This window comes from Clarias gariepinus, chromosome 1, assembly GCF_024256425.1.
Source record: "Clarias gariepinus isolate MV-2021 ecotype Netherlands chromosome 1, CGAR_prim_01v2, whole genome shotgun sequence".
In the NCBI taxonomy this organism is placed as follows: Eukaryota; Metazoa; Chordata; class Actinopteri; order Siluriformes; family Clariidae; genus Clarias; species Clarias gariepinus.
Window position 1 is genome coordinate 24,327,468 of NC_071100.1, and position 288,358 is coordinate 24,615,825.

At 38.4% G+C, this 288,358-nt stretch overlaps 17 protein-coding genes across 25 annotated transcripts; 3 read left to right on the plus strand and 14 right to left on the minus strand.

Annotated features, from left to right (window-relative positions):
* Positions 1-53,016: 53,016 nt before the first annotated feature.
* ccnb3 (cyclin B3) lies at positions 53,017-65,524 on the minus strand. The gene is made up of 12 exons (XM_053499310.1): positions 65,363-65,524; positions 64,925-65,026; positions 64,597-64,680; positions 63,761-63,864; positions 63,510-63,630; positions 62,681-62,779; positions 61,924-62,016; positions 61,639-61,776; positions 60,509-60,664; positions 57,145-57,294; positions 54,282-54,412; positions 53,017-53,486 (listed from the first exon to the last, which is right to left on the minus strand). Exons 2-12 carry the CDS (start codon positions 64,997-64,999, stop codon positions 53,420-53,422), a joined length of 1,218 nt encoding a protein of 405 aa, XP_053355285.1. The 5' UTR covers positions 65,000-65,026; positions 65,363-65,524; the 3' UTR covers positions 53,017-53,419.
* A 2,417-nt stretch (positions 65,525-67,941) lies between these two features.
* Positions 67,942-77,961, plus strand: si:dkey-171c9.3 (uncharacterized). The gene is made up of 4 exons (XM_053505883.1): positions 67,942-68,042; positions 69,594-69,674; positions 70,481-72,181; positions 73,507-77,961. Exons 2-4 carry the CDS (start codon positions 69,594-69,596, stop codon positions 73,663-73,665), a joined length of 1,941 nt encoding a protein of 646 aa, XP_053361858.1. The 5' UTR covers positions 67,942-68,042; the 3' UTR covers positions 73,666-77,961.
* Positions 77,962-81,733: 3,772 nt separating this feature from the next.
* Positions 81,734-104,777, plus strand: tnfsf10l (TNF superfamily member 10, like). The gene is made up of 5 exons (XM_053497173.1): positions 81,734-82,085; positions 88,749-88,898; positions 95,622-95,658; positions 95,771-95,863; positions 99,945-104,777. Exons 1-5 carry the CDS (start codon positions 81,885-81,887, stop codon positions 100,400-100,402), a joined length of 939 nt encoding a protein of 312 aa, XP_053353148.1. The 5' UTR covers positions 81,734-81,884; the 3' UTR covers positions 100,403-104,777.
* Positions 104,778-108,065: 3,288 nt separating this feature from the next.
* On the minus strand, positions 108,066-134,614 carry clcn5b (chloride channel, voltage-sensitive 5b). The gene is made up of 13 exons (XM_053492941.1): positions 134,353-134,614; positions 130,869-131,014; positions 122,690-122,838; positions 122,491-122,590; positions 120,672-120,859; positions 120,019-120,141; positions 119,045-119,251; positions 118,437-118,517; positions 116,538-117,113; positions 115,829-116,012; positions 114,107-114,505; positions 113,028-113,244; positions 108,066-111,131 (listed from the first exon to the last, which is right to left on the minus strand). The coding sequence occupies exons 2-13, from the start codon at positions 130,993-130,995 to the stop codon at positions 111,041-111,043; spliced, it is 2,442 nt and encodes an 813-aa protein (XP_053348916.1). The 5' UTR covers positions 130,996-131,014; positions 134,353-134,614; the 3' UTR covers positions 108,066-111,040.
* A 1,841-nt stretch (positions 134,615-136,455) lies between these two features.
* pygmb (phosphorylase, glycogen, muscle b) lies at positions 136,456-157,441 on the minus strand. Its single transcript, XM_053495629.1, has 20 exons — positions 157,086-157,441; positions 154,734-154,835; positions 154,435-154,513; positions 154,225-154,328; positions 153,979-154,110; positions 151,298-151,409; positions 151,008-151,090; positions 150,764-150,907; positions 148,770-148,862; positions 147,877-148,023; positions 143,689-143,852; positions 143,152-143,266; positions 142,541-142,642; positions 141,756-141,903; positions 141,106-141,164; positions 140,794-140,935; positions 140,424-140,631; positions 139,556-139,690; positions 139,210-139,276; positions 136,456-137,742 (listed from the first exon to the last, which is right to left on the minus strand). The coding sequence occupies exons 1-20, from the start codon at positions 157,326-157,328 to the stop codon at positions 137,593-137,595; spliced, it is 2,529 nt and encodes an 842-aa protein (XP_053351604.1). The 5' UTR covers positions 157,329-157,441; the 3' UTR covers positions 136,456-137,592.
* A 2,996-nt stretch (positions 157,442-160,437) lies between these two features.
* Positions 160,438-172,051, minus strand: sf1 (splicing factor 1). Of its 2 annotated transcripts, XM_053480158.1 has the most exons (12): positions 171,656-172,051; positions 170,399-170,527; positions 168,271-168,346; positions 164,645-164,797; positions 164,442-164,531; positions 164,039-164,222; positions 163,811-163,926; positions 163,278-163,385; positions 162,960-163,146; positions 162,613-162,835; positions 161,916-162,080; positions 160,438-161,833 (listed from the first exon to the last, which is right to left on the minus strand). In XM_053480158.1, exons 1-12 carry the CDS (start codon positions 171,885-171,887, stop codon positions 161,511-161,513), a joined length of 1,986 nt encoding a protein of 661 aa, XP_053336133.1. In that variant the 5' UTR covers positions 171,888-172,051; the 3' UTR covers positions 160,438-161,510. The 2 variants fall into 2 exon arrangements, with proteins under 2 accessions (XP_053336133.1, XP_053336209.1); XM_053480234.1 differs by lacking the exons at positions 168,271-168,346; positions 171,656-172,051.
* Positions 172,052-175,106: 3,055 nt separating this feature from the next.
* On the minus strand, positions 175,107-178,232 carry LOC128508825 (RNA-binding protein 4.1-like). The gene is made up of 3 exons (XM_053480337.1): positions 178,168-178,232; positions 177,165-177,604; positions 175,107-176,697 (listed from the first exon to the last, which is right to left on the minus strand). Exons 2-3 carry the CDS (start codon positions 177,574-177,576, stop codon positions 175,820-175,822), a joined length of 1,290 nt encoding a protein of 429 aa, XP_053336312.1. The 5' UTR covers positions 177,577-177,604; positions 178,168-178,232; the 3' UTR covers positions 175,107-175,819.
* A 4,200-nt stretch (positions 178,233-182,432) lies between these two features.
* Positions 182,433-185,279, minus strand: LOC128530653 (RNA-binding protein 4.1-like). 2 transcript variants are annotated; one of them, XM_053504708.1, is made up of 4 exons: positions 185,183-185,279; positions 183,997-184,430; positions 182,885-183,635; positions 182,433-182,664 (listed from the first exon to the last, which is right to left on the minus strand). In XM_053504708.1, the coding sequence occupies exons 2-3, from the start codon at positions 184,406-184,408 to the stop codon at positions 182,902-182,904; spliced, it is 1,146 nt and encodes a 381-aa protein (XP_053360683.1). In that variant the 5' UTR covers positions 184,409-184,430; positions 185,183-185,279; the 3' UTR covers positions 182,433-182,664; positions 182,885-182,901. The 2 variants fall into 2 exon arrangements, with proteins under 2 accessions (XP_053360683.1, XP_053360692.1); XM_053504717.1 differs by having other exon boundaries at positions 185,176-185,233.
* A 1,452-nt stretch (positions 185,280-186,731) lies between these two features.
* rbm4.3 (RNA binding motif protein 4.3) lies at positions 186,732-188,910 on the minus strand. The gene is given in 4 exon segments (XM_053503255.1): positions 186,732-187,371; positions 187,688-187,870; positions 187,872-188,347; positions 188,441-188,910. Coding segments are annotated over 4 exon segments (1,074 nt in total). The 5' UTR covers positions 188,850-188,910; the 3' UTR covers positions 186,732-187,365.
* A 5,618-nt stretch (positions 188,911-194,528) lies between these two features.
* Positions 194,529-196,250, plus strand: tifa (TRAF interacting protein with forkhead associated domain). The gene is made up of 2 exons (XM_053503976.1): positions 194,529-194,666; positions 194,824-196,250. Exon 2 carries the CDS (start codon positions 194,864-194,866, stop codon positions 195,437-195,439), a length of 576 nt encoding a protein of 191 aa, XP_053359951.1. The 5' UTR covers positions 194,529-194,666; positions 194,824-194,863; the 3' UTR covers positions 195,440-196,250.
* Positions 196,251-199,853: 3,603 nt separating this feature from the next.
* Positions 199,854-210,712, minus strand: ponzr6 (plac8 onzin related protein 6). Of its 4 annotated transcripts, none has more exons than XM_053504018.1 (4): positions 202,917-202,946; positions 202,817-202,837; positions 201,213-201,373; positions 199,854-201,060 (listed from the first exon to the last, which is right to left on the minus strand). In XM_053504018.1, exons 2-4 carry the CDS (start codon positions 202,824-202,826, stop codon positions 200,809-200,811), a joined length of 423 nt encoding a protein of 140 aa, XP_053359993.1. In that variant the 5' UTR covers positions 202,827-202,837; positions 202,917-202,946; the 3' UTR covers positions 199,854-200,808. The 4 variants fall into 4 exon arrangements, with proteins under 4 accessions (XP_053359993.1, XP_053359976.1, XP_053359984.1 ...); XM_053504001.1 differs by adding an exon at positions 210,597-210,712 and having other exon boundaries at positions 200,496-201,060; positions 202,817-202,946; XM_053504009.1 differs by adding an exon at positions 209,224-209,598 and having other exon boundaries at positions 200,496-201,060; positions 202,817-202,946.
* Positions 210,713-216,555: 5,843 nt separating this feature from the next.
* Positions 216,556-231,815, minus strand: fxr2 (FMR1 autosomal homolog 2). Of its 2 annotated transcripts, none has more exons than XM_053498031.1 (18): positions 231,462-231,815; positions 231,148-231,342; positions 228,666-228,718; positions 226,992-227,085; positions 226,520-226,591; positions 224,076-224,224; positions 223,707-223,800; positions 223,486-223,602; positions 223,127-223,297; positions 222,590-222,668; positions 222,293-222,402; positions 222,050-222,136; positions 220,431-220,650; positions 219,449-219,628; positions 219,114-219,314; positions 218,908-219,006; positions 218,622-218,716; positions 216,556-218,395 (listed from the first exon to the last, which is right to left on the minus strand). In XM_053498031.1, exons 2-18 carry the CDS (start codon positions 231,196-231,198, stop codon positions 218,285-218,287), a joined length of 1,983 nt encoding a protein of 660 aa, XP_053354006.1. In that variant the 5' UTR covers positions 231,199-231,342; positions 231,462-231,815; the 3' UTR covers positions 216,556-218,284. The 2 variants fall into 2 exon arrangements, with proteins under 2 accessions (XP_053354006.1, XP_053353997.1); XM_053498022.1 differs by having other exon boundaries at positions 222,257-222,402.
* A 3,029-nt stretch (positions 231,816-234,844) lies between these two features.
* On the minus strand, positions 234,845-238,304 carry si:dkey-165a24.9 (probable G-protein coupled receptor 132). Its single transcript, XM_053498966.1, has 4 exons — positions 238,110-238,304; positions 237,858-237,981; positions 237,140-237,722; positions 234,845-236,538 (listed from the first exon to the last, which is right to left on the minus strand). Exons 1-4 carry the CDS (start codon positions 238,215-238,217, stop codon positions 236,190-236,192), a joined length of 1,164 nt encoding a protein of 387 aa, XP_053354941.1. The 5' UTR covers positions 238,218-238,304; the 3' UTR covers positions 234,845-236,189.
* A 7,599-nt stretch (positions 238,305-245,903) lies between these two features.
* ugt5g1 (UDP glucuronosyltransferase 5 family, polypeptide G1) lies at positions 245,904-251,193 on the minus strand. 2 transcript variants are annotated; one of them, XM_053508205.1, is made up of 2 exons: positions 250,871-251,193; positions 245,904-248,627 (listed from the first exon to the last, which is right to left on the minus strand). In XM_053508205.1, the coding sequence occupies exon 2, from the start codon at positions 248,614-248,616 to the stop codon at positions 247,045-247,047; it is 1,572 nt and encodes a 523-aa protein (XP_053364180.1). In that variant the 5' UTR covers positions 248,617-248,627; positions 250,871-251,193; the 3' UTR covers positions 245,904-247,044. The 2 variants fall into 2 exon arrangements, with proteins under 2 accessions (XP_053364180.1, XP_053363543.1); XM_053507568.1 differs by lacking the exon at positions 250,871-251,193 and adding an exon at positions 249,821-249,977.
* Positions 251,194-258,000: 6,807 nt separating this feature from the next.
* LOC128529228 (cornifelin homolog B-like) lies at positions 258,001-258,893 on the minus strand. Its single transcript, XM_053502632.1, has 3 exons — positions 258,791-258,893; positions 258,374-258,528; positions 258,001-258,191 (listed from the first exon to the last, which is right to left on the minus strand). The coding sequence occupies exons 1-3, from the start codon at positions 258,891-258,893 to the stop codon at positions 258,066-258,068; spliced, it is 384 nt and encodes a 127-aa protein (XP_053358607.1). The 3' UTR covers positions 258,001-258,065.
* A 4,082-nt stretch (positions 258,894-262,975) lies between these two features.
* LOC128529646 (cornifelin homolog) lies at positions 262,976-264,257 on the minus strand. The gene is made up of 4 exons (XM_053503108.1): positions 264,217-264,257; positions 263,916-264,025; positions 263,390-263,544; positions 262,976-263,145 (listed from the first exon to the last, which is right to left on the minus strand). The coding sequence occupies exons 2-4, from the start codon at positions 264,016-264,018 to the stop codon at positions 263,026-263,028; spliced, it is 378 nt and encodes a 125-aa protein (XP_053359083.1). The 5' UTR covers positions 264,019-264,025; positions 264,217-264,257; the 3' UTR covers positions 262,976-263,025.
* Positions 264,258-266,585: 2,328 nt separating this feature from the next.
* On the minus strand, positions 266,586-270,695 carry LOC128527791 (cornifelin homolog B-like). Of its 2 annotated transcripts, none has more exons than XM_053500379.1 (4): positions 270,605-270,695; positions 269,305-269,418; positions 268,635-268,789; positions 266,586-267,683 (listed from the first exon to the last, which is right to left on the minus strand). In XM_053500379.1, exons 2-4 carry the CDS (start codon positions 269,411-269,413, stop codon positions 267,561-267,563), a joined length of 387 nt encoding a protein of 128 aa, XP_053356354.1. In that variant the 5' UTR covers positions 269,414-269,418; positions 270,605-270,695; the 3' UTR covers positions 266,586-267,560. The 2 variants fall into 2 exon arrangements, with proteins under 2 accessions (XP_053356354.1, XP_053356363.1); XM_053500388.1 differs by lacking the exon at positions 270,605-270,695 and adding an exon at positions 270,462-270,551.
* Positions 270,696-288,358: the final 17,663 nt, after the last annotated feature.

Below are 288,358 nucleotides of genomic sequence, written 5' to 3' on the forward strand. Positions count from 1 at the left end.
GGAGGTCCATAATTGAAGAAATTTTTATTTTCATGTAGTTCTTGTTATTGTTCCACTGCAAAAATAAATAATTAAAATAAACAATGTGAGCTAATCATCTAATCATTATTTTTAGTTATTTTTATGGGATTCAAACTTTAAGAAGCAGCTTAGGAGCCTTTTGTTGCCTCCTGTCATAAAAGATCTAAGCAAGTAACACAAGAGTTACCAACAGCAGGAATTTGTCTGTGGTTGAGAGATTTCTAGAAGTGAATGTACTGCTTCAGTGAGTTTCCTCAGTAAAGCCAAAGCCACTCAAATTAATGGCGGTGCAGTGTAGTTATGTGAGAATAAGAGAGTCTCTTATTAACCATGACAGTGCAAATATCCTTCAGTAATGAACACAAACGCTCCGGGACAAATAGCTTTGCAGCGGGTGTGACATTCACACGCAACCTTGGTAATGCAATGCTCCAAATATGATTCAGGAGGATAATTTGATCTAGCCTTGTGTTTACAGTAGTCATTTTGTTCTTGGTGAAGGACACTGGAGCTGGTAGGATGCTGTGAGTCAACCATATACAGATAACAACATTTATAAGCAAGCCTGTTCAGCTTTCAGAAATGTATTATCACCCATGAACAGACACAGACATATGGAGAACATGCACCCTCTGTGTGTGTTGGTTGGGTGGGTGGTGGACGGGGGTTACTAATGTACATAAAAAGATAACGCAGAGAAAAACATGTACTGTAAGCTGATGCATGTTTTTTTTTTGTATCTTTGGTTTATTAATTATTCAAGTTTTTACCTAAAGGTTTAAAATATTTTGCAGAATAAAAGGCAAATTAATACAATCAAAGGGCAAGTGTTAAATTTGTAAAGGCACGTTGTTGCTAATTGAAGACCATGTATAAATCTGTTTAAAGAAAATGAACACATTGAAATCATTTTTTTCTCCTTCTTGAAATTAAATAACAGCAATTTTGTAATCTGTTCATTGTCATGTTTGGATTATTTGGGAAATCTGCCTTGCAAATCTCTGGGAATAAGTAATTACTATCAAAGAGATTTTATATTAGAATAACAGTTTAAATTTGTACTTTGCCTTGGAGCTGAACTACCGCAAAAACTACTGCTAATGTTATGGGAAATTAATCAGTACTTTCTGATCAAATTACACAGTTTTTTTAAGTTGATTAATTGTTTCTACCGTGGTAAAGTTGGTTACGTAGATATTTGCTGTTCTTTTAAATCTAATTGTACATAAAATTGGAATGATTGTTAATGATTTTGTTGTTTAAGGTGATATAATGTTATTAGATGTGTTTTCTTGCTCTAACTCCCTGAGATGATAAGAAGAAACCTTGAGAGTAACCAGACTCAACAGGAAACCCATCCTCATTTGGGTGATATTAAATAGTATAACAATCAGTGCCTGATATAGCTGTGTGCTATTAGTTTTGAGAAGATAATAATACCTTGCTGTGCCGATTTTTATTGGTGAGAAACCTTAAACACTTTTTTAGTGTTCTTGGTAAATGAGGATCTGAAGCATGCTTCCATAAAGACTCATAAACTAAAAAACACTGTGAGGTTTCACAAATCATGATTAATTCTACAATATGTAGATGGTCTTAAAAGCAGTGTGAAATGGGCAAACATGTTCATTTGGATTGAGCTCCTGAAAAATCTGCCAGATCTGTTCGTGGGTGAATATTTGAATGTTTAATCACTGGGTGGCTGGACCTGAATAATGAATGTTGCCTTTTCTGTCTGGTTTGTCTTTCTCCAGCACCTGTCTAAAATTGAATTGCAAGGCAAGCTTCAAATAAAGTAGTTGGGTAAAAAAAATAATTTTCTGATTTTCTTTTTTCAAAATAATAATTTTTTTGTATTGTTGTACTGGAAGTGAAACCTTTAAAATTAAAAAGCAAAATAGTGTCAGTTTAAAGACCCAGTCAATGTGTCCGTATATACTGATGTACACTGATGAGTACACCCTGACTACCTTACCATGGTGTGACCTAAGGAAAAACCAGGGAGGTTAACACACTTCTCTACTTTCCAACTGATGTGTTCACCATCAGCCTTGTTTCAAAACTTTAATGGAGTGCTGACTCTGTCTTAGCTTAAAAAAAATAAAACTTTCTATCCTCTACACCTCTACAGAATGACTAAACTCATGCATAACTAATGAATCTTGGGAAAGCAGGAATTTAGAGCTCATCAGGTCACTTAGAGTGCTTCCTTCATCTTCAGGTTCGTGAGACAGAGTGAAAGAGAAAGGCAAAGAGAGAAAAAGAGAGAAGTTCTAAGTTGATGGGCCAGTTGTGACATATTGGGGTCAATGGAGCCAACATCGATCCATATGGGATCTTGCAACTTTTATCCATCCAGCTTTCATTCCTGAAATCTGAAACCCTTTTTTACCTTGTACACTGCTGGAATTCACTTTTGATGTTTCCGTTTGGAGAGATGCTCCTCAAATTTAGAATAAAGAATAAACTCACTGTTTTCTGTATAGAAATCTGTACAGATCTAAAAGTTTTGCCATAATCTCTTCTAAACATAGTCACACACATATACACACATCCTCTACACACACATACACACTCCTTCCTGTCATGTTTGTTCATTTCAGGCACACAGAAATCTCCTCATGCTGGCGGGCAAATGGAGAGTCCTTTCAGCCTGCCATCACACTAAATGACTAATGTGTGTGTGTGTGTGTGCGTGTGTGTGTGTGTGTGTGTGTGTGTGTGTGTGTGTGTGCGCGCAACTGAACAGCACTCTCCCCTCTGTGTGTGTACACGCATGTGTCTATCTGTGTGTACAAGTGGCCACCTGTCCACCTTTTATTTCACCCTTTCTGTTTTTTTATGACTATCTCTTTACCCTCTGTCTATTTGTGCATCTTGGTCCTCTCAATTAATATCAGGGCTTTTTCAATTATTCCTACTGTGTTTTCATGCTTATAATAAGATTTTTCATTATCATCTTCATGTTTTCTGGACCACTTTTGCACTCAACTTTTGCTGGGTTGGATGGTCGCATATGGATACCTGCAAATCCCAAAAGGTTTATACCACTCTTGTTTCACTGGAACATTTTATAGAAACTCTAAGCTTGGTTACAGTCTAAAAGATTAATTTGAGCACGGCATAACAGTCAAACTGTTATGAACATCATATGTATTATATGACAGACTCTCTCTCTCTCTCTCTCTCTCTCTCTCTCTCTCTAACTGTCCTGAGTAATCCTGACCCCGCCTGCCTATTGGCTTCATCTGATGCATCCTCATGGCCCACTTCTGGTTGGAGTTTTTTTTATCACATGGAGAACACTATCTGCTGCTGAGGTTTTCCCATATGGTCTGATTACAAATTAACTGATATCTTACTGTAGGATAGTTTCACTTAATAACACCGAGCTGGCTTGGATTGCATTGATACAAACACATTGGTGGCTTTTGACTTTAATTACTCAAATAGTTTAGGGACTTTCAGCAAGAGAATACTTTAGCTAAACTGTGACCAAAAAAAACGCTATAGGAAGTCTTTTCTGATGACTGCAATTAGACTTTACAATAACTTTGCTTCGTGTCAGGAAAGGGATCTCCGTCTCTGACTTCACTATGAATAGGACCCTATACAGTATATTTTGCATCATTGCACTGATATGATCATGTCATCATCAACTCATTCTCTCTTTTAGTAATATTTCAACTAGCTGGTGCCCCTTATGTTACTGGGGCCAGGGGTAGTTCAGTGGATAAGGCATTGGACTCAGTTCAGAAGATCCCAGGTTCAAACCCCACAACCACCAAGTTGCCACTGTTGGGCCCTTGAGCAAGGCCCTTAACCCCCAACTGCTCGGATGTGTAATGAAATAAAAATGTAAGTCGTTCTGGATAAGAGCATCTGCCAAATGCCTAAATGTAAATGTTACTCAAGTTCCCACCTTTGTAACAATCCTCATGTACACAGAAACAGCATACTGTATATTTAAACTCACCACACAGGTACACAAGTCTCCATCTGTACACAGTTAGGTAATCTTAAACAAACTGGACTTTATATCAAGTCAATCACAATTCTTGTCATACAACTGTACTTTCAATGTCAGAACACAGTTATAGAGTGCCTTTTTTTTGTTGTCATACTATCTGATATAACCAATATGAGGATGAGTTCCTGTTTGAGTCTAATTCCTCTTAAGGTTTCTTCTGCATGGCATCTTTCCCTTGCTACGGTCACCTCGTTTTTCATTTATATGCAGAATTTTTCAGACAATAGTGCTGGGCTTAATATTATTTTCCATTCATGCCAAGATCACAGGAAAAAGTCCAAAGGCAGGATCTGATCACTTGTTATAAATGTTGCATTTAAGCTACAAACTGGGGCGGGGGGTGGGGGGTGGGTGGGGGGGTGGAACATAGACATCTCTCTGAAAGCATGTATTATCTTAGTAACAAACTAGTCAACCTAAATTCTTAAATCAACAGATTATGATGTTTTTATTTTGTCATTTTCCAGTGCTATAGATTTATCCAACTAAAATGCTGGTGATTCATTTATAAAAGTAACTAAAAAGTGTAGTTAATTTATTATCTAATTCCCACCCATCTAACCATTAGGGCGGGCACTCTCTCATCAAGGCAACAATTACCCACAGGGAGTCTATCAAACATGACACCAGCTGACTTCATCAGTTTGAACTGCTCCTCATGCAACATTGAGGATGGCATTACACACTTTGTCTGCCCCTTCCGGTATGAGCTTTCAGACGCCAGTGATTGTCCAGTGTCACCGTGATTGATATGGGAGTGCAGGTATGCCATTCTCTCCCTGAAAGCACACAGCCACTCTGCTCTCCAGGGTCCTGGATGGTTGTAGCATCACCCAGCAATTGAACTCAATCTTTAGATAAAAGGGTGAACACATTTCCATTACACCACTCAGAAGCCAATGAGCAGCCATATTGACATGATGTCACATTGCTAACCTCTTGTTTGAAGACTTCTTCTTGATTGAGTTGCAATTCTTAAAGGGTTATTTTTTGTTGTTAATTTCAGGTCTCAGCCAGAAGAAAACAATTTCCCTTTGAGTCTGGTTCCTCTCAAGGTTTCTCCCTTAGGGAGTTTGGTTACCCTGGCTTGCTCATTAGAGAGCTGAATCTACATCCAGATGTCTATAAATCTTCTTCGTGGCAATGTCTATTGAGAAATGCTCTATATAGACATTGTTCAGAATTGTTTTTTTTTTTTTTTTTTAGTCAGTCGGTTCATTTCTTCAGGGATCCAGGCGTTACTAAACAACAAAGAGCACATTATGTGCCATTAATTACATTAGTACCACAGGGTGCCACAAAATGCATTACTCTAATGATAACAGAGGATAAGGCTTCTCTACAATTTGTCAATGGAAAAATTATTTAAGTTTATAATATTTTAGGGAGAAAAATATGTACCGCAAATGGCATTTCCATTTTATGAATCTATGAAACTCATTTTGTGACAGTTTTAGATGTAGAAATACCCTATACGCAACTCTAAACACAATTTCATTTTGTTATAGGAAAAGCTTATTTTGTCAATGCCTTTTCTGTTCACAAAAGTGGTTTTGCAAGGCCTGATATGAGTTTCTTTATCATGGAATAAACTGTCCATCACAAACAAGCAAATTGTTGCGTTTTCAAGATTAATTTTACCTGTCAGAAAATATTTTTTTTCTAAACAGAAAATACACTGTGTGAATAAAATGTTAATATTATAGTCGTAAATGGCGACAGAGAGTAGTAAAGTAAGAACACTTAATGTTGCATGCAGTGTAATTATGGATCTAAGATCAAGTTTGTCCAAATGAATTCGCTGACATTGTGTTCAAGTCAAACTGAAATTTGTGATGAAATTTCTTGTGAACAAAGGTGTAAAAACCAGTTCACATTTTCACAGTATGGTTACGAGACTTTCAGCCACCGTAAAACAATTAAATGGTGTCAAATGAGTCCTGGTGCGAATGGTTTGCCTGATCCATGAAAATCTGCGAGCAACTTGATGATTTGTAAAAGAGACGCATCTGTCCGTGGGAACTGCACACACAATCATTCACAAATAATCCTTGCACATTACAGGAACTCAGCTGGTAGTTATTGCTGCATCCCCTGAACACACAGTCCTGACCTCGCTCCAAGCCATTTCCACATGTTTAAGTCATTAAAGGAGTTCCTGGGAGGCCAGCGTTTTTCATGTGAAGGATGCAGTCCAATCATAGCTCTAGTGTACTGAGAAAGTGTTCTACCTTGATGGTGTATATATATGGTGATATATATATATATATATATATATATATATAATTACACTATATTTGCATGATCATATTTAGCTTATTCAGATGATGATATTGATGATGAGTTAGCTAATTCAGAAACAAAGCATGAGTCTAGTCGGTGTTTAATTTAGCCTAGCTTTGAATCATTTTGAAGGTGTTTTTTGGGGGGCTTTTTTTTTTAAGGAACACCAAAGAGACAGTTTTCATTGCTGGTTTATGCTCTGTCCCCCACAATCGGCTTTTTATTAATCATTGTTAAGAAATGTGTGGTGTGCTTTTTCTCAAATCACTTTTGAGAATAGAAGATGTGAAAGATGTTTTTCCTCTTAATACTGTAATGACTCAAAATGCATACAAACATCGATTTCGGAAAATCAATTTTTAACCTAGAATGTTCAGGGCTTGGATGAGGATGGCACAAAATGCCTAGGGTGCCGGTGCGTTGAAGCTTATGTGAGATATGCAAAGCAATAGGCTCATGAAATCGACTCAGCCATAACTGCCAGGCAGACAGGTTGTGAATAGCATAAGAATCTTTTTTTCATGTCCTTCAACTCCTTTTGCCCAATTTTGTGATTTCCCAGGTGAGCTAGCAGTCATATAGATGAGTCACAGCGAGAGAATAAGAAGGAGAGAGCGATACAGACAGAGAAATTGGCTTGTCATTGTTATGAGCTGGCCTCCATTTGCACGCAGCACGGCTCCAGGAGAGCACCAGGAGTGCTGAGGGCTCAGTTCTGAGACTACACTAGAAATGGTTTTGAGAGCCACTGGGGGACTGTCACATGGTACGGCTGCCATTATATTCACCCCCACTGTTCAGGTATTACTGAAAAACCCTTCACAACACCTCCCCCCCGTGCACACACACACACACACACTAGTAACCCCTTCCCTCGACAGGTTAACTCTCTCACGCTGCACAACCTGCCAGAGACATCACCAAAATCTCTTGCTTTAGCCTCTGCGATTCTTGAAACATGGCATTAGTCTGAGAATAGGTCGAGCTCTGCGTGTGTGAGTCAGAAATCTAGAGTGATGATGGCTTGTCTCAGTGAGAAAGGAAGGGGAGAAAAAAAGGTAAAATTGATTTGAGTCAATAGGATAGAGTTTGTGCTAGCACTGGAAAAAAAATAGAGGAAGCAGGTTTTAACAATGGGAACATGACTAAAGGGAAAAGGATAAGGGCCTCACAGAGAGCAGTGTGTGAGAGAGAGAGAGTGGGAGAGAGAGAGAGAGAGAGAGAGAGATACTACACTAAAGATTTATCCCTGAATGAATATTGAGTCCTTAGAGGTACTAATGATTCCTTGGTTCCTTATTGAGCATACACACACACACACACACACACTCTCTCTCTCAAACACACATACACAAACAATTGATGAAAAATAAGATAAGATTTGTCTCTAAGGCACTATGCCATCACAGACACCAGCTATCCATCTCATAATGCAGCTTGATGAGACCTTGCTCTTGAACTCACGGAATTCCACTCTGAATGAGGACATTTTCCCCCCAAAATGTACCATACAGTAGACTTCATGTTAAATGTCTAATCAGTGCGCTACACTACTGAAACGACCAGATAGCCACCAAGTTGATGCACTCAGGACCCTGACCTGAGACTTTCCTTTTGTAATCTTCCATACAAAATGACAGCACATGCATAATAACAAGATTTTGTTTTCCACTTAAAATCATGTTTTAAAAAAGAAAACAGAAAGAGACTGCATTAAAATGTAGTTAATAGTATTTATATCAAAAGATTTGAATAAGACCCTTAAAATCAACAACCAGTGAAATAGGTTTAATAAAAGGTGAAATGGCTGGTATATGAACGCCTCTTGCCAAAAAAATAAAAATAAAAAATGGATGGTTGGAAAAGCACTTGAGGATTAAAAAGGTGGGAAAAGGACCTTCTAAAATAGAAATGGTTCAAACATCCTGTCCATTACCTTAAGCAGCAACACGTGAAGTGTGTTGAAAACCAGCTTTTCAGAAATTCTCTCCCTAATGCATTTACGTTTGTTTGTCACAGACTCCCTTTTTAGATACAGTACCCTTTTCTCAACCAAGTACCCATTTACTTTATTTACTGGACCAGATTAGACCTTCCGAACTGTAGCCCAATGCCTTAACCACTGAGCTAACCCTGACCCTGACTTTACACCATAAGTAGCAGACAGAATTCTGGTCAAAGGAGATTGTTGCATATTTTGGATGCTTTTAGGATTGTTTAAAATGTAGAAAGAAATAAAAATCAGGAAAGACTATGGAATTAGAAGGTGTGTCCAAACTTTTTAAGTCATTCTGTATCGCATCTGAACCATTAGTGTTAAATTTCAAACCACTCTCCAACCCCTGATCAAGCATACAGCCACCTTCTCATGTGATATTGCTTACTTATACATAAACTTTGTTTTGAATCTCCTCATGTTGCTTGCATAGCAGCTTATATCATTGACCATTATATTTTGTAGATAGATCATTTTATTAATCATATTTAATCATCACTTTACAACAACATACATTGATCAGCCATAACATTGCAACACAAAACATTATGTCCAGTATTGTAAAGGTTACCCTTCTGCTCCTAGGCAGCTCTGGCCCCTTGGAGCACGATTCACATTAAGACCAGCTGAGTTCCTGGTCATGTTTTGGGGGTGCTGTGGTGTCTGGCACCAGAACATTGTCAGTAAATCCTTTGGGTGCTGTGGGTTGCAGGGTGGTGCCGCGGACTCCCATGGGCTCTCGATCATATTGGGATCTGGGGAGTTTAGAGACTGAGGCACTGGCTGTGCTGCACTGGGTTTTCTGGTGCCTTTCTACTGTGGCCAACATCAACTTTTTCCATCAACTTGTGCTGCATTGTCTGTTCTGTGTAATCAGACTGGATGGCCCCGCAGGCATGGGTGAGACTTGGGTCCCCATGTATACCATGTCCCTGCCGCATTGATGGTGATCAATGTTAATGTGTTATGGCTGATAGAGTTATAGTATACATTTACTTTTTAGACAATACAATTCCATATCTCCCTTTATTAAAAGAAAAACATCCTCAACACACACTCCTATAATGTTTGTTAAATAGCTTCAAATGGGGCTACAAACCGCCTACTGCTTTTTTTAAACCATGAATGCTCCAGGCCTTGAGAAGTTCATTTCAGGCTGTTCTCAGACACACTTCTGATAAAGCACAAACCAGGCTAATGAGTTCTGAATAGGTGGTAATACGTCCTGCATTTTTAATGCCATGATGAGCAGGAGAGCAGGATTCATGTCTGACGATAAGGAAGGAGGTGAAAGGAAGAAAAAAAACAACACAATGCATCTTTTGTCTTAATGAATAATGAGGAGGAAAATGAGCCATGGTGTGACCATGTGGTGTAATGGACGCCCAGTGGAGCTTTATGTTGCATGGACTATCAGGGACATTCACACACAGAGTGCCATGCGCATACAGAGAGAGAGAGAGAGAGAGAGAGAGAGAGAATAAAATATTGACTGGCAACATGCTTTACTGTAAGACTCAGAAAGCTTGCACAAGTGTGAGGGTGCTAAAGAGAATACACTCCTCCAGCCAGGCTATCATGTCGTTAACTCCAAAGTAATTACACACACATGGCACTGGGACGTTGGCACCTGCAGCTGATAGACACAGACAGCTATAGAGTAAAAAAAAAAAACTATCTGCTTTTCGAGGAACTTTAATAAGAGGTCACTGAGACGGATTTCCGGTGCATTCAGTAGAGACAAGGTCTAGTTTACAAAAGGCTGTGCTTTAATGACCTTTTTCACGCGTGTGTGTGTGTGTGTGTGTGTGTGTGTGTGTGTGTGTGTGTGTGTGTGTGTGTGTGTGTATAGGGGGTTATGTGCTGGGGCACTAATGTTCTTTAAAAATAAAGTATAGAAGGTTGACAACATACCTGGGGTGCCATTAATCCTATTTCTCATCAATCTAAGATAAAATTCATTAAATCATAAAATAAAATCTCGTAACACTCATGTTTCACTCAGGATGACTGAGTTTGATGCCTGTTTTTTATGCATACAATTTAAAAAAACACCATGCTGGTTGCATGGTTGACTAGCACACATGCTAATAAAGAACATGCTTTCATTAAAAATAGAGTTTCAATTTATAATTAAGGTTGCAGGCTTGTGCTTTCAAAGTGACTTTGCCAGTCAGTTTTAGAATGTCACAAAAAAATGAAGATAAGTAATGAGAAAACAAATTTTCGTCTTCTTATGACCTTCCGGATATTTTGTCTGAGGGGCATTCAAGTAAAACTGAGACGTATGATGAAATTCCTCGTGAATGAAGGCGCTAACCTGATTGACATTTTCAGAAGACTTCAAGCACACCACGGTGAGAGTAATAGCTGCAGTAAAACATTTGAATGGTGCAAACGTTTTAATGGAGCCCGTTTATCCGTGAATGATGATCCTGGATGAGATGGCTCGAAGCCCACTGCAGTCTTTCCATGAACATTCAGTGAGGGGGAACGCCTGATACTTGAAAATTTACGTATAGCTTTTCGACAACTTACGGAAGGGACAGATCAGTCTGTGGGAACTGTACACACAATCAATCATGAACACCACTTGCACATTACAGGAACTCAGCTGGGAGGGATTGCTACATCCACCGTACTGTACAGTCCTGACCTCGCTCCAAGCCATTTCCACATGTTTGGGATGCCAGAATTTCATAAGTGAAGCAGGCAATCCAATCATGGCTCTCAATTATAGAGAAAACTGACTACCTTGATGGTATCCAAGCACTACTGAAACGCTGGTATTAGTGCATTAGTGTAGCTTATTAGTGTAGATTATATAGAGAAATAAAGAAAAGTTTTTACTCATTATCATTATTGTTATTATGCATAACCAAAAGTCTCAGTTTGACTTGAACGCTTCTTGGATGATTAGTATGAAGTAACTTCTTGTTGAGAAAAAGGTGTACATATAGTGGCTTGAACAAGAATAAATGATTTAAATGAATCAGGTGGTTAAGAAGGATGCTTAACATGTCTTAAAAATGTCTTTATGCTTTTCTTTACATATGTGTAAGTGTAGCATCAGTGGAAAAGAAATGACACCCCCGAGATGGAATCATCTAGATCCGGCTTATGAAGGTCTATTGAATGATATCAAAAGGCAGCAAGGAACCAGATGAATATTTACACCTGGCGGCTGGAGCTGAGAATCCGTCTGCACATTAAATCCGCGCATGAATATTCCGCGACATCCTGCAGTCTGAGTTTGTAATGTATCTCCATGTCACTCTGTGATTGAAAGCGGTGCCGCGATTACCTTCCTCTGTGCTGTGGGAGTTAGTCATTAGCTTTTCAGAATAAACCTTCATTAAAACTGGCATATCAAATGGGACGAAAAGGCTGTGCAGTCTGCGAGCGCCTCGATTCACGCTGGCTCACCGTCGTCCCACTAAGCGCTGATTATATTCAGTGCTGGAGTGTGCATGTGCTCACGCCATTTAATGCAGCTGTTCAAATGAGCTGCACTTTGAATTTCACTACAGCAAGTGATTCACTAATAACTGCCAGGCTAACAGAATGAAAGTTTACTGATTTTTACTGACTGGCTATTTTAATAGGGACACCCATGCACCTGCTCACCCATTCGCTTAATTGGGACCCAACTGGCTAAACATGTGGCTTGAGCACAAAAGTGCAAAACAATAAGATCATCATCATACTGGAAAGTTGAAGATTGTGAAATGACCAAATTATGTTATTTCTTCTTCAACCTCTGATTGCCATTCTTAGCTAACAAATTGTCTTCTGATGTTTTATACATTCTGAAATGCTTTTCTGCTCAAAATCATAGTAAAGAGTGGTTATTGAGTAACCATAGAATCCATTTAAGTTTAAATCAATCTGGCCGTTCATTTTGATCTCCCTAAATGAGCTAGGTGTGTTTACTATTGACATATGCTTTGTTAAGCAATTCTGCATAAACTCTATAGACTGTTGCGTATGGAAATCTGCAACTTCTGAAATGCTCAAACTAGAAATCATGCCATGAATGATCAATGAGATCACTTAAAAAAAAATTATAAACAATTATGGCAGGGGTAAAGGTTATTCACTAAGTAGCTGGTGCTTTCAATTTTATTTTGAAATGACCCAATGAAAAAAAATAAATAATAATAATAATAATAAAGGACCAGACAGAGTAAGATGGCAACATTGAAGGTCATGCTAAAAGTCACTGCAGGTTATTGAGATTGACGTGACAGAGGCCATCTGGATAGGTCATCCGGGTCACCGCCAGTTTCCCATTGGTTGGGAATTGGGCTGCCAACACTAAACCAGCCAATCTTCTGTGGGTCTCTGGATAGACAATGCTGGATGACTGCCAGTACAATTATCATCCATTACACAGCATAAGAAGCTGAGCTATCCTCACGCTTTATACATGTTAAAGAAGAAAACCGATAGTGTGTGTGTGTGCTGGCATGTGATTTCTTATTAAAGGAGAATATATCACAGCTTGTATTGATAAAACAAGCATGTGTGCATCTGCCTGTGACTGAGCCACACTACTGTAAATAGAATGAGTTAATAGAGATGACAGCTGGAACTCCTGGTTTCTGAGTAATAAAGATATCCACATGAACTCATGAAATACTTTAAATCTCCTTTGCAATTTGTATTTATTATTTATAAGATGAATTTGAGGAAAGGCTTTGTCCAGTCCAGGGACAAAAAAAATCCTCCATTACAAACTGATGGGCGAGCACTCCAGCATTTCAGACAGGGGTGTTAATCAATTTCTCATCCCCACCCAACAAGCAACAAGAAATCCATTTGAAGTGTTCTCATTTTCTTCCTATCTCATCAGACAAAGCACAAAATTTTTAATTGGCTTCATGTCAGTCTTCTAGTCTGCAGTGGCTTATCAGCGGCGAGCACTTCGCCAAAGACAGACTCGTTCATTTCAGCAGTTTGAGGCGCGGCTGGGGCCTCGGAGATGAGAGTAATTGACTGAGACTGCTGGCTGCCGTCCTTCAGAACTGGCCGAACTCAGCCATAATGAGACGTTTCCCCATGACTCGAGTGCTTTCTGCCCCTCCATTTGGAAACAAAGCGAATAAACTGAGAAAGATCCTACTGTTAATCTTTTCTTTCTGCTGATTATAGGGAACTGCAACCAGATCAATGACAAAAGTTTCATTTGCATATGAAGATAGATAAATGTAGTCTCTGAGTCATTTTCTCTGAGAGAGGAAAGAGTTTTTGGCTGTGAATTATGAAACATGCCATCCCGCTTGGCAGCTGAAGTATCTCCACAGGCAAACTCTCACTGTGGTGCGTTTGACAAATTAGCAAAAACAGAATGGAGCAATGGACTAGAGACACACACTGCCAACAGGTAGGATGTTATATAGCAATATTCTGCTATATGCATTTGTATTATATTTGAAATACAGTATACAATAATATACACTATAAAAATTAGGTATAAAATATTTGATATAAAAACTACTATACCAAAGTGTGAATTAATTCTCTATTGTGATTGGTCAGAAGATAATTCTTCTATGCCCCCAAAAGTTTAAAATACATTTTTATAGACTTTGGGCGAGCAGCACGGTGAGTAATAAAGGTCAGGTGATGACAATCAGTACTCAGGTGAGCCAAAGTGTATGTGCTGGGGGATGGAGTCTTTAGAGGTCATGTTTTTAGTTCATTTGGTTGAATAAATGTTTTAAGACAATCACTCAACTCTGCTCGTGGCTATTATTACTCATTATTTGCAATATTTAGTGTTCTGGATAATAGTTGTCCAATAAACATCTTATATTTTTGGAGGTTATATTTCTGCAGGTTATAACTTATCACTTCAACATCCTCACAACCATTCTATTTGTATTTACCTAGGGCAATTATAACAAACAATTAATTATTTTAATATTACTTGTTTAGTTTTTTTTTTTTTTTTTTTTTTAACATACTCCAATTTAGATTTCTTCCAAATGGTAAAGATGATTCTTCATGGCCTCATAAAGTGTTAAAATTTATGTCACGCTATGAGTCAATTGCAAAAGTATACTACTTAAAGTCTTTTAGCATGGCATACCTTAACCAAGTGGTAGAGATGGCTCAATCAGGTTAAGCTCAACACATTTTTACTAACACTTTTGACATATAATAAACTGAAATTGATACAATAGACTATAATTGATAGTGTAAAACAGCAGATCATCATTCTCATCATCATCTATACCGCTATATCCTGTATATGCCCCGGCTGGAGCTTATGCCACGAGACTTAGGGTACAAGGCGAGGTACACTCTGGATATGGTGCCAATCCAGCGCAGAGCACACAACCACAAACACCCACCCATTTAAACACTATGGGCTATGCCAGTTAGCCTAATCTGCATGTCTTTGGACTGTGGGAGGGAACCGGAGTACCCGGAGAAAACACACAAATCAAAGGAAGAACATGCAAACTTTATGCACACAGACCCAGGGCAGGAATTGAACCCTGAACCTGGAGGTGCAAGGCACATGTGCTAACCACTGAGCCACCTTGCTTTAGAGCAGCAGGTTTCTTTTTTTACAGAAAATAAAAGCCTAGCATTAAAGAAGCCCATTAGCATTATTTATTATTTACCATAATCCTGCATTATTTTAATCAGCTAACGTGTTATTATGAACTGCGCTGCTTCTCCTTTATATATTGTAGACTGTTCTGATTTCTTCTAAAAAATATAAATACATTTTTACAATATTTTTATTTATAGCACCCTGGTGGTGCAGGGGTGTGCCAATAAAGAGAGATGAATTTGATAGATTTGATATTTCATAATCTGATTCTTTTAAACCAGCCTCGGCTCCTGTCTGGCCTCATCTGTGTTTTGTAATGGACAGAGTCTGTCAATTTTCAGATTCGAACTGCACCGTGAAAAAAAAAATGATGCTGTTATTTAGCGTGAGCAGTTCTACTCACACAGCGTGAATTACTTTCACATAGGTAGCCTGCCATGTGTAATGTATTTGCACTTATAGCAGATGAAGAAGATTTCTATAATAACTGTGAAGAAGCATTCAAGCTGCAGCAGTGCTATATCAATGTGCACATTATGCGACATGTGATTGTGAGCTTGTGTTTATGCAAGTTTGAGTAACAGCTTAATGATGTTTTGAAAAATAATGTCTGCTATCTGTGTATGCCGGCGGCTTCTTTTCCATATGCCCTTTAATACCGCAGTGTTTTGGTTGAATCTGCCCTTCTGGCATGTTCCAGGACACTTTTAATTAGTCTGTCCATGCTTAGTGAGAGGCGCAGAACCTCTGGGAAAGACAAACTATAAAGTCTGTTGGCCACAGAGAGAGTGATGGAAGGAAAAAAAGGCAGAGGAAACATATCAGCACATTAAACTAAAGCATCTAATTGAGCCAATATTTGAGTGACAGGAAAAGTGTGTGCATGTGTGTGTGTCCAGCCTTAGGTTTAACCATGTGCCAATCTAATTTCACTTAATAACCAACCTTCAGGGACCATCAAACTACTGCGCTTCACGAGATATTGTCTATCACCAGAGCACCCTGATGAGACTGCTGATCCCAGACGCAGACATGTCCTGACATGTCACAAGAAGCACGGCTGCCCTGACGTGTGACTTTAGGTTCTGGACAGTGTGTCTGTCACTTTGGCATCTGAATGCCTGTCCTGCTTTTCACACACACACACACACACACACACACACACACACACACACACACACACACAGTGAGCAGGTTGACCCCACCCAGCCCAGCTGTGACCTCTTGCCCCAAATGATGCCTTAATCAATTAGTCTGTTATTTTCAGCAAGCCTGCAGACAGAAGAGGAGGCAGCAAGGGAGGCAATTAGATGGGAGTAAAACTGTCACACATCCAAGTCAATCTCATTGTGAGCAAGGGGTGGCAAAATGCTCATAAACACGCACATACACACAATTCAAGAATACCAATTACAAAAAAAAAAACACAACAGTACAACTAGGTTTAGAAACTTTTTTTTTTTTTTTTTTACTAATGAGAAGGCCTTTGGTGTGGTTGCAGGAAATACCCAAACCGAGACTACTAACAATGAATACGTGAGCACCCCCAGTGGAATAAAGTTCAACCTTTGGCATTTACCAATCACTCTTACTATGCTACTGAACACGTCTCTTCTGCTCCATTCCTTTAACCTCACTGATACCACACTCCTGCACAACACAGTTTTTATAAAGACAGTCAAACTCCTTTCTAACAAGAACTGCTGCCTGATTGAACACATCCATAACACAATGCATAAATAACCCCTATAACCATAATATGAAATAAACAAATCTTGCAAGAAAAATCTCAAGACTAATGAGAGGATAAATGAATATGACTCTGGCAGGCATTCAAATAACCATCCAATTGGTGTCTATTATGTGGTCAATATTTTGATTCATAAATAGCCCTAGTTGATATTATCAGATTAATCTCTGCACATTTATCTAAATATAAAAGTATGTCTAACAGCTTCAAAACTTGGCAGCTTACAGATATACAGAAAGCATTAAGTATCCCTGGCAGAAAGCTGGAAGCTAAGACTACTGTGTAAATATTGAAAGATTTAGTGAAATCATGCTAATTACTTAATTGTACATACCATTTAATCTTGCCATGAAACACTAAACGGGGTCAGGAAACTAGAAAGTGTGTGTAATATAAATTGTCAAATAAATACAGTATTGCTGGGTTATTAGTAAACTTAGAAAACTTCTTAAAGATTAGTCGACTGAGCGTTCGTCTGCAATGTTTGCAACTCTAGTAAGTATAGTTGTGTAATTATTCCTCAGCAGCATGCAATGAAACGCGAGACATTATACTGTCTCTATGGCTGCTGGATATCTGAAATTTCCTTTGGGATCAATGAAGTATCTATCTATCTATTATGGCAAGAACAAACACACACTTGCCTCGTAATTAGGAGCACCATAATAATATGGGAAAGCCTTTACTCTAATAAGTCTCAATCCTTCACAGTAGGAAATCCACACAGTGTCAGAAACATTCCTTAAAGATTCTGGTCCATGCTGACTTGATAAAATATTTTTCATATTAAAAAAAAGGCCTAACATATGCACATTCGTGTCAAGAAAACATTCCCTACATTATTACACCACGGCAGGAGTCTGTAAATTGGCTCCATGGATTCATGATGTTGAGACCAAATTTATAGACTGTAAGTTGGCCCTATGGATTCATGCTGTTAGGACATGTTAACCCCAAAACGCATGTCACATCTGATATTGATGATTTATGTAAAATAAGTAATGTTTGATTATCCTGTGTTTCTTTTTTTCAGCTGAAAGAATAGAACCTGATGTGGTCTTTCTGTCATTCTTAGGTTTCGTCATGTTGTTTGTTCTGAAATGATTTTCTGCTCACTACTGTGGTATAGAGCGCTTATTTAAGTAACCAATCACTTAAACCAGTATCCCCACTCCCCTCACATCAACAAGATATTTGCACTCCTCAAAATGTTTGCACCAAACTGATTTTAGGTTTTTATGCACTACATATTGGATAATTTCCTGGATGAGTAGGTGTAAATGTGTTCATATTAAAAAGTGAGTGGTGGGCATACAAATAAAATGAGTTGGTAAACATATTGTTGTAAATTTGTTAACTTTTATATTCTTAAAGATTAAGCCATTTTAAATAGTGTGTGAATAGGAAAATTCATTCTGAAGGCTCTAGTGTGAATGTGTTAATACATCTGGTGCAACTCATCATCCAATTGCCAGGCCCATACTGATTAATCAAGTCTGTTAGCAGAGTAGAGAGAACACTCAGTTCTCTAGTGTTGTGGTCCGGATCTGAAGAATCTTGCTCGGACTGAATGCATTTAAATATCAGATTTGCCCTCAATTATCTCTGGCCTTGGCATGCACCCTTAAATGTTTGGCCAAGAATATTATTCAGAGTAGGATGATAAAAATACCAGAGCAGCAGGAGAAAATCATTATGCATCATGTTATCTTGTTCATGAAGAGGAAGAAGGGGCTTGCGTCTTGTGTGGAACACCTCGTCTAAATCTACACACGCCAATTAATGCAGCACTTAATTATCTGCCTTTGTCAGGGTGCGTATATCTCCTCGTCTTCTAGTGCCTGTGGAAAAATTATAGCTTAATTACAACATCGTTGAGAGCAAACCTGGGCAAGTTGTATACATGGCATGCTCCAAACCCCAGAAATGCACAATTATAGCGATTGTTTCGAATGTTTAGACGACACTTGGTTTCTTTCTCATTTTCTTCCCAGGGTTATTTTTTTCTACGACAGCATAAGAAGAATAAAAGAACAGATGCGGTATCTGTCAGTGAGGATTTCATACTATCACTCCATCCTATTCTATCATCAGTACACACGCACACTCAACGAATATGGAGAGTCTCAATCTGCCACTGAATTTACATGAGAAAATGAGGAATTTGGCAAATTTAAGGCAATATACACTCCCAGGACACTTTAACAGGGACACCTGTACACCTGCTACTTCATGCATTTATTCAACCACCCGATTGTGTGGTAGCAGGTCAAGAGCTTCACTTAATGCTCACCTGGTCTTTGTCTGATCTTTAGCTGTCCAGTTTCAGTCTTGGTAAGCATTCAGGTTAATAAGCAGAGTTGGTGTTTACTGTAGCCTAAGATTCTTGTTCTTGGCAGACAGGAATTGACATGTGGTCTCCTGCTGTTCTAGCCCATCCACCTCAAGGTTCGATGTGTCATGCATTCTAAGAGGCTTTTTTACTCACCACAGTTGTGAAGAGTGATTATTCGAGTTACCACAGTCAAGTGTCTGAAAAACTCAAATCAGCCCATCTGGCACCAACAACCATTCCACAGTTAAAAAAGTCACTGAGATCTTGAGTAGCCTCGGGGATCACTACATGCTGTGATGCTTTTTCTGTTCAGCACAGTTTTAAAGAGCGCTTTAGTCGAGCTATTGTAGACTAGAATGAGTCTGGCTATTCTTTATTGACTTCCCTTTTAACAAGCTGTTTCCTTTCCGAAAATTACAGCTCGCTGGATGCTTTATGTTTTCACACCATTCTGTGCAAACTGTGGAGAATTTTGAGTGAAAATCCCAGCATACCACAAAAGCGAAACACCAGTTAAAATAGTCAAACCAGCTCATCTGGCACCAACCACCGTGCCAAGTCTCTGAGAGCACATTCCCCCAATTCTAATGTTTGTTCTGAGCATTTGCAAAAGCTCTTAAGCTGTATTTAAATGATTTGCAGTGCACTGTTGCTGCATGATTGGCTTAAAAAAACAATTATCACCACAATTATGAGGCAAAAAAACTCAACTTAGAAATAGCCGGATGTTGAAGTCAGCAATTAGAACAGAATGTCGCAAAATATCGGACAGTTCAATCCCTCATTAGTCTCACAATGATTTTAATGTATTTAGAGGTCGAAACTCACAGGAAGAAAGAACACTGGGAATTCAGTATTCCCACAGCAGGCGTGTTAAGCTCCATTGCTAGACCAGTGGGAGCAGGAACATAAAATCAAAGCCATTAGAGGTACATTATGGCCCATGCAGAAGACAAAATGGCCCAACCGGGAAACTAATTCTAGCATTTTAGTGCTATCAAATTCACCAAGAGCACTCCATGGTCATAAGCAACAAAGACAAGCTACAGATTACCAATAGATCAAGTTTCACTGGAAAGAGGTGAGACGGAAGGGTGGCATAATGACTGTCTGGACAAAAGGGGTGGAAATAGAAGAGATAGGATATATTTGGGATCTAAAACCTAATTAGATATTGGAATGGACTGAAACTATAATTTGAGGATGTATGCTGTTGTTAAAGCATAGAGGAATGATAAAGGACATAGTAAAATCTTTGTGTTCATCAAATAACAGGAAAAATACAATTATCCCCACCTATACAGACCTGACCACAACCATTACTGGAGGAAGTATTATCTCTAAAAATGAAAATGTTTTACATGTACACCAATGGCTGTTTTTTATAACCTGCAAAGTATAAGAAAAAAAATGCTACAAAATAAGAATCCTTTCGAAAGTAGAAGTGGTAACAGCTTATTTTTATCAATTAATAAAAATGGAAAGTAAATCCAAATCAAATCAGTATTTGGTCTGACCACAGTAAACCAGTTCTTTTAGGTACACTTGCACACAGTTTTTGAAGGAACTTGGCAGGTAGCTTTTTTTTTTTTTTTCAAACACTTTGGAGAACTAACCACAGATCCTTTGTGGATGTAGTCTGCCTCAAATTATTTTGTCTCTTCTTGTACTCCCAGCCAGACTTGATAATGTTGAGATAAGGGCTCTGTGGGGGCCAAACCATCACTTCCAGGATTTCTTCTTTTTTTCCATGCTAAAGATAGTTTTTAATAATATTAGCTGTATGTTTGGGGTCATTGTCCTGACACAGAATACATTTGTGGCCAATCAAACCCCTCCGTGATGATATTGATGGATAAGTGGACAGATAAGTATTTGCCTGTATTTCTCAGCATTGAGGACATTATTAACAATTCGTCACCACCATTTGCAGAAATGTGGACATAAAATTGAACCTTCACAATGCTTCACTGTTGCCTGCTGACCCTTATTTTTGTTCCACTTTTCAGCCCTTCATCAAACAACCTACAGCCAAATACTTCAGTATTTTGTTTCATTATTCCAGAGCAGCCCCTGCCATTTTTCTGCAACCCAGTTCCTATGTTTTTAGGAATATTTGAGTTGTTTAGCCCTGTTTCCATGTCACTGATATAGCTTAGAAGACAGGCTCCTCCAGACAGTAGATGGGTGTACCTAGGTCCCACAGGTGTCTGCCAGTTCTTTGGCACTGCAGGACATCTTCAGGTGATAAATTGAAGTAAGCATGATGTGCCTTACATTTGATGCATTAAGTTTCCTTGGCCGACCACTGTGTCGATGGTACTCAACGTTGCACATTTACTTTTGATTCTTGAAAATAGAAAAAAGCATGAACAGCACATCTTGAAATTGTTACCTGGGAGAGACCATGCTGATGCAGTATCTAATTGCTGTGCTCAGTTTTGCCATGGTGTATGAGCTGTGACATGAACCTCACCTTTGTAGCAGAGTTTGAATGTTCCTCACTTAGTTTTAAGCCTCCTACACAGCTGTTTCTGTTTTAGTTAATGACTGCATTTCACCACATCATTAGCCCCTGCTTGGTATAATTGATTATTCATACACCTGACTCTGATTCTACAAAGTTTCTGGTGTTTTTTGCAAGTGTGCAAGTGTATATTGACTTGACTTAGATTTTTCTTTTGCTTGCTCACTTATGCATAACACCTATGCACAGTACTGGATATTGTTTCTTTTTTTTATGCAACATTTGTTTATGATTCCTCTTATTGTATGTTTTAATTGTTAAATGTTTAGTTCAGTTTTCTTACTTATAACATTATAAATTTTGTTGCATAAGTAACTACTGTACAGTACCTTATTTGCAGACTTAAATGTGTTCATTAATTAGATGCAAATTTATTCAAATTAGTAGGTTTTTTTTAGCAATATAATGTTTAGTCATATAAATTATAAATACAAATACAGTATGCATTAAAATTGTTTTAGCTGTAATAATTTCTGCCCTCTTGGTCTTTATTACAAATAATTTTCTTATGATCACTTGTCTCACCTTAAAAAGTTAGATTTCATTACAAAATGTAAATTCTTTTTGAGATGAAAAAATATTTTAGATGGTAATCATGTAGGAAAGTCTATTGGTATAATAATAATAATAATAATAATAATAATAATAATAATAATAATAGTAAAAATATGAATTATATCAGATTCTCTTTTTAAGGTCACTGGCGGTCGTATAAGCATTTCAATGCATATTGTACTGTGTATTACTGTGTATGTGACAAAGAAAATTTATTATATATTATTATTTTCTTTTTGGAAATATGCTCTGTCTATTATGCTCTTCTCATTATGATGTCTTCTCTGGTTAGAGATCTCCCCATGTGTCTCTTTGGGATGCGTCTGATGTCTTGGGACTATTTCACTCTACCATAAAGACAGTTCTGGCCTCGACTGGTGTTGACAGCTGTTTCTGTGAGAACTTGACTTGGCTGCAGTCGCTCAATAGATCAGGACTGGAATTTCCTACAAGTCTACCTGAGTCTCCAATAACTACCTGGACTCCATATTAATGTTAATTAACATTACCTGTTATGCTAAACTGGCTGCGACCTAACACACAGTATAAAGGCAGATCAAGTCCTGCTCTCTGTTTCACCCAGATGAGGATGGGATGAGTCTGGTTCCTCTCAAGGTTTCTACCTATTACCATCTCATGGAGTTTTTCCTTGCCACTGTCGCCCTCGGCTTGCACACCAGGGATTATCTGACCGTTTTGATTCATACACATTCACATTCCTTACAAGCGTAAATAATTTTTTGATTGTGTAAAGCTGCTTTGCGACAATGACAATTGTTAAAAACGCTATACAAATAAAATTTAATTGAATTAAATAGTCTATCTTTAGTTTTAGTTCTATGCTATAAAAAATAAAAATGGCATAAAATCAGTAAAGGCAAATGGTATTATGACTAATGTTGGTATCTTTTGATAGTTGTAACCTTACTAATGTTACAAACAAAAATTGCATACAGGATTATGAAACCATATTAGCATCATAAGAAGTTTAAATTATACAGTATTACACATGTATACACATTTTAAGATTTAAATCACTATAAATCTAATATAATTCAAATTATTATGATGCCAGTAGGCTTTCATACAGGATTACCATCTAAAATATTCTTAAATCCGAAAAAAAAAGGATTAACATTTTCATTTACTGTCATTGTATTGTTGTTGTTGTTATGATAAAACAAAAACTAAACTGAACTGTTCCTTCAAACTTGCCACACGATTTTTTAACCCAGTGCAACTCAAATGCTGAGATGCTGACTTGAGTACATTAAATACATCCTGTGCAAAAGCATAATCAGGGTGGATCCTGATAGAGCTCTTTATTCTTACTGCATGCACAAAGAGACCTTCTGAATAGGTGCTGTTTTGTGATTTCCAGCAGCGCCTGGAGATAGTCATCCCAAAGGTCATGCTAGACAGAGTTTATTCACTTTGTTGGCTGTCAGTGGCACTAAATCATTGAGATGGGCACAGCTTGATGGCACACACTAACGTACAGACTGCACCGCCTCCATATTAGTCTCTAGCGTCAGATCAATCTCAAGGTGATTCTCTCAGCACACAAACAATGCTGCTCTTTCAACGACGCCCTCAGGTTCTCCCTGCTTTCTCCCATGGAAATAATACAGTGTTACATCCACAAGCACAGAAATGAGAACTTTGGCAGGGGGAATGGAATAGCAAGTGTCAGCTGTCTGCTCAGTAAACAAAATGGCCATGTCTTTTGGGGAAAAGGGTGAAGGGAAAAAAATTGCACAGCGACTGATCTAAGATCGGGACTTTCAAAAATTCACCTCAACCTGCAGTCATAAAAGCTCTCTGTCATTGCCTGCAAGCACCAAGCCAAGTTTCTCCCGTCTCTCTTTCTCTCTCTCTCTCTCTCTCTCTCTTTCTCTCTTTCTCTCTCACACACACACACACACACAGACAGTCTATAACTTCCATTACCCATCTTCTGTCCTGAACACCAAAAGTTGTTTATCATCCGCAAGACTACTCCAGCAAAGTCAGAGCTCCTGTTTGAGGGAAAACAGTGAGTAGTAGTATTATAGCACTGGCATGCAGCTTGTAAGGGTTTTTTTTTTCTTCTGCTTCTGAGAGAGTACTTTCCACCTGAGAGGAATTTTACTGAAAGGAATTATTCTGTAAGAAACAGCTAAACTGTCGTTCACAGTATTTTAGCCTGCATTCTTTAGTATTGACTGAGTTTTAATTAAAGCTATAATGAATATATTAACAGAGCCCTCATGTTGTGTTATTATTGACTTTATAGTGGACCCTCGGCATACAAATACCCCAGCATGGGAATTTATGACTTACAAACCCATATTTTCAGCAAGATTTTGGTTCACCATAAGGAGCTGTTTTGGTAGACGAGCGATCAAGCCGGTCGTGTGTACTTCCGGTTTTGCGCACTTCCATAGGCATTCAAAAAAACACAACATTGAATATATACCGAAGCCAAAAGTGCATTATACAAAACAGACATTGTATGTACATAAATAACAATAGAGCATTAGATCTACCCAATTTTCACTTTTCAAATAATTTATATTATATAGAATAGCTTATATTTTATATAAGTTCATATAATATCCAAAACCCTAAACAGAAGGTCTATATAAAAATATGGTAGGGAGTGTCTGGAGCAGACTTTTAGTACAAAATTACTGTTTAATGACAGATCCCACACAACTAGAAAACGCCTTGAAATATCAAGGTAATAAAACAATGTTCTGGGAGCTGTTTTAGAAGCCGTCACTGCATGCTGTACTCTTTAGTTGAATTGCTGTGTCTTGCTATGCATGAGTCAACTCACTGGTTGATTTTTTATTCTTTTTTTTTTTGCTGTTGTTTATAAGGCTAGTCTAAAGTTGCTGCTGCCTTATTTGTCAGTTTTTATGAATCCTGTTTGTGTTTCCCAATATCATTTGAGATCTCAGGACTTTGTTTTATTTGCTGTTCGGAGGACTCAAACTGAATATGAAAAAAAGCAATCAAGTTTGCTGCTCCTACTGTCTGGCATGAACTGCAGGAGAAAATAACCCTGGGGGAATTCATAGACAGCTTGTTTCTTGGAGAACATAAATCAATTGAAATGGGTTGTTGTTTTAATGAGTTAATTGGTTCTTTTTAATCTCATTGCATTTTTAACCGAATTACATTGTTATTAATAAATTATAAGTTATAAGTTAATGTGTGATTGTCATTTATTTTGTGCTGAACCTGCTATCTTGGTCAGTTCACTCTTAAAAATGGGATTTGAAATCTCAATAGGATTTTACATGGTTATATAGATGAAAGAATAAATGGATTAATAAATCAATCAATTAATGAAATATAAAAAATGTTAAAATCAGAAAAAGTACACAAATAGTCATCAAGTGGCAGCCTGGGGTCAGGTTTTACTACAGGCCCAAACGAATTCAGGAGCAACTGTTTAGTGAAATGGTGACATGGCTGCTCAATGATGATGACATAATGTTTACAAAAGAATGGGTGAAGAACTAAATGTGTTTGTTGTCTTTGTGCCAAATTCAAAATAAAGAAAAAGGCATATTTTGTCACATATACTGTACATTACAGCACAGTTTAATTTTTTTTCCCGCATATTCCAACTTGGCAGTGGTCAGAGTGGAGGGTCAGCCATGATATACCACCGCCGAGGCATGATGTAATAAAGGCCTTGCTCGCGGGCCCAGTAGTGACAGCTTGGGTAACCTTTTGATCAGTAACCCAATGTAAGTAACCATTAAGCATCTACACTGTTCAACAACCATTAAACATAGACCAAAACAATTTTTTTTTTATTTGCAGCAATGAATTGATTGCTAATAGTTAAGCATTTTAAAAAGTCTTTATTTTTTATTATTATTATCTTTATTTTGCCGTGTTAATGAAAGTTTGTCACATATTTTAGTTAAATTCTCCTGAAATCCATTATTCACAAGAAAGGCAAGGTGTGAAGGCAGGAGAGAGAACATAAAGGATTCAGGAAGAAGGCAGGCTTATGTAGCCTTGAGTACAGTACAGCCTGTTTCTATTTGGTCTATTTTTAATGTTCTTATTCAGCAGAAATTACTTATGAGAACAACATGCCCTTGGTAGTTCAAAGAGCCATTTACCGAAGCAGCTAGGCGCAAAAGCCATCAATGACAAAGACATGATGGTCAGCAAGAAAATACACAAAATACGATTGCACACCTTTACACGTACAAGCATAAAGCAGTGGCTCCGAGAGAAATCTAAGATACAGCACAAAAATATATGCAGCTGTTGTTGTGCATGCAAATTCAGCTTGAGGGCATGTCCAAAATCCAGCAGTATATACTGTACCCTTATCAGAAAAGTTACAGCAAACTAGTTTCATGGATTACTTTGTTGCATTGCACTTGGGATTTTTTATGTTACCACAGTGTGCAATAGATTCAAAAATAACCCAACAATAATGCGCCATGGTGTCTTAGTGGTTGGCACTGTCGCCTCGCGTATCCAGGGTTGAGGCTTCTTGACTGTGATCTCTGTGTGTGGAGTTTGCATACTCCACTGTGTACCTTTCTTTAAGTACTCTGGTTTCTTCCCAGACAGTAGGTTAAGTTTTTAAATTACCCCTAATATGTGTGTGTGTGTGTGTGTGTGTGTGTGTGTGTGTGTGTGTGTGTGTGTGTGTGTGTGTGTGCGCGTGTGTGTGTTTGCTTCCAGTGACTAGTTGGAACCCCATTCAGGGTGTACCCTGGCTTGTGCTCTGATTCCCCTGGGAAAGACTCCACCCTACACAAGATAAGCATATAGACTGTGGAGGCTTGTTGGTGCTATATACCTTGTTATTCTTTAAACCTCCTCTTAAAACTTATTTTATTTGGTTTTATTAAATGTTAGGAAATCATTTCAACCTACCATAAGATTGAAACTAACATTATTCAGAAGCCTACAAGTTTTTTAATTCTTTAGGTTTGGATTAAATTTCAATTCATTCAGTGACCTCTGAAACAGTTTATAAAAATTGAAAAACTTTAGAAAATAGCTTTTGATAATGCTGGGTTGGGATTTCCACCACTGTAGCAAAAAAATTAAATTAAATAAAAATCACTGACATTGTTCTCAAACCCTTTGAGAACTGAGGCATATTTCAAAAATTGGCAACTTTCCACCATCCTGATAGCTTAGAGATTTTGTTTAAAATGCTCCTTTAATTAGTGTTTCAGAGCTTTCTGTAGATTTTATCCTCACCAATATAATATAGTACACTGACCAGCCAAAAGCCATCACACACTCCAACGTTTCATTGGACTGCCTTTTGCTTTTCATTGTTTTGATAAGCTAATGCAACATCTCAACATTAATTTCTCCCCATGAACTTGTATTGATAATGGGAAAGTCAGACCTCTTCATAATATCTTGAATACATCCCAAAGATTCCCAATAAGGTTAAGGTCAGGACTCTGTGGTGGCCAATCCATGTGTGACAATGATTTCTCATGCTCCCTGTACCATTCTTTCACAATTTGAGCCTGATGACTCCTGGAATCTTTATCTTGGAATATGCCCAAGCCATCAGAGAAGAAAAAAAATCAACTGATTATTGGGCCACATAACATTGCTGGACCGAGACCTGACCAACAGAAGCGACCCAAGAACATAGCACTGCCTCCACAAGCTTGTACACTAGACATGATGGGGGTTTTCTTACTCTGCTGCGTCCATGCTGCTGAAATGACCTCATTCCATTCTATGTTTTCCCTAGCAATTTGAAACCTTTTTTTCCAATTAGCCTCACTGATAAGTGTTTTTCTTATGGTTACACAGCTGTTTAGTCTGTTTAATCCCTTGGGTTCTTTTCACATTGTGCTCATGGAAATGTTCTTCCTTTCACTAAGTGTTTAAGTGATCTCCCATCCCTTTCATTCAGGATGTTTTTCTGACCAATTTCTTCCTCAAAAATGAACCTTCACTGCTATCTTTTCAGGTTTAAAAATGCATTTTTCAGTTCTTACTGTAAGTCAATTACTTTTCATTTTAGTTGTTTTTCTTGCGTGATGCATAATTTAACCCTTCTGGAACAGAGTAACATTTTTGCTACAACCAAAAGATAATGGTTGTTTAAGAAATGAGAAGCTACACACTGCATCAGTTCAGTTTAAATAATTAGTTGCAGCTGAACCATGTTAATCACTGCAGTATTTATCCAGTGGAAGGCTCTAAACTATTTGTTTTTTTAAATCCAGGTTGTGACTTTTTTCCTTCCTTTTATTTTTTGCCAATCAATGCATATAATAAAATAAAGTCAGAAATATTCCTTTCCTCATATTACAGTTTGTCCATGCTGGAAAAACTTTTTTTTTGTCATCTTATGTCTATTTATTTCGAGTTCCACTAGTTCCTTTGTTAAAAGCTCTTCAGGGGTGGAGCACACATGGGTTGTCCTCTTCTTATTCTCAGGTCACACATTATTATGCAAAAATAAATTGCCAATTTTCCCATGTCACAAGACTCAAAGTGAGCACATTTCAGGAATAAATAGATCTGAATTGCTTTAAATCAGCAATAAATCCACACTGAATTTGATAATGAGACAACAAACACACACAAAATGAATAAGACATAGACACTTCTGAATAACACATGGCTTTAGATGAACATGAACTGACTTCAATATGCTGCATGATGCAGGTCTTTAAGCAGAGCTAAACATTGTTACCCGTGTGCGTGTGTGTGTGTGTGTGTGTGTGTGTGTGTGGCATGCATATTTTCTCTGTCTGTGTGGTCACTCTGTACCTGGCCTGACAGAGGAATTTACATCAGCATCACGGCTGTCAGAAATAAACATGAGAAAAGGGCATAGGTGGAGAAACGGTTTGCATTTTGCACGTGAACATCATCAGGAAGATGAATGGCAGAAATGCCATTATTGGAAGAAGAAGTGTGGAGGTAGAAGAAGGAAGAGATAATACAGGCTGACAACATTAGAGAGACAGTGTCTGGCTTGAAAATGAAATTAGTTCAAGGGCAAAATAGGTCAAGAGTACAGGATATCCACGGACAGATTCCTCACTGATCAGTGAAAGTACTGTATGAGAATGAATATTACATTCAGAGTATAGACTTTACTTCAGCAAAGCCAAGTTTTACAGAGAGAATACAGCTGGCATAAGTCTAGTGCTAACACTTAGGTGAAAGTAGGTCAGTAAGGTCCACAGTACTGAGGAGAGAGCAGCAGCCTGACAAAACACACATTCAAGACCAGTTACAGTACATAAGCACTTTCAGTGAGAAAACATATCTGATAACATTATGTCATCTTAAACAACACGTTGTCTCCTTAATTGCTCAGTCATTCCGAATTGCTTCTGAACCATTCATGTTTTTGGTTCACAGCTAATGCAAGCTACAAAGCCAACTAGATTCTAACATAAAACTGAATCCAAAATCTCTCCGTTTGCTGCAATTAAAGGCACTACTTGCTGTGTGGAACAAGAGACTGTACACCCTATACTCCAATAGCTTTCCATTTAATGCTATTTGGAATTTAGCCCCAAACACCCCAAAGTTGGTGTAGCTGGTATTCTTAAGCAGAGTGAAATATAAATTAAATCTTGCACATTTTTAGGACTGTCCACCACTTATAAGGTTTGTTCTTCTCAGGTTTGTTATTTCTGCCAATCAAAGAACGATAGGTTTTGGCAGAGCAATAATAACAGATTTTTTAAAAATCATGATCTGTTGATAATAAATAGTGTTTGTGGAACTGTTATATAAAATCAATTTCACACTCGAGGTCATGCTGATGTGCTGATATTCAGCAATGTTGGAAGCGTAGCATTGTCCAAGATGTCTTGGCAGGCTGAAGCATGGAGATTGCCCTTTACTGGGGATTATCAGCCTGATTGAAACACCTGAATTCAATAAATAACAGGTTTGGCCAAATACTTTTGTCCATATAGTGTAGCTTTCAACCTTAAAACTGTAAGTTTTAACAGTAAGTTGAAGTTGAGAAAACTCAAAAATCTATTGCATCATGTTGCCTTAAAATTTTGAGTTTTCTCAACATTTTTCTTTTTGGTACAGTGTGTAAGAGTGAATGTCTCATACTATATTGTCATATGAAAAGAATGCACTTTGCAATAGAACAACACTTTGCTTCAAGAAGAGTCTTCAGGACAAAAGTTTTATATTATGCAGTTTCTCAGTAACAAGCTGCACTTTTTGTCTCCAGGAAACAAGGGAAAAGGAGAGCTTGGTACTGTAAGCCAATGACTTTAACAAGAGCTAACTTTTTTTGCAGACATTACACGAAATGAAATGTAACTTAAATAGGTAAAAAGCATGGTGTGTTTGGCAAATCACTGTTGTTACCACTTCGCTTCATGCTCAGCCGAACCATATCATGGATTCTCTAACAATACACCTTGTTATGTTTTATCACTTACATATTGTCCACCCTGACATATTATTATCACATGATTCTTTATTGCTATTGCCTTCACTGATACTACAACATCATAGGAATAGCGTAATGAATAAGGAACCAGGCACGGAGTTTGTGTAATTCAACATCGCTAGTCCGTCTGTCCACGCCTGAGGGAGAGCCTAAGGCTATGTCCCGTCGTGATCTCTGAGACGCAAACAGATACACATGCACGCACATATATTATTGGGCCAGCAAAGCACAATAATCTGATAATAATTGTTTGTGTGTACAAGTGAGAGGTCAAGAGAGATAACAGAGTCAACCTGTTTGAGTCTACAAATCAATCAATGTTGTAAGGAAACCTTCTCTGATCGAAAAGACATTCCATATTCTTCACGCAGTGTTGAACATTAGGTTGATCCCAGGCGCTTTTAGCATGAAAAGCACTGGCACTGACTTCAAAACCCTTCAGAGGAAAAACTTCCCATTTGAACCGGCACATCGCTATCTCCACCACCAACAATGCGCTGTGCTGACCGTCAATTTCCTCCTGTTCCTGTTGCCTGTGAGTTTCCCCGGGCTTACCACTTCTCCCTCATGCAGCTAAGAGCAGTTCTGAGACAAGATCATCAAGACAAGATGAAACCTTTTGTTCACTATAAAGGCTTCAATTCATTGGCAGTTTATGATTAAACTATTTTTTTTCTTTTAATTCTTAGAGAGAATCATCACTTTCCAGTGCCAATAATAACAGGGCGAGAGGATTCATTGTTTATTGTCAGATAGCATCTAAAATAACCCTTCAGCATAGTACTGTCATGATTGCTTGATTATTTTTTGAGCCCCTAGAACAGCTTTCAGGAATAATAATATGCTAGTGCACTACCCATTAACAGCAGCCCCGCTGGCTATATTGATTGCTGCTGGTTGGAAAGACTGAAGTGAAATGTTTGTAGTCAATTACAGAGAAAATGACAGAGATAGAAATAGACCGTGTGTGTATGTGCTGTGAGAGAAAATTTTAACAGATAATTAAAAAAAAATCATTTAATGAAAAAAAGAATATCTAGGCACCTATTAAGAGAAGACAACAAAGTATTGTCTAATTCAAATTTTCCAATCTAAGAACAAAAATAATTCAGTTTAAAAATTGTATATGGTGACACCCCTAAAACTTTTTCATGATAACAAACTTATTCATTCACTTCTCTGAATTTTTTTTTTTTTTTTTTTTTTTTGATTAGTTAACTTAACCACAACACAACTTTACCTTTCACAACCACTTGTTGGTCTTTCAGCTGCTTCCGGTAAGGAGTCGCCACAGCAGACCATCCGGTGCACACAGGTTTTACACCGGATGCCCTTCCTGATGCAACCCTCCCATTTTATCCAGGCTTGGGATCAGTACTGCATCCAGTGAGCTACCAGTGCCCTGTACCTTCTATGACCACTAAAAGCTCACTATAGATTTGTTTTAGCAAAGCACCTCTCTGTGCTTGAACTCCAAGCACAAATGGAATGACTCTCATGACATACAACTATCAACCGTGACAATACAAGGTTAAACATTATGCCGAGTATCGTGTATGTTGTGCTACCTGGGAAGGCTTGGCCCTTTGGGGCACAACTCCACAAGACCTCTGGCACCAGGACATTGGCAGCGAATCCTTTGGGTGCTGTCGGTTGCAGGGTGGGATCTCTATAGATCGGGGTACTCAATCAGATTGGGATCTGGGAAGTTTGAAGGCCGGGTCAGTTGCCTTGGGTTCTTTGTCGCTTGGGCTCTGTGCAAGACAGGCTGTAGGGCATTTGGTGTTCTGGTGCCTTTCTATCCTGGCCAGCATTGCCCTTTTTGTGATTAGTTCGGTATTGGCTTTTCTGTGGGATTGGATCAGACAGAATTAATTTTCTGTGGGATTGGATCAGACAGGCTTTGCTCTTCATAGGTATAAATGATCTTTGGTTATCCATGATCCTGTCACCAGTTAATTTGTATATAATTGATAATTAATGTTAATGTTATGTCTCATTTTGGGGAACAATGAGGCCTAGCATAAATGCCAACTGATTTGTAAATCTGTAAAAAAAAAAAAAAAAAAAATTAATTAAAAAACATGACCAGGACAAAGACTTGAGATTGTTTCTTTACACTTTCTTTATCACTCTCAGTAATTATTAATGACTGGTTTAAGAATTCATCATTACATTTGCCTGAAAAAAGCATGCACTTTTCTAAAGGTCACCAGAGACTCTGCTTAAATATGTTTTCATGCCTGGAGCTAAGCGAAAGAAAAAGAAGAATGACAGCAGCAAGTCTCTCACAGAGAGAAAGGATAATTATGTTTATGTTCTCCTTAATCTGTTTGACCTTATTGTGCCTTTTTTCTGTTGTGCAAAGACAACAAAGAAGGCGTTCACAAAATCTAGCGCATCATCAGTTCTGCAGAAAAGTCTATGTGTATTGTATAGTTGCCCAGCCTGCTTTATCTGCACAGCTTTAGAACTAAGAAGCATGCAGAGAAAACCATCGCTGACCCATTGTACCTTGCCCACCACCTGTTCCAACTCCTGCCCTCTGGCAGACACTTAAGCCAAATCAGGATTAAAACAGCTGAACTGTAGAAAAGCTTCTTCCCACGCACTATACACACCATAAAACTACATATCTTTTTGACTTCTGGATACTTTTTCATTTTTATTGTTTCCTTTTTTTTTTTTTTTTTGGTTTTAATTTAATCTGCCCTACTACCCCTAATCCACCTGCTCCACTCAGCCCCTATACAATACCAACCACCCTAAGGATGTGCAAGGTCTACAGGTAGAAATGGTTGTGTGGGGGTTGTGTGCATGTGCACATGTGTGCTAAGCTATTGTACAGTATAAATAAAATCAAAGTCTATGTATGTAAATATAATTTGCCATTAATGTCTGCTTCCTATTTTGATTCTGATACTTACCTTTGTATTAGTCAGAGCATCACAGACATGTCAATGTCTCTGCTGCATTCTTTCCAGGCATTTCTAATGTTGTTGTCTTCTGCAAAATGAGTTTTTGTTATCACTTTTGTAGCAGCCCTAAACAGTCAATTCCACAGCAGAAGTGGAATTTGGGCAAAAATGCAGCTTTGTCATCTTACTGAAAAACCATAAAATGCAAAGCCATGTGTACAAAAACCTTTCCCAGTCAGTCAATTTAAAAGCACAGCTTTTCCTCTGAATGTTGCATAGCACTGGCACTGGAGACTCCTTCCACTAATGAAAAACAAACCTCGTCACAAAAAAACATATTTCCTATGCTGTTACTATAAAAGCCATAACAGAGTTTTCTGAGCAATTACAATATTTATTTTATAATTGATCTACACTTTGCATATTTAATTATTTTTTGTTATATTTAATGATATGGAACATCCGTGAGGCAAGATAGTCAGCTTTAGTTAAATGTGCTGGGGAAACAAATCATGAAAGACTGATTACATAAATGCTTGATGAGGTTGCGATGTATTAAAATGGAAATCATAGCTATGTTTAATGGTTAAAATAAAAACATTTCCACAATGTGATAAAACGTCACATAATTGGGACTAAACAGCTGTGTGGCCATGAGAAAACCACTTCTTAGTGGGACTAATTAGAAAAAAAAGGCTTGAATTTGGCAGAAAGCATAGGACATTGGAGTCCTTGCTCCAAAGCATGATAACATGCTGTAATCAAGGTTAAAGACAGTTTAACAAAGTGTGCACCTTTTTTTTGGCCAGGTTTTTAAGTCATTCATAATTATTATTATTTATCCTTAAATTCATGGCAATTACAGTACATCAGCTATAAAATTGCAGTTTGTTGTGTTACCAATAGTCATTGTGAATTAGCAGTTACCATGGGAACTATAATTATTAGAATGAATGCATTATTATAAACCCAATGGTCGTGTTACAGCTAGAACTCCTTTCAGAGTAAAAAATGAATTCAGAGCTTATGATCTAGGAATTCAACACCAATGTTAAATGATGAAAAATAAATCCCCACTTCAAATTCAACATTGCTGTGATGTAGTGAGTAACATGGACATGAGTGAAGGTGGGATGGACTCCTTCTTCTCCTCCCTCCCTTCTGCGCTACTCTTCGCTCTGTGTTACTGATGTAGATCAAGTGGTGTTCCTGAATAGCTGTAATTAGGAGATATTTTGTGCAGTTTCACTGAACAACCTCAATGAATGCAGTATAAAGAAGTTTCATCAAAAAAGGAAAAAGAAGCCAATAGAGAGAGAAACTGCTATGATAAGATGGAAAGAAGTGCTATAAATAATGATATGAATCCTGCAGGAGCCCTGTGCGGAAAGTTTGGTGGAAAAGTACACTCTTAATCACCCCAGTCTTCATCATTTTATTTGTTTATTTATTTTTCCCCTACCTTCAATCCTACTTTTTGGAAGAATATTATAATAATCATCTTCTAACATTAACAGCATTCTGGCAGGACACGCTGTTTGATCTTTCTGCTTTGAAAGAATGAACAAACTAAAAGAAAAAGGTGGTTATTTTTTAAAGCAGGAAACCTATTTACTCTAGCACGGATTAAAAGGATGAGGATTAAGAAATGTGAAAAAGAAACAAGAATGTACTGATAACATAATGGGTCATAAGGGGTAAGAATGAGTTTGAGGGCAAAGTTGTGAGGCAGCGGAAGGATGTAGACAGACATTCTAGCGATGTTGCTAAATTACACCAATTCTATGCCTGGTTCCTTATTCATTACGCTATTCACGTGATGTTGTAGTATCAGTGAAGGCAATAGCAATTAACGATTATGTGATAATAATATGTCAGGGTGGGCAATATGTAAGTGATAAATAAGACAAGAACAATGTTTACATAGAAAAAAATTAATCAACAAAGTAAAAATCTTAGTAAGACTTTTTTTCTAGAGAAAATGTATCTATTTATAATAAAAAATTCAAATAAACTAAATATAATAAAGGTGGCACCGCATATTCTGTGGTTAGGACTGTCACCTTGCACCTCCAGGTTCTGGGTCCGATTCCCACATCAGGTTTGTGTGCATGGAGTTTGCATGTTCTCCCAGTCCTTGGTGGGTTTCCTCCCACAGTCCAAAAACATGCAGATTAGGCTAATTGGTGTTTCCAAATTGCCCATAGTGTGTGAATGTTGACCAGAGGTCCTACCATGGTTGTACAAATGGGATTAAATACAATGCTCACTATTGGCCTCCACAGTGCCTAGTTAGACTACAGAGGTTCCTAGATGCATAAATGGAAATATAATAAAATATTATTAAAAAAAATAGTTTTAAGCAATCATGTTTACAATTAAATAAGAAAATGTAAAGTTTAAAAATAATCTAATATCTAAAATAGGCTTAATAATTTTATATTTGGTTTATTATAAGAAATTGTAGATACATCAACAGATTCTCTCTTGCTTGCATCTTTTGCAGTATAATAATGGTTTTTGGTGTTTCTGGGTCTAATTTTGGATAAGTTTGGTCTTGCCAAATACACCCACTGCCTAACTCTCTCATTACATGGCAGCTACCAACCCAGCTACAGCACCCATGATTACATTATTCAGCTTATTTACAGCCCTTCCCAGGTCCCATGGGTGTTTTACAGACAGAGCACACAATAATATACAAAGAGTGATTACTCCAGGACTAATGCTGGTAAACACTGAAATGTTGGGAGAAGGAGAAGGTATGAGAGATAGAGTAATAAAATAACATTGATTTATTCATATTCTTTATACTGTAGATTTTTATAGATCTGACGCCTATCCTGAGATTACTAACTGTAAGAGTGGAATACACCAGTGCATCACAGAGCACAATGTATCATTCATTTGTTGTTGTTTTTTGTTAATATAAAACCAAAAAAACAAAGAAACTATTTGCTTTTTATTATTGTTTGTTTCCAAAACCGTTAACAGTGCTAAAAGCAGAGAGCAAGATTCCACAAACTACACACAAACATAGCAATTTCACTTTGTACAAAACTATAATCATAAATAAATAATTAAGAAAATAATCACACAACAGTTTATTATATTTATAAGTATATATATATATATATATATATATATATATATATATATATATATATATATATATTATAATAAGTAACATGTTAGAACACAAAAACAGAAATAAAAAATTTACAAAATTTTGAAAATGAGATATTCACACATAGGTGCAGTTAAACAGAAAAAACAAAGTAGTACCCTAAACTTAGAATACAACTATGTTACCTACAATTTTAGGCATTTTTAAGTACTTGCACATTGGTGTCAGGTCCAATAATGCAGATTTTTTTTTTTTTTTTTTTTTTTTTGCAAACATGCACTGTCTTGTGTCACACCTTTAAAAACAGCAGACAGACCAGAAGTGAAATGCCCACATCTTAACCAAATACTGTCTATCAGCCAAGACAAAGTTTGCTTCTGGGATTTTACAGCAACAGTTGGCCTTTTATTCCTCTCTTCTTGTGTAATAACTGTCATTTCTTTTGCCTAAATGGGCTGCTTTGACAAAAGTAATTTGTCTCATGTTCATGTGAATAATGTGAATAAGTGTTCCCCGAGTTTAATCAAAACTTTGTTTACCGTGAAACAAGAAACTTTCTGTGAGATGCACTCAGAAGTTTTACTTGTTTCATATGAATTTTTAATTCATATAATTGCAAGTCTATTTATTTCTTTGGACGGGGTTATACTGAGAAGCTAGATGAGCAGTGTTGTTTACACCACAAGATTTCCAACATTTCTGATATGAATATGTCATTCTTTTAGAGGATTTGGCTGTAATTCTGATTGGCAGTAGTGCAGAAAAATGTTGTTTGTTTTCAGAAACAAAGAAAAATATAAAGGTTAAAATGGTAGTTAAGTAAATAAATAATTTAAAATTTTAATATACAATCTGTAATAGACTGTTCTGTTCCAAAAATGTTTTTTTTTTTTTTTTTAGAATTTTTTAAGCATAATAATAAAAAAAAAAATCTAAATCACATTTCATATGTAAAACAGTAAAAAAAATTTGGTAGGTTATTATAAAGATAATAAAAGTAATAAAAATGAAATAGGAGCACAAAGTGAGCAGGAGTAACATGTATTACACTTATGTATATATGGTATTGTATATAAGTATTGAAATTGAAAATAGTTTTTCAAACTGAAGAAGAACAGGGAGTAATCATGCTCTTTAACAGATCAAGGCTCCTGTGTCTCATCCTCGGTCCCTGAGATTTTCTCTGTAGTCCTTCCCCTTTATTGGTTTAAGTTAAGTTCCCGGGTTTTCTCCCACCATCAGGGCAACTGGCTATGCTGAAGTGCCCATAGATGTGTGATGAACTGAAGAGTGTATTGCCACCTTACATGTACTGTAGTTGTCAGTCTGTTGTTTATTTGCTAAGACAGTTCATATTTGGCTGTGCAAAAAAAGAGCAGGGCTTTTCATGGTGTGTATAACCACTTCTGATTGAAGATTCCTCTCTCTTTCTTCCTCTCTCTCTCTCTCTCTCTCTCTCTCTCACTCTCTCCTTCTCCACATCCACTTGAATAATTTCCAGCCAGATCCAATGCTGTGTGCTCCTGTTGTATTTCCCAGCAGTGTATACCATGCAGACAGGTGAAATAAGCACTGACTCAAAGTGTCTAGCTCCATTTGTCTAGCTGGTGATTAGCCCTGGCAGACGAACAGAACCTTTCAGTGTTCCACCTGAAATCGAGCACAACAGCACTATCATCCGCCATGAAGCTGCAGGGATGAGAAAATCAAAAGCCAGAAGCAAATGTGGGTGTGGTACATGGGCACTGGTGAAAACAGGTCTGTCAAGCATTATATGTAAAAAAAAAAAAAAGGGGGGGGGGGGGGACGGAGCCATGAAGGTGTTCAGAAATAAGTGACTTCCGTAAAAGTAAATATGATTTTTAAGGACACCCACGCCAGATATTGTACAATCTCACTGATTTTCAACAAACAATGGGGTTCACTGTTGTTAAACCTCCTCCTCTCCTTCCCAGGATGCCTCAGGACAGATTTTCCTGTGGTAGAAGGGTGGTGCACTCTTCCCCAGAGTTAATGCCATGCTGCTCTGTACAAGCATTAAAATTAATTCATTGTTTACTTGTCATTTGGCCACCCACTCTGCAAAGCAGGGACTGAGGCGAGCTGATTAACAGCACTAACTGAAAGTACAACATTTTTCCAAATTAATCCCATCTGCATGCGGCCTAACTACTGTCATTGCAAAGCTACTTATGCATGTGATTATGAGGAGATGACTCTCTTAGTAAGTCATTTTGCTTTGGATGCAGCCAAACCAAATACAAACTAACATTTTTCTAACACATTTCCTTATGGTTCCTAAAACCCAGTGATAGGGCGTAGACACACAAGGATCTAGGTTTGCCTGGTACTGTGCTGAGCAAAAGTGCCCCTCTTTCCCACTTCTTCAACTGCACTTAATGTTCCAGGCATGATCATGTGTGAGCTATAATGATGCAACTTTTTGTGTTGAAGGAAATCACTCTCGCATAGCACAATGAAGTACAGTATTTTATTAACAAAATGGCTTTTTTTATATATATGAATTGGGGCTTGGTGACACAATCCTCTTAAATGCCTTATGGATTTTCCCCAATTATGCACCACAGCAATTTTTATTAAAACATTGGAATCATTTAAACCATATTTCTTAATAGCACAGCTGCATAATTTATGTTGTAATATTCATGTTTCCTAGCTTCAGCAAAGTTAGCAATCATGCTTACTATGTGTCTACCATTCCTGACTGTAACTCTACAGAGCAATCAGACTAGTCAAATGAACTGAACGTTGGGTACAAACATACTCAGGCTCAAGATGTGAATCAGAAGTAAACTGTGATTTTTTTGTTTTTGATGGATTTAAAAACTAGGCTTTTAAGAATGTCCACACGTAGCTGGGTATTTTTAAAAACAGAGAAAAAGAGATTTTTCTACTTTAAAGCTGCACTTTGTAGACGTCTGACAGGTCTCATCCAAAACTGGCATCGCTGTCTGTGGGGCCTGTGTCTTTTGAGTTTTGTATATAGCAACAGTGAACTTCATTGTACATTCACGCACATCTGTTTATTAACGCAATGTGCGAGTACCTATGCGTGTATGTGCACGCATGTAGGTAAAAAGTTTGGTAAGCTGTGTTAAAACAGTCACTAGTTTATTGTACTTAAGTCCACTATTGCACAAAATATCATCATAAACAAAGCTGACGTCAAATCAAGGAGACTAGCACACAGACAATGACATCGTCGGCACACAAGGTGATGTAACAACAGGCCAAAATCTGTTTTGGTTTTGGAGGTTTTGAAAATCTTTTCCACAATTTTTCCAAAAGCTCTGTTTTTAACGACCAAAAATGCGTTTGCATGTGGACAAATAGCAAAAACCACAGATAAAAATACCCGGCTACGGGCCTCCGAGTGGCGCAGTGGTAAAGTGCTCGCCCTATCATCCGCTGGTTTGAACCCCGGGTGATGCTGTTTTCCTCTCACAGCCGGAGGCACAGAGAGAGCTAATTGGCCGAGCTCTCTCAGAGAGGAGGGATGAGAGGTACTTGTGCTGCCACATTAATCACGGCTCTACAGCCAATCAGGGGCGTCTAAGAGCTCGCACGCGCGGAAGGAGCGGCTAGCGCTTTCCTCCGAGTATGTTACTCCGCCCCTAATGGTGCGTGAGCAAACAGTTCGAAAAGATGCGGTCGGCTGGCATCACGCGGTTCGGAGGAAACACAGGATAGTCTTCGTCCTCCCGACTGAGTGGTAGTAGTAGCCTTAATGTGGGAGCCCCCTAGTGACGGGGAGGTTGGAAACAACCTCCTATTTACTCAAATGAAGAAAAACTGGTACTTTCACAAAATAAGAGTATTTATGGAAAATGGAAGCAGTTTGTATTGGTTACATGATCTGTGATATATATCTTCAATGAATTTGTAAGTTTTAGTTCATTAAACGTTTGAAAAATTACCTAAATAATAATAAAATAATACATTTTATTTATAATGCACTTTATATTTGAAGCAAATCTCAAAGTGCTACAAATTAATTCGACCCAAAAGCTCTGATAAAAAGATATGTTTTAAGACCAGATTTAAAAGCATGAATAGTTTAAAATAGTTTAAAAAGCGTAAATTATTTCTCAATTGAATACCGGCCCATTGATTCAATTAACTGAAGCGACCAGCAAAAGATTAAAGATTAAATTGCATAATCAATTAATTCGCACAGCTCTAGTGATGCCCCCCTTAGCTTGTCTACCATATTGCATTGCAATGTGCTTTCAGGATTCTACATAAATAAGACAATAAAAAATAAAAGACAGTTTGAAAGAATAAATGAATTGATTGATTTGCCAAGCACAGCATGTACAAGAAATTTATTTGTTGCAGTTTCACACATAGCACAGAACAGCACAGTAACCAAATGTTGCAATGCCATACGATACGATGTGAGATCATATAAAACAATATGATACAATACATTTGGCCATCTGTTTTAAGGTAAAAAATACTCTACTCTGGTACATATCTGTAAAAGAAACCCACATTTCCTTAAGCATTTTTTTTTTTCAAAAATACCATTCTGACCTATCTGATCTCTTTCCAATCTGCTGAATTGCTTTCAGCCTAATATTTACATCAATGAATCTGACCGGATAATTGCAAATGAGTTTTTGCTAAAAAAGCTTTTAACATGTTTTAAAAAAAAATGGGCCAGTTTGTTTTACCGCATACAAAGACAGACTTTACTATCATGCAATGGGAATTTCATCTTTTTTTATTCTTTGTTATTTTTTAAAAATTATGCGCAAAATTATAAAATCTATACATAAAAATTACATTACAAAGCCTATAATTCAAGTGTGTCTCAGCATATTGTTCCCGCAACCAATCCCCCACCTATTAAGAACTAATCCATAAGTGCATCTATGGAAGCGATTCAGGTAAAAACAGAGACTGATGAGTGAGAGAGACAGTAAATTAGTTGTCATTATTAACATTGACATGGTGATTTTATTGTAGCTGCTCTACTTGGACCTGATAGAAAAGAACAAGTTGAGCTGTATCTCTTAAAAAAACAGTGTGGAATCTTTGCTATTAAAAGTTCATCTAGACGGTAGTTAAATTAGCACACAGATTTCAGTGATGGTTCAGATTACATGGAGTTTAGGTCTCGATGCGGACTGCAATCCACCTATTGATTACCCTTGCAGACCCATGATATATGACATACCACAACATCAAACTTCTAATTATTCTTGATGCAACAACCCAAAATTCCCATCATGTGTTCCCTGTTTATGAACATAAGATTTTATAGTGAGTGCATTTGTTATAGCAATATGGTTTGTTAGGGTTTTTAACAGATGCAGTTCCAGACATCTGGACATCGTTGATGTGTAAGGACCAGTGAAGAGAAGAAGTTACAAGTACAACTTTCTTAAATAAATAAAATAATGAGGGAACAACAGATGTAGCAGGCCCCATTCGCCATTTAGTCCATTCCTGTGTTCACTTTGGGCCCAAAAATTGCTAAATCCACCACTGACCACATTGTTTGGCTCTGCTTCAAACAAGCATTCTGTCAAGTAGTCCAAATGATCAGAATGGATTACAAAGGATGTTTGAAAGGTTGTTGAATTGCAGCTCAAGCAGAGTGGAGTCATTTAGTTCTACGGCAGCTGTCACTAACTGTGTACCTCCAACAAGGATGAATGCAAGAGCTTGCTGTAGAATAATGACCAAAAAGGTCACAGATGGTAATCTGCAGGACACTTCAGCTGAATTCATTCAATCAATTTTGTTTGTATTGTGCTTAGAACGGGAGAAACAATCACAATGCAGCTTTACAGAAATATGAATTTAGATTTAGATCCCTTATATTGTATAGAATAAAAACACACAGTATAGAATTATATTAAAAAATAAATACAAATAGAACTAAAGACTCTATAGGGGAACAATCTATAGAATGGTATTGTTTTGTGTTAGGGTTATAGTTAAGGTAACTATTCCTGGCACAATCCTCCCCAGTTACAGTATGCATGCATGGACCAGCATAAAGAGTGCACTGGATTGTACAGCCAGTGCTGGTGTCCCAAGAGGGAACTGAACCTAAGCCTTGATTTTAAAAAACATTAAATTCTAACCATAAGTCCCCTGTTGAAGCAAGCACCTCCTGTCCCAGTTCTCAACATTAAACAAGATGGACATTTCTACCTTTTAGTACCTGGTGTCCACAATCTGCACTACTTCATTCATTTTATTCTATCAGGGAGAACAACTTATTACTTATTATATATTTTAATATATACACATAGTAATATTACTTATGTAATAAAAAAACAAGCAAAACAACACAGTTTGTAAAATAACTTGCTTATACAAAGAGACTCTGCAGGCATCCCGCCATTTAGTCTATAAGGACCCAGGGGGACACAGGCACTACAAACCCTGTAAATGTTTTGGAAAGTTTCTTATTCGGCCTTATTCTTGACTTTAACTCATGACTTTAACTCTGTTGAATATTCTGGTGCAGTCATGTGACAATCTGTGAATTTGTGTCCTCATTACATCATTTCCAAAATGGTGCTGTGTCTGGTTAACACATGTTACAGAACAGAAAGTTTCATCATATTTAACAATTGAAATGATTCAATATTGGCTGCTTCAGTCAAGGGGTCACCACAGCAGACTGCACACACAATGTGGCTCATGTTTTATGCCAGATGACTTACCTGATCCAACCCTCCTATTTTACCCGGGCTTGGGAATGGCACTACATCCAGTGGCTGGGTTTGGGCTTTAGCTTGGAATTGAACCTGGGCCTTCCAAATGGCAGGCATTAAATCTACCACTGAGCCATCAATGCACAATAAATGTACTGATTTAATAACATCTCAAATTTTATATTTAAGCATTTCTTGAACATATCAATATAAAACAAATTAAGAAAATATCACTCTGACAAGCTTTTTACAATAAATGTCTTACAAAGTATGTTCCATGTGGTCTATTTGGTCTGCATTTTCCCCCCATAATGTCAAGGAATGGACCTGGGCTCTTATGAGTTAATCTTATCGTGTCCGTAGGCAGATCACGCAAGATCTGCAAATGGCTTCCTGCCAGCACCAGTAATTACATGTTTCACCGGGTGTTTTAAAGAGAATCCATAATCTATCAAAGACTGAGCAGTAATGTTTAAATTATTGCCAAGGACAAGGAGAACTCTTGTGTGACATATTGTTATTTCATAGCAGTAAGATAATTCTAAACCATCGGTGAGATTTGGTTTAAAACAAAAAACATTCTATTTACAAATTAACAGGTCAACAGAAAATGCATGTTTTCTCAGAAATTTCCTAGAGTTCATTAGAACTAAGGCAGAATTCTGTAGAACGTCAATGTCAAGAAGTTGTATAGAGTCTTTTATAGTCTTTTTAAGTTGTATAGAGTCTCTGGTACAAAGTCTATTGAATTCTATCAAGTTCTCTAAACAGTCATTAGAAGACTTTAGCATGGACAAGCCAAACACAACAATGGCGTGACTTAAAAAAGAAACCCTGAGAGAGACCGGACATCTCTGGATTTTAACAAGAGAATTAAAGGTTCTGGGTCATTTTCCATGAACCTGAGAGTCGATAGAGAGTGTCTGTAACATCATCATGTTCAATCAGGAGAAAGGTTGTTCCTTTATCTAATCAGCTATTTAATGATCTAGCTTCAACAAGTTCAACGTGAACAGGCTGCAACATTTTTTTCTAAGAAAAAAACCCACAAAGGCTTTTAAATTCAGTAATATTAACTGCAATAAAACCAAAACATTTAACTAACATTCAGGATTATCCTCATTTTAGAAAATGGCCAAGCAAAAGTTAGATTGTAAGGATGTGATTATTTATTTACTCATGAAGTCATATTCCATGGGATCAAAACGTGACAGTTTTTCTGTTTAGTTCATTTCTGCAGTGATTGTGCCATAAAAATCATGACTTTTACCAGCACAAGCAATTACCCAGATTATCATAAAGATGTGTTAGAAATGTATTCTTACATAAGGTTTTTGGTACTTGTTAATACTTATAGCAAAATGATCACAGGAAAGATTATGAAATATTTTTTATTACCCCTTTAAATGTCATTTGCTGCCATGTGCCTGAGTTTTATGTTTAAACCATTATAGCACTTAAAGGGCATAACAAAGGGCATAAGGGCAGCCAACCTGAAAGCACAGTCTATCACCCGAGACCATGGTCAATAAAACAGTGCACAAAAGTGCAATGAAATCCACCCTGCCTCACAAGCAAAGTTTAGATGAAGGTAAGCGTGGGAAAGGTAGCTCATGTGTCTCAGTGTTTAGTGCTTGCGGAATTGAAGTACCCTCTTGAGTGAAGGTTTATCGTGTGTGTGCCTTCCCACTCTTAATTAAAGGTGCATTAGGAAGATGGGGTAGCTCTGCCTTTTTACATTTTTGCAGAGCATGGTTTAAAGTCTGCTTTGTATAGTTCTTGCAACAACAGTATTGTCAAGTGCCTTTGCAAAACCCATCAAGCACCATGATGAAACTGGCTCTCATGAAGACCTTCCCAGGAAAGTAAAACCAAATCTTACCTCTGCGGCAGAGGAGAAGTTCATTTAGAGTCACCGGCATAAAAAAATCACTAATTTTCAGCATCTCAGCCTTGTTTTACAATATAGAAAGAAATACAAAATCAGGACAGACTATGGAATGGAAAGTGTGTCTAGACTTTTGACTGGTAGTGTATGTCCAAATTGATGTCTGTTCATTGTTGCCAGTTCATTAGTGTGACAAGGATTATGTCACAGTGTTATCAGGGCATGCTTTAAGCACAAGTGCAAAAAAGTGAACATGGTAGAAGATCATCAATAAGATCAGTTCATCTCTAATCTGTGAGTATGCTGTTGCACGTTGTGTGATTGAGTGCTAATTACCAGTCAGCAGCAAACTGTAGCACAAGCACCACCCACAAATACTATTAGGTCTTCGACAACTACTGATAACAGCACCAAAAGCTAATAATAAAGAAAAAAAATGACAAATAAATAAATAAATAAATAGATAGATAAGAGGCAGAAACTCTACTAAAATACACTCAGAAAAAGTAAAAACTTTGGTATTGTTCTGTTTGGCAGACAAGAGCACTTAAAGCAGGTGAGGTCAAACATAAGAAAAGGACAAGTAGGTGGCAAAAAACAAAGAAATTTCTCATTTTAAAACTGCAAAGTTAGAGTCTTGACCTCAATCATTTTGAAATGTTGTGACATGTTGTGAGGCTTTTGTACAGGATTGGCCCGAAATACCACTTGACCACCGTGCAGGACTGATCAGCAGCTACAGAAACCAGTTGATTGAGGTCATCATGAAGCAGCTTCTATTTATTACTACACAGAAGAGTCTGCATAGTCTTTCCATGACTCACATGGCTTGAGAAAGACATTGTAATATAAAATGCTATGCACAACTGCCTGTTGATCATTTTGAATTAAACCACACAAAGAACAAAGAATACTTTACAAAGTTAATAATAACAAAGAATATTACACTGTCTGCCCCCAGAAAAAAAAAATATGATTATGTTTGATCGCCTTGTTTTAATTAAAGTACACGTGATTCCTCATGCTCCCAGAACCACTCTGTTTGAGTCCTGGAATATGCCTGTGACATGATGTCATTCAGTACATTAAGGTCATCAGCTAACTTTATTTTATTGCCACATAACATTGCTAGTCTAGACCTGACCATCTGAAGCAACTCCAGTTCATAACACTGCCTGCAGGGGCTTGTACATTGGGCACTATGCATGATCCCTGATGCGCACATCGCTCTGGAATAGGGTTATTCTAAAATCATTCGATGACATGACCTTTTCATTGCATCAAAGTCCAATCTTTATGCACTCTAGCAATTTAATAAATTTTTATTAGACTTTATTTTTTAAAGCTTTTAAATTGTAACCACACAGGTGTACAATATTTGATGTAGGCCAATAATTTAAAAGTTTGATGTAGGTCAAAGTATTAAAATTAAAATGTAATTATTGATTAGTAATCATTCACGATCATGACAAATTGAAGGATCAACAAACTCCAGCTGCTATTACATACATATCCTAAGATAATATTCTAATATATATCTTAATATCCTACCCTAATAATAAAGTTTATCATAGTATCCTTTTTTCATACTCAAGATGTTTCACAACATTTCGCAACTTGTTATTGTATAGAAGAGAAACAAAATAATTTGGGACACACTGGAAAGAATCAACTTTTTAGTACTAACAGTAACCGTCTCAGCACTGCATTGCTGATTCTTTTTTGTCAGTATAAGTATATAATTATACAGAATACAAAAGAATCTGATGTCAGAATATTTCTCAGTTCGATGATATAAGATAAGGTCAGAATTGTCCTTTTTTTTACATTATGCGCATAAATGAAAGTCCAAACTGTAACTATATAAGACATAAATTAAGGCCTACCTCTCTAATGCAAACATATACAGACCAATTGGGCATTTACTCTCTCTTTCAGAACCCTCTCCATGTCTCTATTGCATCCTTACACACAAATACACACCCACATCAAATGCAGAACACAATTTCTCAGTACCAAGATATCAAGGTTACTTCCCTGATGATACTATCCTTACAAATGCAAGGACAGAAAGAAAGACATATGTACAGAATCGATGCACATAATGAGCATACGTTACACCACACACAATTAGTTGAAAGATTTGTCTGTAACACAGGTTATAAAACACATCAAGGCCACTCTAGCAGATGCATGCTATCAGCCTGCTGAGAACTTCTCAATGTCCTAAATGACTATAGTTTACCTTGAACAATTGATTTATTTGTCCTCTTCACACCAGCCCATGTGTTATAGTAGCCAGGGCTGATGTTTTATTGCCCTATAATGATGCTTTTTCAGACACATTGGGATAATGGATTTTTTTTTTTATCTAGCAATTTGTAACAAAGTGGTTCTGTCCATTTTCTCTTTATCAAACTGGTTAAAGGAGGCACAGTTTGGGCTTTCTATGGAAAACTGACACAGTACATATTAATCAGTGAAGATGATTAGGGTTGTTATTATGACTACACAGTAGCTACACAGAAAATCCATTTGTGGGGAAAAAAAGGAAAGTCATACACAGTGTTTTAGTAGAGTACTAGTATCCATCTTATATGTCCTACTTTACTGTATATACAGTACTGTGCAAAAGTCACGAGCCACCCTTCCTTTATTTATTTTAAATTTAAATAAAATACAATAATGTAGATTCAATCAAAGAAATAGGTACAAGTGCTTTACTGTACCTGCAAGTGCCTAAAAATTAGAATTTTTAGAAAAAATAATTGACTCTAAAAACAGGTTGTTCATGTAAGAACCTCAGCAGCAACCTCATCTCCCCTCTCATCTGTCTCAACCACTCAGCATTCAGCATCACCAGTATAGTATAATCACAGGCCTGATCTCCACCTGCACCTGTTTACTGGTTCATGCCTTAATTTAGTATTTTATGCTTGCATGATTTATAAGTCACTGTGAGGCTTAACAAACAAAAAACATGGTCAGGTACAGGGACTGGACTGAAAATGAGAGACACAAATTTGGTCCGGAAAATGAGATAAAAAAAAAAAGGTCCTCCAGAAAGTCTGGAGAACTATTCATCAAGACTTTAAAAACACAAAAGGTCTGGCTCTTTGGAAGCAAAATCTGAAAAAAATGTGCATAGCTCAAGACTTTTATGCAGTATACACGTTTACTCATTTATGTTTCATTAAAATCCATAATGTTACACGCTAAAAAGCTGTGTATGCACTTTAAAGCAATACACAAGAGTTTTATCCTCATCTCTATCTCATCTCATCTGTAGCATGAGTATGTACACCAGAAAGGAATTTCACACATTGTCCTGCACTGAGCAAAGAAAACTGCATATCTTGACACTCATGTGTAATTGAGGTGTCAGTCAGGAATGAAACATGATGGACACATATGATACTCCTGAGATACCTGTGATCCTGACCCGCTCTGCTCTCCAGACTGATCCATCCCATAAAAAACACTCACTGATGCTGAAGATGGTTATATGAACAGGCTAAAGAAATACTTAGATATTATGATGAATCCTTTAGACTGCAATTGATACAAAGAGTTTTGCTCTGATTGTTCAGGACTGCCATTTCTACGATAGCTTCAGGACTACACCCACCACAAGCAGTTTAGCAGTCGAGTCTCGATCAGTGAACAGTTGCTTACCTCAGCAAAATAGACTTCATATTAAAACTGTAATGAACTCCCTAGTAACACAGTTGAACTTTTTAACTATTTAGCATGCAGTTATGAAAGGGAATTATTTATAGCTGTATTATCCGTTTGGCGTCTGGTTCCTTTTATGGCTTGTCTCAGGGAGTATTTCCTCGTCACGATTTCCTCTGGCTTGCTCAGTCGGGATAAACTTGAATTTATCCTGAAATTATATATTTCTCTAAAGCTTCTTTGTGACAACATCCACAGTGAAAAGTGCTAAAGTACAGCGGTACCTCAGCATACAAATTTAAACCTTTCGTTTTTAAGGCGAAATTTCGTTTTGTGAAACACATTTTCCCAAAATATATTATGTAAATGCAGATACTTCATTCCAGAAATACAAAAATATCACCAATATTACTAATTTTCACCACTTTAGTCATATTTTTGGCATATAAAAACAAATCAAAACATTTTTAAAAAGACATGTAAATAAACACACCTTAATTTCTGATTTCTCTTGGCAGCGGCTGCCTTTTGTTCTTGCTACCGTCCTTGCTAACATTTTTGGGAAACATGGTTCTATGTCTTCACTAAATCTTGCACAAAATGCAGAAATACCCACTAAAAATTAATGTAAACTGGCTTTTCACTGATGCAAACAAGTTTTGAACGGTTCTAGGACATACGCACAAATTAGCTGGTGTTCGGTTCAGCTCAACTCATTCACTCGTATGCTGAAAATACTTTGTATGCCTAGACAAATTTTTGGCAGAATTTCAGTTTGTGAAGGCGAAAGTTTGTGAACCGAGATGTTTGTTTGCTAAGATACCATCAAAAAAAAGCAGCTTTGTACAGAATAACAACTTTTTTAGAATAGAAATCTTTAGACACTAGAAACTTGTTTCTTCAATTTTAAGTAAACATTTATTGTATAAATATTCCTCACATCAATTGTTATTTTTACTCAGTTAAAAAACACATTTTAACCAATTTTATTTTTTACACTTAGATGATATGGAGTGTCTACTATAGAGAATAACAAGATAATGCAAGACCCAGTGAATGAGATGAGTTGTGGAGGTGGGAGGTAACTAAGAATATTAAGTGCACTGAGTACATCTATACCTATATATCCACTAATAAAAATGAAAAAGTAAAGGTGTAAAGGTATATATATATATATATATATATATATATTTATATATATACTTTGTATTTCAGTTCACTTATGCATGGAAGAAACTTTTACAATGACTTAAGGCTACTGTAAGCACTTTTGATACTTAAGTACTTTGGTACTTTTGCTTAAGTAGAATTGTAAATAGATGACTTTTAGTCAGTGATATCTGATTCATCTAGGGTCTCTACCGTTTTTCTTAAATTTTTGTTTTTCTTAAATTAATTTTTGATTGTTACTACAGAAATAATAATACATCAGGACGACCATGTTAATACAAACCTGAGATTTATCTTACAGTCAAATCAGACAGATCAACAGTTTAAAACAGGTTGTCACCAGTCATATTCATGTGTTCAACAGCAGTGTATAAAGTATAAGGGCAGTCAATATTTATTAATATTAATACTCTATTTTTTGGGCAATGCATTTATGAATGCGAAGGTGCGAAACTGTAAAACTCCAGCTGCTTGGGAAGATGGGAATATTTTTTCACAGGGAAGAACTGTGTGTTACAAAAATAATTAGGTTTTACTGTGATTATTGTTTTCTGCATTACTCCAGTTTAGGAAAATTAAAGAAGACTACTTACAAATAGGTTGATTGGATTTTCTTTCATGCGTGTCAAATCCAGAAGTCTGAATGTCTGTGCTCATACCAGCCAATTTATTGCTTATTATTATTATGCTACTGTCTATGATTGGAGTGGACTGTCCATTTTTCTACATTAAATGGTAGTGGCCAAAATGTACGTTACTGTTAAAAGTTATACATGATTAAATGATTTTTTTTCTATTGTTAAACACAGAAAAATGTACATTATACAGTACTGACAGCTATGCTTAGACTTTCATTACAGTAGCACATGAAGTGGTTTTCCTTTTATTACAAATGTATTGTCCATGTAGTACATTTGTATATGTACATGAAGTACAGGTACTCAACAAAAAAAAAAAATATATATATATATATTTGATTGAAATGTGCAGTATTATTCTTTTAATGTAGGAGGAATACATCATGCTAACTTGTCGGGGTAGTGATAACAGCAGAACAGCAACCCATCAACAGATACCAAAGACAAAACACAGTGTGCCAGTAAACACCTTGAATACCGAACAAAAACAAGATGAAGGTCACTGTGGTCAAAACATACAATGCTTAGTCAATGTTTCTGATACTGCAGATCTTGAACCAGCATCCTGTGTCCCTATACTGAGCTAGACCTCTGTGTATAATCACAGAACTGATCTGAGAACAGAGCAAAGTGGCAACCTGGAGCAGCAGCTGTAATGGATTAGATCAGCACATAATTGCTCCCAGCAGCCCTAAACCACGTAATCAAGGGCTGCAGAATGCTGATTACCTGCAGCAAGCTTGGACAGAATAAAAATGTAGCCTCTGTTGCTGAATACAAACTGAAGTTCTCTTAAATATAACTTTGTAGGATCTATGTTCGTAGTTTGGATTTGCACTCGGACCACAAAAAAAAAAATTGTTTTGCTTTCTGATCGATTTGCTCAGAAAGCTAGGAATGCATACTGTTGTACAGTGTCTCATGGTGCTGATTTAGGGATGTTAGGAGAACTTCATAGAGCTGTGAAATTCTGATCAATTCTTGAAACCTTGATGAATTCTTGAAATCCAAAAATTGATAGATTGTATTATATTAGAGTATCACACTAGAGTCATATTTTTATTAGCAACAAGCTTATTCACAAGGAACTTATGCAAAATAATATAAGATGGGTGTTCAAGTCAAACTGGGACTTCTGATTGTGCAGAATAACAGAACACAGTTATGAGAGTAAAAACTCCCTACATCATTTCTGTACATAATCTCCAGGTACACTAATGCACTTATCCCAGCGTCTCACTAGTGCTTGGACACCTTCGGTGGGATGTGACTATAACTCCTAACAGAGTTCCTGTTATGTGCAAGGGGTGTTAGTGGATGATTGTGTCTACAGTTTTCAGACAGATGCCTCGTCTGTCAAGGTATCCATAAAATTTCAATGATTAGACATTTACCCATGAGTGTGAAGGACACCTCCCCTGGGGTCATCATAGATGGATGTACAGCATTCTATAAAAACTTTGCACCAGTCAAATGTATTACTGCAGCATCCGCATTACTCAACAATGCACTCAATCTTCTGTTAATTTCACAAAATCTTACGCCTTCATTCACCTGTTTAAAGTCTCGTTTTGACATGAACGCCCCTCGTACTCGATCTAAGCCTTAGAAGATAAGAAATACATGGTTATTTATACCCATTTATGTGGTCAAGCTTTCTGTTAGAGGTTTAGTAACTTTTAGTAAAGCAGTCTTCAAGCTACACTTACTTAACCCTCTCAACTTTCTCAAGAGAGAGAAAAAGAAGAAAGGCTAGTGAGGGACCAACAGTTTAAAGCTGCAGTAATGCAACTGAAACAAAAGATTGTCTCATAAACCTTCCACAAAGTTATACATTATTATTAATGCCATTTAAACCATGTCGTTCATGAATAAATTGATTGATTGAATAAAGTGGTTGGCATGCTGCTGCGGTATAAAAGGAATAAAAACACACGAGGTTATGCGCTTCACATCAGGTTGCTCTACACAACACGGCGTACTTCTTACTTATATGGTATATATCCACAACATATTAGGTGCACTTTGTCTGTAGTCCCTGGTTTTTCTGCATGCACCAGCCCAAAAACAAAAAGGCACCCTCATGACTGATCATTGCTATTCTTTTTCCTCATTTTAGAGAAGAATTTGCATTTTGTTAAGTTAATTTTTAAATGGTCAATTTTGCCTATTCTTAAATAATGAATAATAGTTCTATCTGCTATGAATAATCGAGCTACACACCAGGTTCTTCTAATAAAAAGGCTGTAGGTACAACATAGACATAACTCAAAGTGGCACCTCAATAAACATCAGTCAAATAGACGTTGCCCTCTTTTGGTCAAGTCCGGTTACTACGATGCATAAAGACAACCTTTTTAAAAAATAATAATAATAAAATAAAATCGTACGAACCACTATCGAGATATATTATTCATTTTAATCAAATGTTTTGACTAAAAAGTAGAAACAAGAAAAAACATATATAATAAACGCTGTTATAATACTGAGGGAAAACAATTATTTACAGGAATACATTTACATGGTTGAAATATGAAAAACATGCATTTTAAGAACACTTCTTTTAAAACACTAGTTAACAACCTAGAAATATTATTATTAAAATAACAATTTAAACAATCTGTTTTTCTTACATCAAGGAACTACTGTTTTTCTCTTTCTAAAGCTGCACTGAGAAAACTTCCCAACATAAACCTACATGCCTTCGCGAACAGACGTTCATTTCAATTCCGTCAGGAGGTATATAATATTAAGTACAAATATTTACATGCGTTATAGATTACAGTCAAGCTCCTTCAGCTCACTTCAGAAAGTTCTCGAGCTTCTCCGAGCTCACAGTAGGCATCAGGGCGACTTCAAAGAAAACCCTGGAAGAAAAAAAGAAGCGGGATGTTAAACATTCATTTTTGGAACATGGCACCTGCACCGACATGCCGGCTGTCATCTGCGCCATCAAAAATGGATGAACTGATGCACATGTCAAACAGCTCAAAAAATGTTCAAACATCTGCAGGAGACATGGAAGGATTAATAATAAATGAAACAGAAGGTGTTGGTGCGCGTTTTTGTTTAATTGTTGGAGCACAGTGAATCAAATAATAAACCACGTTCAAGTCTCAATTCTGATTGGGCTTGGAATGACTTATTTTCCAATAACAGCAGCTCTAATAATAATAATAATAATAATAATAATAATAATAATAATAATAATGCCAGATGCATTAAAATGCTAGTATGATAATTTTACAATTGCTTTGATATTTTATAATTTCTACAGACAACTTACCCATTTGTAGGGTAAACGCTTAAGAAAATGTTATTCAATATACAAAAATGTATTATCATTGATTTGATAAACTTCTCCATTAGGAGATATTTATCTAACATGTAAGGAGGCTTTACAGTCAGTAAGTTTGTAGCTGCTATAATATGATTATGCTATTAAAGCTTTTTTTGCTGAAATATTATGAATTTATGCTTGTCCATCATATTTAGCAACTTCTAAAACACTGTAAACACTAGCTAAATATTAAAGGCACCATACTGGCCTGAAAGTGGATTAACAAAGTATAGTACTAGTTCCACTAGTTAGAGCACAAGAACAAATGATGCAACGTATAGTCATATGCAGCATACTGAAAGACCGGTCTGAATGGGCTTACTTGTGAGAGTATTTGCTGCGGATGGTGGCGAGCTTGCTGTCTGACGGACTGTTCAGCATGTGCAGGAGCTTTCGTGCCACGGGCGCCAGATCCTCTACGCTGTAGCCCGAGTGGAACTGCAGAGACTGTGTCTGAGAGAAAGACAGCGTACACGTCAGCACAGATCCAGGACTGAGGGTTAGAGAACCAAAACATGCACAGCAAGCTTGCATGCTTATACTCACACTAAAACTATACTTTTTTTAAATGCATAACTTAATGTCATTTGTGAATATTACTTTGCCCTTTTCAATAGTGTTGATTGGTCAGAGGCTGTTAGATTATTTTCCATAACAGCAATCTGGACAACAATTCTATACAACTGCAGAACACGTTTGTAACAATGTAGTCATTAAAACACACCATATCCCAGTTCAGACTAGCATCTCATACCAGTACACACACACACACACACAGATAGCTGCAGCCTTACTACTAAAATGAGCTCTGAGTGCTGATTAATTGTACCCGTCTTAAATTCCACCCCAAACACATACACACCAAAAACTTAAACATCAGCATTTTGGAGACGTTTATGTTGGCCAGACATTTATCTAAACTGTGGCAGTAACACTGCACCACTGGGCCAGGGGAAATAACACCTACTTCTTTATTTCACTTGTGTGAATGACCCCAAATACCTCAATACACAGGAGGGTAATACTATCCATATGCGGTTTAGTAAATCAGCATCATTATATGCAACCATGGAGAAACAAACTCTGACTGTGGGTTAATAATAAGCTCAAACTTAACAATGGAAATACTCGAGAACCAGGTATGACTTAACTAGTAAAGTGAATTAAGCTAAGTAAATAAGTAAAGTAAAATCAACCTCTACTTACATGTTATATGCATATGGCACATAAAACACAGTGTGCAGGAACAGAATGGTACAATAAGTGATTGTGCTCTCACTGTTTTTTTTTTATTATTATTATTATATCTCACCAGTCAAAAGTTTGGATCTACATTTATATTCTAGAACAATATTGGATTTTTTTTTCAAAACTATTAAACAAGACATATGGCATTAGGTAATTAACTAACAACAATAAGAGTCAGTTGTTATTTTAAAACATGAAGGTCGGCTGTTCTGAAATAGTTCTTGTAAGAACAGTATTATCAAGTGCATTTGCAAAACCCATCAAACACCATGATGAAACTGGCTCTCATAAAGATCATCCCAGGAAAGCAAGCCCAAAACTTACCTCTGCTACAGAGGAGACGTTATCAGCCACAGAAATCACTATCTAACAAACAGCACCTCAGATTAGAGGCATTATGATGGTTTTACTGAGCCTAAGTAGCAGACATCTTCAAAGAAGATTATTGCATATTTTGGACGCCTTTAGCATTGCTGTATAATGTAAAGATGAGTTGGAAGATGTCCAAACTTTTGACTGGTAGTGTATGTATATGTCCAATACATACATATATTTATGTACACTCATGTATTATTTATACACAAACCATTACACCCTTAGTAAATATCCACCCATTCGATAGCTTTAAAACTTGGTGCCTAATTAACATCTATAACTAAATTAAACTCCTAGCTTAAAGAAAGAATCATTATATGCTGACATAAACTGGTACTTTGGCTTATCAACGCCTTCCGAATCTTGAAGAACTAAAAAACTATTTTGCACTAAATTCTTGCCCTTAACGAGCCGCTCAAAACTTGTTTGCGTCAGTAAAAATCCAAGTAAATCTGTTTTTTTTTTTAGGGATTTGCAAGAGGAATCATTATTTAAGGTTAAGTGAAGTTTAATGTCTACTTATTTCATTTGCATGTCTTTTCTAAATGTTTTGATTAGTTTTATATGCACAAATATGATTATAGTCCTGGAAATTGGCAATATTGGTAATATTATTGGGTGGCTGGAACGGATTATTTGCATTTACATTATTTCCTATATGAAAATGCCCTTCGCAATACGAAATTTCACCTTATGAACTCGCCGAGGTACAACTGTATTTGTATTGAAAAGTAAAGCTCTTTAAAAACTCCTCATGAACATAAAAGCACAAAACAAAATATCAAGAGCATGCCAAACCCATAGGCAGCCATATAACCCTAAACGTAAAAAAAAAATTTCTGTGTGGATAAAATACCAAAAAACACATAGAAAACGCCTGCTTTTAAAAATACCCGTGTAATTGTGGACAAGCTGTAAATGGTGTGTTTTCTATCCTCAGACATCATAACAGATCGTTTTGCTGCACAGTTCAACCTGATTCTGCTAAAATAAATAAATATATAAAATCATCAAATACCACAACTTTAATGTACACGTATAAGTGTAGTATATTATGATATAGTACTATAAGTATATTTAATGTAGTTGTATAAATGCTATCTTAAAGACAGTATGGCGTAGAAAACTGTCACTACAGTTGGACAGGGAGGGAACAACAGGAGGGAGGGAACAACAGGAAAGAGGTACCCTTGAAACTTGCATCAAACGAGCAGCAAAAACAAATTTGCAATTTAAAAAGAAATCCAAACCAAATTACTCTGCTTCCATATTTTTGCATTCTTAATTATTTTTACAACAGCTAACACTGTACGTGATGGAAATTATTACGGATGATGATTTAACTGCATATCATTGCGCTTGAAATGTCCTGCTCGAATTAAAGCAGGTTCTGGGCAGATGTGGGTTTAATCACAGAGACAAGGAGGAGATAAAACTGATGAATAGAGACTTAATGAATATGGTTTGAGGAGTGGGTTAAAGAAGCGAAGATAAGGAGGACTCAGAAACGGTTATGCGTGTACTTTTGGGTTCAATAACACAAGGTGCGAGGACACACTTACCCATCCCCCCAGGTCCTTGGTTACCAGGGCGATGAGGAGACAAGCAGAAGCCAGCAGGGACGCTCGTATGGGGACGAAATCCATCTCCAGGAGACTGAGCTCACACACAAAACGGGCCAGCGTCAGTGTGTCCATGGCGGCGTTCACACACTGCACAAACAAGTAAATAAAAAAAATGTTTCATTCTTTTTTTAAAGTGAGTCTTATTTTGCTTCGGATACTTATCATAATTAAAGGAGTACAGGATTATTAGCTTTACTATGAGAGACCAATGAATGAATAGAAACAAGACAAATGTTTTATGTCTTTACCTAGATGATCATGATTAAATATTACACACAACAAAAATAATATGATTATATATCAAGCATTTGAAAAATACTGTGGCATTTACGATGGGTGTTTAAGTCAAACCGGGACTCAGCCTTGACAGCCCTAATCTCACTCCAAGTCATTTTCAGATGTTTGGGCAATTCAAGGAGTTCCTGGGAGGCCAGCATTTCAAACATAAAGGAAGCAATCATGGCCCTGGTGTACTGAGAAAAACACACACTAGTGTAACACTGGGGTAAGTGTGTTAGTGTAGTGTGTAGGGAAGGGTTGTGTTATTATTTGACCTGAACATCCACTCTAAAAAATCTTACCAAACCTACGTGCTAAGATGGCTTGAATGAGACCAAGAAAGAATATCTTGGGTGTAATTCTAAAAGATTGGTTCGCTAAACAAAACAGCAAAAAAAAAATTTTTAATTAGCCAAAGAACACCATAGCCATAGGTGAAGCATGGTGATGGCAGCATCATGCTACAGGGCTGCTTCTCTTCAGCTGGAACTGGGCTTTAATCAAGTTACAGGGAGTTCTAAATAGCAGTCTACTGTCAACACTTAATGACAGGAAAATGAAGAAACTTTACATGAAAATAATGACATAAAGCATAACTCCAAGCAAACAGAGGAAATGCGTCTGAAGAAGAAAGTCTTGGAATGTCCCAGATCTAAATCCTGTCTAAATCCTGTGGAATGACTTGAGAAGGGCTGTGCATATGAGCACTAAGACCAGAACAAAACTGTCAAATTAAGATGTGTCAAGCTGGCACTCAAACTAACGCGATACTAGAAAAATGTGGTTAACAAAGTGTTACAATTATGTAATCATTTCCTTGTCATTTTTCTCTCAATCTTTTCCACTAAAGCTTTTTTACTGTGTTTTTTCAATTGAATGTTTCTGTATCCCATTACAGCAAAAAAGATCTGATGTGGGTTTTTTTCTTTTAACAGGGGTGTGTAGACTTTTTTGTATCTAGCTGAAGCTCTTTATCAGAAACAGAAAGTACTTGGCTAAGATTTTTCATAGAACTAGGCTTATTCACAATATGAGAGTTGACAACAAAATGTTTTTAAAATTACGTGTTTATCTAGCTCTCCGTTTCAAGTGTAAAATGTGATCAGAGTCTGCGGCGGCAATCAGACAAACCACCAGAAACGAAGCGCAACCACTTACAATTGTGTTTTCATATCTACGTAGCTATAAACTTACTAAATTAAACCTAAAAATGATTCCAGACTCTTGTGCTTGGGACCTTCGGAAATTTCTGTTGATGATGAGCACTAAAATGACCCCCTGCCACAAATTGCCCCCCTACATAAACTATATCAAATGTTATATTAGGACATAATTCATAGGTTTATTATTATGGTTTATTATTATTAAATATGATATTACTATTATAATGAACCCTAGGTACGTGACAGCTGTCGAGACCATTAATACAAATACTCACATAAAGTTTATTTTGTGGCACACTTATTTTCCAGGGGTTTGTCATGTAATACAAAAATGTTTAGACTAAATAAATATTGTTTCGATGGAAAATTACACAAAATGATTTTTATTACAAAATAAGCAAAATAAAAAATATACATGTATATGAAAAAAAAAAGTTTATATACAAAATGCCTTTTTATATTGCTTATTTCATAATCACATTAATTTGGTGTAATTTGTAAATCATAAACCTATGAATTTATGTTCTAATATAATATTTGATAGAGATGTAGAAAAGGCAATCCGTGGCAGGGGGGCAATTTTAGCGCATAACACCAATACAAGTTGTCTCCACTCATTCCCTTCTATTAGTTTTACAATCTCTCACACACACTTTTTTCCAGCTGCATAAAACAAGAGCACTACATCTCCCGATAACGAATTCATGTTTAATAACCGATTTTCCGAATGCCGCTAACTTAAGTAGCACTCGCTATGAAAGCTGCAGGATGTACTTTACTGAAGCTCTCGTACCTTCACTTGTCGGTTTTCTGCAGGGAAGCGGATTCAACGTGTCAGATCACATCTCGTTAACGGAATAAGCAGCGCACGGGTTTTAATATGTGCCTAATATACTGCACAGCCGGCTTCCGTCGATGGGGTGCAGCTTTGATCCGGGTGCAGGGGTTTGATGACTGGATAGACTCGTATTGAGTGGAAAGGACGGCATGGTCTCTACCTTTATGTCTATAAATAGGTACTATTAATCAAGGATGTTTTTGTCATATCTGCAAACTAAGCAGTTAGTTAGACAGTCACTGACTGTCACTTTAAAACTTCCAATTAGAACTCCAGTTAAAGGATAAGTGCTTTAGACTTAAAAAAAATTTATAAAATGAAATCCTTGAGTAGAGACTAGTCTAATGTATTGCACTTGTTAAGGTGCAGCATACACACTCAAGATTATATAAGTCTCTATACCGCACTAATGAGACTCAGCCTATATAAACTGCTGGAACATCTAAAAATGTATTCAGGTCCTGTCACTGGATTAAACAAACAGCATTCCAAGAGTGCTGATATTAAGCAGGAAAGCACTTTGAGCTTAAACTGTTTGCATCAAGTAATCTCGCTGTCTTTGTTGCTTAAAACTCCAAATCAGGTGATACAGTGGAAACTCGGATTAAGACCATAATTCGTTCCGGAAGTGGGCTCGTATTCCAAAACACTCGTAAACCGCGTTACTCGTAATCCGAGGTTCCACTGTATTTCGTAACACTTCCACCAAATCACAGGGACTGTTCATGCAACACTGCAAAACTCAATGTAAATAAAATGTCTTACTTTTGAATACCTGCTGAAATTTTCCCTGAAGGTCACATGCAGCGATACGAACAGTGTTGCACACAGCATACACAACTCACAAACTCAGCCAGTGAACCAGCGCTGTTAGGGACAATCGACCCATTTTTAAAAAGGTCACCACTGTTTTTATTTTTGCTCTTATATATCAGATAATCTAATCAGATGCATCCCCAAAGGCTTACACACACACACACACACACACTCTCTCTCTCACTCTGCAGTTACTCTCCCTCACCTTGGCATATCTTCGTAAGAATCGATAAGCAACAGGAATATTCAGCTCGAAGTTCAGCGCCAGTAGGATTCTCCCTTCCATAGCAATGAGCTGCGAACGTTTGTACGCATCATCACATATATAGAGGAAGTCATCGACACAAGGGGGGAGCCGCTCCTGGAACAGAAAGTCGCATAAGTCACTGGGGAACATTTATTAATTAAATTCTTCATACACACACTTTTTGTATACACACACACACACACACACACACACACACACACACACACACACACACACACACATGCTACTAGTTTAGAATCATGAGCAGAGTGTAGCTGGACTATTTAAAAGCAAAATAGCAGGTCTTAGAGGGTCAGAAATCTGGCTCATAAGCAAGTGATCAAGTATTTATTTGACACAGTAATTCACAAATAAATTGTAAAAAAAAAAAAAAAAAAAAAACGTTCAATGTGATTTCCGGATTTTTCTTTTTAGATTCTGTCTCTCACAGTGGAAATATACCTATGCTGAAAATTGTAGACCCCATCATGATTTATATATATATATATATATATATATATATATATATATGTATATATATATATATATATATATATATATATATATATATATATACACACACAAACACACACACATACACTCAAACACACACAGTACATGCATATATACACACATTTATTGAGATATGCATGTTATATATGATATATTTTGAAAGAAGGGTGTAGTTTGAAAAGGGACTCCGTTTACATTAATCTTAATATATTTATATTGAAGTTATATATTGTGTTACATGACGCATTTCATCCGTGAATAAGTTCCACACTCCTCGCAGCCCCGCCCCCTTCCTCTCTCTGCGTTTCCATGGAGCCCCGTCTCCAACCTCCGTGTCCCAACAGTCCACCCCACCCTGCACCTGCTCCTCTGTGCAGCCACGCCCCATCACACCATACCCCGCCCCCACCTTCCTGTGTCCCCGCCCCAGCGTATTCCACTATATAGCGCACCTAATAGTATCATATGATGCCGATTATGCTCACCCCTCTTTTCCGAATCAGTGCGCTTTATAACGATCAGGGTGTATTATGTGTGTAATGAGTGTACAGCGTGTTAATTTGCGCATCTCCCACCTCGAACTTGCAGGCGAGCAGCATGGCCGTGGAGCCGATGAGCTGGAGCGACTCCCTGCTGGCCTGAGCCACAGCCAGATAATGATCAGTCATCTTCACAGCCAGGTACAGCGTCTCATGATTCAATTCAAAATTCTCCTTCAGAGAAACAGCGGCAGAGAACGAGAGAGAGAAAGAAAGGTTAGATGGAATTATCCGTTATGGTTGGATTTGAGTGTATTCTAGTGGGATATAAAGCACTACAACAGATCAATATTATAAAAACACACACATTACAGCACTCACCTGGACCTCGACCAGCCAGTCTACTAAAATTGCCCTCATGCTCGTGTTCAGGCTCGGCTGACTGGCCATGTAGTCGTGCAACACAAATTGCTCCTGGGGATAAAATGATCCGTTCAGGTTGTGGTATGAAATACACTGCATGGTATTTTCTGAGGCTTTTAAAGTGTGATTTCTCTCCCATTTTTATCACAACCAGCATTTATTTTCACATTTCGGAATTTCTGCAGTTCTACCAGCTCTGTGTATTGGTTCAGTTCGCTCCTCTGGGCTCGGTTTAAAGACATAAATGCCATCCACAATCCATAATACATATCCTGTTGGCTCACTTCCTGCAGTCAAGTCAATTCTGGATTGATTCGGAGATAAATCATTTTCCCACTGCAGTCGAACTCTGCTAGAGTTCAACTGAAACCAAACCAAGACCACCACCCCTTAGATGGGTTCCCTGAATGGTTCCTGGGTTCTCACTTGTCTATTGAAGAGGGACACACTCATACACATACAAGCTCTTAATTAAAACTGATGAAACACTTCATATGTAAAAGCCCTAACTGACTTCAGCTCCAGATGAGATCTAACTTTGCAAAACTGTGCCAGCATGATGATCTGGAAAACCATAAATAAAGATCACACAAAATGTAATAACCAAGAGCCTATAACTGTTGCTGTAATATTGTTACGTGCTAGGAATAGACCTCAGTGTATTAACAAAGAGAACGCTACAACAAAAAAAAAACAAATGAGTAGATTGGCTTACCTCTCTCATCTTCAGGTAATCAAAAATGTCTTTGGCATATTCTGGTGTGTGTGTGTGGTCAATTGAGGCATCTGAGTCGATGTCGAACTCTGGTGGTATCTGCAAAAATATCTGACTTTAAATAGCTTCCAACTTGGGTTTGTTAACACAACAAAACATTTACATTCCTTCTGTTTAAAGCAGAGACTTTAAGTAAAAAAAGAAGATTCTGAGATCTCAGATGCAAATCTACAATATCAAATCCTGCATACGTTTAACTATGACAGGTGAACATCTTAAATAAAAAAATAAAACACATTATGGCATAATCAATGACTGCGAGGTGTGATGCAGCTTGGGAAGGGAAGTTTAATGAAAGAATGTCTAATAGTAGGCCTGTGGACATTTAATGCTCCTTAGATGCTGGCTGACGGTCAATAATGCATCGAATTGCTTTGACTTACTAACAACTCTTCTTTTACGTGGGGTATCCTGGACTTCTGATTGTGCGGAATAACTGAACACAGTTATGAGAGTAAATATGTGTTCATTTCTCTATATAATCCCCTGCTAAACCAACGCGCTTATCCCATTGTTTCACTTGTACTTAGATACCAACAAGGCTGAAAGTTCTCTCAATACGCCAGAGCGATGTTTCCACGGCCTGCTTCGTGTTTGAATCACTGGCCTCCCAGGAACTCCTTTAACGGCCTAAACATTTGGAAGTGGCTTGGAGTGAGATCGGGGCAGGGGATGTGGCAATAACTCCCAATCCAACTCCATTCACCCACAAGAAATTTTATCAAAGTCTCAAGTTGCCTTAAAAAAAAAAATCTATCTATGGACGGACCTGTGGAGGCAGAAGGTATGCAGGAAGGGGAGCTTTGGGAAGGGGTTCCTCCAGTTTCTCTACTGGGGTTTTGTTCTTCTCCTGCTCCTCACATGGACTCTCAGAGGTGACCGAGGACGACCTAAAGAAACAACAAACAATCAGGCTCATTTACTGATAGCAAATAACGAACAAAGATTTCAAAATGATATTTTTTATGTGATAATAATAAACATTTAAACATTGTGCCCTTTAAGTATAAAAAAAATTACTTTTTAAGGTTGGCCTCATTCTTGGTGGCCACAGAGGTCTTCTTTTGCACCTTCTTGCTTGGGTCTTTCTTTTTCAAAGGATTGTTAAGCTCAATTTTGTGAGCCTGAAATACAAGGAGAATTTGGGGTGTTAGTGTGCTCTCTTTCAGATACAGACATTTTCCCTTTAAAGCCAAAACTATTCTGACCTGCAGCTTTACACATGAATAGTGCTCTGGAGACACGACACTTAACATAACGATAAGAGACAACAGAAACTTTAGGGAAGGTGTTTTAGGCCATGATGACCTGGCCCATACGTGGAATTAGCATTTGAAAGCAACTTGTCAGGAAACTGAGCTTCAGTAAGGAACGGTTCACGTTAGCAGAATGAACGAGTACAAAAAGCATGCTCTTCATATAAACGTTAAATAAGAAACACCCACACCAATGTCTTACAGTGTAGTGGTTACTTTAAATGGACATAGCTCACCCAGGGTGAAGGACAGCAATGAGTGAAGCAGACTTTGTACAAATGTGACTTTTGGCTAATGACTGATCATCAACTTTTTTTTCAAATTAAATTTTTTTCCATTCGATTTTAAATGGAATGATATGAATGGGTTTAAACATCTGTCTAAAGTCCGCCCAACTCACATAGCACCAGTGATGATAATAGCATAACAGTGTACTGGTACACAGTAAGCACTTACTCGCCTGACATCATCATCATCATCATCGACATCAAACTGTTGCGTCATAAAACACTGAGCTACAGCCTAGTCGAGCAAATGAAGACAAATTAAGCATGCACACATGACAAGACCAGCGATCACACCACCAGAGACCAGACTTACATTAGTGATGTCGATAAATGCAGTCCTCTTCCGAGGGGCCCCTTGAGGAGGAGAGGATGAGCGCTTGGCTTGAGGGCCATCCTTCTGGAAATCACAGATAGGAGATGGGATACAACGTTACACAGATCCAATGTTAAAGGAAGATCAAATACTTCTGTACAGACTTTATCTGACTTCAATCACTACTTGAGCTATGCATGACCTGAGCTGTATGCCAAAATTGTAACAAATCAAACAATTTAAGTGGAGTAATAGTGAAACTGGTAAAGGTGTGTGTTCTGTTCAGATCAAAGCGGGACTGATTGTAAGCCAGTCTTGATAAACTTACCAGGTTCTCTGAGCTTTTAAGGTTGAGCTTTGGGATTTTGCTGACTGTCGGCTTCTTTCCTCTTGAGAAAGGCATCTTCTTGTTTTCTCTCTCTGATTGATACTAAAAGAGCAAAGATGATCCATTCATTCATTCATTCATTCATCCATTCACTGCACTAGTGGAGCATGCAGCTCACAAAATAAAGAGTCACACTTCCTGTTCAAAGCGCGTGCATGCATGCATCCGGTGCACGTTTTATGACTTTATATGATGTAACCCCCAAACTGGATACACACAGACATACAGACACAATAAACCGGTCACAGCTACAGTTTGATAAGTTCTCTAGTAACACTCGGCCAGTCCCGCGTCCAGCTCTGTGTCTCTGTCTCTCCAGACGCCCACACTTACATGCGTGTACCGTAAAGAACATTAAACAATCATAAAGTACCTTACCTTCGTCCAGCGAATTTAAATCCAAACAAACGTCTGCTTTTTTTATGTCTTTTTTATTTTGCTGTTGTTGTTTGTTTTGTTTTGTTTTTTTCTCTCCCAAAACGCTGTTGAAACAACGCACATTCACCAGTGTGATTCCAAAATCCGCACACGCGCACCGATTGGACAAAACCTGCTGCCTGCTGACCAATCAGCGTGTCGCTGGGATGCCGTTGCTATGGGTGGGGTTTGTCGAATTTTCAAAAAACCGTACCAACCAATGGAAATCGACATGTGTCTTTGTTTTCTTCAATGCGGAAGTTTTGCTCCGGGTGTCTGCTTCACTGCTTCAGGGCCAGAAAATGTCTTTAATACTACCAGCTTTATTAAACCTTACAGGTTTTTTAAAATTAGGAGAGGAAATATTACTTTTCAATCTATTCATTGATTTTTATTTTTGAAAACAAGGGAGCTATGAAAATAAGCTGTTTTAATTTTAAAAAGTCATTTTTTAAAATAAAAGGGTTTTTTTTGAAGTTTTTTTTTTCCACCAAAATTTGGAGGCCTTTGGGAACCTTAGGTGCCCAGTGATCACTGCTATTCAGGTCATCTGATGGTGTTGTGAGATGCCGGTGATGTTATGGCTGATCTGTGTATACATCTAATTTGCAAATATCTTGATTGTGTAAAAAACTGTTTGTGTATTTTGTGTTAAGTCATATATCCAGTTTAAAAAGTATATTATTTCTATTTTAGCTAGTGTAGTGATTTTTAACCAAAGAACACATTTTAATTTTGTTAGGGTTATAAAATTTTTAACAATTTCTCACACTAACACCAAAATTCTGCTTATGCATGCCACTACATCATAAAGCCTAAAGTTTGTTGAACATCCCTTTGCAGATTTAGCTCCCTTTTCTGTAATAATAACCCTTTGGGAGGATTTTCAACTAGATTTAGGAACATCATATGGTTGTAAGGATTTGTGTTTGGTTATTTTATTGTGTTCAATAGAGCATTATTGAGGTCAGGCACTGATGTTGAGTGTGGAGGCCTAGAACCTCAGTGGGGTTCTGGATCTCTGTGCAGGTCACTCAAGTTCTTCCACTCTAAAAGTCAATTAAGGAAACACATTCTTCAAATATATCTGTATCAAAATAAATGATATGTATATAAGTAAATTCATTTCATTTGTCTTCAGCACAAGGTGGATCCGAACTGCTGATATCGTTCCTCTAGGTCTTGAGTTGAAGATCCCTGCTCTTTACATGTTGTTTCTCCAGGACCATCGTGCAACACATAACAATCCAGCAGCTCAGTATACAGGAGTTCATTAGGTGCAGATCAATTACAGCGGGAGACAAATTCACTAGACTATAAATGCATGGGATGTCATGGTAACAAGAGAGAACAACTGAAAAATATGGGAAATCCAGCGCAAACTATTAACTATTGTAACAATTAACTATTATAAACTATTAAGTAAAGAAGTGCAGATGTGCATGAGGGTGTGTGATGGTGGGTGTTGGGAATGGGACTAGTCCAGGTGTTGGGAGTGTCAGGAAGCAGCAGGGTGTTATGCAGTTCTGGAAAAGAATTTGTTGTAGAGTCTTTCTCTGATGGTGCAGATGCTCCAGTACCTTCTGCCAGAGTACAGAAGGGTGAGAAGTTCATTAGAGGGTGGGATGAGTCAGCTACAATGCTGCTGGACTTGCAGATGCATCAGTTGTGGTAGGTGATAGAGAGGCAGGTGTTAGGAACAGTAAATTTGCCTCATGTCATAAGAAACCAACTGTCTGAAAGAGATGATTTGTACTGTGATACAATTTGGTAACATGATACGACTTGTATATACAGGATGGTTAGTAAGTATAAAAGCTTACCCAACAACATATTTAACAGGTTTGTTGTTTCTCCATTTGACCAAATTTTTAAAATGTTCTTCATTCTAAAGGGTGGGTTAAAATTAACTAGGCGATATTTAATGACTATAGAACTTCGCTGAAATCATGATAAAAACAGTTTCTCCCCATTTTGCTCGTACAGTGAGTGTGTGGTTAGACCAGAATTTTCCAGGATGTTGGCTGGGATGACGAGGACCTCATAAATGGCCTCCAAGGAGTCCAGATCTCACTCCATGTAAACAGGACAAAGGCCGCACACTGGAGGATTTGGGAGATTCCCAGCATACCCTAAATGACATCCTTTAGAAGACTGCACATTCCATCCCCGGCTGTTTGAGGAAACTTGTTGACGGCATCGGTGCATACATTTAAATTTAAAAATTAGCTTTTATTTTCTTATAGAATAAAGTGCATGCACAATTTATTTCAATACATTTGTGTTAGAAATATGGACTTGATTAAGGTCTAGTTACCTTTCACACACCCTGTATGCTATAAAGAAGCACAAAATCAGTAAAAACACAGACACGCTATAAAAACACACACACTTAAATACTATCTTTAATACTCATATTAGTCAGGGAAATATTTACTTTCTATGTGTTTCTATAAATATCTCTTTTTTTCTGCCTTCCTCTAACCACATATGAATATACCATCAATTTGCATCAAACACGCACACACATACACACGCACACTCACACAGGAAGTTCATGTAGGCTCATGAAAGCAACTGTAACCCCATTTTCACTTCCGCTTGTTCTAACAGCAACATCGAACGCAATTTTCCTGTGAAGGTACGATCATTTTATTACCATTTTTACTCCCCTTACAGTAAAGGTTTATCTTGCTTTCTTTAAAATCTAAATGCTTTGTATCTAAATATCATAAAGCCTTAGCTAATTAGATTTGCTTAACTTAACTTAAAAAGTTAAACATCAAATATTGTGAGGTCAAACCTTCGAGAGAGCCAGAATATTAAACACGGTATCTGATTGGATTAGATAAGCCAGTCTGCTTTCAAAGGCGATTTTGTGGCATTTAAGTGATGGGGACTTTTACACCCTGACCACCTCTCGCCCTTTTCTAGAGACACTTGGATAAGTCATCTCTGAATCGTTGAATCTTTATTACAAAATCCTTCAAGCTGTCCTTGCAATATCACCTCACTGATATGAAAAAGCTGTCACATTCTAAAGTCCTGAATTGATCTGTTTTTCATTATTTTACTTCTCTATTCGTCTGAGTTAAAGGGTAAACACGTCTTAAATTTATGCTCCTGGGTGTAAATTATCTAACAATGCAACTGATGGAGACATAAAACACTCTGCATAGTCACATGGGTACTTTGTAAATCCTTAAAGCATCTCTATTGTGCATGTTTTGTTCAAATTGTCTTTTATTTTAGTTTTTTTTTTACCTAAGACGTAATTTACTTCAAAGGAAATCCTATATAAGGTCTATTTGAGGGTGCGCTCTGTGCAAAATAAAGAGAGTATAAAATGTCAATCTCTTATTAAAACTACAAAGCAAGGTCATGCACCAGAATCAGTTCTACTTGTTACAATGATTCATATTATCACTTTGATGAGTGCTTAGAAGGCCAGTGCATTACACCTTTCAGTCACCTCCACCTTTTAGTTTCCTTTCAATCGGTTGCTACATGGTACCTTTGGCTATTCATAATTTCCCATGTTAAAAATCGTTTATTATTTACTTAAGCTGTGTATTCTTTTAATATGAACACGGCCCCTTTATCTCTTCTATATAAGTAGATTAAATGATGTCAGATGAGCTAAACTGGGAAACTGTCTGTCATCACCAAAACCCACTTTCTTTCTTGTCAGTCACATGACCTACTTCCTGGAACAATATTTATCCTGTGATCAGTTGTGGTTCTGAGTTAAGCTGTTGGTATCTTGTTTACACAAACCCTTCCTAGGGTTTTTTTCAGGTTTTAAAGGTTATGGGTAAAGTGGGAGAAAGCAAAACAGGGCAGGCATGAGTCTTTCGTTTTTAAACTCTTTTTCCATGATATCATCTTCACAGCAAGACACAGTACAAATACATGAGGCTCGAATATTATAGAAAGCTTGCATCGTTGTATGTTTTTGTGGTAATGGTGATAAGAGATGTCTGACATAAGCTCAAACACATCTTATTTAAGTGAATATGATAAACAGCGAATGAGAAATATCCTAACGCACATTAAAGTACATTATTTTAATAACTTTTATGGTAACATATACCGTCCAAGTTTATTGAAATACTCAATATATTGAACTATTAGTGCATTTATTTTTATATTGCCAATTATACTTATTAAATATTTCTTGATGTTTTGACAGATGATGACTGAAGACTGGCTGTGCAGTCGAGTGAAACTTTGTCCACTGATCACCGGGCCAAATGGTGTATCTAATGTCCAGGTAACCCTTAAAATTCATGACACATACATACTGTAATATAACCAGTATGTATATGTGGACACCTGACCTTTACACCTCTATCCAGGTCTACTCCTTACTGTAGCCAGAAAGTTCACGAGCACACAACTGGGATGTGTTTGCATGGTGTACTGTAGCTTTATGAATTTTTTTCTTTACCTGAACTAATACATTTTTAAGCATGACAGTGTTCAAGTGTACAAAGCAAAGTCCATGAAGACATGATCTCCCAAAGTGAAAGAAATTGCACAGAGCCCTGACCTCACCCTGACTGGCACTACACACATTTTTATTATAGGGTACCAACCAACTCCATAAAATGTGCATAGTTTTAGAACAGACATCAATAAGCACATACTGTATTGATGTAATGGTCTAGTGTCCAAAGTCTTTTGGACATTTTGAGTTGTCATTGTCTCATTGTCTATACCACTGTATACAGTGGCACCAAGGAGCCTATCCCATGAGACTTAGGGCATGAGGCGGAGTGCACCTTGGATGGGGTGTTAATCCATCGCAAGGCATATATATAGTTTTCAGAATCAGAAAGCAAATAAAAAAAAACACCTGTCAGTCCCTATAAAAGAGGTTAGTGAATAATCTGACATACATTAAGGCCTAATTAATTTTTAATAAGGTAATAAGGTGTACAAACTTTCACACTAGCTACAAAAAGTCATAAGTCATAAGTGATAATAATTACTCTAAATACAATATGTTATCAACAGTTGCTGCAGATGTTCCTTTGAAAACAACCTTGCCTGATGAATAATAATATATTTTTTTAGGATCCATTGGAAGTGGTGATTAACACCCAGTCATCCCCTCAACCTTACTATAATCCATCATCCATCCTACTGACATTGGAGGCTTTTAGCGGTGCATTTACGGAATTGCGAGGCATGAGATCAAATGTGAAGACGAAGAACATGCATGAGAATGCTCTTGGACCCAACCCAGCTCACACAGATGCCGTTCACCACTTCGCAGAGATTTTGTCTTGGGACATATTGGATGCAGCTGTGAGGAAACAAGACACACAGTCCAGTAAAAATGGCGATCGAATATGCAACATCACGGAAAGTGAGGTAAGCGAGTGGACAATGAGCGAACAGGAAAAGCTTGCTAACAGGCTCACAGCTGAGATCTACAGCAATGCACTGGAGGAACTAGCCAAGCATGCTTGCTCTGCTGGTGGGAAATCTAAAGAACACCATGATGTCATTCAAACAAAGCAAACGTATGAAAAAGAGATCATTACTGAAATCCACAATGAGTCTGCATCCTACCTTTGGTCCTCCATGCAGCACTGTAACCAAGAGGGACTGGCAATGGAAACAGGATGGAATATGTATCAGAGAAGATCCTCCACCAACTCCACCCCTCTAGATAATATGGCCAAGATAGGTTCTCTCGACTACCCTGATGCTCCTCCAAGTACACCATTAGTGCCAGAGATGATGAGGAGCCGTGCAAGTTTCACCAGAAAGCTGAAAGGTGGACTTGCTAAGGAGTTCCTACCTGAAACCCCTCCACCCACTCCAAAAGATCAACAATCTCTATTGATGGACAAAATGACAGACAGCACTGTAGAGAAATCAGAGTTTATGATTCGCCTGATGCGTTCACTTTCACTAGCCTGCTCACAGATTGAGGAAGATAATGGCGAAAACAGGTTACAGAGTGAGATTTCAGACTATGCGGCACAGCTTTCAACAGACATCATCCACTGCATCACTGCAAGCCAGGCAGACAGCGGTAGAAATATAGAAAAACCCTTCAGAGATGTGGATTCCCTAGCTGACCACCTGACACATGAGATCATTATGACATCTGTAGCAGAAGTTATGAGGAATAAGAAAGAGGATAGAACAAGCCAAGAAATCCCTTATTTTGAGAACACAACCCAAGCTTTGAATGATACCTTATTGTCAGACTCAGTCACAGATATTCCTTCAGTGGAGGCTCTGAAAGCCATGGCTAGCAGGCTCATTACTAACATACTGGTGCAGGCTTTATCCAAACTGGGAAGCGGCTCATTTCAAAATACCACAAGCAAACAGATTTCTGATCCGGCATCAGAACCGGTGCCATGGGAACAAGAGAGCGATCAGTATTTAAATACGGGTTTTCATGCCATAAACTGTCATCAAATCCAAAGCAATGGATGTTCTAATATGAAATCAGAGTGGAACTATACCCCCCTTGACACCAGTACTGAGAAAGTAGAGCACGTTTTCGCTGAGAATATTGTGCATGAAGTGCTCAAGTGTTCCATTAAAGAAGCCTCAAACTGTCACTTAAGGTGCAAACGAATACCCGTTCATTTAAATAGACCGAGTTCCTCAGAAGAGATAAGGGCTTTTATATCTGAAACGCTGTGCCATGATATACAGGAGCTGCAGTGTCTCCTGCTCTGGGCTGCAGCATCTCAAATGGAAACGTCCTCATTACAGATCGAAATAACTGACGAGCACATTCAGCAACAGGTATGTCGGTTAAAATTACATTCCAACTGTAATCCACATGATATTTTCTATCATATTTTTCCGTTCATGCTCAGAAAAAGAATCAGGTTAAAGGTTTGTTAATTTGGTATAAGATTGGAAAATCCTTTGGGGAACTGAAATTTCTACTTTTAGAAAGTGTTCTAATTAGAACCGGATTTTGAATCGAAGTCTAATTACTCAGCACTGTGGCCTTGCACCTCCAGGGTCGAGTCCCACCTCGGGTCTGCGTGAGTGAAGTTTGCATGTTTTCCACGTGCTTGGTGGGTTTCCTCCGGGTACTCCCGTTTCCTCCAACAGTCCAATGACACACAAAGTAGGCTAATCAGCATTTCCAAATTGCCTGTAGTGTGTGTGAGTGAAACCCACCTGGTGCACCCTGGGATAAGCTCCAGGCTTCCCATGACCCTGTTGAGGATATGAGGTATAGAGTAAGGGATATAAGTGAATGAGAGAAAGTGACCCATTACTCAAAAAGTACAAATGCACAGATATAAATATAATTAAATAAAACACTTTGGAATGTGATTCTATAGGAAAATGATCAGTGATATAATAGTGTGATGCAACCTGACATGAAGCTGCTTCTGCTTTGAAGTTTACTACTTTCCTATAATGTTCCATGTATGTTATGACAGAGAAATTTGGTTTCTTTAATAATTAAATTTTTTGGACACATCATAGTTTAAAACCTACTGTTATAGCTTTATCTGTAAATAGCAAATCCATCTATCCAACCAACCAACCATTATCTAAACTTCTATAGGTCTGGAGCATATCCTAGGGAACTCGGGGCCCAAAGCAGGACACAGACACACACACACACACAAACACTCAATCACATGTTATGAGCAATTTAGAAAAAACAATTAGCCTTTATACCAATGTCTTTGGAGTGTGACTGTAAAAGGGAACCGAAGCACCTGGAGAAAACCAACAAGCATGGAGACAAAATGCAAACTCCACACACACACACACAAACATACACCAGAGGCAAGTTTTGAATCCCCAAACTCTTGAAGTGTGAGTCGACAGTGCGGCCCATGCTCTAAATGTTACAAATCATCTAATAAGTCATCTATTCCTGGAAAAAAAGATCTGTAATGTTTTATCTTACAAAAAGTTTCAGGTTTTCAGTAGTTTCAAATTTTGTGGGAATTCAACATTGCTGTAATTTACATGATAAAATATTGACTTGACATGTTTATATACAAATTAGAGCTGAGATATATATAAGTGTCTGTTGTAGATATCAGTACGCCTGCTTGCCTGATATATATTTTAATGATTTATTTGTTGCACTTCAGCTCTGCAGCATTTCTCTGCGAGCCCAGTTTCATGGCTGGACCGTAGGCCAGCTGATGTTGGCTCTCCTTCAGTACTGTGAAGATGTGCAGACTGCCAGCAGAGGGCACTCTAAGCTTTCCACCTCTCTCCTGGGGCATCTGCTGCTCACACAGTCATGAGCAGGATCGCATGGGGGGGAAGCTTGAATCAGACGGTGGTGACAATCAGTCAAGGAAAGATATCTGGTATTGTGGATTAATATGTGACTGACAAAGAGGGACGAGCATGGAACTGATCTGCATCGAATGAGTAAAAGAGCATGCCAATTCAATAAATAAATAAATGAATTCATTAAATAAATTGTGTTCAACTGTGTATGACAACCATCTGTACACGCTCCAGGAGTGAGGCTTTTCATTATTAAAACCTGACACAATGTGCATTCAATTTTGTACCTAAATCTGCTATAACACTTAGTTGGACGTCATTAGTTGACAGTTATTCGTGATGGAACATCATTCAAATCTGTGCCTTTGAGGATCACCTCTGCATGAGACGAGACTGCAGGGGAAAACATGAAAATGATTAAAACTGCAGAGTATAACACCAGAGCGATCCAGAAATATGGTCATCACCGACCGTAGTGCAACACCCAGATGGACGTTCAGCTGGGATGAAACAAGAGTGAAGGCCAACAGCGTTATGAACATCTGCTGAAATTGCGCTCGCCTACATAACCATCACATTATGCTAATAAAGGAGGGGCATCAGATCAAGGATGAAATAATAAAATGCAGATGGCTGTTGAGTTCTATCTTATTACATATTAGCACATTAAGATGGTCACCCTGACAAGCCCAAATGCTAATCCTGCTAATAAAAGGCTGACGCTGATCTCACATCAGAATAAAAGAGTAATATCGATCTGTTTTATATTACCGAATATCAATAATTCTAAAGAAGTTGTTAACGCGAATGATAAAAGGGCGACGCCGAAGTGTGCTGCATGACGCCATTGTGTTCTCCTTTGTGATTGAAAGGGCTTGTAAAAGCAGACTTTTTACAGCATTCCACTAATACTCCCAGAGCAGAGATACCTAACATGGCAGGAATGTGCTTTAGTGAACTCTTGCCTCCCACTCGCTCCCACTCTTGGCGACCACTGCTCGAGTGTAACAACAACCATACAGGCGCAAATACACACACACACACGCACACACACACACACACACACACAGGGCTGCTGACATTGCAGCTGTGGTTCAGAGAAGACACAATGGGTCCACGCCTGTTACTGCATCTGGAGAAGTATTTATTTCGGTTTCTAAGGGAATTCCACTGCCACAAGAAGAGAAAAGGAGCAGGAGCGAGCGAGAAGGAGTGAGATGGAAAGTGACCACGGAGAGAGCGAGAGAAGAAAATAAGGACAGGGTGATTACAAAAGAGCTAAGATGTATGAGGTTGACTGAATGACTGGGGCCTGGAAAATCTCCCAGTTTCGATCCCCGCTTTTCCTGGGAGCTATATCACCCAGATTTATTTTTCTCCACGGAGAGCCAAAAATATCTCTTCGTAAGAGCTTTCTAAACCCAAGCAGGCCTCATGGATGTCTGTAAATACACGCGTTCACTAACCGTGCCAATTCATTAGGTTTTGCAAACCTTTAAGTGAAAGCTGATGGAAAGCAAGCTTTCATATCATAATGTACTATAATTAATCATACAGGTTATAGGAAAACAATCTGGAAGGAAAATACATTTTGGCAAACAATATAAAATGTTTTCCCTAGTGGGAATAAGGGGGTTTGTGGGTTAATTCCTGTTTGGAAGTGATCCGCAGAAATACTGATATCAAAGTGAACACACACACAAAAAAAAACATATAGATTTACAATCTCACTGACAGACATTTATATGGACAGTTACCAGTGTGGGAATTTTACCACCCATGTAGGCTATTTTAATAAAAAAAAAAAAAAAAAAAAAAAGGGGGGGGGATGCTTTCGTACTGGTAGGTATAATTTGGACTTTGTGGATTTTACGGTCTTGCATTCATTTGGAAGGTTGCAATATGGCCTGGAACAACAATCGGACAAATCTGGCAGCACAGATGCCACACACGTTAACCAGAGAGCTCTCGTTTGTCCCGTTTGACCAAACATCTGTCTTCAATTTCCATCCTTTTAAGACAAAGCCTACATACCAAACCACATTTTGCTGTATTATTAAGTGTGTTACCTCAGACATAGCCTTTGGTGATGCAAACTTCAAAAGGCAACACATCTTTTGTGCAAGATGTCAGCAACCATAAGCCTGGAAGTGAACATTAGAAGAAAAGACAACATTGGTCACCAGGATAAACAGCACAATGCCTCCTGGGTGAACAAAAGCCACCCTTTTTAGTGTACTTAAAACAAATATCTTGCCACTAAATACCAGGATGCATTATGCAGTCCGTGATTTTTTCCCCCTTCAAACCGGGGCTGGTCATATTGATTAGCTCGACGAAATACAATAAAGCCTTCTCCATCATCCAGCATTAACTAGCATGTAGATTACCATACACATGCTAGTCTTAGTTGATTTTTTTGGCTGGGTATTTACTGCATGACAATGCTGTTGGTTATGCCAATAATAACATTTCTGTTCACATGCAAAATCAGCATATGATAAGTATTCATTACAATAAACACACACAAAAATCAAACAATAAGTACTGTAATGTTATCCAAAGTCCAACTTGAACTGTATCATAAGTGACAGAGCAAGTTGCACGCAAAGCACAAACTCATACAAGCACAAATGCCTGGTTTCTCATCATTTGTGTCCCACAATGGGCTTTGAAACCACCACAACCCTGACCGAGATCAAGGACTTGATGATTGAATGAACGAATGACTGACAATGCAATCAATAAATAAGCAAAAACGATGACTTTGCAGTATCTGGAATCATAGGTTCAATCCCAGGACACGTCTCTAACACATATAATTGTTGGCAAGTGTGATTCTCTCTCAGGAGAGGAGATTTCAAAATAGTACTGATAATAATAAGAAGAAGGAAAGAATGGTTTCAAGTTTTCAAACTCATTTTAAAGACTTTCCCAAACTTTCTTGTAGAAAGAAAAAAAAAACTTAATTGTTACTTCACTTATTGGTGTTGGGTGGACAAGTCAGACAAACTGGGGGAAAATCCTAGAGTAAGCCACCTGTTTTTTTCCTCCTTTTCACATAGCTGATGTCCAGTTGTTAAATATATTATGGAAACAGTGACGATTGGATAATCTTATGGCAGAATGTAGTCTATTTTGTGGAAAAGTCTAACTCAAGGACCAGTGATGGCTATTTCTTAAATCACCTCCGGGCAGCTAAAGAGGACACGGTATGTTTGCTTATGCACATAGTCAGCCAAAGGAAACAGTTTTTTTGTCTACTCATGATCTTGCTAATTTTAAGCTTTCTAGTTTGCTCTAAATAATCTCTTGTGTAAACTCTTATATTTACCTGAATAGACTCTGGTCTAATTGGAGTCACAGCCATTTATGAAAGAATAAAAGGATAACATAAAAGGCATTACTTACGAACAATTGATATAGTACACATTTAGTACTGTGACATATCTAACTGCACGCCGCTTCTGGACTTCACTAAAATTTACATCCCTGGTTGTGTTTATTTGGAGATTACCTCCACGATTTGTCTGGAGGTGATTAGATGACTAGGTGTTTATGTATCTTAGGTGTGGAAGTAACTTTTGATTCAGGCTCCATCAAGGTTTGTAGCCCTGTAGCCAATTGAATTTTTAACACAGCTCTGGCTCTGGTTCTGTTTTGGCAAGGTGGCTTTTGTTCGCAGCTTTTGAAAGCACAGCACGTATTGCAATCCAAACTAAATAACCGAAGCCTACGCTAGGGACTTGGAAAGGAAAGTGCTTCCAAGCTGAAGTGTTACAAAGCGATTGTTTTCAAGGGCACTTCCAAATAGACATTAATAATACCACCAAGCAATGGCCAATTTGCTCCCATAATATTTGCTGGTTATTTTCTGAATATTACCATCAATTCAGATGCAGTTCAAGCATACTGCAGTGTCACTGGGCTAATGTGAAGCCGGTGCTCTACTGTTGCAGAATTATTGATATTTATGTAAATGAGTAGCTCAAAATCAATGATAAACAGATGCAATAATCAATTTCCCATTTATTTGGACCGAAAGTTGTTTTAGCCCAATATGAATTACAGCGTAGCTTCCTGGCTACATTTATAGATTAACTTTTATTTATATGCAATGTGCATTGTCCATGTGAACAGCTCTGCCTGGGCTTCGATTACTGTGCCAGCCAATATCATACAAGTAAAAGAACGCAAATGTAATTAGGAATTTTCCACTTATTCTAAATGTAAAAATACATGTTTGGAGACTTTTACCGAAGCTTGTAATATTGCAATTATTATTATTATTATCATCATCATCATCATCATCATCAACAATAAGAATAATAATAATAAATATTATTATTATTCTCCATAAAGTCTTTTCACAATGCATACTTGCTTGCAAGTAAAATTATTTAGCTACACATTTCCAAATTAACTTTAAAAAAACATAAAATAGCAGTGTCAATCACAATAATTATTAAACATAACTTATAAGATCATTTTCCACTTAACTTCGGATTATACAGAGCTTGTTTTGAGGGAATGTCAGGTAATGTCAAATGTTCTAAACACTATATGGTAATTTTAAAACATAAGTTACATGCATTACTAGCAAGTAAGCTAATCATGTGGCCTTTTAACACCTGGTAATGCGTAGGTATAAGTACACCTGCAGGCCCCAATTAATTCTTAAAGTACATATTTTATCACTTTTTGGTAATAAGCTAACTTTCAATTGGTGCATCTACAGAATATTTAGCAACAGTTGCATTAATGCATGATATATGTCACATTTGTACAAAGCGGCAAAGTTCTGTACACAGATGTTGTACATGGATGTCAGTGCGGGGAGATGAGGTAAAACAGCTTTTAAGGGCCTCTAGGTGGAGGAAACTAAAATGTTTGCATTTTACAAACATGGAGGAACAACCTAGGTCAAATCCAGATTCATTTTTATGTGTTTAAAATGCAAACCTTTTAGCAAACTCATATTGTAATCTAATATTTACTCTGGTAGCTATGCGATTCTTTTATTTATATCATCAGTTGTGTGCCATTTGACCTTTTACTTAGTGCAATTGCATACAGTTTGGTACATTGCCAGAAACTTTCCCGAATCAGCCCATGTTGCTTGTGTCCAGCTGTTTTTTCTCCAGTTCTGACAGGGACATGGAACAGACTGATATTTGCAGTATGCGGGACAAGTTTGAGGAAGCTTCACAGTTCCTTTACAGACAGTTTATCTTGAGTTAGGAAGAATATTTATGTTTTGTGGTCTTTAAGCTTTAATACTTATCTTTGTGCAGATAAAAATTATTAATAAAGTTAATGAAAGGAGATGGCTGGTATTTTTTGTTGTTTTTTGTAGGCAGACTACGCAAACATTATCAAATATGTCATTTAATTTACTAACAAGTCCTCTAGGATCTAACATGCCATATTCATAGACATCCTTTTCTAATTTTCTATTTTTACATTCATGGATTTCATAGTGCATTTCCAAGGAGGCTACAATTATTATTAATTATAATAATTTATTATATATCATAATTATTAATAAATTTAAAAGTATTATTCACACTATGTTTTTTCTATAAAAGTGCAAATTTTGATTTAAAAGTGGGGCAGTTGTGGCCCAGGTGGTTAAGTGCGGTGGTCCCAAGGGACAAAGTGCATACATAAATGAAAGCATAAACATTATGAAAACACACAACCTGCATCACTACATTGCCACTGTTGGGCTATTTGGCAAAGCCCTTAACCTGATGCCTGTATAAGTATTGCAAGATTGCAACATAAAGGATGATCCACAGGAACGGTGTAAAATTGACCATAAAAGATTGAAGGCGGACCAAGATCATGATGCTTTGAAAGGTGACTGTTTGAACCATGACCTATCCTTACTTGATGAGAAAAAAAAAATCATATATTTGCACACCTCAGGCATTTTTACATAACTTATATGGACAAATTTCTATTTTCTTCTTTTATATTTCTATATTATATATATTTTGTTCTTATTTGTACAGTATATTTTTATTTTATTTTACGTAGCACAGTATATTTTATTTTTACTAGTTAATTTCATTTTTCTGCAATATTTCTTTTACTGCAATATGTCTTTTTTTTTTTTACTTGTACAGTATATTTTACAAGTTAACTTTATTTTCTACCGTATTACCTTTTATTTATATTTATTTCTTATGTTTAAGCTTTTATTTTAAGGTCACTGGTAGTCGAAAAAGCATTTCACTGCATATCGTACTCTGTATGACTGTGTACGTGACAAATAAAATTTGAATATAGCTGAATAAGTTAAAGGTAAAATGATAAAGGTAATGTTGGCTTGAATCTAAGTGAAGTTTTACTACAATTACAAAAAAAAAAAATACAATTATGAGTGATGATAATGTCCTTCGCATAAGGATGCCTTGGAAGCAGACTATTCAATAAGGTCATCATGGCATAAGTTAAACACATAAGGGTAATGTTTGCTTGAATCTGCAGTCTAACTGTCACATTATTGTGCAATGTATTTGTCAGATGTAAGTTACAGCCTGGAACAAAAATGGATCTAACTGGTATTATGAAATTATATGAGCCTACAAAAAAGATCTATATGATATTGTGATTAGTGTGTTAGTTTTAAAATCTATTTAGTGATAAAGTGAGGGTTTAGATTGTATTTACCCCAATGCTGTATAACCCCTTAATTACTTCTGCAGCCAGCAGATTCCATCAAAAACTACAGAATTAAATGGATAGGATGCACCTGTGTGCAATTAAAGTGTCATGTGATTTTAATATAACTACACCGGCTCCAAGGAAGTTTTTTTTGCTTGTTTGTTTTAAAAACATCCAGGTTTTAATTATGTTTAATTATAAGAACTATAAAATAGCCTATAAAACAGTATAAAATATCGTAAACCTCTCAGAGCAGTCCCAGAGCAGTGAGCGGTATGCTCACAACTCTAATGTCTCTCTCACGCACTTACTCACTTACTCATCGTCTATACAGCTTTATACTGTATCCCGGGTTAAGATGGTGGGCTGGAGCCTTCCCCAGGAGATCTGGGGCACGAGGCATAGTACATCCTGGACGGGGTGCCAATCCATCATACGTATACACACACACACACGCACACTCTCTCTATGTGCAGTTTGGTAACTCCAGTTAGCCTAAACTGCATGTTTTTTGATTGTCAGAGTACCTGCAGGTAACCCACCAAGCATGGGAAAAACACACAAACCCAGAATCTGGACTCGAACCCAGACCCTCAAGGTGCAAGGTGACAGTGTTAACCACTAAGCCACCATGCCACCTGACTTTTATGTGATTGATTTGAAAATAATTTACTCACTTACTTAGAACCCATAGCATTCTCAATTCTACTTCAAAGCTTATTTGCTGTATTTAGTGTAGATTTGTGACATATAACCCCACTTAAGGCGGCATGGTGGCGTAGTGGTTAGCGCCGTCATCTTGCACCTTCAGGGTTTGGGTTCGATTTCGGTGTTGGGGACTGTAGTTTTTCCCCGGGTACTCCGGTTTCCTCCCACAGTCTAAAGACATGCAGAATACGCTAATTACCGGAGGTTGTAGACTGAAGGTCCCACCATGGCCGTGGAAAGGAAACAAATACAGTGGACAGTATTGGCCTACATGGGTCCTAGGTGGACTACAGATGGATAAAACCCTACTTAAGTACATTTTAGTTCCTGGTTAAGAACTTTAAGGGGGTACATACTTATGCAAGGCAGTAATATATAAACATGAGGAAATGCTTACAAATAAATAAATAAATAAATAAACAACATGTTTTACACACTAGAGAAATGTTTGTTTAAATAAGTGTGTAGTGACATGGAGTCACCACAGGGGTTAAACACATTAACGTGATTAGTTTACAAACTTTAATTCCAAATACAGTAAAGTTTGGATATTTCAGTGCACTACGTAGTCTGCATGAAGCGCCGTACACACAGTGCGCGAGCACAGGGAGGGAGAGGAGGTGATTTGGGACGCGGCCCGGGTTCAGACTCGCCCTGCCTCCCTTTACTCTCCAAGAAACCCGGAGAAAAGTCTCAGGCTGGCCCTCCTCCTCCACCACACACACACACACACACATATACACACACAAACACTCACTCACTCACTCACACGCCGAGCTCAATGAGCGCCGAGCTTGTCCGCACACACGCCTAGTTTCACCCGGTCCGGTCACTCGAGCCCAGGAATGCCATGGCCACTCAGCCCAACCAGGACTACTTCCGCTCGGTCAGCAGCGAGTCCACTACCTACATGATGGTGCCGACGAGCGGCGGCGGCCGCAGAGAGTCTCCGTCCAAGCTGTGGCTCGCCATGGTGGTGATCGTGGTGGTGGTGCTGCAGATCGCCTCCACCACAGGACTCTTCCTCTACCTGAACATGTCCCTGTCCCAGGTGAGCTTCTCCTGCGCCCAGAAACTCTCTACAAGTCTGGGGGACAAGTTTGCGCGTATTAATCACACTGTCAGGGTCTCTCAGTGTCTCTGTGTGTGTGTGTGTGTGTTACTGACATCAAAGGTTCATATTTCAAATGTTTGCAACTTATGTATCCTTTTTATAGTTCACTTCAAAGGTTGCAGTTCATACTTATATGTTTATGCATGTATGCGAACTTATGTGTTATTATTATTATTCAGTGTGCCTATGCAATATTATTATTATTATTATTATTATTACTTGTACAATTTCCCTTTGGGATCAATAAAGTACTTTATCTATCTTAACACTCATTTTATAACTTGTTTAGTAAAAACTTTTATAATAATTATAATCTTTGTCACTGTAAATATACAGTGTCATTATGGTCATGTTAAATATACACAATACGTGAAAATGCGAATATAGTAAACCTTAAAAACTAAAAACTATACAAGGTACATAATCCATGTAAAGCTTTTAAAATAAACTATTTCCTTTTGATGATTTGAATATTCTCGTATGAGGACATGGCATTTGTTTCCTATATAATGATCATGTTCCATTCTTTGTTGAAAACTGTTAGTTATAATTCCTTCGCAAAACTTTTTCAGCTATAAATAGAGAGAAACAGTCAGTAGAAATTGCAACGTTCACAAGAGTACTCCTGAGTCTCGGGAGGCTATGCACTTTTCTACGCAAGAGAAATAATGGACAAATATAAAATAAGTACTTGTGATAGTATTACACTAACAACAAACAAAGGTCTAGTTTAGAAGCCTACTTATTATATTTTTTGGTGTAGTCAAAAATAATAATAATGCAATAATAATTATATATTATCATGGCTCTGATTGTCTTAGGACACTGCATTTATGATGTCTTCCTGCTTTGCGTGATAACATTACTCTGCAACACATATATGACTATGATTAATGGACAGATTTTTCCTCCCCATGTATGCTTTTCACATAGAAAACCATGTGGTACAGCAGAACACATACAAATGCTGCTTCCTTTTCTGTGAATCTGCCAAATCAAGACTCCAGACTGTTGAAGCCTGAATTTTTTTTAGGAATGCTGTAAATCCGTGCACTAGATATTTTCTTTCTAAAGAAAATGTATTTTTAAAAGCTCGGATCTGTGACTGGCTTTGTCATTTGTAGAGCTGTGCCTTGCAATGTGAAGTAGGATCTACACCGTTGTTTCGTTATATTCAGCCCGTGGTTGTTTTTGTGCTGCTTCTGATCATTTTAAAGGGACTTTTCCCTGCTCTCCAGGAGATAGCCATAATTCTTTTTTTTAAAAACAGAAACTGTGGTTTGGGAGTAAGCTGCTGTAAGCAACTGAGGCTACACCAAGGACAGTTTTGGTTTAGGTCATGGAGTGATGTGTAATGCATCACTGTTGTCACTAGATGATAAGCCATGTTCAGGCAAGTTGACTTACAGCTTTAAGACGTTCGATTACTCAGAAGCTTCGCATTTGTCTGGTTCCACATTTACAAGACGTAAATCAAAACCTGAATCAGAAAAGATAAACACTATAAACAGACTTAGGACTTTAGCTGATAGATGAGACTCCATTAAGTTCAATGAAACGGAAAAGAGGTCAGACACAAAGACTGTAAACAGAAGAAGACGACCAAAATAAAGGGCTCTCACTTAAGGGTATGGAGCTGACATTGCTTTGAACCAAAGGCTGACCTATTTCCGTCTACTTCCTGCTGTCCAACGTGAAGGTGCTTGCCAGAACGGAGCCAGTCTGCTTTTGAGTACATCACGGCGCTTGCCCTGAGCCCATGACTAAGCCAGTTTGCCGCAGAGTGTGACTGGTGCGCCCACTTCCACATGCTGCTTGTTTTATTGCAAGTCAGCGCCCCTTGGAAACTTTCGTCACGCCACCTCGTTCCACTCCAGGTGCTCCTTGAGAGAAACCTTTACCAACAATAACAAAAAGTTGGTGTAAAATTGTATCCTGCAAGCAGTGTTTAGCTTTTTCCCTCCAACTCGGTCAAAACCTTCTGCGGCAGTTTCTGTTGCCAAGATCTGCGAAAAAATCTCACCCACTTACACCCTGCTGTGTCTGCCCATTAATTGTTCTGTCTTTCTTTTCTTTTTACTCTTTTTTTTTGTTTGGTCAGACTAAACTTTTGGGATTTATGCAGAACAGTCCTCATGCAGCTAAATTTGGCTGCCTTCCTTTGTGGATTCATGTTTCGCCAAGTTACAGCTAGCCCCATGCAGGGCTTGGATATTTCCCAACAAGACACAAGATTCAATTTATACGGTTTCACAGTTTAAAATAAAAACACAACACTGGTGCCCACACGTGAATATGGTGCCCAAGTATGGATTTACTAGAAACAGACTTAAAGCTGTTTTTGAAAATTTGCTTATTTACTTTACAATTCAAAAGCATTTTTTTTCTATTTTGTTAATGAGCACCAGCTATTAATTTCCTCCTGGAAAATTCCAATATGAAATACAATTTTTATTAGATTGTTGTTGTTGTTTTTGTATTCCTGTTTATGTAAGTAGTACTGTAAGTGTAATCAGTTCAAAAATAAATAAAAGAACAAAGAAGATTTGGCAGCTATTAATTTAAAAGACATACGCACACCCCGATACACAATGTTGATCTATTGACATATTATTACTAATTTATGTCACGCCTACACCCAACCTTGCCCTAACCTTCATCACGGTTCCCAAAATGAAAACTTTTTGCTATTTCAGTTTCTGTTGTTCCTCATGCGGACCAGCTGCAAACTAATGAAGGGTTTTTCGAGCTAATATAAATATCCCGCGCTCACACATGGTGTAGCAGCCAGATGGAACGGACTACCAGCACTGTTGTCCTAAAAGCATGTAAACATCTTCGCTCGGCCTCACGTTATCACAAACTGTAAGAACATTATTGGCAAAATAAAAAGAGCCAGCCGCGGACTGGACCTCCGGCTCACTCCGGCGCTACACGGATAGATAGATGCTATCTCTTCATTAGGGCCCATTAGTGAAGCACGCCATGCACAGCAGGTTCTTCTCACGTCTCAAGGCTTTCACTCATCCAGGAAAGAATACTTTAGAGAAGCGAGGCTACATTCTACCATTATATCATACATATTTTTTTTTCTTTCTGTGACTGTGCTCAGGCAGGAAGGCTGGACAAGCTGCATTCTTCCAGACCCAACAAGCAGCACATTAAGATTTAAATGTGTTTGTTACTCGGTCCAAAAGCTGGCTGGGCCTAAACTGATTTTTATATAAATTAAACACCCAGGGCAATTACTGCCTCCTCCAAGCGCCTGACTGCCTTAATAGGAACTTTTTGGTGGTTTTGGCGCAGGATATCGGCCTGATTCCATCATCAGGGCCAGTAGTTAGTAAGCACTAAGCACTGTCTCGTGATGAAACCAAGCTGAAGACAAACAGAACAGAAAGGAACAGAATCGAGAGACATTCCAGTGACCACAATCCCTTTGAAAACACCTTACAATGAATGAGGTCTCGAAGGGGCCATCTCTACTGGTCATTTAAGAGATTTACGAGTCAATGAGAATAGGAAAAAGAAAGGAGATTATGCGTTAAAGGATGGTTTCCTGTAGCAACATGGGGGTGATTTCTTTTTTTGTCATTAGCTTTTCTGTCTTTGTGATTGCCTTTGTGCTTGTCCACTCAGGTGTGAGATCTGGTGTTACGGAGCTGCCGAGATGGCACTTAAAATTTCAGTCCAAGATTTACAGGGAAGCAAAACTTAAATATTTACTACACCGCCAAGGCTTATCAGCAGGCACTCCTTGTTGTTCAGTGATTTCTGAGAATGGCAGGGACGAAAGGGAAATCTCTACCAGGAAGGCTTTCCAGTTAAATCACACGGAACCAAAAAGCAGTAAAAAATTTTAAAAAATGTGCTGTGGCAAAGGTATGAGTGAACGTCTCATAATTTTAAACCTGACTGCAAACACTTAAACTTAAACTCTCCATATATGGTAATAGAATTATATTGACAGTTTGTTACGACATACCATATATATTTTTTATTTACTTCATATTTTCCAAGTAGACATATGCATATATATATTTGAAACATGGATGTATATTCTACTTGCAACACCTGGGAATATTTTAGGGTGGGGTGTTTTACAGTATAATGTTACATAAGTGTTTTATAAGTCAAAGTAATAATATATGTTGAAATAATGAGCTATTCTAATGTAGTAGGTTAATAGAGTTGTAGTAGGTTGTAGAGTAATAAGACAATGAGACAAAATAGCACTTGTTTACACCTCGCAGGTTAAAGCTTTCAGTAGAAAATATTAAGAAATAATTATTATCCTTTGAAGGCTCCAATTACATTATGGACAATTAAATAGATGAGTAATGATTACTATTGACATTTAGGTAGTATTTCTAATCAGTAAATAAACAGGGTTATGACTAGCCAAAAATTAAAAAAAGATTGATTTCTGAGCACGTTTGTTCTGCCTGCCCAGACAACCTGCTTTCCCCCAGGCCGAATTTCCGAACGCTGAGGCCAAGCAGACGAGCTGGGACAGAAAGGGGAGCATGAAAAAACGTTTCCCCAGAATCCCTGTTGCTTCCCTCTGACATCACAGCGGAATTAGGAAACAACAAAAACTATAATAATAAAAAAATTCACATATTGACGAAGAGATACCAGGTGTGGAAGAGAGACAAAGGATGACTGAGAATGAAGGAGAAAGAGACAAATTGAGGGAGAGAGAGAGAGAAAGAGATTCTGGCATGGCTTAAAGTTGCATGACTGGTTTCCCTCTCTCTTTTTTTTTTAATCCTTCCCAAAAAAGTAGCGATATGTTGAGTGAAGCATAAAGTTCAGCAGTGGCAGGTCCACTTCACTCTTCCCCCAGCTCCAGAAACCAGGAGTAACACTAGAGCATTGTTCCTTATTTCCTGCGACTCTCTCTGGGATCAGAAATCCTCACTCACCCTTTCTGAACCTCTCTCTTGCATCCCTACAACCGGCGTCTCAGCGCTGTTGATTTTATGGCACTTTACTGTATATTTTACTACTAGTACATGTTATACATTACATGCAGCTATGGAGCCTGCTGTGCACCTTCTATGAGGAAGCATTGCTCACTGGTTAGTTTCTGTTTGTTACGGTTGTTTTTGTGAAATCTTACAGCATGGGCATGTCTTCGATTACCGGCACACAATAATAAACCACACCTCGGACAGCGCTGTGAGATAGAGGTACGAGCACTTCAAAACAAATGTCGTCCTGCTACTACTTGAACTCCTTCATGTTTTTTTCTTTCTCTCTCTCTGCTGCAATTTCAAGCAAGCATGAACTTGTATAAGCCAGGATTTATTTGTGAAGAAGACAGTAAAATATTAAGTGGCTCCAGCAGTTTGGCATGAAGCAGGAAATATGTTAACAGTTCTAGCAAAAAATCCACAAATCATAATCGTGCCCATTACAAGAAAACCACAAAGCTGTACTCGGGTCATTTTTTTTAAGACGTCTGTGTGATCTGCATGACCCACCCACACACACAATTTAGACTCTTTACAAGTAATTGAAAATCTGGTAAAATACTGTACATGAAAAAGAAATGGATTTCCTGTAAAGCACAGAGGTTCGTTTTTAATTGAGGGCCTGTTCTAGTCGTAGTCCTAAAAATTAGAACATGACCCATAAAACTGACCCCGCATCAGCCCTGCCCTGAGTAAACGAGTAAAGCCCGCTCATTAGCTGCCTGATTCACACTGCCTGATATGTGTAGCATCATTGGCTCTAAAAGAAAAAAAAAGAAAAAAAAAAGACCTGTTCACCCTGCATGCCCTCGCCTTTATGCTCCGGAGGCAACTGCTAAAGAATCATTAAGAGCAAACACCAACCGTGACGCTAAGCAATTTCTTATTCTAGGCTTCAAATTGCATGCAGACCTCCTTCCTAGATCATTTGCAAAGATTTGTGTTGAAGAGAAACCAAACTGAGAAAAATGGCTTTCCTCCGAGCAAGGTCGTCTAAACTTCCCCGTCAGGGATGTAACATCTCTTTAGCTGGTTCGCAGTCGCCGACTCGAGCGTGTCCTGACTCGCGTCTGACCTAGCACGTCCTTATACACTTCTCACACGGAAAGGTCAGGAATTGTGTTCAAACTGACCACGAAATCGTGTCCTGGGTTTTCACATTGCTCCCTTGTTAACTGTCCCCCAGGTCTTGTTCAGATTGTTCTTTCACAGTTGTTGTGAATTTATTGGGTTAGTTTCAACGATGGCGGAGAACAAAGCAGTCGGTTATAGGATTCCCCTGCCAAGGACGCACGGTACCACAGATTTCACTTGGTGCACGTCTCTGTAAATCTCCTTGATGGGAAATATGAAATATATAAAAACGAGTAAACAATAAAAGATGAAGAAATTTTCCGGACACACCTCACAATAGAGTGTAAGGTGTAATGGGATTGGTAAATATATAAAGGAAAAGATTTCAATAATGTCTGAGAGTGTGAAGAGCCAGGGGGTGACAGTTTTAAGAGTTCTTAAGAGATCTTTCATTGTCCTAAAAATCTTTAAACTAACTGGTATTAGTATTAAGAATGAAGAATTATCTTTGACCAACGATTTCAGCTTGTGGTTGGTTTATTGACAGGTAAAGAGCCAAGGAGTAACAGAAGAGCTGCGATGTCTTAGATTGCTGAACGCACTGGATAAAAACCGGGATATTCCAGAGGACCTGGCCCAGCTCTTAGGAGAATCCTGCGTGAAACTGGCTGAAGGCATCAAGGCTTACATCTCTAAGGTGAGTCTACATCTGGAACTGGTTAAGAAGTACAAGCGCTCCGTTACACAACCCCAGTGAAGCCGATGCGTGCCATCGCCAGGCGGCTCGTTCCGCTGACGTCGGCGACGTTCACATGAGCGCTTTAGAAATAATACGTTTCACCCTTGTGTTTGGGCTCAGTGGCAAAACCAGTAGGCGGATTCTAGTTAAGCTCTTCATTACTCTTGCCATAAATGTGTCAAAGCAAGTCAGTCATTTCTTCTTGCATAAAATCTGTATGCATGACTCATTAATTGCTTTAAGGCATTTCATGGTAGCGACTGAATTTCTCAGCATTATGCCAAGTGAGTCACCAGTGTGCCCTAGTCATGAACCACTTCACTGTAAGTCCCGGCTCGAAGGGGAACTACTTGGATTTCCACTGGAACATCTGCTTAATCTTGTGTTCAGTTATTTCATGTTCTGTCTTGTACACATGGACACGGAGCGTGTTTTCTAGGCGAGGGCGGACCACACATCTCACACAGACATATATATATGTATGTATGTGTGTGTGTGTGTGTGTGTGTGTGTGTGTGTATATATATATATATATATATATATATATATATCATTAGAATTTTTATTCAATTTATTTGTTTACCCTATTCCAGCACCTCCAGTTCTCTCTCCACACTTTACAGACTTTATGACGCATGTCACCCCCTCCCGCTCTGTCAAATCTTTCTCTACTAATTGAGTGAGGCTGCAAACAATTTATCGGTGCTGGGAGACTCAGGCATTTGGCACTTAATTTAAACCACATGTGCCATTTTCAGAGAGATGTGGACGCAATTATGGCTCCCGAAAGAATACCCAGTTCGATTTAGGGTTCAGCCACTGGAACAAAAAAAAAAAAAAAATCCTCATGAGGACACATATATGTGGTTGACGCAAGAAGAGAGAACGATATGTAATGTTATATGTACGGATACACACTAATCTGTGTTTGCATTTGCTTGCGTGCCTACATGAGTTAGCGAAGGAGATTTGAGCTTAGTTAGAGAAGGAAAGAAACAGGTCCAGCAAGCAGTAGGAATGAGAGCGAGAGTGAGAGAGAGAGAGACGGAGGGAGGGAGGGAGGGAGAAGAAGGAAACAGAGAAAAAGAAACAAAACAACTAAGCAGGAGAGAAAACAACTGAGGCAGTGAAAGAGAGAAAGGCATGTGTACGCAGTGAGAATGTTGAGAATGCCAGCACACGTGGAAGTTATTACTAATTGATTGAAACAAGGAACAATCCCAGTCTCACTCTTACATACTACATATAGCAGAGTGTGAGATTGGTATAACACCCCATGTACACACACCCTCGACCTGGGCCTTTGTTACCACAGCAATTATTGTGTCCTGTGCTCAGCTTTGATGTAATGCCAAAACAAAGATCTGTTGCTCAGCTCCACTACAGAGAGTTTTTTTTTTTTCCCTCTTTAATCCCGCACATGAAGAGCTGCACAGGCACGGACGGATATTCTCTCGCAGAAATCAACAGTTGTAAGTGCATCAGAATGCACCAGGGTGAGACCGGTGATAATATCGGCACTTCCTGTCCTGTGTAATATCATGAACACTGACTCTACCTGAGTGAGTAGGAGCGGAGGAGGAGCCGACAAATTCCTCAGAAAATCCCTAAATCCAGGCTCCATTTCCCTGTCGTTGCTCAATGGGACTTTTTGTCCCTTCATCCTGGTCAGACATCATCCATCCTCTATGATTTAATGAGGTTCAGCCCTCATTAAATCATAGAGGAAGCATTCCTTCTTCAAGCTTTAGAAATACAGAAATACAGAAGCTTTTTCCACAATCACAGAGACAGAATACTGGAAATCCTGTAAATGTTAGGAGCAATGCTCAAATGCAGCTGCAAAGTATTTAAATAATAATAAAAAAGAAATCGATTTCAAAAACTTTTGCAACAGTGGAACGGATTGCAACTGACAACAGCAGGCTTTTAAGGTCAAGTTATGTACTTAACTTGATAAATAATACTTGACAACTTGAACATCTGATCAGTTCGAATTGTAGAAATGCAAATTGTATACATTCCTCTATAATCAATAACATTTGTAACTGTTTGTGTGGTATAAGAGAAATAAAAAAAAAGTTATTTTATACTAATTAAGTGTTTGTACATCAGAAAAATAGTACAGTTGAGTGAATAAGTTTGAATACCATTATTTTGTTGATGCATTAAACATAAAAAAATAATAAACTAGTTAATTGTTATGCATAAAACATAATGCAAAATGAATGGAAAAATGCATAGAAAATAATCAAAAGAAGGATCTCTAGCATTTATTTATTCATTTATTAAGGCAGACTTGATCTATAAAGGCTATGCAAACCTTTGAACTAACTAACTACTGGCAACTTAAAGTACACTATTTGACCATTTCTGTTATTTGTGATTTAAAAGAACATCTGTAACGCATAACACACTAAATGCTGCTTTGATTAAAGAGGTTCATTAATCCTAAGGGTATACAAATATTCAGCTGTACGAATTATTTTCCAACTTTCTTTCCAAAATATGTAACAGAGGTTTGAGATAAAGAAGTTTCATAGAGACTGTAAGCACGAGACATTTAAGAAAGAGAAGGGACAAAAAAGAAAAGTTTCAAAAGAAAAGCAAAAAAAAAAAAAAACAGGAAAGAAAAAAAGAGAAGTTAATAAGGTGATGGAGCCAGGGCCGGCTGGCGCTCTCGTGTTGCTCGGCTGTGGAGTACGCGAGGGCTCGTCTCCTGCCAAAAATGTTCTTGAAGTGCTCGAAGCTGGTTCTACTTAGAGTCAGGTTTCACTAACCCGCTACAGCGACCTGCTGAGGCAGAGCGCGCGCGAGAGAGAGAGAGATTTAAAGGCAGCTTTTAAACGTTTTGAATCGGCCATGACAGTTTTGTGTACTGCCAAGACCGAAGGCAAACTGTCATGTCTTTAACACCCGCTTTAAATGCTGAAAAGTCAAAAGTAAAGGAGACGATGTGTGCAAGGAAGGAAGAAGTCGAGTCTCTCGAACAGGAGTGAAAAAAGTCTGAAAAAGTGTGCATCAGAGCAACAACTGGGTCTCTGCTCAAGTGCAGCAGAGCGGGAAGCCGTTTTGGGTCGACTTCATCAAGTGGCAGCGAATGCCAAACTGCACCGAACCCAAACCCAAAAACACAGCAGGGCTACACTGCATATGAGCACACAGTTGTGCATTGGAAACAGACAAGATTCATTTTTAAATGTGTTTTCATTCATCCAATCAACACCATCTAATCTCAAATCAGTTTTTTTTTCATTCCACAGGGCAAAGTCTAACTATTTGAGTTTTATAGTTAACCCAGTCACACTTCTCCTGGAGCTTAGCCACTGTTGCTTATTAATGCAGCGCCTTAAGGACGCACCGTACAGATAGCTTTATACAGAAAATAAAATTGACTCTAAACTCCAATCTCATGCCGATATAAAAGAATTTGATTATCTGCTCAGCACAGGCAAAGGAGAGGCTAAATAATTTTCTCTGCAGTGTCTGTGTGTGTGTGTGTGTGTTTGTGTTTGGAGAAATACTCCCCAGCACCTCTGTCTATCTCTCTCGCTTTACGGTCAAAGGCTTCATGCCGAGTTTGTTTATTGTTATTGTTGTGGCACATTTCCACTTCCTATTCCTGACCCTTTCCATCAACATCCCGTAGTTTACAAAACAGCTGTTTTCTCTGCAAACCCATCATCTTTGTTTGCTTTCGAAACTTCCAATAAGCCCTTTGAGTATAAACTCAGGCATTACACATTTCAAAAGCTTTTACAGTTTCCAGCATCCGACAGAATGCACGTTCTTTTATAGAGCAAATAATTAGCATTATGTTATACAGCAGGCGAGGGATAACCTAGAGGCGGTCTGCTGATTAGCACAAAATTAACCGTGGTTCAGAGGTCTTGTCTTGCCCTGGAGGAGTTTATTTTGTTTATATCACCCACTTATTACACGACTGCTTACCAGCGAAGCCGTTCGTTCGACGGAGGATATTTATTGCCGAATATCTCTGAAAATAGTCAGAGCTATTTGCTTATTCTCCGTCTCCATTTATGGCGAAGTGAAACAAGCGGAATTGAATTCTTCTGAGTCGTTGCTCTTAACAGACTACATTAAGTGACACGAGAGACATCGATCCCAGCGATCTGTTACTCAGCAATCACCAGCCTCTGATTGCCAAAGAAATCACAGTCAAGTGTTCCCACAGTGTTCTACCCCCCCCCCCCCCCCCCACACACACACACAGGTATATAGCACATTTATATACCTCAAACGCCCCCTGCTTTCACTCCTGCTTTAAATGCGCCATTTCAGTGTTTATGTAAATGAGCAAATGCTGAGACACGCCCTATTAGAGAACAGCACAGAACGGTTGGGCAGAGCTGAGCAATAAGGGGAGCAATAAGCCATGCTCAGCTCTGCCCAACTGTTATATATATATTGTGTAATGATCCAAGACTCTAAGGTTCTGACCCACTTTTATATAACCTGACACTTGGGTAGGAGTCTATGACGCAAGACTCAGCTCTTATAAACTGTAATTTGAGCAATTTTTTTATGACTTCAGATCTGAATCAGACTCACTTACCTAAGACTTCTGACTCACTTATCAAACACTTTTGTCTGGTTTGCTTATGCAATTTACATTAGGATTATATAGAATATATAATTATATAACATCATAAAATCACACACCCAAGTATACACTACTGGCAACTTGGAAACACTGATCAGTCCACAATGCATGTGAGGTTCAAACCCCCAAACATGGAGGTGCAAGTCAACTGTGTTTCTTTAACAATCAATAGCTTTGCCCAAAGCGCACTGCTACAGTCTACTGCAATTTATTTTTTTTCCATCCCAGAAGCCCCATTCTGGATCTGATTTGACGTGAGTAACATCCTAGGGATTTTTGACTTGAATGTAATGTGAGGGTGAGATCACTTAGACTCAACAGAGACAAGGGTAAGCGACTTGATTTCAACACTAACATGTGACAGTCCGCCAGCTAAATCTTTGCCATTACAATGCAGACAGTGTGTGTGTGTGTATCCATCTCAACAGGAACAATACATATGCTGGATATTAGAATAGAAAATTTTCTTAATCAGTGTCATGTGGGAAACAGCGTTGGCGGATTCCGTGTCAAGTCCATGGAGAGGAACTCCAGAGGCGAGCGTGCCTCGGTCCGCCGTCTCTCATGCTGTCACGGGGAGATTATGTCATTTTAGTGTGTGCGTAGGCGCTTCTATGTCTGATGAATAGCGAGACAGCTTTTTGCCAACATCAACAGAGTCTCCGTAGTGCACTCGCACAGCACGCTGAAGACTAGACAGGGAAAAGGAAGAAAAGAGCGAGGGGAGGGCGGGGGGGCGTTGGGGGGGGATTTCTGCATCTGCAGGGGAGAACAGAAACAGACCATAAATAGAGACTGATAATAAACTTTAGTTAAGAAGGAAAAAAATGATTACTTAGCATTTTAGCAAGCATGTGCTTGTTAAGAATAGACGGAATAAATTTTTTTTTCTGGGTAACAAAAAAAAAAGTAAAAAACAAGTCAAAGCAGTGGGGTTTATGTTGCCTTTGTATCAGCTTAATACACTGTGTAGAAAGAATGAAACCGGTTTCTAATCCAACATGAGGGAGTTGCTTGACTGAGCTTTAACATGCTACTTAGTAATTTCTTGAAATCCGATACAAACAGAAGACATTCTTTAGCCCTCGAGTATTTTGCTTCTCTAGTCACCATTTTGTTTTCCCACCATTGTGTGTGCTAAGCCTTCACATGCGAAACAAGTTGAAGGCTGATGTGCATTTCATAGGCATACGACTCCCAGCATTGTGCTTGGCATTAAGGTCAGAGTCCTCCTTCTTTCAAAACTTTTACTTTCAGACACCTGCGAGACATTAAACACACGTGCCTGTTGTGAATTCTCCTACAGTTGCGCCCATGACTGAAAGTGGACATTATTGCTTATAATGGGAACGTTTACATCCAGCTCCACACTCAAAAGGTCATTAAGCCCGTGATTAGTTTAATCGGATGTTTCCATGTGGGGTTAAAACAAAATGAAGTCATAGGTTAGAACTGGCCTTGAGGCATTAGAACACAAGCCCATTATGCTGAAAGTTGCTGGTTCAAATCCTGGTCAGCCTGACAGGGACAAATGAACTGGATACTGAAGGGTGACTGGTATAAAATATGTCTGTCACAGGTTATTGCAAATTTCACCCCCTTGAACTAGACAAGCCCCTCAAACACCGAATTCCAGCCTTCATGAATTACCTCGGGCCCCAATTTCGCTTGCACAGCTGGCGAGTACCCCTCAAAAGCGCTGTTCCAAAATTGTGTATGTATAGCTGCAAAAAAAAAAAAAAAAACACTAATCTGATTACTGTTGTAAAATAAACTATAAAATACAGCTGTATTGTTGGCAAGTTTGAGTTGTATTCAACCAAAATTGCACAGGGAATGCATGAGAGACATAAGACAGAAAGTGAGGATGGAAAAGGAAGCGAGGCTCTCCAAGCTGAAACGTACTGGATTAGGTTGCATGGAGCTGCGTGCCAGGACGGAGACACAAAGAAACCAGATAAAATATCCTCAGATGTACAAGATGGTCAGGAATGTTGCTGAGTCAGTGCATGTTTTTGAGCTTCTGGCTCTGACGGGATGTGTCTTTTCTGTGACAGGTAACAGAGAACATCATCTCCAGACAGACATTACAAGGTGAGCTTTAAATTACTGCGTGTAGTCATGTTCATTGGTCATATTAAGTTGAATACTGATCATCCCCAGGGTGTGATGAGTGCTGCGCTGATTTTATTTTTTTCTACTACAGAAGCAAGAACCTTACCGCATGGTTACAACACTACAGGGGCAAGGTTTGTGACACAGAGACCTTCAGCCCACCTCACACTCAGCAGCATACAAGGTGAGTCATGTCTGGTGTTTTATTATTTATTGATTTTTTTCATTTTTGGAGGGGAATGAGTGGGTCAGGAAAGCTTAGTGCTAAGATGTTGGCCTACAGATCACAAGGTCACAGGTTTAAACCCCAGCACCACCAAGCGAGCACTGCTGGTTACTTGAGAAAGGCCTCCAACCCACAGCTGCTCAGACGTATAACGAAATAAAATGTAAGTCGTCCCGGATAAGGATGTCTGCCAAATGCTGTAAATGTACCCTGAAAAATGTAGGAATTTCCTTTTTAAGTGGTGCATTAGTCAGGATTGGTAAAAGGAATATTTTTCGAAATTTTCTTTCACTGTACATGGCCAAAAGTATTAAGGTAACATCTTCATCTGCATTCTGGTTCTCCCTGTACACAAAGCAGGTGATTTCATTAATTAGGTTAAGCATAACTATGTAAAGTGTTGTTGTAATTAACTGAAAACTATTGAAAGCTGCTTATGTGACATGGTATTCAGTTTCTGGAGTCGTGTCCTGGGTCATCTCCAGACCAAAACCTAATAGAAAACTACTGTTGGACAAAGGTGAAGAAGGCAGTAGCAGTCAAGAAACCGTCTTCTGTACATGATCTTCAGGAAGCAATTAATCAGACAAGGATTGAGCGAGTGACACCAAAGTACTGCAGATATCTTTTTGACTCTATGCCCAGCCGGATCCAGCAGGTTTTAAAAAATAAGGAACTATGCTAAGTTATAATTTTGTATAGCAATTTTGTTGCATGAAATAAATGATTCTTATTATCCTTTAAAAAAAAATGCAAACGTCATTAAAATTAATTAAATTCATTTAGTTTTTGTGTTAAAAACCTTAGGCCACTACTCATATATCCACTCAACGATTCAATTTCCCTTTGTGTCAGAGAGTAACTAAATATAAAAAAAGCATGCCTTAAAAGGAGCTGATATACATTTATAGTTGCAACTATTTTCAAAACAGAAACCTGATGTATTATTTAAATATTACAGATATATTATTTTAGGTTTTATGTCAAGTTCTTTGTTATGGTTTATTCTGTTTGTCCTGTTTTTTATGTTTAATGTTAAACACTGATACCACCAGAATTGGATTTAAATATACAATAGCGATACAATACCGTCACATTTACCAATTTGTCTCCAAAAAAGCATGTGGATGCCGACTGGAACAACAGAAAAATGACTAGGAAAGGATAGCATACTCTCTCACCCCTGTCAATCACAGCAGGATTAGATAATCATGAACATCTGTCTCCTACAGATATCAAGCTACTATAGTGTATGTAAAGTGTCACTATCGGTTTCGCTTTAATTGTTTTCAATTTCTATTCTTTATTTTGGTATTTAAGCAATGTCATGCTTGACGCTGTGTTGTTGTACTGAATATCAGCACAGCTGTGATGGGGAGTAGGCATGAGGACTAAAAGGCAAGTTTTGAAGATATTACAGCCATGCTGATATTCAGCACAACAGCACAAAGTTCAAGTGTGATATTGCTTTAATACAACAAACGCCATTTATTATCAACAGATTATTAGTGAGCAACTGACAGTGTAATATACTTGAGTGAAAGTAGTTTCAATTCTTACCGTTATTATGTAGCCCTAAAGGTGAAGAGATTAAACCATGAAGATTTATTTCCACTTATTCCACTTCAGAATATCAGCTAACTTCACAGGTGCCGGGGTTGAATCCAAGTAGTGTTAAATGGAAATGCTTTATTTTGTATCACTTTGATCACACTTATATCACACACAAATTAGTGCGCTTGATCTGGGGTTAGAGAGGGATTTGGGATTCATCCTTGTGTTAGAAACTAGTTAGCTTTGTAGCTTGCGTTAGCTGTGAACAGAACAAAAAGGACGGTTCAGAGGTGATTCAGAATGACCTAGAACTAATTAATTAGCAGACAAAGTGTTCCTTAAAATGACAATGTTTTCAGATGTGTTTCCTCGCTGAAGGTGCTACCATGCCTTGGCAGGTGGCTGCTTTCTTCTCAGTACTAAGGACCATACTGACCCACTGTACATTCACCCATGCTGTGAGCGAAAGTTAGTGAAATTAATGTAGTTATTAGAACACCTGTGATTTGAAATGATTTTATACTCATCTATCATATAAAGTGATATATATGTATCATATATAATATATATGAGTTAAATGAGTTAAACATCCCAGTACCCAGTACCATCTACTGTATTATCAATCTTCATAAAATGCTTCTCATCCAATAAGATTACTCAGTCGAAACTAACTGTTGTATAATATTTAGTATTATTCATATAATTAGCCAATCTTTCAGTCTTTCAGACGTATGCACTTCTGTTTTAGTGGCTCCGAAAATTTTCTCAGTCAAAAAAACTATGTCATCATATTTTACTGTTATGTGCAATGCACTCTGGTTTACACAGAACTTTATCTGATGACTGAATGTCATACTGGAAACAAGCATTCAATACCGAGAAGACTCGTTTTTGGGTTACGACAATTCAAGCAACTGTAGCAAACTATAGCAAGCAAACTAGCAGTAACTTATCTCGACAAACGAAACGATTTTGCTAGCAGAATATTTTAAACCACATCCAGATTTTCAGAATCGGAAAGTTTTATTTTAAAACCTTCCCAGCATGTGATCTGGACAGAGGAAAAGTATTAAGAGCTGTGCCAAAATACTGCTAAAGTGCGCGGAATTCTTTTCTGAATGCCCCAGTAATGACTTAAAAACAGCATTGTTTAAGTCCTTCATATTGTTTAAACGGCTCTGACAAACATTTGAATTTAATTTAAAAGGTTTTAAAAGGTTGTTAAAAAAAACTTCAAATTTATGAATTCATTGTTTAAAAGATTTCAGTCAGGTCTTTACATACCGCCTTAAATACGTTTATAAATATGTTTTATTACTTCATATATCACCTCAAAACCATGTTCCTCAGTTGTTTATGTGTAAAGCAGCTGATCTTTGTTAGCCAGCAGTGTTACACGCATATACTAGACAAGCCAAAACCACCGTGTTTCCACACCATGAGTCACAAGCATGATAATCAAACTTTGAAAGAGATGAAGTCGGAGTTTCACTTCCTCAAATGCTTTCCTGTGTGATTGCAAGGATATGCCTTGATTTCTGTCAAAGATCTCAGTAAAACATATATCTTAGTAATCTCGCTTACCGACATGTATTAAATTCCAAACACTAAAACGCCACAACCCTGCAGTTGTTTATATCAAAGAGCTGGCGATAAAAGCACACCGCTAATGTAGACATCTGCTGCTCATCTGCGGACCTCTTTCTGCGTCTCAGGCAGCCTAAAGTTAAGAATTTTTTTAATCTTGGAATACAAGTCACAGACTTAGTCTTGCATGATCTATTGATCTTTATTAAGGAATGCTGATTGTTTTGTTTGTATAACCTCCCACTGTGTCTCCCACACACACACACCTCTAAGTCCATTCTCCATCCACATCCTAGACATTCTACCTCCTCCTCCTCTACTTCTGCTTTCTGTCAGCTTCAGATCCATACCTTCCTCTAAGCACTAATCCTCAATATCCATCACTCTGCTTTTCACAGCTCTGTCCTGTCCTCCTTACATCCCCGCAGTTGTTTCCTTCAGCTTCTCCCTGTTACGTTATAATATGAAGTGGAAATCTGTAATCATTATATCATTAAGTTTATACAGGCTTATGCCAGGCAGTATAAGGTGTGATGTGTCCTTTTTTTTTGGCGTCCATGTGCCATTCATCACATCAGGCAGTGGATACTCCTCGCCCTGGAGATATATCCATCATTTCTGTGCAAAGACTTCCTTAAGATTGCCAGCTTGACGCTCAATTATCATTCACATATCAAAGGCAACTTAAGAACACCAGTTAGCCTGAACCAGAGTAACCGGAGGAAAACCCCCAAGCATGGAGAGAACATGCAAGGCAACCGTTGAAATGACGCAAAATCATATGTGACGCTGATTAAAAATATTTTATGTTATAGTAACTTGTATTGTAACAGTTGACATGGACACACACAATCCTGTAGAATCTCTGTTTTAACCCAAACCTATCTCTGTCTTCCAGGTTCCACGCCTCAGTATCCAAGTCCATCACCGGATCTGCACCAGTCATGCCGCCACCAGGTTCGCTCCTGGGCCAATCAGAGCTTTGGGGCCCATCTGCACAACATGTCCTTGGCCAACGGGCGTCTCCGTGTGCCTCAGGATGGCCGATACTACCTTTACGCGCAGGTTTACTTTCGCTACCCGTCACCCAGTGAGGGGGAGCAGAAGGGCACCAGCCACCAGCTGGTTCAGTGCATCTACAAGAAAACATCATACCTGAGACCCATCCAGCTGCTGAAGGGTGTAGGCACCAAGTGCTGGGCACCTGACGCAGAATACGCCCTGCACTCCGTCTACCAAGGAGGTCTGTTTGAGCTGCGTGCTGGCGACGAGGTTTTTGTGTCCGTCTCCTCTCCCACAATGGTGCATGCTGAGGACTCATCAAGCTACTTCGGAGCTTTCCGGCTGGACCTGTGAGGTCAGATCAGAGGAACTACACCAAGGTTACAACATTACCCAAGAGGCACTGGGAGGTTTTCATGGTCTCTGTCTCTGGTCACAAGGGACAGCTCAGACATTGCATTGCTTTATTTTCTTTTATTAGATCGTGATTTATATATATGTATGTGAAGGAAGTGGTTCAGACAATTGGACCCCCTTTTTAAGGCCGAAGAATGTATGTATATTTTTAAAAGCACATCAAAGATGTGGATCTTGGAAACGGTAGCCGAAAGGACAGTAGAGTTTCCAGAACTTAGCAAGGCTTCATCTGTGCCATCATGCGCATGGCTGATGTATGAGAAGAAAAACTGGGCTTTCGCCTCAGGCCACTGGGCATCGGATATAATGCATTTTTCACATATATTGAGATGCAAGAAGAGACGAGCGTGCCAGGGGAAAGAGGAGAGGCGTATGCTGTGCAGATGCAGGAATCCTCTGTGGCCAGTCCGACCAGTGGAGCAGCATGCAATCACAGATGGAGACCTAAAATCAGATACCATGACCTGGACACTATCTCTCTCTCTCTCGCCCTCCCCGTTTCATACATACACACACAGAATGCAAAATGCACTTACTTAACCTGGTAAGCCAGAGAAGTGGGTGCATAAGATTTGTTGATCCTTTCATAAAGTGGTCAGACTCACTAAATCAAAGGCACCGACGTGTTTACTTTCAAATTCTCATAAATTGTATACTCCCACTTAAGTCCTGCGTTCTACAAAGCAGATACGCCTCACTCGTCCAAAGAAAAACACGCCCTCGTGCAACAAGAAGGCCGTCCACTTGGCTCGGACATCTGCGATTAGAAAGAGAGAGAGAAAAAAAAAGGGTGTATGAAAGGTTAAACAAACAGTGTGCCATGCAGTTTAAATGTCACACCCGTGGCCTTTTCGTGCTTTGTTTTCTCCAGAGCAACATTCTCATGATCACAGACATTTTCAGTGGAATGATATGTATGTAACCTTCCTCTAATTCTCTTCCCAGTTGTATGTGTATGCGTGTATATGTACAGTACAGTACATGGTGGTTATTTAAGTGCCTCATACAGTATATTGGAAGTGAGTAACACATGAGATATGATCTCAACTCCAACCTACTGAGGTTCTGACCCTACAGAGGGTGAGTGCAAACGAAAAAAGAAAAAATCTCCAGGCCAACGTCTCTGCCGATACATATCATTTTGATGGACAACAGTGTAAGCATTCGGCAGTAACGCTTAATATAAAAGGCCGGATTCTTGATAAAGGGCCAAGTTGGACTTCAATGTAAATTTTTTCTTCTTCCTGACTGGACTCAAGCCCAAAGTTTCCCTGATAATGCCACTATTCTCCAGGCCTAAAAAGCAACTGCTGCCAGTACACAATGCACACAGGAGCGAACTGCATAGCCCAAGCACTTTCTGTTTCCTTTGCCAAGGACTTGGCTGTGAGCCACAATAGATGCTATAAATCATTATTTCCATCTGGGACGACATCTTGGAAGGAGTAAATGCATCAAGGAGACGTATTGTGCAACAGGCATAATCGATTTGACCGAGCGTGAATGCTTAATATCAGTCACTGTAGACGCGAATGCCGAAGTGCCTTTCAGTGCTGCGTTGATTTAAATGTGTTCGCGTGTGAGACTGTTGGACTTGGGCTGCACAATCAGAATAGCAGAGGTCACGGCAGGGTGATACAAATGATTTGGCAACAAAATAATAAGACCATACAGAATCTGAGTTATGATTTAGAAAACTAGCCCACACTTTAAACTTTGAAGCTGGGATGTATGCATAAATTGCTTTGTGTTAATGTACAACTTGTTTCCAAAAATGACATTTTAGCCTTACTTTAGTTTACAGCTTTGTGTGAATTCTTAGTAACTAACACTCACAAGGCTAATTGGTGGTCATGGTCACTGTGCAAATGCTACACCTTGCATGCAAAACACACCACAAAACTACATCTGAAAGCATGCAGGCATGCACAAGTTCTTCTTCTTGGTTGGGTCAAAGACAATAACTCTCCATACCAGCAGGTGGCAGTAGTCTATCTTTATAATCAGTGACTCAACAGTTAAGTTTTACATCTCGTACAACTATGGTAAATATAATGTAAGTATTAAACACTATCTACTAGAAAAATCAATTCAGTTACATATTGTGATTCTGTACCGTGGCAGTTCATGTATACACACTGACTGCAAAATTGATTTAGATTTTTTTCACAGTTGCATTTGAGCTAAAATGTTGTCAATCCTTTTTAATCTTACAGGTGGTGCACTCTAAACTATCAGGCAAGCAGCACAGCATCCTATGTGGTATAAGCAAATTATTTGCAGGGTTTGTTCAGAAGTCTAACAAAATGTGAAAAAAAAAATCCTGGATATTGCTAAAATTGTGATACAAATAGAATCAGCACCAAAGTATTGTGATAATATCGTATTGTATGGTCCCTGGTGATTCCCGTCCCTAATATCTACTCAGTCTGTGTCTCAGTAGGGTTACAGCATTAACATACAGTATAGTACAGTAATACGCAGTAATCAGTAGCAGTAATCAGTTCAAACACAAATAAAACGCATGCAGCATAAAAAGGCAATTTACCGAAGGGGAAAGGACACCAGGCATGAAAGATGTGCATTTGCTTTGCGCTGACATTATCTGGATGATCTGTGAATTCACAAACTGGTTTTGTGGCAAATAGAAAACAAAAGGTGGAGTTATGTTCTCTGGTAGGTAAAAGTGCAGGGTGCTATTTACTATTTATGCTGTTAATGTGGAGCCATTTCTACAATCTGTAATTATGTTAGAATGTCAAAAGAATGTGAAAACATCACCATCATATCACATGCGTTCCTTCCCTGAACTGTCTCAACAATGCTCGAAGCACACAATGGTTTAGAATGTGTATCTGTGTTTCGCTGTAGCATTATATGATTTCACGTCAGTGACATTAAGAAGCTCAAACCTGTTCCAGCATGACAATGCAGCTGTGCACAAAGTGAACTTTGTGAGCACATGTTGTACCATGGCCATGACCTCAACCTCATTCAACAGCTTTGGGAGGAACTGGATCATCGGTGTGCACCAGTTCTCCTTATTCAAGATCTCACTAACTCTCTTCTGGCTGAATGAACATAAATCCTCACAGCCAAGCTTTAAAATCTAGTGGAAAGCCTTACAAGAAGAGTTGGGGTAATTGTGATAGATTTGGAAAGAGATGTTCAGGAACACATTTGTTTGTGATGGTGATCGTCCATATACTTTTGGCCATATAGTGTATGCTTGTATGATTGTGGTAAAGTTAGGTCTTTTTCTTTCTTTATCCAGTAGGACGTTCTTGCTTGGTATATTCCTGAACGAACCAGCCTAGCTAGACGTTTTTTTTGTTTGTTTGTTTGTTTGTTTTTTCAGTAAGCTCTCTTTTGAGATTATAATTTGTCACTTCATTGAACGCAGAATTACTTTTTGTTCGTGATGCAAACCAGACACATGAAAACTAGATAGACATAATGCTCTCAAATTACCAACAGTCAACCTGCTAAGTCAGGGTCCTTAACAGAAACACTTTGGGTGCACAGAAGTCCACCAGGACCACATGTTTGCCCTAAAGTAACCCCACACCGACTTGAGGCACATGCAACTGAGTGAGTGTGAGCAAATCGAACCTTCACTGTGGAATCCTGGCTAAACACAATCGAGCAAGCGCTGCTCTCTAAAGCCTGATATCGAGAGTGTTAGTGGTTAGTGTGCGGCAGGTAACAGGTCGCCATGGACAGGCTAAAATACTTACACACTGCAGAATCCTAACAGCTTTGAACAGATTCCAGACGTGATCGCCTCCACGACAGACAGAGACAAACCAAAATGTGAAAAAGGTGAAAGAATGGTGTGTGAGTGTGTGTCTTGAAGATGATTGTACAAAACCATGGATGCAATTCATGAAATGCCCTGATCGGAATATTATTGAACTGTTTGAGTCTTTTTTTTTATTATTTGAGACCAAACTATTTTGTGCTGATTTATTATTTTTTTTTTAGGAAAAAAGAAATGAATGTAGTCCAAACCCCGCGAGCAATACCGAACAAAGGGGCTTTTGTTTTTCTACTTCTGCCCAGGGCTGTGTTTCTTCCCTTTTCTTTTTTCCAATTGGTCATAATCTGTATTTTACCAATATGTGTGTTTCATTTTTCCTTTAATGAAAGATACCATGCACTGTTTACCACTGTTGTTGTTTTTTCTATAAGAATGTACAAATGTTTGATGATTGAATATTTTCTGTTTAAAAAATCCTTTGATCTTTTGTGATCTGTGATTTTAAGGGACATGTGTCATTTCTAACAATTAAAGTGCTTGTTTTCCAGCAGACTCTTACTCATAAGTGTTTTAAAGTCTAGACAGGTTCATACTTTTTTCTTTTTTTTGTTTTTTACTCATCTGGTTGCCATACATCATGTTCTCTCAGGGCTTAAAACCTTTCCTCCTGCTCTCTCTTTCCCTTTCTCCCACACACACACACACACACACACACACACACACTCAGAGTTAATGCTGAGTTTAAGATCACGCCCCTGTCCATTTCCCACCCCCACATCTCTCATAACTCACGTAGACAAGCCAAACGTGAGTCACCGTCAGTCTCGGTCTCGCTGGGGGTCCTGACCCACCCCCTCGTCCTCCCTCCTGCAATCTTGTACACACTCATTTGGTCATTTACACAAAGACAGACCACACACACATCTAACCAAGTGACAGAAACCCCCTCTCTCCAACCTATTCAGCTGTGACCACACACCTACCTATTCTTTGTCTATCAGACAAACACGTGTATACACACCCTGTCTTTGTTCAAGCCGACCTCACATACACACTGACCCCACACGCACTGGCTCTCTATGTTTGCCAGCCTATACGACGTGCCCAATGCGTCATCAATGTTGTTCTCTGTGCCTGCCAGACATTCCATCAGATGAATGTATTTTCCTGCGCTGTGAATCCCCGAGAATGCCATCAGATACCATTCACAGGAACAAGCGCTGTCCTAAACAAGGCTTTCGAAGAACAAGCACCTACCTTGTCTTTCTCTGATACAGAGTAAACACAAACAATTAAATGGAACCGGCTGGTAGTATGAGCGCAGATCCACAACCTTTAGTTCCCTTGAGAACTCCTGAAATCGTCTTGTGAATAATTTTAATGAGTGTGTAATGTATGGACGAGAAGGAAAACCCCTCAGTGCAATTATTCATTGTTTGAGTAGGGTTTGAGATAAGAACCCATATCCATTAAGGAGGTAATTTTTACAAGTAAAATAACATAGTTATTAAGATTTATAACACACAAAACTGGAAGTTAAAAGACTGTCTTTGTAGGAGTTTTTCCGAAGAACTACTCCAAATCTCTTGAAGGATCAGGCACGTAATCTATAAACTACATTAATACAACATAGCTGTTGGAGTCTCAATACAGATTGGTCAGAAAGTGTTGACCTGAAAGTAGTTCACCTGTAAGGCAAGTAAGCAGATCTTCTTTGAGGAAGTTATTGTGTCTTTAGTATCCGTTGTGTCATGATGCATACTGTGAGGAGACATTTTTGGAAGGAGGCTCCAGTGACAGCATTTAACAAACAGTAGTAAAGCTTGAAGTAGTCTTTCAGTCATGCCCAAACGCAAGCTAGCAATACCAATTAGATTGTAATTGAATACTGTATAATGTACACTATACACTATAAAGGCAAAGTATGCCTGTATGTGCTTGTTGGACATCCCCTTCCACTGAATTTTGGAGTGTGGCTGTGGAGATTTGTGCTCATTCACCCACAAGAGCATTAGTGATGGCAGGCATTGATGAGACACTTATTTTGTTTGGAACTTCATTCTGGAAAAATCAAGCCCACGTGGATGCCAAAACATGCAATTCCTCAGACGGCCACAGGGGGCTGGCTCCAAAAGTGAGTCAATCCCATGTTAAAATGTCCAACTTTACAACAGAAATAAATATGTGCAGGCAAAAATAAACAATTGGGCCATATAATTATGCATAATTAGTGCAGTAGTGACAGCTGCAATAAACATCACTTTAGCTAAACAGCTAACTGGAATCATTGTAGTAGGGTCACAATATGTGTGGTATGGATGGAGTTTAATCGAATGCAAAGTAATGTCAGTATATAAATTAGCCACTATTTTAGCTAAGCTAGCTAGCTTGGGGTAACTGAGGTAGGTAGACGACTTCCAACCAGTAGCCAGGTGCTGTCCGGTTCATGTATGCCCCTTATTGGATTAACAGGGGGTTTATGCAGCGTTAACTCCTGCCAAGATGGCGATGACCAGAGCTCCCACAGCTGAGCTTCAAACCCCTCAAATCCAGGTTCTTTTTAATACAGTATATGGTTTTAAGATACTGATTAGGTTCATAGTTATCAGGCAGCAATGAAAAGAAACCCTGAAGAAATTTAAATTTCAAGTTTAAAAACAGTCAAGAGGTTAGGGTCCACATATAGGTATGGGTGTCATGTGTCCGCATACTTTTGGCCTTATAGTGTAGCTCAAAAAAGACCCCACACGTAAAGCTTCATCTACCTCTTAATTAGCTCCCTACAACCTCCCATGCATTATTTTTTCTCTCTCTAGTGATTTTCCACAGCAATCACTTCCCCATGTCCTCCCTATTTAACAACTCCTACTCAAGAGTCTTAAAGCCCCCAGAACTCCAAGTCCAAGTTCTCAGAAGAGTCCTTTCACCTTTTTACAGTTCCACAATGACTTCTCTCGTCATTTAGTCCAAGGTGTGGTCTGCACTTTTAATCAGAAAGTTTATTAAAAATGTTACAGACATCCCTAAACTGAACCTGGGGATCCTCAACACATCACAAAGCATCAAGATGGATTTCACTACTAATAAGTGTTCACCCAATACCTTGATTAAAGGTAACGGAGTGCTTCTATTCTGAGCGGTGAGGAATTTTAGTCATAAAAACACCTCCTGACATGACATGACTCTCAGGAGTGAATCGTATCTAAGATCCATGCTGAGGTGAAACCCTGGAATGGAAAGAATGAGACAGGATGAGGGATACAGCCTTTAGGCTCGTACGTCTCACAGCGCTGTTAGAGCCACATGAAGACGAGAGCTGCACCTGAACAGACAGAGAATGCGGGTTGACAGCAGGCTTAATTTATGAGTTAAAATAGCCTGTGTGTGAGTGTGTGTGCGCGCGTGCATGTGTGGTTTTTCATGTTTGTGAATTTCCCCCCGGGAAACATAAATTCAGCTCTTTTTATAAAGGACACCTCCATCAAGTGATGGTGGAAGCAGTGCGCTACTTTATGAACAAGTGAACATACAGGTGGGAAAAAGAAAGATTTCTGGACTGAAGCCTTAACTGATGTGCTGTCTAGTTTCCTTTAAGTAATGCATGTTTTACAGACCGGCATATGGAGCCAATTTGTGATTGACCAGAAACGCACTGACGATTTGGGGATTTATATTTCTTTCTTTTTTTTTTTCCTGAAACATGATTTTCCTTCAACGTTACAGTCTAGCTCAATTCTTCAACAGGTTTTTGATTGACTGAAACAAAACACCAGGCACGCCTGATTCCTCACATACAGTACATGATCACACACGCACAGCAACACGACACACAGCCAGGAATCGAAATGCTTCCCATTTATTCAAAATAATTTCTGCAGAGTACAAAGTACACTTTTGATTACAAATACCACAGTACAGAGTCGGCATTTTACAAAATAAATAAGGTTACTAATCCACTTGATCCTAAACAATGCACTTCGTTGACCTCTTTTTGGTCCGATTTCCCAGAACAGTGCTACCGTGATCGTAACGAGGTCTCGATGTTCTCACTCTCCTTGCAACTGAAACAGTAGTAGTGTTCAAATGGGAAGCAGGCTCTGTTTAAACAAAACTACTGATGGTCCAGTTACTCTGAGAGGTGTATCCATCTGCGGGGTGGAGTCAGGCCGCTCGCTCAAGGCTCCAGGCTCTGCATCGTCTGCGTCTTGGATGCAACACATCATAATTGAGTTTTGTGCTTGCTACAACAATTCTTTAAATATGCCCCCACCTGTCACTGCTGCTCTCAGACCAAATACAGGCGGCTTTCTGAACAACATTCGCCTCTGTGCTTTTTTTTTATTTGTTTTTCTTACATGTTTGTCTTCCTGGATGTGAATGGCACATTTGTTATACAAAACCCTCTTTTTTGTAAGGTGGTTAATAACCATAGCTGTATAAAGCACTAACATTCGAACATTCTTCCACTGGGTGGTGTGCGGCTTTCCGTCGATAAGGAAAGCGGTGAGGGAGGGAAAAGGAGGGAAAGGGGAATGGTGGTGGTGGGGGGGGTGTTTGGGGGGCCAGGGTTGTGGCATGTCCTGCTCCAGATGACATTTCATTCAGCCCTGAGCTGAGCCCTTACAGCCAATCAAGGGTTGGATTACATGAGAGAGAGAGAGAGAGAGAGAGAGAGAGAGAGAGAGAGAGAGAGCTGGGACACTCGGTAACCCAGCAGCACTGAGCAAGCCTCCCTCCAGCCAAATCTCTCTCTCTCTCTTTTTCCATCCTCCTTTTCTCATAACCCTGATGCCACAAAAAAGGGACCTTTGTGAAAGTGACCCAGCCGCACTGTTTAATTAACCTCCTCTCCAGCCTCTCCCAGCAGCACTTGCCTTGTTTTCTCATGGAGTCAGGAAAGAAAAGGAATGATTCCCTCGTTCCTGAACACCTTGCATGCGCGCACACACGGACGTTTACTTTCAATCAGCGGAGGCAGAGATCATTTCGGCCCTCGCCTCTATTATATTACAATGATGCCGAATTGGCTGTTGTTGTACGGAAATTAGCTCTCTAAGAGTGGAAGAGGGCCGGGCGGCAGGGAAACGCAGTCGGGGAACATCCTGGCGACCACTAGCCCAGACTAGCATGAGCAGGAACAATGGCTCCTCCGACCTCCGCGCCCTCGCTCCAGCTCGCGGGAATATTAGGGAAAAGAAAGGGAGTGCGAGGGAGAGAGAGAAAGAGAGCGAGAGTGAGTAGAAGCGGCTTTGAAAGAACTAACATGCTTTTAACATTGTGTAAAGGCGGATAAACACACGAGTACAATGGAAATGGAGCAAGCGTGCCGAGGATGGGGAGTAGAGTAAATAAATGTCAGGGAGCTCTCCTGCACTCCGCCTGCGCTTCCCTTAGGAGGAGCCTCTTCTCATGTCATGATTGGATTGTCAAAACTGCTAAAAAAACATGAGGGAACGGAAAGACATAATGCTCGAGCGAGGTGGTTCAGGGTCGTAACAAATGCAAGCAAGATTAACAGTCGATGGATCTGGATACACCCAAGCTGAGACAATCACGCAAAGGGGAAGCGAACACGACGCACAAGGGACGAGCTTCAACTCCCTTCAACTTCAGCTCTCTCGAATGAGACGGTGACCTTAACTCCCTAATGCAAGGGCAAGTCATGAGAAGAGAAGGGGAGCTGGCCAGAACGGATCAGGGCAGCTGTGCCAGATTGTGAGAGACATAGTGACCTCTACTGGCCTGGGCAGGGAAGGACAAAGTTGGGAAGACGGGTGAACCCCATGTCTAAATTGGTGTCCATACGACGTGGCAAATGCATTATGGGTATTTTGAGGCTGCTCATATGTTCTTCAGCATACTGGTAGAATTGCAAAATGGTAGAATTCTTCATAGAGTGTGCTTCTGCTTACAATTTAGATAAGCTGACCAAAAGAATCTGAGCTAAATTCCAGAAAATCCCCAATGGATTCCAAGAAGACCTACAGAATCTCATCAAGAAATCTTGTAAACATAGTAAATAAGTTGACGACAGTGGCTTAAAGAATTCCTGTCCAGATTCATGCCAGCGAGGTCCGCTCGCTTTCAAGTCATTCAGACACTGGCGACGTTTTGAATTAACACTCCGAGTGCTAACAATTAAACACTGTCTTCTGCTTTTATCTGACAGGGTGGCGGAGTGTGAGGAAGACAGAGTGTGTGACTTTTTAACCTGATACACCCTTGTCTCTTTTCTCATCCACTTCCCACAGCGATTGTCTGACCTGGGCAAGTTCAGGCATGTAATAGAGAGAGTGAGAGAGAGAGAGAGAGAGAGAGAGAGAGAGAGAAGAGTAATCAAATGCATGACATTCCAAAACTGCCCTTCACCTGCCAAGGCTTCCCTCTAAAAGAATCCAGGAATGACATACGCAGGACTAAGAAAAAGTTCTAACTCCGTGTTCACAGGAGTGTTTTTGTGACAGTCTTGTGAAGAAGATGTGGATCAGTGGTGCGTGTGCATGCGGACACACGGTAGTCAGCAGTGAGGTGTGTGACAGCTTCAGGGTAAGCTGTAGAGTCAGATCCTCTAGGAGACAGGACTTTCTGTCCAGGCATGTTGTCCAACTCCGCTTCTCCGATTATGCCAAAAGCCTCAGGCGTTCACACAAAAACCCCTTGCTCTCTCTCTCTCTCTCTCTCTCTCTCTCACTCACACACACACACTCATGCATACACACACATACTTTTCACCAGATAACTAAGATTTCTCCAGTGTGTCCATGTGATGGAATGCGATTGAATGTCTCTTCTGCTGAGTGGTCTGGACAGCGTTGTCAGTTGAACAAGATGGACTCAGGGTCTCTGTTTGTCATCTGGGCCATGTGCTTCAAAATGTCCTTCTTAGTGACAATCCCCAACAAACGCCTTAAAAACACACACACACACACACACACACACACAGAAGAGGAAGAATGGATGAATAAAATCTATTTACTGTTAACTGAAACTAGTAATCTGACATTCCTGAATAAACAACGAAAAGCTAGAATAAATGGGTTTTATTAGGGCATGGCCGACCAACAGCATGATGTAATGCGTTTGTACATATGTCCACTTAAATCTATATGCAAGTCCATGTGTGTGTGTATATTAAGCAGTTAGTCAATTCTCAATCACTCACAGATGTAATTTCCATTTGCTGGCAAGACACTTGTCTCAGGGGACGGGGGAGGATAGAGAGATAAACAGAACGCTCATCTTTCATTACTGCGTACACACACACTTGCGTGATAGCTTATAGTACAGACTGTATACCAGACAAACTCATTGAGGCAGCTTCATTTCAGTCTTAACTAGGATTGCACACTTCATTATATTTAACCAGGAACACAGCTTTTATTTTTCTCAACTGAAAATAATCAACTGCCATTTTTATAGGCGTTAAATAATCATTAAGCATCAAGTTCTAGATGATTGTTTGTTGATATAGAGAGTTTGAAATCAATGTATGAATGATTTGACCTAAACTCAACTCAGCATGTTCAGCTGGTACTTTACACACAACCAGTCAAACATTTGAACAACATTTGAACCACTAGATCATTTGTCCATTTTTCCTACATTAAAGGCGTCCAAATATGCAATAATCGCCCTTGAACGGTTGATATTGATAGTGCATCTGCTACTTATGCTCTGTAAAGCCTTTATAACGGATCTAATATGTGCTGGCTGTAAATTGGTGATTTCTGTGGCTGGTGACGTACATGTACGTCTCCTCTGCAGCAGAGGTAAGTCCTGGTCCTGTTTTCCTGGGATGGTCTTCATATAAGACAGTTTCATCATAGTGCTTGATGGGTTTTACAAATGCACTTGAGAATTCCAGAACAGCCGACGTTCACGTCTTAAAATACTGTTGTTGTTTTTGCTTAATTACCCAATGCCATCAGAATGTAGAAAATGACTGTCTAAAGTTTGGACTGGTACTACGAGTCAGATAGAGAGAATTCAATCTTGTGCTCCAAACAGCACTATATAGGGTTGCTTCACTATAATCTCATAGCACGCTTCTTGAGTGACTATCACCATCATATACTACCGACTCCACCATACAAGGGGTTTAAGTTTATTGAGAAAACAAAAACTAAAATTTCATTAATGCTGAACTCCTTATCTTCTTATTGATAATACTGGTCTCTCTCTCCCTCCTTCCTCTCATTCTTTCTCTCTCTCCTCTGATTGGATGCTGGCTCCTGCCTGTTACCATGCAGCCAGACGACTTCTTGTTTTCCCCCATAATTTTCTCCCTAACTTAGTCTTGGACTCCCTGATCACACGAAAGCTACCAACCGAGGAGTATGAGACGTTCAAAGCCAGACAATAAAGAGAATGCTTTTCTGTTACTTCACCTCAAAAACATTCAGACTCCTTCTTTGCCTACATCTGGGTGGTGTGATATCTGAGCTGGTGTATGATGTAGGAATTCAAATTTCCCCTAATTCAGTCACAATAACCGAAACTGTATATTACCGTTATGTCATGGTGAGTCACAGATAATTGCTAGCTTTAACAGGATAGTCCAGTCTGTCTTAAATCAATGCACAACTCTCAAGTTCAGCTCGTATAAAGATTCTTCAGTCTCACTGAGCAAAATCAAGTTGGAATCTTTCAAAGCAATCCTTGATTTAGTACAAAGTTAACTTGTTTCTTTCATCAGAACTAGTCAAACTATCCCTTTAAAGATCAGACAGAATTTGACTGTATTCTATAAACTGTATTATAGAATGTGTGCACACACACACGCACACACACACACACACACACCCGTTCTGCGTGACGAGGCACTGGCGTAGGCCGAGCTTGCGGAAGATGTCCACAGTGATATCCATGGGTGTGTGGTCGGTGATGGCTAGCGGACTGAGGTCCATAATACTGCGCAGACTAACTGGAGGAGGGCCACCATGATCCTGAGATGGAGGGTGTTCCGTGAAGAAGACCTGCGATGCCCCCACAATACCCTCCTGGCAGCGTCGTGCATTTTCTGGAAAAAGGGGAGGCAGAAATAAGGACCTGATAAATCTGAAGAAAACCTTCCACAGTCCTGATGATTAAGCTGCTTTCAGCTGGTCCAATTATTATTGTAAAAAACTACATAGTAATAATTATTTTTGGATACCAACTACACCCATTGACATAAAAATACTCAATATAGTTTAGCTACAACAATAAACCAATATATGAATATGTCCATTGAATGTACAGAAGTGATGCGAAGTTTAAATCATTTTAGTGACTCGGTTCTTTGAATCTGGTTCAATGAACGAATCTTTTTTTGAGTCATTTAGTTCATTTCATTTTTTTGCTCAGAAATAAAATAAAATGTTGCATTTTCAATAAAAAGACTCTGGCTATAGTTCCAGCAATGAAAAGTCCTGAGTCATCCCTCATTTTTTCATTTTAAATTAAATGATTTTATTGTGACAGGCTGCAAAACGCCTTAAAATGCAATTTAAATATCTTTTACAACTTAAAATTGGTTGTTTATGTAATAACCTCAGCAGCAACCTCATTTCCCCTCTCGTCTGTTCGGACAACTCAGAACTCAGCATTAACAGTATACTAATCACCGGCCTGATCATCTGTCATCACCTGCACCTGATGTGTCAGTTTCTCACTATTTAAGTTAGATGTTGTTGGTTTTTTTTTGCTTGAATTAAGTCACAGTGTGGCATAATAAACAAAAAACATGCATCTGAAACTAATTTGAGGACTGAATATGAGAGCTAAAAAAAGTCCTTATTCCAAGAAAGTATGTGGCTTTTAAAAGCAAAATCAGACTTTTACACAATAATGTATATGAAGATCCCTAAAGAGACCCTTACCACCTTGTCATCCTATCTCACCTATTGAAATAACCAGGTCTCTGCGCAGCACAAAGCCCACCAGCCTCGGAGTCTCTTGCGAGACGACTACAGGGAAACCGCTGTATGACGTATCGGCAATCAGGGCCTCCACCTGATCGACAGTCATGCCGCTCTGCGTGACGACAGAAAGTGGAGGATCAGAGCGCCGTGGCCGCATCACATCCATGGCCAGGGTCTTGTGCTCAAACTCCTCCTTGGGCTCGAGGAAAGGGTAACCGTTCAGGCGGATGTGAGCCTCGTAGATGCCCTCTCTGCCCAGCGCATCTGCCACCCACTTACTGGTCATAGTGGCTGCCATGAGGGGCACGATGTACTCCAGTCCTCCAGTCAGCTCAAACATAATGACCACCAGAGACACCGTCATCCGAGTTGCACCACCTGTACAGGGGGAGGAAAATATAATTAGAGAAATATAATTAGAAAAAGAATTTATGCAAATACTGGTCAAGTGCTTCAGCCAATTTTCAAATCAAACACAATGGGTGGGAAATGTGATCTCACTGACTTAATCAAACACCAAGTATGATAACTCAAATAGGTATTCTTTACAACTGAAAAGAGGGGAAAAAAGCATCTCAGAATGCACAGCACATCAAGCCTTGAAGCCATTAATAACAGAAGACAAGGACAGAAATCAGAGGCACAGGCTTTAATAAACTCGCGCACTCATCTTCTATACCGCTTTATCCTATATTCAGGGTCGCGGGGGCCTGGAGCCTATCCCAGGAGGCTTAGGGCACAAGGCGGGGTACATCCTGGACAGGGTGCCAATCCATCGCAAGGCACACACACGTACACTCACTCACACACTCATTCTCATTCATATTAACCCGCGTGTCTTTGGGCTGGGAGGAAACCGGAGTAGTCGGAGGAAAACCCACCAAGCACGGGGAGAACATGCAAACTCTATGCACACAGAGATGGGAATCGAGTCTGGCCGGGAACCAAACCCGGACCCTGGAGGTGGCTTTAATAAACTGCATTAACTAATTTGAATTAAACTACTAATGTGATTATATCATTAAACTATTCTTAAACTAAAGACACAAGTTTCTATATCATTTCATATTGTTTTATCCAGATTTTTGGCTCCTTAAAAACAGGATTAGTGACAAATCTCTTCGTATGAGTCATGGCCTAAACGGGACACAAATAAAGACTAAAAACGAAACAAAATGTAACTAACAAAATTCCGATTGAGTGTACACACAGCTAAAAGCCCATGTGAAACGATTCAGCATGCAAGCGTCGCTGCCGCTGTCGAACTAACAAGCACGTCAGATTGAATCTGAAGTCCCACGTCGAAGTGTGTAATATTTATTCCTGCGCTGTCACGGAAGACCAGCACTGAAAATGTAGTTCGGGCTTCAAAGAGCTGCAGCTATACCATAACTACAACAGTCCATTTTATAAATCCAAACAGCCAGGCTGGCATTTTCCTCATCAGATGGGCTTTCATACTTCAGTGACCTCCATTTAACGTCTGTCATGCAGGCAGGCCTCCAGCTAAACCTGCCTGCCAGTTTGAAGCTTTATGAGCTGTGAAAGTTGTGCTGTGGACTTCTTGGGTTACAACTGAACAGTAATAAGCGAAGATGAATCAAGAGCTTGTAATTAAACGTATGAGCGGGCACGTTAGTGGAAAGCAGATGAAATAAGGTGGATTCTGTGATCTGCTGTAAAAGATTATGTTCCATATACCCAGACACGCTGCGGCTCCGAGCATGGCGTAGAGGCCTGGGGTGATGCATTTGGTGCTGGATGTACAGCTACTGAAAATAGACCAGTCGTGGTGGTAGAATGCCAGCTGCTCCATGCCGATGCCCAGCAGCCTGCCTGCTATTGCACCCACTGCCATGCTGGGAATAAATAGACCAGAGGGCACCTATTGCACAGAGAAAACAAAGGAGAAACAAAGCTGAGATTAGGGTTAGGCAATATGAAAATTGATTTAATACTGTTATGAATTCATAACTTTTTTTTTATGTTGGTTTAGGATATTTAATATACTGTAGTAGAGTGTTCTTTACTAGATTTTCCTATGTTGTTTTTTTGTAATGAATAAGTTTTTGTTGTAAACATAAAATAAAAGTATTACTGACCTAATTATTAACATTTACTTTATTTAATTCTCATGCAGTTACTATTGTTTTGATGGTACCCTGCTAGCTAACATACAGTATGTACAGTATCCTATTCACAGTGAGAAATAATTGTAAAAATAATACTTTGCATGCCACTGAGCCTGGAATATTTGAATGTACTGTAAAATTTGACTTCAAAAAACAGAAATTTCCACGAAACAATGGAGAAATGCTTCCAACGCATGCCTAGACAAAAAAAAAAGGCAGCTGAACAAATGAGTCTGTAAGACCATTAGTCTGGAAAATATTGCTAGCTGCAGTAGTACCTTCATGCCAAACGTAACCACGGTAATCAGCGTCTTAAAGACAAGTGCCAGCGCCAGCTGCCAGATGGCTGTATACACTCCAGGCCCAGCTGCTCGGTCAGACAGGTTGTTACTGAAGTTAGCAACGTGACTGAAATTCGTGTTCGTTGATCCACCCTTCACTTGAGTGGTGTAGTCACATAGCTGCGAGGAATCGAGTAGGCTGCAGTCATTGAACAGCTCGGAGATGAGATGGCTGCCGCTCATGCGTGTATAGTCATTTGGGAAGGCCAACAGTGCTGTAGCCAGAGTTACCAGCACCACCTCCAACACCGGGTAGTGGCCCAGACGTGTGTCCTTCCGCCGTCTGCACCAGGCCATGTTGGCACGGATGAAAAACGCCCCCCACAGGCCGCCAAAAATCCCAAGCAAAACAAAAGGGATGAGCTCCATCAGGTGCCACGGTGTGTGGAACTCCACGTAGAAGAGGACAAGGCGGCTGTTGCCAAAGGGATTGATGGAGCGCAGGGTGAAGGCGGCCACCAGGGCAGCGAAAAACGAACGCCACAGTGTCTTTAGAGGGAAGTAATAGCTGACCTGGACCGGGGAATATAAATACAGAAAAGACTCAATAATATTACGTTATTGTAAAATCCTGGGTAATGATTTGTAATTACACAGTCAGGTGCGTTGTTGTCAGCAAAAAGACATTTACAGTACAGGATCTGGTAGATTCCTGGGTTACTGACTACAAGTGGGATCAGTCAACCAGTGCCAGGAATGGGTTCATTTTATTTTATTTCACTTATGTATTTATATTTGGTTAACCCAAACACCTCAGAAACAGATTAGTCTTTAAATGACATTTAAAGATCGCCAGTGACTTGATTGTTTGAACATCTAGAAGACGTTTGCTCCACACCCTCGGAGCCAGAACAGAATGATTTTGCATGCATGTCTTTCTTGATGACTAAAAGATGAAGGGACCCAGTCGAGAAGTGCTTACAGCACAATGAACTGGAGACAATGGTGGCTCATTGAGACAGGGCGGCCTTTTTTTAGCTGTTCTAGCAGAGTCTGTGATGACTGATTTAAGAATGAATTAAATGAAAGTACCAGGAGGTTTCAAGCCAAAAGGTGGTTGGCTCTGCCAGAAGGTTAAGTGCTGACTGTGGATGAACTGTCTAACAAAATAAAAAATGCAAAAGAATGGCTGCAGACACACAAAAGTACGTGTTGTGTGCACCGGTCAGCTCAGTACTTGGATTTGAAGCCTATTAAGATGCACAAACTTTACAATGCTCTCACAGAGAAGAAGTTGTTTGAATCTTTTTGTAACCTTATTAGATGATACAGGAAGACAATCGCTGCTCTTATCGCCTCTAGCTGGGGCTTTAATAAATATATAAAAATCAAACAAAACTCCTGTTTTAGACTACAGCTTAAACTAAACTACACTGCAAAAAAATAAAAACTATCAGAATATTAAAATACAAAATGATAATGTCATTGTAATTGTTTGTAGATGCGTTAGGGGATGCTTGTAATTCTCCCTATAAATAACTTGAACAGCACAAGACTTCTATCTTTAGTAGCTTTAGTAAAAAGAAACAGACATAATAATTCTATATCTGGTCGACTGTAACAGTAAATGTAAGATACCTTGGCTCTATTTAAAACAGGTTCACCTGCTGACTTCTTTTTTTTTTTTTTTTTTTTTTTTGCCCCCACGTGTATATTTACCGAAACCCAATAGCTCAAAATAGCTCCCTAAAAGGGGCGCCAATAATTATAGCACTGACCCAGTGCGGTGTCCAGATTCTGTGCACATGAAATAGCATTTCTATTACATAAAAACAGGAAATAGCATTTCGGTGCTACATTAATACTTGTGGAAATGTCCACTGCTTTATTTCAGACCTCTTCCAGACTAAACAGCACTCCTCCTATAGGAGCTCCGAACGCTACAGACACGCCCACCGCCGAGGCTGCTGACAGGACCTGAGAAACATTTCAAACACACAAATGTACACATTTATTAGCACTCAAAACACACACAAAAAAAACAAACATTTGTCACCCGTAATTTATTTTCCCACCTATAGCCTAATTAACACATCCACATCCACATCGTGTTTAATTCTGCCATGTCCATTAAACACTACTACGACTATTATTATTATTATCTGACATTCCAGTGTAAATGGAGCTAATTTGAGCAGCAGAGCGTAGCTATCTGCCCGTTCGGTAATCTGTCCGACTCAGTTCACTTTCTCCGTGTTCTCTTACCGCCGTGTCTGGAGCAAATCTCTTTATATTATATTACTGTTTCTTGGCTTAAAACACAAAGGGTCCTGTCTTCCTCTTCATCCGTTCCCAAATCTCTCCCCATCCACTTTTTCCTTATCTTGTAGCACTTTACTGCAATCTCCCACCCTTTTTTTTTTTGCCTTATCTTTCTATCACTCCTCTCCATTTTCCTTCTCTCCCTAACTCCCTCCCACCCTCGGTCGCGCCGTGTCTCCTACCTCCCTCCTCTTGGCCTCGTTCTTGCGGTACTTGGTAAAAAGATGACAGAAGATGTTTCCGCAGCAGCAGGCCACATGCACCAGCGGGCCCTCTTTCCCCAGACTGAGACCCGAAGACACAGCCAGCACCAGAGTGATGGTTTTTATCCCCAGCGTCCATTTTCCTAAATAGCCGCGGATTATAAACCCGCTCAGGATGGTCTTTATCTGAAAGAGAAAGATTTCACACAAAAAGTGATAGAATGCGACTCAACACACGAGAGACTAATGAATAAGTGTCACGGGGAAATGCACGATCGTCAATAACCCCTAATCCATTAATCTACTCAGGATGATCTGCGCGAAGGGAGGAACTGAAAAATATTCAGCATTCCCTGGATCATCATTTGTGTGACAGCGTCTTGCTCTTGGCACGAACCAAGTGCTGAAAAGGCCTTTTGAGAAAATGGATCGCTTTCCAGTCTCGGCTAAAAAGGAGGAGAGATTCCGTAAATCTTGAAGACGTACGGTTTTAAACAATCTTTTCTTTTTAAGACTTTTTTTATTTTTATTTTAATCTCATGAAGAGAGAGGACACTCTGTGCTTCTGATCCACAAATAGTTATTTCTGTGTGTGTGTCTATAGTAAGTAAATAATAAGAGTTTAACATCTGCAAACAGTTTGCCTGATTTCTAAATTACTTGTGTCAGAGCATATAAACACACACACACACACGTACACAAACACCCATGAGATATTCTTTTCATGCTGCTAAAAACAAGCCACAGCTGCTTTACACTGTGGGTGGGACTCATTTAGGAACACACACAGCAAATTAAGCATACGACATTAAAAAGGTCTAATTATTCCCCAATAATAATAATAATAAGGACAAATAACACGCAGACTGAGAAAGAACAGAATGTGCACATACGAGTGCATGATTTATGTTAGAAGAAGGGGTGAGACAGGGACAGACGCACAGGCGTCTCACCTCAGGGATTCCTGAGCCGCAGGCGTACGGAGCGAAGGCTCTGACGAGGACCACGGCCAGATAGGAGAAGAGTAGAGCCCAAGTCATGTACATCAGATAGTTCACCACGTAGGCACTCGCCCCCTAGTGCACACACACGGAACAGCACTGTTTCTTAACTCGGAGTAAATCATCATGCTGAATAAAGCAAACAAAATATAAGAATATACAAAATCCAGAGGAAAATCTCCACTTAAATGTGTGATTATTTTTAATATATAATAATATATAAAGAATTCTACATCAGATAAATAAACAGAAGTTATTAAATAAGCAGTTGATTTGTTTTTTAGCTTCGATTCAGTCTGTACTGCACGCTTTCAGACAAGCTGATAAAACCAAGCCGCGCTTTTACTTCTCTGGTCGAACTCATTTCCTGCTGTGGTTTTGAACTCTGCACCACTAGAGGGAGTGACGACCATCACACACACTGAAACCAGACTTGGTAACACAGGAAAACCTGTGTGTGTGTGTGTGTGTGTGTGTGTGTGTAGACTACTGTGGATTCTAGCCAAGCTTTTTATTTGTTTCTTTAAATGGTGTGTGCACCTGTGTGTAATTAGAAACCCTTCAAGTCTGCTTGTATCCGTATGTACGAGTTAAGCAGCACACACCTCGTTGACTCCCACCGTGAGCTCGGCCCAGCTCCTCCAGTCTGGACATTTGTTTCTCTCCTGGAAGGTGGTCTCTTTGGAGTTCCAGCAGCAGTGCTCGTGGTTGAACCAGAAGCCGTTCAGACACACACCCTCTTTCAGGTCTGTTAGCCAGTGAGCTGCGATGTCTATACCTCCAGCTAAGGCTCCTGAAGAAGGAGATGGAGAGAGAGAAAAATAGACAGAGGATGAACAAGACACGCATTAATACCCAGTCAGTCACACATCGTAATAATCAGACAGGATTGGGACATGTACTGTAGATATAACTTACACACACAAAAAAAAAAAACACTGTAGAAATATCAGATGTAATGCTATACTATATCATGATATACATTTTTAAGTAAATTCCAACAGCAACCATTCAAAGAATGTAAAGATTTAAATCCAACTCAAACAATAAGAGCCTCAACCCCTAAACCTAGTGCATCACAAACATGCAAACTGAAGTTATATTAAAAACAAACAGGTCCAGCATTAATCCATCTAAACTCCTACTACAATCCCAGGTTTAATGAAATTAATTCCAAACTTTTTTAAACCAGCTCTTATCTTCTTCCTGTAAAGTGAACACTGTAGTCACGGTGCCTGGTTTATGCTCTCCATAGTATCTCTAGGTATGTCTAGTGGCTGCTAGCATGAGCAGTCAATTATCACGTGAAAATGAATAAATGAATTCTGATACAGAGAATGCATTTTCAACATCGCTGATACTTTTAACTCTGGCTCAGTATCGGATCAGATTTCATTTTCAATTCCGGTCCAGTAATTTTAAGTTTTTAAGCTTTTCTTTTTTTTTTTTTGCTTAATAAATGAAGAAAAAAACTGACCTGGGTGAGATAATTTTTCAGTGTATACTATAGTTCAAAAGGGTGTTAAAGTCAAACTGGGACTTTTGATTGTGTAGAATAACAGAAAACAGTTACGAGTAACAACTCGATTTATTTCTCTATATTATGCCAGCATTTCACCAGTGCTTGGATACCATATCAGGGTAGAACACTTTTTCAGTACACCAAAGTCCTGATCAGACTGCCTCCTTCACGTCCTCCCAGAGTCTCCTTTATGGGCCAAAACATGTGGAAATGGCTTGGAGTGAGGTCTGGCCTGTTCGGGGGACGTGGCAGGAACTTCCGTCTGAGTTCCCGTAATGTTCAAGTGGTGATGGTGAGTGATTGTGTGTACAGTTCCCACAGACAGATGTGTCTTTTGCACAAGCTGACAACAAGTTATCCATTGATTTTCAAGCATTATCGTTCACAGGAACAACTGCAGTGAGCTCTGGGCCGCTCATTCACGGACATACGGCCTTGTTTAAAACATTTAGACCATTCAGATGTTTTACTGCAGCTAAAAGTCTCATTACCATACTGTTCTTAAAGTCTTCTGTAAATGTCAACATAGTCATTAACTGGAAGACTGCTGGTCAATCAATGTAATGTAAATGTTACTAATGAACAATTTCATCATAAGTCCTAGTTTGACTTGAACGCTTGACCATACACGTACTTTAGTCTACAACAAAGGTCTTTTTTTAAAACAACAGCACTTACAGATGATTTTCTACTCTGTGGTATTTGGTTAACACTGAATAACTTCAGCACTTCTGACCGACTGAGTCGACTGACAATATTTACGTAGAAAGGTCAAAATGCTGAACCAGCGTATTTTGCGCTATTATCTAAACAGACATATTCCATACTGAATAATTAACAGAAACCATGTGTGTGTGTGTGTGTGTGTGTGTGTGTGTGTGTGTGTGGTGAGGGTCACTAACCAGACATGAGGCCAATGAGGAGCATGAGCAGCCAGCCCGAGAAAGCATCGCTTACACTCAAGCAAAGATCCAGTACGGACTGTCTCTTCTTCTTGCTGATCTAAAGGGTAGAGAGAAAACGAGAGAGAGAAGAGAGGGAGATTGTTAGAGCACTTAAACAGTGTGGAACTCTGGCCCAGGCTGTGTCCTGCAGCCTCACCTCTCTGTGATGGTCTCGGTCCTTGGATTTCTCTCTCACCCAGTCAATGGTGTTAAAATCATCATATGATCCCACCCCATGCAACCCGTCGTCTAAGAGATCCAGCAGCTTAGTGGTGCCGTTCTGTCCTCTGTATCCTGTACTGTAGCCTGAATGAGACACATAAGGAATGATGCAATAACACTGGGAAAACACCTCTCTACTAAAGAAGAATATACTGGTACGATTCAGAAAATGGACTTGTACGGATCTCCACAAATACGTTATCAACAACAATGACACAACAAGAAGTGACATGGCAACAAAAAGGGATGTCGAGTGAAATCACGTGAAATTTCCTCTCAACTGAACATAAGCGATGACAAAAATGAACACAACTGAACTAAAACTAAGATCAGCTTGAACACACTGCTCCCTAAAACCATGGCTTAAAACCTGACCAGGCTGCCAAAGTTACAATTTTATTCGTCACCATGTTAATACGTTAAGTCAAATAAAGCGCATAAGGCCTTGCAGGATTAAGGAAATGTACACCTACGAGCTTATTGACTAAAGGTTATAAAACGTGCCAACAAAAGCTTCAGTCGAACAAGTAGAGCCGGCTCTGTAATAGACAGGACGAGTGACTCTGAGGGTGTGAGAGCAACGTGTTAAATAACACAGAGTTAAATCAACTGCATCTCTTTATCGCAATAAATCTTCAGTAGAGATCCATTCAAAGTGCATTCAAATACAGGTGTTCATTTTTAAAAATGAAAACGTATAAAACTATTATTATTATTATTATAGTTAATAATATTAACTATTATTCCTGATGGACTGCTTGATATGGGTGAAGATTCTCAGTCATCCAGGTGAGGTCATGTGGGAGTTGAGTGATGTCGATTGCACTTCTTTCTGTGTTAGGTTGAAACTTTTCACTACTCATCCAAGTTCAGACTGAGGGGAATTTGGTAGGATTTCATAAATGTGTATCCTCCAGGGTCAATGATACGTCCCTATCTGAATGGGTTGATTCTGTGCACTATGGAGAAGGTGAGAGCAGGACAGAAAGAGTCATTAGAGAGTAGGGGAGGGAGAGAGGATTTTAAAATGTAACGACCTGAGCATGTAAGAGTAGGGGAAGTCTTAGGTGTGGCTTTCCTGGTGGATTTGTCGAAAGGTCTTGGTCTTCCAGCAGATGGATGAAAAGGCAGCGTGAGAAATAAAGAGTGCCCATGTCCTCCACCTCTGTTGAGAGAAGGATTTTCCACTTGCACATAAAGTAGACAGCCTCCTTCACACCTCTTTCAATCACATTTGAATCACATATCCTCCGTTTGTCCGAATCTTGTACATAGATTTGTACATTATCATCCTCAAATGTATCTGCTTTGTTCCCCGGATGCAGGTAAATAGCTGATTATGGTCTTCAGATGTTGCTCTGGCTTTTTTCCTCTCAACAATCTTCATTGCACTATATATATAATTTTTTTTTCTGATGATAATGTGTTGGAAACTAGGATATGAAAAATAAGGATTTAAATGACTTTGACAAGGGTCAAATTGTGATATCAAGAGCTTACGCTTGGCCATTTGTCCTGCTTCCAACACATCGACTTAAAAACTTTTACTTGCTGCCTAATATATCCCACCCACTTCCACCATTGTCACTAATCTCGCCATTGTCTATCTAACAAGATATTGAAAATGTAGCTACTGTGATAAGGGCCAAATTGTAATGGCTAGGAAACTGGGTCAAAGCAACTCCAAAACTCCAGCTCTTGTGGGATGGAGTGGTCAGGACATACCAAAAGTGATCCCAGGAACTAAAAGTGATGAACTGGGGACAAGGTCATGGGATGGTGACCTAGGTGCACTGAGGCACATGGGGAACGAAAGCTAGTCTGTGTAGTCCGATTCAATAATAATGGGTAATAAAACTGAGTTTATTAAATATTAATTTGCAAAAAAGTTGCATAAAACTTCTTTTCCCAATAAACAGTTCTCAATAAACATTCGCGAAGATCATCTAGGTGAGATTATCTGGAAGCTGAGTCATGCCGACAGAACATGTCATGTGGAGGAATTTTGCAGTTGCTCTGACCCAGACATCTAGCCATCTCTATTTCTCAGAGTAGAGACATTTTTGATATCTTATTACAGTGGCGTCTGAAAGTGGCGCTTCCACTTCCCCAGTAAATATAATATTTCAGTGCATGTGCTATATGTTACACTGTATATGAGTCAATATGTTAGTGTGTTTGAAATGAACTGGTATGTAATGTTTTTCAAAATCCCTTCTCGGGCACAACAGCCACGTACAGGATGACGTGGTTTTTCCATTGGCTCTGGGTCTCAGCTCTCTGTCGTTGTGGATCTGGAAGCTATCTTGTTAGAAGCACACTTAGGATATCCGCAGGGCTTGAGAGCTGTCGTCAGATGCTTGTCTTCCTTCTTTTTGGTTTGAGCGTAGGTGGGGATTTTTCTGCGCTGTGGTGAAGTATCCTAATGACACCTAATGTCTGTTGGATGGTTTGAGTCAAACCACAGGTATTGGTCTGTGTATGTGGCTTGGACGACTAATGAAACATTTCGAGCTGACAAGAAAGAAGTGCAGTTGACATAATAAAATGCTTGATGTGACGGTTTGATGTAAAAAAAAAACAAAAAAAAACATACAGTGCAGTGAGAATGGAGACAACTTCATGCTTTATGTTGCATTTTGTTATAAAAGTTATATTTAAAAGCTTATGCAAATGCTGGACACCCCTCAACTTCCTTTCGAAAACATTTTTAGTAAAAGAATCCATTTGCATATTGTTATTCGACTTACAGCTCGTATACTGTAAGTATAAGTAAGTAAGTACTTTTATAACGCAAAATCAACAGCCTGTCAGTGTCAGATTTTTTATAATATTTTGACAAAATATTATACATTACATAAAAGGGCACTACAATAACCATTTTCACACTTTAAACTCAAAGTGTCGACAGGAAATCGTACACGATTAAGAGCAGTGTTTGCCACATAACCAGAAGAGCAGCACTACATACAGTACACATCTGTATGAAACTTCTTTAATGCCTCAGTAGGTCTTGAAACAATGTCTCATGACTCTTTAATCAGTCACTATGGAGATTCTAGACGTTCCAGCTCTGCACACCTTTCCTCTGAGGAATGTGAAGCTTAATACCACATCTTTTTTTTGTTTTTTGTTTTTTAAGTTGACATGACTGCTCAATTACTTATAATGGATTCTGCTTTAATTCTATCCTCTGTAATCAAATTGAATGCGAGAGCCTGAAGTTAATGCACAGCAAGGGTATTTGTAGTATAGATTTATGTGGTGTTGCATCACCTGAACATCTTTTACTGAAACATAATCAGCCTGATCAATACACTATACAGTATATTTAAAAAAATACACTTACATATATTGATGAATGGCAGTTTATCGGGTGTCAATTATTTTTTTAATGCCAAACATGAGATCAGTAGGGCCTGCATAAGAGAATCCTTCAGATGAAATCTTGTTTCTGTCCTCAGTATAATTAGATTTTCAAAGTCAACATTTTTTAAAACAGAGCAGTATTGTTCTTCCTTATTCACTAAAACCAATGACCATAGAAGTTGCACCATGTGACCACATGCACACAACTCTACATATTCCTGTCCAAGGTAAAAAGGAATATACGAGCATTACATCGCTGCTTTAAATCAATGCTAACTAAATATATGAAATTAACAAATGGGGTGAATCGTGAGTAAACAATATTCAAGTTTCTATATACTTTGGGAGGACACACTTCAGGTGATTCCAGTTCTATTGATTCCAGTTTTAAACTAATCAGGAGTAATTTTAAAAGCCTTTTTAAAAAAAAAAAACATTTTCTTGGAAAATGTAGATGCCTCAATAATCACCACTCAGCCATAACACTAACACAACCCCCAGATGACTTGAATAACATTGATTATCAATTATATTCCTATAAACTGGGGACAGGATCATGATCACCCAAAGCTCATCTATGTCTACGAGAACAAAAAGCCCGATACCACAGAAAAGCCAAAGCAATAAGTTAACACTGGCCACAAAAAAAAGGCACCAGGACAGTGCACCAAAACCTGCGTCGCATGGCGCCCAGTAGGCAAAGAGTTCAATGTTGTTGACCCGAGCCCCAAACTCCCCAAATCCCAATCCGATCAAGCACCCATGGGATCTCCCGGATAAACAAGTCCAATCGATTAAGGCCCCACCCACCACCCACAGCACTCAAGGCATCCAATACCAACATCCTTGTGCCAGACACCACTGCACACACACTCAGCGATCCTGTGGAGCCACAACCTAAGTGGTCAGAGCTTCCTTGGTGACACAATGCCTACATTGTTCCTTAGAGGACTGACCTAAGAAATGTAAGTGAGAAGTTCTACCCCAGTTCTGAGCAAGAAAAGAAAAATCCTTTTTACTGAAAATCTTGTAACCCTATCAGATGACAAATTCTATTAGATAAGCATGCAAAATCAGAGGCACTATTTTAGAAACACGCATTTTATAATATATTCTCACGCATTTTTATTCAGTGATGTTTTTATACAGCAACTGTACATACAGCAGGGCCAAAAAAGGAATAAACATTTCAACATAAAAAAATATGCCTCTCTTTTGATGGTCACATGATAGAATCAACGATGGTATAACTACTGACATCATAAAACTACACATTGCAGCAATGTTTCGTTTTTCAAAAAGTGCATAGATAACTGTTAAAGTGTTTATAGATTTTTTGGGCTCCTCTGTATTGTGGCTACCGTTCTGCATTGTGGCTACATGTCTGAAGGTCTACAAGCCACGTCCACTTGTGAGAACCGCAGGACAGTAGCACTCACTAAACATCTACAAGAGACCAGTAGTATATACTCAATTTAAACAAGATAAGATTCTAACTAATTAAACCTCACAAACTGTTTGAAAACCAGCCTTCCCCTTACTACTTCAACTACATCAAAACATCAAAACTTTGAGACTGGACTGACAAATCAACACAAGCGCAGACACACTGACCTACACCACCAAACTATCGTACACACACATCTGTAAATGCTTCACTGTTTATCTCTTTCTTGCACAATATTCATTACTTTTTGCACTAATTCCTCAATTCTTGCTGCTTTGTTTACTACCTCAACCCCATATTTTATGTTCTGATATGTTGTTGTTGTCGCACTGTCACTTTGTTGTTGCCCATTTGCACGTGCACTTTGTTGTCTGTAAAACCTGTAGATAGTCTTCCTTAGGTAATTAGTTTTAGTTAATTTATGTTGTAATTTATGTTAGGACTATCTGTCTTGTCTCTGCTAGCCAGCTAACTAGACCTCTTAGTTAGCTAGTTTAGCTTCTCTGTTAATTTATGTTGCATGTAGCACCTTGGTCCTGGAGGAACGTTGTTTCGTTTCACATGTGACCCGCGCGCACACAGACACAAAGAGCAGGCTGATACAGAGAGAGAAAATGGATCTTTAACCTCTCTTATGAGACTTGCTTTTGCTTGATTCATCACGTGCGCTGTACACACACGCATATAGACACAAAATAAAATATGTTTTACGCGCAAATGTGGTCACAGTGTTATAGTTAACAGTACACAGGTACACGGATGTTGATTATACCAGTAAGAGACGCGCACTAAAATGAGACGCGCAACAAAATCTCAATCACATGTGCGCATTTTTCTTTAGAGCACAGGTTTAAATTAGATCACTTAATACAACACATACATATTGGAAGAACACTGTTCCTATATTTTACCCTTATGAATGACATGTGACAAATGACTTTGACCAAGCCTTCATTTCAGATTACATTTGAGATATGTAAAGTTAAACAACAATTTAAGATATTTCTAAAGGTCAGAGGTGGCCTATAAAACCCGCTTGTCCACAAAACAGAGACTGTAGCAGACAGCTGGATTATGTAGACTACAAGGTCACTAAACATCAAACAACTACAACGTGGTTCATCTCATAAGTGTTTGATCTTGCCTGTACACTAGTAAAGAACAGAGAAGAACCACAAAAGGATTGAATAAAGATCCTGGAAAAGTCTGTTTACTATGAATGTGCTGACTTGGTCATTTAGCGTCCTCCAGAGCTATGCTCTTGTGCAATTCCTCAATCCTTGAAGTACCCAAACCCACACAAGCCGAGGAGCATGGGAAACAGCTCAAAGTGTTTAATAGCTTTCCTTATGAGACTACCACATCAAAAATCATTTCCGTGACCCTTGACCTATGCCTGACCTGTGATGCTGACAGATCAGTCCACAGGAGAGCAGAAATTGTGGGAGAGAAGCGGGTGTATGTGACTCCCTGCGTGACCTGTTATTAGTGCTGTGTTGCAACAAGAATAAAATCTGGCTAGCTGTTTTCTCTGGAACTTGCAGCACTGATGGAATGAAAACGCAAGTTACTAATCTCTGGGGTGGAAGTAAAAAAAAAAAACAAAGACAAAAAAAAACTGCAGGGTGTTGTAACTCCTCAGTGTTGTCTTCCTCATTATCGAGTTATGTATGTAACTCTCTCATAAAGCAACATGCAATACTAATGTGCATTAAAGTGTACTTAAGATACAGTACAATATTGTTTATATTACGAGGTTCTTACAATTCTGTACTAGTAATATGAACTCAATGCTGTGTCATGGACGTCTGGGAAACAGAAATAATGGAGAATTTGTATCCATACACCAGTTCATATATGACAAACATCATCAAACTTGGGTACAGATGAACTGGCTGCACACTGACTGACTGAGTGTCACGGTGTGAATAAGCTAACAAAAAGGGGCTGATAAAATGAACAAGGTTCCACGATAAGAGGAGCTTTAAATGTTTTTCTTCTGACCAGATAATGCATTTTTCCCGTTCTTTAAATCAGCCAAAAGCTGGCAAATGACAGATGATCAAGGATTAATTCATGTCCTGGAACTTGCATCCACTTCCCAGTTGTATAACAGGAAGAGGGATTTGGGATTCAGTCTGGTGTTAGAAGCTTCTTAGCTTTGTAGCTTTAGTTAGCCATGAACAAAACAAGATGGACGGTTCAGAGGCAATCCGGAATGACTTAAAAGCCAATAACAAGGAGACACATTGTTGTTTAAGATGATAATGTTATCAGATGTGTTTTCTTCCTGAAGATGCTTCTACAACTGGTGCCAGGCAGCTGCTCTCTTTCCATTTCCAGTGCTGCGTTCAGTGATTGAAGCAGCACAAGGCCTAAATATCATGCAGATACGGGTCAAGAACTACAGGTTAATATTCACATCATATTTCAGCAAGGGTGGGATGTTTCAAGGCAAAACACTGCGATCTAGACTCACTGCAGCGTTGAAAAAGCAAAAACAAAAATAATAAAAACATTTCCCCAATCCTCTTACTTACTTTCTCCTTCTTTATCTAGACTTAAAAAAAAACAACAACATGTAGCCGAGATAATTTTCCCCGACTGCACAAGGACGAGGTCACATTACTCAGAGTTCAGCCAGGATATACAGTCTCAGGGACTCTTAGTGCCTCTAAGCCAAACACATACAGAAACACACAATCATATGAAATATTGAAGTGACTTAATGAGGAGCGGGAACATAGCGTCAGCTACAGAAGGAAGAGAAATGAGGAAGAAAAACTGCCTGGTCTCTTCATACATTAAAAAATAAACTTCCTGGGCTCTAACGAAATGTATTTGCCATCACTGACACGTCTCCAGTATCTAAGCAAAGTGGATTTTGCTTTTCATGGGTTTAAGAATGGAATTAAAAGAAGCTACAGTATATATAATTAATAAATATACAGTAGATAATACAACAGCTAGAGATGTAAGTCAGTGTTTAAGTCTTGATCAGAGGAAATGCTGTTTATTACTCCCATTTTGTTGCTCCATGCGTTCCTTACCATGGCAACCTTTTATCTGCTTTGCAGAAGACTTTGCGTGCCAAACTCATTTGTTAAGCAAAGAAGCTGCAAAATCACATTTCACAATTTCCAGTTTTCCATCACAACCTTTTCGCTGACAATGCACCAATACCATTCAATAAAGATAAGATCCATAATACTTACAATCAGAATATAGTAAACACTACAAAATTAATCAGTTAAGTTTCTATATGAAATTAAACAATGGTTTGTTGATGTGTGCATACCTTGGCTGTGCTCCTGATCATAGGGCAGATCTTCGAGGAGATCCTGAGCAGTTGCACTGAGGTCGACCAGGTCATCATCACTGCTTCCGTTGCTGTAGTTATCATTGTAAAAGCCACTGTTCTCCATCTAGTTGCCTTACACAGAACTAATAAAGAAATGAGACAAAACACAGAGTGTAAACGAAGAACTTGACACCTCTTCCTAGATGTCATGGTGGAGATTCTTAGTTATACTGTAAATGGCTAAAATGGGAATCAAAAATGGGAAGCGGTCAATCTGTGCACCTAAGGAACAATTCATAAAGCTAACAGGCCAAAAAGCAAGAAACATGGTATTTACATTTGTACATGAACAAGAGACACATTTGAGAAGTTTATAAACCAATTAACTGTAACATTAAAACCACTGACTAGTAAGAAAACCACATTGATTGTGGGATATATTAGACAACAAGTAAACAGTTTGGGCACTCAAAGTCTTGAAAGCAGGAAAGATGGTCAAGGCTAAGGATTTGAGTGCCTCCAAAACCTCAGGTGTGAGACGTTTCCAATATGCAGTAATCAATGCGTCACAGCTTGCGGTGTATAGGGTCGCACTGCCACAGACAGGTCAGAAAACCTATTAAGATTCCTGTCCATCAGCCAAGGCTCCTACAGTGAGCATAAGAACTGATCCAAGGAGCAATGGAAGAAGATGGCTAGTCTGATTAATCCCATTTGCTTTTGCATTATGTGCGTTTTGTTGTGTGCCACTTACCCTGGGAAAGACATAGCACCAGGATGCACTATGGGAAAAAGGGAAGCCAGCTGAGGCAGTGTGATGTTGGGACAATATTCTGCTGGGAAACTTTGGGTCCTGCCCTTCATGTAGATGTTACTTTGACCTACCTGAACATTGTTGCTGACTGTAAGGTCTTATAATATGATACGAAGGCTCCTATGCCCATAAAACAAACCCCCTCATCATGCTTCCTGACACCTGTGATGACCCTTTTTATAAGCTGTATCAAGATGAATGTACACCCAAACAGCTTCTGTCTGGTGGAACCATTTTGTTTAACCGGAAAATATAAATGCATTTCCTATAGTCCTTCTTTCTCCGGGTCTCTATGACCTGCAGTGAGACGAACATTAACAATAATTTCCCTTTTTTTAATCTGTCTTAAAACATCTCAGGCACCCTTTTTTTCAACCTATCACTGACCAAGTACACTCCTTCATGGAATTGATATTCCTTGATGCCGGTCGCCCAGCTCGACAGGACAATGCAACCTGACAAGCTGCAAAAACTTTTTCCAGAATATCTGAAAAACGTGATAATGGTTCGAGGTGTTGACTAGGACTCCAATCTCAATCAAATCGAGTATCTGTGTATGGTATGCGCTGGACAAAAAAAATCTGATCTATTAAAGACCCAACTCACAACCTACAGGAATTAATAGATCAGTTGCTAATTTCTTGGTGCCAAATACCACAGCACACCTTCAGAGGTCTTGTGAGGTCCATGCTTTGGCTAGATCAGACTTGTTTTGTTGGGATGAATGGAACATGCACAATATTAAGCAGGTGGTTTAATATTATGGCTCACCGGCATGTATTTCCGTGTCAGCACAAGCACAGTCAGACCAAAATACTTTTTTTTTTCTTTCCGACCCAATAGATACTTTTAACCCCAATGACTCACACACCACTAGCCAACTTAATGAAAAAATTATTGCTTCATCAAAGGAAACCTCAACCCTAAAACACACAGAATGTTTTATACTGAAACATGTGTGAGGTGTTAAGTGATTGTGGTGCTAATTTCATGCGTAATCCTCCATTCTCATCGTCTCTGTGAGGAGTAAGCTCATAGAATGAGCATAACGTAAACATTCATGTGCATGACATCAGTGAGGTTTCACGTTAGCTTTTTAAAACTAAAGAAGCAAGAGATTCTTTTCTCACTCTTTCAGTTTTGACACTTAAAACCCAAGCGGCACAGAAATGTGCTGGCAACACAGCATAGGTCAATGATTATTATATATATATATATATATATATATATATATATATATATATATATATATATATATATATGTGTGTGTGTGTGTGTGTGTGTGTGTCTGTGTCTGTGTTGTCTGTGTCTGTGCTGGCTTCCAAGGGAGGCTTCAGATATCAAAAGGATGGGTTTCGGATAGGTCAGGTAGGTCAGGTAGAACGAAAGTTAGGATTAGTTTTATAATAGGAATTTTATAATAGGTACAGGAATAAGGGAATAGCATTGCCAATCATTGTAACCTTCAAAAAGTATCATATTATATTTTTGGGGGGGGTCATAAAAACAACCGAAAACAATCATAAAAACACATGATCATGTGTACCTGTGTAATTCTTCGCTAGTGTGACCCTTTTTTACATTTTTTTTGCACAGTCATGTTCGTAACTAAACTTTAGTTCATTATATTGCCTATTTTGTGCTGAAACAAGGGATATGTAACTATATACTGCACAATCCTGAACCCTATAGAAGTTTATTTTTTTTTAAATGGGTAAGATGGTCTGATTTTTAAGGCCTACTGAGTCCAAAACAACAGCAAACGATGGACTGAAACCAGAAAAAATATCCCAGAATGCAGTGCAACTTTATGCCTAGGTGAGTAGTGAGGTAAGATGATGAGCATGATGGTGCTGTGCTAGTGATGTTGAAGGTATGAAAGATGAAGCTTTGGAACAGTATTTAATGAGTTTAACCAGAGCTTACAGATGAAGAGCTAGCTGGACTAAAGGACTAAAGTGATGTTGCGTCGCTCCTTTTAAAGAAAGATGAGGTGCGGACAGAAGTGGTTAGCGGTTAGCTTAGTGGTTAGCACTGCCGCCTTGCGCCTCCAGGGTGCAGGTTCGATTCCCGTCTCGGGATCTGTGTGCATGAAGTGCTTGGTGGGTTTCCTCTGGCTACTCCGGTTTCCTCACACTGTCCAAAGACATGCAGGGTAGGCTAAGTGGCGTTCCCAAATTGTCCATAGTGTCTGAATGCACATCATAAAAATTGGTATAAATACAATTGCAGTCATTGTTGGCCTCCATGGTAACTAGTTGGACTACAGAGGCTCATGGATGGATGGATGGAGGGCAAAAATACAACTGGTACTAGTTGAGGAACAGGCAGTTGCAAAGCACTGTGAGCAATGTAGGAATCATTATCACTGGAATCAATTTAAACCAAGACAACTTATTAAAGTTCATGCATTAATTTTAAAAGAAAAAACAAACATGCACGTTGTTTAGGGTGGATTTCTCTTGTACGCAACAGGTTTATTGACTAAACTTAGCATTACAAAGTGAAACAGATGATAACTGTAGTACAGGGAACTAAGTACAGAGACAGATTAAATGACATGAGGATGAAGTTCAAATGGAGGTGAAACACTTTGTCACTGATCCTAAAAACATCAAACAAAAGATTTTTACAAAACATTTTAACAAAAATCTTTTCTCTACTTACCCTCTTTATCCAGGAGAAAGTAATGGGTTTAAAACCTTCACAAGAGCACTAGAGCTTCAGCTGCCATTTAGACACAACTTGTCTTGTGATGTGTGTGTGTGTGTGTGTGTGCATGTGCTGATGAGCCACTAATCCTCTTCCCCGTTTCCAGTTCCTCCACTAACACTAGTGGAACAGTCTCATTGTCATGGTCCTTCCACATGAGCAGGTGAAGTGAAACAGAACAGCACGGACAGGAACAAACCCTCAGAAGTAAGTAAGTGTGTGTGTGTGTGTGTGTGTAACTCACAGCGCAGTAAAACTTCCTTCCTGACAGCAGCCAGGCCGCACCCAAACCGCCGAGTCTCGGAAATATAGTGCACTAACTAGAGTGTAAAAGCCGTTCCCTTCAACCCTAAGTAGTGCTCGTTTTTAAATAAAGGAGGCGTTTGGGTTCCAGCTGTGTACTCGCGTGCCAAACTGCAGACTGCCTGACTAAAGAGTGCAGCCTACATGGGTATTATACTGAATCACCAGAATCGAGCACCCTATTATTAGATTTGGGACGCGTCCGATGTTAAATGGCTGCTTAAGTACTGTAGATGCTGGCAGTTTTTATTTAATCTCTGCTGTGATTGTGTTTTAAGTTGAACAGACACAAACTGTACACCGATTATGTTTAGTGTTTTTAGTTTAAAATTGAATACAAGTGAAAAAAAAAAGTTTTATTCAAAGTGAAAGTTCATTCACTTATCGTCAATCCCACACTTTTTTTTTTTTTTTTTGTCGTGCTGTTTTGTCTTGTCATTTGTTTTCTGTTCTGGAAGCTCTGTCACTAAAACAAATTCCTTGTACGTGCAAGCGTACTTGGCAATAAAACTCTTTCTAATTCTGATTCTGATTATCCTGTATATAGGCTCATAGGGGGATTGGAGCCCATCCCAGGAGACTTCAGAGTAGTGATGCGAAGTTTTAATCATTTTAGTGACTCGGTTCTTTGAATCTCGTTCATCAAAATTAACGAATCTTTTTTGAGTCATTTAATTCATTTCGTTCTTTTGATCAGAAATAAAATAAAATGTTGCATTTTCAATAAAAAAGACCCCCAACACGTCTACATACACAAATTTTGGCTATAGTTCCAATAATGAAAATATTACAATGCAGCTAAGGACATATTATAATAAACAGAATGAGTAGCTCTCCTCTCATATCTTCCAGTCTGAGTCGCTCGTTATTTTGAATCTATTGCACCGCACAGCGTCTAGGGGAGTCACGTGACAAAAGAACGAACGACTCATGACCGAAAAGACTCAAAAGTAATGACTCATTTCTGTTTCCTGTATATAACATAGGGAGGTTTTGTGACGATTTGCGCATGCGCGCCCAGTAACAAATCACTCTCCGAGACTACTTGTTCATCTGAGTCATGTTAAAGATGCGTTCAAAAAGAACGAATCATTTATGAACGACCCATCACAACTTCACATGGTTGGACCCTAACTGAACAGGTTGCCAATCCTTTACAGGCCACACACACAACAGGCAATTTGGGAATCCCAATTAGTATAATTTTCACGTCTTTGGGCTGGAGTGCCAGGAGGAAACCCACCAAGGGCAGTGAGAACATGCAGACTCCATGCACGCAGACCCCGAGAATGGGAATCGTACCCAGACCCTGGAGGTGCAAGGAGACAGTGTTACTTATTAAGCCTCCGTGCACCCGCTTCTGTAGATGTCATTAATTTATTTTTTTTTTTATACCGGGGTAGGGTTGCAAAGGGGCCTGAAGCCCATCCCTGAGAACTCAGGAGACACCCTGGATCACATGACAAGTGCCAACTCATTGAAGGTCACATAAACTCAGACACCCAGTCATACATACATACATGGGAAGCATTATTCTTCCCAAAAAGACCCACAAAGCACATGGAGATTCAGAGAGGAGATTCATTCCCCCCCAACCCTGAAGGTGCAATGCAACAGATCTCACCACCCCCTATGAGTCGCCCCTATGTAGAGCTCTTTGCACATATTTTTCTCATGTCCTCTTTCTTGAAGGCTCATGTGAATAGTTAAACCACCAACATTAGCATGTTTACAGGAAAACAAGACAAGCCATAATTGTTGTTGTGTGGTATACTTTATTTAATTATTTATTTAGTTGCTTCGTGGTGACAGATGTTGGCCCATGCTGTGAAATCTTCAGCTCTTACAACCAACAGAGGATTAACATTCAGGGTACATTACAGAGGCATAGATCCAAACTGCCATAGCTTATAGTCATGTACATATAGCCATTGACTATGATTAATAACAGTCAGACATGACACAATTTAGTATTTTTCCCCACACTCCAGTAAAAGCACTCCTAAATCTTCTATATTTTGAAGCATAGCTTAAAAAGATTAAAATTTATTAAAGTGGCTTGCTCACCAGTCTCTACACCGAGGACTAGTACAGATAAATAGGCTCTATAGATTCTTGAACGCACTAGCACACATTTTCAAACACACAGACCCGCAAAACTAAGGCAGATTTTCATAGCGTGCTCTTGAATGAATTAAGTGCAGAGCAAAGACAGGACGACACAATGTATGCAGAAGTGCTACACTACATCTCTATGCACATGAACATCATGATCAGCAACTAAGCTTTAACAGGTGTGATTAAGTAAAAGCCTCTATTACTATTAAAAACATGTTTAAACACTTCAGAACCACTACACACAAAATCATGCAGGAATATCTCAGGGTCCACGCAACGTAACAGTCATCCATGTGGCTGAATATGAGACGCTAACAGACTGGCCTTCAGTTAAACCTTTAGTTGCTGCTCTATGTCACAGTGGGTCGACGTGAAGTCTCCGCAACTGAGTTGTTCTTTGGTTAATAAGAAAAAAACAGACTAGATGACTGCTATGGTACATTCAGAGATATATTACAACTATTAAATGCTTAGTTACTGTTCCCAGACTGATGTGCTACACATCTGCAAGTTGGTACCGATTAACATGAATAAAAACCTTCATTTCTAAGGTTCCCAAGTTCAACTTCAAGTTGTCACACACCTCGCAGAAACATGGGTGTTAATTTCTAAAACTGAGGCCGGGCAACCAGATCTCACAGGAAAGAAAGACATCCGTTACACAATCAAACAATGACCGAATCACATAGACATATCTCTATAAACACAATGCATAAATTAACTAAATGTTAGAACAACGCCAGTGAAAAGAGCTTCTGAATGCTGAGTAGCTGCCTAACGAGGGTCATCCGGGGCGGCGATCTTCTCCAAACTTGGCTCCACACCCCAAATCTCACGGGCGTACTGAGAGATGGTCCTGTCACTTGAGAACTTGCCACAACCGGCGATGTTGCGGATCACCATCTTGGTCCATTCCTTAGTATTCTGTTTGGAGAGCAACATTAATAAATAGTTCAGCATTAAGTGTATATTTATACACCAACCAACTATAGACAAGTATAAACACAAAGTGCTGCTAGACATAGTTGTGCAAACATGAGATAAGCTCCCTGGGGTCCGTTCTTCGTACGTCGCTAACTCAGTTAGCTGGATTTGATAGTTGTGGATCTGTTCCGATCTTGGATTGTTTCGTTCTTCGATGCGCTTTTCGCATTTGTTGTCATAACAACATATCTGTAAGCTTGAACCTGCTCGAAAGCAGGATTATTTCATGTAAACAGGATTTAGATCCTGCGCTCCTGTCGAGGTCACATCTGATTGGTTAAAGAGCACGACTAACGCGCACTGACTCACGTGGGAAAAGAAAAGTATATGCCCCCCTTCCATGCCCCCCCCCACATAATGGCTATCAAATATTATATTAGAACATAAATTTATGTTTTTTAATATCAAATATTATATTATTATTATGATAAACCCTAGGCATGAGACAGCCGCCAAGACCATTAATACAAATTCTTGTATAATGTTTATTTTGTAACACATTTATTTTTTAGGGGTTTGTCATGAATATGCAAATAAATAATTATATATAATAAAAATAAATATTTTTTATAATGATAAATTGAATGAAACAAATTTTATTATAACAAATAATATAAAAGTATACATGTATTTGAAAAAATATTAATATTTCTATTTTTTCATATACAACATATTTATTTTCATGTTGTTTATTTTATTTTATTGTCTCATGTGATTTGTAATTTGTAAACCATTAACCTATAAATTTATGTACTAATATAATATTTGATGCGATTATGTCGGGGGGGTCAATCCATGGCAGGGGGGCATTTCAGCGCATAAAACGTGTTACAAAAAAAATTGAGCCGCTCTTTTGCCATTTCATCAACCAATCAAAGTGCTTGTGATCAGTTTCTACTGTCGATGCATATCGCCTTTTACACCAACGCACTAACGCGCAATAATCCTAGACAACTCAATTCAGCTATACTAATAATCAAGGACAGGTTTGCTCGAGGAACCAACTTAGCCAGATCGTAATTAGCACGATGATCTCATCTTAGATGTGTCAGTTCATCTCAGATGTGTCAAGCAACGTACGAAGAACGGACCCCTGGACAAAAAAAAATCTGCCACTAATAGAAGCATCTGGATATAAAACTAGATAGAACGGCCCCAAATGGTACAGCGGTAAAGTGCTCGCCCTATCATGCGGAGATCGCAAGTTAGAATGGCCTCTCGCAGCCGGGGGCCAAGAGAGAGCTGATTGGCCGAGCTCTATCAGAAGGAAGAGATGGGAGGCACTGAGTGCTATCACATTAACCACGACTCTACAGCCTATTCATGAATTTCAGACATGTATTTAATGCAGTACTTTTTCAGCCTTCATACTTTTCATCCTCTAATGAAAAGTAGTTGTGCACTAACCTTGTACAGAGCGCTAACTCTATCTTGGCATTTAATGTAGTCCTCATAGTCAGCAAATACTTTAAACCTGCAAAAAGGGAAACACAGAGAACAGAGCCAACAAGTTTATGGATATTTAATTGCACAGAATTTCTAGGAGACAAGAATAGGATGAGAATGATATTAAACAAAAATTGGAATGACGATAGAGGAATGAAAGCAATATACACACAGTATCAGTCATGTGTTTAAAAAAACTAAACAGTATAATGTTACTAATACATAATTGGAGAACTGAGATTCTTATTCTAAACATATTCTCATGCAACAGAAGAAGTTTAGTTTCCTTCCAGGAATTAGTTCTGACCTGTCATGATTCATTAGCATGTTGACAATGTCCTTGAAGAGGTCTGGCTGACTGGGACTAAAAAATCCTCCAGAAATTTGATCCATGGCTTGCTTGAGCTCTGGGATGCGGTTGTAATACTCAGCAGCATTGTACCTAGAAAAGCATAATAGTTTAGGGCAAATATATACGTACTGTGCAAAATCACTCATTTCTTTATATAAAATTAAATTATGTTGATTATTTTAAAGAAATAGGAAAATAGGAAAATGTTTATGCAACAACGTCAGCAGCAACCTCATTTCCCCTCTCGTCTTTTCCAACCACTCAGCATTCAGCATCACCAGTATACTAATCACCGGTCTAATTGTCATCATCTGCACCTGTTTCTCACCGGTTCATGCCTTAAGTTAGATGCTTTAATGCTTAAATAATTCATAGGTCACTGTGTAGCTTAACAAAAAAAAATCCTCAGAAACTGCTGAAAATGGACTGAAAATGAATGCCGAAAATGTCCATCAGGAAGCTGGAGAAGTATTCCTCAAGACTACATAAAAATACAAGAACGTCTGGTTCACTGGAAGCTGAAGACTTTTTAATAAAGAAAAAAAAATCACTGCTTAATTCATTCTTGTGCAAAATGTCCTGCGTTACCTTTTTTTAAAAAAAAAATGATACATTCTACAATACAGAGGCCATGCCTCTTTCTGTGAGATTGACATGTACAGAGCCCATGCCTGTAGATGTCATATGACACTTTAGTAATGCAGAAACATCCCAATCTTAATTTTTTGCTCTATGCACAGTGACCTGAATGGGCCTGTCTTACTGATAAAGGGTTAACACACCCAGAGATACCCGGTTTCATAAAGTATGTTTTTTTTTTTACCCTTTTTTATCCAAAGCCTCAACATCCTCCACTCTCATGCCGAAGATAAACAGGTTTTCCTCCTCCGCTTCCTCGGCCATTTCCACATTGGCTCCATCCATAGTGCCGATGGTCAGAGCGCCGTTCAACATGAACTTCATATTCCCTGTTCCGGAAGCTTCTGTCCCCGCAGTGGAGATCTGCTCAGACAGATCAGCTGCTGGGATTGCTGCATGGAGAATGTAGAACAGTAGACAAAGAGAAAACAAAAAAGCATGACAAAAAATCCAAACACATATGTAAATAGGATGTAGCTTTGACTTTGTTTGCATGATTCCAAACAAAAAAAATTAAATCATAATCATTCATAGTTTTTTTATAAACACCACACCTTTCTCTGCCAGTGTAACCTTGTAGTTCTCCAGGAAGATGACCTTAAGGCGGTCTCCCACCACTGGGTCGTTATTCACCACATCTCCAATAGATGTGATGAGCTTAATGATCATCTTAGCCATGTGGTACCCTGGAGCAGCCTGGTGTTCAATAACCAGTGGCACAGCATATGTGAGAAGAATGCATTAATAGTTAACTGTAAAGATCTCAACATCTATTTTCAGTCGATCGCTGAGAGAAAGCAGGCAAAACTCGTATCTACTGTATATAACTCAAACTAATAGCAAATATAAGACACGAGCACTCTCACCTTCCCTCCGATCATAATCGTCCTGGGGGTCCAGGACTTGTTGGGTTCCTTCCTGATGCCTGAGTAGAGACACATTAGTCTTATTTTAAGCTCTGAGACAAGGGTCAAAAGTGTTGATGGACATGAAATGCAGGACTACAAACAAACTAATTAGTCTGTAAAAAATTATTTTCACTAATGAACCACAAACCCCAGCCTGAGATATTTGACTGAAATGAACAATAATTGTAATAAAATAGCCAAAATATAATATGTATAATAGATGCAGAAAATACATGAAAAATACATCTAATATTAAAGCTGCAGTGCATAGAATTAAAAAAAAAAACATAACTAAGGTTTATGATATTGAGTCAAAGATATAGTGATATATTTAGTCACAGATATACAGTAGTGTATATACATAAAATGATATATGAGATAGAGAGAGACTGAGTTTTAGCTTTTACTGAGTAATTAACACACTAATTTTTACTCTAATACAGTGGGAAATTAATAAAAAAAAATATTAGGAGTTGATTGTGTTTCTAAGTAGTTTTATATTTTAAACTCATCAAGTAAGTGTTTCCTGCTTACGTTTTGTGAGTGCAAAGTGTACTGGGTACTATCATTTCACTACTAGACTCTAGAGTATAAAATGGTGGAATTACGGTTATAGAGTGTGATGATGTGCAGGCAGTTCATCAGCTGCCTCTTGTACTCATGGATTCTCTTCACTTGAACGTCAAACATCGAATTTGGGTTGATTTTAACCTTATAATGTTCTTCAAGATGCACAGCGAATTTCATCTTGTTCTCCTGCAAATAAAAACCAGATAAAAAGATTCAATCAGTCAAATATGGCTAGTAAAGATTTATCTAAAAAGATTCTTTATGTTTCTATAGGAGTGTCTTATTATTGGTAGGGTTCCCCTATTTCTCTTATTAACATTCAAGGAACACAAAAAGACAGTTTCAGTGCGTTTTTTTAGTTACAAGGGGAGTTCAAGTCAAACTGGGACTTTCGATTGTGTAAAATAACAGAACACAGTTATGAGATTAAAAACTAGCTTTATTTCTCTATATAATGCCTTGCTACACTAATGCACTTATTCCAGTATTTCACTAGTGCTTGGATATTATCATAGTAGAAAGTTTTCTCAGTATGCCACGATTGGACCGCCTGCTTCATGTCTGCAACGCTGGCCTCCCAGGAACTCCTTTAATGGCCCAAAGATGTGGAAATGGCTTGAAGTGAGGTCAGGACTGGACAGGCAATGTGGCAGCTAAGTTCCCATAATTTGCAGGTACAGTTCCCACAAACAGATCAGTTTGGTTTGACTTGAACATTGGGTTTTTAACAAAAATAACAAATTATTAAACAAAAGCAGCAAAAATATTCTCATCCTCTCTCAGCACAGGCTAAACTGAGGATCAGCTTAAGTCGTCTCCTCACCTGTTTAATCTTGGCAACGTCTCGAATAAAGGACTCATCATCCACAAACTCCAAGAGTTTCTTCAGCTGATCCAAATCACGAATGTAGTCCTCACCAATCCGCTAATGTTTTAAGAAGAAGATTAATTGCACAACCGTTTAAACGCTGTTATCTTCTCGCTGAATTTACAAGACTCTGTACATACAGGACCTCATAGAAAGCAACAATTTAAAAACATGCAGTACTATTTCTCATTTATTATCTACACATCCTCCAAGTGCTCCATGTATACATGGTAGCCTGGGAAAACTCTTTACATGATGAAATGTTCGCTTTCATATAGTCATGAAGACCATAGATTTTCAAAAACACCAAATCTGACAACAGACATTTCGACTGATATCTGATTACATACTAAATTCAACCGATTAGCTGTTTGTCTGTTTTTGGTTCCTTATAGTATATGTGTGAATGTTTATTAAAGTCAAACAATCCCCATTAAACCCCCCACTTTACATTAAAACACCACACTAAAAGTAGGGCAGAGCTTTCCACTTGTCATTTATCTACAGTATCATGTATCACATTTATTATGTAGATCATTCATGCGTTTCTTTTCAGCACTTCTCACCTCAGCGATGACTTCTGCCAGACCAGGGTTGCACATAACCAGCCAGCGGCGAGGGGTGATACCATTGGTTTTGTTTTGGAACTTCTGCGGGTCCAGATCATAAAAGTCCTTGAACCTGGAGACAAAAAAATTCTTTAAACAGGAGACCTTTACCAGAACATGTGATAATATTATAAAGCATCCTATGTATATCTATATAACAAGATGCGCCAGTGTACTGGGAAAGGGGTAGCTTAGTGGTTAAGATGTTGGACTACTGATAGGAAGGTCCCATGTTTAAATCCCAACACCACCAAGTTGCCACTGATGGACCCTTGAACTGCTCAGATGTAAAAGTAAATAAAATGTAAGTCAATAAAAGGCAGATAAAGGGCCTCTGCCAAATGGCATTATGTAAATGTACTGTACTGGCCAATTTCATTGTCATGCTCTATATACTGTACGCTGGCAATCAGAATGTCAACTTTCTCATTTCGCCCAGGAAACCTACAAGTAAAGCTGCTAAATCCTATCCTGCATGTAGTGTTTGACACTTACACTGTGTTTTTAATGATTTCAGAATGGATCCGAGCCACGCCGTTTACAGCATGCGAGCCAACGATGCACAAATGAGCCATGTTGATCTTCTTCAGTCCTCCTTCTTCGATCAGAGACATGCGCCTCAGACGGTCATTATCGCCAGGGTACTGAGCGGAGACTCGCTATGAAGAAAAAAAGGAGGAAGTTAAAGTGATAAAGAGATCTACTGATAAGAATAAGTGGATGGACAACTTCCGGGATCACCTAGATGTAAAAACTCATTTATATTCTGGATTAGAAAGTTATTCTTGGTAAATGAATCACAGTTTACATTTTTTGACATCACAAACTAGCTGGATTTAGAAAACATTATATTAGCAAATCCCATAGCAAAGAAACTCCAAGATAAGAGCTCATATTAATCTCTTCTTTGTCTCCTAGACGAAAATGAGCCATCTTTGAAATGTAAATAAGATTTAGGCGTTTTCTGCATCTTCTTAAATGTGTCTCAAATATGGCTCATTACCTTTAAATCTCAGAGATAGTTCATATTTCTCTTGGATCTGATATGTTCTGATATGATCCTTTAAAAAAATTGCTTAGTCATGTGTGTATAGATAGTTAAAATGAAATAAAATACAGTACATATATATTCTTTATTATTATGTATCATGTATAATCCAATAAAGATATAATTTTCCACAATTTCTCCCACACATGCTCTAAACCTGCAAGTGTTTTAGTGACCAGTGTGTTAGAGAAATGCGCAGGACATCGTCAGCTCTCGGCGTCAAGTAAAAAACACTTTATCCATCATACATTCAGACCGTTAGGTGGCGATAGTGCACCACCTACTTTGCCTGCCGCAGATAAAAATGAAGAACAAGACCAAGAAGACAAAGCGGATGGTAAAGGTGGGGTTTACTTTTTCGCGCCAAATTTAAAATTAATTATTGTTGACAAGGAGTCAAAATGTAAGGTAAAACCACAGTCTTTCGTATATAAAAAGATTTGTGGTATACTTAGTTGAAATTTACACAGCTTACGTTTGTTTTTTAATTACAAAAGGAATGTGTGGTTTAGCATATCTAGGTAACTAACATTTAAGGTTAAAAGTTTTTTCTTTTGTTAATGGTAAAAATCAGTCAGCTGACTACAGTTATATTATTATGCTTTTTTAAAATAGTAAGTTAATGTTACTGCATGATCAGTTTTATATATAGAGTTATATTATAGAGTGTTTAGTGTTTAACAGTAGTGTAACTTTACCAGAACATGTAACTTTTAAGACATCGGTTAATTATATTCTATAAATAAAGACAGTATGTTTGTTTGTGAAAAGGTTATCTTGGTAATTATATACATTTTACTTTAACGGAGTTCTTTTTAAAAGCATGCCACCCCAAGAGACCAAGAATGCAGGAGAATGTTCCGGAGTCTGACATCATCAGTCAGGTAAACACCAGCCCATGAGCTCAAGCCCATCTCCAAACCTTCAGAAAGTTGGGAATGGAGTAGCTGAATAGTGTTTAGGCAAATCTTAATTTGCGTATATATATATATATATATATATATATATATATATATATATATATATATATATATATAATTTTTTTTTTTCTTTCTTTTCTTTTTTTTTTTTCATTAGATACTAAGCAACTCCAGGAGATTTAAACAAACTTGTTGAACACTAACCACAAGAGAAGACTCAGACTGATGTAGCAGGTGAGAAAGAACTTTTCCTGGCATTGGCCCGTTCTTGTAGCCCTTACATACAGCAAGCAACCAATTTTCCTTTACAATTTTCATCTCCTTTTTGACTAATTATTTTCACTGGAATATTGTCACAATGCTGTGGACTTTGTGTAACTCATGTATAAATCATATTCTGAGTTGAGTAGTGTGACACTTAATATCTTTATCAGGTTTTATGACATCTTGTGTCATTTAGTGTCTTTATTTGCCAGATTTTGCTGGTGTCTGTTATATTGTGTGGATTGTAAATTAATTACACTGTATGCTGTCAACTAAAGATTTTTGATATGTTCAATAAAACTATGATATTTCTAATTTGTTTCATGCATCAAATTTATATCAGAGTTTAATCTCATCATGATCTTATATATAGCTCATTTTCTTCTCATTCAAATGCTGATCTCTGATTTCTCAAATCTTTCTCAAAAGTATGTCTCGCTTTGTGTCTCAGTTATGTCTCTTTGTTTCCCTAAGTGGGGTTTAGGAGAAATTGGAAAAGACAAAGTCAAGCTTGTAAAGAGAGCTCAATTCAGTCTCATGAGAGAAGAAAAAGCTCATTCTGAGAAACAAAATTTTTGCTATGGGATAGCAATGCCATAATGCTAATACAGTATGTTTGTGTCCCGTGTCCCTCAGATAAAAAAATAAAATAAAAAATACCCCTTGAGTCACACGTGACCCTGTCCGCCCCTCATCATTTCTTTTTTTTCTACTAGTTCATATTATACATGTTTAACACCAATACTGCCAAAGCATTCAAGTGAACAAACCAGATATGAGTTAATTGGCAAACATACATATTCTATAAATTAACATATACTATTAACAAACACATGTTTTATGTGACTTGTCACATCAAATCTTTTGGATTATTTGTGTTGATGTATGTTTTTAGATTCACGGTTCAATAAGCTCTATTTTGATACCAAGTTTGTTAGTGTATCCTGACCAGTTGCTGAGATATGGCCAGTGAGAATTTGTTTATGAGGAGGGCCTTGGGAAAAATATTTCAATCGTATTTTTAGAATATTTATAAGGGAGAATTCAATGACATAATAATAAGGGAATCCTCGGCCGTATTTTGACACCAGGATTTCCCTGCTAATGCAGGTATTTCTTTGTCAATTGGAGTTACCAGCTTGGATAGTGTTGATTAATGTGTTTAAACATTTTTTAATTCTGTAAAAGGATTATTAAGACTTTTGCCAACACTGAAAATATGGTGCAAAACTAACCTGTGCAACTAAACAAATTACTTGATATGACAGGTCATATATAAGGTATAATTCCAACCCTCATTTTCAACGCTGACAAGTGTGACCTATTTTAATTTGGTCTTATGTAAGCCTCTAGCAAACCCGGACGCACAAAACCCGGTTATTCCAGCTGTTTCATACATTTTGAATAGCAGGACTAATGCTATCCGTTGAGGGATTATTCACATAAAATTTACAATACAAATGCAACCCAGACCAAAATGCACCAAGTGATGTGGAGTGACAAACAATTTGGTCAGATCTTAGACATTTTTACACCACACATTGTCTTCCATGTTTAGGACAATGAAAAACAGTGATAAAAAAGATGCAGAGGAGCATTTTGCACAAATCAACATTATTGATCTGACTTTACACAAACTTGAGTGGACACCATCATACATTAATGCAAAAGGAGTTCTAAAAAAACACCATGAAATTCATGCAAATAAATAAGATATTCCACTTTTCACTCAAGTTGCTGTCAATAATATAATTTGTAATGTAAAGTTTTGTATTAAAATTAAAAAAGAACTCCAAGAAAAAGAAGCATGATCAATAGCACTCTAAGGCTTTTTGTATTCTAAGGCTACATTCCAGATTGTAACTTTACAAAATGTGGACAAGTTCAAGGGGGTAAATATTTATGCAAGGTAATGTACATATTAATTACACATACTAACACTCATTCCCCAGATATCCTGCTTGTGACAGTGATTTCTCCCCTAAAAGAGGCTCTGGGATCTGTCTAAGTGATGGGTTTGTTTTAAACCAGACACACAATTAAATACAGGTGTAAAAGCATGTGTCATACAATCCAGATACAAGAACCCTAGAACATCCAGGTGTAAATTGCGACCAAATATTCTGATAATGTTTATATGCACGTGTGTTAGATTCTTTAATTTAAGCAAACCATCCTTTTTTTATCTTACACATTTTATACTTTTACTTAAATAGAATTGTAAATTGAGGACTTCTACTTTTATCTATGTACTGTAGTATGTTACCTGGGGTATCACTACTTTTACTTAAATATAAGATTTGTTTACTTTGTATAGCATGACAGTCATGAGTGAGAGAGACAACTCTGTGTTTACAAAATAATTTACAATCATGCAGATAATTAAGTTTACTTCTATTTATGGAGAATTTCAGGCCATACGGTTAAAATAAAGAGGATTTCTCATCTGACCTCCAGGTGGCGCTGGTTGATCTGAAAGATGATGTCCAGGTGGCGAGGCAGGAGGTTCTGGAACAGGTCCACAGGCCAACGTTCCAGAGCCTCTGGAAGAACGGTGTGGTTAGTGTAGGCACAGGTGCGCACAGTGATGTCCCATGCCTGTCAGATGGGACAGAGGGAAGAAGAGAAATGAAAACAGGATAAAATAGCAAAAATAATCTGATATGCATCGCACCATTTCACTTTTTGTCACTACAGCAATTTGTCCAGACTATTTTCAATTTTTTGCTGCTTATAAAAAAAAAACAAGAAAATGTTTATTACTCATGCACACACTACAAGCAATTAGCCTAATCTGAAAAAAAAAAAAAAAAAAAACTTAGTACCCGGAGGTAACCCATAAAACATGAGGAGAACATGCACACAGACCCTAAGGAAGAAACTGAACCCAGACCCTGGAGCTGCAAGGCGACAGTGCTAACCACTAGGCCACCGTGCCGCTCTAAGCTGGTAACAAAAACAGGAAACGTTACTTCCTGTTACTGACACTTAGACATCTCTTCATACAGAATCTTTGTTAATAGAAACATGCTTTTTAAGTTGGGTATTTTCGGGATTGGATTATATGGAGCATCTATTATACTAATGTAAATGAGTATATAATTGATAATGTATTAGAACAAACATATTTATATAAACCTGCGACAGTCAGAGTTGTACCATTAGATGACAATATTTTAGTGTTTTTAAACAGGAAGAAGTTTGGCAGAAAGTAACACCTAACAAGTACAGTATATACTGTAGACACAATGAGGTTGGGAGGAAATGTGTCATTGTCTAATGAAGACAGCAAGGTGTTAAGAAGCTACACTCTAAAGTATACCCTGAAATAGACATCGACATACTGTTTCCCAGGACACTTTCTCTTCATCCACCAGGATCCTCATCAGCTCAGGGATGGCGAGGGCCGGGTGTGTATCGTTCAGCTGGATGGCCACCTGAATGATAAAACAATGCAGAACAGGGTCAAATGTCAAGAAAAACAAATCTCACAGAAATATACTGAATTACTAAAAACTGAATTAAATTATGAGGGAGTATTATATTTTTAAGTGAAATGAAAAATGTGCTGCTCAAAGGGGCGTGCTTGAGTCAAACCAGGACTTGTCGTCTCATGAGCAGAAGAATGAAGGCTATAAACCGATTGACATTTACAGACTTCAAGCAGAGTAGACTGCAAATCTGAATTGAGTTAAAGGAAAGTTTTGACAGGATATCTGGGTATCAGGGTATCATCTCTGACATACCGAGAACACTTGCTATCTTGACGGTATTCTAGCACTAGTGCATTAGTGTGGCAGGAGATTACAGTGCCATGAGAAAGTAAGATCGTCAAAAAAATTTAAAGTACACAAAGATACCCCAAGTAAATATAAAAAAATCTGATTTTAAATGATAATTTTATTTATTAATAGAAAAGAGTGGTCTAAGCCTGCATAGGGCTATGTTAAATAAGAATTGCCCCGTAAACTCAATAACTGGTTCTGCCTGTTGGTGCCCTTGGTGGCAATGACTGCAATCAAGCCTTTGCACTAACTGGCAATGAGTTTTTCAGACCACTGTGCAGGAATTGTGGACAACTTTTCTTTGCAGAATTCTGTTAATTCAGCCACATTGGAGAGTTTTTAAGCATTTAAGGATCTCAATCAGATTTAAGTCTGGACTTTGACTAGGTCACTCCAAAACCCTAATTCTGTTTTTTTGAGTCATTCAGATTTGGACTTGGGTTAGGCAGCAGGGCCATGTTTGACTGTTGGTATGAGGTTCTTTTGATAAAACTCTTATACACTATATATACACTTTCCAAAACGTTAAACCTTTGTCTCATCAGTCCCCAGAATATTTGTCCAAAAGTCTTGGAGATAATCACAGTGTTGTTGTTTTTTTTGGCAAATGTAAGATGACCCTTTCACCTTGAAACTCTCTCATGGATGCAATTTTGATTATTGTTGAATCATGAACACTGTACTTAACTCAAGTAAGTGACACCTGAAGTTCTTTAGATGTTGTTCTGGATTTTTTAATAAGTTGTGCTCATTGTTGTGCTCTTGGAGTTCTTTTGGTAGGTCAGCCACTCCTGGGAAAGTTCACCACTGTTCCAAATCTGTTTGTAGATAATAGCTCTCACTATGGTTCGCTGGAGTCCCAAAGCCTTAGAAGTGAACTGGTAACCCTTTCCGGAGTGATACATGTCAATTTCTTTGTTTTTCACCTGTTCTTGAATTTCTTGTGTTGTGTGTGTTCTTCTTTAGATCGTTTAGCATGCTTCATTTTGTCAAACAGGTTCTATTTAAGTGATTTCTTGATTCAACAGGTCTGGCAGTAATCAGGTCTTGACAGCTCAAGTGGCAAGTGAAATCATAATTTAAAAACAGCATTTTGTAATTACTCGGGTTATTTCTGTGTAATACTAAAATAAATTAAATCATTTAAGCGTGACAAACACTTTTTTATGGCAACATATATAGTGGAATAATGATTCTCATAACTGTGTTCTATTATTCTGTATGCTGTATTCCCAGTTTGACTTGAACCCCCCTCATACATAATGCAAATTAAAAGATTGAAAACATCTTGCAAGGAACCTTTTTGCTTAAACTTTTTTTTTTTATCTAAGTAAGTCTATGTGAACTGAGAAATTATTGACTTTTTGTAAAGGGAAAAACTTACAGTTGAGACTAACACTGTCTCTTCATCAAAATCTAGTTTTACAAAACCTTACAGTCATGCAGTGCCTTACGGCATGACTGAAACCATAAAAAAAGACTTAGACTGTAATAAAACTTTTAAAAACCCTTTGTGTGTTAAATGTATCTCTTAGGTGAATTCCAGTGCTTACCTTCTCAGGTAACTTTGTCAGGTCTGTGCGCACCAACTCTGTCGAGCCGAACTTAGAGGCCTTGAAGCGGCGGATGATGTCCTGAAGAGTAGCTGCCACCACAAAATACTCCTGTTTGAGACGCAGCTCCTTGCCCTCAAAGAACTGCCACACATTCAAGCAAAGTTCACAAATCCAGAGGTGCCATTTGCAAAGGTTATACTTTATGTCATTTTCCTTCTAATGAATATAAAATGATACTTACATTGTCGTTGGGGTAGAGCACGCGGGAAATATTCTCAGCCAAATTCCTGTCCAGAACAGCCTGGATGTAGCCACCCACATTAACTGTTAAACACAGTGTACACGGTGTGCGTTAGTGGGTTACGAACATGACTTTCAGATCAGTTCCAGATTTTCAAACAACTGTTAAGATAAAAAATATTGTACATGAATGTATGCTATGTATAAGAGTAAAAATATCTAATACTACTGCTGATTTGTAAAAAACAATAAATGGACAGCATATTCTATGATTTATAATGAAGGACTCACAGTCTTTGAGGTTAAATTCGCAGGGGGCTTTGGCTGACCACAGTCTCATGGTGTTTACCACATTATTTCTGTATCCAGGTACTGGAGTGTCATAAGGCAGGGCCAGAACCACCTGTTCAGACAAACCATCCATGCTTAATGAACATTTGCTTTCTAATCAAACACTAGCTCATGTTAGTAAATGCAAGACAATGAAAATGCCACTTTATAATAAGAGTAGTACCATAACAAAAGAACATCGAGTAACCTTTTCAATAAGTCATATCTATTAGATACTATGAACATTTTCATGAATACCGTTTTATTTAGGACTGTCAAACAGCTGGTGAGTAGTTCAAAATTCTTAATGGGTTAAAATGATTTAATGTGACATAAGGTACATCTGACTGAACAAACTCAACTACTACAGTAGAAGTTATGATGCACAAACAAAAACATTTCTGAGAAAAGATCTAGTATCTGGGTCTATTCGAATGAACCAGTTCTGCAATGGTAAACTGTTCTCGGAATTGTTTCTCTAGCGCATCTCTGGTGTCTGTTTGTAGTCACACACTTTGTCACACTGAAAAAGTACACACCCAGTAGCGACCCATACACACTGCATTCAGTTAGTACTAAAAACAACAACATAATCATTCATTGATGAAGACCAGTACTTTCACAACAACATAGGATTTAATGTGTAAAATGAATGCATAGGTTTTATAGCCATTATATGATATATCAAAGAAAATGTGCCCAATTTTGCAGCTTCCTTCATTATGCATTATGATTAAACTTAGTGTTCATACTAACCAATCACCAATAGCACAGAAGCCCAGCCTTTATTTGTATAGTGCACTTTATGTTCGTAGATAAATACATTATATTTGAGAAATTATAAGGGGATAATACTAGCTTGTGAAACAATTTAAAGCTACACATTCTCTGGAAGTTGAGTCATGTCAACTGGACTCCTTCGTAGTTTTCCTAGAAATGTTTTACTACTCATCAAAGTAGCTTCTAGACTGAAGAAGCTACTGTATTTCGATGAGTAGTAAAATGTTTCTGTGGAACTAGAACAAAGTCCAGCTGACTTGACTCAACTTCCAGATAACCTTACTGGATGACTGAAAATCTTCACAGACATAGCCACATAACCCTAACCCTAGCCACATAATGCACTAAGCAAACTGGTACAGGCAATATAATGTGTAATAAACACTGTATAATGAATTGTGTTAAAAAAATCAGACATGTGTTATAAACATTGCAATAGATAGATAGATAGATAGATAGATAGATAGATAGATAGATGTGTAAAGGTTAATATCCCCACATTTCTATGTTTTTTGTGCAAAAATGATCATAAATATCATCTGATCAACAGCATATAACATTCTTTGTCATCTATCACAAGCTCAACAGAAATGAAAGCATGTAGGCAATACTAATTACTCCCCTGATTCAATAGCTAGTAGATCTATCTTTAGCAGCAATAACTTGAAGTAATTGTTTCCTACAGCATATGACTATACCAGTCTCTCATATTCTTCTTTACAACATTGCTTCAGTTTATTGAGGTTTTTGGCCATTTGCTTATGTACAGCTCTCTTCAGGTCCTGCCACAGCATTTCAATTAGGCTGAGATATAACCTTGACTAGGCCATGCCAAAACCTTGTTACTCATATTTTTCAGTCATTCCTATGTAGATTTACTGGTGTCTTCCGGGTTACTGTACTTATGCATGACCCAATTTCGACAAAGCTTTATCTGCCCCCCACCAACACAGTGCTTGATGTTGGGTATGAGGTGTTTCTGTTGAAATGCTGATTGTTTTTTGCCAAACATAACACTGGGCATTAAGGCCACTTTGGTCTCATTTGTCAATAGGACATTGTTCCAGAGGTCTTGTGGGTTGTTCAGATGCTCAGCTTCCATATTAAGACAGAAGAGAAGTCCCTGAGGAGTCCCTGATGAGTCCCTTCCAAGCAAAACATGCTTGTTCAGTCTTCTTCTAATTGTGCTGTCATTTTCTGAGCATTGCATAGTCTGACCTTGGGGTCAATATGCTTGGATGTCCAAGTCTGGGAAGACTGGCAACTCTCTTGAATGGTTTCCACTTGTAAATAATCTTTGTCACAGTAGAATGTTCAACTTTAAATTGTCTGGAAAGGTTTTATACCCTTTTCCAGATTGATGTGCAGTAACAATTGCTTACGTCTTTCCTTCTTGGAACTCTGTTAAAACACACCTAAATGCTTCAGACCAGCAAACTGTCAAAACTTTCGCTTTTATAAAGGTCTGCACAACTGCTGATGATCAATTAATCAAGGGATGATGATTAGCAGCACCTGGTTACAACTTCTCTTTTAAATCCTATAGAGGAAGTAAGGGGTACTTACTATTACCCACATGTTTTTAGTTTTTCTTTCTGGCCTTATGTTTGTTAAATTAATAATGGCAGTAAAAAAAGTTATATGTTGTTGTATTTGAATAATATTAAGACCTGCTTTGATCAGATGACAAAAAAAATATTAAGAGAGGGGATACTAACTTGACTGCGCATATAGAGAAAAAATTATAAATGTTTTCACTGCATTGGCAGTTAATCTCAACAGAAGCAGGCAGCTCTAAAAATTTCACATTGATTCTTTAACTGTGTGTAATGTTTCTAACAAGCCAACTGTTATATTTATACCTGAGTGTCCACCCATTTAACTCCATCAGGCTGGTGCTCTACTCGGCCATAAAAATGCACAGGACGCATGTACTCAGGACGGGCCTTCTCCCACGGGTTACCATAGCGCAGCCAATCATCTGCCTCCTCAACCTGTCAGACATCAACCAAGGGAATGTATAACTGTTAAATATGAGATCTAATAACTGTAGACAGTACATACTTTCTCACCCTCTTGCTCCTCCAAACACACAAACACTCACTAACCTGCCAACCATTGACAATTTTTTGGTTGAAAATGCCAAACTCATAACGGATTCCATAACCATAAGCTGCCAAGCCCAGAGACGCCATCGAGTCGAGGAAGCAAGCTACAGAGAGAGAGAGGAATTTTTTATATCTGGCAATCAAAAATACTGTATATGTCAAAACTCTTACATGCAGTTCAGTGAAAAGTTAAATAATATTGAATCCAACCTGCCAGACGGCCCAGGCCTCCGTTGCCCAGGCCTGCATCCTCCTCAATGTCCTGGAGCTCCTCCATATCCAGACCCAACTACACAGAAGAGGGATTTAGACAAGATTAATCCAGTACATGAAAAGTACCTCCTATACTGAAAGCCACTTGTCATTATTCAAACATATCTCATTTTCAAAAGGGTTACGCCCACAGTGTGCCATTTGGTGTAGGCGGCATCATTGTATCACAATGTTGATTGGTTCTTCTAACAGGAAAAAAAGAGCTCATTTGTTGTTAGTTTTATTGCATATCTCACCTGGTAGGTGGCCTCATCACAGGCGCCCTCCAGAGCCAGATTCACCATGGTGTTCTGTAGGGTACGGCCCATGTAGAACTCCAGAGAGAGGTAGTACACACGCTGTCGATGGGAAAGACACACAGACCATTTAATAAAATAAATATTGCTTCATTTGAGTTGCTTCAGTGCATACAGATAGGACTGCAGGGGATCTTCAGGACCATACAAACTAGATAATTAATGGGGCCTTCTTCAGAACCCAATAAACCCTAAAGGATTTTACACCCCACATGTCTTCAGGACTTTCTTCAGGACTTAATTCAAGTCTTACAACTAATATAAAAGTTCTTAACAGAGTCATAAGTAATATAGTTTTTTATGAAAATGTCCCAAATTTGACTGCTTAAACGTTTAGGAGTCTTGAGTTTAAAGACCTTTAAGTTAACTAAGTGTTTATTTGTCACATATATTGATCATTACTGCACAGCAAAATTCTTTCTTTGAATACCCCAGCTGTGGGGGCTTGGGTCAGAGCTCAGGGTCAGCCATGAAATGGCTTCCCTAGAGGGGGCAGGGTCAAGGGCCCACAATGGCAACCTGGTGGAGCTGGGGCTTAAACCACTGACCTTCTGATCAGTAACCCAGAGCCTTAATCCAATGGGGGTGATTTCAGCAGATGAGATTTCTTAATGGTGCCTAATAATTTATTTTTAAATGAAATTACAAGATTTATTAACCTCCTGTTTTTGTTTTATTTGACCTTAACAGTTTTTTGCATTAACCATAATGGCATTTTACTACCTGTTGTTAGGTTTTCCGATGGCCTTTGTTTCGTCTTGATTTGATATCTTGATATCATAATTCAATACCATAAACAGTATCTTTATGTCTGCACAGCCTTCAAATCTCTTCGGTTGCTTTGTCATCATTTATACACACATGATCAGGGCAGTAAGGGTTAATGCTGCCATGTTTTATCCTGTCAGCTGGCTCTGTGTGGTCTTCAACCCTGCGCTACAAATCTGTTAGCGAGGGTTCTATAGGTCTGTACCACCTCAGATTACACTTCTGGTCTGTCACAGTCAGGAATGAAGTAGCGAGAACAACTGTGTGTGTGTGTGTGTGTGTGTGTGTGTGTGTGTGTGTGTGTGTGAGTGCATGTGTGACCTGGCATTTGTGCTTGTGTATAAATAACTGTAATGGCGAGCCTCTGGAAAGGTCTAAATGTCTTTGTGAAGAGGCCCGACATTCATCCTTAACAATCTCTCTCTCTCACACACACACACTCTCTCTCTCACCAAAGACAACTACATTACACCACAGTGACTTCAGATTTGTTCTTTTTCTTCTAAAGGATGCTATTTCATCCATGTGGATAAATCTGCACAGCAGCAGAATGTAATCTGAGGGTTTAAAGAGAGTATGAGCTGCACTGGACTCTGCAGCCCCAATGCAGAAGTAATCAATTAGCACTGAGCACTGCTCCCTCTCCGCCTGCGGCCTAAATGCACGACCATCAATCCAAACGTTGTACTTATGTAACGAACAGCACACGGTTGCCATATTGGTTTTAATCACCTCCTTCATAAATATAAACAAATCATTTTAAATAAAATCATGTTTCTTTCATACATAGCATGCACCTCGAAAGTAAATAAATAGAAATACACATACTATCCTTCTAATGTTAACAGAATGTGACTTTTGATATCCTGCGTGAAGTGGAAACACACAATCTGGCAACACCGGGGCAGCTAATTTAAAGGAAGTGCACTGAGAAGGATAAAGCCTACAAAAGATTATTTCTTTTTTTTTTCGACATTTAATCCGACAGGTATCGAATACCCTAACGTGCGCGCGCGCACACACACACACGCGCACACACTCAAACACACACACACACACACACATCTGTCCTTGTAAGGACCTTCTACTGACACTCACTGTGATGAATGCAGCTATAATTAATTGATGTTTAGCTTACTCTTGATTGTAACCATAACATTAACCGTCAAAAAGAATTGCTTTTATGTAATACAGCTTTGATGTTGTTATTTGAGGTGAAACTGTTTTGCTGGTAGGGACACCGGCGTAATGTCTTGTCAAGGTCAAACAAACCTGTCAGATATTCCTGTGGACATCCTGTCCCCACTAAGCAATAAACACGCACACACACACACACACACACACACTGCGCAAAATGGCTACGTGATGACTTGCACACTAGCATACTACCCAGGGTGAGACAGAATGCCAGCAGTGGAACAGTACAGGCGTCGCCATGGCTACCTCAGGCCGCACTACTGAGTATGCTAGTACGCGGTTTGACACCGAGCCGGTGGGTATGTGCGCGCAGGAAGCTGCTTATACCTTCGGGTCTGTCTCGTAGTAATGCTGCTGCGTCCTGATCCATCTGCCCACCAGGTGATCCCGCACGGTGTTGGCCAGGGCCAGGTAGTAATCCCGCTTGGTGGCCACATTGCGGTCCTTGACCAGGGTGAAATGCAGGTGCCGGTTGAAGTTGGTTTTCAGGTCGGAGACGTTTTCCACTCCGGCGAGGCCGCGCACGGAGATCTGCTTCCGCCTGTCCTGGTCGGTCAGAGGCTGGGGCATGGTGACAGGACGAGGGGCTTGAGTTCAGAGAAGACAGCGAGCTGCAAGGGACCCGAGGCTTTATTCTCTCTCTCTCTCTCTCTCTCTCTCTCTGTCTTGCAGCTGCTGCACTAGCCCTGAATAACGATGAGTGATTCACGAAAGAGTCGGTTCTTTGAACTGAAGCTTTGATGTGAACCAAGAGAACTGATAACGCATAGTAAAATTATTTTCACCAATGCCTTCAGTGTTGGAAGGATTTCTGGATTTTGCTTCTGGTCCTGTGTGCATGGAGTTTCCATCTTCTTGCTGTTTTTTTTTTTTTTTTTTTTGTCTGTGTTTACTCTGGGTACCCCAAGTTTCCCCCTACAGTCCTAATTCATGCCTTGTTGACTGATTGTCTCTCATCATCTATACTTCTTTATCCTGTATACAGGGTCACGGAGGGCATGAAGCATCTCCCGGGAGACTCAGAGCATGAGGTTGGCACACACTGGACGGGGTGCCAATTCATCTCAGGCCACACATACACACACCCATCCACATAGTATGGGCAATTTATAGACGACAATTAGCCTAATCTGCATGTCTTTGGACTGTGGGAGGAAACCGGACTACCCGGAGGAAACCCATCAAGCACATGCTAACTCAGATGCACACAGAGGAGGTAACTGTGCTAACCACTAAGCCACCAGACCACCTGTAAACTGACTGGTATCTTCAAATGGTCCATAATTTGTGTGTGTGCTTGTGCCCTGCAATAGGTTTCACACCCCATCCAGGGTGTCTCCCACCTTGACTGAGCCCTTGTGACCATACAAAGGATAAGTGCCATTGAAAATAAATGAATTTATGCAAAATAATAAAAACAAACCTAAATATGGAAACCATCAATAAACCGGATGGAAACCATCAATGAACCGTTAGAGAGATGCAAGTTGACTCTTATTATTGAACCGAACAAGATGAACCGACTCACTGAAAAGAGCCGGAATTCCCATCACTATTGTACGCTCTACAGGCGCGCGCGCACTCACAGGTCCGTTAGGTTATTGCACTGGATGGGGCGGTCTAGGTTGCCAGATTGTGTGATTTTTTTCCGTATAGCTGACCTTGTGCTGGTATTTGTGTTCAGCAGCAGAAGTGTATCTAGTAAACCTACCCGACTAGACACCACATTGTAGGTGTAAAATAATTACATGTAGCCCTTTTGTAGCCATGGGCAGTTTGTCAGCCTCCCATAACCTCCCCCTCAGCACAGAATCACTCCTGACTAAACAATAACTGGGATCAGGTTTCCATCCCTGGGGATAAATACTTGATCTCTGTGCAAGTTTAAATTCAAGCAATACTAGTAGCAACCAGTAAAACACTGTCGCTTATAGTATTCTGTTGCACTTACCTCATGTTGTGATTTTTGTATACATACTGGGTTATTCGTAATGTATGTCCACTGTATTTTATGAACCCTCGTTCATACTGCAGTTATATACTGTGGGTATCGCCGCAAACCAGAAACAAACTTATGCACGAACATATTTAGCCAGTGGAACTGGTTCTGATGATTATTTGCAGCATGAGGATGGTTGATATTGAACTGCCATGAATAATTCGGATAGTTAAAATAAAACTAAATAGAAATAAATATTAATTAATACCTGCATATGGCATTATTAAATTTTCTTTAAATTACTAATTTGTACAGCCCAGTTTTTATAGGAACATGGAGTCATTAAAATGTTCAAGCTTTCGATATACAGGGTATACTAGGCAGTATTTAATGGCTATAGAACTTGTAGTATTACTGGCATCACCACCCCATGGTCAACCCACAGTCTTCTGATGGTCGTTTGCGAAATTGCTAAGATCCTCCTGATTGTCCTCCAAGAAGTCCAGATCTCACTCCATGTGATTTTTTTTTCCTGTGAGGCTACGGAAAGGAGGCACAAATTCAGGAGGTTCTCTGCAATATTCCAATGACTTCCTTCATGAAACTGTGAATTTCATATCCGGATGCTTGAGCAAACTGGGTGACACCATTTGTGCCTACGTTGAAATTTTAATATGAACTTTATCAACATTTTTTATGCCTAGTTACTTTGTACCCACTCTGTATTTTACTTTGAAAGTCAGAACACCTAATTACAAATATAAAGCTTTGCATACAGAGCCTGCTTTTAAACAGGTTACTAAATAATTGCTTGTAAATAATTCTGAATTGTCTGTGTTGTTTTGTGTTGCCTTGGCAAGCTACAAATATACCATCTAACACAAGGCTAAATAACAAATCCATCTCTAACCCCATGATCAGGGGCACTACATCGTGTATTGAACAAGGGATTGTACACCCTATCTTTTCATTTAATGCTATTTGGGATTTAACCCCAGAACCCAGATGTCAACTGAGCTATTTTGAAGCAGAATAGTAAAGAGGACATAAGAGACATTTTGTAAACAGTTGCATTCCTCTTGTATTAAAATATTAATTGGTGACATTTTGTAATTTTAAAGAGCAACTCGTGTCTAATAACAGTTTATCTAGCACTGTCAGTACTTATAATAGCTATAAACAGTCATTCCCTTATCAGCTTTCCTTTTTTTTCTTTTAGAATAAAAAAAAGAGTCAGGTTACTGATAAGCTGAAAAAAACCTCATTCCATTAAAGCTACATAAACATACATTAAGAGAAAGCTTCACCACATCAATGTTTTCTTTGCTTGACAACAGATTTTCTGTATCAATTTAGTATTAAGAGTTTTACTATTACTGGATCATTTGGAGTGTAAACCTTATGAATCCCCTGGGATTATTAGTTACTATAGAAACAATAACAACAATCACATTAATATAAACCTAGGGAAATGTAATCAACACTATCAGACTCAAGAGTTTAACAGCACTGCGGTATAAACAGTTTTGTAATTGTTTAAAGTCATGGGCTCCTGGAGATCTTTATATAGTTGCACTACCATAACAGGAACATTCTTGTTGAGAACCCAGACTAAAAGCAGAACACTTAGGATCACAAAAATGAAACTTGTATCAATTATCTTACAAATATTATATTTACAAGTTATTTTTATTATACATTTTAAAGCTTTAAAATGAAGAACGATCAATAGTGTTTTAATAGAAATGTATAATCCCCTTTATTTTAAGAGTACAGTAACTTAACATATATTCACTTTGTCCATTTTGTACTGTACATACAATAAAAATAGTTGAGCACTTCAGGACTAAACAGTCATACACACAAATCAAAAGGGGGAAAAAAAGAGGGGGAGGGGGGGTATTGGGGGGAAAAATGTATGTATACAGCTGCAAGACCCTAAACAAACCCAATGGACAAGGTTCACATCTGTTACGCTTAAACAAAATCACCCAGTTTTAATTCCAGGATTAACCCATTTGTCAAGGCGCAGTTTCATACGACATTCATGTCAGTTCATTTAACTGAATCTGTAGCTTTCTTTGGAGGCAGAATCCCTAACAGATTAAATTTTTTGAGTGGAGCTCCATAAATGACACCACACTGAGAAAAAATGGAATAGTTATCTTACAGAAGCAGTCAGAAATACAAATGGAGTTAAACTCCTGTTTCACGTCAGTAGATCGAAGTAGTTCTAAGTCTTTTATGCACACTTGAAACAGTCATTGTAAAAGAAATCCTAAAACTAAACAATCAAACCTGAAATTGCTATAGCACAACATAAGCACAATAATTTGACCACTTGCATTTGTTACTACATAAAAGTGAAGCCATTTCAACTTTTATTTAGCTGATGTTAACATTACAAAAATATTCAGACAACAAAATCGTTTTTTTAAGATATGTATTAACAAAAAAAAAAAAACATTTGAATGCAAACCATTCATTAGAGGAGAAACATTTGAATTTTGTAATTAATTATTAAAATGGATGATTAACATTAAACTGTAATTACTGTGGTCTGGAATGTTATTTAGCACTGAACTTTGGGCCAACCAATGAAGGCCCTGCAAACACACATTCCCTGCACATGAAGAGGAGAAAAAAAAAAAAAAACTCAAACAAACTACAATTTTAAAATCAGAAACAAATTAAGTTAGGCAAATTTACACATTTCAACCACACCTGCCTTTTTTCTTCTGTATTAACAACATATATCAAGTAGAAAGGTATGTTGTCCTCAAGCTTATATCATGTGGTTGATGTGGGGGTATTTAATTTTGAGGTGGTGGAGGAGGTGGAGCAGGTGGCATCCCAAATGGAGGCATTCCTGGGATTCCCATCATGGTAACAAAGTTGGGGTCCATGGGTGGGGGAGGTGGAGGGGGTGCATACATCATGCCTGCTGAACCTGGAGGTGGTGGAGGGGGAGGAGGTGGGGCACCAGGGGGCAGTGGGGGCTGAACTCCAGGAGGAGGGGGCACCATAGAAGGGTTTCCCATAGGAGGAGGAGGCTGGGCAGCAGAGCTTGCTGCTGGCTGGGGTTGCTGCCATGGAGGCAGGTTACCTGTAGCTGGGGTGGAAGTAGTAGTGGTATCTGCAACAGAGAAAAAAAAAAGTGTTAGGGGTGAGTTTTTACACACAGTCTAAAACAAATTTTTTCTATGGCATGCACATACTTTGCTGCCATGGTAGCGGGGCACTGGTTGCCATACTGCTGGTAGGTGGAGGAGGCGGGGCCTGCTGTTGCCAAGGTGGCAACGGCCCAGATGGGGGCGGGGGTGGTTGGTTGTTTGGTGGAGGTGGAGGCGGTGGCATCATGCCCATAGGTGGAGGCAACAAACCTGAAAAATGAAAAGGAAAGGATTTTAGAGTTTGAGTTAATGGGTTGCTCTGATCAATCGACTGCCCATCAGAATCGGACGATAATCGTTAAATCTATTTTTATCAGTTGTCTCTCAACTGGCCAATTCCATAAATCAATAATATTATGATGCAAGGTCCAGTCAACAGCCACATCAACATGCTATTGGCAGCCTGGAAATATTACCCAGTTTCTTTTAAGAGATTTGCAATATGCAAAGATGGGAACATTGGGGAACATCTGCCAAGAGCTTTGACACAATGAACCTTATTCACCACTTAAGAGCAATGCACTGTGAATAATTTGTTGAGTATGAAAAGCTTCATACCCTGATCAAAGCACCACTAGTTAATATTTATACATCATACATAAAAGCTTGGGGCTCTAGACTAATCTGATTGCAGTATTTAATGTAACTCACAATACATCATGTATAACTTTTTTTAAATATCACATTTGCTTTCTGCATGACTTTTTTTCTGTGGTTGAATATTAAATGAATTGACACTCACCCATTGGGTGTCCATGAGGAGATGGGCCCTGGCCCATGGGTGGAGGAGGTGGCTGCATCCACGGTGGGGGCATGCCATTAGGGTTGGGAGGCATGGGTGGTCCACCCATATTGGGCATGGGAGGTGGGAAGTTGTGGGGACCTCCATGACCACCTGGACCACCATGCATGCCATGGAAGTTCCTGTTATCTGAAGGGCCCGAGTTCATCCAGGGAGGACGATTCTAGACAAGAAACAGGAGACGAAGATTATGGGATCAGAGAGGTACAGGGGTGGAGTTTTCAAAGTTGTATTTATTCAAATAAAGGTGGAAAAACAAAGCAGAAAACAAAACCTGGTGTACTCACTGGAGGTGGCTGGTTGGTGTTGGGCCCAGATGCTCTGGGACCACTGGGTGGGTTGTTGTTGTGTCCTCCACCAGACGCAGGAACTGGAGCCTCCCCCAGCTCAGCCATTAGAGACAAATACTCTTTATCCATACGGGCCTTATCCTGAGCTGATTGGGGTGGGTCACCTTGCCGTGGAGTATAAGTACTACAGCATGAGATGAGACATGGATGAGATACTGAGTTAAAAACAAGGTTCTAAAATCTGGGCACACTACTGCAATACAGCAGAAATACAACATCATCGCTGAGGAGTCAAGCACAGGTTTGGCCCATTACCTAGTAAACTTGCAGTCAGAAGCGATATGTCCAGCTCCTCCACACTTTGTGCACAGGGTAGTGTTGGTAATGCTACGAGGCTCAGTATTTTGCCATGGGCGCAGAATCCTTACAAAGAAAAACGTAGGATTATGATACATTTATTTAAAAATAAATAAATCCATGACAATGTCATTAACATCGGTACGGCTGATGGGTGTACATCAAACCCATAAATGTTTTTGGTGATAAACAATACTTCTTTCCCCCTGTAGCTGGCATCATTTAGTTTAGTTTTTTTTTTTTTTATATGTACTAAACAGTGTAGTGCAATGAGTATAAAAAGGGGGTGTTCATTAACAATTTAAATGGACATTTAGATTAAACAGCTTAAAGAAACATCTGAAGTACACATTTTAAAGCAAACATTTCTGCTTAGACACAAAATTCCATTCATGCTTTGTTAAACAGTCCAACAATGTAAGGCGAGTTTAAAAAACAAAAACAGGTTTGCAGGCCAAGGGTTAGTGTGTATTACGCTTAGGGGCAGATACCTGTTATCGTCCTCCCTCAAAGTGCCATTGAGTCGAGCCAGCTCCCTCAGCTGCATTTTCCTCAGATCATTCTGATCCTCTGGGGTCTCAATACCCTGCTTCAGGATATTACGGATCTAGAAAATATCCAAAAAGCAAATTCAACTCTTAGCTTTATAGCCAGTTTAAAATACCATAACTGTAGTATGGCCTATGAAAGTCACAGTGTGTCATTTGGTCATAACCAACCTGCTCTACAGCCTTCTTGACGTTCTCCATGGTGTTGGCAGTGACCAAAGCATGTAGAGGCTCGTCCTCTCCTGGGAGCATCTGTCCATCCTTACGGCCCACTTTTCCCTCCTTAACAGAACCTTTACCACGGATCATGATTTTAGCGCAGCACTCTTTCTCTATGTTCTTCAAAGTGTTGCCACTGTGCACCACAAAGAAAGAAGACAAAAACAGTCACTTAAATCTGCAAGTACTTACACCTTTGGTTTACTATAAAAGAAATTGTTAAGAACTTGTGTGTGTGTGTGTGTGTGTGTGTAATTTAACATGTTCATCGAGACAACATAGTTAAACTGTCAGTTGTAGTCTTGGGCAAAATCACTACTGGACAGTATTTATGGGTTGCATGGATGGCACATACCGTGGCCCAATGAGAAGTCCTACAAAGTTGATTTCTGGGTACTCATCCTGTGGGATCATTACCTTATCACTGACTCTGGTAGCTGGAGGCCTGAGATAAAGAAACAAATATTAGTCATTAGCAATAGTTAACAGGAGACGGCTTAAAAGCTCATGCAGTCAGACTTGATTCTTACCATCTACCAACAAGTCAGAGATACTTACTTATAGTCAGCAGGGGGTTTAAACTCAGGGTTCAGCCCAACCATTTCAGTGATGAGTGAATGTCTCTCCTCTTCCAGTTTTTTGCGGGTGCGGTACTCACGTGTGTTTAACCTCTTCCCCTCGCTGTTGTAGATTGGCTCAGGAGAAGGGGACCTGTTGGAGAAAAACAAGAATACAGACAGAAGAAAAAAAAATGTACACAGTTTAAAAAAATATTTAAAGGAATGGCAAATAATTACTGCCCTAAACCTAAAAAAAACCCTATTTTTTCAATTTCCTTTTTTTTTTTTTTTTTAAGGTCACTTTAGCGTACACAGGATGCCCCAGAGTCATATCACTACAGATCATCATAGTGATGGGGATGGGGGGGACTGTAAAAGGGAAAAGGGGAAAACTGTTTTTTTTTCCCCCCACTGGGAAGATTTAGAACATAATGACGCTCTACATCTTGCTCTAAAGATGGCAGCATATAAGGCCAAACAAGTCTTAACCTTACCTACAACATGGGCAACAGAAGAAATACCTTCTGGAAGAAGAAAAAAAAACAAAAACACCACAAATTGGGATCAGTGTCTCCCTGGAAACTGAACTACCCCTTCATACAGGAGCAGGTGGGGCTCTGGCACATAAGTCTGTAGATGCATGTAGCAGACTTCACACTCCTAAGAAAAGCATTTTAGCTTCGGCTCCAATCGTTACCTTACCCTTGGATGCTGCTGAAAAACCTGTTATGCTGCGTTACAAAGCTCTGTGCTTGAAAAAGGTTACGAGAGGGGAATTTGGGTTAGAGAATAGGAATTATGATTAGACAGTCAACCTTTGAGAAGTCTCCAAAAAAAAGTCGACGTTAACAGGTTCATGAGAGACAGCGCAAAAAGAAGAGTGAATCAATAAAAAATAAAAAAATAAACCAAACTTCAAGTCTCTCACTTTTGGCCTGCAAACTCCAGCGCTGGCAACCTGAAAGACCCTCAAAGTTCTGTTCTTTTTTTTTTTTTTTTTTTTGCATCATGTAAGTGGGATGTAATCCTAAATCCTGGAGTAAGTGCATCTTCTTAAACAAACCTTGTTTTGGCCGTGCTGTGGAAACTTTGAATTAGGATCATGCTGGAGATACTACGGCAGAAAGAGAGAGTTGGGATAGCACAGAGAGACTCTCACTTGAGCATCATTAAATTTCCAGCTTAGAGGCTTATGCAAACTATGTGCAAGCCATTATTATCATTAGGGTTATGGTTACACCAGGAAGCACAGCGTTCTCCACGAGAGATCTTCCAGGGTGGAAATCTGGCATACTGTTAAAATTCCTAGATAACACTGTAATCCCCCTTTATGGAAAATGATTAGTGACCTTCACAAGAGTCAGCAATTCAATGTGCATATCTAAACTATGTATTTTAGTGGGGTGCCGTCTTAAAAAGAGCCTTCTGTAATATACAAAAATAAACATGTTTTTTTTTTATTATGCTTAGCTACATAACCAAACCTATTACTAAAAAGGGAAAACATACAACTACAATTTTCTTCTTGTCCACATACTTCAAAGTGTTTTTTTTAGCTATTCAATGCAGTTACAACAAATTCCTACATTATGCAAAATCAACTACACTATGTATACATAGAAATTAAATAATGCAAAAGATGTATTTCAAAGTTTGCAAATATATACAGACCATTTGTCTAGTGGGAAATCAGTCAAAATGTTAGTGAATTATTTCAGACATCTGATGAAGCACAATATATTAGACATCCTCCACCAACATTACATGCTCCATTAAGACACATTTTAAGATTAAATTCTGTGCATGAAAAGCAATACAGTAAACTTTCACATCATCTAAAGATGTCTAGGATTACACCCTGGAATTTATAAAAATAAATAAATTAATTTATTAATGAATTAATCTACCATTCTATAAATATATACTGTAGAAAAGGAAAGAAATCTTGCTATTAATAGATAGATAGATGGATAATCAAATCTGGAGTAATGTTACTTTTCCTGGATTAAAGTAAAGGAAGCATTCAGATAGCTAAAACTAAAATAAAAAATAAATAAATAAACTGATTAATATTAACTAAAAGTATTGTTTCAAATCGCCTGAACTCAATTACTAAATGTGGAGGGAGACTTGTGGGTTTGTGGAATTAATAAAAAGAAAGTACAAACTAAACATTTAATGACCTATAAGGCATTCGTATTAAAAGCCAACCATATTTCTAATCCTAACATGAAGGAATAAATAACTGCAGAAAGAAAAGCACGAAAAAAAAAAAAAAAAAAAAAAAATCAGATTCCAGTGTGTGAACCGCTTCCTTTAACACTTGGCTTAAAGGTGAATTCCACCAAATCTCCAGCATTTCCATATTTGCCTTGCTGACATTTTTACATAATGCTGCTTTCCAGTATAAGAAAAAAATACTTACTTGTTTTTCTTTAAACTATTATATGCTATTGGTGTCTTCACCTGATACATCACGATTAATGTTGCGATAAGTATAAGAAACAAAAATATTCAGATTTGATATTACATTACATTTTTGGCCCGATTTTGTTAAATTAAGACCGTAAACCTTTTAGGGTAAAAAAAAAAAAAAGTCATAATATGAAAGTTCTACACCTTGGCTTTATTCAACAGCTTCACAACTGAATTGAAGATGAGTATAATTAAACGTAGCCAATAATGATAATATAATAAATCCTTGCAAATACTTCACTTCCACCACACGGGATGCCAATGAATAGTTTAGAGTGTCCCCCCTGTATGATTATAAAGAGACTATGACCTACCACCTGAGGGGCACGTAAAGCATCTGTGAGCGAACGTACAATACCTTCTTACACAGGCACATGTGGCTTCTTACGAAACTAATTAGCACACGTGGTGTTTTGAGATTGGTGTTATCTAATGTAATGAGTGGGGTTAAGACCAATGTCCTCACAGGGTTTGGAGACAAAGGCCGGCTGGAGACTTTAAACACTTTTGAAAATTTAACACCAAGATGACATGAACGACTGCTTATGCATTTGGGAATGAGTGTAGCGATACATTAATCGGCACACAAAAGAATTGTGATTCATAACTGGATCGACACCTGCCCCAATCTCTATTTTATATACTGGAAGGTGCGCATCTGGGCAAAATTCCACTCTCAGCAAGTCACTGACTGACAAATATGAAAATGATTTTTGCGAAGAATGTCCTTAAAAGCCAAGCTTTCATCATGCCTTTGCCTATCCAGATAAAATGGCTAACTAAAGCGTGAGTGTGTGTGTGGGGTGGGGGATCCAACTACTACGACCACATCTAAATTTAGAATAAAAAAAAAATACCATGGAGCTGTAGAAGGATGTTAAAGCACTATATATTAACTAAAATAATAATTGTTTAAAAAAAACAAAAAAAAACAAAAAACAGGAGAAGCAAAGACATGATATCTCCTAGAACAAAACCTAGCAATACTACTATGGCTTTGTTTCTTTAGACATATCAACTACTTTGCTTATTTGTATTGTTTATATAAACATTGAGCCATTTTCTTTTAGATTTGGCTTCATAATTGACGACAGATAAAAAGAGGTAAAGAAAGTGTTACTGTTGTTGGGTTTAAATGATTATTCCGACCTGTCCTCAGGGTTAACAGGGATTCCCAGGTCTCCTGTACGCAGTTTACGAGTCAGGTCTTCGATCTGCAGTTGGACTGGAAGAAATCAGGTTAGGAAAGAAAACAAAAAACAAGGATGGAGAAGAATGTGGTTAGCAGGAAAAAACACCCAACACAAAGAGAGCATTTCAATTTTCAGTGGTTTCACAGTCTGATTACAAGTCGTAAAAAGAGACAATATGATTACCACGATACAAGACTGAGTGCTATGAAAAAACGTTATGAAACCCTTCCTAATATCTGGGGAAAAGCAGACAGAGATTTGCACTAGCCATCATAAATCTTATGCTCCTAGCGAGCCTGGAACAAAAAGCATTGTTTCTTAAAACACACAGCAGAAAAAAATATACACATGTAACATAACTGAAGAGAAAAGAAATGGACGGTTAAATTTTACATTTGTGGGAAGGGTTTCAATTTAATTTCACAAAAATATTTCATGAGAAAAGGTTCACTGAGGCAGGCTTCCAATGAATGTCGCCGTTCTCCCTCACAAATCTTTACAGTCAAGTGTTACACAAGTTTTCTTTTTTTGTGCTGATTACGTCCCTAACTTTAGATTACTATGGAGAAAGAATGGTGCCACAAAAAAAAAAACTGAAGTCTGCCAGAGTGAAGTGTAGTTTCTCTGAAAAAACTCACAATCATTCCTAAACTTTAGTGATCTGCGCTGCAGCACAATTATTACATTTCACTGACAACATGCTAGGTTTATTGTGAATGCACTGGATTTGCATGGTTACCAAAAAGAAAGAACAGGGAAAAAATTAGGCCAAGTATGAAGTCTCAGGCTGTGATAACATTGCTGAGGGCTTTAACGGAAATGGACATTGTCCTACAGACTGTATATGCTAACGTACAGGCCTGTAGCGACAAAAGATTTCTGTAGCGTACACGTGTTTTGCGTGAAATGAGAAAGATGGGTGACAAAAAAAAAAAAAGAAAAAAAAAAAAAGAGAGAGAAACAGGCACAAATTCTTTAAAATCTGTTAGGTACTGTAAGTGGGCTTTGGGAAAGTTTAACTGTTGCATTTTGCAACAGACCCACTTTAATTGTCACTTTCCAAACTTCTACCATGTTATAGTTACAATTTTTTAAGACAAATCAATTCAACTAAGCACATTTGCAAAGTTATTGTTTCTGATATGTAAATGTAACTTGTTACCAGCAATGTTTCTTTAAAATATTAATTAAAATTATAATAAAATAAAATATGGGACAGTAATTTGGGGCCCTTATAATTCAACTTCCCTAGAGAGGTTTGTGCTGCAAAAACCATGCATTAAAGGTATCCAGGTGAAATGGGTTGAGGAAATATTCATGAAGGAACAGAGTTTAAAAGATTAGTCACATGCGGTTTGGGATACAACTAAGCCACATGCTACCTTGGAGCAAGCACCTGACAGAAATGAAGACACTGAACTCATTACACAGCACGCGCGCGCACACACACATACAGGTGGTGATGATTATGATGACGACTGCAATTCATGTTAGCCCCGCATTGTCTGCTCTGCAGCCAATCAGATTCTGGTTAAAACATTTTTCATGGTTAACATGAGCAGCAATGATATCCTACAGCCAGACCACTTACAACAAGCAGCAACATCAGAGAGACTGTGGGTATGTTAAGATTACAAAACAATTCCATCGCAGTGCAGAACACTGCCCAGCTTATGTGCGCTTTGAAAAAAAAACCACACACAAACACCCGTACCATAATTTGAGACTGATTTTAAAGTGTCCCTATATTCATATTTCATATATGCCCAGACATTAAAGAACATCACTGCAAATGTGTAGGTCTGAACTGCATCTCTCACTATGCTGGCAGTGTTCTGGCATGCATGTTCATTAATGTCTGAACAACATGTAGCAAAGTCTTTTCAACAACAACCACGTCCCCTGAATGATGTGCAGATTGTTACAAAGCAATGGGCACATAACTTTTCGTACTGAAAAGAAATGGACTGAAAAGGAAACTGCTTGGGGTGTAGACAAGAGAATAAACGTTGCAGGATGTCTACAAACAGGACAGATTAAATCAATCTCAGACATTCAAAGAAGAAATCAAGTTCCATAATTACCTATATAAGCTCTTTCCTGCTCACGAGTTAAGCCGGGAGGGATGACGGTGGGCATTCCCGGAATAACAGTCTTCTGATCGGGAGTCTCGCTGCTCCAGCGACTCTTTTTCCTCTTCTTTAGACTCATATCTGTCAGAAACAGGTGTTGAGGTATCAATGAATAGTACCATAGCAAGAAAGTACACGTCAGAATTGGAAGGGGGGGGGGGGGGGACAAGATCAGGTAAAGAGTAGATATACAGGGTAATTACTGACAATGTCTAATTAGTTCGTGTAGAGCAAAAACCTGTATTTAACCCATCCATCTGTAAAGAGAGACCATGAATTTGCTTGTTACCCACACCTGCTTTACTGGTGTGAAACTAGAGCTGTGCAGTTTGTCTAAACCCTCCCAGGCCTTCATCAGGATCAGTTTCAGCACCTTGTTGACACAAACTCAGCAGTTACACCACTACCAATGCCAAACACCCTCCCATGCAAGTGCGTATGTGCTGTGCTGATAACAGTCCACCAAAACAATCATTATTTGACCATTTAGCATCTCAATCCCTTAACAAAAATGCTGATGTTGTTCAATCACAGGGTTTAGATAATCAGTTTTCATTCAGGCTGGTCTTACTGGGACCCATCCACTCGTGTGCAAAAGACATTTTGTAGACTGCACACTATATCTTACCAACTATATGTAAGAAATGGTGTACAATCTACAAAATGTCTGTACCCATTGCTGCTGTACATCTGGAATTTCATTCGGGATCATTTAAGTATCTATAGCACTCAACTGTTTGCAGATTGCGCAATTACAAGATGGCGGACAATATGTGCACGACCACGTTAAATCTACACCCCTGGCAAAATTGTCCTTCTTTGAATCAGCAAAGCACATAAAACAAATACATGTTTTTTGGCAGGAAATTAGAGAGCACACTGTGTAATTACTGTTCATTTGTAGCAAGCAAACATGGCTGCTGTGAAATCCCGCGTGAACGACACTGGGATCAGGGTGAATGGAGCTACAGTGTAGGGCTGGTCTGTAGAGAATAATGTCAAATAATCGACTCTTGGTGTTAAATAGTGTTGTTGTTTGTTTTTTTTACGTGCAAAGCAGCGTTTGTGTCTCGCGCCTTCGAGCTGACCTCAGAAGCCCCAGAAGATTCTGGATCGGCGGGCCACGCGCGTGCACATTTGGTTACATTAGCAGCTAAATGCTAATGGTGAACAAAACAGCATCCGTCGCAGATAATAACGTTACTTTACCTCCGCCTTGGGACTGCGGTCCGGTAATGGGTGGATTTGGAAATGAACCAGCAGCCCCGGGAAATCCTGGGAAAGCGGCACCCGGCATCTGGGGAAAGTTTGGTAGCGGGAAAGAGGCCGGAGGCCCCGGCGGAGGCATTAAGCCAGCACCGGGCCCCGAGTCGAAGCCCCGCTTAGCGCCGATACTCGGGTGCAGCTTCCCCAGCGGGGTTGCGTTTGCTCCCGTTGCCATTTCCTTGTGTGTGTGTTTTTCCCTCCCTTAAATCTTCCTCTAATCCGTCAAAATTCTTTTATTTTAAGGATCATTAAACTGATGTCTCGACGAAAACTGCACTAGCGTTCTATACCGCGAATACTAAACAACCTTCCTGTGTCACGGTATGATAAGGCAAGATGGCGCCGTTGAAGTGGACAAAGAACGTTCGAGGTCGCCCTGGACGTCTTCTCATTGGCCGACCCAGATGTCAATTGTTACGTCACCGAGTTTCAATTGGTGCGAATTCTATTGCGTTATGCTGCCTTGATTTTCTTTTATATTTAACTGCTATTGGATAAATCAACGGTCAATAATCAGGGCTTGAAACGGTCACACTGTTAGACTTTTTGTACATCACATCTTCTGTAGTTTTGAGGAAATATGGTGCTGTTTCAGACACATTGGAAGACTGGATGATGTTAGGGAAATTGTGCGGATCCATCTGTAGGTAATGAAGGTAGTGAGGGCTAATGGACATGAATAGCAAAGCTATACAGTGGTGGTACATGTGGTGTGTCTGTACAAGATTTAATGAATAATACAAACGAATAATAAATAAATATTCCAGTTTATTTTCCAGCGATATGCATTTTAAAAACAAATCTTTGCTTGAAAACATGGGCATTCCACTTGTCATAAGTGCAGTGTTGCCTACTTGTGCCTATCTGATTTTGATATGCTGTCTAGGTTTGCTGAAGGGTTTGCTCCAAACTATATGGATTCATTAATTTCTTCACTCACAAAATCTTCACACAAAATCTTCACTCATCTGTGTGTGGAGTGTGCATGTTTTCCTCATGCTTAGTGGGTTTGTTCTAGGTGTTCTTGTTTTCTCCCACAGTCCAAAAGCCACACAAAAAGTCATATCTTCAAAATACAGTAGTTTCCTTTATGTTTTATTTGTGCTGAACATGAATTTTCAAACATGAAGAAGCAGATTATTTGATATTAGACATTATAGATTTTATATAAAAACTAGATATTAAAGCCTACTTGGCTCAAATGTGAAATGCATAAAAGAAATGTCATAACCTAGTGATCATAAAACTGTTCGTGAAGCAAAATGACAGTAGGCCTAATACAGTTCAATGAAAGCATATCCATATTAGCCACAATAATAGAATGATGACTGCTATACAGGGTATAAAAAATGTGATTAAATAACACAATTAAACTAAAATGTCCAAACTACTGTCAGAAATATTAGAACACAAATAATACTGTACATCACCTTTACATGCAAGCTACGGATTTTCTAGGCAACTTTGAAAATGCACCACAGTGGCAAAAAAATTGCAAGGATATGTAAATACTGACCTAGTTGGCCAATGTAAAAGCTCAATGTGCAATATGAAACTGAAATAAAAGCTGGGGTGTTTTTTTTTTTTTTACACACCTTGGATCTTGTCCCATATTCCACCAATCTTCTTAATGAAGCAAAGTCACAGGAGCATAATCAGATTCATGTAGGCATGCTTACTGTGTCTCTTTATGGATACACATAGGCCATGCGGATTTTATAATTTCATGAAACAAGAACAGAAATAGTTAGGCAACTACAGTGAAGACTTCAGAAAAAGCTTCCATCTCAATTATAGCTTCAGTTTTATGACATTAGATCTTTTATCAAATTGGTTTATTGTTAAGTTTATATGTAGGTCACCTGCTGTCACACCAACAGCCTGCTAAAGAAAACGTAAAAAACTAACAGTTAAAAAACAGTTTATACCACAGCACTGTTGAAAGCTCAATTCTAATTGTTTAGAAGCTGTTGAGTTTGCAGGTCTGAAAATAGCTCAGTTGCCAGAAGTATGTAGACGCCTAAGCATCACACCCATACGTGTTTCTTCCTCATTTGTCTTTCTATATTGTGGCATTACAAGTTTCACATTAGTGAATTTCATATTCACTACAACTTTGGGGCCCAAATGTAATGAATATAATTATAAAACGTGGAGTCATTTTTAAAGACATTTGAACAGCATTCTTAGTGATATATCGTTGTATCGACCAGAGTTAAAAATATAACCTCTGGAAAAGTCTTTAAATGGAAAAGATGTTTATATTTGTCCTATTAAATTCAAGAAAGATATTGTAAGAATGACTATATATATTTGTGGACTACAAAAGAATAACATGGCCGATGTCGCTAACAAAGTCATAATTGCTGGCAAAATGCTGTGGTATTGGAGGAATAGCACCACTTGGGACATTGTGTTATTGGAAAATAATCATCTTTGGGTAGTAACCGTAACTGTGCTACATACAGTATCAAGCTGCTTCACACCATCCCGCCATTATTTTCTCTACAGCAGCACACCCATTTGTGTTTTATACCAGGCAGTATGACAAAGGAGTTGTCATAAAATTTAATACGCATAAGAAATGACACCGAACTCTTGTATAATGTGAATGTTAGGTTCTTAAATCAGATTAGTCCGTTTTGTCACACGTTTTATTCAGTTTGAATAATTATAAAAAATAAAATAAAACCATTTAAATTTTAGAATTCTATATAAAACACAATGGAACACATCTGCATACAGTGCCTTTATTAAAGAATAAGTTGCAAGAAATATTACAAGGATGAACCCTATTGTCAGCACAACTGCCGCTACTACTGCTGCTGCTGCTGCTGCTTAGGACCTTTACCAGTGGGATCATTTTATTACACAAGAGATTGGTTTACTTAATTAAAAACATCACAGCATAGTTTTGGTGGTCTTATCGTACATAGTGCAGATCTATAAATTTACCAAGGGATCTAGTTTGCAAATTTACCAAAGTAAAAAAAAAAAAAAGAAGCTATATTTCATATTGATCTGTGAGAGGTGCAGTAGAGTCTGCCCATGATGACTATTCAGGCTGAAAATTTTAGAAATACAGATTGTTCCCTTAAACAAATAAATTCAACAGTATAAGAAATATCACCGCATTCTGAACAAGCACCAAAACCATTTTTTCAATAGCGTGAATTTAGATACAAACAAAAATAAGTAGTTTTAACAGAACAGAAATCACAAAGAACTTCAGGACGCTTTTCAGTCTGAATCAAAGCTCATGTTCACTGGTGCAAAAATGTATTAATTTAAAACTGTGTATGAAAAAAAAACTGGTTTCAGTCGATTTACTCTATAAACCACATACTCATTTGCTTTAATTTTGATTTAAGACTGCAATTTTTTTTTAAAGTTTTATAGTTAGCATCTGCATTAAAAGTCTTAATGCAAGTAACATCAGAAGGAAAAAAAAAAAAAAAAAAAAAAACACCTGGTCAAGGATTACAGATATTATTCCTTAATTAGCATTCCTACATAGTTAACAGTAAACATCCCTAATGGTTAATGTAAAGATTTACAGAAATCTAAATGTATAATCGTCCCTAGATGGATTCAGTATGAATTTCGGCATTGTGTTATCTCCTTGGGAGAGAAACAAACAAAAGCCAACCAACTAAAACCAGGCTGAAATATGTTGGTGAAATGCTACTCTGATAACATCTACAAGTAATACTGAACATAAACATAATAACATAACGTACAACTACTAGAATAAAGCACCTAATCTGCTCCACCACACTCAAGCACCACAGTATTTACTGTAAGGTTAAAAGAGATGACCGTGTCTGTGGAGACATGGATGAAGAATACCTGCGAAAAACAAATCATTACAACACAAATAGTTAAATCATTTGAGCAAGAATTTCTACGATTATGACTGAACCGTGTGAGTAAACTTAAAGAGAAAAAAAGAAAAAACTCGACCACAGAATATTTTACATGATAGCATGACTTCTACTCAACACAGAATGCTACAAACGCGTCCAGAAACATCACTAGCTTTATGAACGTCCACTGTACTGTATAGTCTGTGTTGTGCACACGTATGAATCGCGCACAGATGTTAGATTAATACGCGTAGCGTGCCCGGTCGGCGTAAGGATCCCGCGGCATGTCAAACGCAGAACTCCGAGGAAGCGAAGAGATGGGGGCGACATGCGCACGATCATACGCGTATCCTTCCACCTCGAGAGGGAGCCTTCGAATAGGGCTCCTATCACGGCCGTAGTACGAAGAACCCGGAGCCTGAGGAGGAGCAAGGGGGTTTCGCTCATAGAGGTCAAGGCTAGACGAGGGCATGCGCTCTGTGCTTATGGCCGAGGACGCAGGGGGAGGAGGAGGAGGAGGAGGAGGAGGAGCACCGGGTAGTGGGACAGCTTGTCTGTCATCAAAATAACTGCCTCCATAGGGACGCGCACGATACTTTTCGTAGTAGTCCACCACCCCGTACGGATCCCGTTCATCATAGGACGCTCGCCGCGCAGGAAACCCGGGCACCGCGCTGCCGTAGCCGACACCGCTGCTGTATGCCGCCTCGCTGCCGTACGTCGCGCCCATGCCGTATCCCGCCGCGACACCGAAACTCATCGCACCATTATAGCCCGTGCCCGTGCTTGTGCTCGTGCCCATGCCCATGCCCCTGCCATACCCAGGACCCCCATAACCAGCACCACGGGAGAAACCTTGCACAGGCCCATAGTTGCTGCCAAAGCTCGGATCGCCATTGAAGCCCTGTTGAAAACCGCGACCACCACCGCCATTCGCACCGAACCGGGGAGCGCCATAGGCCTCTGAGCCCTGGCCCTCACGGTAGGAGCCGTTCTGGTCCAGCGGGCACTCTTTGGACCAGTGGCCTTCCTGCCCGCACCGATAACAACCCGTTCTCTCTCCCATTCCCGGGGCTGTACGCAGGCGGCTAGTCGAAAGCTTCACACTCATCAGTTTGCCTTAGGAAAAAGAAAGACGGGAGACAATTTCTACGATGATTCTTAAATAAATAAATAAATAAACAAACAAATTGTAGCCAAACAAACTGACGATAATGATTGTATGCATAATTCAGCACTTTTAAGATTTAACCTGTTTTTTTGCTTTTCTGGTGATTTTTTAAAAATTATTTAATCAAATGTGGCTAACTATATACAAAAAAATTTCTTTTACATGTCATTATTTAACAATATGATACAGGAGTTGGTGTCTTTGGTCTTAAGGGCAGTACGCCACTGAATTATGGATTTAGTCAGATTTCAATCGATTCATGGTCGTTGATAGCGTAGCGTGTATGTACTTACCCGTGTGCTTGTCACTATAAATTGTATAAAACATTAAAACAACAAGTTAAAACCGCTTCACGCTTTGTATCGTGAAACGTCATGGACAGGCAAGCAAATCTATCTGGTATTTGCTGGTTCACCTTGAAACGCCGTGTTGTCTAGGCCTCGGATGGCCTCCATCGCATCCTCCACTCGCTCCATGTGGACGAAGGCATAATCTTTGACTATGTCGCACTCGACCACAGGGCCGAACTCTTCAAACTTGGCCCGCAGCTCCTGGTTGGTACAGCTGCTGCTGATGTTGCCCACATGGAGCTTGGTGGAAGCTTTCGGTTTCCCTCGGCTCATCTCGACGTTCATGGCCAGACCGTTGAGCATGTAGTGGTGGAGGTTGCGGATGGCTTCTTCAGCCTCGGCTTTGTTTTCCATGTGGACGAAGCCGAAGTTCTTCACGATGTCACACTCAGATATTTTCCCATACTGAGAAAACAGGGACCGAAGCTCGTCTGTGGTTGTGTTCGGGGAAAGGTTGCCTACGAAGATTTTCACCATCCTGACACGTGGAGGTCACACCTGGGGCCTGTGTGGTGAAGATGTACAGTGCAGTCATATAAATGAAGACAGGGAAAAAGGGAGGGAAAAGGGGGTCTTGAGGCACCAATAAGATGTTTGCCATTAATATGATGCTCAACATCAACACCAGAAGTGGCTTAAATCATTATTAGACACAGAAAAGCCACTTAAATAAAGGGTAAATGGGCTTTTTGTTAGAGAACAATGGAGCAACGTGAAGGAAGAAAGCCGAGCTAGCCTACAGGCAGATTAATTAAAAACTGTCCACAAACATAATAAACAGTAAGTGAAGGAGAAAAAAATACACCGAAATGTTTAACAACCTGATTGTTTCTTTTCACTCAGCATAAAGAAATCAGTCTGCAGCAGTTCGCTCAGGCGAGGCTCTCAAACCATCTGAGGCTAAGCTAGCTAGCGAGGCTAACGCGGCTGAGGCGGAATTAACGGAAACAAACAGCGAATTCACTCATTCACAACTAATCATCTCTAACCCCCACAACAACACTTGCAATCTATAATAAAGCTTTTAGAAACCTCATACACACAATATACTCAGGCTTAACGTCATACCTTTGCAGAAGGATTTGAGAAAACCGCCGGTCTGGGTTGAAATGGCGAGAACACACACACACACACACACACACGGTTCAATACAATCACTGACGTAGCTGCAAGGTCGGAGGAAATCGGGAGTAGAAAGCAAGGGTTCACAAACTTTTGCACAAAGTGATAAGTATAAATTAGTTTCACCTGTAACATACATCATACATCTCACCGACCCTTTCATCATAAATGTGTTGTTTTACAACCCTACGTCATTAATGCACTGCAATTAACTTAATTTATTAGTCCTCTAAAGAAAAAAAACTTGTGATTTATATGTTTTACTTATGATATGCTTCTTATAAATCTTGTAATTTGTTTTTTATCTAAGCACACTAGTACACACTAGTAACTTTTGGTCAGCTCTCATCTGAGTCTACTGACTATATATAAGGTATACAGTGTGCATTCAGATCTGCAACCTGTCTTTGTGTTACTGTTTCTATTGCTGCTGGGCATCTTTAATATCCTTCAGGGTCAATAAAGCATCTATCTATCTACACATGCATGCAAGAAGTTTTCTCATATTTTTGCCTGTCTAAGCATTTCACTGCATATTCAATTTAATTCAATTTTATTTGTATAGCGCCTTTAACAATTGTCATTGTCGCAAAGTAGCTTTACACAATCTGAAGAATTATGAGTTTGTATGGAATGTGAGTGTGCATGAATCGAAATGGTCAGATTGTCTCTGGTGAGCAAGCCACTGGCGACAGTGGCAAGGAAAAACTCCCTGAGATGGTAATAGGAAGAAACCTGGAGAGGAACCAGACTCAACAGGGAACCCATCCTCATTTGGGTGAAACAGAGAGCAGGACTTGATCTGCATTTATACAGTGTGTTAGATGGCAGCCATTTCAGCTATAACAGTTGATGTTAATTGATGTTAATATGGAGTCCAGGTAGTTATTGGAGACAATTGCAGTCTTGAACTATCGAGCAACCGCAGCCAAGTCAAGTCCTCAGAGAGACAGCGGTCCACACTAGTCGAGGCCAGAACCGTCTTTATGGTAGAGTGAAACCATCCCCAGACACATCCCAAAGAGAAATACAGGGCACCCATATCGTACTACACATGACTGTGTATGTGACAAATAAAGAATGTGAATTTTTCTATCTATCTATCTGTTTGTCTGTCTATCTATCCATCTACACATGCATGCAAAAAGGTAATACCTTAGTTTTATAAATTACTGCCATTATTCTGATTAATGTTTTTTTATTTTCAGACTGCATGTATTTAACCATCTTTTAGCATGTCTAGAAGTGATGTTTCCCAGTAAATTTCTAAATTTTAAATATACAACAATATTTGATTAGATAGGTTAGGGAGAAGAAATGTAGAGATTTTGAAGGATAAGTTCATTTAAAAAAAGAAAAAAAAAACATCAGCAGATTCATGACATTGTTGACTCGACATGTTAAGAAGTGTTAAAAGTAAAACCATTACTGGGTTATAGGAAAGCCATCAAAGTATTAATAGTGTACCAAACTATGGGTTTCTGTTGACTGCATTTCTTAACATTTTATCTACACTGTATTGCATGTTGGCAACTGACCATCACTTCCAGAAATTGGTCTTCCCTAAAGTGTTGCCACAAAGTTGGAAGCACATGATTGTGCTATATATTTCATGTTATTATCCAATTGCTTATACAACAAGAGGTCCAGGAACACGCTTGTTATTGTTGGTGTGAGTGACCTTGCACAGAATCCTGACTTCAATGCCACTGAACACCTCTGGGATGAATTGGTATGCCGACTGGACCTCACCCAATTCAGCCAAGATTAGTGCCTTGCCTCACTAACGAATGCCCACAAACCTTTGACCAAATAGTGTATTGATGTGGAACATGGAGCTATGAAACTACTTACTATGAAACTAATTTCCTACTTGTAGTTCAGGGGTCCGTTTTTCGTACGTCGCTAACTCAGTTAGCTGGATTTAATTGTTGTGGATTTGTCCTGATCTTGGATTGTTTCGTTCTTCGATGTGCTTTTCGCATTTGTTGTCAGAGCAACATATCCGTAAGCTTGAACCTGCTCAGAAGCAGGTTTATTTCGTGTAAACAGGATTTAGCCTGAGCTCCTGGCGGGTTATGATTGGATGAAATGGCGAGGTCACATCTGATTGGTTAAAGAGCACGACTGACATGAACTGACTCACGTGGGAAAAGAAAAGTATATGGCCCCCCCCACACACACACATAATCGCTATCAAATATTATATATGAACATAAATTCATATATAAATTCATATAATTTATTATCAAATATGGTATTATTATAATAAACTCTAGCCACAAGACAGCCGTCAAGACCATTAATACAAATTCTTGTATAATGTTTATTTTGTAACACATTTATTTTTCAGGGGATGTCACAAAAATAGGCAAATAAATATTTTATAATGATAAATTGAACAAAACTAATTTTATTATAAAAATAAACTATCAAAGTATACATGTATTTAAAAAATATTTCTATTTTTTCATATACAACATATTTCATATTGCTTATTTTATTTTCTCATGTAATTTGTAAACCATTAACCTATGAATTAATGTTCTAATATAATATTTGATAGCAATTATGTAAGGGGGTCAATTCATTACAGGGGCTATTTCAGCGCATAACACGTGTTACAAAAAAAAGTTGGGCCGCTCTTTTTCCATTTCGTCAACCAATTAAAGGGGTTGTGATCAGTGTTTCTACTGTCAATGCATTTCGCCTTTTAAACCAACGCACAAAAATCCTAGACAACTCAATCAATATACTAATCACCAACAAGTGAGCTCGAAAAACCAACTTAGCCAGATCGGAACTAGCACGATGACCTCATCTTAGATGTGTTCGTTTATCTCGGATGTGTCAAGCGATGTACGAAGAACGGACCCCAGGATAAAACTAAATTAACTGACCAGCCAAATATTTTTAACTTCTCTCTAAGTAAGCTTGAGCTTGATAAGTTTTCTTAGATTGTGATCTGTTTGTACTAGCATGAGGATAAGTATGATTGTGTCTAGAGCACATCTGTAAACCATACTTCCGCAGTCAGGATAGGAGCGTCTCACAAATCTTGCAACTTTAACGTAATGAACTGAATGAATCGGAATATAATTTAATAGCTTTAATAATCAGAAATGGTATGTTTCTCAAGACCCCACTTTACGTCCATTTGGTATAGAAAATGAAATACTAAAATAAAAACATATTACACATATATATGGAGAGAGAGCGTGCACTACTATTTTAATATTAAAAATACTATTTAAAGGGGTAGAGGTGATAGGTTTAGTTTTTAAGCATAAAATAAGGCACAGCACATATTCCACCAAAATGGTTTATTAAAAAAAAAAAAAAAAAAAAAAAAGAAAGAAAAAAAAAAGATATAAAACACACTTGACTTCTTGAGGGAAATCAAATTTATAAACATTACTGATCTTACCAAGGCGCCCATTCAAAAATTACACACACCCTAGTCGTCTCAAAAGTGAACTGAGCCCTGAGTGAGGGTTGGCCATCACATTCCTAGATTTACTTGAGCTTATTTAACTTGAGTGCAGTCCAATATCAACTTTTAATTCACACGCTGCCATTGGGCAAACTCTGCACAAGTATTAAAATGTCGAACGATCTAGCATCATCTTACAATGAACACTCTTGCAAGATAGCTTTTTACCAATAGTCTCTATAGAACCAGTTGTCTTTAATGCATGTAGAGATAAAATTAGCCTTTCTTTTGCATTTCAGACTTGTGACTGATGGACTCTACTTCAAATCTAATAAACCAACTTGCTTCGAATATCAAAGGGAAAAAACACCCAGAATCTCTCAGTTGTTTTCAGTTATGATCTGACTTAATTTGCCACCAACATTTCAGCTCCCTACTCAGTTGTACATTAGAAGAGATGAACAAGCATCAAGCAGGTGACAAATAATAAAGGGAAATGGGAATGTTTGTTTCAGTTTGTCCATAAAGCTTAAAACATATACATATAACGATGTTGAGAACTGAAACAGATTGTCCTCATACGACATGACGGGCTTGAAAAAAAACTTAAAACTGACTAAATTAGAGCCCCTGGAAGAAAACACGCACTGAAAGTAAGTAAATGGTAGCAGAAGTCAGGCCAGAAGCAAACAACAGCAACTTACTGGTCTCAATGTGTGTAAAAAACATTTTGGAAGTAGTCTCCAAAAAGCAAACATGCGAAAAAAAAAAAAGAAGGAAAAAAGAAGACCAAAAGAAAAAGAGTGTCATTTACACTGGGTAATGCAGAAAAGATAGCGCTATTAGGTCTGAAACATTCATAAGCTGAAAGCGACTCGAAATGATAATGGGTGTGCACATCTCAGTCCTGCTTCCATTCAAATCCAATCATGCCTCTGGAAATATTTCTGTTGACCAGAGGAAGGTGGAGGGAATGATTGCTAAAAGAAAATCCTGCTCTTTCAAAGCACCTGAAAAACAAAATAAATTTATAAGATACATTTCTTGGACCACCCTTCAGACTTACCCACATAACCCGAGAGAAATTCTTTCCTTTTACGGTTTTAAAACACTTGACGCGTTAAATAAACATATTTCTTTGCTCTTAAAAATAGTCAGTGAAATCTGCATCGCAATACATCCTTGCGATCAGAACTAAACCACGCTGAGTGACGTCTCCCATTCGCTCACCTTGGCATGCGCGCGGCTTAGTAATCATACCGAGCCCGGTCGGTGGGGGTGTCCCTGGCCCGCGACACGGTGTACGAGCTGCTCCTCGAAACCGGGGAAAGACGCGAGCGCTCATACGAGTAGCCCTCAGAGCCGGCGCCGACTCTTCGGATCGGGCTACGGTCCCGCGAGTAGTACACAGAGGCCGCCGAGGACGGTGGCGGTAGAGCGCGCCGGTCATATGGGTCAAGGCTGGAAGGAGCCAACCGCATCCTTGAGAGAGAGGAAGAAGAGAGGGGGGGAGGAGGGGGGATGGCGAGACGTCTATCTTCAAGATAGCTAGTAGCAAAAGGCCGAGCCCGATACTTCTCATAGTAATCAATGCTGCTGTACCGGTCACGCTCGTACGAGGTGGACCTCTCTGGGTAGAGGCTCATCGGTTTGCTGAGGTACCGAGCTTCCACAGGATACTCCCGTGCAATGCCGTAGGTGGGGGCGTGGCTCACTGTTGGGACAGGGGGAAGTGGCGCTGGATAGCTCCGGGTGGGAAATGGCACAGGTCCTCCAGCACCATAAACAGGACCTGCTCTGGGGAAACCCCTTGTAGCACGGATTCCCCCCATGTGACCGCCGCCATAGCTACCGTTCTGACCACGCCTGCAGTCTTTGGACCAGTGACCGGGTTCTCCGCAGACGTAACAGCCGGTTATGTCTCCCATGCCAGGCACAGTTCGGAGGCGACTGGTGGACAGTTGTACATTTATCACCTTGCCTTATGAGAGGAAGAGAAGACAGGCAAGACATTGTAAAACAAACTTTCGCTTTTTTGCCATCACATCTAAGAGCATGAACAAAACCCAAACGCACTGACTCACTGTGGTTGTTGCACAAGTCTAATAAAAAACTAGCTTCATACATTTACTTGTGTAGAAAAGCAAAAAAAAAAAAAAAGAAGCTATAACTGATTAAATAGAAGGTGGAATTAGGTACTGCGACCCAGTAACCATTAAAAACTATTGCTTCTTCTTAGATAGATGGAAGAATTATGTACCTATTTAGCTAGAAATACTAAATCAAGAGAATCTTTAAACTCTGAATAGCACTGCCTTTCTTCGTTTTCTGTGAAAGTTCACCTTGAAAGGTTGATTTGTCCAGCACATTGATGGCCTCCAGCGCATCTTCCCTTCGATCCATGTGAACGAAGGCATAATCCTTCACAATGTCGCACTCAGCCACGGGGCCGAACTCCTCAAACTTGTCCCGCAGCTCCTGATTAGTGCAGCTGCTGCTTATGTTGCCTACGTGCAGTTTGGTGCTCCCTTTGTGTTTCCCTCGGCTCATCTCCACATTCATGGGCTGCCCGTGCAGTTCGTGGTGGTGGAGATTACGGACGGCCTCCTCGGCTTCCTTTTGGGAATCCATGTGCACAAAGCCAAAGTTTCTCAGCACGTCGCACTCCGCAACTTTGCCATACTGCGAGAAAAGACTGTGCAGGTCTTCTTTGGTCGCAGTCGAGGAAAGGTTGCCGACAAAGATCTTAACCATCTTTACTGCCGATTTATAGTTCCTGGGTAGAAAGTATAGTTGCGAAATTCACGTTATACAAGTTTCCTTGAGCGATATGGTTTAGCTAACTTGCTAACAGGTCATGTTAACGCGAGCTCAGAATCCTGCGGCTTTCAAACCACTTTTACTTTCTGTTTTAATCGCAAGACAACGTTAATAGGCGATTAACGCTGAAATGCGAAATGAAAACATTCTTTTATTTTCCAACACAGAACAGTAGAGTAAGTTATCTGAAGGCACAGCTAACCGACACGATAGGGAAGCTGCATCAGGTATTTTATTAACGCCATTTTGCACTCGGGGTTTATACGCTCTGTGTTTTTTTATTTAATTTTCTTTTACCAGCTTGTGTTGAGTTTAACAGACGCTCGCGTCGTCGCTCAGATAACCACCCGGCCCTCGGCAGGGCGTTAGCACGCCAACCGACTTAGCACACACTTATTTATTAAAAGAGTTTAACACCGAAACAATTTGCGAAGACAGCCTCGCGCGGGGGTTTATTTTAAACACGTCGTCCTACAACCTATTTAGTACAGCGCGGACAAATCCGTGTAATCAACATGAGACCATAAAAGTTAGCGCTATCCGGCTAACCCGAGTTAGCTCTTCGCGAGAGGTAAAGTAACTAAACTATGACGTAACAAACCGAACAAAAACACATTTTCAGGTATGCATTTGTACAATCTAAAACACGTAATATTTGTATTTCATTTGGCAGAAAGTTTATATTCGTGTCAAATATCCACCTCTTACCGTAGAAACCACTACGAAAGCAACCGCCAAATGAATAAATCACGAAATGGCGTCGACAGGAAGTCGACTGAGCACTTCCGGTACAGGGCACGCGCCCTAAACACCGGTGTTGGACAGACTTCTTTAAAATTCCAAATCCGCCATAACAGGCTTCCAAAATGTATTATATAAATATACACATAAAACCTAATCGATAATTAATTACACGCTAATCACCATGTAGTTGTTTTGTGTATTTTAACATTAAACAGCCCTGTTATCACACTTATGACGCAGTTACTGTTCTGGGCATGTCAACTAGTTTCACTTAGCCGACTAGCTTACTGAATTCTAAACTAAATATTACTTCTAGTAAGAATGAATCGAACAGTAAATTGTGATAATTTATCATTTTTGATTGTACGTCATTATCCTGCTGAAGCCCAACTACTGGAACGATGTAGTGGGGTGGGTGTTTATATATTTAAAAAAAAAGAAATCAAAGCACAGTACAACCTTTTTTTTTTCTAAATTCATCGTTTATTGTGAAAATTTATGAATGGAAGCTCTTCTGAAAAAACAAACATTCAAATATATGTTACCTGCATGCATTTAACTTATTTAACAATTCTAAAAGAATCATGTACAAATGATCACACTGCCCCTACACCCAGATGACATTAATCCTGTCTATATTAATAGCTACAATAAAACATGCAGGGCACAACCTCCTAACCTTGAAAGAGGTGATTCCCCCTTAGATGATGTCCAGCCAGGAGATGTTACCTGTTCAACCAGAATTTCCAGTTTTGCCATGTTCATACATTCACAGGTAGAGTACTTAAATGCATCCTCAAACAGCACCCTAAAGCACTAGGATAAGGATTATATAATTACGGTCAAGTAATCAAACCCAATAGACAACCCCCACCCCATATATTGTTTACAATAAACTAACCCCACCTGATCCCAGACAAAAAAAAAAACAAAAAAAAACAAAACTTTCCATTAAAAAAATTCTAGAGCTTGTGCTTCCATCTTCCTGAGAACTCAAGAACTTTATAAAAAAAAAAAAATAAAAAAAAAACCTTATTGCTTTCCTCTCATACATCCATCTGCTTGCAAATTCAACGACATGCAAGATCATTACAAAACACCAATCAACTTACCTGAGTTTGTCAGTCAACACTCAAGCCTTTTAATTAAATGAAAGGATGATTGTGTTTGAAGTGCTTAAACTTTGTTAAAGAGCAAGTTAACCACAACTTGGGCTTAAACCAGTCAGAAGAGAGAATGTGGAAACAGGTAGTTCCAGTTAGAGAGGGGTACGGGGGGGGGGGGGCACAAATTTAACATCGGGCATCGATTAACAGGGCATCAGAAGACTATATTCTAAATTACCAACACAGCTAGCATGAAGTTTCATGAACGTTGCAGTTCTCTCGCGCACGCTTAAGTGACGCATTTATCTTCAAACTGACACACTGAATTATTTAATTTATGCTTAAAAAGGTTTCAGATGGAAGACCAAAAAAAAAAATATATAAATAAAAATAAACAAAGCGACGCATTAGTGTGAGACTTTTTATTTAAAAAAAGAAACGATCCCTAAAAGATTACATCATCGTATTAGAGGGGATGCCATTGACTAAATTTCAATTTAAAAGGAAAAACCTTAGATGAACAGTAATCGCAATTATTGCTGATCTTTTGAATGTTTAGATCGCAAGGCGCACGTGCGTACCCATTAATTCTAAAGACGTGGCACTGCTCAAACGGTGTTACAGGGTTGAACAAAAAAAAAAAAAGAAAAGGAAAAAAAGGGAAGAGTTTCAAATAAAACAAAACGTTTTGTTCTCACAGAAAAAAAGTCACAAAATGTACACAAAGTTTGAACAAATAACAGCTTTAAGAGTTATCGGCTTGACAAGATCTAAAACTTTTAGCTTTTCTGATGTTTTCAGTCCAATAACCTACTGAACTCTACACAGTAAAAAACAAGCCAAACAAATGAGCAAATGAATTACACTTTAAGCAAGAGGACGAAATTGAATCGGGTAAAATCATTTAAGTTTATAGCGTGAAGTCCGCACTAGAACTCTTCTGATAATCGAGGCGCAGGCAAACGAAACGCGCTCCGTCAGACGAGGGGCGAATCGCGTCATGTGCACCAGGAGACAACGACGACGATCTTGTCGAATAAATTACACCTGAAAAGAGAGCAAACCAGGAGTTAACTTCTTATGAGAAGAATTTATGATACTGCATCGATCAAGTCCACACTGTCTAAAATATATTTTAAAAATATGCCTTTTCGCAATTCTTAGTTTCTTTACGCGTTTTATCTAGACCATATGGTCAGTTCACTTTATTCATAGCATTCATTACATTAGCTGATATACAGCTGTAAATAATGCATTCCCCTCACGTTACGCATCAATCAACAACGCGCAACGCAGGTTTAAGGTTTTAAGTGAAAGACTGGAGCTTGCTTTGGGTAAACACTTTAAACGCCTTAGGCCTCACCTTGGGTACACAAATGCAGAGATTCGCTTTAGTAATTATAGCGCGCAGGTGGTGGCGGCGGCACCCTGTCACTGTAGGGGTCCCTGGAACGAGGCGCATTGTACATTGGGTTCCGAGACATGGAAAGAGGTGAGAGACGTGCACGCTCATATGAATAACCATTTCCAGCAGAGGCTGGAGGGGCCGGCGGTGCCCTTCCGATGGGACTACGATCGCGGTAAAACGTGGACGGTGGGGGTGGGAGAGGGCGTCGATCATAGGGGTCAATACTGGAAGGAGGCATGCGCTCTCTCATCATGCCTGAAGGGGGCGGTGGAGGTGGTGGGATGCTGCCCATACGGCGATCCTCATAAGAGGACAAGCCGTAGGGACGAGCTCGATATTTCTCATAATAATCTACTACCCCATTCCCTTCGCGGTCCCCACCACCATAACTAGCCCCAGGAAAGGGGGGGCGTCTGGGTGGAGGGGGTGGTGGTGGAGGTGGGACAGGGGGGTAACCAGGAGGACCAAAGCGACCCCTGCCAAAACCAGGAGGGCCTGGCTGTGGGTGTTCACCAGGGAAACGGGGTGGCCAGTAGCCCCCTCTTTCTGGAGGACCGTAACCATCCTCATCCCCTCTCGGCCGGCTTTTGGAGAGCTGGACGTGTATCCTTTTTCCTGGGAAATAGACAGATCGTGGCATTACACAAACCATCATTAATACACAAGACTGTGTCTCATTACACACAAACCTTAAGTATGGCAAATTACCTTGGAAATCAGAGTTGTCCAAACCCTTAATTGCATCCATGGCCTCTTCAGAGTTGTTCATGTGTATAAATGCAAAGTTTTTAATAATGGAACACTCGTTTACTGTTCCATACTCCTCAAACAGAGCTCTGAGCTCATCCTCAGCACCTTTCTCAACATTGGCCACATGCAGCTTGACCGGGCCCTGGTTTTTGCCGTGGCTGGCTTCAACGTTAATAGGTGTGCCATGCAATTTGTACAAATGCAGGTTGCGTATGGCCTTTGTTGCATTCTTGCGATCGTCCATATGAACGAAGGCAAAGTTCTTTATGATGGCACACTCTGTGACTGTGCCATACTGAGCGAAGAGCGATTTGATTTCCTCGCTCTCTGCCTGGGGCGGCAGGTTTCCAACGAAGATCTTCACCATTGCTTGGGTGAACAGAAAGCAGAGCCTGAAACACACTGCACCAAGATAGAGATGATTAGAGACAAGACAAATTGTGCATTAAAAAAAAGAAAAAAAAAGAAAAAAAAAAAGTGTAGGACACCTCCTTTAACACCAATATTATTAACTCGCTTGAAATAGACAACTGCATGTTTGATGAAAACGCAGCAAAGCGAGATCACACCAATCACACTTCCTCTTCCTTATTCAAACGCTCTATTTATAGCAATAAATCTTTCAAGAACAACAAATATATATATATATATAAATGTAGACACGCTGGAGAACACCGGTATTAATCCGGCTTGGTGCACCTGGATTATCCCTCCTTCGAGAGCATTCTACATTGAGTTCGGTTGCTAACGCTAACGGCCAATAAGGGACACTTTTAAAATTTGTGTCGACCCCGGAAGAGAATTGTTCATAATTATAGCGCATAAGAAAGCATTTACATGAGCATAGACAACGCAACTTTCACATATAACTAAGATTTATTGTCGTGTTTCGTCACACAGTGGTGTACAATGAATGGCGGAAAGGCGCGAGGCAGAAACTCAAAATGGCGGCGGCGTTAGCGAGGAGGCTAGCACAGCAACATAACGCTGTTCTAAACCGTTTACCACAGGAACTTAATTTTTAAACACGCTTAAACATCTTCTTTGGTTAACCGTTTAATCTTACTTTTAATTATCTCTTAGGGAACAAAAGGCTTTTCACAACTAGCTTCGAAATAACTTCTTAATCTTGCAAACGCAGCGAAAACGAAAGTTAACACGCCGAACTAGCGACCTACCAACTGAGCCTCAAAACAAAACTCACACACTCTAAATGAACTAAATACGTTGAAACAAACGCACCAAAACAAACTCATTACAAAAGTATAATAAACCATCTTTGCAGTATTATATGTAATAATTATTAACAGTATGATTCGCAAGTAACTTACCACTTCCCCCACACCACAATGAGAGGAAACAGGAACAGTTGTCCTCTTAAATCTACTGGTTTCAGCCCCGCCTGTTCACACTCTCAGCCAATCAGCGAGAAGCTACGTCAACAACGCATTTTTCCGTACTACATTCTCTATTCAAATAGTACGTATCAGAGGCGGTTTAGTACTATTTAGTACAGTAGTGTTCTTGGACCTTGTAACTTAAATAAAATATACTGCAAGTATGCGTCTTTCTAGGGTTACAGTTTTAGTTATCAGTGTGAGGAGTGTGAGCCTTTTTAATTCATTCATCATATCCTGTTCAGGATTGCGGGGGCCTGGAGCCTATCCCAGGATACTTTGAGATGAATTTACAAAAATTCCATAAATTCTATATTTCTATATTGTACAGCTGTTTTTTTTCTATATTTTTTCAGATATTTTTCTTACATAGTATATTTTGCACTGTACAGTTATTTTATATTTTATTTTATTCTTTCTTATGTAAAATTTATCTTCTATTTTTTTTCCATATTTATTACCTATTCATAGTCTTATATTTTAAGGTCACAGGCAGTTGTCTAAGCATTTCACTGCATATATGTATGACTGTGTATGTGACAAATGAAATTTGAATTTGAATTAGAATTTTTATATATATATATATATATATATATATATATTCTGTTTCGCCTGTGTTTGGGTGGCCAGTGTAGCAGAAGGAAGTTTTTATGTCATACTGTGAGCGTGTCACAGGCATTCCTCACTTGGTATAACAACAGGTAGCGCATATGACAGACAGAATTAAGGGCTGCCGAAATGTTGGAGCAGCATGAGAAGTGGCATGAGAGAGTTGACCATACGCTCCTTTCGCAGGTGATGGTAGCATGCAGGGGGAGGTGCAGGTAACATCTAGTTTTTCACCATGCTGGACTATTTTGGCTTATTTAAATAAACAAATTATTAACAAAAATCATGTCAAGGTGTAACTCCCCAGATCTTGCACATGTTTATCTGTTATTACAACCACCAGGCTTCCATGAAACTGACAGAATTTAAATAAGCAAATCATGTCTATCACTAAATACCAAAATCCGGGTTCCATTGTTATCTAAAACATTTAACATCTGATTATTTAAAACTCCTGAATGTAAAACTTTATTTGGTTAAACACCCTGACTGAAACCTAAGAGCTCAGCCTGAATTGTACCTAGGCTTTGCCTTTTACACTGTTTACGCTGTGCTATATTTTATATACATAATATAATTAATTCTTTATTTAGTTTCACATTTATTCGGTCTATAACCTAAAATTAAAACAGAACAAATCTCTAAAGTACACAGCATTATGTGCCAGTATGTACAGGCAGAATTTTAATTTTAAAATACAGCTTATACTGTATCTACTTTATATACTGTATATAGCCTACTGCGTGGTGGGAGATGCTGTTTCCGTGCATGACAATCCTTGTTTGAACTGCTCTGCACTGACTTTCAGAAAGGGGGTACTTTGCCAATCAGCACTGCTTGTTTGTTTCCAAATTCTGGATACAGACAGGATTAAGAGGGTGGTCAAATTGCCGCCAATTATAATTGATTATTTAGTGCAGACCTGGAATTTCCAGACATAATCTACAGGTTCTCCTCTGTGCACTTTAGATGTCCAGCGGTTATTTGAGATGAGATAAGAGAAAGTAAGAGACCAGATTCCCTAAAATAAAATTAGAGTGATGAGTATGCATAATTTGGTGCTTCTGCCATACATAATTTTTTTTTTTAAAGTCTGTCTGATGGCAGATTAAATATCTATGAAGTAAGACATCTGACAGTTAATTGACCCAATGCTTCATAAATATTAAGACAGACTCATCACAAGGGAAGCTAAGAAGCGAGGTAGGTCAAGAGGTGTGAGTGAGAAGGTTGGGTTGATTTAGAAGCAAATTTCTAACTTTTTAATTCTGCAGTAGATTTCATGTTTTGGTTAGTTGATGAGCATCCCTTAATTAATATGAGGTTTAAGGTTTTTGTTGTTGACAAAAGTCTGCATTTCTGCAAGGGTAATGTTTATGTTACCATTGTAGTGTATGCTTGACTGTTTTAAAAAGGCCTATATCCTTACTCTTATAGACTTGCTATCCATAGAGGCTCCCTAAAGCACATAGCTATAAAAGTTATAACTAAAATCTTTTGTTATTCATATGTTATGTTATTTTTAAAAAATACAGAAGTACAGTCATGGAAAAACAACAACAAAAATAAATAAAACTACAATCCAGAACCCTTAAGATCCTTTTACTGTAGCTAACCCTTAATTGTTCTGTGTATCAAAGCCTACAACTGAGATTTTTTTTTTTCATTGAGCATTCCAAATGATAACCCCATTAATAAGCTAACAATCCTTGACTATTAAAAAAGAGCTTTGCTAAACAGCACTTTTCTAAAAGTGTGGACAAAATTAATACATAAAACAATATATAAAACTTTTATTCAGGCACAGATAGAGTAGTAATGATATAGAAGTACTCTTACTCTCTATTCTACACTATGATTTGCTATGTCTTTATGTCTCTTTGCTAAAAGGCTTCAACACTCCACTCAGGGTGATCTGCATTTTATAAAATTTTAACGCACTCATCACACCAGGTAATATAAAGCTTTAGCAACATTTGGTAAAGGTGCCAAACTGAATTACAACTAATTAATGAAGAGGAAAACCTGATGAGTAGCTCATATTGATCAAAAGTGTGCATTCTTGATTTGTTTTATGGGAAGTATTTTGCCTCGTCAACACTTAAAGATTTTCCCACTAGTTTCAGGAGAACAGAAATAATTTCACTTCATGATAAACACAATCATTAAACCTGATAAACTGTCAAACATAGAACTGCCTAGTTTGCAGTGGTGAAATCTAATGTGTGTCAAAAGAAAAAGGCAGCTTCATAAGCCTGTTGTCTTATTGACTTACTGCAGTCATGTGACTACATGGACTAGTCACAACAGTTATAAGTTATAAGTTATAAGAAGTACAGTACTCTTAACTGACATTAGGCTACTGTGTATTTTCATTGATAATTATGTTCAAGGTGTATTGTGGAATAACATACATATTACCTGTTGATTACCTGATTATGTACTGGATTACATGATGCTTTGTCACACAGATAAAAAAGTAACCCAACCCAACCAATTTGTAGAGCTAATTAACTGTTCTGGGTTTCAGCATTGGCATATCGTAAGTAAAGTTCTTTTTGCTGTGGGCAGGTGGCCGGACCATGGCGGACAGGCATCATGACATTGCTTCATCTTCTTTGTTGCTTCAATACTATGAATTTAACTGCATGCATTACTAATCCTAAAGTAAATTACACAAGATATAACAAACATGAATAAATAAAATTTGAACTAATATTCTACACTAGTAATTTTTTTACTAAAATAAAATCTTATGTAAAAAGTATTCATTGGTATTTTCTTTTGCTATGTTTGTACAAGCTGGGTTACACAATGGACTGTGGGATAAGACAGCGATTACTGCTTCAAAAATCTGTCACCTTTAAGGAAACCTATCTACTAAAGAAATTGATCAGGACATGTCTGCATATTTTCCTGCCTCCAAATACAGTCTTGTTTTTGGTAGTGAAAATAGTACCAATGTGAAGGATTATGGGTCATTCTCAAGCTGAAGCACACTCAAGTAGTACTCAAATACAAATAGCTCAATAGAAAAAGTGCTTTTCCTGTTCTTAGTTCACAAATAACAATTCTGAACTAGGTTCAACTAAGTGAGTTAAACTTAGGTGACCCAAGAGACTTAGGGCACTAGGTGGGTACACCCTGGATGTGGTGCCAATATGTAGCAGCCATAGCACAATACAAGACTAAAGACTAAGACTAACAACAAAGGGTCCTAAAGACGTCCCCAAAAGGTCTCTAGTTTTCATGGCCCTGAAGACATAATGCAGTCCTATCTGTGTCCACTGGGCAAGTCCCATTAATGCCCCTAATATGTAAACGGTTAGATGAAGTTCATAGGAGAAATAGTTTCCACTTGTCCTTGGCTGGAAAATCAATTGAGAAATACGCATTTATGAAAAGTGGAAATGTGCAGAACATTGTTCCTCAAGCGTATACACATACAATACGAAGGAATGTAACTGCCTTCAAGATGGCGCCGGGGATTTCCCTCAGGGGTCATGGCCGTAAAGACGAGGACAAATGCACAGAGAATATTTAAACGAGCACTAAGAGGGAAACTTGGTCTGTTGTATAATGCGGCATATCAGCTATTAGAAAGGAGAAAGGAGGACTACAGTGTGTAATCCCCTCACTTAAGCACTGACCACGTGACAACAAAGACAACTTTTTTTTGCGCATGCGCACGTTGCCTCAAACGTTTAATGTATTTAAATATGTATATATGTATTTTATATGTAAAAATTCCCTTTAATAACGTAGACAAAATAGCAAATACTATTTTATTTTTTAACCGATTAAAAAAAATAATCTGGATTTAAGGTTTTACAATGTTGTATTTGAACAATGATGTAAAGCCCCCGGTTTCATTACCCAATTGTCACATGTCTGGATTAAATTTCATCAATTGGTATTTTTTTATTTCAAACTGAAAGCATTTAACAGAAGATTATTGCGCAATACTGGACTTTCCGTGTCACGTGAAGCTGTTTTCTATAGGAGCTGATGCAACCGCCTTCCGTTCCCGCCCCGTGTGTGTGTCTGTGTGTGTGTGTGTTGCTCTGCGTTCCTTTGCAAACACAGAGCTCCGTTAGTTTGAAGATGACCAGTGCGCCGTGCAGTCGATAACATAACAGCAGCAGGAAGGGTTTGGAATCGTGCTTTGGTGTCGAAAGGTAGGCTGCTCCAAACCAATAAGAGTATTCATTTAAAGTGTGCATAGAACTTTAAACAGTTTATAACTTTGGTCATTGTAACGTCACACCAACTCTGACGTTTTGTAGCTTGTAAAGTGTGTGTTAATATGGTGTGACTTTGCATTCTGCCCTGTAGATAACATTCTTAAGAGAAGTCTTTGCGATCACCAACAACAATGTTGGCTGTGTCTCAAACCATGGTGACAGAGGAGACCCTTGCATGTCTTCACCTTCAACTGTATCACCCAGAACAGTCCAGGCATCCTCTTTACAGCCTTCTGCGCATGAACCAACCGTACAAGATCAGCACCGAAGATCCCATCAGACTTGGCCGAGATGGACAGTCCTGCTCGTTTGTGCTGAATGACACCCGTGTCTCCAGAAAACTGCTCTCCATCCAGGCGTACCGCAAGCGCGGTAGCCCAGACCTACGTTTCTCTGTGCAGAACATGAGCCTGAAAGGCAAGATATTGGTAAACGGGTGCGAACTCAGTTATCTCGAGCGAGTTGATCTGGAAGAAAAGGCCCTGCTCAGATTTGGGAAATATGAATTATTCATTTGGCATGAGCCTGGTGAGGCACAGGACAGTTTTGAAGTATTGTTTGAAAAACTGAATGTGTCCCCTTCGAGGGAAATGGGTATTGATATGCCTTGTAGGATCCCAGTAATGGATACAGGTGTGAGAAACTATCAGAATGAAGCACTCATGAGTCCAGAGCCGCTGGAAAGTGACGAAACTGTGTATATGTAGCAGCCAGATGAGTGAGTAAAGATGAGTGCACTAAGAGTCACTCTGGGGTTTTTAAGTCCAGTGATGGGGGCAAGGCTGCTGAATGAGCACATGACATTTCCTCATTTCAATGCGTGTGAAGACAACGGTTTTCCGCAACAGATTTTTCTTTAGGTTCTGTCCTTCCTGTCATGTCCTATATTTTCCTTGCATCAACACAATCTTTTGAATCAGTTACATTAAATAGTTTTTGTTAGTAGTTGAACAATACCTTGAGTAGGTTTTCTGAATTGTCTTACCAGCTTACTGTATTTATAAATTGTATTATTTAAATGTCACTGAGTCAGATATTTAACTTCCTTCTCTCTGGATGTAACTTTCATAAACACTTAACAGCACGTTGTACACTTTTCTCTAAAATAATCTAAGTGTATGATATACTGATTAACTCTGGTGCATTTATCAAGTATGTAGATATGTTGTGTTATATGGCCTATCAATGTGAAATACCTAAAGAAGGATTTTTATCAATTATTATTAACACTTCTTTTTTTTTTTTTTTTTTTTTTTATACCTGGAGCATTATACTACTTCAAATAAATAGAGCAATTCTGTAAACCTGCTTGAGCTTCTTTAAGCAAAATGGAAATCTGTCTGTTAACAAGTAAAGGAATGCAGGAACAACAGGTTTGACTAGTAAAAGATTTTTAGCAAGACATGTTTATATACTTGAATTGTATTTGCAGTAAACATGTGTGATGTCAGGATGTCTGTTTTAACCTTTAGCTAGCTATACCACTGTGAAAACAACATAAATGCAAACATTGTTCTAGGCTGTTTTTCTGAGAGTTACCCACATCAGCTAGCTCTAGTCACCCATCTAGTCATAATGTGTTGCATTTGAAGACTCTGTATGATTAATTGAAATGGGCAGCCTATATCTTTGATAACAACAGGCAATGTTTATGATAGATCCAGATAAGATGAAAGATAATTTAACCAATTGAAATGCAAAAGAGTTTTGATTGTTTGATTTTACATAGTGATTTTATATATATATATATATATATATATATATATATATATATATAGAGAGAGAGAGAGAGAGAGAGAAAGACAAACGGGAAAACATGGGAAACTCCACAGAGACTTTTGGCTCAGGATCAAACCCATCCCCCATAGCTGTTCCACTACGCATAAAAACACTATGCAGCAGGTTTACTGCCATAGAGCCTCAACCATAAAATTGCATGACGGTAATCTTAACTTATCACTTATCAGTAAAGTGGAGACTATCGGGAAAGGATTCACAGGAAGTGCAGGTTGAACATTTTTACTATGATTACACAGTGACTGTCACTAGTAATAGGAAGTTTGAATTATTTTAGTAAATCAGGTCTTTAAATCTCGTTCATCAAAATGAAGTCATTTAGTTCATTTCATTCTTTTAATCAGAAATAAAATAAAATGTTGCATAATTAATAAAAAGACCCCCAATACATCTACATACACAAATTTTGGCTATAGTTCCAATAATGAAAATATTACAATGCAGCTAAGGACATATTATAATAAAGATTGAGTAGCTCTCCTCTCATATCTTCCAGTCTGAGTCGCTTGTTATTTTGAATCTATTTCACCGCACAGCGTCTAGGGGAGTCACGTGACAAAGAAACAAACGACTCGAAGTACAAGAGTCATTGAGAAAGAATCGCTGAATTCTGTTTCCTGTACATAACCTAAAGAGGTTTTGCGATGATTTGCGCATGCGCGCCTAGGCCCAGTAGAAAATGAACGAATCACTCTCCGAGACTGGTCGTTCTTCTGAGTCACGTTAAAGATTTGTTCAAACAGAACGAATCGTTCATGAATGACCCATCACTAACTGTCACACACATGCATACGTGCACAAACAAATATGCACTGATCACTATTATTACCAGTGGAGGCGCAAACTAAATTAAAATTTAACTTTTAATAATCGCCTGTAAAAAGCTATAAGAAGCTAAGAAGCGCTAAAAAAGTACAGAGTGTAAGCTTGAATGCTGCTTAATTAGAGGATCAGGTCGATCTGGTTCAAGCTCTTTAACTTTTTTTTATTCTTGTCAGTGCGCACAGTGCTGCGCACAGTGCTGCGCCCAAGGATGATTTGAAAAAAATCCAATTAGAGCTCAGGCTCAAGTCACATGCTTTTCAAACACTAGTTTGTCCAATGCCCTGTGTACATGAACATAAATGAACATTTTAGATTTGAAATTTTTTTTTAATTAAATTATAGTAAGAAATACAGCGGAATATTGTGATTATATGACTTAATTTCATTATAAAAATAAATAATTATTATGTTAAACAATTACATGTTAAAGTAGCATTTCTCTCTGCCTAACTTTAAGGAGGTGAAGCCCCTCCCTTATTGACCGACGGCCACTGATTATTATTATTATTATTATTATTATTATTATTATTATTATTATTATTTATTATGTACATACAGTATATGTGTATACGCTTTAAAAAAAAATATATTTGTTTATATTTTGTTTCAATCACTTTATCCCTTGACCAAATGTCTGTACTATTTTTTAAATATACATTTATTTATTGTTACCCTTTATATTCTTTTTTTAAACTTTCTACTTCTGTTATTTTTTTGTGCCTTATCTCTAAGCTTTGGCAACACGAATGTAAACATTTGCCATGCCAATAAAGCACCTCTGAATCTTGACTTTTCCTGACATGCTCACTTTTATGGTAAGTGTAGCAGTAATCATGTAAATATGGCAGCTGATTCACTGAGGAAGTGGACTGTATTTCTCTTAGTGACATCAGTTTTTGCAACAGACGTCTTTGCACCAGAGTTATAGGAAATTAAAACTAAAACCCAGCTAAACCAAATGTTTTGTGAGCCAAAATGAATTTGTTGAGAAACTATTTATAATAAGATAGATGTATTTATTAGAAAGAAATAGATTTTTTAAAAATACATGTGTTCTATGGATACAAATGTTTGTTTATATGGAGGTTTGTATACAAGATGCTGTGTCTATTAAAATGTATCAGAATAAACGAATAAATGAAAAACATCATGGGATACTCTCTCTGTTCATATGCTTTTCATTTAGTATTTCTAGTTTTCTCCCACTTTCAAAAAATATTTAGTGACTTTAAATTCTTTAGATGTAGTCCCTAGACCTAGGGTACAAAATAACTAGGTTAAAGTGGGTTATGGGGTGTAAAATTGCAAACAGACACTAACAACTAATTAAGTATAATTAATAATGAGTTTCCAATGGGCCATAGCTTGCAGGCTGTATAAAACTATCTGCCAAATTTTATGTATATCACCTTTACATTACCTTTATTATAGGTGTTTAATGGATCTCGTTCCTCATTAACTATCCAGAAAATTCCTGGAGAAATTTCCTGGAGAATAGAGGTGCATGGATGCATTGTTTTACCTGCTTAAAATGATAAAAATATCTTGTCTGCAGGCAATAAGATTCCCAAGACAGCCTCTATCTCCATCTATCCTGGGCCTGTATGTGTGTGTATAAGGGGAAGTATGGTTTGGCCTGGTTGTCTTGGCAACGCCTCTAGGTGCATGGATGACTCTTATAATGTAATTGGATTTCTTGCAATCATTTCAAAGAGAAAGTGACTGTGCTGTTTATTTGCTTGATATCTTATCAACTATTTGTCCTATACCCCTTTTCCACAAAAGCAATGGAACGTCCAATTTCAAACCAGATTCTTGTTTTCAGACAGGCAAAGCACCAGCCCTCTGACAGAAAAACTGGTTCCATGGTGACACTTACCCTTTGCCGGGATAGAATAAAGAACTGCTTACATCAGAGGCAGGGGGAATTATCACAACCAATTAAAAGTTAAAAGACTGTAAAATATTCTAACAAAGCCATGTTGAAGTTCCCCATTGTTGTTGTTGTGCTTGACAACATAAATGTTTCTTTATTTTTATTTTATGAATAGACTTAAAACAATCAAGCTTGGAGTCATGGGAGCAATGGCAGGTCAGATAGTATGAAGTTCTGTGTTTGTTGTAGGCTACACCTTCTGCTCCCTGGACTGGTATAGGATAACCCTGACTAAAAAGACACATCAACTTTACATTTACATAATCATATGGTTAAAAAATAAAGTTTAGAGTTCTGATATTTATTTATTAATTTACAAGATTTGTATTACATGATGAATTTGCACATATTTCTTTTTATATACTGTATCACAAATTTATTTTGACATTTTAATTACATGTAAAAATACCTAGATTTATAATTCTTTATTTATAATTTCTTGCACTAGCTACACTATTTATATAATTTATACGTATCTGTAAGAATATATGAATATGAGAAATTTTGGATGATTCCTGATGGTCAACAATGCTCCACGATCCATGATGAGCTTAATGAGTTCTATGGGTTGAAATGCTGTAATAATTGGTAAAAAGAACAGGTAATGTGTCTATTGTTTTTAATAGTTTGTATGTAACAATGGCGTCCCATATTTAATAAGCTACAATAAAATGCTAAGGTTTTTTATATTTAATGTTCAATAATTTTGCTTTAGAAACCACATTCTCTTGGATAGGGATAAAGTGGATTTGGAGGTTATCATGACCGTAAGACAGCTAGTATGAGCCTCCATTGTTTGCTGATAATGAAGAGATGTGTTTACAGGTTCACTGTGTCTGTGAAGTTTAGCATAATTTGTTCAGATCTGTGAATATGTAGTCCACTTTAAAGCTGTATGTAGCCTCTGTGAGACTCTTTGTCTCCATGTAGAATCAAAATGAGCTCCTATCTATCCTTCTAACAATACCCCTATATGCTAGTGATAAATACAGTAATTAACATTGTGCCATCCATTGGCTGTTTTGTGGATATCAGCTGAAGATATATTGAAAGTTCCAGGAAGACCCAGATACAGTAACTAGAGGAATGGAATTCGGTGACACTATCGTTGATCACCAGGAATTTAACACGATAGCACTGAACCTTGACGAACTGCTCAGACTCAAAGCAAACACATTTTTTTTCAGACATTGACCATGTGTAAGTAATGAGCTCTTTAAAAAATTTTTTTTTGTGGGAAAAGTATTTATTTACTAGTTTTTTGAAGAAGAAAAACATGAAAGTACGGCATAAAATATTGTACAGCATTAAATTTTAATGATACATCTAAAGGAAAAAATAAGATTTCAAGCAAAAAAATAGAATTTTTACATTGGTTATAATTGATTCTTTACAACATACATAGTGAAAGGCAGCTGAAACAATAAAATGCATAAAAAGATCATCTACATAAAATAGAAATTCTTGAATTCTGTATTTGTTATTTTTGCAGATTTTAGATTATTCATAGCAAGTATCTTATACAGCTGGATACAGTCCTCCGCTCTGAGGGTTAGGTGACATGGGGGGCTGAGCGTACCCAGGAGGGTAGGACTGATTCATACCAGCCACTGGCTGGTAGGAGGTGTTGGCCGCTGTTTGGTATGTCACATTCACTGGCGGGTTGACAAACACCTGGGGCTGCCTGCGAAACTTCAGCTCTCTGGCGATCTGACACCATGAACATATTCCACAGCAGGTCACCACACAGCAGTCATCACACATTGTGCCCTTAAAAAAGACAAGTCCACAGCAAATCACATTAACACAACAATCCCAGAACATTACTTTTTATCAGGGCCTTTTTTTTTTGTGTGTGTTTTTGTGTTTAATTTTCCGGATTGGTAAAGTTTAAATAAGTTCAGATCAGCATGCACCAGTACCTTGATGTGGTATCTCTCTCTCACGGCACTTCTTACAGAATAAGATGCAGCCGGGATGATGGCACCAAAGCACATATCCAGCAGAGGGAGACAGAGACATTCTCCAAACTCTTGGCTTGTAGTGCACATCAAGCACCAGGGGCACCAGAATCCAAAACAGCCTGCGCATACACATGAATGCAACTTTGTGTAAATACAAAGAAAACAAGAAAAAAAGTATATAACATTGGTCTACAACTAAAATGCTTCCAAAACAACAATGTGGCTAATTTTGATTTCCGGAAAATAGAAAACGATGCTTATCAATTTATGATATGCTACTGTGCCAGTATTATCAACCCTGATGATGGAAAATCCCTGAGATCAGCGGTGTGTTCAAGTCAACAGGATTTAAAGTCATGAAGCTCAGTGGTGTGTTTGTTTGTGTTGAATGGTGAGTGATTTCCATTAAATAGATATAATCTCTATTAAAATAAGGAGTCATGGCAAATGGATGTGATTAGTGCTGAACAGTAAGAATTCCAATCAAGGAATATGCTGGACAACGATCTTTTAGACTTTCTTTGCTTCAGAAAGGACAATATAAACTGTTGCTTAGCTACAGATCCTTGGATTACCATTTTATATTTATGTTTTATGATGTATAGAACCCGCCTTCTTAACCTTACCATAACTGAATGTGGATTTTTATACAATCACTCATTCTCTATGCTGTTCTATGCTGCATGTCCCAGCGGACTTGGGGCACAAGGTGGGATACACCCTGGACGGTGTGACAATCTATCGCATGGCGCACAAGCACACGATTTCACGTACTCGTTCACACACAGCAGGCAATATGGAAACAGTAATTGGCATGTCTTTGAATCATGGTAGAAAACCAGGGTACCATAAGGAATTCCACCAAACATGGGAAGAACATGCAAACTCCATGCACACAAAGCTAACGTAGGCATTAAACCCATTGAAGTTTTAATTCGGTTTCAAATATGTGCATCTTTGTATGTCTCTATGAAATTTACAATTTCTTTAAAATACTGTATTATACAATAATATGTACAGTATGTATAGACCTAAAAAAAACAAATATCTGAAAAACTGTAGCCAATCTATAGTTTAATTGTCCTTTTTTAAAATTTCATCTCATAAAAAAATATAACATTATAATTAGCAGTTTTCTTCTCTGTAGCAAAGAAAGGCCTAAAAATCATTGTTCGTGTAAGGAATGTAGATAGTTCAGCCAGTCTGTTTGGTTTCACTCTTTCAACATGTTTCCTTCGTGTTTTCCATTTTGCTTAAATAATTTAAATAATTTAAATATTTTTTGCCTATGGATCCAGTCTTTTGTGCCACCCTTTATTAGACTAGAAATGATGTTGAAACCATTATAGTATTTGACTGACCCTGTAATACAGGGCATCAGAGAGTAAAGGCAAAGCTTCTGAAAAGGTAACAAATATCAACGTATATAATAATACTCAAATATAATTTTAGTTGTTTTTTTTTCTGAATTTTACACCAATAGCTTGTTTCATCACATTACAACTTCAACATTCTTGCTTTCATTTAGACACACTAGGCCAGCCACAATCACTTATACGTACAGATGCTCATGTCCTCGCAGCAGTCACACAAGCCACTGCTCCATGTGTTAACCTTGGCATTAGGGGACAACATCACCCCTGGCTGCATGGTGATGGTAGTAGTAGTGGCAGCCATTACAACAACACAGCTCTAAAAAACACACCCACACACACACACACACACACACACACACCAAGAAAATGCAGGTCAAATAACAGCTGTTTAAAGGAAAACACAAATATGGCAGTTGTTAATACAGAAAGATTCAAAAAGGTGTGATGGCTGAATACGTCATAGGAACCCCGAAACCAAATTCATGTGTAAAAACTAAAATACAGTGCTGCTGGTTAAGTCACATCTTAATAAAAGGGAAAATTTCAGCGTTCTTCAACAATTAAAATCACTGATTCTTCTTTAGTAACTGCTTTATGCTAATCAAGCTTGTTTTGTATCCAGAGTCAATTCCAAGAACAGTGGGTGAAAAGTGGAAATTGTACTTAAATGGAACGCCTGACGAACGCAGTACATAAAGCAAAAAGGTGCAGTTTTTGTTTTATCCAGCTGTATTTACTCAGTGCAACTTTTAAGTCAGTAAAAGATATAACACAATCACTTGTGTCAGTAGTTTGATGAACCACCTTTTGCTTTAATTACAGCCTTTAATCTGTTGGGATATGTCTCTACTAACTTTGCATGTCTGGACTTTGCAATATTTGCACAGTTTTCTTTACAGAACTACTGAAGTTGAGCTGTGGTGACTGGATCGACTGCAGTCTTCAAGTCATTCCACAGATTTTCAATAGGGTTTAAGTCTGGGCTCTGACTAAGCCATGCAAGGGCATTCAACTTATTCTCCTTTAATCACTGTGTGGTCAGTTTGTGCTGTGTGTGTTGTCATGTTGGAAGGTAAACTTCTTCTCATTGACAACTTTCTGGCAGAGGGCAACAGATTTTCCTCAATGATTTGACAGTATTTTGCCACATACACTGCAGAGAAACACCCCCAAACAGATTCTTACCACCTCTAAGCCATTGTGTTATCTATATGGTAAGCTGCATTGGATTTTTACAAGACACATAGTTTGGCTATGTGTCTTTAGCTTTTATCCACTTTGGAGCAATGTCCTGATCCATGACGGCTTTGTGTCGTACCAAATACTGTCCACTCTATAATAATAGACTTCACTGTGCTCCTAGACAGTGATAAAGCCTTTGAATTTTATTTTGTAACCATCATCTGACTTGTGCCTGTGCACAACTTTATCCCAGAAATCTTTTGCCAGTGCCTTGCCACCCATACTTGATTGTTTGCTTCAGTTGCACTATAAGGGACTGAAATGGAAAACTCTTTTCATGCTAAGCTAATCAAAATGACCAAAGCTGATCACAGTTGAAAATAAAATGGCTTTGTGTGGAACTGAGAAGGTAATTTTAAGGAGGGCAGTGATCCTCCTCCAAATCAGTGATTGTTTTTTATATTTTGTATTTTTTCTAATATTTTGGTGTTTTACTTGGATGTTAAAAGTTGTACAGAATAAATACAGCTGAATAAAACAAAAACTGTGTCTGTCTTCTTTTCGGGCTCAAATCAACAACATGTGATTATTTTAAAGGGGGTGATTCTGTACCCACTTTACTGTATGTGTTTTCAATACCTGTGATTTCTTTCACAAGGTGGCAGGAAACCAGAAACCCCCCCTGAGAAAACTATACAGATATATTTGGAATGCATGCAAAGCTTATTATGCTCACTTTTTTCAAAACAACTTGCAGTTAAGTCATACACCACCAGTCAAAAGATTTTGGACCTTATAATTCCATGGCCTTTTTAGATTTTTCGTTCTACACATATGCAATAATCTCCTTTAAACAGTTCATTTTGGGATGCTCTTCATGAGAGCCAGTTTTATCATGCTGCTTGATGGGAATTTTAAACATGCTGCTACATGTTTAAAATTTCTTTACTGGTTTTGCCCTGGAACAACATGCTAAAAAAAAAAAAAAAAAAAAAAATATATATATATATATATATATATAATACATTTTTTTAAATACACATTGTGCTCTATACATTAGCATAGTATTATATACATCCAGTGTGTCAAACAACAAAAAAACACATAAGCTAATGTATCCAAAATGAATTTAGATCTTACGGTTTGGGAACATGTTATAACAATGGCAAACATGTTTGCACAAAGATACCATTAGCAAATATCAGTTTTCCTTCCTTGTTATCTTGGAAACTCCATGGACAAACTAATAAAGCAAACATCGCATATTAAATGTTTGGTCTGATCAGCTACAATTGGGTTAAGGCTTTCTGCAAGATGAATATTGGTGGTAATAAAAGTTTAGTTGAGAGTCTTTACCTCAATATGATGGAAAAGCAAATCCAATTTTTTTTTGATGTACAATATAATGTGTAATGTTTTTTATTATGTAAGGTAGTACTGTTGGAAAATTGTAAATAATTTAACCAATTGTATAAATGATGTTTTTAAAAGGATTAAGAATGCTTACTGTACTTGGCCCCAATGAAAGTCTACTTTTTGTACTGTCATTTTAATACAAAAGGAACATGTGTTCTTTACATTTGAAATATTTATTATTGTATAAGCAAATTCTAAATATTTGTTCTAAATATTTGAACACAAATATTTTCACAAAAAATATTTGTGTTCAAATATTTTGTTTCTGGGAGTACCTGAACACTTTAAATGCTGTAAATGTACTGAGCCATATTAATTTTTATTACCACATGTGTCAAAAGCAATGGTCAGGAGTAACAAAATACATTTAGTTTGTTACTGTACTTCAATACGGTTTTCATCTATATGTACTTAACTTGATGTTACTGGATTACACCACTACGTCCTACAACAAAATTTGTACTTTTTACTTCACTACATTTGTGCATGGCATTGTATTACATAACCACAATGGTGTGTAGCATTTGAACCACCTGCGTGTTTTGCCTTCCTCCATAAAATGTTTAATTTTTGCAATAGGAAGTGAGAGAGACAGACACAATACCTATGTTACATAAGTAAATTTGTGTAAAAGGAGGACTTCTACTTTTGCTTATCTAATATTTTACCCAGTGTATCTGTACTTCCTCATGTACAGGATTTGTGTACTTTGTCTGCTTCTGGTAAAAAGGTCGACATAATGTGGTATGATTCAAAGCTTTGGAATGAATTTCAATAAAAAAAATAATAAATGCCTATTTTTTCACACATTTGGCATATATTTTAAATGTTTGTGGAAGTTTGTGGTTAAATACACGTACATTTTAACAATCCAGCCAGTATATATATTTTTGAAGGTTAACCAGAGAGCATGGAGGAAAATCACATGGACATATGCAAACCTATGCATGGTAACTTAAGCTCGGATTGCAAACACAGCTGCAATGCTTTGGAGGTCTGGAGCTGTGACACAGAACTACCCACTGTACTGCACCTGGGTAAAATTCTTCTTAGTTTTAAGTAGCACATAAGTAACATAATACCCAGTAATTTGTTTCTAGCCACACAGAGCAAATGAGTGAAAGAGAGCGAGAGAGAGAGAGAGAGAGAGAGAGAGAGAGAGAGAGAGAGAGAGAGAAGAAACCACAGATTAGTTTCAGTTTTGTCTGAGATCAGTCAACATGAACAATTGATTGCATACATTATAGCAACAAGATGTTCTAAGAACAATTAACAAAATTTAACACCTGAAATTCACACTATTATCCATGTAATCTGGTAATAATTGATTTCTTTACCACAGCAGACAGTGGTAGCAATTTACTTAAATGGGACAGATGTTAGGCTGATGTTTGTCTTTATATCTCAAAAACTATGAGGGCTAGTGGCTTGTTTTGTTTTTCGCTTTAGCCATTTAGCTCAGGTCACATCATCTACTGTATATGAAACGATCCAAGCAATATGTTATATATAAAAGCTTTGGGTGTTTCAAATAAAATTATAAAACAAATAAACCTGACAAACACGTCTAAAACTGAGGCTACTGTAATAATAATAATAATACTAGAGAGGTACATTTCCTAAAGAAAATGTGAGTGGTGCTTGCCCTGTCCGTGAGGGAGGGGCACGCACACTCCTCTGAGACAGACACAGAGAATGGCAAACAGGAATTAAGCTCTCAAACAAATGCTTCCCGACAGAATACTGTAGATCCGATCGAAGAAATCTTTCACCATAAGTGGCAGGAAATTCCAAACTACGACATATTGCATTCTCATGCCTGTAGAATGTATTATACTGACGTAGTGACAGTGTAAAGACACCCTCCGATTTTAAATTTGAGCCGAAAATTTAGAGCAGTTTTAGAATGGGGGAACGAGAGGGATGAGGCCGCGCTCCGATGGCATTTGTGAGAAAACCGTGAATCTGATTTCAATGAGGAAGACACTGGATGAAAGAAGACAACAATCGCTACGTTTTGATGTAACGTAATTATACATGTAGGGCAAAAGGTTTGGGTAGCAAAGAAGGAGAAAGATTCTCCATTCTCCACACTCTGTTTTTTATGGCAATTGACAGTGGCACGAACATTTCATGAAAAATCTAAATTTTCATAAAACTTAAACTGCTCTTGTGAAACAACCTTAAATGATAGCAAAAAATGGATTTGGGCAGTAGAAGTCCAAAGTCTTGTGACCCGTATAAAGTTTAAACAATGTTTCTATGACAAAGTATGGCTTAGTGGTAGGCCTTCAAAATGGCCTGGGTTGTCACCCTTTTTCGGGCCATTTCCCATTGAAATGAATGGGGAAAATGGGATTGTTTTTTGGGAAATTTAGGAAAACCGTGCGACAAATCCCTACCAAAAGTGAAAGAAAACTATTACCAAATATTCTGCACGATTTGACACCTGACTCATGGGTCTACGATGAACGGGGGCGGGACTAGTTATTCGCCAAAAACCCATTATAAATCAATGGGGCAAATTTGGGGACCTCTCCTGCCCCGGGGTAAAACTTATACTCTTGTGCATGGTATCTTTTGCCAATTACGACAGTCTACGACAAACGGTGCGGGACTAGTTATGCGCCAAACTTTCATAGGGAAGAAGATAAGGAATACGAAAAAGAAAAATAATAAGCTTGTGAGATAACAATAGTAGTGCGTCGCTTCGCACCACGAATTAATAATAATAATAATAATAATAATAATAATAATAACAATAATAATAATAACAAGAAAACTAAAAAACAATTCTTATTCTTTACAGTTTCAAACTGTAAAATTCACTACCTAAATGTGTTGAGGCTTTTTTTTTCTTCTTTTATACCTGATCTCATTATTCACAAACTGTAACAAAATCTGAGAAGTCTGTCTGGTGGGACTAGTTCTTCCCGAATTATAACTGTATCACAGTAGGACAACAATAGTTTCTGTCCTTCCGTATTCATTGCCTAGAGGAACATGGTATACACAAAGACATACGAGAAGCTGAGACATGGCATACATACAGCCAGGCATTTCACTTGCAAACATGCATTTTGGAACAACACGCAAATCAAATCCAGACACTCATTCTCATGCAGTTTCCTCTTTCTGTATCACACTTTTATTTTTTAAAAAGGTATTTACTGCTTACTTCTTTTTTACACAATAAATTGATTTATGCACACAGGTATTGACTAAACAGTGTTGAACTGAACTAAACATGTACCTGTTTTACCTGATTTAGACATCCATTATTATCTTTGTTATCAAGGACAAATTTTTTTTTTTTCTGTCCAAAGCCTCAAAATACAATCTGCTATTTCTCAATTATTTTTTAAGTCTTTTTGATGAACACAATTAGAAAACCTAGAAAACCTTGCTAATCCACAAAGCAACGGTCAATAATGTAACTTTCATCACATGTCTATTCCAAGACTTCTAAATGCACGCCAGCTTCAAAAAATTGTACAGAGAAATGTCTATAACTTTTTTTTAACATGTTTATCTCAAGCACTACTATGCAGTAAAACACTCTTTCCTGACAAACTTATAGCATTAAATGGTAATCTAACACAACAAAAACTAATTAATTACATTAATGCTACACTTCTAATAGATACAACAATAAAATATATGTACTGTACCTTTTGGAATTGAATGTGAATGAATGAAACTTCTCTCCTATTATACGTGTGGAGACTTGTGTGTGTATATATGAAAGATCAGTGGGACTGGGGACAAGTGCCAGCAAAGACAGAAAGGCACGCCCACACTTCCTTTTCATGTAGTCCTGTTTGTTTTGGCAACAATATATTGAAGTAAAGATTTTTTTTATTATTTGCAGTGTGTAAAAATTGTCTGTAGTGAGGTCAATCACATTTGCTCACATGAGACAAAACTCATGTTTACATTTAAATAAGAGATTTAAGCTATAAAAATTATGAAATTTATAAGGAACTGCTACTTACATTTTGTTTAAATGTGACAGAAATGAGCGAAGATTATTTAAAAGAAAAATAGCCTGGGGCTATATGTCCACGAGGTTGCTATTTCCTGGTTCTTGTGTGAATGCTTATAAATCAGGCAGAGTTTAATACCTTTATCATCACGAAAACAACTGCACAAGGTTTGTGGCCGGAAATCTAATCGTAGCAGGATGCACTGGTACGCCACATGACACTCATTCAGGCAGATCACATAATAAACACGCTATGCTTAAGTTTTTGGATGCAAACAAACACTTAGTTATTCATTAACCCTATATAGAGCACGCCTTGAGATACTTGAAATGGGAAAATTTCAAGAGATTTTTATGATGTTTTCCACTTTTGTGATGTTTCTTTTTTTTTTTCCTTTTTATTGTGCAAATAAAGAAAATCCATGAAATTACTACAGTACATACCAGTCTTTGTCTGTCTAGGGGAACTTTTTTTTTTTTTCATGGTACTCGAGGTAAATGACACTTAAAATTTCTTGAGTTACTGACACTGGCACTAACACCAAATGTAATTATTTTCCCAATTAAGCATTAAATATCTATTCAAGAAAATATCAGTGAAATAAACACCAACAAAAACAAAACAAAACAGAGTTTAAAGTTTGTTCCACATTTACCCAGTAAACAGATATTTTTTTAGCTTTAACTTAAAAGCTATAGAAATCACATTACGAGTACAACAACAGAGTTTTATTAACTTGACTGTTGTCGGCCACAGCCACGCCAAAACAAAACCAAACAGAATTAGAACGATATCCTGCATCTCTAACTCAGAACCGGACTCGACTCACACATACCAGAACTCCGCGGGTGTCGCTCTCCCCCCTCACCTCAACACCCCCCCCACACACACACACAGATGCACCGCACACACAAAAGTGTCTCTCTCTGCTCTAAAACTCTCTCTCAAACTGTGCAGTGATAGCTATACTTATAATTTATAACTTATACTCCACTGCTACACTATTATTTAAGGACCAAATAGAATTAAAAGTTTTTCTGTAATAATTTCAAACTCACACATCCTTTAAAATATTATTTAATATACACATTAAAGTTACTAAATTTAACATTATATAGTCTGCAGCAGCTCTTTGCATGCATTAATTTACAATTATTTTTTAAATAAATCATTTTTGATAATGTTTCAGACAGCTTTAAGGAGAATCTTGTTGACTAGGCACCAGTAAAAAAAAATACATTCCAGCTGGTTTATAAGTTCCAGTCAAGTTTATAATTTGAAAAAAAAAATTTATGGCATTTTATTTGTGCTGGAAACCAACCATAAAAATATAAAACTCGGGTTACAAAGAAAAGGAAACAGTATAAGTTTCGTTTTCTTACCAGTCCTTGCCTTACGAGAAGATGGGAGGTAGGGTTCAAAGCTCTGCACACAGCAGCTCAACCTCTGTTTTGTTTTTTAGATTTTATCCCCTGTGGGTAATACGTCACTGAAATTATGCAAAACACCCCACCTGTGACAATGCCCTCTTTTGGCTTCACACCTTTCCCGCTCTCTCTCTCTATTTGTTGTTGCTCCTCCTGTACTGTTTCTATAGCAGTGGTGTTTTGTACACGGCTGGGTTGCTAGCCCGGGGTCCAACCCTCCTTTCTCCTCTGCCGGCCTTTGGGACCAGCAATAGGGAAGTGATTTTGTTTGGAAATTTTGGAAGTTTTTAATGGCCACCTGGGAGTGGTGGAGCTTCAACCTCTGACAGTCCGATCAGCAACTTAGAGCCACTCCAACCCGAGTCACCACTGCATCTCCTGTCTCAAATATACCTCTAAACCCTGCTTTGTAACTAATATGCATCTATTTCAAGATTTATTTAAATGTAAGATAAGATAATATAAGATAATATATACCTATATTCGTCCCACAGCGGGGAAATTTCTGTTACAGCAGCGAAGAAAAAATAAAATAGGGACAGTACAGTGTATAAGTACAAAAGAAAAAGATAAGACAATACAACAATTGGACTTACAAACAACAAATTGCACTAGTTCCAACAAATTGCACAAGGGTAAAATTGCACATCTTAAAAAGTCGTTATTGCAAAAGTCGTTTCAATTGCACATTAAAGTTATGTTTTTTTTGCACTATGATAATATTGCAGTTTCAAATGGTGTTATTGCACAGTTTCTATTGCACCCAAATCTGAGATATTGGGAGCAGCTATGATTGTACAGTCTAATAGCATCAGGGAGAAAAGACCTTCGATATAGCCCCTTCAGACACTTTGAATGCAACAGTCTGTCACTGAAGGAGCTGCTCAGCGATGAAACTGTTTTATACAGGGGGTGAGACTCATTCTCCAGCAATGATGATGGCTTAGCTACCATCCTCCTTTCTCCCACCTCCTGTACTGTGTCCAGGGAAATCCCCAGACCTTGGTCCTTGGAGCGCACTACTGTAGTGAAAATTAAATGAACAACTCTGGAGACTTCAAATAGTATCACAACAAGAGTAGAAGATTACTCTTACTTCAGGTTCTGCTTGCAGTTTTGATGGTGACACATTAACATGCACAGTAGTGTCTTTGATTTTATGCAGGTCCCTGAGCTTTTGGAAACAGTTGTTTGAGGATGTCCTCAGGGCTATTCATGAGGTGCTTGTGGAGTCAGCACTAATCTAAGCTACCTGTATGATGAGCTGAATGTGGACCACAGACAAAGCAGAGGACAGATTTGTGCAATAGTTAAGCATATCGTCTGGGAGGTCTGCCAAACAGTATCTTAAACGGGCTGAGGTTTGCCCTTCCCTTTACTCTGGTCCGCATGACAGGCATGTCTCTGTGCAGCACTTAACCAATTTGTTTTTCCGCATGCCACTTTCTCACTTCACTGCACCGCCACTTGCTGGGTGGTAAGCGCAGTGTTGCTTTAGGTCAATGCTCAAATACTCACTCATTTGTTGCAGAGCGTGTTTAACAAATAGGATTTCATAGTCACTGCCAATCTTATCAGGGATTCCCCATTTGGGGATGATTTTAGTTAGAAGTGCCTTGGCTACTGCACTCACATCTTGTTTAGAGGTTGGGAATGCCTCAATCCAGTCTGAGAACATATTCACTATGAAAATTTTTGGGAGCAAATAGTAAAGCCCTTAGTGAACCCTGTGTCTAGAGATGCTGTTGTGCATTCCTCCTTTTGACACATGGTCTAGCTCGGTTATCAACTTAGCATAGAAAGGAAATAACTTTTTAGGTAAACTTGACTCGTACTAAACCCCTTCTGTAAAAAAAAAACATCCCTCTTTTCAGTATAGAAAGGCTCTTTTCTCTTCCGGAGTGGCTGTACTCTGCAGTTCTTCGAGGTTAGTTGTGGGTGTAAGAGCATCCGACACACATGTTATGGTTAGGGAAAAGAGGAAGTTTGGCCGTGGCTTTGGCACCTGTGACAGCTTTCGCATTTCCCATGGCATATAATATATTTAAACATTGTACTTTAACTACTCTGTTGCAAAGAAATGTAATTCTTTTCTGTATAAAAGAAAATGAAACTGCATGAGGAACTAGAAACGTCAAGTTACTGTAACCCACTATATATCTTTAGCCTACAGCTGTCTTTTCAGTTGCTTGAACTGCACATAAACACACGAGTAATCCTGCTGCTACAGGATCTGATGTGGCTGAGAAGTGAGCTACAGATCTAATTTTTATTATTATTTTTATGCAAAATTATTTTAAGCAAAAATGAAATCATGCAAACATTTTTTTCTTCTCATCAACAGTGGGCGAGTAGACCCTTCCCGTGAGTGTATAGCTCATTGGGGCCCAGAGGATTACATAGATCTGAAAGACTTTGTGCAGTAAAAACACGTATTTTTCTTTTAGATTTTGGAATATTTTGGTTTACTACTTGGATCCAAAGTTTTATTTTGTGCCAGAACAATTTGAACTAAAGATTTGACTTGTGTTTGTACAAATTGTAGCTTTGATATGGCTGTAATATCATTCATGACCTTATTCTACCAGACAATAAGGAGGTACTGGTGTACAATGACAACAGATTTCATTAAAAAAAATTAAACACTGGAATTATTGCAGCTAAAGACCTAGGGGATACTGTAAGAAGTTTGTAGGACCTAAAATGTTACTTTGGGGTAATCATCACTTCAATTCCCTTGATTGCATCTACATCATGCTTGTCCTTAGCCCACAACATGCCAAGAAAATCAGTTGTTGGATCAACTGCAGCAACTTGTGCTAGGGGATACTGCATGTCAGAGTCAAATTTAATACCTGGGATTATTTCCACAGTTATCTCAGCTTGGACAATCCAGCTAAGGATCATACTGTACGCATCAGCCTCTGGGCTGTATCGAACCATTGGGTCCATGGTGGGTTCCCAATCCCACCTTTTTGTCAAGTAGTCCATGTCCTTCCACTCAGTCGCCCTGCGTAAGAGACATGTGGAATTGATGTCCAAAGAATAAATGGGTGTGGCTTGCTTGTTCTGACTGAAATTCGAGACGGATAAACTTTAACAGCACATCCCATATTAACCTCTTCAGCATTACATCAGGCATTCTTTGTGTGTGTGTGTGCCGTGAGAGCTTGGTCTGTAAGAATCCGATTCACTGCTTCTATTGCGGCATCAAAGAGATAAGTAAGGCTGCTTGGGTCATATTTTACACAGCGATAATGCCCCTATATAGTGCAAGAATCATCTGCTTAGCTTAGAAGCTGTAAGAAAATCGCCAGACTTAATAAGTGATCTGTCTGCTCCTGAATCAACCAGGAGGGAAACAGGTACACTATTTACATAGAGAGTTAGAGTAGGCACGCTATGCCCTCTATCATTTCCTTAAACTGGAACTTCCTTTCTCAGGGATGCCACACTAATGCACCCGCATTGCTATTCTGCTATTTCTTTTCTTCAGGTCTAATCTTGTGACTAGCCCTCATTTTTCTCAACAATTTCCTAAAACAACAACAGCTTCACATAGATTATATTTTACTCGCTTTTTCTTTTGGAGGGGTCTCTTCGTGTTTACTCCTCCAGCTGCTCAACCGTGGGGTCCCAACTGGGATGCCAAAGAACTGTGATGGAAATTAAATGAACAACTCTGAATAGTTCAAATAGTATACCAAGAGTAGAGGGTAATTTAAACAGCACTGGACATCTCCGTTATACACACACCACAGAAGCGTCTGCAAGAAAAAGGGTAATGCACATCTTATTCTTTCTTGCACGTACACATATTCCAAGTTCCGCAATTCCAACTGACCCATGATTCTTTAGACTTTTAGTAAGACACGCCGCTGATTAAAATTTTCTACCACCCTACAGTTGTCTGTGTGAACATTCAGCAATTGGAATGCCTGAACCTTGAAAACTGACAAAAGAGTGGAAAACTTGAAAACTTGTGAAAGAGACGCATCTGTCTGTGGGAGCTGTACACAAAAATCAACACTTGCACATTAAAGGGACCCAGTTGGGAGTTATTGCCACATCCGGCATACAGTTTTGACAACACTCCAAGCGATTTCCACATTTGCCCTATTAAAAATGAATACAATGGTGACCATTGGTCTCCACAGGCCCTAGTTGGTCTCCACGGTTGAGGATAAACTGAAGTATAGCTATGTAGAAATAGCCATCAGTGGATACAGAACTACAGTAAAGTCAAATAAAATAAATGGAAAGAAAAACTCCTAATGCAACCAGTAGAGGACAGCAGACAACTAAAATGCCCTGTATAAGAGAACTAAGTCAAAAACAAAAGGACATGCAAATTAGGGGCATTCAAATAATCCAAGGGTCAGCTAAATTGGCATGATGTAGATTTTAGAATATCTTAATCAAAACAGATTACTAAGGACCAAAAGTTTAAAACATTTAAATAAAAAAAATATATAATTGCCAGTCCATACAAGTAAGCACATTCTGTAGAGTACCTATAACCCTTTTAATTTCTTGATGAGGCAAAAACTTTAACTCATTATTACACATTGCTCTAAGAAGCACTATTTCCTGTCTAGAGTTCCGGGTAGTAATCCCTTATAAATGTAAACAGCGCAGTCTGCAAGATTACTGCAGGAATGGCAGCAGGCAGGTGTGAGCGCATCTGCACGCACAGTGAAGCAAAGACAGGAAGATGGCCTGGTGTCAAGAAGGGCAGCAAAGAAGCCACTTCTCTCCAAAAAAAAACAAAACATCAGGGACAGATTAATCTTCTGCAGAAAGTATGGTGAAATGACTGCTGAGGACTGAGGCAAAGTCATATTCTCCGATGAACCCTCTTTCCGTTGATTTGGGGCATCTGGAAAAAGACTTGTCTGGAGAAGAAAAGGTGAGCGCTACCATCAGTCCTGTTTCATGTTAACAGTAAAGCATCCTGAGACCATTCATGTGTGGGGTTGCTCCTCATCCAAGGGAGTGGGCTCACTCACAATTTTGCCCAAAAACACAGCCATGAATAAAGAATGGTACCAAAACACCCTCCAACAGCAACTTCTTCCTTCACCAAACTGTTGTTGGATTGTTGAACAATGCATTTTCCAGCAAGATGGAGCACCGTGCCATAAGGCAAAAGTGATAACTAAGTGGCTCGGGGACCAAAACGTTGAAATTTTGGGTCCATGGCCTGGAAACTCCAGATCTTAATCCCATTGAGAACTTGTGGTCAATCCTCAAGAGGCGGGTGGACAAACAAAAACCCACTAATTCTGACAAACTCCAAGAAGTAATTATGAAAGATTGGGTTGCTATCAGTCAGGAATGGGCAAGAAGTTGATTGAGAGCATGCCCAGTCGATTTGCAGAGGTCCTGAAAAAGAAGTGCCAACACTGCAAATACTGACTCTTTGCATAAATGTCATGTAATTGTCGGTAAAAGCCTTTGAAACATATGAAGTGCTTGTAGTTATATTTCAGTACATTACAGAAACAACTGAAACAAAGATCTAAAAGCAGTTTAGCAGCAAACTTTGTGAAAACTTATTTGTGTCATTCTCAAAACTTTTGGCCACGACTGTATATAGTTTGTAAATATTGTTTATATCTTTGGTTGGTTATGGTGCACCTTTTTCATTTTCATTATTTAGTTTTGTATAATACACTTTTGCTTTATCTACTTGTTTGTGTTTGTCCTTTTGGCTTTTTTTTGCAGCAAACTTTTTGAAAACTAATATTTGTGTCATTCTCAAAACTTTTGGCTACGACTGTACATAAAACGTTTTAACACCCTTATTTTGTTTATTTTGCGTCCTTTTATTTATTTTTTTTACAGGTGAAAACATTTAGCTTGAATAACCTATAATTAAAATTATTAAATAAAAAGACTCAGTCCAGGAATATTTCGATTCACTTCCATTTTATTATTTTTTTTTTATGATGTGAAAAGTACAACCAAAAAAGTTTGAGAGCAAAAACCAAGATGACAGTAACGTGAGCCAAAGGGGGACATGAATCCCCCAATTGCGTCTTTTTGACTGCGACAATCAGGAACGCGACAGACATCCTGTTCTGTTTAAACACCACGCTCGCCTGGCCTCTGAGGCACGTGGATTAAATCTCAGGTTTAAACATCCTTGACCAGAGAACCCAGGAAGTCTAAACTGTGTAGTGATACCATTGGAGTGTACTGTATATTCACATACACCATTGCGTGTGTATGCGTGTATGTGCGGCTCTCAACTTTTCTGAGGCTGTGCTATTCCCTACGCAACATGCCGTCTTGATCACTAGGTTGTGTAAAACTCAAGCCCATCCAGTAGGGGGCACCACAGAGGAGTCATCTTTTAAAGTGTTTAGCAGGCACAGTGTGTATAAACCACGGTGACAACGCTGCAAGTGGGTGCGCCATCTTTCCCACGCACTCACCTCCCACACTCCCTCTCTCAGAAACAGTGGTGGGGTTTTTTTTGGAGGGGGGAGGGGGGGGGGATGGTGGTGGCTGGTGGGTGTTGGGGGTCAGAGGCACTAATGTATGTTCGCGTATCGGTTTTGGGGTAAAATTAGCAATCTGGGTCTGGCAGGGTTCTAATCGTATGTCTGCGTGTGAGGCTGTTCCTGATGCTGCCATGCCCGTTTGCCTCTATAATGCAGAGCGCAGCAAAGTGGACACCTTTCCTTTTACAAACGTGGCTGCATCCCTTTATTCTTTTCGATAAGAGTCGGCTCCGAGACGATGTAACAGTTCTCCCAATTTATGTCTAAAGTTGCATACTAACTACACGTACAAACATACATACACACACGCACACATAAACGCTGTCCAGATCATGACTCCTACCACAGGTTAACACTCTTACCTTCTTGTTTGGCATTAGTATCAAATTTTATCCTGTCTTTTCTTTCCTAGTATAACCCTGCAATTATTTCTCAACTGGATTCTCGTTTACTTGAAAAACAAAAAACAAAAACAAAAAAAAAAACATTCGTTGTTCCAAAAAAAAAAAAAGAGAAAACGCTCAAGTTTTTTTTTTTTTTTTCAAATTCAAGGCACAATGTCTTTCCTCCCCCCTACATACACAACCTTAATCTTTAGAGTACCTTAGCCTCGACTGCCAGTGACACGGGAGGCCTCGTCCACACGCCCAATCTCTTGGCTAGCTCCTCCCCTCGCCTCTAACACTGTTTCAGAGATGCATCTGTTTGGGAATGTGACCAATCCCACACCAGTGAAGTAAAACAAACAAAACGACGACAAGAACAGTGACAAACAAAAAGAAAACCGTTTCTCCAAAAAAATAAAATAAAAACATATAGTCACGTCCTGTGTTCAGTTACGTCAGATTTTCGAAGCATATCCACCAGCTCTTTTTTGGCAAGCTTCTCTTACATAAGCACTAAGTACTGATAGATAGGATAAACATACACCTTTAAAGTGTTTAAGTAGATGCGTTTGTCATTTTTTTTTTTATATCTTTTTCTCCTCAATCTCTTATGAATTCAAGATTTTTAGTCGATTTTCACTCGTCTGTTTAAAGGTTTTTACGTAAAATGCAAGCAGGGACAGATCGCTGTAGTGTCTTGCTCTAGACAATGGTCTTGAATGGTGAGCTGACGTCTCGCGTTTTCCATTTAGGAAACGCCGTTCACCAGGGTCAGAGCCTCCCCGGGTGATGCCACGCCATTGCTAGGGGAGCGCTTGGATGGGCTATGCTCTTCCTTCTTCACACTAGTCCCATTCTCCTGTCGAGGAAATAAACAAGTTGATCAGGCTTATGCTGCTAGTACAGATACTTAAATAAATTTTAAAAACAAAAATAAATTGGCTACAGAAACTGAAATCAAATATTAAAAAATCCTACTGAATTTGGATTAATTACAAAAACTACAGCAATCTTATTCTGAGCAGCAGTTACTCCAAGGCAAACCAATGGTATTAAATTAAACTAAGCTCTGAGGTGGTCCATACCTTAGGATGGGAGGCATGTTGTATTTCTTCCTTCTTCACTGGAAGGTTCTGTCGGCTCTGAGATTCTGGACGAGAGATGAAGTCGGCCACGGTAACTGCACAAGGCGAAAATAAAAATCAAACAACTCAAGGAAACAATGATGTGTTAATTCTCTTTATTTGCAAACATCTGATTATGTCTAAAACAGTTGAAACAGAACATCACTAACAGAACACGAGAAAATATTTCAGATGGACCCTGACCCAGTAATTTTTTTGAACTGTTATTTTATAACAGTTCTCTCACCTGGCTGTCTGTCACGGCTGGCAGAGCCCCCCTCGGGTCGAGCAGCACGGTTACGCCGACGGCGGCTTCTGTTGCGCCTCTGGGGTTTGCCTTCGTCTTCTGAAAAATGAGAGCACGTGTTATAGTCTCCACTGCCAGCTGATCCAAGGCAACCACTGTAACCACTGTAATCAGAGCACTCCAAACTACGTTGGTGTCCATCTTACCCAGTCCATTCTCACTAGTAGCTGCCTGGCCATCTGATTCGTTGGCGGCGTCAATCACACTGGGCTCCTGGTCATTACGGCGACGGCGGGAACGTCTACGACGGTCACTGCCACCCATGCTCTCACTGGCGTCAGTGTCACCACCCAGATCACCTTCACCCTCCAGCAGAGAGTAAGGATTACTGTCAGGGTCCTTCAGCACTGATAAAATAGAGAGCATGAGAAAATATGTTACACACACACAAAAATTTTTACACCCATTAACCCTTTTTGGCACCCAAAACCACTGACAATACAACCCTCTGCTATCATACAAAGCTGGGTTAGCCAAGTACCTGAGCTAATCGTGTTCGAGTTGCGGGATCCTGGGCCTCCGCGACCTCTGCCTGTGCTGGATCCTCGGCCGCGGCCTCCTCTCCGGGAGCCCCTCTCATCACCTCCTACTCCGCGGGGCCGAGGATCCCGCTCAGCCAAATCCTCAGACTCGGACGCATTGGACAACTCGGAGTTTGTTCCTATTAGGGTAAACACCAGAAGTCAAATTAAAGGGCTTCCAAAAAAAAAAAAAAAAAAAAAAAAAAAAAATGTATTAGTGTTTTTAAACCATTACATGACCATGTTGGCTAGCATTCTCCTAAGCAAATGAGGTATCCAATGAATTACAAAGGCCTGAGCATGTAATCACTGCACCAACAAGTTAACATCGGTCTGCACAAATTCAGGAGTCTGTACACACTATTTTTTGCCACATGATGCTTCTAAGAACATAGTATGTATGTATTTGCGTTTTATTTTACACAGTAACCTGTTGCATTCGTAAATGTATGCAGTAAAAATTTTACCAGTATCCGAATATGAGAACCATATCAATGCAGAAACATAAAAAGGTTGTCCTGCTTTAGCATCATGAATTAAATCCGACTCCCAATAGTGCTGTTCGGTGCACACCAGTGGTTCTCAACCCTGATCCTGAACAGGACCGCCTCTACTTAGCACAATTCAGCGCTTTCTCTCCTCCAAGCACACCTGGTTTAACAACTCGGCGAATTAAAAACTTTTCTGAATAAAAGGTTGTGAGGTTGTGACAGGACAAAAGCAAAACAAATGTGTGGGGCTAATTATTTTAGGTTATGAAACTGGAAATATTCCAGTCTATTAGTCCAATCTATCAAATAATACAATGGCTTGCACAAAAAGATTAGATTTACCTTTCAAAAAAACCCATAAAATCCCTTTAGTGTATTTTATGTTAATCACATGTGTCCTCACAAAAGTTTACAAAACAATACCAGAAGACGCATCACACTGCCGGCTCACCATAACCAGAGTATGCATTGTTGGGTTTGCGCCCGCGGCCTCGTCCGCCGTACGTGCGTGAGGTCTGTAGAGAGTTGCTGCTCTCGTCCGTCTGGTAGCCCCTCTCACGATCACTGGCTCCAGGTGCACCGCTGCGGGTTGGGGCTGCGCGGTAACCAACGCCGATCTGCCGAAGCTGCTCATCGATCTGCAGCCGCTCCATACGCAACTGTTCCACTTCCTACCAACACAAAGAAACAACAAAGTGGCCATGATTATTACCTTATAATGCATATTTTTATTATATAATGTATTTCCACAAATTCGACATTAAAAGAATACATTCTCACACACACGTGTACACGGAGTGGCTAATTAAACAGGCTTTTAAAAAACAAATAAGAAGATATTTTAAACAGAGTTGTACAGGTGACTGACATTCAGAATGAAATGTGTAAGTGAAGTCAAATTAAAACAGCAATCAGTGTGTTCTAGTAAAGGGAGGTGTGTATGTGACAGCTGCATTGCTGAACAACAGCTGAAGGGTAGTACTCTGAGGGCTAGTGCAGGGGTTGAGAGGCTATTCTGGGAAGCATAGGGCCACATAGCTTGTAATGCATCCTCTGAGCTCCTAAAAGTGCCCCCCATGGCACCACCCTAACGGTTATCTTTAGCTGTTGGTGTAGTTAAAAGCGAGGTGTGATCAGCAGATTTCCATGAGGGAGTATGTCAGGTGACCGGTCTAGATTGAGCTGCCATCTCCAGTGTTGCAGGGGAGCTTAACATGGCCGCCTGGCATCTGAGCAGATAATCAAAACTGTACGTCTCTTTGATATCTACACTTGCTCGTCATCTTGCAGTGGGATCGAGTCTTGGATTTTTTAATAAATAATAATAAAAAAAAGCAGTGATATGGTGTGATCGAGTTCAGCTGCACCTCGCCTTGACTGTCAGCAAGCTTAGGTGGAGAAAAGATAAAAAGACAGCCGTTAATTTGAATAGCTTCTTTGCTTAGTGTGATGCTGCTGGCAATGAACTTATTTTTTCATGCCGGTGTTTACAGATAAATAAAAAAAAAAAAGATTAAAAAATATTATATATATATATATATATATATATATATATATATATATATATATATATATATATATATATATATATATATATCCATGCTGAATTTTCTTCTCGGAAAAGTCACATTTTTCCATTCTCGGTTTTGTGAAGAGAAGATAAACAGATATATTAACCACAGAAATTTATAGGCTAAGTGTGTTTCTATATGAAGAACGCCTGATGCATTTTATCTGTATTATACACCATTTTATTAATGCTAATTAATGCCCCCCCCACTACAGGGATTTATCATATTTTCTGCTTGAGTGGATTTAAGCCATCAAGATTTAAACTCTGGCGTCATAAAGACGACTCTGAGCTAGGAGAAACTGGCTCTAAAAAAAAGAAAAAAGAAAGAAAGAAGCTGACTTGCTCATACAAGAGCTATCTATCAGCATGGTGTGCTGAAAGTGCTAACAAGTCGGACGACAGAATTACAGTAGGGCGACACCGCACCAAGCCAGGTGATGCTTGAGCTGCATTAATCTGAACACACACACACATGGCATCCTCATCAGTCAGCTAACCTGCAGGTAGGCCACATGGTACTCGAGCAAAGCCTGGGCATTACTGATGTTTTCTTTGGTTCCTACAAAGATGAAGGGAACCATACCCTGAAAAAGGTGAGGACAAAAAGACACACATTGTAAGTTAACTTTAACAAATAAATCTCAACATAAAAGGTTTTATTTTTAGCAAGTGGATCTACTGTAAGTGCAAGACTTAGTAAGTACCGAGGTAGGGTGTGAGACGTGTTGGTGGTGCTTTACCTCCTCTCTGGGCAGCTTTTTGTCGTTGTCTCCTTCGATACGAACACGCACCACGCCAGACTTGTCGACAATTTCCTGGATGATTTTGCCACTTTTTCCAATAACTTTGCCTAGATGGTAAGACAGAGGGTTTTAAAAGTGGCCACTATTTTACTCCACCAGCTAGTTATTTGAACCTCGCACTCATAGCTCAAGTTATATTTTAGGAACAAAACATGCTCATTTGTTATTTTAGTCCAACTCAAAAAGTTGGCCAGATGTCACATTCATCCAGTTTTTCCCACCAATTAAACTCACCTACAAGATTCCTGGGTACCTGGAAGGAGTCTTCTTTAAATTCCAGATATACTCTGGCCTGTTTCACAGCTTCTGGGGTCTGACACAGCAACAGAGTAGAAAAGAGAGAACAGAAGAGGACAGAGAGTGTTCAGACATTTTGAGAACGCAGAATTATTCTGGTGTATTCAAAGCTTAATAATCGTGACAATTCTTTTAGAAAAAAAAGAGCAAGATAGATGAATTAGCATTAGCTGGGTGTTTATTAAGATTGCATTCAGCAGTCAAGTCATCCGTTTTTCGTTTGTCCTTAAGGTATGCTAATTTTATTACAACGTTAAACTTGAATATCTCCTGGATTACAGTTGCTAGAGGGCCAGCAGCGTTTGATCCATGCCTTGTTTTTAGGCACTGCGGCACGTTACACTGCATTCAAATCTTTTACCTCTTGCTTCAGTAATCACTGGTAAAGAGTACCGCAACATGTGCTACCCACACAACACTGAAGTGCCATCGTGACTGCGCTCAACTGTTCATTTTCCCCAACTACACACACACCTCTCCGTAGATCCTGAAGGTGCAGCTTTCCTCCTCAAGTTCAATGGCGGTAACCCCAGGTACTTTGCGGGCTTGCTGGATGTTGGCACCGTGAGAGCCGATAGCCAAACCCATCAGATCCTCACGCACCCGTACCTCCTCCTGATAGGCCGATGCCAGCTGTTTACTTGTCTGAAGCACACGCAAGAAGGAAACAAATCCAAACAAAGTTTAAATCATCACAGCACTGTCTCATCTCAACTAACAAAAGTCGTCCATCTGGACCCATCTCAAGTGCGATCGAGAAAACGCAAAAACTAGACATAAAGTAAACAAAGTTTCAACGCGTGCTGAATGTATGCATGCATGTATGTACGCACCTCCAGGTGTTTTGTAGCCTCCTCGTTGCGGGACATGAGCATAAGCTTGGTGCGAATGCTGCGGAAATGCATGTCACTCAGGAGGGATGCGCGCTTCACTGTGGAGTCGTTTGTCGACTGTGGAAAGAAAGCATTTCCTGTTACATTACTGTGCACTCGGGTTAAAAAAAGAGAAAAAAGAAGAATGAAGGAAGGAATCTGAAACAGAGACATGTACTGACCAGTACAACCAGCTCATTTGCTGAAGAGTTGTAGAAGACACAGTTGGCTCCGATTGCTTTTCTGAAGTCTTTGTGGATGTTGTCACTTAAACAGCTATTAATTTAAACCACACACACAATGATTGCGTTAATCACAGTCTTCCCTTCTCCCCTCTTCCATGTCTACCAACGACGTCACCTAATGCATGCACTGTGTGAGTCTGTCTGTGTATTACAGCCATCAGAATTTAACAGATGTGCCGTATAGATTATTGAAATGATAGCATGCCATCCTAGTCAATCAAATGTGCGTGTTTTTTTTTTTTTTTTTTTTTTTTTAAACCTCCAAATAAATAATTATAAAATTTTCAATAGTCACACTGCACTCACATTTCTCTGAGGTCCTCGGGCACAGCGATGGTGGTTTTGTAGAAGGAATTACGAGTAGAAGGGCTGTTGGGGTTGACAGGCCGGATTCTTTCTGATGTGACGATTTCGTTGTATGTGGCATCACACGCAGCATACTCGATCACATAGAACTGAAAATTAAAATTTTCAAATTTAAATTTTATTTGTCACATACACAGTCAAACAGTACGATATGCAGTGAAATGTTTATGTGACCGCCCGTGACCTTAAGAAGGATCATTAGTAGGGAATAAAGATTTTATAAAATAAGAAATAAAATAAAAATAACTGGTATAAGTCAAGCTTTGATCAGGTTGATAAAATATAATATATATAACTCGGGCCATCAATAGAAAGAATTTCTTTCTGCTGAATGTTTCTTTGTTTAAATGAGCATCTCTCGTATAGCGTCGTACAACACTGCAGCAAGTTAGATGCTCTAGTGTTGATCCAGGACCAAATCCATTTACCCTAAATCACACCAACATCACATCTAGTAGTGATTATGTATTACTGTGCTGGAGCGAATAAGAATCACAACACAAGCTTTACTTCATATTTAAGCAGGAGATAATGTGTGGGTAATGTGGTGCAGCATTAAACAATGCGCGGTCTTAACTGAATCAGACTGTGTGTATGTGTGTGTGTGTGTGTGTGTGTGTGTGTGTGTGTAGAAGCGAGCTAACCAAGGAGCTAGCAATAGAAAGCAAGAGGATCTGTGAGGGAAGCCGAGTGTTTCGCTCCATGCAGCACCTTCACCAGGTGCTGCTGTGTGCGCGTGCACACATTCAAACACAAAATCCCCCACTTTACTAGCATAATGGCAGGCACCACTCTCTGTTCACACCCCACAGTGTGAGAAAGAGACAGAGAGAGACCGTTCGCTGTAATGGATTATAATAGCGTTGGATTCTAAGCCAAGCGAGCAAACATGGGTAATGGAGAATATCTTAAAATAAACCTCACTCAATTTGGTAAATTTCTATTTCAGCATTTGGGTCAATTCTTTACAATTTTATTCCTTAAACCATGACACTTTAATCCATGACACGTAATCAAAATGCTCCAGCATAGACATTGCCTGTACACTTCTGCCAGTACTGAGGAAGTCACGTCTTAGAGGTATGTTTATGGGTAATTGGGTCAAGCTCTATGTATCTGTGCATCTGTGCTACTAGGTCGAAATGTGCTCCCAAAAGACTCGATACAACTCCATGCATATTCACACTCCAGGGCTGAGGGGGCAAAACCGAAGCACCACAGTGCAAACGTGAGCCTGAATGCCAGGATGCATGTTTGAAATTGAGCAGTATTGTGTGATGGTCATCGCTCATGGCTCGGGTAAATCTAGTATAAAGATTATCACCTTTGGAATTACGACAGTAAACAATACGACTGTTATAAGACCTTAATTAAAAACCGTTTTGGCCAAGCATCACGGATGATTAATTAAAATCAGACTGGCTGATATCATAAGTCAACTTAAAAACGGGGTGTATTATTTATTGAAGATCTACAGAGAATAACAAATAGTAATAACTGTCAATAATAACAATCAGAGCATTCAGTGTAAGGACCATGTTTCTTCTGCAACTTATGGTGAGAGTGTCAAAAACAGCTGCTTCGAGTTTATCGCTCTGTGGACGATAAGATCCTTTATACAAAGTGTAACTTTGTTTTATTACACAATCAAGTTTTTATTCACTCAGACATACAAACTGGCATTATGGGATTGCTTTCACACACCCCCGCCCCCCCACCAACCTGCTTATTTGTAACTCCTAAAAACACTGACTACAGAATTAATAAAAATACAGAAGAGTTACAGGAACATACTTAATTTTACCCTCATAAATAAAGGTTTAATTAAAGACACATTTTCAAGGTGACAAAGCCACAGGCTACAGCATGCATGTCTTTCTTTTTAGGAAGGTTAAATGTGTCTAGTCTTAGCAGGCTAACATAACTTGATTTTTAGGATGATCTGGTTTCTCTGTAATGGAGGACAGAAAGATTCAGGCAGCAAATATGTTCACATTTTCTTTGCTTCATGTTTTACTCTTTGGATTTGGAGTCCAGCTCAGACAACAACGGTATTAAAGATGAGAAATAAAACTTCACAAAGACTCTCCCCTCTGAACCCTTCTGCCTCATGGGCACACCTCAGCTAATTAATCACTCAATCAATAAACTTTTGATGCATGTACATTAGTAGTCTGTGTGTATTACGGCACTCTGTGTTTTAACTGAAAATTTGTTGCAGCATTCAGAGTGTCCAAGTAATACATAAGGACATGATCTGTTTTTTTGTACTTAACTGCAAATGTTAACACTAATCACAAATAATGTGTAAAAAAACATGAAGGAGAATTCCTTCACACACACATAACATAGTAAGCATGATGAACTAGCAGTGTCGGACTCACCTCGCCTTTCATCATCCTCACCCTCGCCAGCCACCAGCCACAGGGTTCCTGTTCGTTCGCTCGGGAGAACACCTGAAACATAGCAGACGTGCAAACAGGCAAGTAAAGAGCGTACGTGCAAAGAGGGGAACAGAGTTCAGAGCTGTGCACAACTCAATTACAGTACATGCTAATAAATCCAGTGACCTGTGGGCATTTCAAGCACTTTGAGGAAGATTCAGACATTTATGTTAAAAAACAATCAAACAACACAAAATACTTAAAGATAAACTACAGTCAAACCAACAGCAGCATGATTTCAAGTGGCCATGTGGTTTTTACATATTCTAAATGTCAACCATGCTTCCTAACAGTCCCAACAGCTGTCATGTTGAGAACAAAAGGTGATCAGCAAGAGGATCTTACACACTGAAACGGTTAACAAAAGGTGTTTGATCTGTAGAAAAGGTGTCTAGAGTAACGGGCGTCCTACCTCCACTTCCTCTCCCTCACCGATGTCCTTGTGATAGTCGGATGGAGGTGGCAACCTCACGTCGCTGAACGGCAGCTGTCTCTCTGGTTGCCAGCTATAAAAACAAAAAACAAACATATGTATTGATTAATATCTTAAAGACACGACTCACCTTTAATTATTAGCAACGAGTAAAGTCTAGGCTAACCAAACACATTTGAATAGTGTTTTCACAATCAAACTTCAAGACATTATCGGCATATCCTTGACCACACTGTGGTATTCAAAAGGCACTGTTTTAGAATGCACACACTCACATTTCCCATTACACATCACATGTCACAAGACGATTGATGGAACATTTGTTTTAAATGCATGATCACCAGCCAGATACCGCATCATTAATGTGATCAAGACTCAAGTCCTTCTTACCACAAATGTCTAACAACTTTCAGAAATTTCTTGTTCCCTTTTTTTTTTCCCTTTGTTCCCCTACTGCACTTTTAACATGCCAATGTGTCCAACTTGCCACTTTTAAAAAAAGGTGTAAGCATAATATATCTGTAAATGTTCAACACTCCATCCTTTTTCCTGTTAATGCATTGCCTTTTGTTCACACACACGTGATGCCCTCCCAGTACTTCACTCACTCTACAGTGACCACACATGGAGCTGAGATCCCTATTCCTGGTTAACCACTAGCAAATGTATTTATTTTTAATCTGATTGTGTGGAAATGGTTAAAAGTGGATTTGTAATCTTAGGGATTTTTAAAATTTTATTTATGACATTTATCTGCAAATGTCCTGTTTGTATCGCTCCTATCGTGTACACGAGACAAAATGGGATGAAGACTGCCATCAAGGCACTGCCCTTCCTTCTTTTGCTCAAACAATCATCCTAATCTGTACGGTTAGTCACTGTTAAACACACCGAGCAAAAAAAGAAAGAAAAAAAGCCCTAATGGGACAAAGGCTATTCCAACATCAGCTTTTTATATCACTCTTAACTTCTTGTCAGGCTACAGAACAATTTAAAATCTCAAATTATCCAGGCCAAAGCATTTATTCAAAAGCACAGGTGAATGACTGAAGCTTTAGTTGTCAGTAGGTCAAAGTATCCAGTCCAAGAATGGCAGGGACGTCATCCACCCCCACCCGACTTCACATATCTCATCTGGCTATTTCTGTCTTGCCCTCGTCAGGACGGGCAGAGACAGAATGAACATGAATGTGCTAGTGCTGTATTATATGGTTAAAAAATAAAAATGACCCAGTGAGTAATCTAATCAATGTGCTGACCCAAACTGTTGGAATAAACATCATGAGTGCTTAAGTGGAAGGACAGAATAGAGACTATTTAACAGAAATTGTGCGGGGGACAGGAAAAGGGACACATGTGGAATGGGGTGGGGCTTTTTCAGGACATGGAAGAGAGACAGGCTAGCACAGGTGGTGAAAGAGAGAGAGGGTTAAAAATAGGGGGTTTGCACAAGGAAAGTTAAATTAAGGGAAATGGACGACTCTACATTACTAAAGAAACTTTAGTTGCTAGAAGTGCTATTTAGTTTTAATGGGCTCAAAAAACAGCAAAGTTTCATCAGTAGTCAATTTAGCTCATCTGGGTTTTTGTTTAAGTGTCAGAGGTCAGCCACTAATGTTACACTCAAACCCATTAGAAGTTACATAAACTTACTTGTTCTCAAAAACTATCGTAAGGGAGTCTTCATGGACATCTTTGATGAATGCCTGAAAACACAAAACACAGCATGTTACGTTTCACATAGATTATTGACTGTGGAAAAGCTGTACAAAGTAGAAAAGCTTTATTTGTAAAGGGATGAATGAACATTATGAAATCTAAAATCTAGATTAAAAAAAAGAAAAAAAAAAACAGTTGGAAAGGTTTTTTGATGTTGGCAGAGCCAGTTTATGGGAAACCGGAACAAACAGCACTCAAGCTTTTTTATAAAAATATATTTACGTATTCCTGACATCTCTGGTCTTAAGAGTCTCTTTCAGTTTCCCTTGACAGTCATGGCAGGTTTCATATATGGAAACACACACACCCACAAAGTACGTAACAAAAGTTTTATGCATTACGGAAAGCCCACTATGATTAAGAAAAACGAGTGTGACACCGGGTGTACACCCCCCCGTAAAATCTGTTCCTCATCCATCATGCCAACACTCAGTTTTATCAAGACATACCCTTAAACAACAGTGCAGGCTGAGTGAAGGGGGTGGCAGGGTGTCACTGCCTAATATGGGGCAGCAAGGAATGGAAGAGATAAACCGAGGTCTCTGGTATCCCAACTGCTCCAAGAGAGACCTTCTTCCCTGGGAAACTCTCAGTGGTTTCATGTTCTTCATGATGTACACACTTATAACCACACTACATGAGGTTAAGTTTAAAAAAAGGCTTACTGTATTAAAAACCTGAACCGATAAAGATAAATTACCCACATATAGCGCTAATTTGCTTCAAAATTCGTATGAAAGCAGCACGTTAAACAGTCTTAGACAGCTCATCAATTAACTACTGACCAATCTATTTTATTTAATATAATGGAGGATAAACAGGTCAGTGGGCTATCATTTTCAATACAGCACCAAGCTTAGTAGACATTTAGTCTTAGCATCACCAGGAACTCGACCGTAATAAGATCTCTGTGCAGATCCTGAAACCATGGTGGTAGACATTATATAACTGAAATCAAAAGTGAAGAGACCCAAGCATGCACTTGACTTCACTTAATCCTCAGCTACAGTGTGACAAACTAAACATATCTGACTGAGCCAATAATATACTTCTAGTATTGCAAGACCTAATACACCCTCAAAGAGAAGGAAGGATGAGTAAGTGTTTGCTTGTTTCGGGATTTAAAACAAGTGTAAGAAAACAATACAAGCATAAACGCCTGTGAAAGGACAGATTTAAAACAGGTGAAACCAGACAGCAAAAACAAACAAACAAACACCAAATAAGGATGTGATAACAGTGAGCGACTCCTAATGGATTGATTACATAATAAACGTAATTATTAAAAGAATAAAAGTGAAAACGTAATGACGCCAAGCAAAATTAACTTCTGAATCGAGTTAATCGGAGTTGCCGACAGAGCAGAACAGGATTCTGTCGAGCCATGAGTGAATCCTGTTCTGGGGGGGTTGGGTGTTGAGTGTCAGGGCTGAGATCACCTGTTCCTTCTCCACCTGCTCTCATCCCTCAGAATCAAACTTTCAGACAACTAATGTCACTGCTCAGTATAGAACATGTGCAGCACCAAAAATACTACAACTACAGTAAATAAGAAACTCGCGAGAGAACCTGAGCAATGATTTGCAGCACGACAAGCTCTCCGCTTTAACAAGCCCTGCAATAGAAAGGCTGAAACAAAGACTTAGACGAGGTACATTATAAAACACATAAGTGAATCACTCATGTTTATACAACTACTTGGGGCAAGTAGCTGAGTATTAACGAGGCATAACGTGCACGGTTCGGGTTGCACTGGATCGGGTTGACTGAAATCGAACTGGATTACCCTGAAATATATTAAATCATCATTAGGGGCTAGACATGCTCATTATAATGATTCTAATAATCACTACGACTAGAATGATGTTTGTAGCAAGCCGTTCCCTTTTATCTTTTTTACAGCCTGGACAAGATATCAAAGATGATCAAGTGCCTAATAGAGCAATTTCATTCTCAACTGAAAGAAAACGAAATCCCAGGATGCTCTGATACGTCGGTCCCACAGCATGACTTCAGATATTTATGTACAGGCCTCTGAACATAATGAAATAAAGTGTGTGATGTTCACTTGGGAGAAAGTGTTAGTGCATATTAAAAGGGAATGTCTACACACTACTGAGTCACGACTATAGTGTCTGTAGACAACATTAATTGAACAACACGGTCGATTATTCTTCCCAAACACTTCCTGGATTTGCACATTTCTTCAGCTGCTCAGAGCTGCGCAGGAGCCTTGGAGAGACGAGCTCCCCGTTCATCAAGGCCTCCTGAACACGGTGATGGCGAACCTCGTGTCGTGCATGAGACGGTGTAAAAATCCTATAACACGGTTTAGGTCTTACGACAAAACGGCGGTACAGAGGTCGCCCCCAGGTTTAAACGCTGCACCGCAGGGTCCGACTGAAGTGAGTGTTACCTTGTAGAAGGCCCCGTTGGAGCCGCGCACCTCCACCGGCAACCCGTCCATGGCGGCCGCTGCGTCCCCGCTGCTGTGCCTCTCCGCGGGTCCTCCTCCACCGTGCGGCTCCGCTAACAGCCCCAGCTTCGCCGGCCCTTCACCCGCCTCCGGCCGCTTGCGGATTTCCAGCGTTTCGGTGTGTTGGGAGAGGGGCTGGGTAAGTTAGCAAAGGGATGTCTGCGGTTAGCCTGCTAGCTCTTTAACTCAATAACGGTAACGTTAGCACTAGGTAGCTAGCCGTCGACTGATCCAGAGACAGTTTATGGTCTTACTTGTGTTGTCTGGACAGAGGAGTCGCGCCGGTCCGGCTAACGCAGCTAGCTGCTCGGGCTCAGGATACAGGCTGTCGGCTAATGTCTCAGGCGATGTTAGCAAACAGCTAAGGGTCGCTAATTAGCTCTTACGAACACCTCCTCCTTCGGTTGCCGGGCTACTGGCTAAGTAACACACAGCAAGGAAGTCTTACTGCTTGTGTTTACGGGACAGTGTGCGTGTCAATTACAGCGCAATCACGACTCGTAACAAAGCGTCGTATAGCTTAGCTTAAAAAAAAAAATCTTCCTGTCGCCCGGCAAATCCTCTCAGCCCCGTCGCCCGTCCTGCCCTCGCACGCGCGCCGTCCGAGTGAAAATTCGCGACTGTGAATGACCCCCCAAATGCCCACCCCTGCCACTGCAAGCCCCGCCCGCTCCCCGATTAGCTCTAGGTGATTGCACGAAACGTATGTCACTCAACAAGAACGTGACCGCGTATTGGCGGAGACGTTAGAGGCCGGTCAACACAAATCCAGTGCATAAACTGCGGATTGGTTGTAGTTTCTGTGCTAAATTTAGCCGACTCGCTCCACGATCCATACCGATTCACAAAACCATCGGGGTACACGTTAGTCCACGGCGTGTCTGTACAACTAACTAATTACTCTGGTGCGCAAATTATTCCACCATGTTTATTTGTGTGTTTACGCATCTATCGTGATCAGTATCTAGTATCGAAATGATAAAATTCCTTACAGATAAGATATATCTATTTATGTAGAGAGAGAGAGAATGTATATGTTCAATATAAAAGCTTGTTACATTACCAATACTTTTTCATAAGATGCCAAATAATACATTTGAATTCACAATGTGAGCATTTTTAATTCTGTTTCTAAACGTGTCAGAGTCAATGAGTCAAAAATACATAATTAATAAATAAATAAATAAATAAATAAATAAAATGCACTTTGATTTACATTAATGAAAATAATGTGATTAATGTATTAGTACTCACTTCCAGTCATCATAGATCTTGGGTTTGTCCCAGAAACACAGGGCAGGAATACACACTGAATGGGATACTGTGATGCCAGATTATCACAGGACAATGCGCGCACACACACACACACACACACACTTAAGGACAATTTATCATAACTAGCTTTCCAATGGCATGTTTTGAACAGCAGGAGGAAACTGGAGAATCCACAGGGAGCCCACATGAACATGAGGAGACCACTCTAGAAATAGTAACTTCGGGTTAGGATCAGACCTTGAGCTGTGTTCAGTACTGTTTATTATCTTCATTCAATAAACATCTGATACGATCATAAGAGGAATGCAAATTATCCCTGGCTTCAAGAAACACTGTCATGGTGTATAATATCTGTGACTTGGCAGGTAATTTGTGAATATATTTGCTCCTAACTTTGATTGTGATATAAAAGCTAGTTGAACTTTCTCACCCTTCATTAAAGTGGTAATAGATGCTGATTTTACCTACCCAATGAATAAGCAGTATTATATATATATATATATATATATATATATATATATATATATATATATATATATATATAATACTGCTATATATATATATATATATATATATAACCTGTGCCAAGTTATGTGCAGATCGGATGGTCTGCAGTGGCGACCCCTTGACAGAAGCAACCGGAAAACAAAGAACAACAACCTAAGTGAAAGGTTTTTGGTCATTTGGGCTTGCTAAATGGCCATTTAAAGCAGGTCCTGTAGTTTAACCTATTTAATTTATCGGAGAGATTTTTATCGATTTACAATAACGTCCCGCTCTGATTAAACTCAAAACGTCTGCAATGACACCTAAGAGGTACTTTCATACATTATGTCGAGTTTTACAAGTTGGCCTGTAATTATGTTCATGCTAGTCAGGTCACATGACTGAGGCCACGCATTTCCAGGATATCTCAGTGAATAGTTTTCCAAAACCACGTTTTCATCATGATTAAACAATCAGTGTTAATATTTTTTTTTTTTTTAAATTCATATTTCTGTAAAATCCACGTGTAAATCATGAGAGCTAATAAATGAGAGCTTATAAATTGTAGAACTTATTAAACATGGTGTAAATAGGAAGATTTGTTTTTGTTTTTGTTGTTGTAGTAATCAGTGCTAATAACAACAACTCTTTTATCTTTCAGTTCTAGGGTTCATGTCACTGTAAAATCACTCTTTCCATTAATAGAACCAAGAAATTTCAACATGTATTGTTTCCTACTATGGACAATACCATTTAATCAACAATGAGCTGAGGTAGTCTTACCAAACTGATTAAAAGGGACTGTGGGAACAGCTGAAGACAGCAGATGTGGGAGGTCTGGTTGTGGTTATTTGATCCTGTTGCTTCAGCATGTTCTGCATCTATGAGTGAGAGACATTTTACCATGGCGATGAGCTGAATCTGCAAGATGTTTATGTAAAATTAGTATTCTGACATGTTTTTTGATATTAATCTTGTTCAGAATAAGTTTTACTGTTTTGTTATATTCAATCTTTAAAGTCCTACAGAGGCCAAACAGGTGCTGATAAACAAATGTCAGCTGTAGTCAATAAATCAAAGCCTACAAAGTGTTCATTCAGGCTTCTCTTTATTGCCAGAGCTGTTAGGATTGTTTTGATTTTGGGTTCAACCAGCAGAGGGCGACAGATATCCTCCTATTACACTCCTGGATGATTTACAGTCTGCATGTGGTATGCTGGTTGAGGTGTCCTTTCACATCCATGTAAAATCAAGGGGTGTTTCATGAAGTGACATAAGCAACAGGTGATGATGTAAGGAACTTTATTTAAGGTGAACTTTCACTGCAGCTGTGCTGCTTGTTAACAGGCAAAGGCAGACAACCATTTGGAGCCTCAGGCCAGTAGGGTGGCCACTGAGGGCTGACAAACTTATTTATCATTCATAAGATAATGGTGATGAATGCTGATTGGAATTGCCTTGTGCAAATTTTTGCCCAGGACCCTTGCAGAATCCAGGATCGCCCCTGTTTAACTGTTAATGTTAATAATATAAGTTGTATAATTAGAAAAAAAAAAGACCTTGTCAAGTCGGGTTTGGATTACCATTTGTCAGTGCATGCGTATGTGTGCATGTATGTGTGTTGGTTAGGAGGAGGGGGCTTTGGGGCAGAGGTACAGAAGTATGTTTTATGCGAAAAAACAAAACAAAAACAAACCACAAGACAAAACTAATAGAAACAAAATATTTTTATTTTAAATTTACTTATTAATGCATTGATAAATTATGATAAATTAGATTTCTTTCAGCTCATTTGACTTTCTATAGCCTGTGCATGTTCTAGCTCTTTTAAATCCCCTCTAATTTAGTTTTAAATTGTACAGAAAACAATAAAAAAGTATACAATGACAAACATGTTTAAAAATTGACACATTTTTTTGTGTGTGTGTTTTTGTGTAAGTTTTTTAAAAGATGTTATCCATTATTCTTTTATCAATTCTCCTTCCGCAAATCATTATTATGAGACTACAAAGATCATTGGAACGATGTGTTATATTTTCATTTCTTGGATACAGAAAAAAAAGATTTGGACCTTTAACCCAGATCTCACACTTATTCATTGAAGTTTTCTCCAGCTTTGGAGAGACACATGTCTGACGGGTTTATATCTTCCTGCTCCAACTTGCCTGGAAAACTCATAAAATGTTTTTAAGCCTCTTTATGGTTTTAGTCAAACACATTACCCTGGGAAAATTTAATTGTGCAAACTATTTTACTTTGGTTGGTGGACCCAATGACTAAAGACTCTCTGCCAGCAAATAAAAAAGCGAACAAACTTTGGAAAATATCTGCCGTGTGGAAAAAAAACATCTTGAAAAAACTAATCATAGTGCATGCACGAGGACAGCTTGTACTCAAGTATTCTCATCATCATGCAATAAACATCATTCCACTTACACATCAATACCAGAATGAGTACTGTAGGCAATTTAATGTGCTATTAAAAGGTGTTTTATTATTATAAGGTGAAATAGTGCTGTAAGGAAACAGCTTAAGGGATCTGTCCTTGAATAAGAGGAAAAAGAAATCTGTTTTGTAATACAAAAGCTGAGTCTTGTTTGGTCAGTGAATGAAAGTGTGGTAATAAACCTGGACCTTAGCTAATGAATAGCACGAATGAATTATTAATATGCACCAACTTTTAAACACTAGTAAAAGTGTAACCATATTTTAATCAAAAAAGGAAAATTGAAAACAAACTCAATTAGTAAAGGTAGTTTTGTTTAAAATTTATGAATGTAGAAAAAAAAGACTATGGTAAATAAGTCAGTTTACCTTCTATTGCACTTAGGAACTGTACTGTCCGTCGCTTCTCTGAAAAATTAATAATATTTGTGGAATGCTCCCAGATTTAAAGCATAAATCTTAAGTAATATAATGTATAAAAAATTTGAAAAATGCAAACATGCTAATGTAAAGCTTTCTATTTGTATTCAGAGCCTGTATGCTTGCCTGAAGGGACAGTCATCACAGAAATGCACTTCGCTGCACAACACGTAGCCTTCGAACGCCTCTCATTCCACCAGACCCAAGGACACACAGATGCTGACAGCTCATCAAAATCGAAAATTCCTGATACAACTTTTAAGTACTTTTTTCGCAAAAGAACCAGCAGGCTTGTTTTTTTACCACCAAAAGCACCCAGTCCGCCCCTGGCAACTACATATTTTCTGGGTCAAATGTCACGGGCCCTCTGACCTGCGCGGATATGGTAGACAGGGGAGAGATCTTTGGAGCTCAAGACGTGCATTCTGACAAAGAAAAATGTAGAAGAGTGGATCTAACAGTGTATTAAGACTGGTTAATCCGTAGCAGATTCTGTAGCGCAGGTAGATAGAGCGTTCCAGTGCACACTGGTCTTCAGTTAGAAGCAGCGCGACGACTCTATAACCGCCCACCATGTGATAGGGGCCGAAGACCACGATGAAGATGATGGTGATGACTGTTAGGGTGCCCACAATTTTGTTGCGCTCATGATCAGAGATGGAGGGCGAGTTGCGGAGTGTTATCCCGATTCGGGCAGACGTGCAGCTGTCGATAAGAAGGGTAGAGGCGGAGAGATTTTTAATTGACATGATATATAATAAGTGATGTAAAGTTTCAAATTATGTTTTGACTACTTTTTCAATACTAGCATGCCGCAAAGTGCTTGATTTCTTTTATACAAAAGAAATTCGATCAGTCATTCCCTCACCACCCTTTCTTTTATTTTTTAGTAATTTACGTAAATACCACCACTCCACCCAAAATAACAAATATGTAAAGACTCCTTACATAAATGATAAACATTATTTTACTAAAAACATTCACCATATCAAAAATGATTCAATTTAATTTAATAAATGAAAAAAAAAAAGAAAATTAGAAAAGCTTCACTACAAATGAATGAGCTTTTTCCTATAGAAACCAAAAAAATCTTAAGGCAAACACATTAATATTAACCTTAATTAATATTACAGCTGCTACTGTTTTCAGAGCTAATGCTCTAAAAAAAATTAATCAATATCTCCTGAGCAATCAGGATTGTGAATTCAACAGTGCTGTGGTAAAAAGATGCTTAATCATTGTATTATTGTACACACACACATACACACACACACACACACACACTTCCATGAAGTCAGTCTCTTACCCGAGTATAGAGCATGGCATCAGGAAGCCCAGTATCACCGTGGCTATTTTAAAGTAAGCGTATCTTGGTGTGACGGGATACTGCTCCAGACATAAACCCTCCTGGGGCTCAAATACAGATGGGTAGAGACCAGTTAGACAGAACAGGAACACAAGAGTCCAGACGGCCAATCCAGACAACACGGACAACCGTACCTTCCTCACACAACGGCTGCTTAATGGGTACACAATGGCCAGACAGCGGTCCAGTGCTATAAGACATAGAAAGGCGATGCTCGCATAGATGTTCACGTAGAAAGCATAGCCCACCAACTGACAGGCGATGGGGCCAAAGGGCCAGCGATGAGCTCTCTGTAGGTAGAGGATCCACAGAGGCAAGGTGAGCAACTGAAGAAGATCTGACAGCAGGAGGTTGAGTATATAAACCAGCTGAGTACCACCTCCGCTCGAGCGGCCCAGCTGGTAAAGTCCCCACAGCGAAAGTAGATTCGCTGGCAAGCCGAGAGAGAAAGACAGGCTGTAGATGTAGGTTAGTCCAACCCGATCTGTCTCCAGTGGAATGTTGCAGCTTCCATTTGTCACGTCTGTGGAGAAAATGAAGAAAAGTGGTGGCCTTACCGGCGTCTGGTAGTGCTTGAAATCAAAGCTAGCGACTATGCAGATTTGGTGCAAGCTATTTCATTATGCATCAGTGCCAAATTATAAAACAAATAACTCACTCATAAACATGATTTCTATGACTTTCCCATTTGAAAGACATTTGAAGGTTTGAACATTTAGCTGTTCACGCTGCCAAGCCTTAACCGCTCCAGCTGCTGTTGCGTTGCAGTGTGTGTGTTGATCCTTGAAAAACAATGACAAGGAGTTATATGCAAAAACAAACAAATTCATTACACTTAATGCAAATTGATTTCTTCTGTAATGCCTACTTTCACGGCTTACATGCTAAATGGATGGTTTTCATTACTTACCTTACATCTGCCTATATGAGAGTCTTTGCTTGGTGTGCAAGGACCTGTGAAAGTCAGAGTGCATGATTCATTCGTCCATAAGGGGCTTGTCTGAATTTTTTTGATCATTTCCCCCAGCAGGAAGCCACTTCTACTGCCTTGGAGCAGTCACATCCTGATGCCTTTCTCCTCCAGAACAAAAACACTGGCGAGGGATACAAGTTAGGCCAAACTGTTCAAACTGACGGAAAGGCTGCTGAGAGACAAGTGAAACACCCTCATTATACTTTCATTTCCCATGTGACACCCAGTCCCTTTTTGGACTGGCATTCTTATGTGAAAATTCATGAAGTTTTGGTTAAAACTTGTATAGTTTAGTATAACAAACAAATTTGAAAGTGACAGGCTAAGTCAATGATGTATACATACTCATAGTAAGTGACTCAAGTAAAAGCTATGTACCTGATGTAAGTACTTATAAATCATAATTAATTTCCTTAATATTAGTCTCAACATTAGTCTTGTCTGCTACCTTATTTTTCCTAACAATAAAAAAAAATGCTTTTTAATATGCACAACCTGTCACCAAATGTATGTTTATCTCTTTTTACATACTTGTTTTTTTATATAATGAGTGCTTAATTTGGGTGGCAGAGTGGCAATACTGGTTAGCACTGTTGCCTTACATCTCCAGGTTCCAGGTTTGATACCTGCCTTGTGGTCTGTGTTCTTAGATGTTTCATGTTTTTGTACTCTGTTTTGAAAACCAAGCTACAGATGTCCGCCAAAATGCTATACCTCATCTCAGCTAAAGCTAAGGGTCTGTGGGTTTATCACTCACTCACTCATCGTCTATAGTGCTTTATCCTGTATACAGGGTTGCAGGCGGCCTGAAGAATATCCCAGGAGAGCATGAGGTGGGGTACACCCTGGACAGGGTGCCAATTCGTTGCAGGCCACACAGACATGCACACACTCATTCACACACTAGGGCCAATTTGTTAAGACTAATTAGCCTAATCTGTATGTCTTTGGACTGTGGGAAGAAATCAGAGTACCCGAAGAAAACCCACCAAGCATGGGGAGAACATGCTCAGAGAACTCCATGCACACAGAAACGGTAATCAAACCTAGCCGGGAATCGAACCCAGGACCAAGTTGACAGTACTAACCACTAAGCCACCATGCCTTATGTGGCAGCATTCCCTGCTAGCTGGTTTGCAGAGCTATACGGTTAGTTCAGCATGCAGTGCTGCAACAGCGCAGGAGCTGCATTCTTTCCTCTTTTAGTCTAAAATGAGCTTTTCTTTGTCCATTAGCAGCTTTATGAACTGGTGGCTTAGACATAGTCTTTGGAATAAGAGGCATACTTGCATACACACATGGACAAAATTGTTTGTACCCTTCTGTTAAAGAAAGAAAAACTCACAATGGGTCACTGAAATAACTTGAAACCAACAAAAGTAACCAATAAAAATCAGATATTGCTTTTAAATTGTGGTTCAACAGAAACTTTTCAAAAAACAAACTAATGGAACTGGCCTGGACAAAAATAAAGGTACCCCTAACTTGACATTTTGTTGGACAACCTTTTGAGGCAATTACTGCAATCAAGCGATTTCTGTAATCTAGCGTTTACTGAGACTCCACTTGTTGACAGGTATTTTGCTTTGCCATTTGCAAACTGCTCTACCTGTCACTGGGTTGATGGGTGCATCTCCAGACAGCATGTTTCAGCTCTTTTCACAGATTTTAAATAGGATTTCTTTCAGGGCTCATAGAAGGCCACTTCAGAATAGTTCTACAGTGGAACCTCAGATTGGGAGTAAAAAAAGAAAGTCTAATTAGAGAGGTTAAAGATCCAATTTCTTTCTCTCCCTCAGCATGCCGTTATGTGTGTGCGCGCGTAATTTGACACCATGCCTCTTCACACACACCCTCCTCCTCTCTGCTCTACACAGAAACACTGCTCTGTCACGATTCTTTTCAAAGGTAAAGTGCAGGTTAATTTGTTTTTGATTTTTACTGTACAGCAATTATTCCGTTAACGTGGACTCATGCGACGGTTATTAGTGATGTTCCTTGCAAATTTTTCAGATAAAACAGTCTTTCTGTTGATTTGTGTGTGTGTGTGTGTGTTTGTGTGTGTGTGTGTGAAACTCGAATAAGAGAAGAAGAAGAGGAAACTCGAATAAGAGGAAACGGAAACACTTATCCCTGTCGGGATTTATTGTTTGCAGAATAATTTGTTTTATTTTTACTTTATATTTTGTATTAATTATTTTTATGTATTTATTCTTTTGGGCCGTCTGAGAACGAATTGTGCTCATAATCCAAGGTTCCACTGTGTATTTTGTTCTTAGCCTTTCTTGGGTGTTTTCAGCTGTGTTTTGGGTCATTATCCTATTTGAGGACCGATGACCTGCGACTGAGACCAAGCTCTCTAACACTGGGCCGCACATTTTGCTCCAGAATGCCTTGATGGTCCTGAGGATTTTATTGTACCCTGCATAGATTCATTTCCTACCAGATGCACAGGGTGTCCACTTGTTTCACAGTAGGTACAGAATAGTGTTCTTTGTATGCTTCATTTTTTCATCTGTAAACATAGAACTGATGTGACTTGACAAAAAGTTCCAGTTTTGTCTCAACTGTCCAAAGAACATTTTCCCAGAAACTTTGTGATTTGTTGCACTCTTACTTTTTTATGATTTGTTTTTCAATAGTGAAATCATCCTTGCTCATCCCCCATTAAGTCCATTTTGCCTTAGATTGTGATGGATGATGTGATCTGACACTGATGTACCTTGACTTTGGAGTTCATCTCTAATCAGTTTGGAAGTTGTTGGCTTTTTGGGAACTATTCGTATTATCTGTCTTTTTAATTCATCATCAAGTTTCCTTTTGCAGCCACATCCAGGGAGGTTGCCTACAGTCCTGTGGACGTTAAACTTCCGAATAATATGTGCAACTGTGAACCATATAGTCTTTACTTTTAACATTTCGATTACGCCATTTGGCAGACGCCCTTATCCAGAGCGACTTACATTTTTATCTCAATATAAATCTGAGCAGTTTAGGATTAAAAGCCTTGCTTAAGGGCCCAACAGTGGTAACTTGGTGGTCATGCGGTTTGAACCTGGGACCTTCTAAACCGTCGTCCAATGCCTAACATCTTTGCCTGTAATTTTCCATAATCTCCTAAGACAACTCTCTACTTAGCTTTCTGTGGTCCATGTTCAGTGTGGTAAACACCATGATACCAAACAGCACAGTGACTACTTTTTACCATTTAAATAGACAGACTGACTGATTATAAGTTTAAAGACACCTGTGATGATAATTTCAGGACACACTTAAGTTTTACATGTCCCTATGGTCAAATTATTTTCAAAGCTTTGTAGGAATATCTACCTTTTTTCTCCAGGCTAGTTCCATCATTTTTTTTTTCTCTCAGTTTAGTTTTTTGGTTAGAACCACATTTTAAAAGCAACGTCTGATTTACATTAGTTAATTATAAGTAATATTTTATTTATTATTACTTTTGTCAGTTTCATAAATTACTTATACTCATGTGGTCTGCTCTTTATCCACTACATTATCCAGTAACTAATCACAGAAATAACTGTACCTTTCATGATTTAATTTGTCTCTGTAAATTTAGCTGCTGTTGCTTTAGCCCCCTTCCATTGAGCTTCAGGTCTACATTATAATTTAACATTTTTGAAGTCTTAAACATTACAAACTGTCCAGGTCCCAAGACTAGAGCTTACCTTAATAACTATTACTGGAATGTAGGAAACTCATATATTATCATACTTGAATCACTTCATTACAATATTTAGTGGTGGAGACCACTAGCTAGCATTCATCATTTTTTAGACAGCTCTCATAAGCCTAATAGATGGTGTCACTAACGCAATTCATTAACCTAGCGGCACAGGATACTCAACATGCACTGAAGTCATAATAATGATCTGCTGGTATGATCTAGGAATTGTCCAATAAGGAGTTCAACAGAAAGATAAATGCCATTCCAATTTAAAAACACTGGCAGACATATACAGTATGAAGACTATGTTACCAGATATTAAAGTATAAAAAAAAGCTAAATGCTGAGAAGTTCTGAACTTTGTGAACACTTCCTTTTGAGCAGTAGGATAATGAATTGGGCTGAACATATTTTGAAGGAAGTTCCCAGTCCTCTGCAGGAAATGCTTTGTGTTCCTTTCTTGTGGCAGCATGAAGTATTGACTCTTAAAGTTGTTGTGTGTAAATTTCAACATTTTTGACCATTTTGATATTTATCCCACTGTCACTGATATTTCAAAAGCAATGTTTATTCCATCTGACTATTTAGATGATAAATTCACTGTACACTGTTTCTCCATCACCAGTCTTTGCCATATTTTTCTTTAATTGCACACTCATAAGAGGGTTTAAAGAAATGTACAATGCCATCTGTTGAATTTTTGGATAAACTAAAATTTTTACATGTTACCAAGAAGTGCGCGAAATGAAGGTGTGAGATCTCATACATTTATTAAGTAGATTTCAACTGCACACTCATAAGCACATATTAAAAATGATTTAGCTCCATTTGTTGAATTTTAAGATTAACTAATGTTTTTTTCAAGGTAAATTCACAAACTACAGGGCGACATCACCTGCCTGTGACAGTGACGGCTCCCTCCCAGATGCGCTGAACAACTTTTATGCTCGGTTTGACAGGCAGAACAACGTAGCGGCGAGGAAGACCACCCCTCCTCCGAACGACCAGGTGCTGTGTCTCACTACAGCTGAGGTGAGGAAAACTCTACGCAGAGTCAACCCACGTAAAGCTGCTGGACCAGACAACATCCCAGGCAGAGTGCTCAGAGAATGTGCTGAACAGCTGGCAGATGTTCTCACCGACATCTTTAACATCTCTCTGAGCAGCGCCGTCGTTCCCACGTGCTTCAAGGCCACCACCATCGTCCCCGTGCCCAAGAAGTCTACTGTGTCCTGTCTCAATGACTACCGTCCCGTTGCACTCACACCCACCATCATGAAGTGCTTCGAGCGGCTCGTCATGAGACACATAAAGTCCCTGCTGCCCTCCTCACTGGACCCACTGCAATTTGCGTACCGTCCTAACCGCTCAACGGACGACGCAATCTCCACTACACTCCATCTTGCCCTCACACACCTTGACAAGAAGGACACATATGTTCGAATGCTGTACATAGATTTCAGCTCAGCATTCAACACTATCATCCCCCAACAACTGATTGGGAAGCTGAACCTGTTGGGCCTGAACACCTCCCTCTGCAACTGGATCCTGGACTTTCTGACCGGTAGGCCTCAGTCAGTACGGATCGGGAACTGCACCTCCAGCACCACCACACTGAGCACTGGGGCCCCACAAGGCTGTGTGCTTAGTCCCCTGCTGTTCACACTGCTGACTCACGACTGTGTAGCAACACACAGTTCGAACCACATCATTAAGTTCGCTGATGACACGACCGTGGTGGGTCTCATTAGCAAGAACGACGAGTCAGCGTACAGAGAGGAAGTGCAGAGGCTAACAGACTGGTGTAAAGACAACAACCTGTCTCTAAATGTTGACAAGACAAAGGAGATGGTTGTTGACTTTAGGAGGACACGAGGCGACCATTCTCCGCTGAGCATCAACGGCTCCTCTGTGGGAATTGTCGAAAGCACCAAATTCCTGGGTGTCCACCTAGAGAAGGACCTCAGCTGGTCCCTCAACACCAGCTCCCTACAGAAGAAAGCCCAACAGCGTCTCTTCTTTCTGAGAAGACTGAGGAAGGCCCAGCTTCCACCACCGATCCTGACCACCTTCTATAGAGGAACTATCGAGAGCATCCTGAGCGGCTGCATCACTGTCTGGTTTGGGAATTGTGCCATATCGGATCGCAAAACCCTACAACGGATAGTGAGGACAGCGGAGAAGATCATCGGGGCCTCTCTCCCCTCTATTGAAGACATCTACACCACACGCTGCATCCGCAAAGCCACCAGCATTGTGGCTGATCGGACACACCCCTCTCACACACACTTTACACTCCTGCCATCTGGAAAAAGGTACCGAAGCATTCGGGCACACACATCCAGGCTGTGCAACAGCTTTTTTCCACAAGCCATCCGTCTCCTCAACAAAAAGGGACTGGACTGATAAACACAAACACACTCACACACACACAAACACAAACATTATCACACAGCTTAACTCAACTACCTCAAAATATTGAGACTGGACTGACTAATCAACACAAGTGCAGACACACTGACCTACACCACCAAATTATCGTACACACCAACCTGTAAATGCTTCACTGTTTTTAACAATCTTTTTGCACAATGATCATTACTGGACTACATTTTTGCACTAATTCCTCAAATCTTGCTGCTGTTTTAAGGAATGTTTACGTTTACCCACTACCTCAACACCATATTTTATGTTCTGTTATGTCGTGGTTGCGCACTGTCACTTTGTTGTTGCTCTTGTTTGCACATTTGCACGTGCACTTTATGTTGTCCGTAAAAATGTTACTTAGCTAGTTAGTTTTTGTTAATTTATGTTGTAATTTATGTTAGATCTCTCTGTCCTGTCTCTGCTAGCCAGTTAACTAGGCCTCTTGGTTAGCTAGTTTAGTGTCTCTGTTAATTTATGTTGTAAGTTTATGTTGCATGTAGCACCTTGGTCCTGGAGGAACGTTGTTTCGTTTCACTGTGTACTAACTGTATATGGTTGTAATGACAATAAAGCCTACTTGAACTTGAACTTGAACTTGAAATTGTTTATGATATAAGGGCATTTTTCATTAAAATTTCAAAGTAGCATATCTTCTCTTCCCAAGGGCCGATTGTGACAAAACAAAGCCTATATGTTACCTTAAGCCCGGCCAAATACACCTTTGAAAACCCAATTAGAATTCAGTTAGTAGTTTTAACATGATACGTGCACAAACTAACAGACAAAAATTCCCAAAACCATCTTGATGTGTTCTATTACTCTTAATCTTATGTCTGCCAAATTATTTTTTTTGCAAATATCTTCAATGTACGGACATGATAACTTTACAGTTTTATTACATGTATAGATAATATTTCAATCAATTAATCAACCAATCAATCAATCAATTAATTATTTAATCACTTAATCAAATTAGTTTTAACCAGAAATATTTCTTATATTTCTTAAATATACAGTATATTGGCGGGAATCAATTTTTAAGCAAAACAAGTAAATAAAATTAATGAAAAAATAATAATTATTATAACTGGAGTTTGGTTTTGGGTAAAACATGCCATGCTTACGGTATGTTAGGGTATTAGCTCTTGGGCTCAGTAGTACCTTCATGAACTGCTCCTAATGAAGAAAGATTGGCTGTTCCTAGATACCAGAGATGAAGCCTTCCAAAGGATGAAAGCATGGAGAAGTGCACCTGCCTAGGTAACATAATAAAGTCTTCTATCTTACTTAGACCCAGATAGTAAAAAAGGATTTTGGGGTAATTAAGAGAAGTGTGTAACCCATTGTTGGTCCAGTAAATACCGAACACTACTGGTTTCCAAAACAAAATATTCTTAATAATTTACTTTAATATAAATTAATATAAGGAATAATAAAACTTCGACAAATGTCCTGTAACTTCATATTAACCTCTGAATGCATTACATATTTTTTATGCATGTGATATTTTATTTCTCTATAAATGCAGTGCTATTATTCTTTCAATTTGGCTGATCCTTTACAAATACAAATGTGTTCCACCATCATTAAGTGCGCTTTTGCCACTTAGTGTGTAATAACCACATGTACTGTACATATAACAAAAGCCCCTCAATGAGATTAATAATTTTGTTTTATGTTCATCTATGTGAAGACTGGCTATATATTTAAATGTAATTAATTAAACATTCTTCATATGATCTTACTTTATGCACAATTTCAGATTTTGTTATGATATGTATATCTGTATTTGGTTTTGCATTTTTATTTCAGCACAAAAATATACTTTTTTTTGTTTTTACATATACATAAACAAACATAAAAATTATACCATATACATGTACATTAAAAACTAAATTTTCAAATTCTAAGTCATGTAGATAGCATATAGCCATAGCGTTATGGCCACTGACCAGTGGATAAAATTCATCACTATACACCAGCAAACTGGCAACAGGATTATGTGCATGCAAGGCCAGAGGGAGGCCAGCTTGCCGGTTTCAATACTTCAGTAAAGCCAATGCAAAACAAATCACAAATTAATGCTGGCCATGATAGAAAGGCATCAGAACACCCAGTGCACCATGGTCTGCTGTGTGTGGAGCTTTATGAGCTCAAGGTTGAGTTCAAGGTTGTTGCCTCCAAATTCCCCAGATCTCACTCTTGCTGAGCATCCATGGAACGTGCTGGACAAACAAATCATATTCATAGATGCCCTACCCTACACCTAAAGGATCTGATACCTTCCCAGCACTAGACACCACCGCACACCCCCAGAGCAGAGGTCTTGTGGAGTCATGCCGCAAGGGGCCAGAGCTGCTCTGGTGGCACAACAGGAAGCTGCATGATATTTGTCATAGGTTTTGGCATTGTAATGGTATGGCAGAAAGTTATAACTTTATAACAATTAACTTTAGAGCAACTTTGGAGCAACTATAGTGAAGGAAATGTATTGTATAATCTAAAACCTGTCAATGCTGTAATGAAGATTATGTAACAAATATAATGTATATTGGTCTTAGCTGTTAAATAATCTAGTTTGAAAAGGATGCAATAGTATTTATCATAGTTTGTTAGTTTGTTGATTGTCCTATAAAATGCTTACACACACACACACACACACACACACGCACACACAATCCCACCACCAACATCAAAAGGAAAAAAACGCATATAAAATGCATATAAAATGCATCCTTATGGATCGCTCAGTTTCGGTCACTCAACCTTTTGCTTTCTGTTTGACATACAGCAAAGGAATTTAACACTATATAATAAGGCCCAGAGTACAGCTAAAACAATGGCTGTCAGAAACCCTACCACATCTAGATTGTGGTAGGAATACCATGGAAGCCTGCTTCCTTCTGAGTGCAGGTGTTGAGCTCCTTTGTGTCTTATGACATACTCAATCCAGAACGTGGCACTGTCTAGTGGAGGAATGGGTTGATCGCGATGAAGCTCTGAGAGTTTCTGCATGTTGCTTTTGTAAGATGGATTTTTAATAACATCCTTGAGGGCTTTAAGGAATTCTTCAGAAGTCAGTGTGGTGACCTGGAGCACACGGGCTGCACCTCGGGTTTCCAGTCGAATTGCATTGTCAAACTGATCAAAGAGAAGTGGCAGAAGCAACACAGGAATTCCATGATAGATAGCCTCATAAATGCCATTGGTGCCACCATGAGACACAAATGCACATGTTTTGGGGTGCCCCAAAAGATTATTCTGAGGAAGCCATTTAAGAAGCAAAGTGTTGTTACCCAGAGATGAAGGTGGCTCACCTACATATCTCCATATGATTTTTTGAGGTAGCTTAGCAAAGGCAGCTGCAATGGCTTCTGTGATTGGTTTGGGAAGGGCAGTAACCATGACTCCCAGGGACATGACCACCACACCGTGCTCACCAGAACTCTGCATAAACTCCTCCAGCTCTGTAAGAATGGGTTCAGCTGGCCGACACTGAAAGCCACCTATGTAGACTACATTAGGCATACTAGGGCGTGGGAACTCAAAAATAAAGTCAACACGCATCAACCAAATTTCTGCTGACCGCTGCATGGTGAGAAGATCTGCTCCTGGTGGAAAGTGCCTCTTAAGCAATTCATTATAAATGGGGAGAATAACAAATTGCTCCTGAAGGATACTAGACATATATCGAAGGATATTTTCAGTCCTTTGTAGGAAGTCCATTCTGTCACTGAACAATGAGTTAACCATGGGAACATAAGATGGAGTAGATGGAGCAATGGCCATGTGTGCATCTCCTATATTGAGCCAGCGCACGTTATACACCATGGGTAAATGGAGATAGTGGGCCAACAGAACCCCAGCAGGGAAAGCAGGATCAGTGAGCATTAGGTCAAACTTAGCATCTTTTAGTTTTCCCATCAGTGCTGAGTCATCTAACATGGTAGAAATGATGCTAAGCGCTCCACCGTGGAATATCTCTAACATAGTCTTTAGATCCTTCTGCTGTTCAAAAAAGCGCAGGATGGGTGTCATCCTACGTAAAGCTAGTGACCGCTCTAACAAGGTCTCAAATAACCTCGAGCTTCCATCTTCTATGTTAGTGAGGTTAACATTAATGAATTTGTAGAGAGGAGAACTGTTCTGGATGTACCAGCTCCTGGACGATCGTACCACGGTTATATCATGGCCATGGGCATGCAACTCCTTGAGTATGACCTGCATATTTACCCAGTGGCTGCCATCTTCTGGAAACACTAAGATTCTGCCACCATTGCAATAGTAAGTTGCCAAAAGTAGGCAGGGGAGGATGAGCAGTTGATTCATGGTCCTGAAAGCTGAGAAAAGCAAAGGGAACAAAGAACAAATGTTACACTAAGCAAAGACTGAGCTCAGACCTATAAAACCAGATCTATTATATAGCTGCACAGAGAAATTTGTGTTATCTTATGTTATCTTATGTTTATTTGGATCTACATGAACCTGTTGTAACTTATGTTATCTCATATCATTTTGTCCTATCAGAAAACACTGCAATTAATGAAAACTTAATATATAAAGTTTGGTAAGTTCCCTGTATCAGCATGTTTGAAGTATCTGAGATATGCATCAAAACACCATTAGATCTATGCTCTAGTGCACAACTGGCGTCATATTTTTGGTACAGCACACTCTGATCTGCACAAACATGCTGAGATTTTGATAAAGCAAAAGAGGTAGAGTCTGTTCTACCAGCTTAACCCTTAAAGCCCAGAGCATTTTAGGGCTATCTTTTTTTGAGTATATCAAGGCTTTTATAAAAGATTGTGCCATATAGAATCTTATATTCTTTTTTGAGTACAACCTAGGCAACATGATGAAATTAATTTATAAACCTGAATGAGCAAAACATGTTAAAATCCGATAGACTTATTAAAATAAATTGTTATTAAACACACACAGAGATTAAACCTTATTTACAAATTAAAATGATAAAAAAGCATGTTTCCAAAACAAATACACATTCTTAAACGAATACAATTGAAACTTTAAATATAAACAATTAAAAAACATTTGTGTATTTGTTTATTTATTCGGTGAGATATTTAATTAATGATCAGACAAATTATTGTAACACACCCACAGTCACACCAAATCATTTTTTTTTTACATATTACAATTATAAACAGTTTCTTAGGCATATCCATTCGATTTTTTTTATAATACAAGTGATACAACAAAAAAAACTAATATTCTCATTAAAATCTCTAAAAACACACAGATTAAACCTTAAATACCTTAATAAACATTATCAATCCCAAAAGAAAGAAGTAAAATCTAATCCAAACATGCTCCAAAAGCATTTACTACACCTTATAAACCTGCTGGCTCTGCTGGTTTACGCACCTGTTTGACACACGCAAAAAAATACCATAACTCCTTTTTTTTTCTATTACAGAATTTTAACCAAAATAAACAAATAAATAAATTAACAACAACAACATCAATAATAACAACAACAACAACAACAACAATAATAATAATAATTTACCAAGAAGTAAGATCAAGTCAAAACAAGCAGTCTAGCGCAAAATTTTCCAAAGTATTCGTTATGTCACATGATTGCACAATCGTTTCTCCGGTCCACACACCACTTGCTTTTTCATGTACCACAGGCACATATGATCATTAACCAGTTTTGTGCTCCCAGCACGAATCCATTCGACTTGAGTTCTAAGGGTTAATACCCTGAAGACTATGTCAAGCCTTATTTTCATGCTTTTAACAGAACCTTATTTTTTCATAATACTACATTTGCATAAACTGCTTTACATTCCATTGTTAGGTGCTACTAGATAAATAATATTTAACTAATATTTAGAAATAACAACGCAGTTTAGGTCTCAGGACCATTTGAATCCTGTAGACTGAATATGTGACATAAGAAACAGATGGCGTGGTGGCTTAGTGGTTAGCACTGTCACAGGTTCGATTCCCATCTCAGGGCTGTGTGTATGTATCTTTCTTGTTCTCCCTGTGCTCGATGGGTTTCCATCGGTTGCTCCGGTTTTCTCCACAGTCCAAAGAAATGCAGATTAGGCTAAATGGCATTCCCAAATTGCCCATAGTGTGTGAATGACTGTATGTGTATTTGTGTGCCCTGCGATGAATTAGATCCCTGTCCAGAGTGTACCCCGCCTTGTGCCTTAAGTCTACTGGGATAGACTCCAGAGCACTCGCGATCTTGTATACAGGATTAAGCTGCGTAGACGATGAGTAAGTGAGCAAGTGAGATAAGAAAAACCTTATAAAACATTAAAATAAATAAAGGCAGAGAATGGATCTGTACATGTGTAAGAGAAAAAAGAAAAACTATAATCTACAGAAAAACAACTTTTTTGCCCCAAAACCCTCTTGAAAATTTCAATATCACTGTAAGAACTCTAAGATGAACAGAAACGCAAATGTTATTAACCCGCATAGTATAACTTTCCTTTTGTTTTACTTGTAACTAAAATGTAAAACACATTAGCTCTCAGCCTAACAGCAATTAGATTTAACATAAAAACACAAATGATAAGATAAGGTGGTTTTACCGTACCTGTTTTGTTCCACTGATAATTCGTAACTCTTCAGTTGTTTTTAACCCCAATCAAACCAGTTAAGAAATGTCCAGATCTAGCAATAAACCTCCCGGGCATGCAGCAACTAATGTTTTAAAGACATGCTCATTGAAGGCAGATCATTTTCAAGTTACCAGTTTGTGGTCTCTGAGTAACGCTAGATCCAAATCGACCTTGTTTATGTGCTCACGCATAAACATGCAAAACACACAAAGATCTCGTGGAAGATTTCGCCTGGTTTTTTTCCTCTGTATTACTCAAGTCATCGATTTATACCCGGTGATTCACTACTTAAAATTCGGACACGAGACGAAACGAAAGTGCCAGTGGAGGACAAATAAGTCTGTTTTCCCATCAAAGGAACCCAAGACCAAGGATAGATTTACTTTGCTCACTTTTGTGGGTGCCAAAAGATTTTGAGCATGCCTCTTATTTTTTTCAGATTAGAGCTCGGCAATTCATGCAAAATAAGTAGATCATATAAATAAATAAACAAATAAATAAATAGATAAGTAACACAGAATTAAAATTTTTTTTACAGTATGTTTACGTCTTTTTTTTCTTGAAATAATAATTCCTAGTTTCTTGAAATAATCTGGCAAGCCAAGGCGGGTGAAAATATAACAAAATCTGGAACAAATACACCAAAATTGTCTGTACATTTCATAATATTTGCTCATTGGAAGCATAGCCTATTATCATGTCATCAAGAAACTAACTCCAATGAACACCCTTGAGCACAGCAAAATTATTTCTTCACATAATACATTCTGTTAGGAAGCAGGGTTAGCCATGGTCCATTGCCCTTGCAGCACATAGGGTTATGTGGTTTTAGTAGCCCCAGGCTTAGTAGTGGATTGGAGATGCTTGAAATGCCAACCTTCTGATCAGTAACCCAGAGCCTTAAACAATAAACTGTCACTGCCCTGCATGCATCTTTTAATTTAGCTGTCATAACAATCAGTAATACTCAAACATTTTAAGTTAATCTCCACCAAACTTTAGTGGTGCTCTTTGATCATTCATTAATTTATTCATTCAATTATCTTCTAGATCGCTTATCATTTTACAGGGTCGTGGTGACCTGGAGCCTCCTTCACACACACACACACACACACACACACACACACACACACACACACACACACACACACGCAATTTGGGAACAGTAGTTAGCCTGATCTGCATGTCGTTAAAATGTGGGAGGAAACCAGAGCACCTGGAGGAAACCCATCTAGCCCTGGGGAAACATGCACATTCCATGCACAAAGACCTGAGGTGGGACTTGAACTACTCTTTGATTATTAAACACAAAAAGCAATGCGTCTTTTAACATTTTTATTTGAAATTACATAAAAAAAAACATTATTTACATTATTGCTCAGTGTGAATTATGTAAATTTCAAATCAGTATAGAGCCACAATTTGACAATGTCTAAACAGAAATCAGGACAAATAAAAAGTGTAAAGTATACTTTTTTCAGAATATTTTTCTTTCAAATGGGGGAATCTTACCTCTGTTCTTTAGGAAGGGAGTTTGTTACATGGATGTTCTCTCTGTGTTTGATGGGTTTTGTCTAGGTCTTTTGGTTTCCTCCCGCAGCCCAAAGATATGCATTGTAGGCTGAAAGTGTTTCAATGCAAGTCAGATTCACACCCCATCCAATACCCCACCCTGGTATAGGCTACAGCCTCCCTGCAATTAAATGTTATGGTCAACATTTAATTGCATTTAACATAAATGAATTGCATTGCATGAATGAACACAAAAACTGTGGGTGAGAGAAAAATGTGCAACATTAGCACCTCCAGGGTCCGGGTTCGATTCCTAGCTAGGCTCGATTCCTGTCTCTGCTTTCATGAAGTTTGCATGTTCTCCCCGTGCTTGGTGGGTTTCCTCCGGGTACTCTGGTTTCCTCCCACAGTCCAAAGACATGCAGAATAGGCTAACTAGTGTTCCCAAATTGCCCATAGTGTGTAAATAAGTGTGTGAGTGAGTGTATGTGTGTGTCCTGTGATGGATTGGCACCCTGCCTTGTACCTTAAGCCTCCTGGGATAGGCTCCAGGCCCCCTGCAACCCTAAATACAGGATTAAGTGGTATGGAAGATGAGTGAGTGGAGTGAGTGTAACTTAAATATAATAGTGCACTTGGTTATAATTGTATAATAATACAACACACTAATGTAGATTAAGTAATGCAATCAAAAAAATTTTTAACAGTTACATTTACTGAAGTTGTTTGCATAGAAAATACTTTGAGCCAATCACTAGTGTGATGTAGATACTGCCCTCTAAGAAGTTGTTGTATATCATCCATCATGGACTTCACAGAAATCTTCAGTGGTTCTGAAGCCTGACCCATGGGATACACAAGGTCCCTAAGGCCTACTAGGCATTATAGAGCATGACTCTGTCCATTTTGTGCTCGCGCAGCACTTGGGTCACATTCAACACTGAATCACTGTCTAATAAGTGTCAGCAATATTCTCTAAGATGGTTGTTAATGCTGAGCCAGTAGACTATTGTGAAACATAGTCAAGTAGTTCATTCTGTGGTTAGTAGCAAAGAAAGTTCATTTTTTTTCAATATCAGGCTGTGTGTTGTGAAAATGACCTTGCTTTGCTACTAACCACAAGGTGCAGACAGAATGAACCACTTGAATGTGCTACCAGAATGAACTCACTGGCCTATAAGTCTTAAGACAGCTGAAGAATAATAGGAGGAAACCCTAACCACCGTGTTGTTAGAAATCTGGGTGACATAGTAATGTAGATATGGGCAATGTCTCCAAACACTAAGCAGTGCTTACTCATAGGCACAGTTACAGTATGTGTCAGTTGCACCATCAGATATGTTTATAGACTTTAGTGTTCAAACGCTAAAGTAATGTTGCATTTAGAGTGGGAAAAAAAAACGTTTATCATTTATGAGTGTAGAACATGCCTTTAACTTCAGTTACATGGAGAAAGTTTATAGAAATGTGAAATGAAACTTTTGGATCTTTAAGTTCTGAGTGACTTCTGCTTTACTATAGGCAGGCCCTCCTCGAAGGGTTTTTTGGATAAGAGTTTTAAATAGTGCCGTGGAGACAATGAGATTGTTGGTGAGGAAACTTTGTCATTAGCAAAAAAAGAGAGAGAGATTAGAGTTCTTCTAAAGTTAAGTGGGAGGAAGGTGGCACTACATGCGTGGCCTTTCTCCCAAGTTTCAGCTATATCATATACTGTATATTTAAAGTGCACCATTATGGTATGTGTATGTGTGCGTTTATTTTTAATGCTATTTTTATTGCTATGGTGAGAAGTATGGAAGGGAAGGAGAGTAGCCAAAAGAAAAACAAAAGCTGGTTTAATCGTGATTATAAAACCAATGTATGAGTCAGTCCTTGGGCCTTATCACTGAGCTCCAGCTTCCTCTCCCTCACTCTGTATTGCTCATTTCTACTCATATCAACAGGTACAACAATTTCCTGCTCTTTGCAATACAGGCCAGTGCTAGAACTAGATATCCCCAAGGAGTATACTATTGTCGCTCTTAATGGTTTGAAATATTTCAGAGACCTGTAGTGCTGTCATGCCCAAGCCATACATTTGAAGAATAAGGAACATTTTTTATATGTATTAACATTAATCATTCTATCATAATGCATTTTTACACAGCAATTAATCATCTGTGTCATACTTACAGTACTATGCATATACTGCATATATACAAAACTTTTACCAATTAAAAAATAGTAAAGAATCACATATACAATAAATAAAAGTGGACACTGTTTTTTTGTCGGGCAGGACAAATAAATATGAAGTATCAAAATACTTATGAGGAATAAACAAACATGAAGGTAAATATTTGTTATCTATGTAATAATTGCATTAATTCTTTTTTTTTTCACTAACATGAAAATCCTCTTTATAAGCTGATGTGAGATTAATGAAAAAATTTTAAAAGATTGGGTAATACATCTAGATAGACTTACAGTCTTGAAGATATGATTCTGAATATTTGATCTTTACTTTAGAATTGATCTCTTCCTAATATGAGTATGGTGCCTAAAGTAATTTAAGACTTTAGATCGTTCAAATTGCACATGTTGGTCGAGTAACTCTTTCTCTATAGAGTGGTACTACTCAACATAGTCTTTATCACAAGCCATACTTTTTCACCATAGTTGAACCTAACTCTGACATACTCTATGAAAAATTCTTTTGTCACAGTTGATGGCCTCTCACTGCATGGTTTGTCTTCAGTGTTGGTTTCCTCTTCTTTAAACCTCATCATCCATCTGTGCACATCACTCTGTCACATGGTGTCATTTCTTTAAATATTCTGCAGTGCAGTGGGTGATCATCCACTGCAACAAAGGATATTTTTGGATTGAAGAGTTGGGATCAACAATGATGCAAATGCATCACTTGTTATGGAGTCATACTCTATCGACTGTTCTGTACTTCTGCTATAGTCCTCATATATGTATTGTGTATTGTTTATAATTGATGGTGACAGAGAATTACTATATTTTAGTAAAGTTAAGTTTTTTTTAAAAATATAAAATAAGTTAATTTCTACTCTTACGCTTACTCTCTTCCTCATGGATCTGATATTAACATGTTCTTTCATGCTATTTCTGTCTCCTCTTGGATCTGGTATTAAGGTGCTAACTCTCCCACTCACTTTTTCTCATTCTGTTTTGATGTGTCTCTCTCTCTTTCTCCCTCCCCCTCCCCCTCCCCCTCCTCTGAGCTAACACTGGTTCGTCTCTCGACAAACATCTGTACAACTTCCACTCCTTGTTTTTCAGGATATTACCGAAACACCTTTTTTTTTGTTTTGCAGTAACAGATGTACATGACACCAGATGCTTGGCCAAAAAGGTACAAACTCTGTCTTTTGCTGTTAATTAATAAATTCTGTCAGACAGTGTGTTTGTGTGTTTGACTGTCTCTGATAGCATCAGTAAGCACAGCGGACAGATCGAGTGACTGATTTATTTATCTATGAAACATTTACACATCTTTTTACGCAATCATTTGTGCAAATTCTCTAAAAATAAATCTATTTTTCGAAATTGTAACTAAAATTGTCATGCTTAGTGCCCCCCCCCCCCAAACAACCTATTTCTTGGTTTAAATATATGTTAAATTCTGCTGTAATGTGTTTCCTCCAGCTATGAGCAATAAAGTATTACTACACTGTAGGTGCACAAATTATTAGAAAAAACAACAACATTGTGTGTTTGTCAGGTTTGGAAAAATGCAGGCAAGGCATAAGTGCAAATGTTAAGACTTTTCATTTAAATCGCAAAGGAAAAATACAAGAACAAAAAAAAAAAAAAAAAGAAAGAGAATGATCCAAGCCATGAGAAGGTAACTGTACAAAAAACAGTTGTAAAACAGATGTGAGATGAGAACTAGGTGCAGGACATAAAGCTTTAAAAATGCTATTAGTTATCCTAAGATTATTAACACCTGTACCACAGACACAAAAACCCAAGTCAAAATGAGAGTCTCTGAAGCACACGAAAAAACAAAGAGTCAGACATGGGAGCAGAACATTGTCCAGGAGTTATCTCTGTCAGTATTTAGTTGTAACCTTAGTTGTAACATCAGGCTTTACCCCACTGTTTACCCCACATAGTTGGGGATTACAACATACTAGGTGATCATGCTTGCTTGGGATGGCAAAAGAGCTTTGCAACTGGCCATGACCACAGGAGAAGATGAAGCGAGTGCTGTTTGTCCTCCAGGAACCAAAAGTACAGAAGATGGGGTTGAGGCAATCATTAGCCAGATCACCTTACAAAGAGGAACACAGGCAGATTTTTTATTGTTAATGAACATAAATGTACAGTATGTCTTTGGCATGGAAGGTTATAAATTTGCTTAGTGTTAATTGTTAACGCAATTTATTGGGTGTCTGGTGTCACTGTGAGTGAAATGAAAGAAAGTGTGTGCTATCTTTTTCAGAATCAAAGCACAACTTTGCTCACATGGCTCTCAGCCATGGGTGACTATAGCTTCACAGGGTTTGAACTTGTGATTTCTTAGTAATAATGCATAACGGAAAACAACTTGTTTTTCATTTTAAGAATTCTTTTAACTAAAAGATTTGGCATGGTGGATTGTTTGTGCTAAACTGCATACAATGACAAACAGGTAAAATTCACTAAACCCAGTAAAAACCTTGTACCTTTAAAGGTCCCATGAAGAAATCTTTCAGAAAAAAAAAACTCCTTAGGAAGAATATTTAAAGTTTATTTTTATTAATTAAATTTTTTTTTAGTACAGTGTACAACATAATACTCATGTGCTCCAGTAGTTGGAGTGGTGTCGACTGAGGCAGCTGATGTACCACAGTTGGTACAAACAGACTTTTCAAAGCTAATCATATCTGCAACCCCTCTAGTTGTTATTGCACCTAAATGTGTCTGTATCACAGCCTCATTATGAGAAAGGAAATTGTCTTCATGATTATTTAAATAAAATATAGACATGGAACTTAGTTATAAAATATCACCATTCATATAAAGGTTCACATATTCTTACACTTTGTTTAATTCTAGAGAAATTTATTAATAATTACTTCAAAGGCACACATATACATAATGTAAAGAACAGGTTTATTTAAATATTTACACACAGAATTCTGTATAGTTTCTTCATATGCTTTAGTGATAAAAGTAAAGCATGCAATAAAGTATGAGTCCCCATGATATAACAGTATAATACAACAGTATACAATAGTAGCTAAAAAGATAATCATCATATTAAAAAACTATTAACAACAATCCTTGTAAAAACAAAATTAACTGCTAGATTTTGTTATTTGTAATTTCCTTTTAAATTAAATGCCATACTGTGCTATATTTATATACATGGATACATGTGTTTTATTATCAGTCTTTATATATTAGCAGCTTTTCTCACGACTTCCTGAGCTGAGGCACAAACAGTCATTAGAGAGGAGACCACTCCCTAACCTGACTGAAAACAGCATTTGGATCAGTGTGTGTGAGAGCAGTGATTGCAACTCCAGATTTCACCAGGATACACAGGCATTCAAGATTACTTGTAGAACAAGCCACATGCTATGCTCTAGGTAGAGATGTTGATTTCATTTGCTCATGATGGAAACATTAATAGCAAGATGAAGATTGTGATAATTTGAGTCTTTAGCCCAGTGGCCTGTTGTTCAGCAGTGTAACAGGATGAAGTCTGGCCTTCATCTCCCGCCTGACTTGACACCAGCTGCATGGGCCGCAGAAGAAAGAGTACACACAGTCGTTGCAAATGCTGTCCTGAGAATAGATAGAAATTGTCCAGTTAATGAAACTTGTTTATTGATAATTATTATTTAAAGTTTTCAACTGGATTCAGCAACACAGTAAAAACAACAAGGTACCTAAAACCAGCTGAATGCATGTAAAATCATGAGTTTCATGTTGGCAAGATGTATAAGAATTATATATATTATATTTACTGTAATGCCATATCGTCTGCGTGTGGACACTCTCATGGACAGTGTAGCCGGTGGGATGAGGCCGCATATATCCAGTAGAGGGAGACACAGGCATTCACCATGGTCTCGAGCCGTAATGCAGGCGAAGCAAGGAAAGCACCATACAGAGAAACAGCCTGCACACACACACACACACACACACACACTTTATAAATGACTGACGTATAATTAACACTTCATTCTTGTGTCTTTAAAGCTTAGTGTTACATAATGTACCGGTATATCCATGTCAATTCATAAAATCAGTATGAGAGTTTTAGAGCTCAGTGAAGCAGTATACAGACTACATTACCTGAATTATTGCGAATACTTTATCTAACATATAGGACTGAAAGAAATGATTTATTTTTATGATGATTAAGCAGGTAACAAACTTACATTCGTTCACACTGTCACACTCGCAGATGCTGGTGTTCCACTGGTCTGAGGTAGCTGGCACTACAATTGGTTTGGGTTGCTGGATGACCATCTTGGTTGCCATATTGAAAACTTTATTTTGAGAAAAACATACAAAAATTACTTAGCACAATAGTCTGTGAAATGCTTCAGAAATGGATCATTTTTTTGTAATTAAATAAATAACAGTGTAATAACATTGAAAAAGAAATATGTCTCTATAATAATAATAATAATAATAATAATAATAATAATAATAATTATTATTATTATTATTATTATATTAATAATTATTATTATTTATAATAGAATATAACAAAGTAAAAATTAAAACGTAAAAACAACAAGTCTCCTTGAAATAATTTCTAAGCAGTTGCTTAAGTTTAAAAAGCACAGATGTCTATTCCCCTGTATCACTTTTCGCCCAGGTTTATCCATTTGCCATCTGCTAACTTACCTGTTAGACGAATCTCAGGAGATGTCTGAACAGTGTACGTTGAATGGTCTACTTTATAAAGGGTGGTGGCCATCAATCCCATGACGCAATTTCCCTTTTCACCCAAAAGGGTCAACACAGGGACACGCAGATGTGTGAACAGACTTGTCATCAGTCATACACAAATTAACATACTCACGTTCCCCAGGATGCTTGAGTGACTGGTTCAGCCAGGCACTTCATTACTGATGCAAATTTTAAGAAAAAAATGCAAGACCAATAGACTGACTAAGTCTAAATGTTTGAACTCACTATGTGATGCTCTTGCACGTCTGCAAGGCACTTTTTCATTAGAATGTTAGTGAAATCTTATGGTGATTGTGGTATTTTGTTTTGTTTTTCTTTTAATTGCAGCACTACAGCCAATCCAACATTTGTACATTTGCATGGCCTGTAATCATTTAATTGCATAATCATTTTGTAAAATGTTTAATCAGAGACAGTGAATAGGCACTTGTCTGAAAAACAGAGCACATTCTGTTAAAACCTTCTGCATTACTGTGATTATTTAAACCATTCTGTGACTATAATGAGGTGTAAATTTTTAAGTTAGCTTAAGAAGCGCACATTTCTTGCACACTGGGCTTCTGATCAGAAGGTCGGGATTACAACCCAAAACTGCTGAGTTGCCACTGTTGAGCTCTTGAGCAAGGCCCTTAATACATGCAAAATACACAGTGTTTTCTTGTGTAAAACAAGGACACATCTCTGTTTATAATTGCACTAAGTAATTCCAAAACTCCTTCCCTTCCCCCCTGTGTAAGGTAACCGTTGAGTCCTAAGCAGAAATGCAAAAACAATTACACAAAAGTTTTTTTTACTTCTAAAATGTGCAACTAAGTCAAATGCCCCATGCAGAATACAAGTTACCTGTTGGTTTGCCGGAAAACATATGCCACTGTAGAGCGTTGCAGATTTGGCTGCACTCTCAGACCAGCCTCTCTCATTGAGAGACCATGATTTACTACATGATCAATTACAGTAGCTCTGATCTCATCTGAGACTACAGCTCTTGATCTTATTTTTCTTCCACCATGCATACGTATTCCTCGCCCCCTCCCAGCCACTCTTCTTCCTCTTTCAGCCACTTCTCTATTTCTGGCTGGGTCCATGTTTACATCACAATCCAAACCTATTCAGCAGTTGTCTCCGTTTGTAATGAAATTGAAAGAGTAACACCTGTGTAGATGCTCATCTACAATGAGAATTAGCTGTGGCTGGTTAAACTGCATTTTTAGATTTAAAATGTGTTTCAATAAAATATTACCGTTGAATTTTGCTGTCTTATTCAGTTTTGTATTATGTTATTGTTTTGAACATAAGTTTAACAGTTTTGAAAACAGTATGTAAGCACGTGCAAAATGTCCTGTACGTACAAAGATTTTTGGCAGTTGTTGTGTCTGAGTGAGAAAAGAATTTATGAAATTTGAGAGATGTAGTCATTGGATGCATTTTATGCCAAAACAATGATAATTGATCCTCAGTTTAGCCCACATAGACTTCTGTTGTGTCCTAGCGTCTGTAAAAAACTGTATAATAATAATAATAATAATAATAATAATAACACATGTATAGACTTATGGCATTTTTTTATGTATTGTGTGAGTTATTGTTGTTAGTTATTTTTATTTTCATGAGCACTTATTTCTTGAACCGGTTGTTAATACATTTTAAAAAACAATGCATGTACCACATATACCATACGTCCTTTATATTTAGATATTTCCTTAGCAAACCATTATTATTGCATTTACTTCATGTCTTTTTTCCCTCTTATAAAATATATATTAAAATGTCTTTTATACCTCTGGCTATGGACCTATGTGTAATGGCTAAAGAACACTGTAGATAAGATGACATCATCAGGTTAGAAGTACATGTATCCTTTTTGAGAACACCATGCGCACATGGTCTTCTTTGCCCCTGAAATTAATCAAGAATTTTGTTGTACTGGACAGAAAGATCTAAGAAAAAGTTACAACATTACATTGTGTGTGTGTGTGTGTGTGTGTGTGTGTGTGTCTGTGTGTGGACTGTAAAACAATGCATACCTTAACCCCTTTAACCCATCATTAAAATTCCAAAAACAGTCTTTTACACATCCTATTGGTATATAGCCTTATTAATAGCTTTTATTTTGATCATACAGTAACTAGTCTATGAAATGTATTCATCTTTGTCTTTACAATACTTCCCTTATTTCTTTAACCAGAGCTCTAGAGTGGAGGATTAGATCAGAGGGATGTCGGCTGGACTTTTGGAGCTACAGGAGGAACCTGAACAACTGTTGAAGTGGCCGTGGTGTTGGAGGGTGCTGTAGTCTTTGAGGGCCTGGGTGACTGTGTAAAAGTTTTTTTAAATGATGTTTGTTAAGGTCTGTGCTCTGTACATTGAATTTTAAAAGAACTGGATCTACAGCAATTGAAGGTAATCAAACGATTATTACTGGACTTGGAGAAACACGCGCCCCCTGGATTCACATGTTTAGGAACAAACTCTTGTTACCATAGACTCGCTTCGTGCCTGACACGATGGGAAAAAGATAAAAAACAGTTAATCTTTGCTATTTTTTTTAAATTGGCTATAATATTTTAATATAAAAATAATCAGTAGGAGAATAATAAGCAGATGGTGTTTCTTAGGTATTTTACTGAAACATTTTATTAATGTTGGTGTGTTTTAATTGTTGAGGTATTGTTTGCATAGAAACAAAAACACTTGAATCATCTACATCAATAGGCTGAGTCTATAAATAGTTTTGATCAGATATGTTTGAACAATTTCACACTAGAAATATATAATTAACTGATCCAACAGTTGCAATGGATAAAGCTAACTTATTTTTTTAAATAGTCAAAAGGTTGGGCTAAATAAACCCTAGAGAAATATAATTAATTGAGCCCTATACCAATACTACTCAAGATGACTAAAATATTTGAATTAAACATGAATTAGTCGAAATTTCAAAATTTTAAACACATTTGTTGCATACTGTATTGAATCCACTAAAAAGCAATGTAAAATATTTTGTTTTTTCAGCAATTTCTCGTAAAGTTATTTTTTTTTTTTTACATTAAGTCACCTTTTTTCTGTGTATTTGTGTTGTAGAGGTTACAGTATCAGGATATGTTAGACATGGAGACATCATGCACCATTCCTATAAAGGTATAGCAACATTTGTTGCAACTTAAATAGATTAGAACGTTCAGGGATCTTACATTTTTTGAAAATTTATTTTTTGATCATTGAGATTTTTATTTTGTGAACTAGAGACAGATGATGAAAGTCTTTTTTTGGACAATATTTAATTAATGTTTGTACATATGTTTTGATACAAATATATTCATTAAACTTTTTTAGCACAATTAACAAAATAGCAGTTAAGTAAATATTATACAGGCTATAGAAATAATAAGGTAATATAATATTACATAATTATAAATACAGAGAGTGGCACTACATTTTTTACAGATAGCTTTTCTTTATTTTCTTTGTTTTTTTTATTTATATTTTTTACTTTTATAAAAGGTAGGTCCTCATACATAAGCATTTGGACTAGACATGTCAGACCTGAACCCCAGACAATGGCTAAAGAAAAGATGCACAAAATGTTTTTTTTGTTGTTGTTATTCTAAACATTTAACTTATGTAGGAGATCTTGATGCTGATGCTGATGTTGATGATAATAATAATGACAATAACGATGATGATGATGATTATGTTATTTATATCTCTGGAAAGTTGTGATAGGATGGTGACGGGCCTTCATCTCACGTCTTATTTGGCTCCAGGAGCATGGGCCACAGCAGCAGGCGTACACACAGTCATTGCACAAGGTGTCCTGTTGAAACAGCAAGACATCATCATCAGTGGTTCTGCTAACTTTTTATTGCTAAGTGATTTCACACATTATTTCATATTGCATATGCATTATTATAATTACCCGAATATTTTTTTATGATGGTATAAATTAAAGATGAATGCTGTATCTATTCCTAAACCTTTGTATTCAAAGAGGTGATGAATGCATGAAAAAATAAAATTTAACAGTGAAATAACATTTTGGATTTCTGTAGTATCTTTACCTCAATTCCATAGGTGAGTCTGGTGGACACGCGCATGGCCATTGCAATAGGAGGGATAAATCCCCAGCACTCTAGCAGAGGTAGACACAGACACTCGCCATGGTCCTTGGCAACGATGCAGTTGAAGCAGGGGTTACACCATGTCGCAAAGCAACCTGTATAGACACAAAAAATATTACTCTAACCATGCAGTAATTTTGCAAAACTCATATACATGACACAAGGTAATGTCATATACCATAAGGCAGAGACTTCTAGATTCATATTAAGCATATTGATATGTATTATATTGATATATATATATATATATATATATATATATATATATATATATATATATATATATATATATATATATCATTATTTTTCATATAAAATATATCTCACATACAGTACAATATATGTAATATGTGCAATCTAATAATAGGGAAGTAGTAGTGCCAGTTCAGTTTGCATACTAAAATAATAATAATAATAATAATAAAATAAGGTAAATAATAAAAAAAATATATATTTTTTTACTCACAGTCACAGATGCTGTCACGCTCGCAGATCCCAGTGGACCACTGTTGCAAACCTGGGGATGTTATAATCGGCTTGGGCTGATCAATGATCAACTTGGTAGCCATGGTCTTACTGTGAAAAATAAACAGACATGATATACTGTACAATGAATTCAAATGTATCTCTTACCGAAAAAGTAAGTTTTATTTGAACATAATTAAAAATTATTAGATTAAACTATGCAATTTGCAATACATTAAACAATACATTCAGTAATTCATAAGAGTAATAGGAAATGTATTGATCCTACCTATTAGTCCTACCTTAACCTGTGTGTCGAGGTGCAGGAGACCGAGCAGCTAGACGAAGATGAAAACAACTGTCTGAACTTTGAAACAAAGGGTTTTTATACGACAGGCGTGCATACACACACACACACACACACACACACACACACACACACACACACACACACACACACACATTAACAAGTGCTTTAACAAGATTATTATCAAAATGTGTCTTTTGTAGCAGAGCAGGTTGGATGAGTGCATACCCTAAACAATTTAATTATCAAATGTGCAGATGCGTCCATGTTTCTCTGACATATTCCACTGAACACAATACACATAGCCTGAAGTAATATTTGAGGCCTGAAGTAATTTATTCTTTCAAAAATACATCAATAAATCACAAAACATGTAAATCTCACTTGACTGCAAATTGTAACAGTACATTTCTCAAATTTCTTAGACTCTTTTTTATTTTACGTTTCAATGGTTCTGAGGAAAGCATGATACTTACTTAATCTTATATGATATTGTAACAATCATTAACAATGCAGTAGGTACAGTGCAACTAGCAGAAAAGGTCTGGGCCCAATTTGTTAAATAATTAATTGTATTATTTATAATTTTTTTATTAATACATAATGTATTTTTAACTAATAGTCTCAAAGTTTTAAAATAAAATAAATAAACTTTATGATCACATAATTTCCTTGAAGGAGTAAAGAAGCGTCCACATTTTCTGCTATTTAAAGTTTGTCATGTAGTGACAACAATTGGGTTTTGCTTCAGTTCTGCTTTACATCACTACTATTCTTAGAGAGAAAAATTGGCTGTATTTGAGAAAAGGTGATCTTGTTATACAGAATGTTCCTATAGTGTGTTTTTATTGCACTCTATTGTGTGCACACAAACAGCGTGAACCTACAGGAATGTAACATTCTGTGCATGGGTGCAAGATGCTATTGAATTGAGATGAATTGAAAATGATTAATTGAAAATGATTTCGGCGCTATAGTAGCATATAGCAGAATATGTATGTATATATTTTGTTCTGAAGTCACTCAGATCCATATGCTAAGCTGTTTTTTGCTTAGCACATCAATTCTGAGGACTGACTGTTTACTTGCTGCAGAATATATTCTGCTGGTTGACAGCTGCCATTGTAATGAGATAATCATAGTTATTCACTTCACCTCTTTGTTGTTTTTAATTTCAGCAAATATTTATTATTTAATATTTATTATTTATTATTATCACAGTTTTCAATAGAAAGTTTGAATTTGGTTATACAGTATACACATTTGGATCCATATTTATTTGGATTAAGATGACAGTCAACATGTTTACAAACTTAAGGTGTTAAGTTTTGGAGGGTGGCTCCTCTTAGTGGAGCTTTAAATTATGACATGCTGTAGATGAAAATGGGATTGATACTGAGAGAGAGAGAGAGAGAGAGAGTGAGAGAAAGAGAGAGACATCTCAAGTCAGAAAATATCCACCTAGAAGTATGCTTCTATGTAATGCTATAGCTCATCTGAAAATTAAGTGTATAACCATAAATGAAGGTAACATGTCGTGTATTTATGGGTGCAAAATTATAATGAATAGTGTCATAGAAATTTAAAAGGAGACAATTTCAGTGCAGTTCTCTGACTTGTCCATCAACTACATGAATAGCTCACTAAGGCTTACATTACATTACATACACTTGCCTGTGCATTATCTTTCAATTCCATACCTACAAAACATGACTGTCTTACAGTCCATGCTTACATCTTGTATCTTATATACTCTATTCATACATATAATGGGGTCAGGGTCAGGGGTAGTTCAGTGGTTAAGGCATTGGACTACGGTTCGGAAGATCCTAGGTTCAAACCCCACAACCGCCAAGTTGCCACTGTTGGGCCCTTGAGCAAGGCTCTTAACCCTCAACTGCTCAGATGTATAATGAGATAAAAATGTAAGTCGCTCTGGATAAGAGCTTCTCCCAAATGACTAAATGTAAATATAATAAAAATATAAGGTTGGCATGTCTGTAAATTAAGGATATTTGTGAAAAAATAATTTAGGGGGAGTAAGATGAGTAATCACCCCTCTAGATAGTTTTTGAAATTTTTGTCTGTCTGTCTGTTTGTGCACACATCAGATAAAAACTACTAACAAATTTTCACAAGGTTTTTACAGGTGTATTTGGCCGAGCTTGAGGTAACATATAGACTTCGTATACAGTCGGTTTAATCGCAATCAGCCCACAGGAGGAGAAGATATTCTACTTCAAAATTTAAATGGAAAACACCACTATATCATAAAAATCGACCTTGAAAAAATAATTACTTCATTTTAAAATTCAACAGATGGCGCTGTACATTTTTATGAGTGTGCAATTGAAATCTACTTAATAAATACAAGCTTACATCTTTATTCCTCGCACTTCACAGTAACATGTAAAAATGTTCACAGTAACATGTAAAAATTGAATTTCATTCCAAAATTCAACAGATGGTGTTGTCCATTTTTTTTAAAACATGCTTATAAGTGTGCAATTAAATTCCATGCGAACAAAGTCACAGACACATCTAATATACAATAAAGTTGAATCTACATTTTTTGCATTCATTTTTTTGGGGGGAAACACATTACATAAGACATGACAAGGATTAAAGATGGCAGCCTAGTGATGTGAGCAATTGTATTATTACTACACATTATTGCATAAAATTAAAGTTAAAGCTAAAAACTTAAAGCTACATGAAATAAGACTCTTAGTGATGACAGAATTCAATTATATATGGAAAACTTTGTGTTTGGACCTATGAATCATGAATGATGATTGCCACTGTCTTGTTAGAAACTGTACACAGAAGTCATCATGCCAAGTGAGTACAGTAGCATACTGTAAAGAAATAACTGTACATTTTACAATACTTTTTGGGCAATAAGTGACTCATATTACTATATACAGTAACACTACCCAGGTGTGACTGAGTGTGTGAATTTGCACTGTTGTTCGTGTTAGTACCTAGAGAGAATAGCTATCTGTTCATCTACTTTCAACCCTCATCTCTTGATTTCAACAGCACAAATATTTACCTGGATTTTCTCTACCAATTTTAACAAATTGACATTAAAACTATAAGCATATGAGTCCAATCTGGGATTAATTCATGGAACATTAAAATGCAAACAACTCCCTTATGTGCTTGGGTCAGGTAAAAAACACATGAACTGATAAATACAGACTGCAATTCAACATATACAGTATAGAGTTATTATTACATTGTAAATGATTGTATAGACAGTATTATTAAAATTAACTTTTCAAATGGTGTTATTTATAAGAGAAGATATTTATTAATGATCTTGATGTTGAATCTTTAATTTACTCGAGAATGAAGTAACATGACCGGTTGATTGCGTGCTTTCATTTCTCGTGACATCTGGCACCAAACGCAGGAAAGGCAGAAGAAGGAACAGATGCAGTCATTGCAAATGGATCCCTGCAGGTGAAAGAAAAAGTGACACAGACTAAGAATGAGAGACTTGTAACTTATAATATTAAAAAGCAGTTTAGAATTTATGACTGCAAAATTCATAAGTAAATGGTTTTAAATGTCAGACTGGGCAGACCCATAGAGTGTCACTTTATGATCTTGCATGACCCCATTTTATACATGTGTTATGGTATTGGAATCAATATGGACCTCCTGATACTGTATGATATTAACATGATACCCAGGTGCCCAATTTAATTTGTATTGTGTTTCTCAAAGTATCATGATTTTATAAATGGCCCAGTTTAATAAATTTTTTTTTACCCATCTTTATTTAATATACTAATAATACAAGTATAAAAAAGGGTATTTATGAGTAGTTATGCTCTACTGCCCCACTGCAACCACTATTTCCAAACTACTATATACCTCTCAAGCCTTTTGTCCCTTATTTATGACCTGATAAAACCATATCATTTATGTATTTATAACAGATGTTATTTTATCTCTGTTTACTGCACACTGTATATGGCTGTAATTACAGTAAAGCTCACTTGACTTGACTTTCCACTATGCATGGTGGAAGATTTGCAAAAGATGCTGGCATGTTAAGGTTAGTCGGCAAATGTACAATGAAGCAATCTCCAGACCTTAAAAATGTATTAAAGACATGACAAAAGCAAGGTGTTTCATCTACTGGAAACTTCTACTGGGATGTTCTACAGTCGAATGAGACAAAAACAGTACTAGACATAAAATAAATAAGGAATGACTGGTGGAAAAGACAGGTTGAAACAGTTTGTGCTATCATAGGTCAAGTAAAAGAAGGTTGCCACGCGTGATCTGGTTTACTTTGGTTCCACTCTCTTTTAGGACACATTTTCCGAGTGACTCCTGTAAATTGTCCATTAAGTAGTCATAAACCATCTGTTCATCTCTCCTTTATCTTGTTCTAACCTCAATTCCATAGCGCTGGCGCAAGGATGCCCTCATAGCCAAGGTTATTGGGGGAATACATCCAAAACCATCAAGCATTGGTAAACACAAACACTCGCCGAACTTCTTTGCAGTAGAGCAGGTGAAACAGGGGAAACACCAGAATGAGAAACAACCTGTGAACACAAATAGGGTCAGAGAAATATACAGAAATTCAGTCTTGACCAGTGTGCCGAGTAGAGGGTTCTTTAACTCCAGTCCTAAAGTCTAACACATTTTGGTCATTCTTTTGTTTAATTTGTTAATTATCAGGTTCACTGGGTGTGTTGAGGTGTTGGTGAATTTAGATGTTCTGGACAGTAGCTCTTCAGGACTGGAGTTGAAGAACCCTGGCCTGCTGCTTTAAATGACACTATTATATTATCTGCATTAAGAATATGAGAATAACATTAAGATGAAGAATAATGCCAAATTGGGACATTTACTTAATCTGTGGACTATGGATATACAGTAACTAATAAGTTTATAAAAAAACATAAAAACAGGTTCATCCTGTTTTCAGGGCGTGCCTCAGGGTGCCTCGCTAGTCCTGTATAAGAAGTCATGCATATAACAAGTATGCGAATGCAGGCTTTATTTGTTTTAAACATCATTACAATGTAAATGGAAACATTTATGTAGCCTGACTCACACTCTGCTACATTGTCACAGCAGTCAAAGACTCCTGAGCTCCACTGACTGGAGTTTGTCATGTTCCTTGCCGCGACAGCCTGAGGTTGCTGCACCACCATCTTCGCCATGACGCCTGGCCACACAAGCACATAGACAGTGACAATTTAATCTTGAAGAATTACTGTAAATTTATATCGATAATAAACCTGATTTGGTCATCTTCAGACTTGGTTGCATGTTATGTTAAACTGTGTTGTTAAACTTTAGTAAGAGCAATGTCTGAATCAGTAGTAATATCTTAATTTCACAGTTTTTCTTACATCTACTGTATCATTCAAAAATCTTAAAGCTCCACACAGCCTGTTTCATCATATCATATATTGCTGAAAAGATTCTATTTGGATAAAAATAACAGGTACCAAGTATTTATAATATACATTTATTTAAAAATTATGCATCTTATAGACAAATAGTTGACATTCCAAAATTCATTTTGTAAGTTTTTTGTTATTTTTGTTTCTGTCTTTTTTTCGTTCTTTTTTCCTGAAGTGTGTGTTTACCATAAAGTAAAGTCTAAAATGACTGCCATTATTGATTTTTGTATTTAATTTCATTATATTTAATATTATAAAGCCTCATTGCATAAATAAAATCCAGTTTTAAAAAGTTGCTTCTGAAAGATTAGCAGTTAACTGATTCACCTCTAGTGTCTTGTCTTGTTGTTTAATGATATAATAAATGATTAATGATTAAATGTCATTGGAATTATATATATATATATATATAAATTAAATTACAAGTGATTTATGCAAGTCCATGATTATGCAAGTCCATGATTATCCTAAACTTTATCAGACACATCTAACTTTTACAATCAATCAAGACATACACCTAACAAATTATCACTATGAATTAGTTTACTCACTTCATTTCACACATACCTGCATCTTATATCTACAACGATTAACTAATATTTCTAAATGTCACCACTTTGTGCATTAAAAGGCAAAATAAAAAGACTCTCTGGTAGGTTAAAATATAATACAAAACAAAACAAAACAGAACAATTCTATTGTCATACTTCACTTTATAAATACTTATATCCCTGAAGCTATGTATAAATCAAAGACAACACCCCTTGTGTTAAAACTATTATATGGAAACAAAAGAGTAAACCTTGAAAGATAAGGCATTCTTCAGCTGACCCCCAGGTGAATTCTTAACATTTCCTTTACCAATAACTGTCAAAATAAAACTATAATTTTCCCAAATGCAATTAGTTATGAACAACCACACGTGCAGCGCACGTAGCCACTCACCTGTGTGAAGTGCTGCAGGGTTAGGACGTGTGCTTGACACTAAAAAACTGACTGTTCTTTAAGACTTGAGAGTGCTTAGGGTAAGGGCTACACACACCTCAGCGTTTGTGCTACTGGTCTAGCTTGTCAGGTGAGTGTGTTGTGTAAATGCCATTTCTTGGGTAAAACTGGATTTGCAGATTTTTACTCAATAGACAGCACACCTGATAACCAATTATGTGACATTTACTTCTGGGCCTGATTTAAGTTTAAGAAGACATAATTTTTTGTGGTTTGCACAAATTTCACAAATCACTAACATATGAAGACACTTCACTAACACTTACATATGAAGGGAAGTTGTCCTCCAGGAATAAGGCTGAGAACAACTGATTTAGACGACATTGTAATGAATACATATATACAGCCCAGGTAGGTTCAGCGAGTTTCGGTGAGACTTTACATAGAGCAGCCCTGAATTCCTGTTCTTGACTGATAGGAGTGTAACCTTCTGCTGTTGAAGTCAATCTACTTTAAGTTTCAAAATGTTTTAAATTCTGTGTGATTAGAAAATGTTTTTATTTAAACCATCAATAAAATGCTCCATTTGCAGAACCACTATATACTTAAAGTACTTTCTACAGATGTGAAAATCCTGAGAGGTTCTAAAAAACTTAGTGCCAGAGCCAGAGTCACCAAGATCACATTTTCCTCATTCTAATGTTTTATGTGAATATCAACTAAAGCTCTTGACCAGTATCTGCATGAATATATGCACTGAGAGCATGATTGACTGATAGTTGGATGAGTGAACTAATATATACAGTACAGTACTGTGCAAATGTCTTGAGCCATCTCACATTTATTCATATAAAATTACATCAAATCATGTCAATTAAACAAAATAAATGGGTACAATTTTACTGTGTCAGGCTGCAAAGTGCTTAAAGAAAAAAAAAAAAAGTTTGTTTATGTAAAAACCTCAGAAGCAACCTCATTTCCCCTCTTGTCTTTTCCAAACACTCAGAAGTCAGGAGTATATTAGTCCTTGGCCTGGTCATCTGTCATCGTCTGCACCTGTGTCTCACTGGCTCATGTCTTAAGATAGGTGGATTTATGCTTGATCACAGGTCATTGAGTGGCTTAACAAACAAAACATTCTTTTGAAACTGGTCAGGTTTCCTGGACTATATATATGTGCCAAAAAGGTCTTCATGAATCCTGGCGAAGTATTAATCAAGAATACATACAAAATAAAAGAAAATATGAAAAAAAATATGGGTGATTCAAGAAGGTTTACAGGCATTCCCAACATAGTGGACAGTGTGTTTTGTTGAATAATTGAATTTGATTAGTCTGAAGGTGCAAATTAACTTTCTATAACAGCTGCTCTGACAGTATTTTTTAAAATATATTTTGTATATATTTTTATATTTTATATAATGTTTAAAATTCTATATAATGTTTAAAATTGTATATATATATATATATATATATATATATATATATATATATATATATATATATATATATAAGATAAGTCAGTATACTTTCTATAGAAACACTTAATTTCAAAAGGGCTAGATAATGTGAGCCTGCTAAACAACTAAACAGGTAGCATATTTTTTTTTTTTTAAGTTTTTGTTTACTCTTACTCTGTTGAGATTTCATGTAAGGTAAAGATCATTTAACATTTATGGAAAGTCAGTACACCCCCCACCATGATCCTGTTACGAGTTTACCGGAATAAAATTCATAATCAATATTTTTAAAATCACCAAGCAGTGGAGTTTGTGTTGTGGATGATTGGTGCAAGTAAAAATGAATAGATTAAACTAAATGAAAATAAAAATGTCAGAGATATTGCAAAGGCCAACAGAAGTTAAGCATTACACATTCACTCATTCAACTCTGGCATCCATAGACAGACAACATTCTTAAAAATAAAGTAGGGCAGAGTTCACAACTTGTTTTCTTGAGGATAAAAAGTGTCACGCGACATTTTTTTCAACCCCAAAACGAAGTTGACTTTTGTGTGTTTAAGCGATTCTCTGTTCAGATAAACTGGACATACTAGGTATCAGTCAACAAATCTCCGACAGACCATATGTTCACCTCATACCCAATCTCTGCTACGATGAGTAATCTTTCAGATAGTGCTCTGGTTTTACTGTTAATGAAGGAGTATGCACATGCTCTTGTTCTACACCAGGTGTGCGTTATTCAGATGAAACAGTGTCACATGCCATCTTTTAGATGAAGAAGAAGAAGAGCAAGAGGAAGACTTGTGTACAGACAGTGCAGCTGCTCTTTCAATTTGGGCAGTTAGTGATGGAAATCATGACTTATGTGAAACATAACTAGTGTATGATAAGTGAAACATGAATATGGCTTACATCAATAAACATTTGTCATGTGTCACATGTATGTGTATCTGACATTTACACAGTCTACACACTAAAAACAACATTTTAAACATTTGGTACCTAGTACTGCTGTGTCTTAAGACTGTGTAAGTGTGTCTAGTGTATAGTGTATACTCGTACTTAAGAGATTTTGATTTATTTTCAATACATCGTGACTGTGACAATAGTGTTGTTAGTTATTCAGTTTCATTTTAATGTAGTTATAATATTTACCACTTTTATATTTATAACTCGTGCAGAGGAACTTGTATTATGGGAAAAACATTTACTCACTGGTATGGAAAAGCACTCTGTACTGAGTTTTGTTTATCCTTTCAAGAAAGCAGTCTCAGGTATCAGTAATTTTTAACAGTCAGCAAGTTGTCCTCCATGGGAAAGGACTTACCATGACCTGCCTATTGATTTTTTTTGTTTGGTTTTGGGAATTTGTAATAGGAACTAAGTTATTACTCATATCCTGCAGAACATTACATTTACTTTAAATGGTTCATCATTTGATGACATAAGATGAATTGTTAATTAATATTTTAACGATTCTTAAAACTATTAATCAATTATCATTAATTATTGTACATGTACAATACAACAGGACATTTCTTCATTAACAGTGCTTCTCTAGTAGGTGAAAGCAGTAGATGGTCAAAAGGCTTGTTGATGTAATAGTTGTTGTCAAAACAGGACTAAGAATTCTTTACAGAGGTTACAGCTCATGCCATGACCTGTATTGTTAATACTGGGTCTCACTGATCAAAGCTGGATATAAATGCATATAACCTACTGTACTGTATATGTAAAATTAGGTGTTCATGAAAATCCCATAAATTCAGAAAAATAGTCATATCATCATTCAGTTTTAATCTGCCTTTAATTCAAATAAAGTTTGATGTTTAATTAAGACGAAATCTCAGTGTGTAAAAGGAGAAATGTCATAATTCAGCTTCCATCAGTAAAACTTTTTAAGTTAGCAGTAATTTATTATTATTATTATTATTATTATTATTATTATATAATTAATATATAATTTAATCTTCTTCTTATTTTTTCTGATTAAGTGTTTTGGTCAAAGCATATTATTTTGGTCTCACTTACATGGAAAACATCAAATTCACTTTCACAATTTCAGTACATTTTTCCCTTTCCAGGTACTGTAACTAAAATGTTGCTAAACAATATTTATTAAAATAAAAAAATAATGTACATGGGAGTCAAAATCACTTCACTCCCCACCACATAAAATGTGTTTCCTTTTTTTGGCAATTTAATTGCCTTGTGAATTTGGCCTTTTTTATGGAGTTCTATGTGTTACCAAAAGCAAATAGGCTGTGGTTGTGCACATGCCGATAGTTTACAGGTGTTTGGCAAAAAAACAAAAACAAAAACAAAAAAACAGTAGTCATGATTTTTTTTTGTAAATCCAGAGTAATTTTTTTTTAGTTCAGGTTTTGTATACACAAACACAAGCATTAACACACAAGTTTATTTAAACAATGGTTCATAAGATGCATTGCACTTCACCCTTGACTCTTCAGACAGAAAATTCCACTGGTGCTCATTTACTCTCCTACAAATAAAGCAATGGCAAAATTATACTTTATTAAAAGTTAAAGAAAAAAAAAAGCTGCCAGAATAATTCCAAGCTTTTATTTTTAGCTTTTGCTTGTGTCTAGTAGACCTAACTGAGAGGAGTGACCAGCCTAAGGTTAACCCTATACTTCTCTATGCAAGGTTCTATGTGCGAGGTAAGAAGGTGGGAGATGGGAGAAAAACATAAAACTTATGCCGACCATGCACAAAGTCTCCCCACTCAGTATGTTTACATTCACTGTTAAGTTGAGCTAAAGCTTGGTTAGGCCATTTAATTGGAGTGTGGCAGGGGAAGAGATTTATTGCCCATTTATTCAGCTTTTTAGTGGTATTCCCAGCTGACCTACAGTATTATGTTGATTACCAATCCAAAGACAAGGTACAAGTTAGCTAGCAGCAAACTGCTAGCATGTTGAGCAGTAAAAATATGGACAACTTGATAGCACTGGGAATTTTGTACATGTTGTATGCTTTAGTTTTTGTTCAAATAATAGGCACACCATATTGCAATTGTTAGCAGCTTATTACACCACCCTTACACACTTGGTCAACTTCTGGGTCAAACTGTAGAGCATGTGCAGAGCCCCTAGGCTGATTTCTTTCTCCAAATTATACATTATACATGCAAGGAGTAGCTCGAGTAGTTTATCTAGGTGTGCTAGTCCGACTTTGAGAAGTTTAATTTAGTATGATATCAGTATGATAAATAATACAATAAAAGTGCAGTATTAGTCTACCTAACACAATTAATTGAAGTAAATGTCATGCCGTTTACCATTTTTTTGGATCTTGCTTTTGTGTTTTGTGACTGACAGTCCAAGCTCACAATCAAACTGGTGATACCTGAGCAGCAAGCTGTCAACACTATGTACCATTTTTTTCACAGGATCAGAAGTGATTTGTCAACAGTTTCATGGTTTGTTTCCTCATTATCGCATGATACTGTGGATAAAAAGGCTGCAGTTCAAAGAGTTACATTTGCATTTGGTACCTGTTCATTGCAAGTCTCAGTATGCGGTTCAAGGAGATTGTAATGCAAGAAAGGGAAGTCAGTATGGGGATAAGTTTCCCCACATTATCAGAGAGAGATGTCAGAAACTGTTCTAAAGTTCTAAAGGTCTGGAGAACAACAAAAGTCAACTAAAGGGGATGATCATTGAATTCTTTCCTTGATTACATTTACATTTGGGCATTTGGCAGACGCTTCTTATCCAGAGCGACTTACATTTTTATCTCATTATACATCTGAGCAGTTGAGGGTTAAGGGCCTTGCTCAAGGGCCCAACAGTGGCAACTTGGTGGTTGTGGGGTTTGAACCTGGGATCTTCCGAACCGTAGTCCAATGCCTTAACCACTGAGCTACCCCTGACCCTTGATTAGGAAAAACGCCTTCATAAATCATAGCCAAGTGAAGAATACTTTAAGAGTTAGGCATGTCTTAGAGCATGCAAAAAAGATTTGATACAAAAATAACAAGGACAATGGAGAAGGAATGTAAGGGCTCATGAACCAAAGCATACCACATCATTATTAAACTGTGATAGAGGCAGTGTTATGTCATGGGCATGTATGGCTGCCCCTGGAACTAGATTACTAAGTGTTTACTGATGATGTGACTGCTAATAAAAATAAAAGAATGAATTTTGAAGTGCATATAGTTGCACTTTCTTCTTAGATTCACTCAACAAAACTGATACAACTGTTGAGTTATCAGGGATCAGCTTCTGCTTCAAACTCGAAAAAAAACAAAAAAAAACATAAGCCAACTAAAGCGGACATGAGGATCAACTCTGGAATCACTTTTTAATTCTTGTGTCTGACAACTTTGCAGGTTACACAACAATTGTTTAAAGTAGATTTAACTAAGTGGTCAATAACCTTAAACAAAACGAAACAAACAAAAAACAAAACAAAACACAAAAAGGAACATCACTATTTCTGATATTTAATAGGTAAATAATTACTTCTAATAAATAATAGTTCAATCACTACTTTTAATAAATAGTAATTAAATAAAATGTAAACAAATACAACAAAATCATTTAACTAAGCTTAACACTGTCATGAATGGGGTGTTGTGGCAGGTGTTGAACGCCGTGGGCGGAAGGAGCAGGCATAGAGGCAGAGGGGTGGTGTAACCAAAAAAAGAGTCTTTTTAATAATGAGTAAACACAAAGTATAAATAAAGATACAAACTAAGGAACAAACAAACTCAAACAATACTTAACTTTGTGCTAACAGGGGCTCTCTGGCAAGACACAGACAAAGGGTGACACGTAACACGCCCTGTGGCGAGACACAGGCAGGAGGAGACACGTAACACGCCCTGTGGCGAGACACAGGCAGGAGGAGACACAAAACACGCCCTGTGACGAGACACAGGCAGGAGGAGACACAAAACACGCCCTGTGACGAGACACAGGCAGGAGGACAAACATAACAGGACATAAACGAGGTGTGGAGCTGAAACTAGACACTAGAGAGAACGGGAGACACTAGAGAGAACGGGAGACACTAGAGAGAACGGGAGACACTAGAGAGAACGGGAGACACTAGAGAGAACGGGAGACACTAGAGAGAACGGGAGACACTAGAGACCAAGAGGGGGACAGGACGAGGGCTAAAGACATGGCAATCAGCTAGGCATGGCTTTTAGCTAAACATGGTTAAGCTAGGCTTAACCATGGCAGTCAGCTACACATACACCTAGCTAAGCATGTCTTTAGCCCCAACATGCACTAAGCTACACTTACCTAATAGCTTAACACACACTAGGGAATGGGTCACAGAAACACAGACAAGGGATACCCAGTGGCTAGGCGAGGCAGCCCTCCAAGACTAAGCGAGGCGGCACTCACAAGCTAGTCGTTACTCCCCAGCCAGGAGGGACAGCACTCTAAAACTAGGCGCACTGGGACAATAGGGGGAGAGGAAACACAGGACAAGGGGTACCCAGTGGCTAGGCCCGGCGGCACGCAAAGGCTAGGCCCGGCGGCACGCAAAGGCTAGGCCCGGCGGCACGCAAAGGCTAGGCCCGGCGGCACGCAAAGGCTAGGCCCGGCGGCACGCAAAGGCTAGGCCCGGCGGCACGCAAAGGCTAGGCTCACTGGGCAACTAGGGAGGTAGGAAACACAGGACAGCTAGAGACACAGAGGGGCTATGGCTAGAAGCATGCTAGTACTGTAACTGTACTATAAACTCAACATAGCATTTAGCTAATCATGCTCCTAGCCACACACACACCTAACTGCTTACCTGCTCTAGCTAACCACAAGAACACAGGAGGACAGGACTGAATCAGCTCCACAAACACAGACACACAAAACATCCACAGAGACATTGCCGATAAGAGAGCCCAAGTCAACACAACTAAAATCAAAGTACAAATTAAACAGATAACAAAAACAAACCAAAATGCCCACATAACTGACAGTGGTTTTACCAAAAATGCTCGACCCAGTTTCCCAGTCTAAACAGCTATTTATAGATTAATTGATGGCTACCTCGGTTCAGGTGTGCACTGCATCACCTGACCGAGGTGCCTGCTGGGAAACTGAGTCGGCCACCAAAAACTACAAAATAAAAACAGTGACCTCTAGTGGAGGACCCTTACAAACACATACTATTCCATAAACCATTTAGCAAACATTAGAATACACATCATATTATATTCTTTGTGAATACATTGAAACACTTAAATAACAATCATAACATAAGTTACTCTTTCCCTCTTGTTTTGAGCACAATAGTAATTTCATCAAATATCAAGTAACTTAGATTCAAGTGATCAGTCCTTCGTATTTAAAGAACGGTGTTATCATACCATCAGTGTTCCTGAGATGACCAGAAGCCGATGCGCTTCCATGTCTCACATGTTACTGACTGCGGTCTTTTACACACAGGTTTTTATACACAGACGCTATACTGTTACATCATAGTTACATCATAGTACGGACTGTTCTGTCATAGTATTGACAATTCTCTGTCAAAGATGGTGCTTGTACTGTATGTAAACTCTGTTTGCAAAGAAGGTCTGAAACCCATAGCTATCACAATGAATGGCCCCAGCACAATCTGACTGTCTACTAGGTGAAACCAATGTTCAACTTTCATCCACCAATTCTTCTCGAAGAGTTTGATGAACTAATTTCCGAGATTTTCAAAAAGTGGCTTGTCCCATGTTTGTCGAGTTAAGCTCCCATTACTGACATGAATGAAGGATCTGGATTCCTTTTTGAGAAGTTAATTTAAGTCATAATGTAGAGTACACTATTCCCAATGCTTTATTTTCTTCTTTCTTCATCTGGTTTGAAAGTTTTATAGCTTGACTTTAAGTTTGTGCAATAATCACTTGCCTCCAACTTTGCCCTGACATAACCCATGGCTTGAAGGCAAATCTGCCAGCTGTCACAATTTCTTCAAGTCCATTTATTATTATGGTCAGTCTCTCCCGGTCTTTGTGGGATGTGAGGATGTCATCCACGTAACTATCCTCCTCATGTACACTCTTTCAAATGAGCAAACTTTGCCAATCATGCTGTTTCACACATAGCTAATTGCGCAATGCATCCAGTAAGGCGATCTCCCATGTTGACCCTTGTTATAGCATACTCGCCTATTTCTTTTTCCTCAGTATCTCTCCAGAGAAACCTTTGAAGATGCACTTTTCCTACATACGTTAAAAGACCTGAGCCGTCTCAGTGGGAAAAGCTGACTCTGTTCTTTCTTGAAAACAGCGTTGGTGTTGGTAGACCAGTCCAGTTTACTGTCAATGTGTACCCCCAGGTACCTGTAGTCCTCAACTACCTCCACATCAGCCCCTCTAATGATGACAGGGGTGGGAGGAGGAGTCTGCCTCCTAAAGTCCACAACCAATTTCTTTGTCTTTGTAATGTTAAGCTGTATATGGTTTAGCTCACATCACTCAACAAAGCTGTCCACCACACTCCTGTATTTCTCCTTCTGTCCATCCCTGATACAGCCCACAATGGCAGAATCATCCGAGAATTTCTGCAGGACTTGTACCTGAAATCAGACGTGTAGAGGGTGAAGAGGAAGGGTGATAGGACGGTCCCCTGTGGCGCACCCGTACTGCTCAGGATGTTATCAGAGCAGCAGCTCTTCAGCCGGACATGCTGTGGTCGATTTGTTAAATAGTCCATAATCCAAGCTACCAGTAAGTCATCCACTTGCATTTCCATGAGCTTATTCTTCAGCAGTGATAGTCTGATCGTGTTAAAAGCACTAGAGAAGTCGAAAAACATGACCCTCACCGTGTTCCCAACAATGTCTAAATGAGAATAAGCCTGGTTCAGCAGGTAGATGATGGCGTCCTCCACACCGATACGAGGTCGATATGCAAACTGTAGGGGATCCAGCCAAGGCTTAACCAACAGGCGCAGGTGCTTCAGGATGAGTCTCTCCAGCGTCTTCATGATGTGTGAAGTCAGAGCCACTGGCCTGTAGTCACTGGGGGTCGACGGGTTGATTTTTTTGGGGACAGGAACCAGGCAGGATGTCTTCCATATTGTTGGGACCCTCAGCAGGTTCAGACTCATGTTAAAGATCTGATGTAGGACTCCAGACAGCTGGGCAGCACAGCACTTGAGGGCCCAGGGACTGACACCATCAGGGCCAGCAGCTTTACTGGAATTGAGTCTGCATAGTTCCCGTCTGATGTCATCTGCTGAGAGGGACAGAGAGAGACAGGCTGAGGGAGCAGGAGAGGGGGGAGGAGAATAGAGAAGGTGGTAAGAGCTGAAAGTGGGGACAGGAGACGCAGGGCAGTCAAATCTATTGAAGTGCAGATTTAGGTTGTTTGCACATTCAACAACTCCATCTATCCCAACACCTCTCTTCTGTCTCAGGCCCGCATTCCAATCCAAACCTCCCTGGTATTGTTGTCCTGAAGTTTGCTTTCCAGCTTCCTTTTGTAGGACTCTTTTCCCTCTGCAATCTTGTCTTTGAACTCCTTCTGCACCAGTCTTAGCTGTTCTTTGTCACCGCTTCTGAAAGCTCTCTTTTTCTTGTTAAGTGTAGCTTTGATGTCTTTGGTTACCCAAGGTTTATTGTTGGAGAAGCAGTAAATGTTTTTTTTTGGGAACTACTGTGTCCACACAGAAGTTGATATAATCCGTAACACAGCCTGTCAAATTGTCCATATTGTCTCCATGAGAATTACAAAGAACGTCCCAGTTAGTTGCGTTAAAGCATCCCTTCAAAGTCTCCTCTATCTCCCTCGTCCATCTCGTAACAGTCTTTGTGACTGCGGCAGTCTCTGGACAACAGGTTTGTAAAGGGGCTGGAGGTGGACAAGATTGTGATTAGCCCTGCCCAGGGGGAGGGAGAGGAATGAGGTGTATGCCTCCGTAGCATTGGCATAGAACAGGTCCAATGTTTTAGAACAGTGGTAAGATTTGAGTGGTTGAAGTCGCCCGTTAAGGCTACAAACGCGGACGGGTATTGGCTAAGGAAAACTCTCTAGGCAAATAATATGGTTTAAGACCGACTGCTAACAGGTCAATGTGTTTGTTGCACACAGCCATCCTCACCTTAACGTGACTAGGGGAACACCAGCGATTGTTTGCATAAAGAGAGAGTCCTCCTCCCCTCTTCTTCTCGCTACTGACAGGGTCCCTGTCCGCTCTCACACATGTAAATCAGTCTATATCAACCACGGGGTCCGGGATGTTTTTATGCAGCCATGTCTCCGTGAAACACATGACACTGCATTCTCGGAAAACTTTCTCTTTCCTTATTAGCATCTCTTTCCTCATTAGCGATCTGACGTTACCCATCACTTTTGACGGGAGAGCAGGACGAAATCTTTTCCTCTTCAGTCGTCGTGCTTTCCCAGCTCTGCAGCCATGGTATCTCCTCTTGATCTCCGCGGGGATGTCGTGCTGAATGCCAGTGCGGCTGTACTGTCGGAGTCCCAGCAGCTGGTCCTGGCTGTAAACAAAGGGAGAACGTGCCATCACGGTCATCACAGAGGAGTTTTTGTTTTTGAATAATTGCATGTCCGAACCGATAAAAAATTACTTAACAGTGCAAAAATTATAAACTGAAAAACTTAACCAAGTAAAAAACGATAAATATATAAAAAGAAAAACAGAAAGAAAGAGGAAAGTAACTTAAAAAGCATGCAAGACAGGCTGCTGTCCGAGACAGCGCCGGAAGTCATCCATAACAGATCAACTGATGAGCCTTCACCCCTCGTGAGTTTTGACTCTAATCCTGAGGAGGTACATTTTGAACTCACTTTAATGCCCATTCTGCCAACCCCATGAACAACCAAGGTAACTTTTTCTCTTCTTAACATGAGTCAATCAGTAGCTTTGTGCGTAATATAATTTGTGTCTGAGGCCAGGTCTATTACAGCGCCAATTTTTTGTCCTGCATTAGCAGTTACCACCATCAACATCATAATAACAGAAAGTTATTTTAATACACTGTAGACTAAAAGACCTATTTTGTCTTTCTCAGAGCAGTATACCATCTTAACTTGCCAGAAGCTCCTCCTGCTCATCTGTAAATCTGCTTTCTTTCCTGGGGTCTCTGGTGGTGGCTCTTTCCCCACCCATGTCCTTGAGTTCCCCTTTTGGACAGAGGAGGTAATGGTGGTCTGACGAGGCTCCCCTTTTACAGTCTTTGTTTCTGCCAAGATAGTTGCAGTTGCACCTGTCACAATCCTTGTGACACCCAAGCACTTTTACAAGCACCCGGATTTTTTACAGTGGATTTATTCTCTGCTAGTTTTAGGTCTTTAAGCTTTTTGCAGAAGAAGATCTACATGCTTCTCTGCTCCACATATGACACATCCACTTTCTGTAGAAACTTTCTTTGTTGTTCTGGTGAAGGTATACTTCTCAGACTTCTTTTTTTTTTTTAAATGGGTGTAATTCATAAACAGTTAATGCAATCTTTTTTGTTAAACTTAAAATGAAGCTGTTTACACTTAACTGATCACTTCTTACATGTCACTTCATGACACTCAACTGTCAACATCTTACATAGTTCTCATTAAATGATATGCTGAGATAAAGATGCTTATCAAAATGCACTTTTCAAATGAGCACAGGAGAAGAGCAGGATTTCACAAAATGATTCTACATTCCTCTGTTGAGTTTAAACAAAAATGACAAACAGTAATGTACATATATCTGTTATTGTGTGTGCGTGCATGTGCATGTGTGTATACTGTACCGTTATGGCGTAACCTTGACTTACAGCAGAGCGCATAGCGAGGGATGCTGGAGGCACACAGCTCACACAATCAAGCAGAAGCAAACACACACACATCCCACTGCAGCTCTGCTCGTCTTACATGCAAACACAGGCAAACACAGGCAAACACCAGAGGGCAAAGCAACCTAGACATATACATACGATCATTTGCACACACACCCAGACACACTTAGAAACACATCATCAGTATAGCCGATTTCCTGAAGATTTATACAAGGTTTATAATAATTGAATTATATAATATAATAACATATCCCAGAAGAGAACGGGTACTCACAATCACTCATGTCCCTCCAGCATTCACACGGTCCTGTGTTCCACTGCCCATTAGATCCTGGACCAGGCTAAAACTGAACCACTGTCACCTCTAAAAGTCTTTCCATGTTCAAGTCTTGTCCTAAAGAACAAATATTCAGCTTCAAATGTCCAGAATCCAGGACTCATTATACTCCATTCTACAATATACCATTAGAAATAAACATACCATTTTTAGAAGAATCCTCTCTGTTTTCAAAAAAAGTCTGTAATCACGTGGTCTATGTGTACTATAAGCAGTAAACAGATAAATGGCATGATACGGCCGCTCAGGGTTAAAACTACTTGCTGAGCAGGTCTCTTTTTATTTACAGAAACAAAAAGAAATTTTCCTAAAGCTGATACATATCTAGTTGTGGTACTCATACTGGATGTCCACTGTGGGGCGCCACAAGGACATAAAGCACTCTCACTCACTAGCTCACTCACTCACTCACTCATCCTCTATACCGCTTTATCCTGTATTCAGGGTTGCGGGGGGGCTGGAGCCTATCTATCCCTGGAGACTTAGGGCATGAGGTGGGGTACACTCTCACAGAAGTGATATCAACCTCTGCCTCCTTTCACCTGGTACATTCTACGTATAGGGGTCAAGAATGCAAGTGAAGAAAGATCTTTATTCTAATATTTACAAAACAGTATGGGAAAACTTCTAGGCACTGGACTATAAAATAACTTAGTGATTTGTGATTTGAACTTTTTTTGAAAAAAAAAAAAGTTGTAATTTTAAAACGTTGTTAAAATAAATACAATTTCCCTAAAAAAAGGTAAATAAAAAAAAATGCTTCTTCACTCTAGAACATCTGGCCTCAATTAAATGGTTCTGCAGCTGATTTAGTGTCTGAAATATATATTGTACACAATCAATCATTATGTTTATAGATATAGTGCTGACTCAGTGCTCAGGAATGATGCTCTGCCTCTTTCTTAACATACAAAAACCACATACAAAACCAGACACCAAAGCACTTTCAGTAAGGAAACACATCTAATATCATTATAACCCAAGGCTGAATCCCAAATCTCTGTTTAACCACTGATTAACACTACTTTCTGTAAGTTCCAAGGAATTGACCAGACGTCATAGTGCACTTATTCATGCTATTTGTTTCATGCTATTTGGGATTTGACGCCAGATTAGTTATTATCCTGTCTGGTCCAATCCCACAGAAAAGCTAATGTAGTAAAAAAAAAAAAGAAAAAAAAGAAAAGAAAAAAAAAAGGTAATGCTTGCTGGAAGAGAAAAGTATCATCAGAACCTCCCTGGGTGGATAAACAAGTGTAACATGTAAGTGTAAAGGATCCACTGCTACCATCCTGGTGCCAGACACCACAGCACATACCTACGGAGGCCCTGTGGAGTCATGCCTTGAGGGACTAGAGCTATTTTGGTGGCACGATGGAAATTTACACTATATTAGGCTAAATGTTTTATGGCCCTATATGTTATTGCTGATCAGTGGCTTTGTAGGTTATAAAAATGTTTTTTGATAACTTCGTTATTAATCTAAGCTATTACAAAGTAAGTTATTTGTTATATGAAAGCCCCAGGAACCAATAAACTTAAGTGTGTATACACCTTCTTTTATGTCTATTTCTGGTGAGAATATGTGTTTAGTTTGTCTTTTTATATGAACAGTGACATATATCAGCTATTATGCATGTGTGTTTTGTTTATGTCTTATTATTCAAGAAGTTTAAGAGAAAATGGTTACATTGAACATATTTATATTTAATTATTAAATTCTCTATAAACTAATGGAAAGCATTTAGAATGAATCCTGAGCACTTTAAATGATTACAGTATATACAGTATACAGCTGGCAGGCTTTTGACTGAGAGGTTTCTTTTCTTACTCTCTTTCAATTCCGTAGCTATCATTTGCATAGACTTCTGACCTGGGTGTACCCATGATTCCAGAAGTGAGTAGCCTTTTAAGAAATGACGATGATTTACAGTAAGGGCTTTACAACAGAAGAGAGAGAGAGAGAGAGAGAGAGAGAGAGAGAGAGCCCAAGGATCTAAACTAAAGCAGAACAAACTTTTTCAGCAGACATTGTACTTCCTTTCAACAGTCGCTTTTGAGACAGTCACTTTTCTCAACCAGATTAACACTTTGGTTTTAACAGCTGCTATAAACTTTTTCTTAGCATGTATTTATAATCTGCTTATTATAGTCTTTTTACAATGCTTGGATGTATTAATTTAATAAAATATAAAATTACAATTTTTTTGTCTATTAAAAATCCACAACTGGCTTTTGTTTAAGTGCCTTAAAAATAATACGTTACCTTTGTTCTAATTGGCTGAGCTGCTTTTGTTTATTTAATGTCACGTTTAACGTGTCTGATCCAGTGCTTTGCTTTGGTTAACAATAAAATGGTTAAAATCCTGAAATAACTAAAGAAAGCATACACACATTAAAAAAATATGTGGTAATGTTCAGAGTACATCTCATATCTAGTGTAAAATGTGACAGAATGTTCTACGGGCTTCGACACAAAATACACAGTTCAGCTGTAAGATTTGCATTTGCAAATGTGGTCATGACACTGAATTTAAATGATCTGCTCTTTGAGCTTAATTTCTATATATGGACAACGTCGGCTGGAAAGGGGTTTAACGATGTTAAAAGTTTGTATTTTCACACTTTTTTATGTTTTAATAGATATTTAGATTTCTTCTTCACTTAAGACATACCAGCTGTTAAGGAGTGACATGATGACTTACATAAAGCTGTTTAAACTGCCATAGATTGGTGGTATATTCTTATCTTTATATGATACAAAAACATGGAGGTTGGTGAAAGTATTGTGAGTTACACTAGGAGTTGTCCTGATAATATGTTAAGATATAAAGAAAGAGAAATGCAACAGTGTGGAACAAAGTTTTTTCAACTATTTGGATATAAACTTGTGCAAACATGTTTAATGCCATACAGTAGTTTGGGCATGAATTTGACCAAGTAAACCATGACCCCAGTAAACATCATGCCAAGATTCAAACCATCCTGCTCAGGAGATGAAGACAAAGAGATAAGCATAAGGACATTTTGCCATTTATCGTACATTTAATCAAAATTATAGCACAACATCTGTATTATTGTTATTGTGCAACATTAATCTAAGCTATTACAAAGTAAGTTATTTGTTATATGAAAGCCCCAGGAACCAATAAACTATAAAATATGTGACAAATTGAAGTGCCAATAAAAGTTTTTGATAAGCTTCAGAAAAACCTGAAGGATTGTAAATTTTACCAAGAAAGCTTTTAGACAAATAAAAAAATATAGAGGAAAGATATTTTTTGTCCTGAATATAGAGTATTCTTCTAGATATCAAGATATAACTAGATTTATGGAAGTTGGGATTTAAACAGGGATGGAAAGCTTCTTCCACATATCGTCACCACTCTTCCTAGATGGTGTATTTTTATCTGAAAGAAGTTAAAACACACACAGTCACTGAAAATCATAATTAATAAATGACACACATTTAATCTTTTATTTTAAAAATAAAAAACGATCAAGTGAATTACCCTTGTACTTCCTCTTACAAGCATGCTGGCAGTACTGAGTCTTTAACATAACACGGTTATTGCTGTTGACTAGAGGGACAAAGGGAGAATGATTTAGTATCTGGACTTGGTATAATAAAATTATGTTGTGGAGAAAAAAATATGTTCTGAACAGGAATAAACTTACAAGGGCATAAACAAGATTTCTTCATCTTCTGTTGCTGAGATCGTACTAACAATAAAAAAGATCAATTATATCAATTTATTAGTACATCTATGTAATTCTTTTAATTCATTTAAGTTTATGATAAGTCAAGTATTAGGCCGCAGCCTAAATAATGCCTGTGCCTAAATAAGGAATACTGTAGGTCTATAATGTCAGTTTAATTTTACAATAAAAAATAAAGGTGATCTCGGTGACTTTGACCATGTCATGATTGTTGGTGCTGGACAGGCTGGGTTAAGTATTTCAGAAACTGCTGATCTCTTGGGATTTTGCAGATAAAGGTCTCTTTACACTAGAGAATGTTGTGGGGGGAAAAAACACAAAACATACAAAAAAAAAAAAAACACCCACAAAGCCTGGGTTCTGTGAGTCGACACACCCCGTTGAAAAAAAGTCAAAGAAGAGTGGACAAACTGAAAACTCACTGGAAAAGTATAGCAGATTAAATTATATATTTTTTACAGCTATGACCAGAAAATCTCCAACTTTCATTATCACTTTTTGTTTTGTTTTTATCTTATTTTTTCTGTATATCCTTGAGTTGACCAATTTCCAGTAGCATTTGTTACCCAGTAAGCATCAGCTGACTGCAGGCATGCATTAATATATATTATTTGGGCAAACATAAATTAATTGATATAAAAAAAATCCACTATTAATCTCGCTTCAGGCCTGTTAATACAACTTATAAATTAAGTTGCTTTAAAACAATATTTATTCCATATGTTTAAAAAAAACTCCTAAAATATTCACATGGAAAAAAAATCTAGATGTCCCTTTCACATATCATTAATATTTTCATGCCCACTAGGATTTATTTCCCTAAAAATGTTAAATTGGATTATGTAAAATGTTCAGTGCTCTTAATATATATTAATATGAATTAAACATCAACAAATCATTACCCATCCAAAAAACAGCATTTTAAAAGAAAATTTGTTATTACTACCTGAGTGGTTGATTAAGATGGTGGCCAAGATGACCAAGGTCAAACTCATCAAAAGAAGCTTGGACATCTTTTCAGACATATCAGTTTATAATTCTCTCTTCTTTCTTCTGTGTTATAGATGAGGCAAGATTTTACTTTTACTTATATACCCTTAGATACAGATCACTAGCCTTCATCACTTCCCTTCCATCTAACTTACACAAAAAAACAACACATATTAGGTTTTCATACTGGTCAGGGCAAATAGGTCTCAACAGGTCCTCACATATCTTAATCTTATACAGACATCTGGGAACAAAGATTTTTTGTCTACTGCCAAGTTCTTTAAACATAAAAAAATTCCAGGTTTTGATTACAATCTATGGCCACAGACCAGCTGATCAAGATGACAAAGTTGTTCATGATAGTTCCTGCTGCCTCCCCACAGGTAAAAAACATATTGTTTTTGTGTGGGAAAATAAAAATCACATTTACAAAAGAAATTCACCTACAATTCACCATGTTTACCCTTG

Excerpts from the sequence above, each read along its gene's own strand:
- ccnb3 (XM_053499310.1), bottom strand. The coding sequence starts at position 64,999 with ATGCCTTTCTCAAGAGGAAAGAAGCCGACAGTCAGCAAAATCCCAAAG. Across the intron at positions 62,017-62,680 it reads ATTACCTGAAGATGAGAGAG|GAGCAATTTGTGTTGCACGA; the intron begins GTAAGCCAATCT and ends TTTTATCCCCAG. Across the intron at positions 57,295-60,508 it reads TCTTACGAAGATATGCCAAG|TGTGTGAACGCCGCCATGGA; the intron begins GTGAGGGAGAGT and ends TTGTTTGTGCAG.
- si:dkey-171c9.3 (XM_053505883.1), top strand. The coding sequence starts at position 69,594 with ATGATGACTGAAGACTGGCTGTGCAGTCGAGTGAAACTTTGTCCACTG. Across the intron at positions 69,675-70,480 it reads ATGGTGTATCTAATGTCCAG|GATCCATTGGAAGTGGTGAT; the intron begins GTAACCCTTAAA and ends ATATTTTTTTAG. Across the intron at positions 72,182-73,506 it reads ACGAGCACATTCAGCAACAG|CTCTGCAGCATTTCTCTGCG; the intron begins GTATGTCGGTTA and ends GTTGCACTTCAG.
- tnfsf10l (XM_053497173.1), top strand. The coding sequence starts at position 81,885 with ATGGCCACTCAGCCCAACCAGGACTACTTCCGCTCGGTCAGCAGCGAG. Across the intron at positions 88,899-95,621 it reads TCAAGGCTTACATCTCTAAG|GTAACAGAGAACATCATCTC; the intron begins GTGAGTCTACAT and ends TTTCTGTGACAG. Across the intron at positions 95,864-99,944 it reads CACACTCAGCAGCATACAAG|GTTCCACGCCTCAGTATCCA; the intron begins GTGAGTCATGTC and ends TCTGTCTTCCAG.
- clcn5b (XM_053492941.1), bottom strand. The coding sequence starts at position 130,995 with ATGGAGAACAGTGGCTTTTACAATGATAACTACAGCAACGGAAGCAGT. Across the intron at positions 117,114-118,436 it reads TGCTGTTTAGTCTGGAAGAG|GTCAGCTATTACTTCCCTCT; the intron begins GTCTGAAATAAA and ends TCCCCGGTCCAG. Across the intron at positions 111,132-113,027 it reads TGCCTCGTCACGCAGAACGG|GCGTTTGTTGGGGATTGTCA; the intron begins GTGTGTGTGTGT and ends TGTGTTTTTAAG.
- pygmb (XM_053495629.1), bottom strand. The coding sequence starts at position 157,328 with ATGCCCCAGCCTCTGACCGACCAGGACAGGCGGAAGCAGATCTCCGTG. Across the intron at positions 148,863-150,763 it reads TGACAAAGTTACCTGAGAAG|GTGGCCATCCAGCTGAACGA; the intron begins GTAAGCACTGGA and ends TTTATCATTCAG. Across the intron at positions 143,267-143,688 it reads GAAATCATTAAAAACACAGT|GTTCAAGGACTTTTATGATC; the intron begins GTAAGTGTCAAA and ends TTTTGTCTCCAG.
- sf1 (XM_053480158.1), bottom strand. The coding sequence starts at position 171,887 with ATGGCAACGGGAGCAAACGCAACCCCGCTGGGGAAGCTGCACCCGAGT. Across the intron at positions 170,528-171,655 it reads ACCGCAGTCCCAAGGCGGAG|ATATGAGTCTAAAGAAGAGG; the intron begins GTAAAGTAACGT and ends TGTTTCTGACAG. Across the intron at positions 163,147-163,277 it reads TCTGACTGCAAGTTTACTAG|TACTTATACTCCACGGCAAG; the intron begins GTAATGGGCCAA and ends CTCATGCTGTAG.
- LOC128508825 (XM_053480337.1), bottom strand. The coding sequence starts at position 177,576 with ATGGTGAAAATCTTCGTAGGCAACCTTTCCCCGAACACAACCACAGAC. Across the intron at positions 176,698-177,164 it reads AGACAACACGGCGTTTCAAG|GCAAACTGATGAGTGTGAAG; the intron begins GTGAACCAGCAA and ends CTTTTTCCTAAG.
- LOC128530653 (XM_053504708.1), bottom strand. The coding sequence starts at position 184,408 with ATGGTTAAGATCTTTGTCGGCAACCTTTCCTCGACTGCGACCAAAGAA. Across the intron at positions 183,636-183,996 it reads GGACAAATCAACCTTTCAAG|GCAAGGTGATAAATGTACAA; the intron begins GTGAACTTTCAC and ends TCCTCTCATAAG.
- tifa (XM_053503976.1), top strand. The coding sequence starts at position 194,864 with ATGTTGGCTGTGTCTCAAACCATGGTGACAGAGGAGACCCTTGCATGT.
- ponzr6 (XM_053504001.1), bottom strand. The coding sequence starts at position 202,931 with ATGGCTGCCACTACTACTACCATCACCATGCAGCCAGGGGTGATGTTG. Across the intron at positions 201,374-202,816 it reads CTGCGAGGACATGAGCATCT|GCTGTTTTGGATTCTGGTGC; the intron begins GTACGTATAAGT and ends GTGTATGCGCAG. Across the intron at positions 201,061-201,212 it reads GAGAGAGATACCACATCAAG|GGCACAATGTGTGATGACTG; the intron begins GTACTGGTGCAT and ends GTCTTTTTTAAG.
- fxr2 (XM_053498022.1), bottom strand. The coding sequence starts at position 231,198 with ATGGACGGGTTGCCGGTGGAGGTGCGCGGCTCCAACGGGGCCTTCTAC. Across the intron at positions 223,298-223,485 it reads AGGCTACAAAACACCTGGAG|ACAAGTAAACAGCTGGCATC; the intron begins GTGCGTACATAC and ends CGTGTGCTTCAG. Across the intron at positions 222,669-223,126 it reads CCTTCAGGATCTACGGAGAG|ACCCCAGAAGCTGTGAAACA; the intron begins GTGTGTGTGTAG and ends TTGCTGTGTCAG.
- si:dkey-165a24.9 (XM_053498966.1), bottom strand. The coding sequence starts at position 238,217 with ATGATCAAAAAAATTCAGACAAGCCCCTTATGGACGAATGAATCATGC. Across the intron at positions 237,723-237,857 it reads CATAGAAATCATGTTTATGA|ACGTGACAAATGGAAGCTGC; the intron begins GTGAGTTATTTG and ends TTTTCTCCACAG. Across the intron at positions 236,539-237,139 it reads ATGCCATGCTCTATACTCGG|CTGCACGTCTGCCCGAATCG; the intron begins GTAAGAGACTGA and ends TCTTATCGACAG.
- ugt5g1 (XM_053508205.1), bottom strand. The coding sequence starts at position 248,616 with ATGAATCAACTGCTCATCCTCCCCTGCCTACTTTTGGCAACTTACTAT.
- LOC128529228 (XM_053502632.1), bottom strand. The coding sequence starts at position 258,893 with ATGGCAACCAAGATGGTCATCCAGCAACCCAAACCAATTGTAGTGCCA. Across the intron at positions 258,529-258,790 it reads GTGTGACAGTGTGAACGAAT|GCTGTTTCTCTGTATGGTGC; the intron begins GTAAGTTTGTTA and ends GTGTGTGTGCAG. Across the intron at positions 258,192-258,373 it reads GCAGACGATATGGCATTACA|GACAGCATTTGCAACGACTG; the intron begins GTAAATATAATA and ends ATCTATTCTCAG.
- LOC128529646 (XM_053503108.1), bottom strand. The coding sequence starts at position 264,018 with ATGGCTACCAAGTTGATCATTGATCAGCCCAAGCCGATTATAACATCC. Across the intron at positions 263,545-263,915 it reads GCGTGACAGCATCTGTGACT|GTTGCTTTGCGACATGGTGT; the intron begins GTGAGTAAAAAA and ends GTGTCTATACAG. Across the intron at positions 263,146-263,389 it reads GACTCACCTATGGAATTGAG|GACACCTTGTGCAATGACTG; the intron begins GTAAAGATACTA and ends CTGTTTCAACAG.
- LOC128527791 (XM_053500379.1), bottom strand. The coding sequence starts at position 269,413 with ATGGCGAAGATGGTGGTGCAGCAACCTCAGGCTGTCGCGGCAAGGAAC. Across the intron at positions 268,790-269,304 it reads CTGTGACAATGTAGCAGAGT|GTTGTTTCTCATTCTGGTGT; the intron begins GTGAGTCAGGCT and ends TTGTGTTCACAG. Across the intron at positions 267,684-268,634 it reads GCCAGCGCTATGGAATTGAG|GGATCCATTTGCAATGACTG; the intron begins GTTAGAACAAGA and ends TTTCACCTGCAG.